Source organism: Pelobates fuscus, chromosome 1 (assembly GCF_036172605.1).
Source record: "Pelobates fuscus isolate aPelFus1 chromosome 1, aPelFus1.pri, whole genome shotgun sequence".
Lineage (NCBI taxonomy): Eukaryota > Metazoa > Chordata > Amphibia > Anura > Pelobatidae > Pelobates > Pelobates fuscus.
Window position 1 is genome coordinate 378,833,179 of NC_086317.1, and position 288,358 is coordinate 379,121,536.

General features: G+C 41.1%; 3 protein-coding genes and 1 pseudogene across 6 annotated transcripts; 3 read left to right on the plus strand and 1 right to left on the minus strand.

Annotated features, from left to right (window-relative positions):
- The first annotated feature begins 3,944 nt into the window (after positions 1 to 3,944).
- On the plus strand, positions 3,945 to 207,071 carry LRCH1 (leucine rich repeats and calponin homology domain containing 1). Of its 2 annotated transcripts, XM_063426004.1 has the most exons (20): positions 3,945 to 4,294; positions 132,358 to 132,502; positions 136,508 to 136,634; positions 137,799 to 137,904; positions 139,414 to 139,550; positions 145,960 to 146,090; positions 147,140 to 147,224; positions 157,620 to 157,728; positions 159,472 to 159,581; positions 160,941 to 161,008; positions 166,225 to 166,311; positions 167,836 to 167,919; positions 168,018 to 168,054; positions 169,729 to 169,779; positions 172,372 to 172,441; positions 177,105 to 177,209; positions 187,987 to 188,096; positions 190,123 to 190,260; positions 191,997 to 192,074; positions 205,374 to 207,071. In XM_063426004.1, exons 1-20 carry the CDS (start codon positions 4,024 to 4,026, stop codon positions 205,485 to 205,487), a joined length of 2,163 nt encoding a protein of 720 aa, XP_063282074.1. In that variant the 5' UTR covers positions 3,945 to 4,023; the 3' UTR covers positions 205,488 to 207,071. The 2 variants fall into 2 exon arrangements, with proteins under 2 accessions (XP_063282074.1, XP_063282075.1); XM_063426005.1 differs by lacking the exon at positions 177,105 to 177,209.
- On the plus strand, positions 148,030 to 148,373 carry LOC134567241 (small ribosomal subunit protein eS28-like). The gene has a single exon (XM_063426012.1). It carries the CDS (start codon positions 148,048 to 148,050, stop codon positions 148,255 to 148,257), a length of 210 nt encoding a protein of 69 aa, XP_063282082.1. The 5' UTR covers positions 148,030 to 148,047; the 3' UTR covers positions 148,258 to 148,373.
- On the plus strand, positions 189,018 to 190,116 carry LOC134600859 (elongation factor 1-delta-like; annotated as a pseudogene).
- A 16,903-nt stretch (positions 207,072 to 223,974) lies between the features above and the next one.
- Positions 223,975 to 274,016, minus strand: ESD (esterase D). 3 transcript variants are annotated; one of them, XM_063426009.1, is made up of 9 exons: positions 273,958 to 274,016; positions 268,865 to 268,940; positions 258,635 to 258,723; positions 257,141 to 257,239; positions 255,794 to 255,918; positions 242,326 to 242,445; positions 237,394 to 237,492; positions 225,656 to 225,823; positions 223,975 to 224,186 (listed from the first exon to the last, which is right to left on the minus strand). In XM_063426009.1, the coding sequence occupies exons 2-9, from the start codon at positions 268,930 to 268,932 to the stop codon at positions 224,106 to 224,108; spliced, it is 849 nt and encodes a 282-aa protein (XP_063282079.1). In that variant the 5' UTR covers positions 268,933 to 268,940; positions 273,958 to 274,016; the 3' UTR covers positions 223,975 to 224,105. The 3 variants fall into 3 exon arrangements, with proteins under 3 accessions (XP_063282079.1, XP_063282077.1, XP_063282078.1); XM_063426007.1 differs by lacking the exon at positions 273,958 to 274,016 and adding an exon at positions 273,774 to 273,948; XM_063426008.1 differs by lacking the exon at positions 273,958 to 274,016 and adding an exon at positions 270,588 to 270,617.
- Positions 274,017 to 288,358: the final 14,342 nt, after the last annotated feature.

The window sequence follows — 288,358 nt, forward strand, 5'->3', positions numbered from 1 at the left end:
ATGTCATGTGTCCTTAAGGGGTTAAAAAAACAGGGTTTAAAATTACTTTTTCTCAAGAATTTTATTTGGTGTTATTAGGCCCTATTGACCAGTGCTAACCTTGTCCATTTGTCTTATTTAATTAAACAAACATTAAATAAATTAAAACTTTACCTTGAATCCATTGCTAGGCCAGGTCCCCCTTTCTTCGTTTTCTTGCCCTGTGTGCTGTCACTCCTCATCATCCGTGGTCCAGTCAAATGCTTCTCATAGAGAAGCATGTGATTAGACCATTTCACTGGCTCAGAGCACATGTGTGTGCATTCTGGGCCAGTGATGGGAGGATGAGGAAGGGAGAACAGAAGGATTAAGTGCTTTAGTTATATAAAGAATGAAATACGTCACTGTTTAAAATGGAGGAAGGTGGAAAGCATACAGAGGTAAGGGATACTGAATCTTCCCCTTGCAGGCACGCTGCCGGTAAGGGAGAAGCTCATTACATCTATCACCAGTGCACAGTATATGCTAATGACAGATGTAATGTTTGTACAAAATTGATGTTAGGTAGTTCTGGTCTGCCTAAGTCACCTGTGCTAGGGGTCAAACTAGCTTCCGGCACAAAAGTGCAGATTACTATGTATGTACAGCGTTTCAAGCAAAAACACTGTGCATATATACTCCTACCCCCATAACCACTTCAAAACACAGATGTGGCCATGGTGGTTGGAGTAACCCTTCAAATTATAAAATTGAAGATTTGTATTGAAATTGACACTTTTATTAAATTGCGAAAAAAATTACTAGCTAAACTGTTTTATGTGTTTGGAGTGATCTGTTGTTCCACCTATGCTGCCAAAGAGAGAGGATGCTGCAATAGAACACACTAAGCAACCCTCTGTTACTATTTAAAAAAATACTATGACCACTAGGCACCCAGACCACTTCAGCTTAATGAAGTGGCCTGGGTACCAGGTCCATCTAGGGTTAACCCTGCCTGCTGTAAACATAGCAGTTTCAGAGAACTGCTATATTTACATATGGGTTAATCCAGCCTCTAGTGGCTGTCTCATTGACAGCCGCTAGAGGCGCTTCCGCGCTTCTCACTATGATTTTCACAGGGAGAAGACGCCAGCATCTATAGGAAAGCATTGAGAAATGCTTTCCTATGGACTGACTGACTGCGCGCATTCAGCCGATGACGTCGGAAGGAGGAGGAGAGTCCCCAGCGCCGAGGGAGCCAGGCGCTGGAGAAAGGTAAGATTTTAACCCCTTCTTCCCACTTCAGCCCGGCCGGAGTGGCACCCTGAGGGTGGGGGGGGGGGGGGGGGGGGAGGAGAAGCCTATTAACACTATAGTGCCAGGAAAACAAGTTTGTTTTCCTGGCACTATAGTGGTCCTTTAAGGGGAGGGCTATAGCGGCATGGTGAGAGAAGCCAAGACGCCGTTGGTCACCTGTCGTTTTGGGCTGGCTATCAACGCTGCTGAAGATAGAGTTACTTTAAAAAGCAGCAAAATGCATTTTCTCTCCATCAGCTCCATGTGCAGCGTTTTCGGAGTGAAACACTGCCCATAAAGACTCCAAGCACCATGACCACTTCAAATAATTAGTTATGGTTCTTGGAATTACCCATTAAACTGCCTCTGTCATCAAATATAGACTTTATATAATCTGATTCTACATGGCTCGGTGTATGTAATTCTGTTTTATTTTATGTTTTTCTGAGTGCTCGAGTATTAGTACTAATATAAATAAAGTAATATTTATCTGATTTGACAATAATAATCCACTTATGGACGGATAGTATCAGACACCAGACAGGTTAAGTAAGTTTAAACCCAACATTAGTGATCTTTGTTGGAGATGCGAGAGGGAAACTGGAACTATATGCCATATATGGTGGGAATGTACCTGCCTATTCCCTTTGAAGGTCAAGTTAGAAAATGAACTTACAAGTTTAACAAAGTCCAATATACACTTGACCCCCCAACTCTTTTTGTTCCATTTGGGTTTCCCCAAATTGAAAGAAGAAATAAAAATGCTAATTGTGCATATATTAATGGCCACTAGAGTCTGTTTGGTGGGAAAAATGGAGATCTGAGGCGATCCCTAAGTGGACTGAAATTGCCTCACCGATTAACTATCAGAGATTCATGGAGAATGCTGTATATGTTAGTGTCACGAGTGTGGGCTATTGGCCCAGTCGAGACAGTGTGGAGAGTATGGAAGTGCAAGGGTGGATGACACCAGACGCCTGGTTACCTGCTGCTAGTCCCAGCAACCACTAAATTAACCTGTGCAATCCCTTCTACGCAAACACCCTAGTACACACTTTACTGCCACCACCTGACTTTATATCCGGGCATCTTAGGTTACCCCACAAACAGTAGAATTATAGGATCACAACCTTACTTTACTGATCAGACATATATAATTAACCCTTTTGGTAACGTCTTTACCTGAGCTTTCCTCAGAACAGTGAGCTCATAGAGAACAAAGACACAAGCTGATTAAATAAACATTTAATCTGACAAAAAGAATCCACAGTGCACAAGAAAATCCTTACATATAATTACCCCTTATATATCATTCTTGTAGGAAATGCAGATGTTACAGGTCTCCTGGTACTTGCTGAAAAAAATAAATCTCTCTCTGGATAGTCAAACATCCCCAATATATACCTTAAAACTAGTTGTTTCTCAGTGGGCAGACCCCTGGGTGGATTAGAGGGGTTTGGCCTGGCAGTTTATTGCCCACTCCATATTTTATTAAATTACGTTGTCCTTTGAAGACCCCAAAGTCACAGCATATGCACCAATACCTTTTACAATGCCCTATGCCCAGTTCTGGTGATGGTTATCTTAGTAGTTTTATGGCTTAGGCCTGGTGTAAGATCAAAGCCTACAATGCATGTTATATCAAAGCTTACAACAACAACTTATAACATATATCAAATGCCAACTCATGGTTTGGCATGACAGTTAGTCTTGGGAACTTGGGGTTATATAATGACATATGGAAACTCTGGCCTCTGGTTACAGACTTGCCAGAGAGTCCTTCCAACTAACATCTTCCCTCTGACGCCGGGACAGGAATGGAATTTGATTGTCTACATCAGCATATTTGTAATGGATACTTTTAATAGAATTACACTTTAACACTTTATTAGATTTAATATAAGTTTTGGATAATGGGAAGGGAAAGGAAGCTGAGGGGAAGAGGGAAAAAGGGAGGGGGAAATTGGGAAGGAGGGAGTAAAAAAGAACAAATATCACAGCAAATAAAACGGTCCCTTTAATTTTCCTACGCTTTTGATCAATCCCCATCAGCATAATAAATATTTAAATCACCTATTTTATCACTGAGGATCTGACACAAGAACAAAAACTGACCAGCTCTTAATTTCTAAATCTGAGTGCAAAAAAAACAAAAAAAAAAAACAGAAAAAAAAACAAGACCCAATAATAATCCACTTATAATGTCCATATCCTATGGGGGTTTATATATATATATATATATATATATATATATATATATAAAATTATTTTTAAGCTTACATTACCTGTTTCACCCTTACTACTGCCCTATAAATATTAATAAACAATGCATACCCATAACCCCATTCCAGAGGAAGCCATATATCCCATTCCACCTTAACCCACACAGGAAAAGTGGGCAGGAAATTTCTATGTAGTGGCTAATCAGACAATAGACGTTCAAGACCGGTTAAAGCAGAGGATTGGTTGCATGTCAACTTCTGAGGACTTGCATACAGCATGGGAACTTTTTATTTTTTTGTAGCAGGAAACTGGCTTGTAAGGAAGAATTCCTGGTACCATGGTACAGGCTGCATGTAGGATGGCCAGCAGGGGGAGCACGCGCGCCCCTTGCTTCCACACTCCAGAAGGCAAAGAGACCTCCAGGAAAGCGCTGAGTACTGCAGCTGTTGCCTCTGGCTGACTCCCCTTGTCTGCTCCGCGCTGTACTCTCTCTCCCGTACAGTGTAACTGGCCCAGACACAACACTCAGGAGGAGCAGGAGGGAAGATGGCGACGCTGGGAAACGAGTCTCAGCCATTCTCAGCCCTCCCAGCCGCCAGCCCCTCACTCCATGGCCAGTATCAGCTCCCCCACCAGCAGCAGCACATCGCCGGCAATGGGGTGACCAACTTCAGCCTCAACCTGCCTGTCAACCGGGGGCTGGAGAGAGCCCTGGAGGAGGCTGCAAACTCTGGCATCCTTAATCTCAGCTCCAGAAAGCTGAAGGAATTTCCCAGGACCTCAGTGAGCCATGATCTATCAGACACTGTGCAAGCAGGTAATTTGGGGGATTAACCCCTGCACTCAGCCTGGTACACAGATAGTGTTCCAGTGCATCATGGTAAATGTAGTCCCCAATCAGCTGGAGCACCAGTGCTTAGCCATCACTAGACTAGAACCTACTGCAAGACAGAACACTGGCATTCAGCCTGGTCCTCCTGATTCTATTTAACCATGTGATTGCCAGAAGGATGCAGTAAGTCAGAGCTAGTTAGAGCCCAAAGGGTTAAATCCATTTTAAATTGTGGATATGCATGATGGTTAGCAGATATAAAAAAAAAAAAGAGCTGTGAGCGTGTTTCTGGTTTTCTAGGTGGTTTCCTTGTTAAACTGTATCCATATTGTGAATGGTGCATTTAATTTGAAGTTGCCATGGTCTCAGGTTCCACACACTGGGCACATTGTTGTTTTATAGAGCATCATGCAAATGAATAGACTGAGATTGAAAAGGGAAGTTTTTTTTTGTTTCCATTTTTGGAGTGAGCCATTAGCTGGTTGTTTATCATTCAATGTGATCTGTGAGATCCTAGCACTGAATTAGTGAGTGGGTGAAGGCAGCCAAGCACAGTGCTGCATAGTAATGTGGCTCTAGCTGTTACTGACTACCACTCTAGTGATGCTCAGCCAGATGCGGGGCTGCTTATAGGGCCATTTGTTCCCATATACCTTTAACCATTTGTTGGACCAGTCCAATTAGCTTAGTGTTACAATGTATCAGGCGTGTCAGCTATAACCTTTCTGGACCTGAAGTTACATCTCTGCAGTGGGATGATTCTATTTAGAAGACACAGTGTTGTGATCTGATCTGATCTGAATATATGTGTCTGTCTGGAAAGGTGTAATGGTTTCTGTGTTTAACCACTACACTCCCAGAGAAATCTGCATTGCAGACTATACTGACTATATGTGCAGAGGGCACTGCCACCACGATGCAGCTATTGCTCAACTATGCATGTTTGTGGGTTACCAGTGGATGAAGTACAGGGGAAGGGATGTGGTTTTATCACCACATCTTAACTTCTGTAATTTATTTGAATGTGAAACATGAATCTTAATATTCGTTTCATTATTAATCGACCAAGGCGTTAACAGGTTAACCACATATTTATAAATGTCCAATTTTTTTTTCCAATGCTGTATGCACAGTGTGCCCCTATGCCATTGGTCTGTACCAGTTGTGATAACTGTGTATTCGGCACCTGTATTGAATGGGACATTCTCTAGTTTGGGCAGAGCTAGCACATTATGCATGTTCGATTCCTCAGGTATAACTGAATCAATACAGCTGATTAATATATTATGTATTGTGGTTGTGCTATTTGTTTCCTAAAACTGCTGATGTTTCTCACACATTAACAAATCACCACAATCAGTGATATTATTCTTGGAAAACTGCTAATTGAGTGTCTGTGCAGAAATTAAAATCTGAACTGAGAGGTATAATGAGGTTCTCCTGTAAACTACATCATTTAATGCGTAACCCTTACATCTCTAAGTGCTTCCATTCATTGCTGTTGTATAGCTAGGCTGAAACAAATTGCAAAGTACTAAAATGATCATGTTCATCAACTATTGGAGAGAAACAAAGTATAAAGAACATCCTAAGGATCCTAAAAGTGACATCACGCTGTAGTGGTTATAGTACCTGGGGTGTCCTAGTACTTTTAGTACAATTTTTGACAGCATACATGGATCCCACTGGTTTCCTCTGATCGCCTACCCTGCATCTGATCTTTTTCTGCAGGAGTAGCTGGATTCTAATTTCCTCATTTCTAAAACACCATAGGCACAACTGGGTAACCCCTAAATCCTGGACTGGTAGGTGGTGTGAAGACTGGTTTGGGAACCACTAATCTACATAGTGATGGAGGTCCATTCAGGACCTCACTCATTATGAGGGGAGTGTAAGCTGAGCACTTTGAGCCTGGTCCAGCATTTCTTTTATTTTCTTTGGAGACATCCAGATTCTACTGCAGTAGAACATGGATTTGATGTAGGTGCCCAGATCACCCAGCTAAGTTGTCAAACCGTACCAAACCAGTTTGTCTACTACTTACTGTTGTTTCAGCCCCAAGGGGCTTTGTGGTCCAGCAAAGCTATGTTTGGGTTCCAACATTCTAGATTGATGATGTAACTAGAGTTCAATCCCCATAATCCTTTGCCAGATTACTGTTCTCAAAGTATTGTGGGGAATATAGAGAATCAATAATTATAGTTACACTAAAGCTAGTATAATCTACAAAATTCTAGAACCATGTGTTTGAGGCATGAGGTTTTTTTTTTTTTTTATTATTAAAGCTTCATATTGGATATCATTTTACACAATGACTTTCTCTTAATGTGTGTACTTTGTATACAAATTCTACCCAAATCCCATGGTTCCTTTTGATAAATTTTATGATTTATATTTTTACCAAAAGAGATACATTGACAAACCTATTGCAATTCAGTAAACTGGGAATTGTGGAGAATTGACAAAGACTTTGCAAATTGCAGGTAAACTCACCTATAGGGTAAAAATAGCCAATTTGGCATTTTTCAAATTGTGTTGTAGTTCTCATGACGAACACATTTTCCAGTTTTGTGAATAAATAACTGTACGACTACATCATGCAGGTTGTGTGACCTTGGATATAATGAACTTACAAACTAAGCTATTGTGGGAATGTTTGTGAACGTAGAATAGCCCCATTGTGTCATTTGTCCTTTTTCTTTATTAAACAGTTTTGCTAATGTCAAATATGCACTTCCTCCTAAGACCCAGTCCTGGGTGTGTGACTGTACAGCTTCTGTCATACCTCACTTAATCTTGTACTATAAAAATGAAAGCTACTGAGGAATGGAAAGGGGTTTCCACATAATGGAAGATTTTTTTATTTTTTTTTTCAATTTGTTTTATTGAAAGTTTTACAGTTTGACAATTATATCTGTCATGTTCTTTTTAGAGGTACATATACATCAAACAGTGTGGGAACATAAAACTAATATAGTGGTATATAGCGGTATATATGGGCACTTGGGAAGGAGACACACAACATATTGGTTGTCAGCCTAAACAGCAATGACCATTCTCCTGTTCCTCAATCCGGCTGTCTATTTTGCCTGCGTTCTGACTCTCCTCTGAATGCAGGTGTCAGTCTCTTTATTGTGGTACCAGGTGTCTTATCTTGTTTGCGCTTGTTATATTTGCTGCTCTCCGGTTCTACCGGTAGGTCTTTGGATGGTGGGGGCTCTTGCTGCTGCAATGATGGCAGGCCGGCGAGTTGCAGGAAACCGCCGAGATCATCTTTTGAGGTGATCGTGTGCCTTTCACCTTTGATGTCTGTGGTGAGGGATCCGTCCATGCCCCAGCGGTATCTTGTGTTAGCATCTCTCAACATTCTGGCTATAGGTGCTAGTTTTCTTTTCTCTGTTAGGGCTGAGAACGGTGTGTCTGTGTACACTGCCACTCTGTGTCCGTCGTGAGACACCGTTCCCATTTCCCTGGATCGGGTTAATATGGCGGCCCTCACAGAGATGTCCCTGGTAACGATAATAACGTCCCTGGGTGCTTCTTTAGGTGCCGCTGCTGATTTCCGCACCCTGAAAGCTGTGGTAATTTGTGTCTTGTCTGTGGCGTTTTTAATGCCCATGGCAGCTATGAGTGTGTGGACATAGTGTAGGAGCTGCGTATTTTCTATGTTTTCAGGGATACCCCTGAGTCGCAGGTTTTTTTGCCTGTGTCTTGCCTCTATGGTGGTCACCGTACGCCTCAGGTCTTGTACCTGCGATGAGAGCAGCTGCATGTTCTTGTCTGTATCGCAGAGTTTTCTGTCCCTGGAGGTCTCCCGCGCCTCCAAATCTTGGACCACGTGGCGGACGCCCTCCACGTCTGTCTGGACCTTTTAGAGGTCCTCCCTCCATAAGTCTTTTTATATCCCCTTTTGTGGCTGGGTTTTCGTCTGCTTCAGATTCTGGTGCATAATGGAAGATTTTTAACTATTCATCTCCTGTAGCATGACCAATGTATTCCTGTGCAAAATGCAAATGATGTCTCCTTCCTACAGAGCTCAAAGGCCTTGTTATGTAAACTTTTTATATAAACACTAAGATTTTTTTTTTCCACTTTTGTTATCATTTCAAAACGTTGCATCGAAACATTCTCCAAATTGCTGGCATAGTTGCAACTCTTTTTATCTTTCTAATTCGTGTTTATTTTTTCTGGATTTCAGGTCTTATATACAGTAAACATAATTTGCACCTAACAAGGACATTTGTTACTTATGAGAAAAGTCTTCGTACTTCTCAAAACCCATCTTCCTGAAGGGTATAAAACTGACTCTTCTGCATGGCGAAAAATTTTTTTAAAACTATGTGACCAGGACCAGATTTACATCACAAGCACCTGTAGGCACAGAATTCTATAGCTCCCCCTCCCTTTCCCCAAACGAATAAATGACTGTACTTGGACTTTTAAATATGATAACAGTTGTTGTATATACACATAAAGAGTGTGTGTGGGTAGTAGCAGGATGTATTAAGTAAAGGAGCTGCCATATTTTTCCCATAACGCACAAAAACATTGAAAGGATATTACAACGTCTGAGGGGGTGGGACCATGCACAGATTGCTGTGTTCTGTCAGTGGGGGTGGGAACATGTACAGATTGCTGTCAGAGGGTGTGGGGCCATGCACTGATCACTGTGTTTTGTGTGAGGGGGTGGGACCATGCATAAATCAGCCTCTTTATACTGGGTACAGTGATCCCAGGGTCTTGCAGACACAGGACAGGAGGTAGGTATTTTTTATTTTTTTTTAACAGGTAGAGCAGGCACAGGACAGGTGTCTACTCTGAGTAATAAGAAATCTGTCTGTGTGTGTGATCATATAGATACTTAAAGGGACACTATAGTCACCAGAAACAAGCTTAATGTAGTTGTACTGGGTTCTATAGAGCATCCCTTAAGGCTTTTTAATGTAAACCCTGAATGTGCAGAGAAAATACATTGTTTCCATTTCTGGCTATTAACACCTCTAGTGGCAGTTACTGAGACGGCCATTAGAGGTGCTTTCTGTGTCAGTGCTGTACCGTGTTCCCCACTTATTTTTTTTTTCTTTCCCCAATGGGAAAGCATCGGATTGGCTGAGATCATAAAGCTTCATTTCTGCCAAGGAAGTGGAGTGAGGCAGGGCCTGCTGCTGTGAAAAGTGAGTAAAGTCACCTTTTAAAAGGGAGGCTTGTGGGACGGAAACCTAAACTGTGATTTTACCACCATAGGGTTAGGAATACATGTTTGTGTTCCTTTAACGCTTTGTTCACCAAAGTGTGAATTTCAAATTTTAGGACAGTGAATTAAATATTGCCATTTCTGTGAAACTAATATTTACGTTTGTCAGAGAACACACCTCCAGTTACTATCAGAACGACTGCTATTAGAGGTGCTTCCTCATTAAGGACCTTTAAAATTCAAAGGACTTCACATTTGGCATCATGACACACAGCCATGAGTGCTTCTGATTAAAATAGTGATTGCCATGCATGCACCCTATATATCCCCATTGCTTATTGGACAAAAATCATAGGAACTGATGCCTTCATTGGAGGCAAAGCAGTTGCCCTGAAGGGACTGCCTCGGTGCTTGTCAGGGTACCTGAAGTCTCTACCTCGGAGGAGGTTGGACTTTCTGGCGGCCGTCCTCTCAGGGGGACTGATTCACCCAATCCTCACAGCTCTCATAACCGTTTACACGCCGGCCGCGATAGCCCCGCTTCCTTTTATGACGCGGCGCTCAGGAGCCGACGTCATGACGGCAATCACGTCCCGACCTGTCAATCTAGTTCCGAACAACGAATCAGGGCTCGGCAGGGGCAGAGTCATCAATCAAAGAGCTAGGTATAAAATAGGGATGTGTGTAATGGTTCATTGCCCTGTCGTGGTTCTAGCTTGTCTGGTCACTCAGTGCTCTTATTACTATTGTCTCTTTGGTTCTGACTCGGCTTGTACTTTCGTTCCTGCTTATCTCTCGTGTCCTTTGACCTCGGCTCGTCTCTCGCTTACCTGTTCTCTCGTTCCCTCGACCTCGGCTTGTCTCTGACCATTCTTTGCTTTCTCCTTACGTTAGTCCGGCCATTCTAAGGTCCGGTATACGTACCTAGCTCCTGTTTGTATTCTGCGTGTTGGATCCCTGTCCCGATCCTGACAGTGCTGACTTGTATGGTATTTTTTTATTGTTAATTTTCATCATCATTGTTTTTACGCTAAACACATTAAGGAATATAAATTATTTACGTGTGGTCTATTGATGCTTGTCAAGCTTAGTTTTAGTAGTTCATCACTACTTCAACTCACCACAGCTTTAAATATAGATTATGTAAACTTAGATCTCCTTCAGGATAAATAATATGCGAGCACTGTCCTGATCACAAGGGGGATTTGCCTAACCTCCATCCGAAAGCGAATTTACTCGAAATGCACATTTGTACTGGGGATGTTTACTTATCCCCTGTATTTAACCGATATTCATTTGTAAATTGTGAGAACACAACTTTAGAAATAACAGGGAATCATGACGGAATATTTCCGTCATGTGTCCTTAAGGGGTCAATATTGGCTCACTGTCTGTAATGTTGTATATAAGCTCGACTTTTGTGCCTAGACTTCATAAAAGAGAGAACTCATACAGAAAAGAGGAAAATTAAACAATATTTCTATTTTTCCTCCTTATTTGCAAAGTGTACAGTACTTTGGCTATTTCAGGACTGAACTGGACTGCGATGTTATTTGCTCAATCTTTTTTATAATTGGTAATTGAAAAAAGGTAAATATAAGTTTTTGGTGATTTTCTTTGTTTTATTATTTTGTGGAATTTTCAAAGAAGTCAGTACGCTGCATCCGCAAAATGAGTATTTCATGAAGACAGAATCTTTATTAAACACTCATTTTGGCGTGTTTGAATTTTCTGAAATTTCAACCCAGTCAAGAGATATACTGAGACAAAGTTACACTTCCCAACCTACCCAAGCAAAAACCATTGTAGATTATCAAGCAATATGTTAGAATATGAAATAAATGAACAATGTGTAAGATGCAGAAGGTTTTAATACTAGACGTGATACATGTAAGAACATGTTTAGTGTCTTGCTTAATGCCAGTTTAATTCACCTTTTTAATGTCTGTTTTCCTTTAAAGAGCTTGCACATTGTTTATAGTGTCAGTTTCTTTTGAAACAGCTAGATTTACAAGTCTGCAAACACTAATAGCAATTTGGAGAGCTGTCAGTAAAACCCTTTGAGTGGTATTTATAAAAGTGTGAATTGTTATGAATTCAGAGTGAACTTTACATTTTTACATAGCTGACCTTGAATTTCCAGCAATTCATACATAAGTAATGTTATGGTTCTAAAACAGATTTCTAATCTTTAAGGGAAACTCTCCCTCTTTGTATTCCTAACAAGATAGTCTGACAGCTGATTGGGCCCCCGGCAAAATTAGTTTCTGGGCCCTTTGAAGTCCAAAATATATGTATTAAGTAAATCCAACATTATGACTGCATGTTTTCATTTTAGCTTGTAAAATCAATGCGAATGGACTTTTTTTTGCATATAATTCCAGTATGAATTCATGTATATATTTATAGAATGCCAATGTGTGCATATTCAATGACATATCTGAGTGTCGTGAAACTGTGTGTGAATGAAGGGATGCATTCTGTCTACTGCAAGAATGTTAATGCAGTCCTGTATTTATATGTAATTTCAGATTATCATTGCATGTGTCAAAGTCAGGGTGTTTGTGTATTGTGTAGAGCAGCTGTGTGTGAATGCAGGGGTTTATTTGTCTGGAATTTTGGTGTGTAAATGCAGAAGCACATAAAAAAAAAATAAAAAAAAATCTCTCACACACTCATTTATAGGTGTTGCTGCCCTTCTCTTCCTAGAGCACTCTGCTGCCGGGATATGACGTAATTTATCCCAGTGGTCTTTAGCTCATAATGTGGCCGTGGCTGCTCTCAACCCCTCAGGCTGTGTTCACTCAGCCAGCACCTGAGTACAACGGCCGGGTAATTTGGCCAATCGGCATGGCTACAGAGAGTGACCAGCGGGAGAGGGGTAGTGTGGAGAGTCTCTGTATGAATGCATGGATGTGTGAATTTGATCAGTGTCTGTGTGTGTGTGTGTGTAACAGTAGTACTCACTCCATTTGTGACCCTAACTCCAATGTCTCACCATCTCACTCCTCTAACTCCAGATGTTTCTTCCTCAGTGCACATTACTCCAATTCCACCATCACATACTTCTCTGCCCCATTTCACCTTAATGTGTGTCACCCTCGGTGCCCAATCACCCCAATTGTGACTTCACCCATTCACCTGTACTTCCTTTGCACCCGAAATGTATATCTGACGAATCTCAGTTTGTAACTAAATCACTCCACAACCCTGTTTCTACCAATAGGACCAAATGTCTGTGCCAACCATCTCACCCCCATTTGTGGCTACAACCCACCTTTTGCCTCCAACTTCTGCTGCTTAAAGTAAAACCTCTGCCTGTTTCTCTTGGAGAAGAGGCACACACACACACACACACACACACGCATGCTATATGGACTCTGCATATGTGTAATAAAAAAAAGGGATGTGATGTCACATCCTATGCTCTCACCTCACACCGAGCGCTTTGCTGGACCGTGCCAGTTGACTAAAGAGACCTGGCAGGGAGATGCCGCATGCTGCCTGATTTCACACGGCCAGGAAAGCGGTGGGAGACGGTGATCATGCGATCAGTTGCAGTCCCACGGACCCACGCTGTTAGGAGCCCGTGACTTTCGCCAAGATGAAGTATGTTTAGTTATGCCAGGTCAGATGCGGACAACCTCTGATTTCCCCACTAGACAATAGGTGTGTGCCGTGTCCTTACTGCCTCTGGCCCTCGGTCCACGACCGATGTGCCAAATGGACGGTCCGTGGCCCCGCCACTGAATACAAAACTGTATTCACAACACCATAGTGTCCTCTGGCCCCTCTCTTGCCTCGCTCTCCCCGTCACAAATAAAGGGTTAAACGTTTTTTAGTGCAGGGTCATCTCATCTGCCCAAGTCAGCATATGGGGGCACATTTCCTCATATGAAATTATTGCCTCAATGCTTTCCTATGGGGATTTTCTAGTTGCTAGACGTCTTCATGCACAGCATGAGGATGTCCAGGGCTGTTTCAAGGACTTAAACTCTGGGATAGGCCACGTGGTAATATATCAGCAAACTATTAGGTCTGTATGCAGAGCTCACTTTGACTTCTGCAAAGAGCTCATCTGCCAGTCCATTGCCACTAAATATGGCCTCAACATACCGAGGGGGTCATCAGGTGTGATACCTGGCTCTCCTTGGTGTGAGCAGGGATTTAACTTTGCTCACTTTATTATTATTGGTATTTATACAACGCCAGCCTATTCCGCAGCGCTTTACTATAAAAACACATCAGACCTTTAGGATGTGCCATGCTTACCCCCAGTCTGTGGAGGATGGTATGGAACATCCGAACATTCATTAAGTGGTTAATCAACTCCTCTCACTGGTTGCAGTTTCTGGCATAAAACATATTTTCTGTGTTCATCATTAAGTGCATTGTCTCGATGCTTGAACAAATAGTCCTGTATACTGACTGAACATGTTTTTGTGTGGTATGTTCATAAATCACTCCATCGCTGCTGGAAAAAAAAGTGTTTGTTGGGCTGTGAAATTCTAGCAAAGCCTTGATCTTTTTCCAAGACAAGAGGAGAACATCCTTTTTATAAGATTGTTGTAGGCGTATTCAGATTAATTCCTACATGCTGTACAAAAGAGTAGAAGACACCAAGGAGCATAGTGTAATTAATAAGACTCTTTTAAACTTAAGCTACAAAACTCCATCAAGTATAAAGAAGTAAAATCATTATTGCTTTGTAATGATTTGTCAACAAAGTCTAAGATTTAGATGTGTATTACAATGTTCACAGCTGAAATATGTGCTTAAAGGTACAATAACATGTTCTGCTTAAATGTGAAAAAATAGTTCTCATTTAAAGAGACATCACAGGAACAAAATGCAATTTCCACCTGATAGATGATTCATTAAGTAACATGCGTGATTTCAAATGCATGGTTTTAAATGGAAAACCAAACAAACTCTTGAACCTTACTTAGATCCTGTAACGAAAATATACCCCAACTCGCAGGATTCAACTCGACAAAAGACAACACAGAGGAGAGATACGTCTACTGGACCTTAGAATGGCCGGACTCGACGTATATGAGAGGAGACAGAGTCAGAAACGATCCGAGGTCAAGGGCACAGAGAAAAAGCGTAAACTAGGACTAACCGGGGTCTGGTACACAGTAAACAGCAAGCCGGCAAACAGAACAGATAAGGATAAAGAGATAACGTAGTCAGAAACAAAGCCAAGGTCAATACGAAGGAACACAACTGAACACAACAAACGCTAAAGGGAACTGAAACAGAAACCATGATAGGGCAGGGAGTAAAGGGAGAGGTAAGTTTAAATAGCTTCTAAACTAATGTGATTGGCTCCTGTCATATCCACACGCCCAAAAGGTAAGTGTATGGGGAGTGTGGCATGACAGCGGCCAATGGGAGCCTTTTGGCAATTTAGGCTCCCACTGTCTCTTTAAGAGCGCGCCCGAAACCCCCGGCGCGCTCTTAGATTCAGGCGGGACACGTGACCGCTTCTCGCGGTCACTGCCCGCCTTCCTATTGAAGCCGTTGGATGAGCCGCGCGCGGCTCGTGCAGCAGCAGGACCGCGCGCGGCTCGAAGAGAGGACCGCGGCCGGCCCCTGGATAAGGTAAGTAACGCTACAGATCCATCTCCTGATTTCACCATTCCAATTAGTTAATGGTCAAATATATGAAGGAAAGCATAACGAGGGACAAGTATCTGCAGGCTGGTGTTTTTCAATCATAAAGTAACACAATCGGCTTATGTCAGGGAATGGACACAGTGCAGCACTTTTATAGAAACCTATTGACATCCAATAATCAGCTGTCACATCTATGGCTGTCCCTGGTGAAAGAGAATGTCACAGGAGAAGTATCCGACCCTGGGAGTTTGTAGCCTCACACTCATACTCTCACACACACTATCTAATTTCTATTTTGCAGTGTATATATTTCTCCAATATGCCCAAAAGTCCAAAATTAAAAAGTCTCTATGGTGGATAAATCCAGAGTGAGGAACCTGTCCATGGAGAATTGTATAATCTTGGTAGTAGGTGTGTTCCTCAGTGTGAAATCAATTCTTGGCGTTTTATATGAAATAGATAATTGCCATTATCACCATCCTTTTTACCTGGTACCAGAAGTTTTTTATCTTTCCAGTGAGGATATTACTCCAAAGAATCCTAGGTGGGGATTATACCACTTAAGCTGTTTTCAGTGAGCAGTTAGCCTGCTCAATCAAATGTGAGTAACCACTTGTTATTTTATTATCTCACCTGTGGTTTTTATACTTTAAGCACTATTGCTGTCTCTTTATTTTATATGGTTCCTATATCAAGCAAGACTACATAGACCTCACGTATCCCATAAGTGGGGATTGTACCACTGTACGCTATCAACACTAGAGCTAAGTAGATAGCTCTATAAAACATGAGTAGGACCATAGAGATTCTTTTATACTTTATTCTACACCTAATTGGGACATATTGCACCATTAGTCGTCAACCTTATCTATTTCATATGAATGCCAAGAATTGATTTTACACTGAGGAATTCACCTACTATCAAGATTGTACCATCCTCCACGGACAGGTTCCTCATTCTGGATTTATCCACCATAGAGACTTTTGGGCATATTTTCCATTTCTCCAGTTTGTCATATGTGATAGCAGTATACTATTGTTTTATTTTAGTGTATCTGTTTTTACCTTTTATGTCATAGGGCCTGTGAGGGAGCCCTATTTTTAGGTGTGCTGCCACCCTTTATTTATCTATTTTTATTGTATGTTGTTTAGATAGAGAGGGCAGCTCCACTTCTTTTGTATAACATACAGAAAGTGCTGCCCTGCAGTATGTCGAGTAAAATTGTGAAGGTGGTAAATCAGGACTCTTGCAGCATATACATTATCCATGATACAGGGCAGGTAACCGGAAACTATAATGTTAGAAGTACATGTTCGCAAAGCTTACAATATCATGACCAGGGCCGTCTTTAACAAGGGGCAAAAAGGGCAGCTGCCCCGGGCCCAAATACTCCTGGGGGGCCCAAAGCAGCTTACAGGGGGGCCTCCTGCCTGCAACCAGGACCTGACAGCCCACTGGGATCCTGCGAAATTTTCCAGTGGGCTGCAACAGGTGATGTAATCAGGGGCCCCTGGCCCTTTAAGTGTGCTCCATACCTGGCCCTGTCTTCCTGCTTGCTGGGAGGAAGTGATGTCAGACCACTTCCTCAAAAGTAACAGAGTGCCGCTGAGGTGGAGGAGGCACAAATGTAGGAAGAAAAGGAGAGGGACTGAGATAGCAGGTTCCTCAGACTACCATCAACCTCAGCCATCCAGCTCCAACTGGACCCCAGGGAAGTTACCCTTCTGTAAAGGTAAGGAGAAAGGAGGGTGGCTAATCTATGTAAACTGATAGTACCTGGGTCTGGCTCAGTGTGTGTATCTGGCTGTATTTTTGTCAGTGTGTGTGTGTCTGTATCTGGCTGTGTATGTATCTGACTATGAGTGTGTACCTGGCTATGTTTTTGTCAGTGTGTGTATCTGGCTGTGTGTCTATCTGGCTGTGTGTGTCAGTGTATGTATCTGACTGTATGTGTGTATCTGGCTGTGTTTGTGTCAGTGTGTGTATCTGACTGTGTGTGTGTTTCTGGCTGTGTTTGTGTCAGTGCATGTGTACCTGTGTGTCAGTGTGTATGTGTATCTGTGTGTATGTAAACCTGTGTATGTATATGTGTACTTGTGTGTGTGTGTATATGTGTGTCAGTGTGTGTATCTATGCATACGGCAATGCATACATCCCATCATTCCAGTGCCAATACTGCACACAAAAACACTACTACATCCCAACGCTAACATTGCACTTAAATACACCACTGCATGTGTATCTGTGTTCCTGTGTCTGCATGTATCTCAGTGTTTGTGTAAGTGTGTGTGGCAATGCATACATACCAGCATTCCTACGCCAACACTGCACACAAATACACCCCTGCATGTGTACCTCTGTGTATGTGTACCTGTCTGTTTGTATCTGAATGTGTGTATCTCTGTATGTGGCTGTGCCAGTGTTTTTATATCTGTGTGTATCAAAGTGTGTGTATCTGAGTGTGTGTGTATGTATGTGACCGTATCTGTGTGTATCCTAGTGTATGCGCTAGTGTGTGTGTAAACGCCAGTGTGTTTGTGTCAGTATGCGCATGTGTTTAGGTGTGTTCAGGTATCAGTGTGTTTGTGTGTATCTGCGTGCTAATGTGTATGTATGCATGTGCTTACATCCCAGCGATCAAACACAACATGCAAACACAAACATTACATGCAAAGCCACCCCTGAATTAAAACTCAAAAGTATATAAAAATACACCTCTTCAATCAAACACCAATACTACACCCTACATGCACACATATACTCTATACAAAAACATGCTCACATTCAAATGCACAAACACTGCTCTCAAAGACAGCCCTGCTAGAATGGCCAAATTGTAGATCCCCAGCTGGCATTGCATTGTGGGAATTATTTTCTCCACTCTTGCCCTAGATCGGAGGCCCAAAAACTTTCTTGCACCAGAGTCCTCTCTACATTCGTTCTACCACTGTTGGGGTGGAGGGCATGATTAACGTATTTATTCGAGTATAACGCGCAAAATTTTGTACCGATTTTTTTTATTTAAAATTAGGGGTGCGCGTTATACTCGAATAAATAGTCGAGTGGGTGCTCCGATTATACCTCCCAGGACCGCCGGGCTCATTACAAGCCCGGCGGTCCTGGGGGGGGCGGGCAGCAAGCGTTTACTCACCTCCGTGCAGCTCCTCCAGCTTCCCAGTGTAAATCTTGCGAGACCCGCGGCCAGCTCTGACGTCAGAGCTGGCCGCGGGTCTCGCGAGATTTACACTGGGAAGCTGGAGGAGCTGCACGGAGGTGAGTAAACGCTTGCTGCCCGCCCCCCCAGGACCGCCGGGCTTGTAATGAGCCCGGCGGTCGGTATTATCGGAGCATATTTATTCGAGTATAACAAGCACCCTAATTTTATATTAAAAATAAAATTTTATACCGATTTTTAATCGAAAATTAGGGGTGCGCGTTATACATGTGTGCGCGTTATACTCGAATAAATACAGTACATGCCCTGATGGTGCAAGTCTGGGGGGAGGCAGGATCCAGGGGGCCCAAGCAAATGCTTGCCCAGGGTCCATTTAATGTTAAAGATGGCCCTGATCATGACTGCCATGTCATCTACTACAACATTTTTAAAAGAGACAGGGATGAGTATACAAACACTTGCTTATTAACCAGAATACAAAATAATCCTGCATAATTATTAATAGACTATCTGCAAACTGTGTGCTAGTAAATATAGCGCTTGCTGTTTTAATTCACATAAGATTTATTGTCATTTTTCAGCTGTTCTTGGTAGGAGCTCATAAAGCCTAAATGTATATATGTAATGTATTTATAATCATAATAAAATTACTGAATGCTCTGTCTATCTGCATATCTGTTTTCTGTTGTATTTGCCTGACTTTAAATACATGATTTATGTATTTATGTTAATGGTTAAATGCAGAGGTAACCGTTTGTTTTGTCATGTTTACATATGGATGTTTGTCTTGTATGTGCATGAGCTTTATATGCTATTAATGGATACGAGACAAAAATAGTAATTTATTAACTATTGTTGGCAGGTCATATGGCAAAGGAAAATCTAGGTAGGCTGCAAATTTATTCTAGACATTGTTTAGTACCATGCATGAAGTTGGAAATGAGGATGGAAGATGTTTGGTAGAAAATTAGGTAATACCACAGTAAAACATATATATAATTAAATTTTATGCCAGATAGCTTGAAGGACCACTATAGGCACCCAGACCACTTCAGCTCAATGAAGTGGTCTGGGTGCCAGGTCCACCTTGGGTTAACCCTGCCTGCTGTAAACATAGCAGTTTCAGAGAAACTGCTATGTTTACATATGGGTTAATCCTGCCTCTAGTGGCTGTCTCATTGACAGCCGCTAGAGGCGCTTCCGCGCTTCTCACTGTGATTTTCACAGTGAGAAGACGCCAGCGTCCAAAGGAAAGCAATGACAATGCTTTCCTATGGACTGACTGCGCGCGCGGCTTTGTTTGACCCCCTTCCTCCCCCTTCAGCCCGGCGGGAGGGGGGCCATGAGGTTGGGAGAGTGGGGGGGGGGTGCTATTAATACTACAGTGCCAGGAAAACAAGTTTATTATCCTGGCACTATAATGGTCCTTTGATAATGGTAAAAGAAAATGACATGGTAAAGGAGGCGATATGATAAAGAAGAGGGTGAGATAACGTGAAGGAGATTGTAGAGAGGGTGATGTGTTTTTAGGTGGTTCAAGAAGATGTGATGCAATGAAAGAGGCTACAAAGGTGACAAGTTTAATGTGAATGGACCTTATTAGCAGTTATGGAGAGTTTGAGTAAGAGGCAACATGATGAATATGGACAGAAATTAATGTGAAATGGATTTAAGGGAAAAAGGAGGGTATTCTATAGTGGAACGTTTAATGGGATATAAAGAAATAAAAGCCAGTTTGTTCTTCTGTTAAGAGATGCAATAAGGGGACAAGTTTAAAAAAATAAATAAAGGGGGGGGGGGGGGGTGCGCAAGCGGGTGAAATGTAATTTGCTTTGTTGTGTTCAAGCACTGTCATTTGATGTCATCAAGAAAACACTCCTAGTACACATCAGCATAGAGGAGCAGTACCAGACCCTTTCTCATACACCAAAATGAGAACTGATTCTCTCCTACAAGGAGGGAGTGAGAGTGATATCTAGGCTGAACACGAGAGAAGAGTGTTGCATGTGTTGGATATATAGGGTTGGCAGTGTTATCTACAATCAATGACAGAGCTAGATTATTTATTTTACCTGTGTTTACACTCCTCCTTCCTTTCTTATGGACATATGATCCCATGCTGGAGATATTTCTAATGAAAATAGAAATTGATGTTATTTTATTCATCAAATCCTGTATCCTTCAAATTAGTTAGAGCATCTTCTGAGGACACTAGTGGATATTTGATTGTAAGCTTATGAGCACAACTCTTCTATATTGGTTCTTGAGTGATTGTCAGGTATACTCTATCTCAGGTTATTTGATCTTCTTTTTGATCTTGTCCCAAAGTTTAGAATGGAGGTGTGGATTCATTGTGCCTAGAATTATCATACAGTATTTCTGTGTTCTGTTGTGCAGAAGGGACCTGCCGATATATGGACTTCCCTTGTGTGGGATCAGTCTGATATGTCAATGATATGTTTCCCCTGTAAGGCATTAGTGTGCTAAACCTCATGTGAAACATAGGCAGAGACTATATGAAGGGCAAGCTGTTAATTATTATTATTATTATTATTATTCTCATTCCTTTGTAGTATTCTCATACACTCTCTAGTTTTGATTACTTTATTTTATGTGTTTTGCAACGTTATTTTGTGGTTGTGTATAAAACCACAAAAAAAAAACACCCACAGGCTAGCTAGCCTTTGATATATTGCTTGATGTGTAAAATAACTATCTAAATCAAATTAATTCTGAATGAGGCAACAAAAAAAATTGAAGATGCAAGCAACTTCAAAAGATGCTTTGGAGCCTTAGAACCACTTGTTTGTTTTGGCACTGCATACTCAGTAGTTATGGACTTGTTATTCACTAAGCAGATATTAGGGGTGGTTTATGGTCACAGAGTGGGCTTGTATAACTTGGCCAAATACAGCATTGTCCAGAATACAATACAGAGGAATTTTAAAAATACTTAAATTAATATTCATGTGTTAAGAAAGGCAAATAGTCAGCAGATCTGTTACTAGCGTCGTGTTTAATTGGTGACATTCAGTCCAAGCAGGAAAACTCAACATGTGTCTAAATCTCCAACATCCTCCTCCGTAGGTAGTTAATGATTGCTCATAATAGAGCTGTTCATGGCGACCCTAAAGTCAGAACACATTAGCGTTTGACAATAGGGAGTCTTGTGATATGCAGGGGGGCCAAGAACATATGTTCGTGCTGCTATATAATGCATGATGCCGATATTAATATGTTTACTACTGTAAAGAAAAAGTCTATTTAATGGACAGTTCAACTTGATTTACTTTTGGGAACCTTAGGGTTTATTAAAATGCTAACTTCTAATGTACAGAACATGAGAATGGAGAAAATTATACATTTATTAATCCAAAACTAGAATATCTATGGAGCTTAATTTGCCCCCACATGATTTCCGAAAAAACAAACAAAAAAAACATAGAGCTGTTGGAGCTTTGCCTTACGTAAACCTTGCAGTTGAGAAGTAACGAGATGTAATAGTGCAATTAGTTAGTGATGAACTCCATACAGCTGCTTATTTAATGTTTGGCTTATAGGACTCCCTTGGGCAGGCTGAATTGAATGGGAGAATTGTAAGATGCAGAACGCAGAGCTGTATGGTTAATAATTAGGTAAACATTGCTGAGTGCACATTTCTACCTTTTAAAACCAGCTTGCATATTAAGCTACAAGTTTTCAGCTTTTATTCCTTGTTATCCCACGGCATAATTAAGACTGCCAGTAGCTATGCATGGTTAGATCAGACTGCAACATATTTAATATTTTAAAGGAAAACAATATGACCAAAAATATAAGCAAGAAAAAAGAAAAGATAACGACAGATCAGTCTCTCTCCAGACAAAGTATCTAATCCTGTTTATGGTCTGTTCTTGTCCCATTGATTCCCATCTCTTTAAGGGTAGGAGAGATGGATCAGTCCAAATTCTGAGTGCATAGCTAATCCTAATCAGGAAGACCAGTCGCTGTCTGTCTGAGTGAAGATAATGAGTTTGATAGGTTAGAGGGCGTGGACAGGGTCCTTCCATGCACTGGAACTACTTCAAAAAGCTAACATTAAAGGGACACAAGTTATCTAGGTGCAGTGTTTACATTGCAGGCTTAACTTCATCTCTAGTGTCTGTCTTCCTCCGTAGCAGAGTTTTACTCCACAAAATGACGTGGGATGTCCTCCATGAGGATGAATGGCAACTTCAAATTCCCATTCAGAAATCATTGATTCAATGCTTTCCTATGGGGGAGCTTTAATGTGCATGTGGCAAGTACCACAGAGATCAGATATCGTGGGAGGAGGAGGCCTAGCCAAAGACATACCTGAAGAGAAGTGAAAAAAAAGGATTTTAAACCCCTTTCATCACTGGATGGTTTGGGGGTATCTAAGTTAGAGACAGGGACACTAGTGTCAGGAACACAGGTTTGAATCTCTAATGCTACAGTGTTACATTATTCTGTTTGCCGTATTGTTTTAAATGGATTTATGATTCTTCTGGACTAACATTGCTGCTTCAGTCTACAAAACTTTTTCATGGAAATACATTTTAGGTGACAATGCCACTTTAAGAGCAGATTTTGTATTTTGTGGAAGAGGTTTTTAGTGAAAACCCAAGGATTATTGGTGATTAAATGAGCATCATGCAGTAACCATTCATTATGCTTACGCGGCTGTTTGTGTAATTGAATCACTGAACAATGACTGCACAGGTGCATGTTCTTATTTTCTTGTTTATTGTCACTTTAATTACATTTTGTGTTGTTGACATGCTGTGAATGATTCACCAAAGATGTTTGTGTAGAAGCAGCAGGAAGGTTTATTCTAGGGGAATTATTTGTTTGCAGAAAGAGGAGATTAGAGGAAGCAGTGAAGTGGCTCTAATTTGTCTTCTCGTTTTGCCATTGCTGGTTGGTACCCTTAAAGGCTTAGAAGACCTGATGAAAGGGAAGCGATCATAACAAGAAGTATATTTGTAGTGTTTCTAGTTTAGTTTTGCTTTATCTTTAAGTATTCAATTGTACAAAGTAGTTTAGTGTACCTACAAAACCAAACACTATTCGGGTAATTCATAGAACCTGATGGACAAACTCATGTGAAAATGTCTAAATTCCAGAGTGGCAATTCTATTTACTAAAGCCAAATCTGGTCGGAATTCAATTAGACCGAACTAACTAATCTGTAGCAATTGACTAGGTGCATTAGAGTTCTGGTTTTAAATGAGTGTTTTTAGATGTGAAGCTTATATACAAATTATGGGATTTAGAATACTCTTTAAAGCACCGATTTTGAAGAAAGAAAAAAGTGCACCTGAATGCATCAAGCTTAATTCATGTTAGCAAATCCTACTATGCTTACTAGATATGCCAGGTTATAATAGAGGTCTTAACCTCCCTTATCGTAATAAAGGGGTCATATCAACTCATAGGGTTTTTGTTTTTTAATTCTCTTAATGTGGCTGCTGGCTAGGATGTGCTGGCCAGTTGCCAGGTGGCTAACCCTTTTTTAGTGCCGGGTAGGGATAGACCAATTATTGATTCAGCTGATTTTATAAGAGCCAATATTCAGCACTTTACTGATAATTGGTATTAGCCTTGTAATTTATCTATATCACTGATAACTCACTCCCCTTTCCCAGTCACCACACACTGTCTTCTGCATCCGGAAACTCTGGCCGCCAGTTTTTGAAGTGCCACATCGTGACCTCATGTCACCCCTTTCTGTGACTCCCCACATGCGGAGCTCCGCTAAAGGCAAGGAGGTGAGACAGTGAATAATCTACCGTAATGTACTGGTCTGGCTGCCTGATAGTGATGGGATTATGATTGCAGTCAGCAAATTTATTTTAATTTTCCAGCATTCTTCCTAGTTGTATTCCCATTACACATTTGCGTGCCAGTATTTTTATAAATCATGGGAGCTGAAAAGTGGGTGGGCCAGTGAAGCGAACCACGTCACTGGCTCCACCCAAAGTGGGCGGACCTTATAGAAATGGCATGTCCACAAGTAAATTTGACAGGTCAGTCTGCTGTGCATGCACTCCAGGTTACCTGCCAATCAAGTAGAAGCCCACCAATGGCGGACCATGCAGTGAGCATTGTTTCAGTGCTCTGTAGGGTCCTAATGCCCTGAGTATAGCACAAGCATGTCTAATGATATGCTTGTTGCATTCTTTTTGTTGGGTACAATTCCCTGGTGTTACTAAAAGCAGGACCAGGGACCAAAATTGGGACAGGACACAGTATTCAGGAGATTTGGTAGGCCTACATTAGGTTTACGGTTGAAGTTAGTGGAGGTTTCAGTTGGTATAAGTGGGATTGGCCTTGGACGAAAACCCCTGATCTGTCTATGGAAGATTATGATTTAAGAGCTTTGTAACTTTTCACATTTTATACAGATAAAGCATTAAAATATAGGGTCTGATTGTATCCAAACAGCCTCTTTATTTATTTCTATTTTTCCTTTTTTCCATGTGATATTTTTTAAAAGATAATCTATATGAAGCATAAAAAAATATGGGGTTAGTCGTTTTACCTAGACCAGCCCTTTGAGCTTAAAATGTCAGGCAACCGCAAGATGTTTTTTTACATCCTGGAAAAAGATCAGTTATGGTTAGATAATGAATGATGTGACAGTGATGCAGTAGAGACATACATATAATTTAACAGTGGCTGTGATAATAAGTGATGTTATTTTGTATTGTTGTGACTTAAATGCATTGTTTCACATGTATTAAAATAACAGACCTGTAGATCTTACTTTATGACTGCAGGCAGTTAATTGTAAACTTATAGGGTGAAACGTTTTGTCCGTAGAAAAATGAGGCAAAATTACAGAAGTGGAGCAATAGATATCAGTGGGGCGATCCTGTCTGCTTTTTCCTAAAGGCACACGTCACTGCCCAAATGAAATTAATAAAAATCACTGTTAAGCAGATATACCCCCCAAAGATAACACTGATGCATTTAACTAGACATTTTCATTGAGAGTATATCTAACAGCCTGAAAAAGCTGCAGATCTCATCTGGAGCCTCTGCAAGACACCCGAGCCCCCCCCAAAGGTGTGCTGAGAAAAGGCCTGCTATATTATAAGTCCCAAACCCGCTATTTAAAAGGTTTGAGTGGATTAAGTACGTCAATCTTTTTTCTAGAAATGTAACCATTACATAAATTCCACAAATGACTAACGGGAAAAAGGTTAAAGGATATGGGTTTTTTGGTTAGGGACTAGGAATGCTTCCAGGCATTTGATGTGCTCCTTGAATCTAATTATCCAAATACACCGATCCAAGAGCAATTCCACCCCTAATTTTAAGGAATTTACTTGTAAATCCATACAATAGATTGACGCTAGCTCTCTACAATTTAGACCTCGTGCTAACCTTACCCCTAAGGAATGAAAAGCATTGCTAGAACTTCCAAAAAAAATCGGAATGTCATTATTAAGCCCGCTGATAAGGGGAGCAATATTTTGGTGATGAACAGAACACACTACATTATAGATGGCTAAAAATATCCTTCGAGACAATCTCACATATCCTTTATTAAGGAATTGAAATCTCTACTGAATAGGGCTTTTGATAAGAAAGTGATTTTGTCAGGAATCTTACCTGATGTGGAGTTCGGTATGCAGAGATATACGCTCACCCTTGCAAATAAACACAGACCAGGGTGACCAGGCAAGAAGCCACCTGGCCTGTAAGTCTGTGCACGGGGGATATACTCAGTCGCTGTACAGGTAAGGACAAGCAGAAGGGTAGTCAGGGGAAGCCTGAGGTCAGAGAAAATGATGAGAAGAGCCAGTAACAAACTGCAGAACACATGATCTGGATACTCAGAAACCGGAACCAAAAACGTGAATCAGAGTCAATGAATTGACACTGCATTGACACTGCCCAGAGGGAGAGGCAGTGCCTTATGCCTGGCTAATTAGTAATAAGCTACAGGTGGACCAAGATTGACAGGAGCAGACACAGGTAAAGTCCAGCCCCCAGTGCTGGAGACATGGCAAGGATAAGCCTCAGGCTCAAACAAGAACTGAAGTAGCTCAGAGGCAGGAACACAAGCTTAGAACCACAAAGTTCCCAGGTTCAAATCCCCTGTTGGGCACTTCTGGGACGACCTCGTCTGGCCGTCTGGATGTCATGTTGAGAATCGTGACAGATTTATAGTGATTCATATGCTTTCATCTTGGATAAGGCCCACCGGACCTTCACATTTTACTGCCTCCCTAAAGTTCATAAACAATATGCCAACCTAAAAGGAAGGCCGATTGTATCAGGGACTAAAAACCTTACACAGAGATGCAGTATATGTGGATAGGGTTTTAAGAATTTGGTCAGCAAGCTTATTTATTTTTTAAAGGATACTAAAGAAATGCTGTGTCTACTTGTTACTATCAAAGTTCCCACGGGCACTATTCTATGCAGCCTTGATATTGAGGCACTGTACTCAATACCCCTTAATTTAGGGTTGGTCACATGCGACAATTACTTGAGAGTAGGGGGGCACCGTATCATCAAGAACATACTGAGTTTGTTAAAAAATAGGAAAGTATAAGTGCTATTTGAGTAGTGTGTATTTTTAGTATATATATAGAATCTGAGTAGCTGCTATATCACCGTGAATATCTTTTTAAACAAGAGTGGAAAAAATAGAAAGGAGTACCGGTGAAGCGCTTATGTATAAAATGAAATAAATATGGGAGAATGTAAACCTTTTACCCAACAATTTTCCTTTTTTACGTTGTCAATAGTTTCTTGTTAACCTTTAACTAAAACAAAAAGAGATACACAACATAGTGGAAACGGTATATTAAAAATAAATAAATTTATAAATAAATGCCAATGGGCAACTCACACTTTTCTGAGTTATTGAATCTAGCTCAGATTTTAGCGCCTTAGGGTCCGTGTAGGCGACCCTCTCCTTTTTTCTTATTTCTGTAATCCAATCCAGCATATAACGCTATCTCATTGTTGATCCCGCACGAGCACCCAAAGCTGTAAGAATAAAATGAAGACCTCTCTAATTATCGACCACTTCTGTGCCATGGACTTCTATGTAATGTAGCAATCTCTTGTTTGTCCTTTTTCTCAGAGTCTCAGGCTTAAATGCCTCCTCTCTCCCCGCTGTTATTTTTTTTTTATATTTCATAACCTCTTTTATCATCAGTTGCGAAGCATTGGGAGGTGATATTTTGTACCAAACCTATACCAACCTGTACCTTGGTTGGCGGGAAAAATTTGAGTTCTTCACAGACTAATATTCCCATTTCACACAGTTCATATTTTTGTGGAAAAGCTAAATTGATGATGTATTGATAATTGAATGAATTGAATGGCACCAAAGAGCTATTTAATGTTTTGTGGTTTGTCATAATGATAATAACCTTAATCTAAAGTTCTCCGTGGAAATTGGGAACCCATCCCTGAATTTTCTTGACTGTACATTAGCCATTGATGAATCTGGGAAACGACAGACTTCCTCATTTAGGAAACCCACTGCGACAAACAGTTTATTAAGATGGTACAGTTACCATCCAACAACTGAATACTAGCTTAATTACTGGGGTTATAGTACTGAGGGGTATTATGGCCCCATATTTAGCAATATTCTCTGAGGTTCAGCCTTAACTGTAGTTGTTTATAGTTTGCTATCGAGGAGGATGTGTAATTGTTAAGAACAAATATTTAGATGCACTTGGATGTCCCATAATGAACAGTACATTTAGTAAGCCATAGCTGTATAGGTACAGACTCTGGCAGGGCAAGCAAGGCTTTTAAGGTTGGAAAAATCTAAGAACTAGATATATGAACTGACCTTGCTTCAGTGTTCTTAGAGCTATGTATTTCCCTTACTCTGTTGTCAATGTGTGTCAAATTGTCTGAATCCTTTGGGTAGGTCTCTAGCTTGCACCTATTCGTGAAGGGTCTGAGAAAGCCATTTAGATAATGTTATAGCAATAATGTTATTACAGTTAACTTTGGAAGCCAGTGTGCATAACTCAGTGATGTATTCCAACTCTGACCTAGATCCTTGCTTGATCCTCCACAGTCTTTAGCGTCATTTTAACCTTACCAGGACTTTCAAGGGCTCTTTTGAAATCAGCAATACATTCCTGGTAGTTGTTCGCTATTGGCTTATAACTTTCCTAAGAAATTATTTTTCCACAACCAGGGCAGGCGGTAATGAGGCATTTCTTGATAAACCCCACCTTCACTCTGTCAGAGAGCTATGGTTTCAGGAGGGAAAATGTGAGGTTTTGTGACATTTCCTCAGATTAAATTCTTTCTCCAAAATCCCACTTTGTTTCTGCAAACACTGATGACTCCAATCCTCTCCATGCACTGTATCTTATCCTATAATTAATGACTTTCTTGGGCTAAAATGGAATATTGGTATTACGTACTCTAGTCTACTTGCCAATGAGCGTAGTCAGGTCCGGATTTAGATGGAAAGAGGCCCTAGACTATTCCACTTATGAGGCCCTCTCACCTACCATTTTTAAGTTTGTAAATTACATGAGAGACAATAAAATACATCATTACTGTGATATATCAATATGTTAAATGAAACATGTTGTGATTGGTACTAACCTTTATAAAAAATGTGGCACGGATAATAAATTTAAAAAAGTCGAGATGAGGAGAGTGGGGGTGATTGTGAGAGGGAGTGGGGGTGATTGTGAGAGGGAGGGGGGGTGATTGTGAGAGGGAGGGGGCGTGATTGTGAGAGGGGGGGTGACTAAAAAAATTACCTTATATCCCTGGTGGTCCAGTGGGGGCTGCCTGGTGGTCCGGTGGGGTCCCTGGTGGTCAGCTCCGCAGAGCTGCAGACCATGGATCTCGTGAGACCCAATCAGAGCGTTGCCGTGGTAACCCGCGGCAACGCTCTGATTGGGCAGTGCACGCGAGATCCATGGTCTGCAGCTCTGCACATTGCGGAGCTGCAGACCGCCGGTCTCAGCCATCGCGCCAAGAGGGGCATTGCAGTCTGCCCCGGGCACCCCCCTAGTAAGTGGCACCCGGGGCGGACCGCCCCCCCTTAGTACGCCACTGGTCATATCACATGCGTAGAATTTCTCCTCATTTTCGGTTCAGTGTTTTAGTGTTCACTGTTTTTAGAATAGTGTAATTTTAATTTTGCTAACAGTTTGAATGTAGGCACCTCTTGATCTTGAGGCCCTAGGCTGAAGCCTAGTTAGCCCATAGGAAAATCCGGCCCTGAGCGTAGTCTACATTGGTGGCTGGACCGGCCCAGGAGACAAAAGGTTCCATACAGGGTTCTAAAAATCTGGCAAAGAGGCAATCATCTATGTATTTTTCTCCTATATCTGGCCCTTAACTTTGCATTAATTATTATTATTATTATTTTTATGATGTTATTATTTATATAGCGCCAACAAATTCCGCAGCGCTTTACAGTGGGTGGACGAACAAACATGTAGTTGTAACCAGACAAGTTGGACACACAGGAACAGAGGGTTTGAGAGCCCTGCTCAATGAGCTTACATGCTAGAGGGAGTGGGGTAAAGTGACACAAAAGGTAAGGATAGTATTAGACTAGTGACAGTTGCAAGAGAGGAATCAGTCGGGAGCTATTAGCAGTTTAATTGATACGCTTTTATGAAGAAGTGGGTTTTTAATGATTTTTTTTTTTAAGAAGAAGTGGAGACTGGGTGAGCATCTAATGGAGGAGGGAAGTGAGTTCCATAGGAACGGTGCAGCCCTCGAGCAGTCTTGAAGGCGAGTATCAGAGGTGGGAGTAGGGACAGAAGATAGACATAAGTCTGCAGCAGAGCGTAAGGGCCTAGATGGGACATACTTGTTGTAACGGATCACCTGGCACCCCGAATGAGTACCTCCGTTAAAGGATGCTCCTAGTGCTTCCTGAGGACTCCAAGCACTCTGGCAGACACCATAATCACCGAATCCAAGAAACCTTTAAATTCTCCCAAGCGTATGAATGCTGTAGACCATTGAATAGGAACCATACGAATAGGCTTGTACCCCTAGCAGTCAACTGGAACAGCATACAATAAATCCTTCCCCCAATAATGAGACGACACATCACTTTGAGGTTAAAACAGGAACTCTGGACTGGCTCATCCAGCCTGGCTTTTATTACAATAATCCACATACAGGCCACACCCAGGGGGAGGATGAAATTAACCAATCACAGGGATGTACCTCCCACACATTCCCTCCCCTCAGATTAACAGTTAAACCAATTATTACATACAATAAAAATACAGTTTTTACACACACACTGTAACTTTAAAACCATACATTCAATTTCAATAAAAGTTGCATATTCAGACTCAGCTTACATCAAACATACACCCTTCCAAAAATCAGCCAAATCCCTCCAGTGGATCAAAAGTTAGCTGGAGGTCCCTTTATGACCGACCGCAAGCACAATTTCCTGCCCAAAACAGTTCCATAGATTTGGGCTGTGCGGTCGGTCAATTTCATGCGAAAAAACGACTAAGTCCCATTTCGAACGGGACTTAGTCTCTGGAGCTGCAAGTTCCGTATGGGAGAAGGTAAGGGTCAGCGGTGTTCGGCAGAATGTGTAGCCGATTTTAGTTCCACAGAATATTTAGCATACACCGCTGACCGCGTTCGACTGAACAAAGATGGCCGCCGCCACGTGCAATTGACCGGCAGTAACCTCACAGCCTGGGAGGTAAATTGCCTGCACACTTTAACTTCTGGGTGGTCCGCCTGTGTGGTACTTGGTTCAGTAAGCCCTATTTACTGAACCAAGTGGGGGAAAGCCAGGAACAAGTTATTTTACCGGTCTGGGGACATAGTCTTAAAGGGGCATTGTTCAGCAAAGTCACAATATGTCCCCAGACGGTTCTTAAAGGGCCATACACACCAATAAAAGTCCATACGTTTTCAGGGGCCATAGTCTTAAAGGGTATTGTTACCCAAAGTCTCAATAGGTCCCCAGACAGTTCTTAAAGGGCCAGCAGTCGCACGATAAAATACAATATGCCCCAAATATGTCCAGGGGCCATAGTCGCAGGGCAGGAGGCTAGCAACCAGGCTTCTCCAGTTCACAGTGGCGAAGTTGGTTTCGCCACACTTGTGTATTAGGGAGGATAGATAGGTGGGAGCAGCATTGTGTTGAGATTTGAAAGCAAGAACCAGAATTTTAAATTGAGCTCTATATTTTATAGGAAGCCAATGTAGGGAATGACAGAAGGGTGAGGCATGGGAGGTGCAGGCGGACAGGATGAGCCTTGCTGCCGCATTCATTATGGACTGTAACAACGCAAGTTGGGAGCACGTAAGACCACTGAGAAGCGGATTACAGTAGTCAAGGCAAGAAAGGACAGTGGAATGGACCAGCACCTTAGTCGCATCTGGTGTTAAGTAGGGGCGGATGAGCGCAATGTTTTTGAGATGGAAGCAGCAGGATTTGGCGATTGACTAAATCTTTGAGTATCTTCTCTAATAAATTTTGCTTTTACATTTGAAGTAGTGTTAGACTTGGTCATGATATGTTATTTTTACATAATCTTTATAATCTATTTTTAGAATACTCTACAAACCGTATTAAGCTCCGAACAAATCTATCAAAAAATCTTTACATTAAATGTTAACGGGAGGATCTTTAGGTTGTGTCCGTTGGGTTTACACAGATGGCATTTGGGGATTTCTTGTACTCTGATCACATGCAGAATGAGACATGTGGCACAGGGACAAGTTCATCTAATTATAGCTTTGTCAAAAACAAACACAGCATTTATATTGAGGTTTAGCTTCTATAAAAAAAAAAAGACATAAACGAAGTATAGGGAAAATATGATTAGAAAGATAAGATTTAAAAAAAAATAAAAGAAAAAAAATCTGCTTCAAATGCACTTTAAAGGACTTTTGATCGATGGTGCACATATTTTATCGCTTGTTTGATCCAGACTGTGTTCTCTTTTTTCCAGCTGGAATCTCAATAATTTACACTGTTAACTTCTGCTCTCATCCATAGTTAGCGGACTCCCATTGACATTCTTTCCCTAAGAAACATGCCCACACTTCATTCCAGAATGCTGGACATGGCTACTGGTCTCTTTCTCTGTCTGCTCATTGTACAGTCTCTGCTGGTCATATTTTGAATGTCCTCTATCTCTTATTTAATATTAGATTGCTTGCACAGTTTGTTATATTTCTATATGAACTAACCAAATTGTGTTTAAGAATACATTTGTCTACTTCTGACTTTTGTAATTATCCAAATTCCCATTATAAGTAATCCATCTTTTTTCATGTACAATGTAACTGATACCTTATCGATGTGTACATATTGGACAATACAAATACAGTCCATTATCTCTGTGCAGATGGGACTACTTTATTTTATGGTTAATGTTAATTTATTAGCCATCTGGTGACTGCATTAATCCATTAGTTATGTTTGTTTCTTCTTTTTCTTCTTATAATACTTTCTCCTGTATAGAGTGTTTTTTGTTTTGTTTTTTTTATCACTACCGCTGGAACTTACAAATCTAGATCAGATCAGGCATATAGTTTTACTTTGTGTTTTAACATATGGTCTTTGAATTTTAACTCTCAATTAACTGACCACAACCCAAAGAAAAAAGGCTTACAAAAATTGGGATTATCCAGGTTATTCACTAAAGTGTGAAGTGGCAGTAATCCAAAGTACCCGTATATACTCGAGTATAAGTCAAGTTTTTCGGCACATTTTTTGTGCTGAAAACCCCCCCCACTCGACTTATACTCGAGTCAATGTCTGTATTATGGCAGCTTACATTGCCATAATACAGACAAGGACCGCCGGGCTCATTACAAGCCCGGCGGTCCTGTTGGGGGCTGCAGTGAGCTGTAACTTACCTTTCCTGCAGCTCCTGTCAGCTCCACAGCACTCAGACCGCGAGGCTTACAGTGGAGGAGAAGGGAGCTGACAGGAGCTGCAAGAAAGGTAAGTTACAGCTTCCTGCCAGCCCCCCTCCTATACAGCCCATGCCACTGGACCACCAGGGAATGAGAGCCCCCTTTCCTTAAATGATATAAAAATATTAATAATATATAAAAATAATAATAATTAAAAAAATAATAAAAATGCCCACCCCCCACCAAGGCTCTGCATCACACACACACACTGCACTCATACACACACACACACACTGCACTCATACACATACACATACACACACACACACTGCATTCATACACATACACACACACACACACACACACACACACACACACTGCACTCACTGCATTCATACAAACACACTACATTTTATACACACGCACTGCATTCATTATATACATACACTGTAAATAAATATTCAATTCATATAATTTTTTTGGGATCTAATTTTATTTAGAAATTTACCAGTAGTACCACCCTAGTCTTATACTCGAGTCAATAGGTTTTCCCAGTTTTTGGGGGTAAATTTAGGGGTCTCGACTTATATTCGGGTCGACTTGTACTCGAGTATATACGGTACATTTAAAATTCTAAGTCCTAATAGCTTAAATGGAAAAAAAAACAGTTTACAATCTATTTTATTTGCCTTCATTTTGGTGATTAACTCATCTTGAAAACAAGATGGTAAATTAGTCTTTTTTTTTTTTTACTGTGGACCAAAAATAAAATGAATCTGAAATCAAATAAAATTACTTCCACTACTAGTGATAAAAACCCTGAAATTTTCCTTAAGGCCAACAATTTTCTCCATTAGAAAATGTGAGGGTTAAATGTGTCACACCCTTATCAGATGGGCAGGTTTCCATTTTCTTTTTTAAATAGCTTTACAATCTCTCTATAACCGATGCATAATAGTTATCTCTACTTCAAATTTCACAATGTTGAGTGAACATAAAATCATTTATTGAAGGTATTTCCCTTAGAGGTATAATGTTTCTTGATCTATATTGAAATTACAAATCTTTGAATGACACCTTAACCTTTCATACGCTCTCACTTGCCCAAATATGTCCACCATGGAGCTCGGCAGAGATCAAATAAGAATTTAATGGAACTTCCAACGGAAGGGTCAAACTAAAAAGAAAAAGCGAAAACATGAAAGGCCACCTTGAGGGCTGAGCTCCTTAGTGCCAAAGTCTGCCACCATGTTGTCTATACACAGTAGGGCCAGTTAGCTTCTTTCAAATTAGAGGTCAACTTTCATATTGGCTTAGGAGGCAGAAACATTGTTGTACCCATGATATTGTGGGCCCATGTTCTCACCATGTCTGCAGTGAAGGACTCTGCTTTCAAAAAAGTATTGTCTGGCAAGTATAATTTGCAGTGCACGGGGCCTGTTGTGTCTAGGAGCCTATCCTGGGTGCAGTTTGAGGTCTCTCTCTTCAAGGGTCACGGCCCATGTGTGCCATAGGTCAGCATTAAGAGTGTCTCAGGCATTTATCTGGAAGCACTGGTCTTGGGTACTCAGAGCATAATTAGTTTCACACCTCCCTCTCTTCCTGAGCCATAAGTGCACAAATCTCTCCAGGTGGTCATGTGGTGTCCATTCAGCTAAACAGTGGTGTCAAATATTTCTTAGGTCAAACATACGGTAGCTCTCACTATCCAGATTGTCTTCTTTGGCATCCAGTTGAGTCGTTGTAACTCTTGTACCTGGGGCTAACCCCCACAAAGGGAGACTCTCATTTATCATCCTCCAGCCATGCCATCACCCTTCCAATGTCTTTTCACTGGATGGGGCGTCTCTTTTGGGGAGTAGTCTGAGTCACCATAGTCTGCTGAGTAATGAGCAGCTAGTTTAGAAGTGGTCAGTGGTTTAACCGGTTCTGGTAGCTGGAAAAACACTTTTGAGAGTGATTTTTCCACAGTGGCCATAACTGCGGCATTTATTATGGATTTCATTTTAGTAGAATTGGACTGAACCTCTTGCATGTTGAAAGTTTAAAAGGGTCCCAATGTGTAATAATTCTGTACTTGGTAAGGCAGACTGAAAACTAGGCCAGAGACGGGAAACCAGACTCAATTGAGGCCTCAGTATAATAGTGAAAAAATATCCACTCTTAACAGGAGATAATGCTGCAATATGTAGAAAGGCAGACATTGGAATTCACACAGCAAGGTCTTACCTTACCTTATTGACAGATGTATATGGATATAAACACCCAATCTCACTGTGCAGCAGACAAGTATCTGCAGTTATAGATAAACCTAGTAGTATATGCAAGTTAGGTATAATAACACACAGAAGGACATATGTTTGTGTGGGACATAGAACCAGTAGTTGTACCAGACCAAACTATTGTCCAGAACAAGGACAGACCGAGAAAAAGAGCAGCGGCAGTCTGGAATATGGGTACATAAACAGTAACTACAGTAAAATAGATTATATAAGGTATAGTGTAGTACAAATAACTCATAAGTCTCCCCCATATTAGTGTAGAGCAACACGTTGACCTGTGTCCTATTGGAGCAGCAAAGAAAGAGAAGATTGTTTTTTCTGATTGGTTGATTGTTACTGTAGTTTTTTTGTTTGCTGCTTTTTTTGAGTCAATAAAGGAAGATAAACAAAATATGATGCATACATGTATGTACTTACAGATTAGCCAAAAAAAAATAATCACTTCATATATCGGACTGCCTAGCTATAGAGCATAATGTGATTTCTCCTAAAACATTGGTGTCTTTCTTTACTCCAAAGTTTTGTGGAGGAGCTACAACTCAAACAACCTAATTTGAATTTGTGTGCCTCTAGGATAATGGTTATCAACCAGTCGTAGAAGCTCTTATACTTGTGCACAATTAAAAAGTTTGGTTGAGCATTCAGGCAAAAATTCAGATAAAGTCAGGGCCGGCGCTACCATAAGGCAGCCCAGGCAATGTCAGACTGGCCGGCAGGAGGGAAGCGCACTGAGCTCCCCTCCAGCCAGCTACTTCTTAAAGCGTGGCCGAGTGCAGCCCAGGGCTTTCCGCACGCGGAGCCCAGCCTCCTACTGCCCCCCATCCCAGCCTCTTACCCTGGTGTCTGCCTCAGGCTGTGTGGAGGGGTCGGGGATATAAATTAAATCATATCCCTGCTCCCTGTGTACCACACAGCGTGGCCGGTGCCCAGTGATGGGTCTGGGCTGCAAGACAGGACTCCACAGAGCTGGACAGCATGCACCTCAGGGACCAGATTAAAACAGATGTAAGTATGTAATTGTGACTGTGTGTGTGTGTGTGTGTATGTATGTCTCTGCATGCATGTATGTATTTCTCTGTATGTATGTGTCTTTATGACGGTATGCATGCAGTGGTGTATTTACCGTGAGGCTGACAAGGCATTTGCCTTGGGAGGCACTATCTGGGGGGCGGCAAAAAAAGCCACCCCCCAATTGCCCTGGCAAATGCCTTACCAGCCTCTTGTTCTGGGGGGCCCAGGAGCTGGCCACCTCAGGGCCCCCCGAGACTGGCAGTGGAAGCACTTTCCGGGCAGGCGGCAAGGGAGCACTGATCCTCCTGTTCAGCTCCTTCGCGCGCACCGCATTGATGTCGGAGCCGGAATATGATGTCACTTCGGCCCCGGCATCACTACGCGGCGCGCCCAGTAGCTGAACAGGAGGATCAGTGCTCCCTCGCCGACTTCAGTGAACGGCCAGCCGCCCCCAGGGAAAGAGAGAATCCACTCCAGCACTCCCAAAGGCTGGGGGGATTAAATACTGTGTGTGTGTGTGTGTGTGTGTGTGTCTTATAGTGAATGTGTTAGTATGTGTGTGTCTGTTAGGGAATGTGTTAGTATGTGTGTATCTGTTAGTGAGTGTGTTTGCGTGTCTGTTAGTGAGTGTGTTAGTATGCATGTCTGTTGTGAGTGTGTGTGTCTGTTGTGAGAGTGTGTCTGTTGTGAGTGTGTGTGTGTCTCTTTTAATGTGTTACTATGTGTGTGTCTGTTAGTGAGTGTGTTAGTGTGTGTGTGTGTCTATTAGTGAGTGTTGGTATATGTGTGTATGCATGTATGTTAGTAGGTGTTAGTATATGTGTATGTATGCATGCCTGTTAGTGTGTATGTGTGTCTGTCAGTGAGTGTGTATGTGTATTTAGAGGGCGGGCAGGGGTGCCTGAGTTTTGTCATGCCTAGGGCAGCACAGAACCAGTATACACCACTGTATGCATGTATGTCTCTGTATGTCTATATATGCCTGCATGTCTCTGTATGCATGTATGTCTCTGTATGCATGTATGTACCTGTATGCATGTATGTCTCTGTATGTACGTATGTATGTATGCCTGTATGTCTCTGTATGTATGTTTCTATATGCCTGTATGTATGTGTCTGCATGCCTGTACGTATGTATGTATGTGGTATCAAGCTTGATAAATACCTGGGTACAGGTCGAAACATTGCGGATCCATTAAAACTGCTTTGAACGTATCACAGTGAGTGCCTGAGATTTTTTTTCTTATATGTATGTATGTGTCTATATGATATGTCTCTGCTTGTATGTGTCTGTATGTCTCTGCCTGTGTGTATGCATGTCTATGTCTCTGTGTCTGCCTGTCTCTGTATAATTATTTATGTGTTTGTATGACCGTGTACTTGTATGACTTTGACTGTGTGCCTGAAAAGCGACAACTGTGTGCCTGTGGCTTGGGAGGAAAGACACACAAAGGGATCTGGAGGAGAGGAACACACAAAACTGACTGAGGGGGAAAAAGAGCCACACAGTGGGACTGGGCTGGAGAAGGAGACAAAATAAGGGTCTGGGTTAAGAAAGAGACACAGAAAGGGGTTTATGGTAAGAAAGAGACACAGAAAGGGGCTGGGGAAGTAAGATACATACAAAGGGTATTGTAAAACACACTACTGTATAGGGGGAATAATATACACTAGAGCACAAAAGGGGTAAGAAATTCAAGGTTACAAGAAGACACACAGGTGAAGATGCATTTTTTTTGTTTGTTTTGAAGGAATGTGGGGGGCAGCAAAGTGCATCTTCACTTTAGTAGCTAAAAACCCTTGCACTGGCCCTGGATAAAGTGCAATTTGTTTAAATCTGAACACACAAGTCTAGAAGCCACTCGTCTAAGAGTTACACTTCATTTCCCTTTACATTCCCTAACAAAGACCAACATGGTAAATTTAAATTGTAAAAAATAGTCTAGAGAATTCAAGAAAACGTAATAGAGCTTCCAACCACTTGATCAGTTTACTTTCAAGGCAAATGGGTTACAATCATTGGTTTAAAATAATTAATTCTTGCTTCCTTGATAATTGTGTCTTGTTTCAATGAATTGAGATGCATAGTAACTCCTGTATGTATGTGTTGTGAGTTACTGTATTTTTATTTTATCATAATTATTCCTTTTTTTTTTTTTTTTTTTTTAAATGTCTGCAAGACGAGTTTAATGGGAATATTTCCTCTTGATTAACGTATGTACGATAAAAACACTGGCTGGAGGTGAAAAATGCCAGTTTTTCTCATTTTGAACACAGACATTCTACTTGTCTTTGGAGAAGTGCAGAGTTTATTTTAGGCTATGGTCTGATGCATTCTAAATCCAGCTTCTGTGGAATGTGAGCACATCTTCTGATGCTGCATTTCTACCGGAGAGTAAAATAATAGCACCATCAATTGGCATTTATGTCACTTCAACAGGCATTCCAGTTATGCAGTCAAGTAGCTTTTTGTGGTTGCTGTGTTCACAATTCATGTTTGTGGCCATGTGTTCTTTAACATACATTATTATGATTATACAGGGTGGGGCCAATATTCAGAGTAGGGTTTGACGTGTCAATAACTTTTTTATTAATGATCCAATTTCAATGATATTACGTACAATTAATTTATTTATTGATAACATATTTTACCATGAAGGGAATATTGAAATTTCTCTCTTTTCCAAGTATTTCCTGGGTCCACAAAAAAATTGCGTTGTTACAATAGGATACAATATTACAAAAAATATAATATGCAAACAATATATATATATATACATACACACATACACATATATATTTGAAAGAACTGAATGCGGTCAATGTGCTATTTGAATTTGTTCTGATACACCGTTATTTATTTTGTAATTTATGTAATTTAGGTACAGTTCTAAAGATCATTGTACCAGTTTTGTCAGTGTTTAGGAAGAATTTGTTATCCGCTATCCACTTTTCTACCTCTGTGAATTGGTTTTGGAGCACAGTCTCAAGCTGGGGTAGCTTGGGTTCACTAGCGTAGATGACAGTGTCGTCTGCATACATGTGAACAGTAGAGGATTTGCAGACATTAGGCAGATCATTTATAAATAATGTGAATAGCAGGGGGCCGAGTATGGAGCCTTGGAGAGCACCACACGTGACTGGAAGAGGGAGGGAGGCACTATCAGAAATGCTCACATATTGCAATCGGTCTGATACCTATGATCGAAACCAGGTTAGTGAACGATCACTAATGCCTGAGTTTTTACGTTTTTGCAAAAGAATGCCATGGTCTACTGTGTCAAAGGCCTTGACAAAATCAAGGAAAATAGCTCCAATTAAGTCTTCTTGTTCCATGCCAATTTGGATGTCATTGCAAACTTTTTAAGAGGGCAGTCGAAGTTGTGATTTGGACGAAAGCCTGATTGATCAGGGGTTAGATAGTTTGTTGATAATATTCACATAGTTGTGTGAGGAAGCATTTTTCCAAGATTTTACTGGGAGCAGTAATATCAGGTGATGGTTAGATACCAAAGTATTGTCACCACTTTTATGGATAGATACTACTTATGCAGTCTTCCAAAGTTTGGGTATGTATCCTGACACCAGGGATTCATTGATTAGGGTAGTGTCAGGTTTAGCAATTGCCGGCGCACTGATCTTCAGCAACATTGCTGGGATCTGATCTGGTCCACACTGGTTTTCCATTTTTAAATTGCTAAGATGTCCCACACTAACAGGGACAATGAATACTAAACTTATGGCAATTTATTTGACTAGATACTGTTGACATCTTTGAAATGAGCTCCTTTTCCTAGCTCGCAAAGTCAGGCTCTTTCGATTACATTGTTCTTAACATTAGTTAATGTTTGAGGTTCTAGCGCTCTAATTTCTGCACTGATTTTCTCTTGAGCTGCTCAACTGTGTGCGGTTTTATCACGTACAGCCGCTCCTTCAGATATCCCCACAGGAAGTAACTGGGACCTGAAAGGTCAAACGAAAGTGGCGGCCAATTAATCTGGGGATTTCTTAAAATTATCCAATGGCTGAACAGTGGTCTCTGTTTAAAAAAAATAAAAAATAAAAATAATTCCACTATTTTGACTTATTGTTACTTCGTGAAATTACCCATGATGCATCTCCCAAGACTCTGTTATATATACCTGCAACAAAAAAGACATTTAACTATTAACAGATAACTTATTTACCTGTCAAATCCTACTCTGAATTTTGGCCCACCCTGTATATAATGCAGAGGAGGTGCTAGTTGTAAAATAAACAAACTGTGAATCTATGAAAACACAGATGAGAGTTGTGAGAAAGTTGACTGTGATTGAGGCACTGGTAGTGTGAATGCTTATGTGTGTGGTATAACTAAGACTAGAGGGATTAATCATTAGAAGATGGGAAAACATGAGATGGTTGTGAATGTAAAATTGCTAAGTGTCGAATATAATAATGTAACATTGTGTGTGTGTGTGTTAAGAAATGTACATGCCATCTTAAAATAAGGGTGGTGATAAAGTGTAATGATGATAAAAACACGTTGACAAATATATCTTAAGAAAATGAAGTTGTGTGAGGGGCTATTAAAATGGAAGTAAAATACAGCTGGCAAGAAGTTGTGAAGACAAGCATACAAGATAGTTTTGAGAAGTAATAAAGTGAAGAGAGAGAATAAATATATAATATAAGTTCTATAAAAATAGACCGCAACAAATGACAGGGACGCAATGCAATGCAGAAGTCTGGCAGAGAGAATATTTAATATCCGACAGTAGGATCGCTCCTCTAGGGGTTATAGAGTTGAATGTTTGCATCCAATACATTTCTGGATTTTATGTTTATTCATAGAACATATTTCCTTGATATAGTTTACATTTTCTCTCTCTATGGTTACCTAAATATAAACAGTGTAAATATATGAATAATAGTGCAAAGACCAAGACTGACTCTTGGCAGATTATGTAGACAGATGGGTTGTTTTAAAAAAAAATGTATAATCTGTCCATGGGTATACAAAAACCTTCAGTTTAAATGAGGCTGCAAAATCACAGTTCATTTTCAGCAGCATTGACCGATATAATGTAGGTTATGTAAAAAGAGCTGTTCTGCGTCAATACTAAATGGTTTATTCACTAAACTCAGAATTGTACAGAAGTAAAACTGAATTGCAAAATTATCCAATCTAGCAAGAATGATTCACAGGAAGCCAACATGGACATGCCCAGTTGCAGGATTAGGAAGTGTGGATTTCAACTTTTAATTTAATTTTTTTTCACACTTCACAAAAAACATATTTGGGAAATATAGGGATAATTAACCATAATATAAACACTGGGAAGGGATAGCTCACCGTCACTGATTTTATACAGCTTATGTTAGTGCATTTCAAATTTTGCCTTATAACTATTCAATTAAGAACTCCTATCATGTGTGTTTGTTTAACTAGTATGTGTATTCATTTTTCTCTTTGCTACGTTACGGCCAGACTTCATTTTTATTGTTTTGAAAACATTGGGTTGTGTTGTATAATTATCGATATTTTCTGTTTTGTAGAAGTATTATATGTTTTTCTTTTACCTGCCAAGTGTCTAGGAATCGGAGTATAAATGTCCCCGTCCTTGTATCCATAGCCAAGCTATTACTTTGTGCTTCTACACTGGACTTTCCTGTGGTTGCACCATTCCTAGCCGGCACAAAAGGTTCCACCCCCTCTTTCCTCTACACCCAGCACTTCTTCCTGTGTTGCTGCCCTAATGTTTTATTCATCCTGATAAAGGCAGCCTTGACAAGCAGTCACATAAATCATTTAAAGATTGTTCTCCTTTAAAGGGACTACCATAAAGATATGTATAAACCAATGGACACCGTCTCCATACTGGGGCTCGTGCATTCCTGCATGACTTTGTCTGCGGCAGGAAATGCCTAGTGTTCTATTAATAAAAAAAATCTCAATTCATAAAATCATTTAGTAAATGGAAAGGATTTCTGGACAATCAGATTGTCTTTAGGCATGTTTCAATCTCTGCAATACTGTTCGTTGTATGTTCGAAACTTGTCTTCATGTTAATTGTTAACAAACCGACCAGGAGGTCACATCACTGTAAATCGGCAAATAATCATTACAGATGCAGAAAAGTTGGACTTCTTCGAAACGTAATTATGCATTGAACTTTTCCCAAATTAAATGTAAACTTTATTTTATTCTTTGCTAAACTGAAATAATAGCGAAAAACTATGTGACATGAGCCTAGTCTTCTACTTCCCCTTTTTGTCTGCACAATATTCTCCAGGGAATACACAAAACCAAATGAAATTACTCTCCTAATTATATGAGTCCGTGCTATGAAGCATCTGTTCATTCTGCAGACACGGATTACTCTATTGCTGACACCCATAAAAACTCAATCTCTCCTCTAATATCCGTAGTAATACATTCTTCCAAACCATCATATTTCTAATTCTGTCATCAAACAAAAAAACATATTAAATTATTATACTGATTTCAAATACTGCAGTTACTTTAGAACAAGGGATGTGATCTCAAGTTGGAGGGTAGCCGCAGGTTCTGATGCAATGTGTGTGTGAGTACGTCTTCACAGAAAGAGTGGTTAATCCGTGGAATAGACTTCCAATGGAGGTGGTAAAGATCAAGACTGTCAGGGAATTAATGAATGTTAGAATCTGCCTAAGGCTATCCTACAAACTAACTCATTTTGCTATTGATATATTATTTGTATAGACTTGATCATTTGCAACTGTGTTGTGGTAAGGAAATTGCTGAGTGATGAGTTCCCACTCTGTGATCTTGGCTCATAATAAAAACACCAGTCCATGGTGCCTTAGTAAAAATGACACACTCTAAAACCATACTGCATCATAAGTTGTCTAACCGCTCACACCAGTGAAACACCTATTGCCATTATGGTTATAGGCATCGCTGAATAGTCTAGGGTTGTATATAGGGGCAATGTCCAGTAAGACAGCACAAATTATGACTGAGTGATTCTGATGAGAGAGACTACATTACTAATTCCCAACCTGTTGTTTAAACGTAAATTTAGGAAACTCTGTTCTAGTTCATCAGTTTACTGAATAAGTGAACTTCTCCACCATAGTCAGATTACACCAAAAACATAGACCTTTTATTAAATTATTGTATCTTAAATAGCTAAGAAACTATAAATCCAAGCATTAATCCTGTTAAGCAACATTGGTAGCATCAGCACAATGATAAAGGGTTTGAATCAATAGTTTTAAGCATAGCAGCTGTGATTGCTACATGTGGGTCGTTCAAGAGTCCACCTGTTCTCTGCAGTTTAACATCTGGCAAGTTAACATCACCTAAGAGACTGCACATTCTGTCTAGGGAAGGGACTTTCCCTGAAAGCTACTTTGCCTCCTTCTGTGGACTTTGCTTATTTTGCAATGACCCTCGATGGTGACATCGCTGCTTGGTGTGTGGTGGCCTGTAGGCTCAGGAGAAGGTTGGTCTTACTTACATAAAGCTGTCTCTCTCAGCTTCCGCCTTGTCAATCCAGGGGATTCTGTTCAGCTCCTGACAGTTAATATGCCAGAAGCCCAAGTCAGTTCCACACTCTTGTGCATGTTTAAGAGTACAACACTGATATCTATGAAGGAACCTGCAAAATCATTGGAGCCTCCATAAACATGCCTTTTTCTTCACAGCCACCAGTGATGGCTGAGAGGATTGATAAAGCTTGATAACAGTTCGAATTCTTGTCAAGTTTTGTCAAGTAGTGGGAAAATACATAAGACAAAATAGTCCTTATTTTTGTCTGCATTGGAATTTTTTTTTTTTTGGGGGGGGGAGGGGGGAAGGGAAGCAGGGGGGGATGGGGTGGAGGGGGAGGGGAAGGGAAGCAGGGTGTGATTGGGGGGGGGGGGGGGCAGCCCCTGAGATAGTGTCTGCAGGTACACCCAAAATATGAAAATGCATATTTTTCACCCAATGCATCTCTATAGAGGCATGGCCAAGCAACATTAAAACTACAGACCTGAAAGCGATCACCCTGTTTAAGAAAGCTTCAATGGGGCATTGGCTGCTGTGAGCGCTGATCTCAGTGGGATGACACTTCAAATGACAGCTTATAAAAAGCATTTATTAAAAAAAAAACACATAGCCAAATGCATTGAATCCGGGTCAGATATCATGCAAGGGACATGCCCTTGGATCTGACCCTGATGCAATGCATTTTACTATGTGTTGTTGTTTGTTTGTTTTGTATTTAATTTTTATAAGCTGTCATTTTACGTTTTCCTATACCTGCTATGCTACTTTAGAATACAAACAGTAGTGTTAAAATGTTACTATGAAGAAACAAAATAATTTAACAGGTAACATTTATCACAGCCTCTCAGTAATTCTTATCTCATCACTTTCAGTTTCAATACATGAACTATGAATTGTTCATTACACACTGTGATCTAAAGTTTTCATATGGAAAAATTAGAGTAATAATAGTCCGTCCCTGTCCCTCTGGATTTGTAAGCCTCGGTTCAATATACCCCAAAGAATACCAGAGTACAGAGGGAGGCTTTAGTGTAATAAAGTTTTGTTATCGATAAAGATTAAGAGTATCAATTATTATTACACATTATCTATAAGAAAAAAGAACATTTAATATTTGACTTAATTTATTAATATTAGAGCGTATTCAAACAGTGCTGAGATAAGAATTACTCAAAGACTGCATTGAATTGTGGGTTAAGTTGCTACATTGATGTCTGTTATTTTTTTTGTCACCATTTTATTGCTACTGCTTTTATTGTTAAATAGCATAAGATAAATGGGAAAATATATGTAGCGCTGGTTGGTTATTAGTGATGGGATTACTATTTTATTACTTCAGCAGCTGAGTTTAAAAAAAAAAGTGTATATTGTATAATTCCATAATTCTTCATTATTGTGCTTCTGTATTAGTGTCACTTCAGTCGTTTGAACTTCGCCAATCTTGGACAATGAAATGAGTGCTTGCAAGAAAGATATATTTTCTTTTGTAGCCAACATAGCAACAGCTTGTTTTTAAGTATTGTGGATTTTTTGCATGATTGATGCTCTGGGCAATTGTTTCCTCTAGAGTTTTGTTCCACTGAGCTAACCAAACCAGGAAATAACATGACCCGTTTTCTGATTGACAGCCAGATGGGTGTTACAAGGTTCATTTATAAAAGTGCCAATTTCTTTTGAAATCTGCACTATTTGGTAAAAAATAAAAATAAAAAAAATATATATATTCTTATTTTTTTTTTTTTTTTTTTACATAAGACATTCTAAACACATAAAGCTTTTAAAGGCATACTACAGTGTAAGGAGTACAGACTTTTAATCCTAACACTGTAACACCCTCTGTTTCTTCCCTTCTTCATGCTCTCGACCAATAAATGGTTAAAAACCCTTTATTTACTTACCCATCTCAGTGCTGATGTCCCTCGGCACAGGGTCGGCGCTCCGCCTTCTAAGACATCCAATGGTGCTTTGTAAGTCTGAAGTGTCCCTTTGAGTTAAACGAATACTTGCATAATGTTCTCTTTTATTTATTCAATTAAATGTAACATTTAACCTGTTAAGTACAAAGTAAACAAATGTGACATTTTTCACTAAATTCCAAATGGCAGTAAAATTAAAACAGAATGGGGAAAATGTAGGCTAAAACAGCTGAGCTGTGAATAAAGTAAAGCTTCAGAATGTTTCTAGATCAGCTATTTTGGCCTACACCTTCCCATTTCTGATTTTCACTTTGCTAAGTTTGGTGAATAAACCCCCTAAGCACGGACATTGCTCTATCGAAAATTGTAAATATATACGTAGAGTACATTTAATAATTTTTATTCCTTAATGTTATGAGGTAATGGTTAAGAGCTGTGTAATTGGCAAATGTGAAAAGAGAAGATTTATCTTCATTCATCTCGTGAGAGGTCTTTCCAGTACTGCCATAAACCGATTACAAGCATCGTTCCCCCCCCCCCCAAATATCTCATAGAAAATCCGAGAGGGTCACATCTTAGAGTATGCTGTAAATTAGTTTTTATAAGACTCCAGGGCTTTCAATTGCCAAATATGGATAAAGACTCTTAGCAGCAGCACTCTGCAATCACTGAGCATATATGACTGAGCCCCTGCGGGTTATCTAATCATGTTGGGAACCTGCACATCTGAGATCAGGCCATATCAGATTACTGCATTCTCCCCTTTGAGTGGATGCCCAATTTTTGTCATATCATTTTTATTGAGTAGCAATGGTAAAATACATTAGTTGATGGTAGTAATAAAAATGTTAGCGTAGTGTGGCCCAACAATGAACGTGCATCAAATCAACAACTCAGGCAGGAGTATTTTAAATGAGAGAGAAAATAAATGAAATAAGACTAAAACAGGAGTGGGGGAGAGTATTCAGTATGGAAAGATGATACTTTAAACAGCCAGTCCTGTGAAGACCGAAAGCCCATATTGGCCAATATATATACTTAAAAAAAAAAAAAAGTCTTGTCCTCCAGCCGTCTAAGTAATTACATTGGGACCTGCACATTCTGCAGCAAAGGCCATATGGAGAGGGAGAACCTTATGCTGTTAATGTTGTGGTTATAAGTAAGTTTGTGCCTTCTAGTTTCCTTTGGCATTCTTGTGCATTAAAGGGACTCTCCAGTGCCAGGAAAACATATCCGTTTTCCTGTCACTGCAGTTTCCTGCAGGGCCCCTCTCCCTCCCACCCCCCATCCCATGTTGCTGAAGGGGTTAAAACTCCTTCAGTAACTTACCTGAATCCAGCGCCGATGTCCCTTGGCGGTGGATCAGGCTTCGCCCACGCTCCTTCCCCCTAATGCGCATGCACGGCAATGGCCGCCCGCGCGCGTTAGACCTCCTCATAGGAAAGCATTATTCAATGCTTTCCTGTGGGGATTCCAGCGACGCTGGAGGTTCTCGTGCATAGTGTGAGGACGTCCAGTGTCGTTTAAAACAGACAGCCACTAGAGGGACTTCCAGTTTCTTAAATACCGAAAAGTGTTTTAAATGACGCTGGCTGATAGACCGCCACTATAGGAGGAAAAATGCAATAATTAAACTTGAATGGTTAAAGGTGATGGGATTTGACACCCACACCACTCCAATTAGGCAGAAGTGGTCTGGGTGCCTGGAGTGTCCCTTTAAAGAAACATCTTAAGCAGCATAACCGCTACAGCTTCTAGCAGTAGTTGCAGTCTCTCCGAGCATAAGAGAAGAGACTGGAAGGACTGCCCAGTAGATCCCAGTTAGAAGTCAAACCATTCAAAATCTGTTTAATAACTTTCATTGAGCGGGTTCCAGGGCTTTGTGCTTGGAGTGTTACTTTAAGTTGTGAAACTTGTGAGCATTATCTGATAATGACGAAAATAAGTTGTAAAGAATCAAAATAAGTTGTGTTGTTTTTTTTGTGTGTGTTATGTGTGCTGCTGTTTTTTATTTATTTATTTAATTTTATTTTTTTAAATATTCTGGAAGTATAGACATGGTATAAACAGTACATGATTTACATGCATACAGTGTATCAATCAGTATGGTAAGCAGTACACAAACAAATTGCATACTAAATATGTAGGCATGTAATCATATGTCTTTATTACAAGGTACACATAAAATAGGCTATTCAGGCAATGGAACCATATAATGAAGAAAAATAGATGAAATTGGAAGGTGACAGACATAATTGGAGATCACTAAAATTTGTAGAAACAAAAAACATTTATTCACTGTACGTTTATCACAGATGCATGTGAGAGAATGGATTCAAAGTAAATGCAATGCAGTGGAAAGAAGCAATTGAAGTGGACATGATGAAAGTATGAAAATTAATTATATCAGATTAAATCCAAGATACATTGTAAAACTGTGACTCCATATTAACCTATTGATGCTGACAAACTTGTAAGTTGTACAAAAAAGATCTTATGTGAGTGTCAGAATACTGAGAATTCACCGATATCCATAAGTAAACTTTCTTTTACAATTTTACTGATCTTGACTACTAATGCCTCGTTTCCACTGAGCGGATAGGTTCGGGTCGGTTCGGTACGGTACGGAATTTTGAGTGTTTCCATTATGAAAGTGGCCCATACAACCTAACTGTACCGCACCATTCATGGTCCTCCTTCAGATGTAGGGCCATAGGAAATGGTACGGTTAGGGCGGAGCTACTAGCGTCACACTATACAATCCATTGATTGGCAGACAGGAAACCGTCAATGGTCACGACCCATGACACGCTAGGCATTTTTTCTAAACCCCGCATGGCCCCTGAAGGTCTGACTTGCAGTGGAAACGCTCACCTGAATAGGCTGTACCATTCTAGACCTTCCAAACTGTACCACTGTACGACCCAAACCGTTCCACTCAGTGGAAACGAGGCATAAGAGTCTATTAGATGGGATTCACTTAGGCACAAAAAAAAAATCTTAATACACAACTACATATGGCATGATCTAAACATGATATATTGAAGATATTTATGAAGAATAGTGAGGGAGCTAATCATACAAAATTCATAAGCATATGAATATTTGGGTTACAGAGATAAAATAAGAAAATAATTGAATTATGAAAGCATTTGTATCTATGAAGTAGCTGCAAAATATTTAAAACTAGACTAGCTGCTGTTAAAATTCTTTAGTCTCACAAGTCATTGATTTAGCAAATATGACCAAGTAGTTGATAATATCCTATTTTATAACAAGTTTAGAAACAAAAGTTATTATAACTATTTCACCATACTTAATAGAGGAACATTAAACTTAATTAATGAGTTATTGTGATGCTTGGCCTGTATTTTTGCATGTTAAGTGGAAAAAGTTTTTTGTTTTTATTGTTGCTATTTTTGTATTGACATTGGAAGTTAATAGCAGTGTTATTTCCTTTACTTGCTCTATTTAATGACTTACCAGGGGCATGTATTTTTAAATAGCCAGACCTACTGCTGGTAAAACAGCAGAGTATAAGTGTTCAAACAGCGTTAATTTCTTTATATTCCGTAACTTGATCTCGGTGTACACTATAGACTTGGAAAACTTTGGCAAGGTCTGTTGTCCGATACAATGTAAACTCTTTGCTCTCAAACCATAAAAAATAAAGCTAAAATAAAAGCCACCATATCCTGCTTCAAATGCAATGGCATACAAAAAAGTCAATATCAAATGCTGGTTATGCTATGAATACAATTATACAAGATGGAGGCTGTGGGTTTTTTGCGACCATAATTTACAATTTTATTTTATTGCAGTTGCAACAGCAAATGATGAGTTTCCTTTTGACCTTTTTTGTGTAGCTGGAAAAAGTTGATGGAAGATAACCCAGTAAGACTGACAAGTAATAAGAAATATTTGATTTTACAGGTTTTTTATCTGGATATACCATTGCCTTAATATTTATGAAAGGGAAGGAATAGTTAGAGTACCGTATATATTATAGGTGGGGTGTAGTTAGATACTTGGGGGCCCCTGTCCAACATGGGAGAAGGAATTATCTACTATTTAAGATGCCCCTGTCTAGGCATCCTGTTGTCTTATTTAGTGGAGGGGATGGGTAGACACCCTTTGGCCCCTGTTTTGATCATGACAAGGGGACTGGGTTGGGTTATAGACTCCACCTATAATATATACCCTACCTACCCTTTCCGTTGATAAATATTATTTTTTAATGGTACATTGGGATAGAAAACCTGAAAAAACATTTCTTCGTAAATACAATAAACAATAGCGATTTATACTGCACCCACAAGTTATATTAAATTGACACTATAGTCACTAAAACAACTTTAGCTTAATGAAGCTGTTTTGGTGTATAGAGTATGCCCCTGCAGTCTCACTGCTCAATTATCTGCCATTTAGGAGTTAAATGACTTTGTTTTTGCAGCCATAGTCACACCTCCATGTATGTGACTTGCACAGCCTTCCTAAACACTTCCTGTAAAGGGTCATCTAATGTTTACATTTACTTTATTGCAAATTTTGTTTAATTTAGAATTTCTTATCTCATGCTCTGTTAATAAATTAAAGTTCATTTTACTAAGCAGGAGATAAACACTTTCAAAGTAAGTTACATTCGATTGAAAATTATGCAATTTTATTTTCATGCAGGCTGTGTCACAGCCGGGGAGATGTGGCTAGGGCTGCATAAACATAAACAAAAGTGATTTTACTTCTAAATGGCAAATTATTGAGCAGTGAAACTTCGGAGGCATGATCTATATATACCAAAACTGCTTCATTAAAGGACCACTATAGGCACCAGACCAGCTTAATGAAGTGGTCTGGGTGCCTGGTCCATCTAAGATTAACCCTTTCTGCAAGATGCCAGCGTCCATAAGAAAGCATTGAGAATGCTTTCCTATGAGACTGGCTGAATGCGCGCGCGGCTCTTGCCGCGCTTGCGCATTCAGCCGATGATGGCAAAGGAGGAGGAGAGTCCCCACCACCAAGGGAGCTCGGCGGTGGAGAAAAGGTAAGAGATTAACCCCTTTCTCCCCCTAGAGCCCTAAGGGTGGGGGTGGGGGGATCTAAAGACCCTATAGTGCCAGGAAAACAAGTATGTTTTCCTGGCACTATAGTGGTCCTTTAAGCTAAAGTTGTTTTGGTGACTATCGTGTCCTTTTAAACTTCAGTTTCTTAATCGTGATCTTCTCCCACTTTGACTGATTACAGCATTTTTGTGGATCTATTCACTGGAAACCATAATATCCTGCAATGGAAACAAACTATTGACGATGCAGTTGTTGTGTGAGAGCAGCAGGCAATTCACAAATGTCTGCCATTAACTGATCACATTGGGAATAGGAATAACTAAAACACTGTTGAAAATCTAAATCGTTAAGAGGAGAGAGAAAATGTTGTAATTAATAGATTTCACAAGAATATCTCGAGCAGATGTTTTCCATCAGCAAAGAGTAACCTTTTCTAGAAGCCTCATTAGCTGAAAGGGCTGCATATTTTTGTTTGTTTTCTTTTGGTCTACGGGAGTATATTTCATTACTTGTAACTATCAAGGAATAAAAATAATGTGCAGTGAGCAGTTAGAACAACCGTATAAGCTTTATGCCTACTCCTTGCCTACAAATGTGCTACTATGAAGTGGCTATTAAGCATGTGCCTACATGGTATAGATCAGGGCTGTCCAACCTTAGGTAATCTCGGCACAGCATTAAATACAGAGTTTTATCCAAGGGCTGCATGCAAAGTTATTGCACTCCTGATACACACTGCAGTCTTCAAACACTGCATCTCTCATACACACTGTATCCACTTTAGACTCTAAAGTGGGGTGCAGTGCGTATGAGGGGTGGTGTGTGTGTGTGTGTGTGTGAGAGAGGTTTCATGCATTATGTGAAAGGTGTACAGTGTGTGTTATTATTTGTGTGAAAGGGGTGCAATGTGTGTTAGTATGTGTGTGGGAGGGGGTGCAATGAGTGTGCGTGGGGGGGGGGGGAGGGAAAGGGGGTTGTATGAGACTGTTAGATGGTATAGATAGAGCTTGAATATTGTGTGGGGGGCTTCAGAGCCAATATGCATTTTTTTTATTACTTTAACAAAAACATCAGAACTTTATGTCCCCCTCATGCCCTCCCTTCTTCTTACTTTTTTTTCAGGGAGGGAGGACACGGCAGGCCCTGGTGGTTAAGCCATGAGTGCAATATGACTCCATGCCAGGTTTGCTTCCTGTAGAGTTCCTAGTGGATGTTTATCTTGTTAGAACACCCTCACACATGTGTGCACAATCTGACCAGATCTCTAATTAATAGCTCTGCGAGTTTCAAAGCATGACATGAAACATGATTCAGCTTCCAGTCTGTATTTATTGCAAAACCTCTGTGTCAGCGTTTCATCTGGTTACCTGCTTCAGCTAACAGGTCTGATCCTATTAGTTTTGCATTGTCTGGAGTCCACACACAAACAGGGTTATTAACTAAAGTGAGAATTCAAAGAAATCCACTATAGACTCAAAATTGTGTTCTAGTCTTTGAATATTTACTTGAAATCATGTTGGTGACATAAGGCTGAATGGCAGTTTTTTTCACAAAGCATCCAACAAGATGGTGTATGTCCAAGAAAAAATAGGTATAAACCAAAAAGTGGATAGTGAGACAAACTGATTATCAATTTAGTGCAGGCAGGCCACTATAATTAGGGATGCACTCCCTGTATCCCTTAACCACAAGTGCAAGAAAAACGAAACTGTATATACAATACAGAAAATAGGGCGCCACTTATCACCATATACGAAAACTGGATATAATTACCCTCCAGCAAATGGGTAGGAATATTCATATGGAGAATGTACACATGGAAAATATAAAAAAGAGAACATCATAGTGCAAACTATTTAATATATAAGTGGTAAAAGACACATAAATTAAAACACTCACAAACGATGTGGCACAATTGAAAAAATCAATATGTGCAAAGATGCTGTTGCCTTAAATAGGCTAAAACTCCCGGTCTGGCAGTCTGTGGAGGTCTGTGCAAAACTCTGCAACCAATATCGACCAGTTGATTCACCATCCGCTGCTTCAGATCTTCGGGTTGGTAGCTGCTCGACGCGTTTCGTCTATTTCTATTCTGACTTCTTCAAGAGCAAGAAAAAATAGAAGCTTCAGAAATTATCTTACTTGACCGGTGTCCTGGTGTTTCAGAGACAGTCCATAGATATTTTTTTTCTTGCCAGTCTTCACCAGGTTTTTCTGTTTTAATAATGTTTATATGCCGTATTTCAGCTGTGTCACAGACTATTATTTTGATGATGATGATGATGTTGATTAATACATTAGCTTAAGGAATGCTCAGTCCCTTTGAGCGAATGTGGAAGGGAAATTCTTCAAAACCTGTGTGACTTTGGACAGCAATTGTAGGCTAAAAGCACTGGGGCAAGTTACATCAGTCTTCATCTTCATACAAATTTAGAAGGCTTATTCAGTGTGCCCCTTTAGTCGGAAATGATGACCTCACATGTGACAATAACTATAGGAATATTTTTTATATTTCCTAATATATATATATATATATATATATATATATATATATATATATATATATATATATATATATATATATATATATATAGTTTTTTTTGTTTGGTTTTTTACATCCTGCTACAATGTATTAATAGTGTTTTTTTTCTTCTTCTCCATAATGTCCTTTGTTTAGTGTTACTATGACAACCTGCTACAATTTTGTTCTGGAAGTGTCCCTGAGGCATAAGCCTGGTATGTTGGAATAAATACATTTCAATGTAATCATAATACTGGCATTTCCGGGTGTACTGAGCATTGTTGTACTGAGCATTGTTATGTTGTGAATGTGGTACCTGTTGAACACAGTAGATCATTCAAGTATAGTAAATATCTTGGTTGGACACGACTATCCAGTAATGTTTCAGGGCTTGACTGGAACCACAAATAGGACTGGACATAGAAATGAAAGGCAATATATTGAATTGAATGTGAATAAGTTAATGTTAACACGTGGGACACTAAAAACATTGAGGATATATATCTGCCCCACTATTCTAAAATTCTGCTACATGTCTGTCATTAAAAATGCAACATTTTTACTAGTCTGTTTCAAGTGTTGCTGTTTACATGTAGAAGTTTAATAATTGGACATTTTGTAGAGAATAAGTTAAGTTCCAGGCTTGGAGCGATGGTGCAGCCCAAGCACTAAGGGTATTTGCTGTGTTGTCCAATACACACTGGCTTGATAAAGACCTCACTGCAGGTCAAAGCGTTGCTATTTAGGTTTAGATTCTCCAAATAAACCTGCTACCTTTTGTATCTTGAGTGCCTGGATCACATTGCTCTTTCCAATACACACTGGCAGTCACATAACGAAATTGAGCACAACGCCTACAGAAAGAGCAGAGAACAGACACAATAACAGTTGAAATACTGTTTAAAGACTGCTATATAATTTATTCTATGAACACCATGTTGTCGTCCTTGTAATTTCAATTAGAAAAAATAAATGACTCAAATCGTACCAACATATTTATGTGAATTTAGCAAGAATCAATGTATGAAGGCATTTTTATTTACTATGTTTTTTTTTTTTGCTTTTTTATTATTTGTAAACCCATATGTTATAAATTCCCTGTCTTATTTTTTTCATTTATTTTTTGTATATTTTCCATTCATTACGGTATAGTTTCCTATTGTTTGATATAGTCCTAGATATGTTGTGCAATTTACAATGGAGGGAACTTTTTAATTAGCCCAAACATCAATCAATACGGATCGGATTGTACATTTACAGTGTTCTTCCTGTTTTGAATGTATTCTAAACAGTGAACCGTAAAGAGTGTAGGAATAAAATAATGAAACAAGGGGGCGGGGCCTGGCCGCCGAGCTGGATGGACGTGGGGCACCTCGGCTCCTCTGTGAAACCCTAATATCCAGCTCAAAATTATTCTTTCCCCCCTAAAGAACACCACACAGCAGCTACTAGCAGCTACTAGAAGGCAAAGGGGACCCGAGCACAACTGTCGGCGGACATACTGAACCCCGTCCTACCGGCGAGGCTGACTGCTGGGCAGCTGGGACTGCGGCCTGCCGTGAGGCTCTGGCGGGAGATGCGGCCGGTCTCCCGCGCTTAGTCCGGCGGGACCCCCCACGCACCTACCGAGGGCCCCGTTCTCCCCCCCTGTGGGCCGGGGGGGTTATCCCGGACCCCACCGGGGATGCAGCGAACACTCAAGCCACTTGAGCGTCGGAAACACAAACCCGAGACCGCATGGCAAAAATCAAGATGGCCGCCTCGCCTACAACAAGCCTAAGAACACAGGCGGTCACAGCAGAGCAACGGCGGGCTGTCTAGCCCGGAGGGAACTAAGTTTTAAGCGCACTGCTCGCAACCTTGCTAAGCCATCGGACCCACTACAGCAAGCAACCGTAGCAGATCCTCAGCCTCCTCCGAGGTCCGAAGCATGTCAGGTACTTACCTCCTGCCGCTCCACCAATCACATCAGCAACCCAGCGCCCCACTCTCCTTATGGGCTGGGGGCCGCAGGGAGGGACATCCAGACACCTGTCCATATACCCCTGGGAGAAACAGAGACCCTGAGGGCACAAGATTCAGCCTCATGGAGAAAGCAGGACTATGGACACAAGGCACAAGCCCTCACCAGAGCTCGAGTAGTGGAGTAACCCAGTTTTTCCTAAACAAAGTTCCTCATGATTTAAGATTATATGCCTCACGATCTCTCTCACACTGTTGTCTACCCGGTGGTACAAATATACTAATACACAATCACATTGTCAGCTAGAGTACCCTGTTGATTGCTCTATTCTAATCTTTCTTCCCTGACAAGTCTTTGCTTTATAATTTTGTTTTGTGCTACTATAAAAAAAAGTGCAGTACATCTCACTGTATGCCTGTCTGTTATACCCTGCACTTCTAAAATCTTGCAACTAAACTACTACAAATGCAGACTAACCATAAAAAGTGCAAGTACTAACATACCCCTAATTATCGAAAATGTTATGTAAAAGCATGTGGACTACCTTTGGGGTACCCCATGCGTGTTGTTAACTCTTTTGCACTGCAAAAATAAAGAATATAAAAAAAATAAAAAAATAAAAAAATAATGAAACAAGAGGATATTATACTGAATAAGGAAACACACTGGGGTTGTTTATATCAATGTAAAACATAACAATGAAAGGGGTACATACATCAGAATAAAATAAGCTCCCGTCAGAATTTTGTAAATAGCTACATTGTGCTTTAAAAGTGCCATTGTATCATGTAAGCTGTATTTGGCAATATACTTTTTTTTTTTTTTTTTATATATAATTATTACTATTTTGCAATTAAAACCACTTTAATGAAAAGTTGACCTTTGGTTAGGTATAGGTTTAATTTGTACATTGCGAAGTTGTAGCAAATCTGAAGCTTGAATAATATATAATAACATAAGAGGAAATGCCACTTTAATTTAAAAAAAGGTAGAGCATCCATGCACGCGTCTGGGGGGATATCATGAAACAGTGAACTTGACAACACAGAAGTGTGCGTTAGGTAAATGATGTTGTTTTGCTTGCTTCCACTGTGTTGTTCACTCTAGTAAACATTGAAATAGTGTTTCTTTGGGTGACTGAACAAGGAGGCATCACTTCTGTGATAGTGGCAGGTCAATTCTAATGAAACCCCAGTGAAAAAATACATACATTTAATTATGCATTTGTTTTCATCGGGCTATATTTAAAACAGCTTGCAAAAGCTGCAGATCTTACAGCCTTTGCAAGCCCTCCTCTTCTAACCTCACCCGGACTTTTTGTGATTGTCCGATTACAGACTTCGCAAGGCAGCTCAATCAGAAGTTCTTACAATGCAGGTGCTCTGGGGAATTGCTGACTCTTGAGTTTAGTTCCCTTGAGCTAAACAGACATTAAGTAATGTCTGGTGGGGGTTTAACAAGGTTACTTTATAAAAGTGACAACTATGGAAATCTGCAATTCTTGTAAAATGTGAAAAAAGGACACCCTCTTCACACATAAAGTACTTCCACAACCTAAAGTGCTTTAGGTGTTTGGAGTGTCTATTCAGCTGAAGACAGGTTTTTTTTTTATATATAGAATGGCAACTGTGATACTTCCTCAATCCCTAGAGGCAGTTGTCTTAGTGGTCAATGTAAATACCTGTGACCAGTATGTGAGCATGATACTTTCTTATCAATACTTTTACACAGTGAATAAGAACGGGAGAAAATAGAGGTCACACATCATTTCTACTTTGGTTTAATCTAGAGTTCCTTTAGAGTTATCACTGCTCCAGTTCTATATAGTGTTTTCAGCACTGGTCACTGTCACAAATGCACCCTACTCCAAGAGTGTGCGTGACTTAGTGTTGGTGGTGAAAGGGTTAAAGTTCACTATTTGTCTGCACTAGACTGGAAATAATGATACAAATCCCCCTTGGCACCACCCACACTTAACTATAATAATATCAATACTACTATTTTAACGCTGCCACTCCAAGACAATTTATAAATAGGGTGCCTTGGTCCCCCAGGTAAATCAGAATAAAAACCGACCAAATGCAACTTAGCAGATATCCTATGCAATTGCAAAACACTCATTAATTAGTCTATTTAGGTTATGTGATTCTTTACAAGACAAAGGCAGAACTTAATAAAGGAATATTTATTATGAGCAAAAATAATCACCATGCATATAAAAATAGATGACAAACCAATTATTTACACCAACAACAGATAAAAACAAAAAGGTTGGGGGGTGGAGCTTATCAACTGACCTGAATAGTCTCCATATTTCACAGCTCTCCCAAACTTGCTCAAAATCCACCAAATAGCCCCAAACTCAAGGTCCATCCAACTACAACAAGTCTCTAACGGAGCTTTACTGTCTCAACTGCACCAATAGATGTCTTTCTTTCTGGCCTCGAAACCAACCAACATAAGTGGAGGCTCGGGGCCTGTATCACCAGAAACCACCAAGCCTGGAAGCACGGCAACAAGAAAGGGAGCGGAGTCCTTATCGATTACCCCCCATTATGCACTCCTACATGCCGGCCATGGGGCATCGATTACAGAAACCCAACATGGTGGCAGAGGGCAGAGACATGGGGTTCATGTTACAAAGGCCTGTCCAGCCCAAATCACCCCCATGGGAGCACCGCCGGTTACGGCCCAGACTCCCACGCCCAAGCAACAAGGGCTGGAGACCTCCATGGAGCTACTACCAGAACGGTACTTATCGTCAGAGACCACTGACTGCTCGGCTCAGACCACCAAGAATGACCTGAAAGTCCTCGTATCCGAGGTCGATAAACTGCTAGCGGTGGACACAGCCCTCATCAGAGCCGATGTACAGGCAATAACAGAGCGCGGAAGAACCTAGGAGGAAAAACTTGTAAATGTGCAAACTCTTCTCTCCAAGTTGTAGGCCCAACAAAAGGCAATGTCGAACCAGATGAATGCAATGGAGGATGCCCAACGCCGTACTCACATAAAAATCCAGGGAGCCCCGCAACGATTCCTACAAAGGAACTGCCACATTTTGTCAGGTGCCTCCTCGCCTCTATACTACCTCCTGGTGTGGCTAAGAAACTAACCATTGACGGCATATACCGTATACCCGGTTCCTGCACCGCACCACCTAACTTACGTTAAGGGACGTTCACCTCCAATGCCGACTCTCCAAGACAAGAGTCAAATAATGGCAGAAGTCAAAGGCAAAATGCCTTTGACTTTTGAAAACACACACTTAACTTTCTTTCAAGACCTCACAAGGGCCACCCTCTTCCTGTGAAAATCTTTCGGCCAGATCACTAACCAACTTAGAACCGCCAGCACAGCCTACAGATGGGGGGCGTCTGGGTCCCTAGTGGCCACACATTGCGGGAAGATACACACTCTAACATCTACAGCGAAGACCAACGTCTTTCTGGCAACCTTGGGACTGACACCCATGCACACAGGCGCGAATGAAAAGCACAACATGGAGTCATGGGACCTTGATGATATTGCGCCCTTCATCCCGAGGGCTGGGATCTCCCAGGCCCGGAAACCATGACTGGTGGAGGAGTCAGACCTGTCCAACTCATAAGCACATGCCGGATGTCCATATGCAACTCCGGCACTTCTCCTGACAGATGCACTGTATTATTGTTATATGTTCTGTTATATTTAACTTTCTCTCCGTTAAGCCGGAGTTGCTTTATACTGTAATATGACGTTTTGGGATCAAAAAGAGTTTAGATCCATCACTATCCCAGCTGGGTCTTGCAGCCTAAGAGCACCACAGCAATAATGGGAGACCTCAGTTACATAAGAAGATTGACACACAGCGACACCTCTCCCGCTACCCCCTTGGTTAGGGGTAACTACACACTCCTGATGAGTTGCCGGCATTTAATGCACACAGCTGAGTGCAATAACCTTACTTGCACACTCAAGATAGCCTGCCCTCTTGACCCAGTAAAAAAGTAAAAGTTCAAAGTAAAACTTGTGCCTAGGGGGTACAAGGCAAGGAAAGATGGTGATTCATTTAAAATTAGATTTTGACCCCATGCAAGTAAAATAGGCATTTACACATCATTGGATATATACTCTCTGGATTCATCTCAAGTTTCCAAACCTGTATGGAGATAATGCTTACCTACAGAAACAACAAGTGACTACCCCGTTGTGTTCCAGACCAACCTCAATCCAAATAGAAACTTATGGTTATATCTCCTCCGTTGTACTTGCCACAGAAATTATAATTGCATCTATGAATTTACCATTTTTACACTCAGTAGATAGGTCATACTTCTTGCTTGTGACCTAATATAGCGGACATCACAATTCCTTCAAACAGCATAAGTTGCATAGATCATGTTTAAGCTTGATTAGAAGATTATGCTTGTACCATTCTAAATATAATAAAAATGAGGCTTTATTATTCATCTGTGGGTAAGTATTAATGTTTCTTTTGGATATGATACTGGAACACAAGGATTAATGACCATTAACATATCAAAGGACCTATCTAAGAGGGAATCTAGACATATGGCAAATTAGAGAGTTAGTTCATGTTGAAGGAGACTCAGAGGCAACTCATGTGCATTTCACACCTTGCAGATGGTAGATCAAAAGGGCAATTCATGTTGTAAAACATCTGACCTCTATCACATTCCTATTTCATTTACATTAACCTCTTCTGACATCTGTCCTCTATAATCAAATTGGCCCTTCCACCTCTAGCAAGTGGCCAATTCATATATGCACTACACAAATTACATTAAATGGCAATATTCTATACACTGCGTGCAGAATTATTAGGCAAATGAGTATTTTGACCACATCATCCTCTTTATGCATGTTGTCTTACTCCAAGCTGTATAGGCTCGAAAGCCTACTACCAATTAAGCATATTAGGTGATGTGCATCTCTGTAATGAGAAGGGGTGTGGTCTAATGACATCAACACCCTATATCAGGTGTGCATAATTATTAGGCAACCTCCTTTCCTTTGGCAAAATGGGTCAAAAGAAGGACTTGACAGGCTCAGAAAAGTTTAAAATAGTGAGATATCTTGCAGAGGGATGCAGCACTCTTAAAATTGCAAAGCTTCTGAAGCGTGATCATCGAACAATCAAGCGTTTCATTCAAAATAGTCAACAGGGTCGCAAGAAGCGTGTGGAGAAACCAAGGCGCAAAATAACTGCCCATGAACTGAGAAAAGTCAAGCGTGCAGCTGCCAAGATGCCACTTGCCACCAGTTTGGCCATATTTCAGAGCTGCAACATCACTGGAGTGCCCAAAAGCACAAGGTGTGCAATACTCAGAGACATGTCCAAGGTAAGAGGCTGAAAGACGACCACCACTGAACAAGACACACAAGCTGAAACGTCAAGACTGGGCCAAGAAATATCTCAAGACTGATTTTTCTAAGGTTTTATGGACTGATGAAATGAGAGTGAGTCTTGATGGGCCAGATGGATGGAATGGTAAAGGGCAGAGAGCTCCAGTCCGACTCAGACACCAGCAAGGTGGAGGTGGAGTACTGGTTTGGGCTGGTATCATCAAAGATGAGCTTGTGGGGCCTTTTCGGGTTGAGGATGGAGTCAAGCTCAACTCCCAGTTTCTGGAAGACACCTTCTTCAAGCAGTGGTACAGGAAGAAGTCTGCATCCTTCAAGAAAAACATGATTTTCATGCAGGACAATGCTCCATCACACGCGTCCAAGTACTCCACAGCGTGGCTGGCAAGAAAGGGTATAAAAGAAGAAAATCCAATGACATGGCCTCCTTGTTCACCTGATCTGAACCCCATTGAGAACCTGTGGTCCATCATCAAATGTGAGATTTACAAGGAGGGAAAACAGTACACCTCTCTGAACAGTGTCTGGGAGGCTGTGGTTGCTGCTGCACGCAATGTTGATGGTGAACAGATCAAAACACTGACAGAATCCATGGATGGCAGGCTTTTGAGTGTCCTTGCAAAGAAAGGTGGCTATATTGGTCACTGATTTGTTTTTGTTATGTTTTTGAATGTCAGAAATGTATATTTGTGAATGTTGAGATGTTATATTGGTTTCACTGGTAAAAATAAATAATTGAAATGGGTATATATTTGTTTTTTGTTAAGTTGCCTAATAATTATGCACAGTAATAGTCACCTGCACACACAGATATCCCCCTAAAATAGCTGTAACTGAAAACAAACTAAAAACTACTTCCAAAAATATTCAGCTTTGATATTAATGAGTTTTTTGGGTTCATTGAGAACATGGTTGTTGTTCAATAATAAAATTAATCCTCAAAAATACAACTTGCCTAATATTTCTGCACTCCCTGTAGTGCAACAATGAATTATGCACCCTTGGCGCGACAGTCACTGCTTCTAAAATTGCAGAGTTTAGACTAAAGTAACCAAAGTAATAAACAATAAATAAAAAAAACTATATCAATTCCCCCCAGATTGGCTTAATAAATAAAACCATGTCAACTGTCCCAAACTCCCAATACGGTAAATAAATCCCACTATGTTGGGATTGCAGTGAAAGAGGTTAATTTACATTTAACACAACTCCCTTTATATTTATCCCAAAATAAAGACTGGTTTGTTTAAATGTATGAGTCAGCAAAGCTTCCAGTTACATTATCTAGCAGAATACATATATACAAACATGCTGGTTTCTTTCCTGAAAACCATTAAGAGCACGGTTACCCATTCAGGACCTCTGCTATCATGGCAACCTGTTTTAACCTGGTTTAATTCCTTTGCTGATGGTAGGTTTGTTATGTAGGAGAATATCTAGTAGACTGTAGATGACAGAAATTTCTTTGCTAGGTCAAACAAATATAGATTATCTCAGCAGATGAAAACCTGTTGGTCGCAATATCTCAGATTTAAACTAATTATGTTTTTAGGATAGTTTTCATATTGTCATCTAGTTTCTATTATAAAAGATAAGCATGTCTATGATTATTGGATAACACTTTTCCTATAGATGTCAACAGGAAAAAGTTACAAGAGATAAAGGGATAACACACCATAACCACTTCATCTTATAAAAATGGTTGTGATGCCATGATACCATTCCTGATGTCTATATATTATCTTTGAAAATGGCAAAATAGGGCTTAAAGTGTAGTGTGTAGCTCCACTCATCACTTCTAACAGGTCTATGCATTATGGACATTTGGCCTATGGCAGAGTGCTTCAACACTGCTCTGTGCATGTTTAGTCCTGAGTGAGTCTGGCCAGTGCAGTGGCTAGTCTTCTTGACCTGCATCCAATCAAGATTGACATGACACTTATAAGGATGAGGCATGCAAGTCACTCTTGCTTCTGGGAAGCACTGCCTGCATGTCCCTCAATGTCTCAGCAGGCTATGTGATAGCTGGGAAGTGTAATAATTTGATAGGGCTGGTTTACAGGTCTATGAGTTTCTCTTTAAAGCCCTGATTTGTCAATTTGGCAAATAATTAAAGTAAGACTTCAGGCTCTGGCAACATAACCACTTTATTAAGATGGAGTGGTTAGGGTGCTGTAAGTATTCCTTTTAAGTTTATCTTGTATTTATATTCAGCTCTGTATTTGTTTTATAAATATAATAAATGACAAATATAAAGGAATACATTCATTGGAAGTAGGGACGTTTGAATATGCTATATACTTCCACATATTTGCACATTTTTATAAAAAATATAATCTTTATTATTTGAATAATAAAGATGTTATATATGATAATATGCTAAATGTATTCGTCCAAAGGTACTAGATTTGATCAGCTAGCTCCAATTCATTAATATGTACGGGACACGTCATGTTCTCAACATGCCTATTACGGTCAGGGCTTGGGCGTGCAGATCTTAGGATGCAGAGGGGCTACTCTACGTACGGGCAGCCCAATCAGAAAACTGCATAGGATTAGGGACACCAAACAATAGTGCAGGAAATAACTAAGAAGTTAATCCAATAGTGGCAAATCAAGTCTAATTCCAAGGGACATACCAGACAACAAAAGGTTACAGTTTTAACATAACATAAGCACTATTATTCTCACTTTGTGAGAATTTTTCTTGTTGTTGTTTTTGTTTCCTTCCGATTTTGTTTGAGATCTCCCATATTTTCCCTGTAAATTTCCCTTTTTAACCGTTATTGATTCTGTTGATTATAAGCCTTGTGGGGTGTCGAAGTGAGCATAGTTTAAAGCTAGTTTAAAAATAGAACTAGTACTGAACATGTATTGATAGAACAGCATGCTGGGCTGGCAACGCAATTGCTAGATTGCTCTGTAAGTGCAGTTCCATTCTTAGTTCAGCCGTGGGAAACAGATTTTGTTGGAGGTATGCAACTTTATTTTTATCACGCTTTCAGAATGGCCGTTCTCATAGTATATATTGATCTTATTATAACAGAATGGTACAGTTCGTTCTAGAGAAAGGTGGGGTAATCCACATCACATTTCTGGACATAGTTACATAGTTGAAAAGAGACTTGCGTCCATCAAGTTCAGCTTTCCTCACATATGCTTTTGCTGTTGATCCAAAAGAAGGCAAAAACCCCAGTCTGAAGCGCTTCCAATTTTGCAACAAACTAGGAAAAAATTCCTTCTTGACCCCAAAATAGCAGTCAGATGTCTCCTTGGATCAAGCAGCTATTACCCCACTAATTAGAAATGATATCCCTGTATGTTATGTTTTTGCAAGTATTTATCCAATTGCAGTTTAAACATCTGTATGGGCTATGATAAAACCACCTCTTCAGGCAATGAATTCCATATCCTTATTGCTCTTACTGTAAAAAAAAAACCTTTACTTTGCCTTAGATGAAATCTCCTTTTTTCAAGCCTAAATGTGTGACCTCGTGTCCTATGTATAGCCCTGTTTATCAATAGATTTCCAGATAATGGTTTGTACTGGCGCCGAATATATTTGTATAAAGTTATCATATCCCCTCTCAGGCGCCGTTTTTCCAAACTGAAGAGATTTACATTTTTTAACCTTTCTTCATAATTAAAATGCTCCATTCCTTTTATCAATTTTGTAGCTCGTCTCTGCACTTTTTCTAGTGCCATGATATCTTTCTTTAGAACAGGTGCCCAAAATTGCACAGCATATTCAAGGTGTGGCCTTACCAGCGATTTATAAAGAGGCAAAATTATATTTTCATCTCGAGAATTTATGCCCCTATTTATACATGACAAAACCTTACTGGCCTTATCAACGGCAGATTGACATTGCATATTGCTACCTAATTTGTTGTCTATAACAACTCCCAAATCCTTCTCGTGTGTGTTTATCCCTAGTTCACTACCATTTAGGGTGTAAATTGCTTGTGCATTCTTAACCCCGAAGTGCATAACTTTGCATTTTTCTACGTTAAATTTCATCTGCCATTTTAGTGCCCAGTCCCCCAATCTAGCCAAATCCCTCTTCAGCAAGGCAATATCCTGCTCACATTTTATTACTTTACAAAGTTTTGTGTCATCTGCAAACACTGATACATGTCTTTCAATGCCCATTTCAAGATCATTTATAAATATGTTAAATAGAAGCAGTCCCAAAACAGAACCCTGAGGGACACCACTTACCACTTTTGTCCAGCTTGAAAATTTACCATTTATGACAACTCGCTGTACTCTATCCTTAAGCCAATGTTCTACCCAAGAACAAGAGTATTCATCTAGACCAATTTATTTTAGTTTGAAGACTAACCTATTGTGAGGAACCGTATCAAATGCCTTGGCAAAATCCAAGTAGATCACATCCACTGCAACACCCTGATCTATATTTCTACTTACTTCTTCGTAGAATGCAATTAGGTTAGTTTGACATGACCTATGTTTCATAAAACCATGCTGATTATTGCTAATAACACAGTTCTTCCCAATGAATTCCTGAATATTATCCCTTAATAGCCGTTCAAATAATTTCCCGCTCACAGGTCTATAATTTCCAGGCAAGGATTTTGAACCCTTTTTAAATATAGGAACAACATCTGCCTTCCTCCAATCCTTCGATACAATACCTTAAACAAAAGAATCTTGAAAAATTAAATACAGAGGTTCACTTATTTCCCCACTTAGCTCCTTAAGTACTCGTGGGTGGATACCGTCAGGCCCCGGAGCTTTATTTACATTAATTTTCTTTAATAGCTGTAGCACCTTGTCTCGAGTTATCCAATCACAAGTTATCTGCAAGTTTGTTGCAGCAATCATATGCATATCTCTTGCCATAGGATCCTCATTAATATATACTGAAGAAAAATAGTTGTTTAAAATTTCTGGCTTTTCCTGGTCTTCATTGACTAACAGACCCATCTCTGTTTTCAGTGTACCTACACTTTAATTATTTGTTTTTTTTAGAATTAATGTACTTGAAAAAATTTTTGGGGTTTGTTTTGCATTCTTTGGCTATCAATTTCTCATTTTCTAGTTTAGCCACTTTAATTGCCTTTTTGCAAGTATTATTGGCTTCCTTATATCTTATATAGGATGCCTCTGATTTGTCCGATTTAAATGCTTTAAAAGCCCTTTTCTTATTTTTAATCTCTTGTTTTACTTCTCTACTAATCCACATTGGTTTTAATTTGTTTCTTTTATATTTATTACCCAATGGTGCATACTGTGAAATGTACCTTTCTAATATTTGTTTGAATAGTTTCCATTTTTCCTCAGTGTTTTTATCACTATGGAGTTTATGCCAGTCGATATGTTGTAGAGCTGCCCTAAACGTATTAAAATTGGCTTTTTAAAAATTATACGTTTTAATATACCTCACATGCTTTTGCTTTTTTGAGTTTATTTCAAAAGTTACCATATTGTGATCACTATTTCCCAATGCTCCCCTACTTGAATGTTGGTTAAAAGATTAACATTGTTTGTTATAACGAGATCCAGACAAGCATCCTTTCTAGTTGGTGCTTGTACCAGTTGTGACATAAAGGTGTCATTTAACACATTCAAAAACCGGATTCCCGTAGCTGAAGTACTAGTCCCTCTATCCCAATTTATGTCCGGTAATTAAAATCTCCAATAATTAATGTGTTACCCCGATTTGCAGCTTTACCGATTTGCTCTAACAGCAGTTCTTCCTCATTAATATTTACATTTGGTGGTTTATAACATATCCCAACCAATAACGTATTTCCCTTTGTTTGCCCCAAGCAGATATCTACCCATAAAGCTTCCACATTTTCCTCGTCTCACTCCACATGCCTAAGATTTGACTTGAACTCATGGCTGACATACAAACATACCCCCCCACCCTTCTTGTTTATCCTATCCCTCCTAAATAACGTGTACCCATTTAAGTTAACTGCCCAGTCATGTGTCTCATCCCACCATGTTTCTGTTATGCCTATTATATCGTATTGTTCAGTGTATGCTATTGCCTCTAGTTCCCCCATTTTGTTATATAGGCTCCTTGCATTAGTAAGCATACATTTAATATTACCATGAGACATAGTTTATCACTGTGTTCATATATTGGGGCTACAACTTTGACCAAAGCAAATGGTCTGGAAGTAATGCCGGATCGCCATGCCTTAATGCAAGGGGGGCTATGAATAAAAAAAATATATAATATACCATGGAAGGTATTCCACAGGGGTAGCTGTGCATAATTCGTTTTTTTTTTTTATTTGGCAGAATATGATGGTAACAGGCAGGGCCGGACTGGCCCACCGCGATACCGGGAAATTTCCCGGTGGGCCGCATTAAGCTGGGGCTGGGCTGACAGCCCTGATGATAATTATAATAAATCCTCCCCTCGGATTGTGCCAGCCTGTCAGTCCGAGGGGAGGGTGGAGCTGGGGGCTGGTGTGGCTGCCAGCGGCCGCAGGGAGACCTGTCAGTCTCCCTGCACAGTCTGAAACCCTTTCGGCTGCATGCCCCGCCCCCAAATGGAAGCCCCGCCTCATGCCCACAAGCTCCGCCCCCACACATGGTGCTGGAAAGCTGCCCACCGGACCAACAGGAAACTAAAGGTATTTACTTTTTTACCTTCCCCCTTCCCATACCACAGCCCCCTACCCACTATACTGCCCCCTACCCATACCACAGCCCCCCTACCCACATCACAGCCCCCCTACCCACTATACAGCCCCACTACCCACCTCACAGCCCCCCTACCCACTATACAGCCCCCTACCCACTATACAGCCCCCTACTCACTATACAGCCCCTACTCACTATACAGCACCCCTACCCACCTCACAGCCCCCCTACCCACCTCACAGCCCCCCTACCCACCTCACAGCCCCCCTACCCACCTCACAGCCCCCCTACCCACCTCACAGCCCCCTACCCTCTATACAGCACCCCTACCCTCTATACAGCACCCCTACCCTCTATACAGCACCCCTACCCTCTATACAGTACCCCTACCCACCATACAGCCCCTCTACCCACTCACAGTTCCCCTACCCACCTCACAGTCCCCCACCCAGCTTACAGGGCACCTACCCACCTCACAGTCCCCCTACCCACCATACAGCCCCTCTACCCACCTCACAGTTCCCCTACCCACCTCACAGTCCCCCCACCCAGCTTATAGGACACCTACCCACCTCACAGTCCCCCTACCCACCATACAGCCCCTCTACCCACTCATAGTTCCCCTACCCATTTCACAGTCCCCCCCACCCAGCTTACAGGACAACTACCCACCTCACAGTCCCCCCCATCCACTTCACAGTCCCCTATCCCCACCATAATATATATATATATATATATATATATATATATATATATATATATATATATATATATATATATATATATATACACACACACACACACACACCCCAATAATATGTAAGGCGTATATGTATGCATGTCTTGCCACCCCGTATGATTGAGTAATATACACACAGAAAAAAATAAGATATATGTCCAGCTATTTTTAATCATCAAAAGAATGGTGATGTGACACTTTGCACCACAACCCATATATATGATTGAGTAATATATATAAACACTATATATATATATATATATATATATATATATATATATATATATATATATATATTACTCAATCATCTCGGGTGGCAACACATAGCCATATGTATTACATGTGACAATACATGGCGTAGTTACTTATGGGGCTGGCATTGATTCTTTTCCAGGGCTGCTTTGTATCCCCAGTCCGGCCCTGGTAACAGGACACAATCCCACTGCATGGACATTCATATGTCTATCATTAGAAAGAAAGTGAGTTGTCCACCCGCTGTTCTGTTAAGATAATGTAATGCTGCCTTATTCCTATGACTAGTTAGGCCTGCATGGGTGTGCAGTGGATGTTCTCCAGTAAATTGCAGATCCTGTACATATTTTGTTACCGCCGGCACACCTGCCAACTTTCCCTCCCAACTTCCTGGGACAGAGGTGGTTAGGAAGCGGGCTGCACAGATCATCAAGGAGATTGCCCACCCCCCTAAAGATGGTGGCTTGACTTGACTGACAGACTGCCTTCACAAACAGAGCATACATAGTGCTATTGGGCTGCAAGGCGGCAAATTTTTTTTACAGAAGTTTGGGAATGTAATGAATCACAAGTAGAATTCATTTTAAAGGGAATTGAAATCATTTTAACCAATAATTTTTTCTGGTACGAGAATCAATATTATTTACAGATCCAGGGAACAGCGATGGGGTTTACCAGGTTTGCTCCTAGTTATGCAAATGTATTTATGTCACATTGGGAAGAATCTTTTATCTGACCTGACATGGAACCGGGAGCAAACCTGGTCCTCTATAAATGCTATATAGATGACATTTTCATCATATGGAAGGGCGATTCTAATTCTCTGGTTAACTTTTTGGAAAATTTAAACTCCAATGACTGGAATATAAAACGTACCTACAATATTAGTGATTTGAATATCACGTTTCTGGATTTGGATGTTTTTATAGAATCAGACCAAATTAAAAGTAAAACTCATTTTAAAAAAGTTGATGTTAATGGTTTTATCGAATAACACAGTTGTCCTTTTAAACCCTGGCTCATAAACGTGCCTAAAGGACAGTTTCTCAGATTAAGGAGAAACTGTACCAATCTAGAAGATTATCAGAGCCAATCAACAGAATTGTCACAACAATTTATAGACAAGGGATATGACCCAACCTCAATTAAAAATACTATAGATGAAATAGGTAGGAAGGATAGAAATCAACTTTTGCAATATAAGAATAAAAACCAAGAAGAGAAAAATGAGCCAATTCCCCTTATTTTGAATTTTAGTACTAATAATAAGGCAGTCTGCAAGATTTTTAAAAAACATTGGCATGTTTTAAAAGAAGATTTAGAAATTTTACCTTTTATAAAAGAGCAGCCCAAATTTGTTTTTAGGGGAGCTAAGAATTTTAGACAAATTTTAACTACAAGTTTTTTAGATACAAATAAAAGTGAAACCAATTTTTTAGAGGGTCAAAAGGGTTTTTATTATTGCAACGATTGCACAGGATGTAGGCTAAGGAAAGACCCAAGTAGAAGTATAAAAAAGTTTACGTCCAGAGAGAATCTGGAGGAAGAACATAGAATCCATACATTAATAACGTGCAATACTACTAATGTTATATACCTCGTAACCTGCCCATGTGGGTATCAGTATGTCGGGAAAACCACTAGAAAATTAAAGACTAGAATAGGAGAACACATTAATAATGTAAAGAAGAAGTTTTTGAACCACAGTGTTTCCAAAAACTTTTCGGAACACCATGGGGGCAGTCCTGAAGGTCTTTCATTTTTAGGTATTGAAAAGATTAAAGTACATTGGAGAGGAGGATGTAAGGATAATATTTTAAGTAGGGCAGAAATGAGGTGGATGTTTAACCTCAACACTTTAACTCCAGAAGGTTTAAACGTTGACTTTGAAATCACCTCTTTCTTGTAATGTTCTATATCTCTCTTAAATATACTGAAAATAACCTGTTGATGATAATATATTTTTTATCTTATTAAGAAGACTTTTTTAGTGTATTTTATTATTATTTTTTAAATACATTTTTATCTATTTTTATGTTTCTTATTATCTATTTAATAACACCCCCTTTTTTCTCTTTTCCCCCTTTCTCTATAATACTTATTGAGCTATTTAATTAGATTCTAGGTATTTATATGGAGTACATTTTTAATTTTGTGTATTTAAATGATTGCATAAATAGTTTGTTGTCCATTATCAGTTTTATGGACTATAATTCGGACTTTTCGCAAGCGCACATGCGCATTCAGAACTTTTCTGCACGTAAGAAAAAGCCTTCCGCTAAACCGGAAGTCCGTCATCCGAAAGAGACAGAAAAATGGCCGCTGACCCGGAAGTACTCGGAGGAGAAATGGCATTACCGGAAACCGGAAGAAGTGAAATCAAGTTGGAAAAGGCGGCACCCTTTTTTGATATTTAAACTCTGTAAATTGTTATGTAGTTTAGCACTTTGAAAAAGACTTCGGTCGAAACGCGTTGTGCAATATCTTTTACTGGAGATCCAGATTTTAAGCTGTATTGTGTGAATAAAAGTTTGTGTTCTTGCATCTACATTCCTGCTTGGTGTCTTATGAAAAATACGTCCAGGAGGAAAGTTAAAGTGTGCAGTGAACCTTCCACCATTATTCCAGCAACTTGGTCTCCTGTTAAGACGCCTTTAGTCTGAGCCACTTATAAAGGCTCAGAAATACGTGACTGGGATATTTTCTTCTTCATTTATTTTTACCTTTGTATACAGGCTATACTATGTCTTGTATCTTATTATTTTAGGTCATCCAGATATATGGTAATATCGCATGTTTTTATTATACATATCTGGTGTATGTACCACTGTTTTTGCTCTCACCTAATTTGTTTATTATATTTTGTCTATTTTAATCGTGTGGATTGGAGTGAGACACACTTGGTGATTTCGAGCATCTTTTCAATTATTTCTTCTCCCCTTTATTTCTATTTTCTATTGTTCTGTGCATCGTCTTGGTTCCAAGTCCCCTTCTGCATTTTGAAATGTGCCGGCAGATTTCAAAATGCAGAATATTTTGCTGAAACCATGCCCCAAAAATCAGTGTGTTGGTTTGACTGCTGAAATCGCAATGTATGATGCATCATATAGTCCTACAATTTAGTATGAGTTCCTCAGCATTGGATGTCCTTTTATTTTGGTTTGGGGGAAAACCTGATTTTGAACTACTGCATGTGTTTTAATGCTACAAAAATAATCTTTTAGTACAAACTTCAGCAACACTTTTATTCTTAAAAAGTTAAAGAAAGGAGCATTTGTCTGTGATCCTATATCCCATAATTCAGTTGCCCCCATTGATGACCTTTGTGTGTGAGTACTTTCTTGAACCCCTTCACATGAAACCTTGATGCCACTTGCAAATATCTCCACACCTTATGTACTCATCATAGTCTAGTAGCCTTATTAAAATATAGCAATGGGCCAGTGCCAGTCTGGAGAGCAAATCAGATACACAAACCCACACTTTTCAGGACTGCAAAAACCCTGCGTAATTCCTACCTGCCACCTCATTTTTGCAGTACTGTTCCATGAGATATATGTCCAGCTATTTTTAATCATCAAAAGAATGGTGATGTGACACTTTGCACCACTACCGATGTATGCATATGGCCAGAGGGAAAATTAGTAATGCAGCCGACATAGGTATTGTGGCATCCCTTAGTAGTCCCCTACTGCAGTTTACATGGGACTATTATGTGTATTTTCTCATGTGAATGGGAGAATTGTCTACAGTACAACGCATCAAGGTACAGAGGATTTCCCATTCTTGACTTAACTAACACAAAACTGTAAATAAACTCTAGTTACTGCAAATAATTGAATGCCAATTTGACACACATCACCATTTCGTATTAGCAGTAGAAAGAGGGAAGTGCTCATGCCATTGTACAGAACACTGGTGAGACCTCACTTGGAGTATTGTACGCAGTACTGGAGACCGTATCTTCAGAAGAAGTTCAGAGAAGTGCTACTAAACTGGTTCACGGATTGCAGGATAAAACTTACCAGGAAAGGTTAAAGGAATTTAACATGTATAGCTTGGAGGAACGACGAGACAGGGGGCATATGATAGAAACATTTAAATACATAAAGGGAATCAACACAGTAAAGGAGGAGACTATTTTTAAAAGAAGAAAAACTACCACAACAAGAGGACATAGTCTTAAATTAGAGGGACAAAGGTTTAAAAATAATATCAGGAAGTATTACTTTACTGAGAGGGTAGTGAATGCATGGAATAGCCTTTCAGCTGAAGTGGTAGAGGTTAACACAGTGAGGGAATTTAAGCATGCGTGGGATAGGCATAAGGCTATCCTAACTATAAGATAAGGCCAGGGACTAATGAAAGTATTTAAAAATTGGGCAGACTAGATGGGCCGAATGGTTCTTATCTGCCGTCAACATTTTATGTGTCTATGTTTCTATTCTTAAAATATGTGTTTCTGACATTTTAATCACCAGAGGGGAAAACATGTTGATGGATTTTGAGTAGGATAATTAAGCTGATTCGCTACTATTTGCAAAATACTTATATTGGTCACACAGCTATGAAAATGGATTCAAAATATATAAACATTTTCTTTTTATTAATCTTGGGAAATATTTCTGGCCTTATAACCAGATAAAGGCTCCTAATCGAAAAGGGCGCCTATAACAGCAACTTCAACATAATGGGACCTATTTAACCCCTTAAGGACCAAACTTCTGGAATAAAATGGAATCATGACGTGTCAGACATGTCATGTGTCCTTAAGGGGTTAATGAAAAGGGAGCTCTTGTGAATTAAACGTGCTTGTACTTCTTAACTTGGAGGGAACTTGATGCTTAGAGCCAGTGTTCTTTATAAAAAGTGACATGCAGCATATGGTCCAATGTTGATATACTCATTGAACCCCAGACAACCTACCCTTCATGCACAGAGTGCTATTCACTTGTGTGCAGACCGCAGGGCCGGTGCAAGGATTTTTGCCGCCCTAGGCAAAAGTAAAGTTTGCCGCCCCCCATCCCCCCCCCGATATGACATCACAATGCCCCATGTTAACTAACGCAAGTGCTGCAGTGCCACCGTGTTTACATTAAAAGGCCTGCAGGGACAGGCTATAGACACCAGAACCACTACATTAAGCTGCAGTGGTTCTGGGGACTAAAGTGTCCCTTTAATGTGAGGTAAATTAGAGATTAGTGCCACGAATAATATACTAGATTGCCTACTTACAATCAGATGAGGATGGTGATGGGCTCTACCTGCAGTCTGGCTCCACTGGTCTGGTGTAGAACAGGCTCTCTGGAGGCTGTTTGTGTTCTGGGAGAACAGGAAGAAGGCTCCATTTTTTTTAAGGCCCTTTGCACAGCTCAAGGTCTGGGCCCCAGGGTCCACCTTCATGTTCCACCAATTAGTTTGTTCACAGGAGTAGGGGATGTCCTGATATGTGTGTAAGGAATGCATTGTGTGAATCTGTGTTTGTATGTGTAAGGGCTGCAATGAGTGTTTCTGTGTATGTACGGGATGCAGTGTGTGCGTCTGTAAGGGGTGCATTGAGTGTGTGTAAGGAATGCATTGTGTGTTTCTGTGTGTGTAAGGGATGCATTGTGTGTAAGGGTTGAATTGCTTGTGTGTGTGTGTGTCTGTGTGTAATGCATTGTGTGTTTTTCTGTGTGCAAGGGGTGCATTGTGTGTGTGTGATGGATGTCAATCTCTCCCCCCTCCCTTGTCACTCTCTTCTCCCCCTCTCCCTCCCTCGTCACTCTCTTCTCAACCCCCCTTGTCCCTCTCTTCTCCCCCCCATGTCCCTCTCTTCTCCCCCCTCTTGTCCCTCTCTTCTCCCCCCTCCTCCCTTGTCACTCTCTTCTCCCCTGCGTGTCACTCTCTTCTCCCCCTCCCTTGTCACTCTCGTCTCCCCCGTTGTCACTCTCTTCTCCCCTCCCCACTCTCATTCCCCCTCCTAATCCCGTCAATTCCCCTCCCTTTCAATTTATCCCCCCCCTTTCAATTTATTCCCCCCACCCTGCCTGTCCATTTCCCCCCCCTCCCTGTCCATTTATCCCCCCCTCCTTGTCCATTTATCCCCCCCCTCCTTGTCCATTTATTCCCTCCCCCTCCTGTCCATTTATTCCCTCCCCCTCCCTGTCCATTTATTTACCCCCTCCCTGTCCATTTATTTCCCTCCCTGTCCATTTATTTCCCCCCTGTCCATTTATCCCCCCCCTCCCTGTCCATTTATTCCCCCTTCCCTGTCTGTCCATTTATTCCCCCCTCCCTGTCTGTCCATTTATTCCCCCCACCCTGCCTGTCCATTTATTCCCCCCTCCCTGTCCTCCCCCCCCTGTCCATTTATTTCCCCCCCTCCCTGTCCATTTATTTCCCCCCCTCCCTGTCCATTTATTTCTCCCCCCTCCCTGTCCATTTATTTCTCCCCCCTCCCTGTCCATTTATTTCTCCCCCCTCCCTGTCCATTTATTTCTCCCCCCCCTCCCTCTTCATTGATTTCTCCTCCTCCCCTCCCTGTCCATTTATTTCTCCCCCTCCCTGTCCATTTATTTCTCCCCCTTCCCTGTCCATTTATTTCTCCCCCTCCCTGTCCATTTATTTCTCCCCCTTCCCTGTCCATTTATTTCTCCCCCCCCCCTCTTCATTGATTTCTCCTCCTCCCTGTCCATTTATTTCTCCCCCTCCCTGTCCATTTATTTCTCCCCCTCCCTGTCCATTTATTTCTCCCCCTTCCCTGTCCATTTATTTCTCCCCCCCCTCTTCATTGATTTCTCCTCCTCCCCTCCCTCTCCATTTATTTCTCCTCCCCTCTCCATTTATTTCTCCTCCCCTCCCTCTTCATTGATTTCTCCTCCTCCCCTCCCTCTCCATTTATTTATCTCCCCCCCCCTCTCTAGTAGCGTGGCCGAGCTCTGTATCATGGTCCGCGGGTACAGGGAGCTTTTGTTTCCTGTACCCGGCGGACTGACAGGAAGTGAACACCAGTGTTCACTTCCTGTTAGTCCGTCCGAGTACAGGAGACAGATGCTCCCTGTACCGGCGGACTATACTGCGCTCGGTCACGCTACAGAGAGGGAGTGACAGGAGGGAGCGCTGAGCGCTTCCCTCCTGTCAGCCCCCTCCCTCTCCTCATGCTGTGCCCGGGCGGTGCGCCCTCATGGACGCACCAGCCCGGGCAAAGCTGCAGCCGCCTGAGGCTCTCTACAGAGCGCTCGGGCGGCTGCAGCATTAGGGGGGCCGGCGCTCCTGGCGGCGCCCCTTCCCAAGGGGCGCCCTAGGCGGCTGCCTAGTCCGCCTTACAGGTAGCGCCGGCCCTGGCAGACCGTCAGAACAATTGCATGTGCGCAGTAATATTATAAATTCTTTATTTTATTTGTGCATAGAAAATTCACATCTGGCTTACAATGCCCCAACAGCTAAGGTAAGCATTTTTCAACATAGCATGACAGTAGTTAGGCATTAGTGGGTATAGCACAATTTTGTATATAATAATGTCGCTTCTCTAGGTGATGTTCTATGTTGCTGAACAGGAAAGATGAGTTACACAATTAGACAGAGCAGGATAAGATATGGTTAATGCTATAATGTAAGGTGTTGCTTAGGAGGTAGATTGGCAGTCGCCTAAAAATATCTGCATGTTGGTTGTGGAGCTATCGCTAGTGATTATGCTAAACATTTAGAGGCTTAACTGTAAATATGCCTAGTGTGTGTAGTAAAGGGTTATGCTGGTGTGGGGTCACTAGGCTTGAGGTGTAAGCGTGCTGGGCTTGAAGAGTAAGCTGCTTGTAATGAATCACCCTGGTTGGTCTAACATACATGGTCTGATACAGGCTCTGGGAGTCATCCACATGGCGGGCGTGAGACCTCGCCGGTATGGACCGACTATCGGTTAGCCGATACCCAAGCGGTCAGGGAATACCAATTGCAGAGTATGATTGACTTCCATAGTTAGTAGTGTACACACCAAAACATGAGATTAACATGCTATAAGACATCAATAATAGGCAGTTAACATGCTAGTACATGGGGCTAACAGACTATGTGACATCAATAGATTATGGTAAGTAGTATACATGCCATAACAAGCAACATGTTAGTAACAAGCTATTAGACATGCAAGGGGGTAGACGTAAGAAAACACATTGTGGAATTAAGCTCCGCTGGGGTACCGCCGGTAATTCCTCACGCTCCATGGGTCCTGCCCGCCGGGTCGCCGGAGGCAATAGACTGCAAGGCATGCTGAGTCGCTGGGCCTGTGATTTCCTCACCTCCGACCAAGGTGGAGAGTTAACGCCACGATAGCTGTATCAAGCACTTCATAGTGATGTTTCGCTGTGAAGGAGGATCCGGCATATACCACGCCGCCGGCCCCGGGCTCCACATGAGCCAACCATTTGTGCCCACGGTTCCGGTTCCATGGATGGCCGGTAACGGGATGCCTGGTTATAGTGTGGTGAGTCCAGGTGTTGGGCTTTGGTTTGAGGAGTGCCCTCAGGGGCTCAAGGCCCAGGAAGGCTGTCGTGGAGGCCAGATCCAAGCCTGGGGTGCAGAGGCTCGACAGTCCAGTTTTACTGCAGAGGTGTGGTGAGTGTGCCCTCCAGTGGTCGGGGATGAATGCTTCTATTCGCAGTGCTGCCTGGGGATGGTGAATGTAGTTGGGCTTTGAGGCCTCCATCTTGCAGGCAGGGCACGCTTGTTCCGGCGCCTCGTGTGTTTTGCTATAGAGCCCTTGGAGGGCTGTGGGGACCGGGATAACCCCCCCGGTCCAAGGGGGGGGAGCGGGGCCTGTGAGGCACGTCATAGGGTCCTGGCTCGGCGGTCAGCTTTGCCGGCTGGGCAGCGGCCGTCCGCCCCGCGGTTCACCCGCGCAGGCCGCAGGCTCCGAAGTTTCGTGCCGCGTGGTCCCCGAAACTCCCGATCTCGGAGTCCGCTGCGGCACCCGCCAGTTCCTGTGCACATTAGTGGTTTTCTTCTCCCCATTGTCTGTGGTGAGGCCATTATTTCCTCCGTTTTAGGTTAGAGGCAGCAGGAGCCTCTGTGGCATGCGACCGGACAGCATGGCGGTCAGGCCCCGCCCCCCTGCGCAGTAATATTAAAGTGGTAGAAATGACAATTTTTTACATCAAAAGTTCCCTGTGCACTGCATCAGTTCTGCATAGGTGGTTTCTGAGATCGCTATGAACTTGTAGTTTAGTTTTCAGCTTTCTAGTTTTGTTTTGGTGACTGGAATTTTCTAAATAGCTTTATCTTGTATGCAATCTTTTAGATCTTTTAATTGATCTTCTACTGCATCCTAGAAACGTGGGTACCCAAAAAAATAACCCAATACGGAGGATTGTGGAATGTTGGTATAGGGACAAAAAAAAGTAACCGATTATAATAGAAATGTAACTCTGGTTTGATATATTTTTCCTATTTTTATTCTTTAGGCTAATTTTACAATTGTGTTTTCGTCATATCTCATCTCATCGTTTAATAAGTAAACAAACCAATTTGACATTTTACCATTTTTATCTCGCTCAAAGTTTTATATTGTGTTACTTTGTATAATTGCATACGTTTATTTTTTTGTAATTTGTTTTTTTATTGTTTCAAAAACACATTTGAAGAGGTTATGTATATGGATCAATGGCAGAAAAGAATGTCAAAGGTGGGCATACAGAGGTGTTGGTAGGTTCATGAAAGATCAGGGGCTTACACATGAAACTCCTTCATCTTCCTATACATGTTCCCCACTTACATTACATATATAAACAATATGCTATCTTTAACATGTCCATACAAAGAGGGAGTACAAAATAATACAAAGGATAGGGTTGGCTCAACATGTATGTGAGGGATCCCCTCAACCCCTACAACAAAATCAAACACACCAAAAAATATGTAAGTGGAGCTCTGATATACCTGAATAATAGAGGAGATGGGTACAGATGATGCAACAATATACACAAAGAAGCAAAACAAAACAATAGTGCAGATTTTATAGGCAATATAAGGAAAGTGTAGATGAGAAATTTCCACCTTACAAGGAGAGAGCCAGTAGGTCACCTGACTCTAGTGTGTAGCACCTTTGGATTCTTAAGGGAGATCTGCAACCCTCTTCCGTGTCTTTGAAACCTCAATAGTTGTCAGCAGGGAAAGGCAGAATACTTGAGGTTGTAAGTAAATAAGTACCTTTAACATGTGTCTCCGTGGTTAAACTGTGAAACTTGTCAATGAGATACACGGTATCACAGACAAAAAGTAATAGATGAGGAGAAAGGGAGGCAACAGTTAAAGGAACACTATAGTCACCTAAATTACTTTAGCTAAATAAAGCAGTTTCATTCCCCTGCAATTTCACTTCTCAATTCACTGTCATTTAGGAGTTAAATCACTTTGTTTCTGTTTATGCAGCCCTAGCCACACCTCCCCTGGCTATGATTGACAGAGCCTGCATGAAAAAAAAAAAAAAAAAACTGGTTTCACTTTCAAACAGATGTAATTTACCTTAAATAATTGTATCTCAATCTCTAAATTGAACTTTAATCACATACAGGAGGCTCTTGCAGGGTCTAGCAAGCTATTAACATAGCAGGGGATAAGAAAATCTTAATTAAACAGAACTTGCAATAAAGAGAGCCTAAATAGGGCTCTCTTTACAGGAAGTGTTTATGGAAGGCTGTGCAAGTCACATGCAGGGAGGTGTGACTAGGGTTCATAAACAAAGGGATTTAACTCCTAAATGGCATAGGATTGAGCAGTGAGGCTGCAGGGGCATGTTCTATACACCAAAACGGCTTCATTAAGCTAAAGTTGTTCAGGTGACTATAGTGTCCCTTTAAGAGACAGAATGAACACAAGATTATAGGGCTAGACAGAAAGATAGAATCCAGATATTTTGTAGCTCACACCAGTGACAAGAAAAACTATGACAAAGAGGGAGAAATTGCATACTACTCGGTTATCTAATTCAAGATATCATAATAAAGACACATGTGGAGATGACATATGCAGATTTAATCCTCCACGCAATGTACTTATGGTTTTGGCACAGTTGCTTGTAGATTCTTAGGTAGAATAATGTCTGTGCAGCCAATTAGAAAGGAAATAATTTTTTTCTCAGATTAATCACTGTGAAATCAGTATTCAAAACTCTGCTGCAGGTGTTGATTTGATATTTTTTGTTTTAAATGGTTTTTATTTTTGTGAACAGTGCGTATAGTCAAGTACTTTACATTTATGACTGTGTATGCCTACGTAGAGGCTTAGCTCAGATGGAAAAGCGTTGTATGACGGTGAGCCGTCCAGTGCAACAGGTCTAATCAACAGTTACAATATAACAGTAACAAAGCGGTAACAAAGTGAACTCTGTACAGTTAACAATCATATGTTGGCTGATGACAATGCTGTGGAAGTTAGTAGTAAAAGCTCTTTGAGCATAGGTTGCGCGAGAGCATGTGTTCTCTCAGCCCCCTCTAGTGAGCAACACAGGTAGAGTCAGGTACTTGTATTCTGAAACTTGCCATTGTATAAGAGCCTTATAGGTGATCATTATATAAACAAAATGAGAAACGTTTGTCTTGTGTGTGTCTGTGTGTGTGCCTTAATCATACGTAGCATAGTTGTCGTAGAGTTCGGTTCCGATTCCAGTATCTGGGCGGCTATGTGAGTCCAAGTTATGTCGTGTTTGTGGGTGTGAGGGTCTGGGATTTGGGAAAGGGGATGGGTCGAGAAACATAGTGAAGTAGGGAGGCAAGGCATGTGGGGGGGGGGGGGGCTGGAAGAGATAGTGGCATCAGGGCGTGCGGGCGTCCCTGCCGCCTCGCCTATCTGTATCCCCATTCTCCGCCCCCGACCGCCCCGCCCCGTCCGCATCACCGGTGGCCGGCTCTCCTTGGTTCCTTGTCTGCTCCTCCCTAAAGTCTGATGTAGTCAAAAGGGCTACGAAGTCGTCTGAGGTGACATATTTCATCCAGTAGAACCACCTCTTCGTGTACCTTTCCTTTGTCGCTGCTGTGGTTGTCTTCAAGTCTTCATATTTCCGGGTGTCCTCCACCTCTTCCACCCATCGTCGGAGTGGGGGGGTGCGTGGTTGTTTCCAAAAGATAGGGACTGTTGTTTTCGCTGCATTGAGGAGCCTGGGTATCACTGATCGTTTATATACCTGCATGGGCATCGTCGTGTGGTGCAGCAAGAAGGGGGCCGGCGTCATTGGGAGGCATTCCTCCGTAGTTTCGGTGATCACTCGTCCCACCGTTTCCCAGAATGGTCTAATGAGAGTGCAGTCCCACCAGAGGTGTAAGAACGTCCCGGCCTCTCTTCCACATCTCCAGCATGTGTCTGATTTTGAGCTGTCTCTGGTGTGAATGTCTGCTGGAGTGACGTACCACCTCGTGAATATTTTATATGAGGTTTCCTGGAGCCTCGCTGAGCCGGGGGTCTTCTGGATGAGTGCAATTATTTTATCCCAGTCTGTGTCTGTGAGTGGCTCCTCAAGGTCCTCTTCCCATCTCCTAATGCATGGCGGTGCCAGGAGGTACCGTCCGGTTGCCAGCGAGGTGTATATTTGAGAGATCGCCCTGGGGGGCGGTGTGTCCGTTCTGCATAGGGTTTCGAACTCCGTACATTCCCGTATAAGGCTCGGTTGTTGGGGGATTGAGCGTGTGTAGCGCCGTAGTTGTTCACGCGCCATAGTGTGCAATAGGGTATGTCTTTGGTCCGGAAATAGGGTGGTTATTGGGTGTATTGCGCCCGTGGATGTTAGCACATCTCCTATCCGAGGCAGCGCATTATTGAGCCCTGATTGCAGGGTTGGGCCCATGTCCCCTGCTGGGAAATCCGTGTTACCTCTGAGGGGAAGTAGGGGACTCGGGTCCGTCGTAAGATAGAATTTGGGCCCTGTCTGGTGCCAGATCCTGAGTGTGGTCTTCACAAACGGGTTCACGTGTTGTACGTGTCGGCTAGCTTCCTTAGTGAGCCAGGGTAGGGCTCGCAGGTCGCAGTTAGTGCTGTCCTCTTCCAGTTGGATCCATGGTTTTCCTTGCGGCTTGGTTGACCAGTTAATGATCCTTGTGAGGTGGGTTGCGATGTAATACTTCTTGAAATCAGGGAGGGCTAGGCCCCCTTTGAGTTTCGGGAGAGTCAATTGGGAGTGGGCTATTCGGGGGGTTTTGCCTTTCCAGATGAAGTGCCTGACTGCCGCTTGGATGGATGTGAAGAAGCTGTTTGGTGCCGCGACTGGTACGGTTTGGAAAACAAATAAGAATTTTGGGAGAAGAGTCATCTTCACCGCGTTGATGCGGCCAGTCCAGGATATGTAGTATGTGTTCCAGGCCTGTAATTCTGCCTGCGCAGTCTGAAGGAGCGGCAGGAAATTGTGTGAGTACAGGTCTGCCGGGTTCTGGGTGAGCCACACCCCTAGGTATCGCATCTTGGTGGTGCACCAGCGGAAGGGAAAGCGGCGCCTGAGAGTCTGCGCTTGGGTGTGTCCAACGTTGAGGTTTAACATTTCTGATTTGGTATAATTGATACGTAGGTTGGAGACGTTGCCGTATGTTTCGAATTCCGTCATGATCTTTCGCAGTGTCGTAGCCGGGTGTTGTACGATGAAGAGGAGGTCGTCCGCATAGGCCAGGACTTTGTGGTGTGAGCGACCAATGCTGAGTCCGCGTATCTCCTCGTTGCTTCTGATGTTGTTAAGGAATGGCTCCAGGGTTAGCGCGAAGAGCAGGGGAGATAGGGGGCAGCCTTGACGTGTTCCATTGCGTATTCGGAATGGGTCCGTGAGGGCCCCATTGATGCGGAGTCTCGCCGTCGGGTCACTGTATAGCGTCTGAACCCATTGTATGTATTTGGGGCCGATGCCTAGGCCGCGTAGGGTTTCGAAGAGGAATTCCCAGTTGACCCTATCGAAAGCCTTTTCGGCGTCCGTGGAGAGGATTAGGGTCTGCTGTTTGGATCGCGTGGCTATGGAGATCAGGTTCAGTGCCCGTATGGTGTTATCTCTAACCTCTCTCCCTGGGATGAACCCTGTTTGATCTGGGTGGACCAGGTCCGGAAGCAAAGGCGCCAGGCGGCCAGCCAGCACGCTTGCCAGGAGCTTGACGTCCACATCCAGGACTGAGATCGGGCGGTAGCTAGCACATGATGTCGGGTCCTTACCCTCTTTTGGGAGGAGGGTGATGTTCGCCGCCGTGAATTGGGTTGAGGGGGTTGCCCCATCCAAGATCGAGTTTAGAGCCGAGTGTAATTTCGGTAGGAGATCCGGCATGAATGTTTTATAGTACAGCAGAGGCAGTCCGTCTGGCCCCGGTGCCTTCCCCGTCTTGGCCTTTCTGAGTGCATAGGTCAGCTCCTCCACGGTGATAGGGGCCTCCAGCTCGTCCCGTTCTGGGGCTGCTATTTGTTTCAATCCTGCTGTGTCAAGGTATGCGCGGATGGCCTCCCCCTTGTGAGGCGTCGCATAGGCCTGTGTGTCTGGTTTCAGATTATAGAGGTCCTCGTAGTATTGGGTGAACGCTGCTGAGATCTGGTTGGGTAGGTGGCATATCTGTCCCGTGGCATTCCGAATCTTGGGTATATACAGGTGGTTCCTGCGTTTCTTTAGTAGCGTTGCCAGGAGTCTCCCACATCTGTTTCCATGTTCATATATCCGGTGTTTGAAGTGTTGGTAGGAGCGTTGGATTGTTCGGTTCAAGTGTTCGGTGAGGTGGGTGCGCTTGAGAAGGAGGTCTCGATAGGTCGATGGGTTCAGTGTACGCTTATGATGACATTCCAGTTCTGCAATGTCCTTATTGAGGTCTGTTATCGTCTGGTTGTATGCCTTTTTCATCTCCGAGCATCGCGCAATGAAGTGTCCCCGGAGTACCGCTTTATGTGCCTCCCAGCATAGCAGGGGCGACACGTCTTCTGTTTCATTTAAAAGAAAGTAGTCTTGGATAGTTTGTTTAGTCTCGGTAACCAGGTTAGGGTCTTTGAGGATTGATTCATTGAGCCGCCAAGACACCTGACGGGGTCGGAACAGGGGTGACTTGATTCGTATGCGGATGGGGTTATGGTCCGACCACGTCATGGGCAGGATTTCCGATTCCACTAGAAGAGGCAGGTTGTGATACTGTAGGAGGAAGTAATCGAGCCTGGTGTAGGTGGCGTGCGTCGTGGAGTAGAACGTATAGTCCCTCGCGGTGGGGTGCAGCGCTCTCCAGCAGTCTGTAAGTTGGTGATGGTGCAGCAGTTGTACCGTCCGTGAATGTCTATTGGGTGTCCGCTGTGCTGGGTTTGCTGTGGAGTCCTGATGATGGAGCGGAAGATTAAGATCTCCTCCTATGATCAGGGTGCCGTCCGCGAATCCCATCAGGGTCTTCAGTGCCGAGCGGAGGAATCCGAATTGGTTGGTATTGGGCGCGTATAGAGTCGCGAAGGTGTATGCCCGATCCTGGATGGTCCCCTTCGTAAAGATGTATCTGCCGTGGGGGCATCTAAGCGTGTCCTTTTCGACGAACGGGATCCTTCTGGAAAACAGGATGCCCACGCCCAGTGTGCGGCGGTGTGGATTGTTGCTGAAGAGTCCTAGTGGGTAGTTATGGTCTCGCAGGGATGGTGTTCGGTTCTCTTGAAAGTGTGTCTCTTGTAAGAAGGCCACCGATGCGCGGTATCTTTTCAGGTCCCGCAAGAGTCGTGATCGCTTCTCTCGAATATTGAGGCCCCGAACATTGTATGATAGGATGTTCAGGTCCTCCTCAACGTAGGGAGCGTCACCTATAGCCGGCGCGGCCCTCCGGGGCATCTTTGGCGGGCGGTATATGGGGGGGAGACCGGGGGGGAGGGTAAGAGGGGGGGTGAGGAGAGGGGGGGTGAGGAGAGGGGGGGTGAGGAGAGGGGGGGTGAGGAGAGGGGGGGTGAGGAGAGGGGGGGTGAGGAGAGGGGGGGTGAGGAGAGGGAGAGAGAGGGTGAGGAGAGGGAGAGAGAGGGTGAGGAGAGGGAGAGAGAGGGTGAGGAGAGGGAGAGAGAGGGTGAGGAGAGGGAGAGAGAGGGTGAGGAGAGAGAGAGAGAGGGTGAGGAGAGAGAGAGAGAGGGTGAGGAGAGGGAGAGAGAGGGTGAGGAGAGAGAGAGAGAGGGTGAGGAGAGAGAGAGAGAGGGTGAGGAGAGAGAGAGAGAGGGTGAGGAGAGAGAGAGGGTGAGGAGAGAGAGAGAGAGAGAGAGGGTGAGGAGAGAGAGAGAGAAGAACACAACCCAAGGGGAGGGGGGGGGGCGGAATGAGGTGTGTGTGAGCGTGTGTCTGTGTTGTGGTCTCCAAGGGACCTTAGGTATTGTTGGGTCGGTGGACTGAAGTCCCGGTGGTAAGGTCCGTGGACCCAGAAAGTCTGGTGTCCGGGGCTACTCCTGGACGGGGGTACTCTACTCAGTTGAGGGTACCTTTTAGTCCTAACCCTTCGGGGTATGCGGGTATCCCCCGTTTGCCACCGGCTGACGGGAGGGATTGTCCAAGCCGTGCCTCAGTGGCGCCGGGGGGTAGCCGTCTGTCCGGCCGTCAATGACAGGGATCGGTGTCTGTCAGGTAATGTGAGAGTGCGGCCCGTGTAGGCCCTACTTCTATCTGGGTAAGCTACCCCTGTGAGTGCATGTAGTGGGGCAGGTCTCGGTTTGCCTGTGTGTGGGTAGCCTAGTGTTTCATGTCGCCCCTTGATCTGAGCACAGGTTGTGGGTTCTGCGTATCGTGCGGTGCCAGTGCGTGTGTGAGTAGTCTGCGAGGTATGTCGGGGTAGGGTGCTTGTTGTCTTGCGGGTATCGAGGTTGCCCTCCCAAGCATGGGTGGGTCTGTGACCTGGGTGGTCCTATTTTCGTGCAGGTGTGTGCGTTATGCAGTAGCAGTATGTGGGTGTGACCTGGGCGTCACTGATTGCTCCTGAGCAGATGTGTCTGTATTGAACTCTTACAGTCGTTCCCATGCCCTGTGGGCAGTACTTCCCCCCCCCCCCCCACCTCCCCCCTATATGTCCGACCTGGGTGCCTTTATGGATATGTCTGCATACAGGTGCCCGTGATGTCCCACCTCCAGCAATTCCCTCCTCTAGCGGGTGTCCTTTCTCCCCCCCCTCCGCTTTCTATCCTTCATTGTTTCTTACCTCCCCCCACCCCCCCCTACTCTCTTCCATCCCCCCACCCTCCATTCTGTGGGTCTTGCTCCTTATCCCCCTCCCCGCCCGTCTCATCCGCCTTCTCGTCTGCCATTGCCCCCCTCCCTCCTCCCCCCCCCCTAATCTCCCAGGCGTATGTTTGTCGCATCCTTGCCCGTTTCCTGTTGCCCTCCCTCCGTGTGTCCCAGTGTCCGTAAAGTGATGTGCAGATGATGGGCCATGTGGCCTATTACCTCGCGGTGGGGAACCAGAATGACTATGCGACTGTGTGACACCCTCCCTCCCCCCATTGTCCTGCATTGTCCTGCATTGTCCATACAGATAGGCCATATTTGGGCGGCCAACTACGCCAATGACTTCGATGGTATCAGAGCACCCTACGGTGGTCGCTGCTGGTCTGAATTGTAGTCGTCCTGTTCGCGGTAGCACAAGTTGCTCTGTGTGAATGTCCCAGGTCTCAGGACCCCATGTGTAGCAATGTCCCGGTCTCCCATACGACCCCCTCCCCAAGTGGAGGATACACCCCTCCTGTTATGTGCGTGTGGTCAGTGGCCCCTGGTGTTTAATAAAGTACTCACGGGTGTGCTGGATAGATGTGTTAGCGGTTCGTCCCCTCCCAGCATGTCCATGTGTCGCTGTTGCATCCTCTATTCCTCTGATCTCGTCGGATCTTGGTGCCACGGACGGTTGCGTTGGGGCCTATCTCCGCCCTGGCCTCTGCCCATAGGTGGTGGTGGCGGGCCCGTCGCTTGTTGTAGAAAATGGGGGTCCAGCCAGTTCGGTACCTGGGTCTGTGGGAGCCCCAGGGAGCGCTGGAACACCGGTACGTCCACCGGGGCCCTGATGACATGGATGTTTGGGCCTCTGCGGGCGGATAAGGAGAAGGGGTATCCCCATCTGTATGGGATACCCGCCGCTTGGAGTGCCACGGTGACCGGTCTGAGAGCCTTCCTAGCTTGCAGGGTGTAACGCGATAGGTCTTGGTAGATGGATATTTGCTGATTGTCAACGCGGATTGTACCCATGCGGCGCGCATTGCGCAGTATATCTTCCTTGAAGGCGAAGTTGTCTAAACAGCAAACAATATCTCGTGGCTGTTCGCCAGTAGCAGGTGGCGCGCGCAGGGCACGGTGGGCTCTGACCAGGCCTAATCTGTTGATTTGTTGGCCTCCCAGGGTATTGCTGAAGATTGTGCGCAGAATTTCAGGTATATTCTCCCCTGGGCCCTCTTCTCTCACTCCCCTCACACGGAGGTTTAGCCTGCGCCCCTGTTATCTAGGTCATCCACCCAGGTGGTTAGATGGGCCAGGCTGGCTTCACAGCCCTGTATGGTGTTGCGTGTTGTTGCTATGTCTGACCTTATTGCTCTGGTGTCAGCTTCATTCACTGTGAGGCGTGCATCCATGCCAGCTACATCTGCCTTCACCTGTGTCAGCTCCTCACGGATCGCTTTGCAGAGGCGGTCGGAGAGTGCCTCCAGGTCTGCCTTGGTGAGTAGATTGGGCAGTAGGGCGCGCAGATCCCCATCCAGCGTCCCCCGTGATGCAGGTGAAGCCGATGGGGCCGGGGAGAATTCCGCGGGAGTCTCGGGCGGGGAGCCCGTCGTCTCACTTAGGGCCTCCATTTCCGGCTGGGAGGTGAGGTCCCTCGGGGTGGTGAGGTAGGACCGGATGGTCTGCTCGGTCCTGGACCCCGATTGTTTAGGGGTACCCTGGGGTTCAGTGGGCTTCTTTGTGCGCCCCATCGCGGGATGTAATGTGCGGGGTATGCCTATTGTAGCCGTGTATTGCTTCGGGCCTCGAGGAGCTTCTCTCTCACGCGGCCATACTTGTCGGCAGCCGGACACGCCCCCTCGATTTGATATTTTTTGAATCATCATGCCATATGAGCTATATTTAGCTTAGACATTCCCCTCCATTACATAAGTGTTTACAGCCCACTGCTGAACTACAGAATACTTACATATTTTCCCTCTTACAGGCCTCCCAACCATCCTGATTTCGGCAGGACAGTCATGACTTTGGGTCTTGATCCAACCTTGTGACTTAGTTCCCCAGTGTCCTGCTTTTGGGGATACCAGGGAACTGTCCACAACAAGTATAGATGAACTTGTGCTATGTTTAGTGTTCCCTGCAGGGTCTGCCCTGCGTGTGCTGGCCTTAGATGATTAACAGGCAGCCTGGCGTTCATTCAGTGTCCCTTTAAACTCAGAGCCCCTGCCTTGCAAAGATGTCTTATTGCAAGTCCTCCCCTTCTTCCCCAGCTCAGGCTTTCTGTGACTATACAATTACAGACTTCCTAATGCAGACTAAGGCAGCTGCAGACAAGAGATCTGCAGCTATTGCAAGCATTTCTTAGTTATACAATCAATTAAAAAATGCATATGTTTATGTTTTGTATTTGTGCAATGGAAACTGGGACGTGTGTAGTGTGTGATATTCAATAGCATTATCTTACTCGAAGAATTTTATCTAAAATACAGCACATATATACAGGTTTATTTTTTTTTTTTTTTTTCTTGTTAAATAAATCATGACACTGTGTAATATTTAATGTGTTCATCTGAGGTTGTATGTAACTAACCTTAAGACTTTGCTAAGGAACAGATGATTATTATTATGTTCTGATATATGAAACCATAAAATTCAAAGAGGGTGACTGTACGTGTATCTGATGTTTCCAATAATATATCTGTAAATCATTGAGGTATCTCAATGCATTTTGGTTATAAAATCCTTTAGTGAAGGTTTGTGGTTATTAGTAGGTTATGAGGCCACATAGTGATTTTCAGAAAATAAAATAGGTTTATTTTTCAGCCAGCATGAAAATAAATGAACTTGATTTCTTTTGGCGTCCACTACAGTGCTTTTATGCTTGTGTGTCTGTAAGTTTATGCTTTGCAGAGAAATGTAATCCCCTAAAAAATGGCAATCCTTGATTTTGAAATAGTTTCTGTTTGTTTGGCACAGGCTGAACTGTCCTGAGAAAAACAGTGAATAAATCAGGAGACTGGTGCTGCAAAGTATGGCAGTACTAGGCTAATGACTGTGCCAGCTCGTTTTATGAGAAATACTGCAGAGCGCACTATGCAAGGTTATAGAATTGACAGCAGAGGCATCATTTAATAGAAGTTTTTAGTCATAAGGTTTAATATGATGTGTCTGGCCTTGGCATTGCAATGTAGTGTATTTATGTTGTTTTCGCTGTTATTTTGTATCTGTAATCTGTATTTCTAGTTGTATGTCTAGAGTAGAAGAAAATAGGTGACCAACAGATGAATATGTAAAAATGTCATATGGAAGACATTCCTTTTTTTTTTCTTTTCTTTAAAGGGCCATTCTAAGCAGTAGTTGCTATGGTACTCTAAGCACCAATACTACTACATGTTGGTGTACACCTCTAGTGGTTGTCAGACAGAAAGCCAGTAGAAGCATTTCCTTGTAAAAGGATCCCTCTACAGATTGCTGGAGTGCTTTATATGTCTGGAGTCTGTTACATGATTGGTGTTTTATGAAAGTCACAGAGGGTTTTTTCCAGCTACTGTTGGCATTACAGCACGGGAGTAGGTCTGCCCTTCTTCTTCCTCAACGATCTGTACTACAGCTAATTGAGAAGCATAGGAAAAAAGCAGTGATTGCATGCTCTTGAGGTTCCAGTTCAAATGCTTCTCAAAAAGAAGGCTCTGGTTCAAATATTTAAATAGACAAACTAATAAAAACCCAACTCCACCAGGTGTTAGATATCCACTAGAGTTAGGCATTCATTTGAGATTACAATAGTAATACCATAAAAATTATTTGAAGTCTTTATTAATTGAAAAAAAGACACTAACAATTGCACATAATTTACATGAAAACAAAACCAGTGAGAAAAAACAAGTGATCAGTGAGTGTAAATTAAAATCGAAGGATCCACAAAAACATTAGAGCGTTTCTAAATTTGAATTTACAAACCCATATACCTTATTCACATTATATTTCTATTGATACATACTTAAAGCGATACATTGTATATGGAGAAAAGAATAAGCTTATATTAACTGAGACACAATAACTCCTGAATGAGTCAAATGGATACTGCTATGTGATTTCTGAGGGGGATCTTAGAAATGACTAGAAAATGCAGCATGTTCCAAACCCCTTTAACCCCTTAAGGACACATGACATGTGTGACATGTCATGATTCCCTTTTATTCCAGAAGTTTGGTCCTTAAGGGGTTAAGAAAACACAAAAGTCCTCACTGGTTGGAAAAACTAACAATTAGATTGTAAATCGGTTTAACCACAATATAAAAATAAGGTATATGGGTTTGTAAATTCAAATTTAGAAACTCCCTAATGATTTTTGTGGATCCTTTCATATTAATTTACACCTGATCCCTTTTAGTTTTTTCTCACTGGTTTTGTTTTCACGAAAATTGTGTAATTGTTGGCGTCTCTTTTTAATTAATAAAGACTTCAAATTAATTTTAATGGTATCGCTATTGTAATCTCAAATGAGTGACTAACTTTAGTGGTAATCTTTGGATATCTAACTCCTGTTGGAGTTAGATTCCTATTAGTTTGTCTATTTAAATATTTAAGGGTTAGGCCATTTATTACCTACTCTAGTCCAATTTTGGCAACAGGGTGATTCGAGTATTTCAATCTGTCAGTCAATGAGAGAGGGTTTGCAAAGGCTGCAGAATGCAGGTGTGGAGCTTTTGCATTCTGCTTTTATTTTTACATACACCCAAAGAAAACAGGCAGAAAAAACACGTGCAACTAAACTGTTAAAAAAAATAAAATAATAATAATTCAATGTCTTGTTCCTTTAAGACCTTCAAAAATGGAAAGTCTTCAAATTCGGCATGATGATGCACAACATGATGATTCAAGCATGTTGGACACCTCTCATTGAAAAGCAATGGATTCACTGCTTCTCTATGAGAAGTACCAGATTACCCTAGCACAAAGATCGCTATGCAGTGCTTATGTATGACAAGTATTGAAGTATTGATTCAATGCATCTCTATGAGGAGATGCTGATTGGCCAGGGCTGTGTTTGGCATGTGCTGGCTCTGACCCTGATCTGCCCCCTTAAAAAGCAGAGCCAATCCAATGCTTTCCTATGAGAAAGCATTGCGATTGGCTTTGATCAACAGTTCTGATGATGTTAGCCAAACAGGCAGATCAGGGGCTGAGCCAGCAGCAGCTGACTGGAATAAATGTAAGATTTACCATATCTAGAGGGGCAAGGTGGGTCAGGGGGGCTAGATGGTGTTTTTAATACTATAGGGTCTGGAATGCATGTCTGTGTTCATGACCCTATAGTGTTCCTTTAAAAAAATATTTTAGTTTGCTAGGAATGTCCAGGTATGAGGGATATATCTTCTACACAAATTTATTGGTAATAAATATGTAACTATAAATAAGTGGTAATAGCAGTAAAATTTGATTCAACTTTTGTATAAGCTTTTGAAACTATTTAATTATTTTTTATTATATATATATAATATATACTGTGTTTGTGGATGTGTGTATATATGTGTATATATATATATATATATATATATATATATATATATATATATATATCAAAAATAATCAGCACTCCCAGGATTCATAAATAAGAAAAAAATACTTTAGACCATAGGTCAACATTTCAGCTCCTCTTGGGAGCTTTCATCAGGACAGCATACAAAACGTAAATGAAACTTACATAGCTTAAATAGGAACATCAATCAAATTAAGACTTACATTTCAGGTGTGTAAGTGGCTGACCTCCCCTCCTCTCGAGCGTCTAATCAGGCATCACCGGAGATCGGCACCTTCCCACTTGCGCTAGCGCGAGCACGTGATGTAAGTGACGTCATCACGTAATGTCGTTGCTACGGAGATTGAGACGCTATCTGCGTCTAACAATCCTCCTCTCGGGTACTTCCTGAATGACGGCGTTCCCAGTTGTCATGGGAACGCCGGCGCATGTGCTACTGGCTTATCTCTCCTGATCTCCGAATCTGACCCAGAGGATTTGTCAGCAGCCCTTACTTATATGAATATCTATCATGGGATGGATTATAAATAGATATGGGTACATATATACATCTCCTCCTCCTTTCCATATTAACTATATCACTATTACATGTACTGTCAATATTGAATAAGGAAAAAATAAAGTAATTCATCAAAGGGTTACTAACACAGAACAGACCAAAAATACCCATTAGTGACCCATTAGTGCAATTTATATCTCATATAGAATCCATATGTAAATGCCTATTTCATACGATAGGACCAATAGTGTTAAGTGACCTACTCATTAGATTCTATGAAATAAAGTGTATATAAAATCAAAACATCCAGAAAAATTTAATTGTAGTCATGTGGCGAGCAGGTGAGAGGAAATCCTACTGGTGATATAAATCGATATCAAAATAGCGTGAAAATTATTAATAAAGTGCCAATGCATATATGATTCTATAGTGATGCACTACAGAAGCTATCACAAGATGCAACCATAACCATACGACCGGCAGATAAGGGAGAGGGAATCGTGATACAGAACTATAAAGATTATGCGTTGGAAATATACAGACAGCTGGAAGATGAGAATACCTACCAAATTATGAAGGGGGATCCTACTATGGATATAGCACAGAAAATACATGAAACCCTCACATTTGGATTAAAGGGACACTCCAGGCACCCAGACCACTTCTGCCCATTGGAGTGGTCTGGGTGCCAACTCCCACTACTCCTAACCCTGCAAGTGTAATTATTGCAGTTTTTTTATAACTGGTTTTCACCCCTTCAGTACCTGGGGGTTGGGGGGTGGGAGCGAGAGGGACCCTCCAGTGCCAGGAAAACGGATCGTTTTCCTGGCACTGGAGATTCCCTTTAACAGCAGGATATACCTCACGAAGGGGGAATAGAAGCGATGAGAGAATTGCTTTCAGAAATGGAGCATTATCACGAACCCCCTATCGAATAGACGCTTGAATTAGTGTCTTTAGCCCTCAGGAACAATTACTTCAGATTTGAAACTAAGTGGTATTTACAAAAAGCAGGAACATCCATGGGGGCGGCAATGGCCCCCATGTATGCTAATTCGTACATGTATCCGTTTGAGAAGGAACATATCTTCAAAAGACATTCGGGGTATATCCTGAAGTACTTTCGGTATATAGTCGATATACTGATCCTATGGAGGGGCACCACAGATGAAGCACTAAAGTTAGTGGAAGATATTAATGAGTCAAATACTCCTATTCATGTAACATCGCATATTCATGACCACAAGATACAGTTTCTGGATCTGGAAATATTATTGGAACAAGGGAGAATTGAATATCAAATGTATACTAAACCAACGGATCGGAATACCTTGCTCCATTATGAAAGTGCCCACCCCAAACATGTTAAGGACTCTTTACCGTTCTCTCAGTTCTTAAGAGTTATAAGAAATAATTCGGGCACCATTCGGTGCGAAGAACAAATACAGAAAATGTACAACAAATTTGCACAGAGAGGTTATACATGAATAATACTTGATAGAGCACTTAGAAAAGCTAGGGATTACATGGCTGGGGGTGTGACACAGTCTCAGAATAACAAGGCTAGAATTCCCTTTCCAATGACATATAACGTGTCTACTGCTAAAATTTGCCAGGAAATTAATACAAATTGGCATATCATGGAGAATGACAAAAGTCTACCAGAGAGCTTTCGCAATAAAAACAACAAAAGCTTGCGTGACCTTTTAGTCCAGACTGATCCAGTCCAAAGCTATTTGCCGGTGAACAAAAAGTCAAGTAACAACGGATGCATAAGATGCCTAGGTTGTGTGACCTGTGGTCACCTCATTCCGTGCAAGAGGTTTAATCATCCACATACAGGACAAATTTTCAAAATCCAACATAGGATCAATTGTCTTAATGACTTTGTAATTTACAAATTGTCTTGTCCGTGTGGGCTTAATTATGTCGGGAAGACAGAAACTGCCCTCTGCGAGAGGATAAGAGGACACAGGTCCAGCATTAGATTAGCCTACAGGGACAATAAGACTGACAAACCAGTTGCACGACACTTTCTGGAAAAAGGCCATCCCCTCACATCACTGAAATGCATGGCGATAGACCATGTTCCAGTCTCAAGAAGAGGTGGCAACAGACAAGAACGATTATTACAAAGAGAAATGTGGTGGATTAAAAAATTGGGAACATTAGCCCCAAATGGACTTAATGAAAAATTGTCATATGTTGCTTTCTTATGATAAAGATAAGGGGGTGAGATATGCGGTACCAGGATTGACAGTGGAACATATGATGTGGCCTTCTGCCTTACAATGCCAGCCCCTATTCAATTATTTCAATTCTTCTTCATTTTTAATTATCATTACATTTTTGTATGAATTTAAGTATTTAGAACATTTTATGCTTTATGTTTTTCTTAATAGGACTTCGAATTCAGGTCTTTGTAATATCATATATGGTGAGATACTTTCCCGTTTAAGGGCAAGTATTAATGTGATTATTAGGATGTCTATCTCTCCTCATCATTTGGTCTGGACTTTCCTTACATAGAGCTATGAGGTGTATTGGACCATATAGTTTCACTGATTATCATGGTGTTAGTTTTTCTTTGCACTTTAAATTTGATCACTTTAAATTTGATAGAAGATTTTTTAGCACTGTTTCACACTTCAGTTGGTATGCATTTGCACTTTATTGCAAATATTGGTGCCTATTTTGATATTGATTCATATTACAGGCAGGTTTTTTGCTACTTGCCCGTTACACGATTATAGACACATCCTTATGGATGTCTTAAAATGAAGTGCATCACTATAGAATCATATATGCATTGGCACTTTATTACTAATTTTGACGCTATTTTGATATCGATTTAGATCACCAGTAGGATTTCCTCTCACCTGCTCGCCACATGACTACAATTACATTTTTCTGGATGTTTTGTTTTTATATACACTTTATTTCATAGAATCTAATGAGCAGCGCATGCGCCGGCGTTCCCATGACAACAGGGAACGCCGTCATTCAGGAAGTACCCGAGAGGAGGATTGTTAGACGCAGATAGCGTCTCGATCTCCGTAGCAATGACATTACGTGATGACGTCACTTACATCACGTGCTCGCACTAGCGCAAGTGGGAGGTGCCGATCTCCGGTGATGCCTGATTAGACGCTCGAGAGGAGGGGAGGTCAGCCACTTACACACCTGAAATGTAAGTCTTAATTTGATTGATGTTCCTATTTAAGCTATGTAAGTTTCATTTATGTTTTGTATGCTGTCCTGATGAAAGCTCCCAAGAGGAGCTGAAATGTTGACCTATGGAGTAAAGTATTTTTTTCTTATTTATGAATCCTGGGAGTGCTGATTATTTTTGCTATATACCGTATTTATCGGCGTATAACACGCACAGGCGTATAACACGCACCTCATTTTTAGAAAGAAATTCCAGGAAATTTCCCCCCTCATCCCATAGTATTCCCCCCCCTCATCCTATAGTATTCCCCCCTCATCCCATAGTGTCCCCCCTTTCCATAGTATTCTCCCCCCTTTCCATAGTATTCTCCCCCCTCCCATAGTATTCCCCCCTCCTCCCATAGTATTCCCCCCCTCCTCCCATAGTATTCTCCCCCCTCCCCTCCCATAGTATTCTCCCCCCCTCCCCTCCCATAGTATTCTCCCCCCCTCCCCTCCCATAGTATTCTCCCCCCCTCCCCTCCCATAGTATATAGTATTCTCCCCCCTCCCCTCCCATAGTATTCTCCCCCCCCTCCCCTCCCATAGTATTCTCCCCCCCTCCCCTCCCATAGTATTCTCCCCTCTCCCCTCCCATAGTATTCTCCCCTCTCCCCTCCCATAGTATTCTCCCCCCTCCCCTCCCATAGTGTACTTTCCTCCCCCTCCCCTCCCATAGTGTACTTTCCTCCTCCTCCCCTCCCATAGTGTACTTCCCCTCCTCCCCTCCCATAGTGTACTTCCCCTCCTCCCCTCCCATAGTGTACTTTCCTCCCCCTCCCCTCCCATAGTGTACTTTCCTCCCCCTCCCCTCCCATAGTGTACTTTCCTCCCCCTCCCCTCCCCTCCCATAGTGTACTTTCCTCCCCTCCCATAATTACTTACCTGTCCTGAAGCGTGGGCCGGCTTCACACCGTGCACCGCGGAACAGGAACTTTAATTTAAGGTTCCGGTTTCCGGCGGGACTGAAAGGAAGTGTGCACACTATTGTGCACACTTCCTTTCAGTCCCGCCGGAAACCGGAACCTTAAATTAAAGTTCCTGTACCGCGGTGCGCGCTGTGAAGCCGGCCCACGCTTCAGGACAGGTAAGTAATTATGGGATATCGGCGTATAACACGCACCCACGATTTTTCCCCTATTTTCAGGGGAAAAAAGTGCGTGTTATACGCCGATAAATACGGTATCTATAGTGCAATCGAGCACCGGGTCTTAACATATTTTTCTATTGGTAGGAGTGCAAGGCTTTCTGTTCATTGTGTGTATATATATATATATTTTTTTTTTGAAGTTTTTTAATTTTTTAGGGAAAATTATTTAATTTAAAAAAAAAAATATATAAAATCATTTGAAATGCTTATACAAAAATATTCAATTGAGGCCATTGTCTTTTAAGCAATAGTCACCAGGTATAACTGCGACACCATAAATCAGATTTCACATTAATGGCAGCCAAATAAAAACCAGGTTACTTTTATATTTCAAAAGGCACCACCCCATTTGGTATAAGACTACGGAGTTTAAAACCTATTGTTTCACTCTGACATCAATTATACTAACTCATGATATAGATTATAGTGTTTTATGCTTTATAAGTCTGTCCCAAACACTGTATGGGTGTATGTATCGTGTAAAACATGTAAAAACAAAAGCCCTAAATTACAGTGCTTGTTAAAAGCATGTCTGGTTTATGTAATTCAACTACAGAGGCATAGGTGCGTTAAAGGCTTTAAACTAAGAAATTCTTATACAGTGAAGTAGTCATTACCCTTTTACATTTTAAATCCCAAATAAAAAATCCACCCCCTCCTTTATATAACCCACTGTAATGCCATGCATAATGTTAGGGAAATAAGATTTATGATTCTGTTACCAAATGCAGACAAGATGCAATATATTACGAACATGGCGCTTAGTGACTTATACAGCAGAATCTCTCATATAGAAGGGACAGGGCCTAGTCGTCAAACTGGTTAGACATAAAGCACTGAAGAGAAATCTTTCATACAAACATTAAGCTTTCTGCATTACCAAATACACTATAATAGGCCAAGGCTGATTTGGTCTTACTCTTAGATTGCCACAGACCTATGTGGTACTGGGTGTGCTGAAGTGTATTATTATTTTAGATATGTGCATAATAAGAATTTTCAGTTCATATGAAATTCAATAAAAATTTAAGTTTGGTTAAATTGCTGGAGAATGGAAAACACATCTGTAGTGGTTTTAAACTACAAAAAAACAAACAAAAAAAACTGAACTACTGGACCAATCATCACGTAGTCCTAGGGAGTGTTTGGTCATCCTATCATTTGTCAATTTCAATTGCAAAATGAGACCAATCTAAGACACCCTGTCACCTTTTCATAATTTACAGATGTTGGAAAACCGAATGTGAAACCGTAAACTAGCATTGTTGTGTTGGTTGTTTTAATTCAGGTTTTGTTTAAAGAGAGTTAGTAGCTGGTGATCGAATGACAGAGAGAGATGACTTGGAAGAGATTAGTGAGAATTTATCTTATCGGTAGCTCCGTTTTTAATTTTTTAGTAGTTTAAAACCACTACAGATGTGTTTTCCATTCTCCAGCAATTCAACCAAACTTAAATTTTTATTGAACTTCATATGAACTGAAAATTCTTATTATACACATATCTAAAATAATAATACACTTCAGCACACCTATTACCAAGCTGCTGTTTGCCTCCCAGAATGGTTTTATTAGTCTGCAATACCACCACATCACATGTGAGTGAACATCCTCACCATTTCTTCGCATTGCCAGCAAAGATCTAGCATCGAGGGCTCCCTACAGTTTAGAATTGCAGGGGTGAGGTACCATCAAGTAAAAACTTTGTACAATGTTGGTGTTCTGTTTATGGTTTTTGTTTATGTGGACAAGCATCTTGTACTACTCTGCTGTGGTCTTCCTCCCATCTCCTATAAGGAGGTACCAGTAGGTAATCTGTGGTTGTTTATTGGGCTAGTTATTCGTCTATCCTTCTGGCAAGCACCAGTGTTTCAGACTGTTGCTGTGGGTTACCATGGCAATGCTCTGTTGCTATCAGAGCTCACAAGAAGACAGATGGAGGCGGCCTGGCTTCCTTCTTCTGGCATCAGAGTTCCCATAAGGGGACCTAGTCTCACACTGGCCCATGAATGGTTAGAGCTCTGTCTTTGAGCCCAGCTGCCCTGCATAATCCAGTAGAGGAGTTCCTTTTATCTACCCTGTCAGTCTCTGACCATGGCCATTGCGGCTAATGGGGCATTTGCCAAATGGCCAATCCAGGCCTGATTGTAGACCACCACTTATTGTCTTTTACTAATTGTCATGATATGGTCCCCCTAGTGAGGGGTACCTTCTCTCTCTTTCAAGCTTCAAAATTAGAACCAAATCCAAATATGTTTAACCAAGGTTATAATTCAATCCATAAAGTAGCATAGTTAGGATACCAAATCAGAGGATATGCACAGTAAGATATAGGAAAAAATATTTGACTATAACATCAGGGGTAGTATGCAAAGGCTTCTTGCGCACTTGGAATTCTATAAAGCAGGGGTAAGCAACCTTCAGCACTCCAGATGTTGTGGACTAAATCTCCCTTAATGCTCTTACTGCCATGCAAAGCATCGGGGGAGTTGTAACCCACAACATCCTGAGTATAGAAGGTTGCCTAACCCCGCTATAATGATGTTGAGATATACTATGACCCAACACACAGTGTGTAAGTAAAATTATAAATACTGTAAATTCTTCAGAAATATATGTATAGCTATAAACACACTCCGCTGTGAGGTGACCAGCATCTGTTAGAATGCCACACTGACAAGGAACCCCATGGGAGGCGGAATGGATTAGCATCCGTTGTAAGGTAGGAGGTTCACTAAGGTTGTGGCCATGCAGATCGGCTGTGATCACATGATAGAGCGTTTTTTATTTTTTTATTTTAATATTCTTTATTTTATTCGTGCTTGGATTGACAGTGAGCATGCAGAGCCACGATAGCCGCTGCAAGCAGTTTCATAGCATTACATATCATGGCAGATTAAACAGCACAGTTTTTTGTTTTTTTGTTCATCATGAAACTTACAAGTTATAAGACATTTGTGTTTTGTGATAGACATGCTAGGCTAAGTGTGGACATAGCAAGAGTGTTCTCGCTTAACGTTGTAAAACATTAGAGTGATACTGAGTAGTTCAGGATATTAGTGTAAGCAGGTTACTTTAGTAAAATTTGTGGTGTGCTCAATATTAATTTACCTGACTGACACAGGTTAGTAGTCTGCTGAGTTGTTACATCCTCCTGACATACTAAGAGATTACTTGGGGTCTGGAGCAGAGTAGTCAGTAGAATTATGTGAAAAATAGACATGTGTACAGGCGTTTATATATAGCAAATAGCTTAGCTAGGACTATTATTCAAATATGGTAAAATAAGGTACGATAAAATAAGGGACCACCAGGCAGAGCGCAGCACTAGGGTCATCATCTGCGGTAGTCAGGGTGTTGAGGACCGCTATGTGGTACATGTTTGGCTGAGACATTACTACCAGTTATGTTCGTGTAGCGGTGTGTGCCGCCAGAGTGTCCTTTGGAGAGGCTGTCTGCAGTGAGTTCTGCGGTTGCGTCTGCTATGTCTTCCTTCATGCTGTTAGTTGGCATCCGTTTCACAGGCATGGGGGTATACTCAGCTGGCAGCCAAAGTCCATGAGGTTCCAACGTCCTGCCACCGGGTATAGTGTCAGAGGGTTGCTGTGATTATGCTACCTGGACGTGGGGCGAGTACAGGTGTTGCGCCGTGCAGATCACAGGATCCAGGTGCGGGTAGCTGTGTAGCTGTTGCAGGGGGACAGCGCGTCCGGGTCTTCCCCCAGAGGTGGCCCACAATCATGGCAGTAGGAGGTTGAGGTGAGGCGCTCTCGCTTGGGGCTTGCCCTGTGCTTGTAGTGAGAGTATGCCGTAGCGCTGTAGGTTGCCCTCTCCCTCTCTCCTCCACGTTCTCAGCCCAGGGTTGTTCCCGGAATCAGCCACGTGGTGTGTGGGTTCTGTACCGGCGCTGCCTGCACGATCTGTCTTCCACGGCCTGTGGGGTAGTTGCAGCACGTTCGGCCATTTTGTTGGGGCCGCGTGGTAGTTACTGTCGGTCGGCGCCGAGTCACCCAGGCTCGTCATAAGGGTGTTTGCCTGCCCGGTGGGGACCAGGATAACCCCCACCGGTCCAAAGGGGGGGTGCACGGGGCCGGGCGGGTTCCAGTCGTGTTGTGGTTTGCTGTAACCGGGATGGAAAGCGAGGCAGCGGCCGTCTGCTCCACTCCCCCCCCCAGGTAGGCCTCTGTCTCCAATCCCCAGAGCATCTCACCGGGACCCAGATCCACCCGATTTCAGGTGCTCTAGCTGCACCGGGACATTCCAGGAGCTTGTGCCACAAATTTCCAGGGTATTTCAGGCTGAGTTTAGTGGGTTTTTGCCCAATGTTAGCTATTTTCCTCAGGAGCTGTGGTGACTTGCAGCCTGCTAGCATGGCCGCCCAGCCCCGCCCCGATAGAGCGGTTTTAAAAGGTATAATTAAATTTTAGGTGGGTTGGCCTTGATTAAGGGATTGGTTGGCCTGGCTTGATTTCTGCAGAATTATTGTACACTCTAGATTAACTAGAATCTAGGTGAGCAAAATTTGTGGTGGTTGGACGTAAAAATGCACCTTTAATACTACTGCACATTTAATAGTTATCTTACAATGAGCCTTTGGACACCATTCATACATTTTTTTGTCAAACTGTTTTCAGGTAGTTTGACAAAAAACAAGCTCTCCTGATATGTAAACCTTTTCTTCTGTGACTTAGTGTGGATAGTTCACGGGCTCATATTCTGCCCAAAGATAACCAGCCTGAGACCGCATTGATCAGCTGTGAGAGCCTTAGGGTTATGGGTCTTTAAGTGTCCTTCTTCAAAACCAAATGAATAAACTATAGACAGGGACTTTTGATATGGACATTAAGGTCCATAAAAGAAAGTCTTCATTTTATATCTGGGTATCTGGGTTCACACTATGATTCTACTTTATCAATTCTTTACCGTAACTAGGATTAGTATTTCACTATTTTACTTTGCCACTTAATAGCCCACTGTACATCCATTGAAAGCACCATGTTTTGTCTTGGCAATCCCAAAGGAAATCAAGCTTCAACCATGCATGTTCTCACGTGTAAATAATTTTTTACAATGATCTGCCCTTAAGTGACCGGCCTTACCGCCTGGTTTTGGTGTCGCACCAGCATGTTTGCCAGTGTGATGGACTCAGAATTTAACCCGGATGGGGACCACATTGAACAGCATATTGAAATGTGTTTAAAGAGCACATGATGCAGATCTTCAGGCTACGTTTCCTTCTAATAAGGGAAACAAATAAAATAAACATCTAAATAAATATTAAACAAAATATATTACACTGCCGTAGAGTGAAAAATCTACATGCTCTTAAGTATTCATGCAAGCTAACAGCATTTATTGTGCCAAAATAAACATTGGTTTTCCTTTTTAGATCCTGTCTATAGAAATAATAAAACACAAGGCTTTTGCTTGTCTATTATAAGATTTCCTTACCAACAGCCCATCCTTTGCTTAGCATATTTGGTTTGTTCAAAGCATTTCTATTTATCCGGCATGTGACACCTTTTTATTCTAACTCCTCACTAGTCTCTCACGCAAGTCTAATTCATTATGTTCAGTTAGTGTTGAGCTGGGCAGAGAATTGCTTCCTACCAGATTGCATCTTTTAAGAGACACTGTAGTCACGAGAACAACTTCATCTTAATGCAGTGGTTCTAGTGTCTATAGCCTGTCCCTGCAGGTCTTTTAATGTAAACACTGCCTTTTTACTACTGCCTAGAAAAACCTCTAGCGGCAGTCACTCAGACACCAATAGAGGTGCTTTCTGGGTTCAGGATCTCCATACTCTGCATGTAAACGCAGAATGCTACCCATTTTTTAACTGCATCTCTATGAGGAGATGCTGATTGGTGCAGAGCTGCGTTTTGCCGCACATGCACAATAGCTTCCTAATGCTTTCCTGTGGGAGATCACCAAGTTTAGCGGAGTGTGGACAGGGTCAGCCACAACGAGACCCATGCAGAGCAGGAAAAAAGGTAAATATGTTTGTATTCCTGACGCTGTAGTGTTCCATTAAAGGAATTCTCTATGCATCATACAGACTCTTCAAGTCACATGGTTTGATCATATGACCAAAAAGTTTCTAACATTCTGCCTAATTACCCAGTAGATCAGCTATAGCTCCAGTTGTTGGGGGGACTGGGGTAAACAGGCCACCCAACCACTCCAATTTCAGTGAGACAGTCCCAGTCCCAGTGAGTCATCTAGGGACACCAGGAAACTGTTCCCAGGTGGCACAGTGAAAGCACCTCATTACAGGTGCTTGTACTGTGAATGGGCAAGAATACCCTGCAGAGAATGCTACAGCTGCACTCTCTGCTTGGTCCTGTGGGTTGATGGCCTGCCAGACAGGTCCTTTCCTTCGGCATGCCCACCTATTATGGGTTTCACCAGTGATTTTAAGCGGTGTGCACCTTTAGGCCCATAAACTGTCCCGGTCTCTTACCTCCCAATATTGGAAGGTATGGATATAGTGCACTGTGAGTGCATGTTTATATGTTGTTGGGTTGCAATTTTAGTGTAGTTCAGGGCATTTTAACCACTGTATGGCCTGTCAGTGATGCTCAGATATGATAAGATCACCCTCTATGCCTCTGATCATCTATTATTAGAATGCAGATAAGTGGACAATGATGAATGTTCCTGATTTATACTTGTTGGTTCCTAATCCATTAAGAAACCTACATGTTTTGTGTTCTAACATTCTAATGAGAAAGTGGCACATAAACTGAAGAGCTCATTTCTCTTTTAAATTGGTGTGTATATTATTAATTACCACATATATAATGCGATTAGCTCAGGATCCGCAGAATGGGGCAATTTAGCATACACGGACCAGTGGGAGGCAGACCTGGGAGAGGTACAGGAGAATGGGGTATGGCAGATCATATGGGAAGCGGCCACCAGAGTATCAATCAGTGTACGACTCCAAGAACAATCGATTAAGACAATGATGCGCTGGTACACCACAACCACCAAGCTACACCGTATGGGCAAAGGGGCTATTGGTCTTTGCTGGCGAGGCTGTGGTGAGAGAGGCACCTTTACACACATGTGATGGGCGTGCACGAAGATACAACCACTATGGCGGGATGTGGGGGACCTGTTGACTGACCTACTGGATAGACTTAGATCCATGGGCCTTTCTTCTGGCCAGCCCTGTGGACGGCATGTCGAACAGACACAACAAACTAATGAGCAAAGTAGCCCTAACGACCAGAAGGGCCATAGCGGCAAAATGGTTGGAACCTGCCGCCCCCGACATGACAGAAGTGACACAACTCATCTTTACAAAAAGCCAACCTCTACAAACTTTCCAGAGACAGCTGATACATATTTCCTTTTTTCTTTTCTATTAGTTTGTTCAGTTCGATACATTAAGTTATTATTTAAAAAAAAAAGTTATGGCGGCATGTACTGGGCTGCATAAACAGGGACATGATATTGCATTTGTACAATATTACTGCTCAGTGGAACAGTGTTAGGGCATAATAAACCTGCTCTGTCTTTGGTACACCTTGAAAGTGACTATTATAAATGTAACAAACCACACAGAACTTCTGCGTAAGCATCCAATCAAATGCTTAATCCTGTAATGCTTGCCAATGAAAAAATAAAGAGTTAAAAAAAAAATGTGTGTATAAAGGTATCATCATCATTTTTTTGGTAGTCTCTAAAATTGTAGATTTCTGGAAATATTTTTTCAAGCAAAGCTTTCTAATAAACCTGATGAATATCAATATATGTATTAAAATGTTTATTAGTACTAGTGGGAGCAAATTTTAAGCCTTTGTTTAAAACTTCCATTTCTTTATCTGTTAAAATTTTGTTTGACAAATTAAAAATTCCTATAGATGGAGCTTCCCTCTTTTTATTTATTTATTTATTTTTCACGGTCCAGCATTCGTCCTGCTCTAGTTCCCCTTCTTTCCTACCCAATCCCTTTTTGGTAATTGGGGTTGGGAGGGTGGATCCTCCTCTAAAAAAACGAGGAAGAGATTTAGTTCTTTAAAAATATATTTTTTAAATCATCTCCTGTTGCATTATCTGATGTCAGTCTGCATCTACTACCATGTTTAGGAGTATTTTGGTTATTATATTTAGAATTCTGTGATTTCTTCTGAACGGGAAATCTAGATTCCACTGGAGTGTGTTTTGGTGATAGTGTTTTTGTACCATTCACTTATATATTTGTGTATTGCAACCACTTTTTAAATCTTGCAGTGGTGGTCCTAAACTGTGACTAGGATACTATCGTATTACGGATGCAAATACAGTTTTGCTCAAAAGTTTGCATACCCTGGAAGAAATAGTGAAATTTTGGCAATGATTTTGAAAATATGATTGATCATGCAAAAAAAAATATTTTATTGAAGGATAGTGATCATGTGAAGCCATTTATTATCACATAGTTGTTTGGCTCTTTTTAAAATCATAATGATAACGGAAATCACCCAAATGGTCCTGCTCTAATGTTTACCCTTGATTGTTTGGCCTTGTTACAGACACACAAGGTGACACACACCAGTTAAAATAACAAAGCTAATTTCCCACACCTGTGGCTTTTTAAATTGCAATTAATGTCGGTGTATAAATAATCAATGAGTTTGTTAGCTCTCACGTGGATGCACTGAGCAGGGTAGATCCTGAGCCATGGGGAGTAGAAAGAACTGTCAAAAGACTTGCGTAACAACGTAATGGAACTTTATAAATATGGAAAGGATATAAAAAGATATCCAAAGCTTTGAAAATGCCTGTTAATACTGTTCAATCGCTTATTAAGAAGTGGAAAATTTGGGAATCTCTTGATACCAAGCCAAGGTCAGGTGGACCAAGAAAGATTTCAGCCACAACTGCTAGAAGAATTGTTCGGGATACAAAGAAAAACCCACAGGTAACCTCAGGAGAAATACAGGCTGCTTTGAAAAAGAGGATGTGGTTGTTTGAAGGAGCACAATACGATGATACTTTAACAAAAATGAGCTGTATGTTCAGATTACCAGAAAGAAGCCTCTACTGTGCCAATGCCACAAAAAAGCCTGGTTACGATATGCTCAACAACATCTTGACAGGCCTCACTGCTTCCGGCACACTGTAATTTGGAGTGACAAGACCAAATACATAGTATTAAGAACTAAGGGTATGCAGACATTTGAACAGGGGTCATTTCATTTTTTATTTGTTGCCATGTTTTGTTTCATGATTGTGCTATTCTGTTATAACCTACAGTTAAGAGATGTTGCTTTCTGCTAGTCTAGTTCAGGGGCTGCTATTCGGATTTTTAACTAATTACACTATTTTTCAATATTTCATCCCAGCAAACACTGCAGAAATCTTACTATGGTAACTAAAAAACAAATTGATAGAATTAGTAACACTTTTACAATTATATCTTTATATAACACTGACATATGACAGTGTTTCTTTAAGGGAGATAAAAAAAAAAAATCAATTGCAGATTGCTGATAACAGCTGTTCTATCCGCTTGTATTAATATTGCCTGTTAAGTTTTCTCCATGGTTTTCATGATGAGAACTTAATTTAGTGAAGTGCTAGTTGTCACATTGGTTCTGTAGCTCCTTTCAGTAATGAATCACAGCTGTTATGCCACCAGTTCCCATAATAACTCTTATGATTAAATCTTGGGTCAAGTAGAAGTTTGATCGAAAGTATTAAACTGGACAATATAAAATATGGTCTTAAATTTATATCATGACGCATAAAGGGTTTAGCGCCAATGTACTTAAGGATTGTAAATGAAGAACCACTAGACTGAAAGCATTTTAATGAAAGGACAATATGTATGAATCCAGGTCTCAAGACTAAAGGTGATCCAAAGTTCGGTGTCATCTGGATGAAAACTTGTATTTAAATACTTTTTGTCCTATGTGGACATGGGTAAATTGATAATAGTTCCTGCTTCTCAATGCCCACTGTTTCGCTTTTAAAGGGAAACTATAGTGCTAAACAAAACAAACTTGATTTCCGGCAATGGCCGCGCTAGCATTAGGATTTCCCCATAGGAAAACACTATGGGGTTTTGGGTGATGCTGGACGTCCCCATGCATAGTATGAGGATGTCAAGCATCAGTTGGGCGAAATAAACATAGTGTTCTGCATACAATAGTGTTGGAACCAGGGCCGTTTTTAACTTGGGGCAAATGGGGCCCCAGGCACTCCTTGGGGGCTACAGAGCAGCTGCCCTGTGGGCCCCGCTGCCCTCCACTTTTAATTTATATCCCCATGGCCAGCCACTGCAACTGGGCACCCACACATTAAGGAGGCCCACCGGGTGGCCCATGCACTGAGGGACACGCGATGGGCATTTGTAAGCAGGGGCCCGGATGCACACGGTGGCCCTTCAACAGTGCGAAGGAATGCCTTGACGGCCACTAGTCACTTCCTCTCACAAAGGAGTAGAGGAGCCAAGCAAGAGAAATGGAGGAGGCAAATGTGTGTCAGGTTGTGTACCTGTTTGTATACGTATTAGTGTGTGTATCTGCGTCAATCTGTGTGTCTGTATCTGCATGTGTCTCAGTGTGTGTGTGTACGGGTATCACAGTGTGTGTGTGTCAGGGTCTGTGTGTATGTGCATACAGCTCAACATTCAAATGCCAACACTACACAAAAATTATCTAGTGCATTGAAACGTCAACACTACATACAACACACACTTTTGTATTTTACACCATAATTAGATATCAATACACCCCTGCATTCGGAAACCAACACTACACATAAATGCATACTTACATTCAAAATGCCAGCACCACATACAAACACACCCCTACATTCACACAAACATACTCCATACAAAAACATGCTTACATTCAAACACTGCTCAGTGCTAAACCCAACCCTGCAAGCATGGGAAAATGGTAGACCCCCAGCTGTCAAAGTATTATTAGAGTACCACAGATAGGGATCTACCTTTTGGCCACTCTTGCGGTAGGGGGGCCCAAAACAATTCTCGCATTAGGGCCCTTTCTACTTTAGTTCTTCCACTGCATTGGGGTGGATAGTGTGATTGCATGCCAGGGAGTGGGAGGGGGGCAGGTTCCAGGGGGCCCAAGAAAATAGTTGCCCAGGGTCCAGTCAATATTAAAAGATGGCCCTCGGCCCTGGTTGGAACATACTGGATTAAAATAGACACAGCACGTTTTAAAATAAATGGTTAGCAGTAATAAGCAATCGCACACTCTAGCACAATGCATTGTGGACTATGTTTCCCATGATGCTCAGCTGAGCTCTACAGACTGGACAAGTGTTATTTGAAAACAATTGGCTTGATTTTCATAATTTTTTTTCCAATGATTTAATTTTTTTGTGAAATGGCTTAATGTTTTGAAAAATATTTAGATATTTTTAAATATATTGACATATTTATAGATAGGCTCTGTTTTTTGATATTTTTCTTCCCAAATGTAATTTCTATTGAATTTCTAAAATATTACAAACATTTTTTTTTAAAGTATAGCCAAATATTAAAAATATATCAAAAATATTAAGCCGAGGTAATTGTCAGCAAATGAAATGCAAACTTTATTCACTAGACTAGACCATGTAAAACTTATTTCTTTGAGTCTCTCTACAAATAACAATTCTCCCATGTTTGTACGAAACTGATGGGATGTCTTTTTTTAATTCTTTATTTTGTCGTGCGGAAGTAGTACATGAGCACAGAGTCTGCCACAACAGCTAAGATAGGTCATAAACAGGTATACATTTGTATAGCAGAGTAATAAAGATGATTATACAGCACTTTTTTTTTGTTCTGTGAACAGAATGTGATCGGCATGTTGGAGGATAAGTGAGTAATTTTTGAGTTAATCAAGACATGTCAATGCTCATAAGAAAAGCCAAGCTTAGAATTGTGGTTCTGGGTCTAGTTGCTGAGCTAAGATGTTATGGCTATGGGTAAGTATTGTTGGGAACTCAGGACCAGGTTCCTAGTAAAACAATTATTCTCAGAACTTTTGTCAGGGGCCGTTGCTGAAGGGAAATGTCTGCATTTAGATGGCATAATAACCATGTGTGTGAGTGCTATCCCTGCGCCTTCGGTCCCGTCACAGTGTGTAATACAGTGATAGATATTGTTTTCTGTTTAGTACCCCTAACTAAGGGGGACAATGGTGGGGAGGGGTTTTTTATCTTGCCAGTTAGTTGTATGGTTAGTTAGTGATAGGAGGTATATTTGGTAAATCCGCTTGCCCTTAGGGGGGATCCCGGTTTGCCAGGTGAGAGCATTTAGGAGGCCCTTTCAATCGGGCTTTAACTTAAGCAGAACTAAAATGTAAATCAAAAACAACGCATAAACAAACAGTCTTATCATTGGCATCTGAAGAGACCAGTTAACCGTAATCACAGTGCAGAACACGTAGAATCGCTTTTTCCCTCTGCAGTCAGGTTGACATGTGGTTAGTTGATTCGGACCTCGGGATGAAGGGAGTGATGTTGTAGGGGTCCCAGGTTCTGTCAGAGGCTTGTGTGTCCGCAGTTGTCAATCCCAGAGTTGCAAGGAAGGGTGTGGGAAGTCCCATGGTGGGTAGCTAGTAGCGACCCCGGTGCTTCCCATCTATAGCTCATGCGGGCAGCACGTAGTTGTTGAGTCTTGGGACGACATGCAGTGTAGTAGGACATCACAAGCTGCTTGTGAGGGGGTTCTTGAGGGGCCTGAGACCCGGTATATTCCGTCATTGACCATTTTTCTAGCCACTGCTGGGGGTAATATAGTTGCCAGTAGCCTTCTCGTGTAATGTGGCAGCTCTGCTGTCAGGACACTTGTTGGGATGCCGCGGATTTTAATGTTGTTGCGTCGGTGACTGTTCTCAAGGGCATTCAGGTGCAGGGTGAGATTGTGGTGTGATTTTTGGAGCTGTTGTACAGAGTCCTGTATATTGGATAGGTTGGTGGTGACCTCTGTCATGTCAGCTTCTGTAGAACGTACCTGGTCATTAGTGCTTTGTAAATCAGCTCTGACCCTGCGAGTTCCTTCACCAGCATTTTGTGGAAATCATGCAGTAATATTTGCAAGTCAAGTTTGGTCGCGGGGGGCGATCCCTCCGGGGGTGCTGGTGGTATGTGGCATAGGTCGTGTCTCTCCAGCTGGTCAGCGTGGGTCAGCAGGGCCGTAGCTGTCTGGCTTTCCGTTGGGCCCGGTTTGGGCCGCACAGGCCGTTAACGCATGGCCCCGATTTTGCTTCCTTCTGCCTGGGTGCTGGCTTTCTGGGAATGTCGCCCCATGGCAGACATTTGATCTGCCAAGCTGGGTGGAGATCCAGTGGCTGTGACAGGTGCAAGGCCTTAGTATACCCCGACGAGGAGCGCCTCAAAGTCGGGCAGTGCTTGCGTGGAGTAGCGTGGGATTGTGTTTCCGTTTAGGCAGCGTTTTCAAAAAGAAGGGCATCTTTCGATGCAGTGTGAGTCCCTTAGTCCGGGTAGGGGTCTGGGGTGTTGGGATCTGGAGCTGGATCTGCCTGAAATGGCTTCTGAGCGGCTCGGTAGTTGGCCCCCCATGCCACCCTTTTTAATAGCCCACAATATAAATTATTAATCCTTGCACTCATGCTAAATTTACACATATGCACCTACAAATATTACACACCCAGAAACACGTGTTGGCACGAGTTTAAAATATTAAATTCAGAAGCACGGGAGCAGGGCCTGATCATCATGGCTGACAGCTGTGTTTAGTGTGAGCTCCTCACACAATTTGAGTAATCCTTAACTTTAAAGCAAAGTAACATCTCAAGGACCTACCCAAGCGGCAGCTAACCTGACTCTGACAGTTGGGGAGCTTTCTGGCACCGGGTTAAATCACGTACATTGCTGCCACAACCCCTTACACCTCCTAAAAATCAGGTGCCCGCAGCAGCTGACCCCACAGCTTATCTCACCTCCAAACCAGAGACCAGTATGGCGCAAAGCCCCCACTCGGCAGCACCTTCTGCTACACAGATGAGCCCCACTGCTGCCCTGGCCGCTTGCTTTTCTTCTGAGCTGGGTGCCCATCTGGAGCTTACCCTCCACTGCCGTCCATGCACCCAGGGAGACAACTGGACTCTGGAGAACCCATGGGCCCACGACCCTGATAGATCAATGGACATACGGCAAGGGCTCCCATTAAGGCCTCAGGCCGAAAATCTGCAGTACTTTGGCATCGTGGACCTCCATGCTGTCAGCTGCTGAATATACAAAGTCTGTACAGAAGCACTGGAATGAGACTGGGCTTTCTAATAAGACCTGGCACGGCGACTGCCTCTGTATGTTGGCCTGCGTGTGGTGTTAAATGATCCCTGAGTAATGCCGGTGTTCTGTCAATGTCACATCTCTAGGGCCTGGCTTTAATTTGTTTCATCTTCATTGTTTTACCTTCATTTTAGTCTTAGTTTTTGTTGTGCTACATACAACCTGACCGTTAAGTCTCCAACCAGCCATGCTGTATAGTGCCATGAAGGTAACGCTCAATTACTTATTTTTTACAGCCAAGGTATCAACGACAGAGCAACCTTGATTCCTACCTGGTAGTCCTCTCCAAGATTTTTTCCCTTCCTTAGACCTAGCATGATGTCATACTACATTAATTTGCCTAAACAAAATGTCCATTACGTAGCTTGATTTCATTGCTGCTTATACTTGCATGTCTACTTACATATTTTGTATGTCCATGTTTTACAAAACTTTGTGCAGTTTTAATTCATGGCATGAAGTGTGCTTTCCATTGTCTGCATTAGCTATTGTGACATTACAGGCGTAATTAAATAAATAATAATAAAAAAAAATTCAGACGCACACTGAAAATCTAAAGGTATTATACTAATTGTGTCTTTTTTTTTTTTATTACTATTTATTATTTTTTTTTTTTATATCCCCTCCAAAATTAAGTTATCTAGTTCATTTTGTCTAGCCGTTTCTTCATATAAATCCTCCATTCCCCTTGTTAAAGGTAGCACTGGGACATTGAAGGTTTCAATATCATCAAATCTCTGCAGCCCTTTTGTAGTGGCCAAATTGCTATTAAACATTTTAGCCATACTGTATTGATTTGGGCCCTCTGCCAATGGCTATGAAATATTAAATGTACAGTCAGGTGCTTTTAATAAGTGTTACAAGGATAAACCACTAATACTTTTTACTTTACGTCGCACAGATCAGTCTGTATTTTACTTGCTACAAAGGTCCTTCCTTTTAGGCGAGCATATCAATGTCCTTGAATCCTGAAATACACATAACAAGACATCTAAGGAAACTTTAGTGCTAGTGACCACAGCAGTAAACTCCCTCAGGAAACTGTTCAAAAAAGCTCCGCATTGTAAGCATTTCTATTAATTTGGAAACAACTCCCTTGGATTCCTGCTGTGATAAAAGTTTTTAACCCTTCCTGCTGTGTCAGGAATCCTAGGGGACAACTCATTTTTATTTGTTTATTTTGAGTCCTCTCCTGTACATGAGATTATGGGAGAGAAGGACGCCTCCCAAGCACTTGTTTGCTTGTTTAACCCTTTACCTGCTGACTATGTTTGTATATATATTTCTAAATTCCAAAGAAGCAAGTAAACTGTTCATTTGGCCACAGATTAGTAACTATTGGTTAGAGACCGTTTGATTGTCATTCAGTGTTAAAGAAACAATATTCAGCTGTGACTGTTTTTTTTTTCTGTTTTTTTCTTCATTAAATTCATTGAAAAGAATTAAAAAAAAAAAGTAAAGGTATTTTTTTGCCCCTTAAAAGGGACACTGTAGTCACCTAAACAACTTCTAGCTCAATTAAGCAGTTTTAGTGTATAGATCGTGCCTCTCAGGTTTCACTGCTCAATTCACTGCCATTTAGGAGTTTAAATCACTTAAATCACTGCCATTTAAATCACTTTGTTTCTGTTTATGCAGCCCTTGTTCTATCAAAAAACCCTACCCCGTGAAAATTCCCTACCCTCGTCACTTCCGGTGACGCAGCCGCACCGGAAGTGACCCTCATCCAATGGAGGAGGAGGGTGTGCGCCGCCGCGCAAGCGCACACCAACTAGGTAGGGATTTTTCACGGGGTAGGGGAAATGAATGCAACAGTGCGCACACGCGGCAAAGTACTCCCGTCGGAGGTACAGCGCGCGTGCGCACGAGTTGCAAGGGAGCGCTTCACAAACCGCGCATGCGCAATATAGGGGTAGGGAAATTTGATGGCTATTAGCCCTGTGAAATCTCCCTACCCCTATACTGCGCATGCGCGGACTCATCATCAGATTAAAGCCTCTCCCTGCTCCCAACACTCTCAGCCATCCAAGATTGAGGGTGAATTATGGTGGGACGGTGGGTGTTTATGTGCATTATATTGGGGGGTCTGTGCAGACCCCCAATTCTGCACAGACCCCCCAATTTTGCGCAGACCCCCCCAATATAATGCACATAAACACCCACCGTCTCACCATAATTCACCCTCAATCTTGGATGGCTGAGAGTGTTGGGAGCAGGGAGAGGCTTTAATCCGACGATCAGAGTTCGCGCATGCGCAGTATAGGGGTAGGGAGATCTCACAGGGCTAATAGCCATCAAAATTCCCTACCCCTATACTGCGCACGCGCGAACTCTGATCGTCGGATTAAAGCCTCTCTCCCTTGCCACTAGTGCGCACGCGCGCTGTACCTCCGACGGGAGTACTTTGCCGCGCGTGCGCACTGTGGCGTTAATTGATTGAAAGTGAAACCAGTTTGTTTCCATGCAAGCTTTGTCAATCAGAGCCAGGGGAGGTGTGGCAAGGGTGTTCTATCAAAAAAACCCTACCCCGTGAAAAATCCCTACCTAGCCTAGTTGTTGTGCGCCTGCGCGGCGGCGCACACCCTCCTCCTCCATTGGATGAGGGTCACTTCCGGTGCGGCCGCGTCACCGGAAGTGACGAGGGTAGTGAATTTTCACGGGGTAGGGTTTTTTGATAGAACACCCTTGCCACACCTCCCCTGGCTCTGATTGACAAAGCTTGCATGGAAACAAACTGGTTTCACTTTCAATCAGATGTCATTTACCTTAAACAATCTTATCTCTTGCTCTGTAAATTGAACTTTAATAACATACAGGAGGCTCTTGCAGGGTCTAGCAAGCTATTAACATAGCAAGGGATAAGAAAATATAAATTAAACAGAACTTGCAATAAAGGAACGATAAACATTAGATGACTTTTTACAGGAAGTGTTTATGAAGGCTGTGCAAGTCACATGCAGGGAGGTGTGACTAGGGTTCACAAACAGTGATTTAACTCCTAAAAAAGCAGAGAATTGAGCAGTAAGACTGCAGGGACATGATCTACACACCAAAACTGCTTAATCAAGCTAAAGTTATTTTGGTGACTATAGTGTCCCTCTAAAGCTGGAGCACTGTGCAGACAGGCCCCTCCCAGGAAGTGTCTTCCCAGATTAGAGGACTCTCTTTGGGGTCTGTGTAGTTTTTCCAATCACAAAAAGCCCAACCCCACCATGAATATGAAAGATGAAATGCAAGGATGTTCTGTCAAGATAGAATTGTTCTTCAAGGGACACTATAGGCATCCAGACCACTTCATCTGGATGCAGTGTCCCTGTTCCCTTAACCCTGCAATGTAGAAGCTGCAATGTTTACTTTGCTAGGTTAACACTACCTCTAGTGGCAATCTATTATGCATGGACATTAGTTTCCCCGATCAGCTGACACTGGTGGAGGAGGAGTCTGACATCAGTGCTGGAATCAGGTATGTGTTTAAGGGGTTATTTAACCTGCTATATTGCTCAGGGAGTAGAAAGGAAGAGGTGTTACGGAACGTGGGAACAGAGGGTTCCTATTTTGCTAGGAGTACATCTTTGTACATCTTTGTGCGCCTGACACTATAGACCTCCTTTAATCGCTGTTGTCATTTCAGATTTTTTGTATTGGCTGTTGCCTACATAAAGGTTAGGTATGTGGTATATTTATTTATTTATTTTCTTATTATTATTGGCATTTACGTAGCACCAACTTATTCTGCAGCGCTTTACAATATTATAAAGGGGGAACTTAACTAAGACGATTCTAAAATGTTACAGGAACAGTAGGTTGGTAAGGACCTTGCTCAAATGAGCTTACATCTAAATGGCAGAGAATTGTACTGTGAAATTTTAAGGATGTTATCTATACATTAAAACTACTTTAAAAAGCTACAGTGTTAATGCCTATAGCAGGGGTAGGCAACCTACGGCACTAGTGCCATGCACGGCACTCGAGGTGTCTTTGCACGGCACTCAAGGCTGCTAGAGCCAAACAGGCTCTGGCTTATCAGGAGTCCCAGTAAAACTTCAGATATCTGCTAATCCAAAAAGGTGGTGAAGTACAATCCTCAATTTATGCATTGCAGCACGTAGAAGAAGTGATCTCAGATCACTTCCTCCCAGCACTAGTGAATGGGAAACCACACAGTAGTAGAGCAGCACGCAGTTGCAGCTCCTGTCTTTGACATGTACCTGGCCGGCCTGGTCCCCACTGGAACCCAAGGAAGTCACCCACACTGCTAGATATACACAGAAATGCAGAATAACCCTTCCCACCATACAAATAATACAGATAGCCCACACACAAACATACACACAATCCAAACAAACGCAACACCACCAACAATCCACATACATGCACACAACCCCACGACTCCACCAAAGTGGATGTGACATATCCATCCACACATACAATTCCACAAGCAGCCCCCATACACAGCTTACATTCATATGTATCATACACAATGCCATAAACTACTCATGAACATATACAATATAATAGCTCATATACGAAGGGCCGTCTTTAACACGGGGCAAACGGGGCAGCTGCACCGTGAGCCCCGCTGGCCTCAACTATTTCTCACCCCCCGGCCGGTAATCCGCACACTAAGGAGGCCCACCGGCTGGCCCATGCACAAAGGGCCACCCGGTGGGCTTCTGTCAGCAGAGGTCTGGTCGCGCGCTGAGGCGCTTTAACAGCGCGAGTGGGCCCCTTGCTTTTCGGCAGCAGGCTGGGAGGAAGGGACGGCGTGCATCACTTCTTCCCACAAAGAGAGGAGCGCGCGGGAAAGAAGAGTAGGCAGAGTGGAGGGGGGCTTGCCGAGAGAGCCAGACCCCAACTCCCAACACCTTCGGCCACCAGCAGGAAAGGTAGGAAACTGGAGGGTGGGTTTAAAAGTGTAAATTTTGTGTGTGTTAGTATGCTTGTGTGTGTGTGTGTCATTATATCTGTGTGTGAGTGTCAGCATACCTGTGTGTGTGTTAGTATGTCTGTGTGTGTCAGCGTGTCTGTGTGTGTCAGCGTTGGGGTGGAGGACGTGATTGCACACCTGGGGAGGTGGGACAGGGTCCAGGGGGCCCTAAGCAAATGCTTTTCCCAGGGTCCAGTCAATATTAAAGACGGCCCTGCATATACGCACATATACAACGATACAAAGCAATTACAGTAAAAATAACACAAGCAGAATACGGCAGCATACACACCTCAATTTAAAAAAAAAAAATAGGACAGCGTGCTACGGGACATCACAATCCTATATCGGCACAGTGCTGCTAAAAGGTTGCCTACCCCTGGCCTATAGTATCTCTTTAAGTATGTAAACCAAATGAGAGATTAGGATCAGGTCCATATCAAGATATTTATAGGAATTGAATGTGGCCAATTAGTTAGACTTTACAATAGTCCTTATTTGAAGATTAGTTAGTTTAATCAATTTAGGCTTTCTTACATCCCAAGTGTCCCTATTAAGGAATGACAGTCCTTACTTCGATCCCAAATCCTTTTCTCCATATTTTTTATCCTCGTGTCCCTATTTTCTTAGGAGCTCCATATTGTTGGTGTTTTTGAGTGTAATAAAACTAGAAGTGTGTTTAGAAATCAGTCTGTGTAAATAAGATTATTATTATTATTATTATTATTATTATTATTATTGCAATTTATATAGCGCCAACAGATTCCGTAGCGCTTTACAATATTATGAGAAGGGATTTAACTATAGATAGGACAATTACAAATAAACTTACAGGAACAATAGGTTGAAGAGGACCCTGCTCGATGGAGCTTACATTCTATAGATACATTGTTCTTGTTATAAGTTATATTTTAGTCGCATAAATTGTTATTCATAAGTCACCTAAAACATCTCCGAACAGCCCAGCGGGCCCTGACCACACACACCTCACTCTCACCCCTAAAATTAAAGTTCCTCTTTGTACATTTGAAATGTTGGGAGGTATGGCTTGATTCCAAATACAACTGAATCAGTTGTGCCAGTATTTAAAGAAATCTTATTTTTAGGGATCAGTCATTCAATCTCTGAGAAATCATCCTGTAACACTACCCCAAATTGTGATACGTTTTATTTACTTATAGATTAAGGTGTCATCTGCATACATGTGCTCAGTTGATGTTTTGCATATGGTACGAAGGTCAATAATAAATATGGAGAATAGAAGGGGCAAGAATTAAACCTTGGTGGACACCACATTTATTTTTGACTGAGTGGGAGATACTGCTTTCGCTGTACTCAAATTAAGCCCTGTCACATAAGCAAGAGTAAAACCAGTTTGTCAGCACATTTCAAAAATATTTTTTTTTTTTTTAAACTCTTTATTTTTTATATACAGAGAGTGCAGAATTATTAGGCAAGTTGTATTTTTGAGGATTAATTTTATTATTGAACAACCATGTTCTCAATGAACCCAAAAAACTCATTAATATCAAAGCTGAATATTTTTGGAAGTAGTTTTTAGTTTGTTTTTAGTTATAGCTATTTTAGGGGGATATCTGTGTGTGCAGGTGACTATTACTGTGCATAATTATTAGGCAACTTCAAAAAACAAATATATACCCATTTCAATTATTTATTTTTACCAGTGAAACCAATATAACATCTCAACATTCACAAATATACATTTCTGACATTCAAAAACATAACAAAAACAAATCAGTGACCAATATAGCCACCTTTCTTTGCAAGGACACTCAAAAGCCTGCCATCCATGGATTATGTCAGTGTTTTGATCTGTTCACCATCAACATTGCGTGCAGCAGCAACCACAGCCTCCCAGACACTGTTCAGAGAGGTGTACTGTTTTCCCTCCTTGTAAATCTCACATTTGATGATGGACCACAGGTTCTCAATGGGGTTCAGATCAGGTGAACAAGGAGGCCATGTCATTAGATTTTCTTCTTTTATACCCTTTCTTGCCAGCCACGCTGTGGAGTACTTGGACGCGTGTGATGGAGCATTGTCCTGCATGAAAATCATGTTTTTCTTGAAGGATGCAGACTTCTTCCTGTACCACTGCTTGAAGAAGGTGTCTTCCAGAAACTGGCAGTAGGACTGGGAGTTGAGCTTGACTCAATCCTCAACCCGAAAAGGCCCCACAAGCTCATCTTTGATGATACCAGCCCAAACCAGTACTCCACCTCCACCTTGCTGGCGTCTGAGTCGGACTGGAGCTCTCTGCCCTTTACCAATCCAGCCACGGGCCCATCCATCTGGCCCATCAAGACTCACTCTCATTTCATCAGTCCATAAAACCTTAGAAAAATCAGTCTTGAGATATTTCTTGGCCCAGTCTTGACGTTTCAGCTTGTGTGTCTTGTTCAGTGGTGGTAGTCTTTCAGCCTTTCTTACCTTGGCCATGTCTCTGAGTATTGCACACCTTGTGCTTTTGGGCACTCCAGTGATGTTGCAGCTCTGAAATATGGCCAAACTGGTGGCAAGTGGCATCTTGGCAGCTGCACGCTTGACTTTTCTCAGTTCATGGGCAGTTATTTTGCGCCTTGGTTTTTCCACACGCTTCTTGCGACCCTGTTGACTATTTTGAATGAAACGCTTGATTGTTCGATGATCACGCTTCAGAAGCTTTGCAATTTTAAGAGTGCTGCATCCCTCTGCAAGATATCTCACTATTTTTTACTTTTCTGAGCCTGTCAAGTCCTTCTTTTGACCCAGTTTGCCAAAGGAAAGGAAGTTGCCTAATAATTATGCACACCTGATATAGGGTGTTGATGTCATTAGACCACACCCCTTCTCATTACAGAGATGCACATCACCTAATATGCTTAATTGGTAGTAGGCTTTCGAGCCTATACAGCTTGGAGTAAGACAACATGCATAAAGAGGATGATGTGGTTAAAATACTCATTTGCCCAATAATTCTGCACTCCCTGTAGGGTCTTTAGGTCCCCACCACCCTTAGGGTCCCACTCCCGCTGGGCTGAAAGGGTTAAACACTTACCTTTCTCCAGCGCCGGGCTCCCTTGGTGCTGGGGAACTCTCCTCCCTCTGCCGACCTCAGCGCTGAATGCGCATGCACGGCAAGAGCCGCGCGCGCGCGCGCATTCAAACAGCCCATATGAAAGCATTTCTCAATGCTTTCCTATGGACGTCCAGCGTCTTCTCACTGTGATTTTCACAGTGAGAAGCGCGGAAGCGCCTCTAGTGGCTGTCAGTGAGAAAGCCACTAGAGGCTGGTTTAACCCCAGTGTAAAAATAGCCCTTTCTCTGAAACGGCTATGTTTACAGCTGCTGGGTTAACGCTAGATGGACCTGGCACCGAGACCACTTCATTGAGCTAAAGTGGTCTGGGTGCCTATAGTGGTCCTTTAACAAAGCAGCTCAGGTGTACGTGGTTTGTTAATGTACACCCACTCCTTCGGGTTTCCCCACAGGAAGTAATCAGAAGCTGAAAGGTCAGGAGAACATGGTGGCCAACTATTCTGGGATTATGATGCCACATGTGCCAACACTGTAAGGAAACATGCGCACAGTGTCCACCTGGAAGGAATGCTCGAACATGCGTTTGGTTGTAGGTCACTTTAAAAGGCGTTTTATGGCTGTTTGCCTGCAGTAAGTGTGTTCTATACACTTCTCTCTTGGCACCAGTTTGCTTTTATTAAAGAACAATTTTAAACTAACAAATCAAGTCACTAACATTATTGCATTGATCACACTGTCTTTAAAGGACCACTCTAGTGCCAGGAAAACATACTCGTTTTCCTGGCACTAGAGTGCCCTGAGGGTGCCCCCACCCTCAGGGACCCACTCCCGCCGGGCTCTGGGGGGAGGAAGGGGTTAAACTTACCTCTTTCCCCACGCTGGGCGGGGAGCTTTCCTCCTCCTCCTCTTCTTCCTCGTGATGTCATCGGCTGAATGCGCATGCGCGGCAGGAGCCGCGCTCGCATTCAGCCGGTCGCATAGGAAAGCATTCATAATGCTTTCCTATGGACGCTTGCGTGCTCTCACTGTGATTTTCACAGTGAGAAGCACGCAAGCGCCTCTAGCGGCTGTCAGTGAGACAGCCACTAGAGGCTCTGGAGGCTGGCTTAACCCTCAGTATAAACATAGCAGTTTCTCTGAAAAAAAGGGTAAAAGCTAGCTGGATCTGGCACCCAGACCACTTCATTAAGCTGAAGTGGTCTGGGTGCCTAGAGTGGTCCTTTAATGATTAGATGCACATTAATGATGTCAGTGAGATTACAATCATACCTTCTTCCAAACAACAATTTTCGCATTATGCTCAAAAAAGATGGCCCTACACCTCAAGAAGATTTAGTGACACATTTTTTTCTCCTTATCAAATTCAACAGCCAAAAACACTTGAGAAAGCTCTTAAACATACCGTATTTTCTGAAATTAGCAAAGTCACAAAAAGGATCAAACTTAACAATGATCATTCACAAACAGTAACCACATTTTTGTAATTAGATTTTTGTCATTTAGAATTGTTATAGTTCCCTCATTTGTCCCAGGATGCACATGTTATTGGCTTGCCTGTCAATAACCTTTAGCGTGTGATATAAATGCAAAGTCTGCAAATTGCCATTTTGTTTAATAGATTTGTCATGTCAGCATATTGATCTCATGTTTGTGTGATTACCATGAGAAGAGTTAATCCCTGTCTAAAATGTGTAACTACAATGCTGGCCAAAATTCAGTGTAGGGTTTTGTGGCAGAACCAGCCTCGCCACTGGGCATTGGACAAGACTGATTGCCAGCCACCTGCCCTGTGACTATGGCTCCATGTTGAAATACTTGATTTTCCGGATAGCGGGATCAAAAATAACACCCTTTAGTTTGGGCAACGGAACGAGGCAGGGATGCCCATTATCCCCTCTGTTGTTCGCTCTATCATTGGAGCCCCTATTGCAAAAAGTGCGGGATACGCAGGAAGTTCGGGGAATCCAGATCGGAGCTCAGCGATATGTAGTCTCCGGCTTCGCCGACGACGTTTTGCTGACCCTAACAGACCCAGGGGCATCGATGGAAGCATTGATGACCATATTAGACTCCTATAGCGGGCTGGCCGGTTATAAGGTTAACCTCTCCAAATCGAGCGCACTCCCTCTCAATATGATAGACTCGGACATAGCCCACATAAGGGAAACCTATAAGATTCATGTGGCCAGAGACTATATCAAATACCTAGGGGTCCGGCTGACAGCATGCCCAAACCACCTTCACCAACAAAATTATGTACCCCTGATCCGCACTTTGATTACGGATATGGAGAGATGGCAGGATAAACCAATCTCGTGGATCGGCAGGATCCACACGGTGAAAATGAACGTGCTCCCTCGGATCCTATTTCTGTTTCAGGCTCTGCCGGTAAGGCTGACTAAATCTGACTTGGGTGCGCTTCAGCAGGCCATAGGGAAGTTTATTTGGCAAAACAAGAAACATAGGATATCTCGAAATATCCTGTACAGAGCAAAATCAAAAGGTGGTCTGGGCTTACCGAATTTGTACTTTTATTACTTGGCAGCCCAGCTCACGCAAATAGCGCTGTGGCACTCTCCCCCGGATGAGAGGAGGTGGGTGGATTTGGAGTCTTCCCTCATGGGGCCTGATATCCCCCAATTCTTCATGTGGGTTCCTAAAGCTAACAGACCGCTCCCGCACGTTAAGTGCCCAGCCATAGCGAACTCTATGAAACTCTGGGATGCCGTGTCACTTAAGTACGGTTTGACCACCCAACTCTCTCCATTGGCCCCATATCTAAGGAATACAGCCTTTAGCCCGGGATTGGAAGCCAGAGATTTCAGGGGTATAGAGAACGCTGGAATTCAACGTCTTTGTCATTTGTACGAAGACGGTTCGATTCTTCAATTTGAGGAACTGAAGGCTAGGGCCACATTGCGCCCGTCTGACTTCTTCAGGTACCTACAACTCCGAGATTATGCCCAGACACCGGCAGTTCGGACCGCTGCGTTGACAAAGCCCACGTTCTTCGAAAACATGTGCCTTCGGGAGCAGTTCCCGAAAGGCCTTATCACTACCATGTACGCACACCTTAGTACGTCCACCTTGGAGTGGGGGGCACTCACCTATACTTCCCAATGGGAAGCTGACCTAGGAGAGGAACTTGAGGGAGTAGACTGGCAAGACATCTGGGAAGCCGCTGCGACCTCGTCTATATGTGTCTCCATGCAGGAACAAGCTTATAAGACCATGTTCAGGTGGTACACCACCCCAGTCAAACTCTGCAGAATGCATAAAATGTCCACGGACTTATGCTGGAGAGGTTGCGGCCATAAGGGAAGTTATATACATATGTGGTGGGAATGCCCGACAGTTCAGCAATTCTGGAAACAAATAGCGGGGTTACTGAAAGATGTCTTTGGTAGAGAGATCAAACTAGACCCATGGGTTTTCCTTCTGGCCAGACCTCTGGAAGGCTGGTCCAGAACGGAACAGTTATTGATCCATAAAGTAAATCTGGCTGCTAGAAGAGCCCTGGCGCAAATGTGGCTACAAAGTGTTACTCCCTCAATTAATATTGTCCTGCAAAAGGTTAAGGATACGTTTCTTATGGACAAATTGACGGCTAAGGTAAGAGGCACGCTCTCAAAGTTTGAAAGGGTCTGGGCTCCATGGATAGATAGTGGAGTGGGCGATTAGGGGTGGGGGGGAGGGCTCATTCCCCCATTCCCCCACCTCTCCTAGAATGTCCGCACCTGTTACCCCACTCCATGTTTATCTCCAGCGGCGGGACTTTCAGGTTCCCGCCGGGAGTTATGCAAGCTGTACATGGTTCCATGGAAGTCACGCACCTTCTTATCGTCAAAATAGGATGCATCACAAAGATCTTGGGTACTGATATTTAACTGACTTGAAGGGTCCTAACGTCCCCTCTCCCCCCCCCCATTTCCTCCTAATACCACTTCCCCCCCCCCCCCCCCCACCTAGACTCATCCTTAGATTGTTCCCCTATTTTATTGTCTCTCAGGTTACTTCCTATCTCTATCATTCTTTTTCCCTCTTGGACTTTGACTGGTTCCTCTATCCCTCAATATCTGTCGCTACATTATTCACCCTGTTTTCAGGGAGCTCCCAATGCTTGGGAATTAACATGGTTGGACGAAATCTCCACCGAGACTACCTTCGGCTAAGGGGCAGAATAGGGAGTTATACCTGCGTAAAACGTGGCTCAACATGAGCCGTGACCATGTTGTTCCGGCTAACACGAATCATACGATGGGACCAGTCGAATCTATCTCCTTCTTTCTTTTTTCTCTATTTTATATTTATCAAAAATATAGGGGGAGCACCTTGAACCAGTGTGGTCATTCGTGGCGGTTGTGCAAGCGTCAACTCCTATGTACCCTGCCGTGTATATCTTGTTGCTGTATTTTTACGCAAATTGTATATATATATACATGCCTGGATGTACTCACATGGGTATATGTTAAATATTGTTATTGTTGCTTGTGATATTAACACCTTGTAATAAATAAAGAATTTAAAAAAAAAAAAGAAATACTTGATTTTCCACTGCAAAGACCCGAAAGCCGGGTCATTCGGTACTTTCCCTATGTGAGCAGTGTTACCCCAGATAGCTATCCCATAGAGCCCATTCGTATAACAAAAGACTATGTGAAAGACTTTGGCTCCAAGGCAATTGAACTGTATGTATGTGATCTGAGCGCCATTCAGTCATAATGTGCGCTCAAATCTAAGCTATCTGGGGATATGTTGAATGTACCTGTTTTATGCAATAGCTGCACAGTTATATATTTTTTATGTATTTTATTGTATTTTGCTACCATGTGCTTAATGGAGTTTTGCCTCTGTCCTTGGAGATAATTTAATTACTTCCCAATTATCTCCAGGATAGAAGAAGACTCTGTGGAACTGGTTTTGGGCAGAAAAGCCATGCTTTGTTTGGTCACAAAGGACTTCGATCTATCTTTTGACCCACTGGACCAATTTGTATGATTTTGACGTATGTTTGTATTTGGAGTATGCTGATTCTGAAAATGTTATGTGAATGTGATGCAAACTTTTAAAGTTATGAATAATATGGAAAAACTGTATTTCTCTGCCTGTGATTACATTACCCATTGTGTAAGGTAATTGTATCACAGGCAGAGGGGATGATTTTGTGTGGGAGTGTCTGAGTGTATTGTACGTGTTTATTGGTTGTTTTACAAAACCCTGTGGGTGGTACTAATGTCTAAGAATGTGTATATAAGAAAAATAAACCCACAGCTTTGTCTGTTCACTGCTTGACCCTCAACACGGAGCTTTGTCTCGTTCTTGGGGAGTTTGGGGTTCTGCGGTAGCTGTGCCTGTATCTCTGGAAGGGGAAGATCTTCTAAACGGCGATTTAACCCCTTTTATGCCTGGGGGTGCCGTTACAGGTTTGATGAGCCAATAATCTTTTTTTTTATTATTAATGAACCGATTTCAATACAAGGAATGCTTAATATATAGAGATTTGTTTGACTAGGTACTGAAGTTGACATCTTTTAAATGATCTCCAATGGTCGCTTCGCAAATTCAGGCTCTTTCTATTGCATTGTTCATAAGAATATTTACTGTGTGAGGTTCTAGTGCTGAAATTTCTTCATGGATATTCTTCTTGAGCTGCTAACGTGTACATAGTTTGTTAACTCTAAAAAAACCAGAGTGAGGAAGACAGAGTGCTCTATAAGATTAGGCAGAAAGAGGCTAAGCAAGTAATAAGAGCTTCCAAATCACACACAGAAGAGAAAATAGCACAGTCAGTAAAAAAGGGGGCCAAAACTTTTTTTAGATACATAAATGAGAAAAGAAAAGTAAAACAAGGATTACCGTATATACTCGAGTATAAGCCGACCCGAATATAAGCCGAGGCCCCTAATTTTACCCCAAAAAACTGGGAAAACTTATTGACTCGAGTATAAGACTAGGGTGGGAAATGCAGCAGCTACTGGTAAATTTCTAAATAAAATTAGATCCTAAAAAAATTATATTAATTGAATATTTATTTACAGTGTGTGTATATAATGAATGCAGTGTGTGCGTATGAGTGCAGTGCGTGTATGAGTGCAGTGTGTGTGCGTATATATTAATTGAATATTTATTTCCAGTGTGTGTATATAATGAGTGCAGTGTGTGTGAGTGCAGTGTGTGTGAGTGCAGTGTGTGTGAGTGCAGTGTGTGTGAGTGCAGTGTGTGTGAGTGCAGTGTGTGTGAGTGCAGTGTGTGTGAGTGCAGTGTGTGTGTGTGAGTGCAGTGTGTGTGTGTGAGTGCAGTGTGTGTGTGTGAGTGCAGTGTGTGTGTGTGAGTGCAGTGTGTGTGTGAGTGCAGTGTGTGTGAGTGCAGTGTGTGTGAGTGCAGTGTGTGTGTGTGAGTGCAGTGTGTGTGTGTGAGTGCAGTGTGTGTGTGTGAGTGTAGTGTGTGTGTGTGAGTGCAGTGTGTGTGTGTGAGTGCAGTGTGTGTGTGTGAGTGCAGTGTGTGTGTGTGAGTGCAGTGTGTGTGTGTGAGTGCAGTGTGTGTGTGTGAGTGCAGTGTGAGTGCAGTGTGTGTGTGTGTGAGTGCAGTGTGTGTGTGTGAGTGCAGTGTGTGTTTGTGTGAGTGCAGTGTGTGTTTGTGTATGTGTTGGTGGGGGTGGGCATTTAATATATTATTAATTATTATTATTTTTTATTTTTGTTATATTATTATTATTTTTTTGTATTATTATTTAATTATTATTTTTATTTATTTTTTTTATTATATTTTTTTTCGTCCCCCCTCCCTGCTTGATATATGGCAGGGAGGGGGGCTCCTTCCCTGGTGGTCCAGTGTCATTGGCAGTTCAGTGGGGGGGAGAGGGGTGCTGGCAGAGCTGTACTTACCTTTCCTGCAGCTCCTGTCAGCTCTCTCCTCCTCCGCGCGGTCTGTGCAGCTCCCTCTGTCAGCTCCCAGTGTAAGTCTCGCGAGAGCCGCAGCTCTCGCGAGACTTACACTGGGAGCTGACCGAGGTGCTGAACGGACGGCGCGGAGGAGGAGAGAGCTGACAGGAGCTGCAGAACAGGTAAGTACAGCTCTGCCAGCACCCCTCTCCCCCCAGTCTGTATTATGGCAATGCAAATTGCCATAATACAGACACTGACTCGAGTATAAGCCGAGTTGGGGTTTTTCAGCACAAAAAATGTGCTGAAAAACTCGGCTTATACTCGAGTATATACGGTAGTTAGATTAAAAACAAAAGAAGTTCAAAATACACAAAGGTGTGGAATAGGTGGCGCTTATATATTTGTGTATATTTATATCAAAATAGCCGCTAAAACACTCTGTGGGCACTCCTATGAACCCACCACACATAAAAGATCACCAAAAACAACAATGAGTGTGAAAGTTTTCTATGAGTGTAGCGCTAGGTATAGTTAGAAATATATAAAAGTGAAAAGTGCTTTAATTGCACTTACCCTCTTTTTCACACTTGTATATATGAAAAGAAAAAAGAGAGAAAATATACAAATAATTGTGCAGTATATTAAAGTGGGTTAAATTAAATAGTGAATTTTCCGGATATAGAATCGAATCCACTCACATTTTTTAGAGCCTTTTGCAGATATAAGGCTCTAAACTTCCTAGTGTCTGTGTCTTTTTGGGTAGACCACACGACCCTTCTCTCACGATATACGTATGTGTATTTTCCTCCGTGTTGGGTAGAAAAAAAGACACAGGTAATCCAATCTGAGCGTAGTATTTCAGATACTATAAATGTCAATGTGAATAAAATATAGTATTGCTCACCTTCTTTAGAGCCTTTGATAACCGGCTCTAAGTATATTGGCCTAGTGTCAATTTGTGGGGTGACACTACCCCTTTCTGGAATCACTTCAACAGGATGCAGCAAAGTTGGTTTGAGTATAAAATGTATATTTATTATAAAAGAGAATTTCTAAAATTTGTGTACAGTATACTAGAAAATTACAAATTAAAATACCATATGGATAATACAAATATAAATATAAGTTATTGCCAAAACGCGTTTCACCGTTACACGGCTTCCTCAGTCGGCTAAAAACAAAAGAAGGAAAGTATGTAGAAGAAGATAAAGGTCTAGCTGACTGCCTCAATGAATATTTTTGTTCGGTATTTACAAATGAAAATGAAGGAGAGGGACCTCAGTTAAGAAAAAGGATAAATGAGTTATTTATTACACGTGAGTTTACAGAGGAAGAGGTTCTATTTCAACTGTCAAAAGTAAAGACAAATAAGTCAATGGGACCTGATGGAATACACCCAAAGCTATTAAAAGAGCTTAGTGGTGTACTAGCAAAACCATTAACAGATTTATTTAACCAATCATTGATAACAGGAGTAGTCCCAGAAGATTGGAAGTTGGCGAATGTTGTGCCCATTCACAAGAAAGGTAAGGGGAGGAGTCGGACAAATATAGGCCAGTAAGCCTTACTTCAGTAGTGGGGAAGGTAATGGAAACCATGTTAATGGATAGGATTGTTGAACATCTAAAAAAAAACATGGATTTCAAGATCAGAGACAACATGGGTTTACTTCCAGGAGATCATGCCAAACTAATCTTATTGAGTTTTTTGATTGGGTAACTAAAATTATAGATCAGGGTGGTGCAGTAGACATTGCTTACCTAGATTTCAGTAAGGCTTTTGACACTGTTGCACATAGAGGGCTTATCAATAAACTGCAATCTTTAAGTTTGGATTCCAATATTGTTGAATGGGTGAGGCAGTGGCTGAGTGACAGGCAACAGAGGGTTGTAGTCAATGGAGTATATTCAAGCTTGGACTTGTCACCAGTGGGGTACCTCAGGAATCTGTACTTGGACCCATTCTCTTTAATATTTTTATTAGTGATATTGCAGAAGGTCTTGATGGTAAGGTATGTCTTTTTGCTGATGATACTAAGATATGTAACAGGGTTGATGTTCCAGGAGGGAATTTGATAGAGTCCTAACCTCAACATTTGAGGAGAGTGATTTAGGGGTGATTATTTCTGATGACTTAAAGGTAGGCAGACAATGTAATAGAGCAGCAGGAAATGCTAGCAGAATGCTTGGTTGTATAGGGAGAGGTATTAGCAGTAGAAAGAGGGAAGTGCTCATGCCATTGTACAGAACACTGGTGAGACCTCACTTGGATTATTGTACGCAGTACTGGAGACCGTATCTTCAGAAGGATATTGATACCTTAGAGAGAGTTCAGAGAAGGGCTACTAAACTGATTCATGGATTGCAGGATAAAACTTACCAGGAAAGGTTAAAGGATCTTAACATGTATAGCTTGGAGAAAAGACGAGACAGGGGGGATATGATAGAAACATTTAAATACATAAAGGGAATCAACACAGTAAGGGAGGAGACTATATTCAAAAGAAGAAAAACTACCACAACAAGAGGACATAGTCTTAAATTAGAGGGACAAAGGTTTAAAAATAATATCAGGAAGTATTACTTTACTGAGAGGGTAGTGGATGCATGGAATAGCCTTCCAGCTGAAGTGGTAGAGGTTAACACAGTAAAGGAGTTTAAGCATGCGTGGGATAGGCATAAGGCTATCCTAACTATAAGATAGGGCCAGAGACTAATGAAAGTATTTAGAAAATTGGGCAGACTTGATGGGTCGAATGGTTCTTATCTGCCGTCACATTCTATGTTTCTATGTTTAATGTACACCCACTCCACAGGAAGTCATCAGAAGCTAAAACGTCAGGTGAACATGGTGGCCAATTATTCTGGGATTTTCATGAAATTATCTACTCGCTGAACAGTTGTTTCAGGAGGTCAATTGTAGCTCTGGCTCTATGGGCAGTAGGCCTATCCTGTTGAAACCACATTTCAGGACAATTTTCTCTTTGCATTAAAATGGATCTGCCATTTTGAAAATAAAATTCCACAATTTTTGCTTGTTTTTCCTTTGTGAAATTACCCATAATGAATATCCCAAGGCTCGGTTATAATATGTACCTGTAACAAAAAAATGTAACTACTAACAAATAAGTTATTTACCTGTCAAGTCCCACTCTTAATTTTGTCAGACCTTGTATTTCCAGCCTTTGCAAAATTACTGATAGAAGACGGTTAAACATTTTTCAGTTGTAAATGTGGATACTAAACACACAATACTGGCGGAAGTTCACAAAGAATTGTGAAATTGTAAAAAGCGCGGGTTTGTGATGGAGGTCTATGGGTTATATACTCTTGTCTTTCAAAGCTAGTTACGTTTTCTTTACATTTTAAAACAGATGTCTTCAAGTCTGGGTATTTTCCTCGCTCAATGTGTCATAGCTCTCTCTTTAAAATTGCACTTTTTATGCTTTGAGACGTAATCACACATAGCTGAACAACTCTACAATTTGTATTGTGTGACAGTAAGTGCAGAATGCCTCACATTTAGAACACAGAGCTAACAGAAATTTCTTTAATGGACCTGGATACTGCTGTTTGAAAACCTTATCACGTCTTGAACATGCATCCAAGCTTGCTATGGAACACTTTATTGAATTTCATGTGAAAAAAGAAACTTTAATATCCTTGAAGACTCAGAATTTAAAGATATACTTTGCTAAATCTATATAGGTGCACCTAATGCTGTAAAGGACATTCTCTTATGATGATTTTAGATACCCCATTGTGATGTTGCAATTTAAAGGAGTTGATTTTGGGAACTGGGAATTTGGGAACTTCTTGATGCCAACAGGAAAATGACCAATCAGAGGCTTCTCGTAGAGAAAATTATGATTTTGAGCAACGGTAAGCTTTCTAATTCCTACCCGTGCAAGCTCCATTGCATGTCTTTGCACGATCAGAGATCTGTGTGTGACTTTGGATGGCTCTCTGCTGGTTGTTGCACAGTAGCCTACTTTGGAGGAAAAGGCAAGTATAGTCTAGCAAAGTGTGCATGCCACCTCTGTTAGCTCTGTTGAGCAAACAAACAAAAGGTAACCTTCCCGACTGTATGATAGCCGTGGAGGCATTTCTGCAGTGTTGATTTCAAATAGAAATTGGCACGTTTATAAACTGCAATTAAAATGAGATGATTCTGACATGTGTGGAGTGTTCCTTTAAACTTTGGCCCGTGGGCCACTAGGGAGGCAGGCCTCCCCACAGGGAAACGTTAGGCAGGTAACCAGCCAGAGTGGATCTCTGCAGTACTACATGAATAACTCCTTTAAAATATTTATTGGTGGAAAGTGTACAAACCTATTCTGCTGTGGGTTTGTTTTGGGGATTTTTTTCTCAATCTTTATTTACATTTTTATTTTCCATTTTTCTCATAGTTTCATTTTCTTAATATTTGAACAGAAAGGAAATAATCGTCATGGAATATAAGGTTGCAGAGTGAACAAAGAATGTGAAGAAAGCATATAAAGTCTGGGTTAAATACATCAACGTTTTGGGAGCTCTAACCTTTTGTACAATATAAACATTTCTAAATGGTCAGTCGTGTATAGTGGGATTAAATATTGAGGTGGGGATACTGTGGGAAGCATGTTGGTTATATGAACGTTCTGTGTGTTGTGATGCTTGCAGAAGTGTAGTAACCGCGATGAGACAATATGTCATGTACGGGATTATCCTCCATGCTTAGTAGTAGTGTCTATGGCGAATATGATAGCGGGTGAGTGACTATATGAGGAAATGTGTAGGAGAAAACAAAGCAAAAACATTATTTGGATATACGTTCTACCAGTCCCCAGTGGCAATAGTCTAGGTATGGTCTTGTCTAAACAATGTTAGGAGGTGAGGGCTCTCAGGGGCCCCTGTGATGTAGATTAGCCAGGGTGTCCACGTTTGGGCACATTTCGGCACATTTCACTGAGCATCCCCATAGAGATGCAGTCAATGATTTCATAGAGTACATCTGCTCAACTTTTGCAATCCATTGCCGGAGGGTGTGTACACCAGCCTGTTTCTAAAGTGTCAGGATTAGGGACTTTGCGTTGATTAGCAGATGGAGTGTCAGTGATTTTTTTTTTTATATATTTGTTGTGGTAGTGAGCTGTGATGTAGGAGCATAGGCAAAGGTTGAAATGGTAGTGTGGTGTCTGATTTCTTGGATTTTGGAGTATATCATCTTCCAAAAAGGAGCGATCTCGGGGCACGACCCCCAGATGTGGAGTCCGGTACCCTCTTCGGCCTGCTGTGGATTTTATATGACCAGCATGACTGTGTGTCTGTCAGGTATATTTTGCACCTTGGCCAGAATGTAAATAGACCCCTGAATTCATATACACACTGACACTCCACTCAAATACACCTCTGAATTCACATACACACTGACACTCCACTCAAACATACTTCTGCCTTCATATGAACTCACTATTCACACAAATACAACTCTACCTTCATACATGCTGATTGTGCACGCAGCACACAAATCTACCCAAGTCTTTAAACATGTTGATTGTGCATACAAGTACACTTTTATAAATGCTGTACACTTGTATTTTTTGTGGCATCTAAAATTTACACATGTTTAGAAGCTTAGGACTGATCTTCTATACTTCTTGAATCATCATGGGGATTGATATCAGCATTTTTAATAAAGTCAATAGTTTACTGTTTTATAAATGGATTACAGAGACCTTCTGAATTTTGGCACATAATTCACACTTTTTGCCTCATACAAACTGACAAGGTTGGCAAAGGCCTAGAACTCTATTAATGTAATTACAATACAGAGGTTTGGAACTGTCTTGTAAATAATTGAGGCCAACCCACTCTATTAGATGAAATTCAAAGATTAATTATCTTTATTCACTTTGGTGTTAGAAGTAATTTATCTTAAGAATTGTGGTGAAATATGTGCTGGGACATGTTAATACAATATTCAAGCAATTATTTCATTATTTGACTATACTTTCTTAGGACACGCATATTAATATTATGTATTCTCACAGGCTTACTACAAAGTGTCACTGTGGCATCACAACAACAAATGTGCTGTGTATTTTAGGAATAAGCTATGTCAATGTTGTGATGTTCCTCTTGTATTTAATTTCTACTCCATCCATACATTCTGCTGAAAGTATTTTTAGTCGGATTACTATGAAAGAGTGAAAATATATACTTTAGCTTCAGTTGTAGTGATGCCTACATAATTTTTCATGGAACTGAATTACTTTGCAATTGTCGAAGACAGAGCTTGACTTAATTGGGATAACCTAGGTTACTGCTTAGGGCTCTGCAAAAGTTATCAACAACTCTCTGAGACATCCCTACTGTTCACTTGCCCATTCTCAATGTGGATTTTGTGTGAAGAGAGGAGGTCCCTATTTTTGAACTTGGGGCATTTGCTATCATACTCCTGCTCTGTTTGACACTTTTTGACCCCCCTACAATTTTCATAACCAATCAAATAATGGTTAATTCCATACAGTGACATGGCTGCGTACTCTCCCGAACATATCTTCCTTTTGTCTGATTGTTAAGAACTAACAGTGTGGGTGATTCTTATGTAGGGATAACCGTTACATGTAATATAATGGGATGGATTATAAAGAGTTGAAAGAGTGTCGGTTCCTGAGAATTTGATTATAATTGTCAGAATGAAGGAAGTTGTTTATTTGTATAAATCCCACCTTCATCAATTCTTTAATGTATTTTTTAAAAAAAACAACCCTGTGTGAACTTATCGTGTTCTATAACATGTGCATAATTAAGTGTTACTTGTGTTACAGATGACATTTTGCTTAGTACATACCAAAACATTGCTCCATCATCATAATGTGCTTTTTATTTTTGTATTTTTTTTTTTTTTTACAAGTTTAAAGTTTGTAACCTTAATAAATTAAACATAATACAACCTTTGATCTCCCTTGTGCTTTAGTCCTTTAGATCATGTAAAAAAAAATTTTTTTTTGCCCACTACAGGTTGGATATCATTGGTAGGCTTTCGTTTGTTTATGGGGAATATGAATTTGCATTTTTATGCTTACATAAAGCAATACTACTAAATGTATGTGAATACAAACAGAATACTGTATTCTTATTGTTAAGAATTTACCCGAAAGCACGAATAGTTTTAAATCGACGATTAATTCACCTCTACATATTGTTGGATGAAGAGTCCATTTGGATGCTCTCAATATTAAACTGCAGTTATGTGACTGATATTTACTTGTTTTTCTGTTTTCTTTCTTTTTTTTTTTTCTTTTTCTAAAAACAGATTTCTCAAGGAATAGACTGACTGAAGTTCCAGTGGAAGTTTGTCAATTTGTCTCATTAGAAGTACTGAATTTGTATCAAAATTGTATCAAATTTCTTCCGGATGCTTTGATAAATTTACAAATGCTTACATACTTAAACATAAGGTATGTTTCTTGCCTTTTCATCCATTGTCAAACTTACATTTTAATTTTGTAACAATGCAACAAATTTTATAAACAGGTATTGTTTTATGTCTAGATATTGGTAATTTGCACAGAACAATGGTTATAAGCTCCACTATTTCCTCAGTATTACTACACTGAAATTATTTTATTGGAGTGAGCTATGCACAGGGCTTGGCAGGGAGAGGACTGAGAAGAATGAAATTTAAGTGAGCAACTTAATGGAATAAGGCATTAAAGGAACACTGTAGGGTCAGGAACACAAACATGTATTCCTGACCCTATAGTGTTAAAACCACCATTTAGGTGGCATGCCCTCCTTAGCCCCCTTAAAAGGTAATAAAACTTACCTTATTTCCAGCACCACCCCTGGTGACATAACCAGAATTTATTATTTCAGCCAATCTAATGTTTTTCCATAAGGAAAGCATTATATTGGCTGAAATCGGCAAGGATGCAGGATGGGTGCGAGGCCAAACGTCGGCTTGGCCAATCAACAGCTCCTCATAGAGATGCATTAAATCAATGCATATCCATGAGAAAAGTTCAGAGTCTCCATGCAGCACTACCCCAGGAAGCACCTTTAGTAGCCATCTGAGGAGTGGTGACTGTAGCTGTCCCCAGGGGGCATTGTAAATACTGCCTTTTCTCTGAAAATGGAGTGCTTACATGAAAATGCCTGCAGAGTATACTCACCAGAACTACTACATTAAACTATAGTTGTTCTGGTGACTATAATGTCCCTTTATATCACTTTAATTTACTTTTATACTACTATTACTGCTACTGATACTACTGCTACTTTACCTTTATAACTGTAAAGGATGTATTGGAATTCATAACTTAACCATTGTGCTGTTTTGATCATGTGGGAGATTCGCTTCTCCATTATCTATTTAAACCTGTCCGACCTTAGATGGATAGTTATATGAAGACCCCACACTTGGCCCGATATAAGCAGCTCGCCACTTATTACTTTAAATGGCAGTGATGGTCTGCAGGTGTTCAAAGAGGGTTAGCCCAGTGCTAGTAGCCTGTCATTTCTGTCTAAAGATAGATAGCTTTGAATGGATTAGGATACTGAGTTTCTTTCTTTAAAACTTTTCAAAAGGGAGTTGATAGAAAACATGATGATTGAAGATTTATAGCCAAAACCACTACAAAGTGCAATAGTGTTTATGGTACTCTATTTTATTTCCTTTTATATTAAAACTTGCTGCTAACAGTATAAAAGTAATATAGATATTAAATTGGTGCATGTGGCTTCAGAGTAACTTCAAAACAAATTGGCAGTGTCAAGAGCCATTTCTTGTCCCATAACAAAATATAAAATGTACATGGAAGATTTCAGAATTCAGATCCAAACAATCAGTATGTTGCACGTGTTCCCCTGATTGCTATTGGAGTTGTTGTAAGTTAAGCGTAACCATCCCTGTGACAGGAGGATGTGTAGGCTTGAATGTCGCTCTCCCCACCCTTCATTTTACCTTTGCTGAAGGAGGGAGGATGACACAGCCAGCCCTGGTGGTCCGGTGGTGAGTTGTGCTCCAAATCCTGTAGATCCTCTGGCTGCAAGCTGTCTCCTGTCCTCCCTCCTGTCCAACACTCCACACAGCCTGCTCGTGGGAGGAGCGATTTGCCTCCCAGGTCAGCCTCTCCTGCAGGCCTGGGTCCTAACTCCCTCTCTCTCCCCGAACGAAGGGCCTTTGGACCGGTGAGGGAGATCTCCGATCTCCTCACCGGCCCGAGAGGGCCCACGGCGAGAAAACGGGGTCAGGTCTCCAAAGGATCTCCACTGTTGGCCTGGGCACATGGGTATCATGGTGGGGCCCCATGCCTGTGGGGGCTCCTGGGCAACTGGCAACTGCCCAGTGTGCCCATGCTGAAATTAGGCCCTCCTATGCGTATGCGCATTTGCCCCCTGTCGGAAGAGGCGAAGTGCCATATCCAGTGCCGAGCATAGATCCCCATATGTTGTAAAACTACAACTCCTGTGATGCTTTGGATGCCTTAGAATGACAAAGCATCATGAAAGCTGAGATAGATGGATGGATAGATAGAATTGTTTTAAAATGTATTTATTTATTTTTTGCTGGAACTATAAATGAGATGATGCTTGCCAACATACATGCAGTGCATTAAAGTATTTGTCCAAAGTCCTCCAATGGTGACTTAGCTTCTTGGTATCAGTCAGCTGTAGGGTGTAGGGGAATGTAAACTCTTGCCAAGTTGTGTAAAGTGGAAGAAAATATATAAGGTGAAGTAGTTGCTACTTTTAATTCTGAAGTTGGTCTCCCGAGGCCTGACAGGGCTGCCTTCCTCTCTGTCATTCTAGTCAGAGGAAGGTTTTGCTGTATGACCTATAGCAATCACCAAAAAACAGCCATAAAACAAATCAATCACTGTTAAAGGTTTTACTGTATACACCTGGCTTGTGGCAGTGAGAGAGGATGAGAAAGCAAAACATTGGGGGTGTTTTAGTAAAGTGTCTGTGAGTAATCTGTGCCCTTTCTGATGTGTTTTTTGATGTGATTTATTAATTCTGATGATTATTTCCATTATTTTTAATGACTTTTTGTGAAACACATTGCATTTATTAATACTTACTCTTTTATTTTATTCTACTAGAAAAATATTTTATGTTTTAGCATTCTTCTGCGCTACTTTTACTGTGGCATTGAAAGCAATGCAGAATACACGTACAGTATTTTCACAGTATCCTTGGTTGGTGGTCATAATTGTGGAAAAGCCAAAATCTGTTAGAATGTGCAGAGAGGATAGAGGACACTTTTTAGTGATAAACATTTCCAAGAAAATAGATCAGCACAAAAAAGTTAAAGGTTTACTCCAAACATCATGACCTCTTCAGAGATTTAAGTGGTCATGGTGTTTGATTTTTGTATGTGCAGCATTTCAGTAAAAAATGCTGCACATACAGAGTTAGAGCACTGTGGCCAAGCTATTGTTAAACCTGTGTACAGAGACGTAACTAGAAACCTCCTGGCTCCTGTGCAAAAACTACCCTGAGGCCCCAAACACCCTTGTGTCTCATTCCCCATTTGGCTCTTCCATGTGTCTCATATCTGCCTGCGACTATGTGCATGTGGTGGATTTGACAGTGTATATGTATAACTGTGTGCATCTGACTATGGGACTGTGTGCACATAATGCTGCAAAAATATACACCTGCATTCCCACATCACACACAGCCAATAAACCCAGCACAAATATCACATACAACCAATACACTCATATCACACACTGTTAATACACCCATTACAAATATCACACACAGCCAACACATAGCATACATATCACACACAGTCATCACACCTATCACATACACAGACAACACAAACATTACATCATACGTGGATGACGGAGGGGAGGGGGGGCGCTGTGAAGATTTTTCGCACAGGGCGCCTAAAGGCCTTAGGCTGGCCCTGCCCACTGTAGCAGGGATCGCAGCTGTGGCTGGCCCACTGGAGTAATGGGCCTGCTCCCATCTGTGACCCCTGCGCCCGTGATAGTTACGCCACTGCCTGTGCATATTGGGCATCTGTTGTTAGCATGCATAGCATGCTGGCATCTGATAACCAATGGGGCAAACCCCACCCAAATGCCTCCCTCAGCGAATGGGGAATTAAGTCAGCGTTGGCAGTATGAGCTGCAGTGAGAAATTGGTCTTGGCATGGGATTGCAGGTAAATCTACCCTTTATTTTTGTATTTATTTATATTATTCCATTCTATTCTTTTGCATTTACATAGGCCTTTACTTCCTCCCACACATTCAGTTTTGTATACAGAGATCTGGCTGTGAAATGGGCTTTCTATCCATTCCTATGATTCTCTTGGATATAATTCAACCACACTTCTGACAACACAAAAACACAAGGGAGTTAGCAACTCCTTTTTAAAGCCTCTGTGAATCACTTAAGAAAATTATAGCTCGGCTCTGAACACTATTGTTTTCTTCTCTCTTGCAGTCGGAATCAACTTTCTTCTCTCCCTGTCTGCCTATGTGGTCTTCCGCTAAAGGTTTTAATTGCAAGCAATAATAAGCTTGGTTCCCTGCCGGAGGAAATAGGTCAACTACAGCAGCTAATGGAACTGGTATGTCAATGGTTTCAATATATCTATCCCCCGCATTTATATTTGGGGGTGTTTGGGCCTCAGGCTGATGTGTGGGTTTTAAGGTGTGCCAAATGTATAAATAATCTGGGAGAAATGAGAACTTTATCTAATGAATTGAAAACTGGTACTTTCTCGTGAAATAAAGCAGAGCTCTGACAGTGACTCATTTAAAAGACCTTTAGGAAAATAATTTAAGTATTACAGATTTGTGGGAAACAAATGAGTCTATAATTTGTTAAACTTTACTAGAATATTAAAGGGTCTACTTAGTAAATGGTGTACTGTAGTGAATTAAAAAACACATTTAAAATAAAGTAGGCATTATACAAAACATTTGGTACCCACACAACATTCTTCCTATACTTACAGTGTATCCTCAAATTCAGTTTTCCCATTAAGTTGTTACAAATTAGGCATGGGGCTGGGGGCAAACTTTGACTGAGGTGCTCAGCCTACTTGTTGTGACCGGCAGGAGGGGAGCGATGTGTTGCGACGGTACCGTCCATGAAGTGATGGCAGCCCACATTTTTAAATCTATCGCATCCTGTGCTCTGGCACATGGCAGGTCAGAGACTTGGGGTTAGCAATTTTTATTAGCTAAAATGAGACCCGAGGCTTTTCAAGAGTCCACTCAGGGCTCAAGTCAAGGTCAACACGAACACCAATACCCCTACAATGCAAATAAATTATTAAGACTGGGTGCCCCTAATCAATTTGCAAACCAGTTTAGTTATGATTATAGTCTAGAAGTTGGGTTGCTTTGCAAATAAATCGTGTTATGTTGCTTAGAAAGGACCTTTAATTTTAGCTATAATTCCCGTTTAAATACATAGCACAACACATTTTATTTGGTATGCTGGAGAGGTGAGTTTTGCAAAGTCCTGTTTTATCTCTGTGATCATGCAGCTGGAAACTTTTGGCTGCAAACTCCATTAACATTCCTACGAGTTGATGCTCTCTCCAAAGTCCTAATGATATGACTGCAGAGAATTTATACATGCTAGTAATTAAGATACTCCGTGATAATTAACCTTGTTATACTGTAAATGCATTACTAAGTCTAAGTAGATTAAAGACTATGCATAAAACCCATTTCTTTAAACCATGCTTTATGTATGATTCTCCTTATTTTGTTTCCTGCAGGACATCAGTTGCAATGAGATCACGTCTTTGCCTCAGCAAATAGGTCTTTTGAAATCTCTCCGAGATTTAAATGTAAGAAGAAATTATTTGAAGGTTCTACCTCAAGGTGAGCGTTTAATAAAAATAAAATAAATAAACTCTTTCAATATGGTTAACGTATTTTAAACAAAGACAGAGCTATTTACCAATGTGAGAATTGTCATGAATTCAAAGTGAATTTATATTCAAGGCCACGTTTGTCAACAGTTGACTTCAAACATTTTTCCATATAGCTATTTTGAACTTAAATGTTAAATTCACTTTAAATTCTCGACACTCTTGGTTAGACTTCTTATACTGTGAATACTGTGACAGATATATGTAGTAAACTGTGCATTTGATTCATTAGATTTTTTTGTTGTTTGTTAATTTGTGTAAAAGATGAATGATTGTGTAGTAGGATATTAAAAAACATTACAAAAGAAATTGCTTTATGGACCGAATTCTCTTTTGCAATACCTTTATTAATTTTTTTTGTTATTTAATTACAAGAAGGGAGCTCTGAACTTCCTCTGTATGTTTATTGCTAAATACCGCTAATTAGTTTTAATGTTAATTTTTACTGTTAATGTGTATGAGCTCTTGATTTAAGAAGTCATACTGTTGCGATCGTTATTGAGATGTGATCACAGACCAATGATAAGTAATTACATTAGCTGTGATTGTAGTATTTCCAGATTTAGCTTACATGCAGATTTATTTTTTAGTTTTTTTTATTTAACTAACTGAACTATATTGCAGTTCAAGGTTATTCATTAACGTTTAAATCATCAGGAACTCAATATGAATTCCAATAATGTTAGCTGACTTTTCCCAGTCTTGCGATTTTATCCCTAATTTTGTTCACTTTAACTTCCTGACAATTCTAATTTTTGTCACATGTTTATTACAAATTGATGAAGCAGTGAGCATACATTGCTTATCTTAGGGGAATCTCATGTAAGGAATGTGCAATTATGTCCCAAACCACAAGTCTCCCTAGTTTAGGTTGATTCCACCCAGTTATAGCCAATCCTACTCACATTTGACGTGGTTTCACCAATGTTCCAGGTACCTTAGAAAGACAATAGGGTAGATGGTCCCAAAGTACGTAATGTTCTTGTTGCTTTGTGAAAACTCCAAGCCTTGACTGTTTGACTGTTTTGTGTTACCTGCTGGGCAATATAAAAGACATAAAGAAACACTATGGTCACCCAGACCTCTTCTTCTCCATGAAGTGGTCTGGGTGCAGTCACCCTGTCCATTAAACCCTGCAATGTATCTCCTCTATGAGGAGCACTGAATTGGACATCAGCAGAGAAGGCCATGCTTTCTCCGTAATGTTGTGGGAGGCGGAGAGGTAAGCAGCCCTGAGGGAGTCTCGGCACTCCAAAAAGGTGACTAAAACTGTACAGATTTCTATTTCTAATGCTATTATGTATCTTTAACACTCATCTAGAGGACATGCAATTGTTGCAATTAAGCTGTTGGCTTTCTTTCTGAAAACAGAGTAACGTTATATAATCTTCACTATGATAGAAGAGTTAGCATGTTAGTCACTCAGCACTAACTCTTTACTTTTCTTTATTTACTTTAGAAATCGTAGAACTTCCCTTGGTGAGATTTGACTTTTCATGCAATAAAGTATTGGTTCTGCCGCTTTGTTTTAGAAAAATGGTGCAATTACAAGCATTGATACTCGAGAACAACCCCCTTCAATCACCTCCAGCACAGGTAAGTCTTACATTTTCTTTTAAATAGTCTTTTGTGCACTGTCCACAAAATTTATGATGTGACCATTGATCATCTGCCTGGACTGCATACTTCCAATGTTTCAGGTGCTGTGTTGATTGAGTTACGCATTATTGTCCAGTCAAATCTTAGATCACTAAGACAGTCTTACTATAAGACATGTCCCCACTAGACACTTCCTCATCTGTCAAGTCTATACTGTTCTGACATTTCCGAGTACAGAGATAGCTGCTAGCACTTAGTACTGTCTTCTTCAGAATGGTGAAGAATTCAAAGACACAGCTGGATCAAATCGGAAATTTACCTTCCCATTAAACCGAACTGTTGTTTTGTCCATTTGTTCTAGCTATACTTCACATTCTAAGTTTTAAATGAACAGTATTCAGTAGTGAATAGGATAAAAGCAACAAATTGCCAAGTGGATGAGTGGTTTGGTTGACCAGAGGTCTACTTTAGCTGAGGTTGTTCTTTTAATATATATTTTAAGGAGGTCTAATTATCCCAGTAATAGTGCAATTCTTTTCATTTTAATCTTTTTTAGTTTCTTTATTGTATTTATCTGTTTTTTATTTTTTTTTTAAATCGATATGAAGCTTAATCAAACATTAGTGACGTGTTTTAGAAACACAATAGAATTTTAGTCTTTGTGAAGGTATTTCATGGTTTCAAAGATCCATTTTCTGATTAGAGGCCTTTTCTAGTTTTCATTGTGAGAAAAGTAAAACTTGCTGCACATACATGTTGATTTGTATAATTAGCATTGAGATCTCCTGTAGTGTAAATGTCAGGCATGACTAGTGTTTAATGTCCCATTGCAGATCAGTGATTTGAAGTCAGGAAAAATCTATGTGTATTGTTGTACAAGTACCTTTAATAATAGACCTGCTCTATTCACAGTCGGAGCTCCGTAGAATACTAGATTTTTCCTATTTGCAGTAGAACAAAATGTGTTTAAAAATGTTTTTTTAAAATGTTCTGCTCCTATTTTTATGACACGTACTGTACTATTCAAAAGCACTTCTGGTCTTCATCAACAGTTTCGCTATATTAAGGTGTCCAAAATGCATCGCAGGACATATATGGAAAAGACAGGAAGAGAAGGGGAAGATTATATTAGGACATATTTATCATGGCAAAAACAACTGTTGTTTTGGGGCAAAATGCTGAATAAGATGTAATCACCATGGAAAGCAGTATAATGTCTAATCTAGAATAACAGCTCCTTTGCCTTGATAAATAGAACTTTGTTCATTGTGATGGATGGCACTGCCTTACTTAATGGGACAGTGGGGAATTACCTTGAGGATATCACAGTAAAAGTTTTAATACCTAATCTGCCTTGTAATTTATAAAGGGTAGTATTATAAAGGGTAGTATTCTGGTTAGGTACGTTTTCTGGTACATGATACAAACTCCTGTATTATTGAAGGGACATCAGGAAGGCTATGTCAAATGACAAAGGATTTCTGAAAACTAGAAGATGGTGCCTAGATTTCAATACAATTAAATGCAAAACAATCAATTTAGGAGATGAAAATAATTAATTGCAGGCTACACTGAACATTGCAAAAGAACAACTTATCTCCTCTTGTTTTTAATGTGAACAGACCCTGTTGCAAGACATATGACATACAATGATTTTTTCATACAACTAGTCAATACCAGCAGAAAAAAGATATTCGTAGCAGAGTTTATCGATTACCGGAGGTCTCATTGTGAATATGGTTTCTCCGTAGTGTCCCTGTCCAGAGACCATAATAATATAGACAGAAAATGGTGCTTTGAAGCACCATTCTAGCTCCACAACTTACATCCCTTCTGGAAAGATAATGTCAAAGATAATATTTGCAATTCCTTTCATTTATGTACTTAGTCCTTGATTATATTATGTAATCATAATGTTGGAAAAATGTCCAAGTGATTTATCTACAGAAGTCTCCATTGTGGGTATTTTGTAGATAAAACATTTGGAATGTATTAAATGATTTAGAGCTTAGAATCCTCACCGTTGAGTTGTTCCATTTTGAGTGTCTACTCACTTGGCATTCTTCTGTATATAGCTGGAGTGTTTAATTGTCATTCTTCTTGGTGGGCTCCTGACACACTGAATCTCATCATTAGTGTATGGAGATATGGGACATGTATTGCTCTTAATACATACACACCTATATTTCACTACAATGTGTTCCTCCTTTCTAAATGATTTGGTTTCGATTTTTTGCCACGTTGCTATCCATTCTTTTATTACATGTTTATAGTATGTACATCACGTTTCTCAAATTTTAGCCTTCAGCACAATTGATACGTGATATTGAAAAGAGTAAATCAGTTAAACTTCTTATTATTTAATTTCTGAAGTACCAATACATTTCTTTTTCATAGCTCTCAATAAAGGTGTATTAACATTATTTGGTAATATGTTTAAAACAATAAATAAAGTAAATAAAAATAGTTTGGAACCCACAAAAACAGGGGAGTGCTATAATGTGTATGTGATAAAACTCCTATTTCACATCTAATTTCTCTCTTTTTAGAGCATTGTAAGATTGTAAGACTGGTAGCATGCTTTATGTAGGTCGCTGTAGAGTCTTTTAAAATAAATAAATAAATAATTCCTGATTAAAATATAGACTAAGCACTGCAGTTTTAAAAGTGTCAACCATTTAAACAGCAGTGTTATAACCCTGCTCCTTTGGGATTCATGTACTTACTGGTGTTTAAGTTTAAAGTTTACGTCTCAGTGATGCGTAATGTTAATTTTTGATAATATGCTAATTACAAAATCCTAAAAATCTGTTCTGTAGATATAGAGTAAATGTGTAATGAAAATTTGTTTTGACCAAAAATAATAATTTCTTCGTTACATCATTAATTATTTGCAATGAAAGGTCAGAACTAGAACAAACGTTCATATCTAATGAGATGCCAAAATAATAAATGACAGATGGGGTATATACAAATATCCAATTAAACTGAGTTCTGGGTAAATTACAACCTGTATTTTATTATTAGGGTCTGTAATCTGTGTGCATTCATATTTCAGAATTAAAAATGAGACTATCCCTTCTCTTGCAGTAACAGTTCCTTGGCCTCTGCAATGTTTACCGAGGTAAACGGTAATGTGGATGTTAAGTTAAAAAGTAAAATTTCTTAGTCTGTATTTCTGTATGATACCGGTTCTACCAAAATCAGTAGTTATACAAAAACATTTTTATCTGGCACAAACCCTTAGATTGAGGGGAAAAATAAATAAAATTAAGGAGATGGCATGAGAAAACTGCAAGCAATCAATTAATAGATTGTCCATTAGTACCTGCTCAGGTCTCAGAGTGAGTTTTTGCTAATGCACCTTTACAGAGAGAACCAGGGCAAGATGCATATGAGATCATACCCAGAAAGGTGACCTGGATCCAAAATGCCAGCACGTTGCCCTAAATGCCTTATTATGGGCCACACCGTTACTAGTTCTGTTTGGACTCCTTATTAAGGAACATCAAACAATGAAAATAGCAAGCTACATTATATTACATTACATTCCTTCTTGGTACTCTCATCTCCTATTGAACTGTCTACATGGCTATAGTCGATCTTATGCCACATGTGCCAATGCAGTAGCGGGCCTAATGTAGAGAGGGCCCATGTGCAAACAATTATTTTGAGTCATCTCTAATGCAAGAGTGGCCAAAAGGTAGATCAAAAACTGTTGTACAACTCGATAATGCTTTGTCAACTGGTGATCTACCATTTGCCTATCCTTACAGGATTATATTTATGATCAGTGTCTGTGTTTGAATGTCTGTATTTAAATGCAGGGGTGTATTTTTGTATAATGTTGGCACTTAAATGCAAGGGTGCATTTGTGTGTAGTGTTGGGCATTGAATTCAGGGGGTATGTTTGTGTTTACTGCTGGCATTTGACTGAAGGGGTATGTTTGTGTGTAGTGCTGGCATGTGCATGCAAGAGTGTGTTTTTGTTTCGTTTTGGTGTTTGAATGCAGGGATGTATGCATACACTGCCTCGTACACACACATGCTGATACATACATACATGTACACAAACACTCACACACATATACAGATACACACACATATGCACACAGCAATAGTGTTGGCCTTCAACACAGTGCGTCTGCGGAAGCAAGAACCTCTATCAAGGTCTGGCACTGCCTAGAGGGCCAACTAAATTGGTAGCACCGTCCGAGTGGTGGAAGTGCTAGATATGTCTGCTCACTGTACAGTGCAATGACAAGGCCACCAAACCCTGTAGAGCCATGCTCCGGTCACACCAGCTGCTCCACCGGTAGATCTGTCTCTGATCATATGCACACACAGGGCCGGCACAAGGTTTGTTAGCTACACAGGGGAAGATGCATTTTGCCGCCCCCCCACCCTCCCTTCAAAAAAATAAATAAAATAATGCATCTTCACCTGTGTGTCTTGTTGTAACCCCCTCTTTGACTTTCTTACCCCTCTTTTGCTCTAGTGTATTTTATTCTCCCTATAGTGTGTCTTACAACCCCCTTTATATGTATCTTACTTCTCCCCAGCCCCTTTGTGTGTCTCTTACTCCCAGCCCCTTTGTGTTTCATTCTTACCCTCAGCCCCTTTGTGTCTCATTCTTACCCTCAGCCCCTTTGTGTCTAGTTCTTACCCCCAGCCCCTTTGTGTCTTATTCTTCCCCTGCCCCTTTGTGTCTCATTCTTACCCCCAGCCCTGTTGTGTCTGTCTTACCCACAGCCCCTTTCTGTGTCTCATTCTTACCCCCAGCCCTGTTGTGTCTGTCTTACCCACAGCCCCTTTCTGTGTCTCTTTCTTACCCCAGCCCCTTTCTGTGTCTCTTTCTTACCCCAGCCCCTTTCTGTGTCTCTTTCTTACCCCAGCCCCTTTCTGTGTCTCTTTCTTACTCCAGCCCCTTTCTGTGTCTCTTTCTTACCCCAGCCCCTTTCTGTGTCTCTTTCTTACCCCAGCCCCTTTCTGTGTCTCTTTCCTACCCCAGCCCCTTTCTTTGTCTCCTTCTCCACCACAGTCCCTCTGTGTGGCTCTTTTTTCCCTCGGTCCGTTTTGTGTGTCGCTCCCCTCCAGATCATCGTTTTTCAGGCACACAGTCAAAGTCATACAGGTACACTGTCATACAAACACAGAAATAATCATAGAGAGACACACAGACATACAAGCAGAGACGTACACACATACAGAGACATACATGCATACAGAGGTATACCGTCATACAGACACATACACACATACATATAGGCATACAGAGACATACATACAAACAGAGACATACAGACACATACATACATACAGGCATACAGAGAGATACAGACTCCTACATGCATGCATACAGAGACATACAGGCATACAAAAACATGCATACAGAGACATACAGACATACAGAGACATGCAGGCATATATAGACATACAGAGACATACATACAGAAACATACATACAGGCACATAAAGGCATATATTGACATACAGGCATACAGACATACAGAAATATACATACAAGCATACATAAACATAAATGCAGGCGTACATACAGACATAGAGGCATACAGTTACATACATGCATACAGAGACATTCATACATTTAGTTACATGCATACAGAGACATACAGACATACACAGACAGTCACAATTACATACTTATATCTGTTCAATCTGTTCATACTTATATCTGTCCCTGGGGTGCATGCTGTCCAGCTCTGTGGAGTCCTGTCTAGCAGCCCAGACCCATCACCGGGCGCCAGCCGCGCTGTGTGGTACATAGGGAGCAGAGATATGATGTAATTCATATCCCCGCACCCTCCACACAGCCTGCGGCAGACACCAGGGTAAGGCGCTGGGCAGGCAGTAGGAAGCTGGGCTCCGTGGGCGGAAAGCTCTGGGCTGCGCTCGACCACGCTTCAAGAAGTAACTGGTTGGAGGGGAGCTCAGTGCGCTTCCCTCCTGCCGGTCAACCTGACATTGCGCCCCCAGGGCAGGTGCGCCTTATGGTTGCGCCGGCCCTGTGCACACAAATTCCGACTGGTGTAATTAATATTCAGAATAATTTTTTAAGCATCCAACTTGTGTGTGTGTGTGTGTATATAAAAATACATATATAAAAAAAATACATTATGCATAAAAAAAATACATTTATGCATATTTATGTGTTCAGTCTTACATACACACAGCCAAATAAATATATGAAAGTTTAAAGAAAACATTATTATAGTTATTACCGAAAAGATGTACATCCAGGGGAGTTCCCATTTATACAGATTAATCACCTTTTTTATTTTTTTATTACTGATATAAATATTTGTATAAACGAAAATAATGTCATATGCACAGCGTACATTACCTACATAATAAACTACATTCAACTTATTTTATCTCTCCTTAGATTTGCATCAAAGGGAAAATACATATATTCAAATATTTAAGTATACAGGCGTGTCAGATGGAAAAGACGGGCGATCCTTTTTATCTTCACTCCCTTGAAAGACCAATTCTGCAACAACATGTTGAAGAAAGGTAAGCTGGTTTACTGTTGGGGTGCAACTTAAAAGTCATGATATGTTTTGGAAAGATGTGTTTTAAAATGACTTATTAATTATTGAAAACTACACCAGGCATGCATAATTCATCATTGCATATCATTTCCTTCCATCCAGTCTACGTTGCCTCCTCCATACAAATCAAGCTATTGATTTAAAAACACCTAATCTAGGCAAAAATAATGGTGATTTAGTTACATTATATGATCATACATTGCATAAGCCTGCCACAACGTCAATGTACCCCATCTTTGGCAGGTCCTACTCTAACAGCCTAATGTCTGCTCTTATGAGATTAACCCACTAACTTGGGGGAAAAATCCATCTTGGGCTCTCTGCAGTACAAGGCTAAATAGGGCCCTGGAATGAGGCACCTGTGACAAGGAGGGGTGTAAAACCAAGGAGTTGGCTAGACTCATTTATTTATTTTTATATATATATATATATATATATATATATAAATGAATAAATAAAAACAGGGGGCTGCACGCACCTGAACATGCATAAAGGGGGTGCTGCTGGGGGACAAATTATACAATACACAAGATCCAGCGCACTAACTCAGCCACTAAACAGTAACTTCAATGCCGACAGATTTTATTAGTTTTGTCAGCATTGAAGTTGCTGTACTGTTGCTTCCCACCATAAATTTGCCTTCCCACTATCCACCTTGTTCACTATTTCCCTCTGTCAACTACAGGTAAGGTTTTATTATTAGTGATTAAAAAAATGTGCAAAGAGTGCATGTGAAAATGTAATGTAAAGCTTTAAAAGTTCAATTCCTTTTTAAATTAAAATTAAACTGATATATATGAAAAAGTGAAACCAACCAAACAAAAAGAAAAGTCAAGAAAACTAACGCAATCTTGCAATATACAATTACTATTTTAAAGTCAACATTCTGGTAGAGTTAAGTTTGTGTAATTATTTACATATGCCTTGCCCTTGTTTTTGTCATATTTTATGGTGCTTACAAATATTCGGTGACTAAAAAAAACACACTTTTTTTTTTACATAAATAAAAAGCATTGAAGATATCTTTCCAATAAAAAAGGATTCTGACTCGGGTGTTGGCAGCGACAGTGGGGAGAAGCGTTTATCAACAATAGAGGTAATTGTTTTGTTTTTTTAATTGAAAATTTATTTTTTCTCAAGTTCTCTTTGTTTATGTGTTTTAATTTGTTACCTAGAGACACAATAAAGAAAATAAAAATTACATCTATTACAATTTGTGTGTGTATCTACCTATCTGTCTGTCTGTCTGTCTGTCATTTTTGTCCTGATGAAAGTTTTGTAAAGAAGCTGAAATGTTACCATTTTATGGATGCAATGGAATAAAAGTTGTTTTATTTTTAAACAATTCCATGAAGTGCTATCCTTTTCCAGTATTATATATGTATAGACTGTAAACTCGTTTGAGCAGTGCCCTCATTAACCTATTGTTCCTATAACATTTTGTATATGTCTCATTTATTGTTAAATGTCTCCCTTTTATAATATTGTAAAGCGCTGTGGAATATGCTGGAGCTATATAAATGCAAAAAATAATATTAATATTAATATGCCTTCCCACCATCCACCTTGTTCAATATTTCCCTCTTTCAACTACAGGTAAGGTTTTATTATTAGTGATTAAAAAAATGTGCAAAGACTGCATGTGAAATTGTATTGCAAAGTTTTAAAAGTTCAATTACTTTTTACATTAAAATTAAACTGATATACCGGTATATGAAATATATATATATATATATATATATATATATATATATATATATATATATATATATATATATATATAGACACTTCCACCGGGCATGCATTCCAGACTTTTCCAAATCTTTGCCAGTATTAGAAAAAAGGGTCCAGGCACCCCAATATCTTCAGGCACCTTTATTAAAAAAGTGGAACAGGCTCTTCTGACTCCAGCAGCCATAATGGAAGCTAGCCGCGTGCAGCCCATCAAGCTCGCCCGGGTTACCAAAGTCCTGGGAAGAACAGGATCTCAAAGACAGTGTACCCAGGTTCGTGTAGAATTCATGGATGACAGAAACCGCTCAATCATTAGAAATGTGAAGGGGCCTGTCCGAGAGGGAGATGTACTCACACTTTTGGAATCTGAGCGTGAAGCTCGGAGATTACGCTAATGTGACTGATTTTGCTGTGCTTAAAAAGGATGGGTTTTGGACAGACTGGAGATTCCCAAGGGACAATATCTTGATTCTCTGACTGTAAAATAAAAACTTTAAACTGTTTAAAAAAAAAAAAAGTGGACTAGTGCAACATTTTGATTTTGTCAGGCTTGTTAAAATATAAACTTTTATTCAGGTGTCAAAACATGGACCTGTATGATCTATGCTTTTCATAGTACTAGAAAAAAGGAAATGATGGTCAGAGCTAAGAATGGAGAGCATAATGCTGATCGATCTCCCATTCATTATTTAGCCTGTCATTTAATTTTTGTATTGGTCCTGTGAATAGCATAAAAACTATATAGGACAAAAGTAAACCGGCAAGCAGATGTTATACTCACCATGTGTGTTCCACGCAGTCCTGTTCTTGTCCTGCAGGTTCTTTTTTCCCAGCAGCTTAGCTCAATGTTTCTGAGCCATACATGTATTGAGGGGAAAATGTGGTTATGGTTAAGGGGATCAGTTATAGGTTTCTTATAATCACTTTTTTTTTTTTTACGATGATGGCTTGATTGCAGAGGCATAGCTAGAAACCACGGGACCCAGTGCGAAAATTGCCCTAGGGGCCCCCCCCATACATCTAACTCCCCCCCGACCACCCTATCCCCATACATCTACCATCCCCCTCCCATACGTTCCCCCCACACATGCAAACAGATACACATAAACACATACATACAAACACACACACACATAAACACATACATACAAACACACACACACACACACACACACATACATACATACAAACACACACATACATACAGACACATACATACAGACACATACATACAGACACACACATACATACAGACACATACTTACACAGACAGACAGACACAGAGACACAGACATACACACACACGGACAGACAGACATACACACACACACACAGACAGACATACACACACACACAGACAGACTTACACACACACACAGACAGACTTACATACAGACAGACACACATACCTTTCCCTGGTGTCCAGTGGTGGCTCAGCCTGATGGGAGGCAGAGATCCCACTCTGACTCCCTCCTCTCCTTCCTTCCGCGCGGCTCCTGGTATAAGCTGGAAGGAGTCACCAGGGCAGACACTTCCTTAAAGCCTCTGACCTCATCAGAGGGGGCACGGTCGTGTTGTTAAAGCGCTGACCAGGCCCCCTGGAAATACATAGCATCGAGTGGCCCTAACAGCATGGACCACCCGATGGGCGCCTTCAATGCTGCCCCGGCTGTTACGCCGCGCGTGCCAGGGCCACATTACTTAGCCGGCGGAAGTCCTGGAGTGACGTCCCAGTTGCAGCTGCGACCCCTGCGACTGCGGTAGATCCGCCACTGCTTGATTGTCCAACCACCTTCACCTGGATAGTGAAACAATTGTAAAACTATTTGCGGCAATCTGTTTAGAAGCGCTAGATGGAGAAGTAATTAAAAGCACAAAGAGGCAGAGTACTGGTGCAATCAAAGAGTTCTCGGTTCTCATTTTATTAAGCAAAACGTCAGGGGTCTTATAGACATTTTGATTAATGTATTCCAATGAGTGGTACAAAACTAAACCATTTAATTGGCTAGTATATTCTCTGTCTTTTCCAGCTCCACGACGTGGAGAAAGTTATTGCTGAACTTGCTGTGTATCACTTAACCTTTATATGCTGCCTTATATAAAGATCATTAGTTTAAAAACTCTTCGATTTGTTATTCACTTCAAACTTATACACTTCACTGCACACCTTATTGTATACTTATATATGTGTCTGTTATTTATCACTTAATACATATTTGAATGGTTATTTACTTATATACGTGTTTGTGTCTAAAAACATGATTTATTATTAGGTGCCTTTTGACAACATAGAACTGACAAATATTTATCTATGGAACAGGTTATCATGAGCATGGTGAGCCAGGTGGACTCGAATGTCATGCTGAGACACGTGCTTTGCTTTATCTTCCGCCCAATACAGAGCTATCTTTCCCCAGCCCCCTATAAAAACACTGATTTAACAAATATTAAATTTTTCTGGAGCCCATTTACGCGTCTCTTTAACATTTCTGTTGGCTAATCCCTGATCTGTGCTTCAGCCCAGTTCCATATTTACTATTTGTCTTCTTTACCTTATCATTACCCTTTTGAACTTCTTTTTCTATTTGTAAGTTTCCCTTATTATCTTCTTGTCCAAACCCCCTCACTCTGTGAAGTTTGGCAAAGGTAACCAGTCTCCGGAAAAGTAACAATAATTGGAGTTTTTTAACACGTTTGCAGAACAGATGTCCATCTGAAATAGAGCAAATCATTAAAGGGGTATTACAGGTGATACTCGAAAAATTCAAACATCGTGCGAAAGTTAATTTTTTTCCAGTAATGCAACGTAAAAGGGGAAACTAATATATGAGATAGACGCATTACATGCAAAGCAAGATAGTTCCAGCCGTGATTTGTCATAAGTGCGATGATTATGGCTTACAGCTCATGAAAACCCCAAATCCACAATCTCAGTAAATTAGAATATTACATGCAACCAATAAAACAAGGAGTGTTTCAGCTCTTCTGCATTGTTCGGTCTCATGTCTCTCATCTTTCTCTTGGCAATGCCCCATAGATTCTCTATGGGGTTCAGGTCAGGCGAGTTTGCCTGGAAAATGAAGTCAGCATCCCCATAAAGCTCATCTGCGGAAGGAAGCATGAAGTGCTCCAAAATCTCCTGGTAGACGGCTGCGTTGACCATGGACTTAATGAAGCACAGTGGACCAACACCAGCAGATGACATGGCTCCCCAAATCAACACAGACTGTGGTAACTTCACACTGGACTCTAAGCATCTTGCTGTGTGTGCCTCTCCAGACTCTGGGTCCTTGGTTTCCAAATGAGATGCAAAAGTTGCTGTCAACAGAAAAGAGGTCTTTGAACACTGAGCAACAGTCCAGGTCTGTTTTTCTTTAGCCCAGGTAAGACGCTTCTGACGTTGTTTGTTGTTCAGGAGCGGCTTGACAAGAGGAATACGACATCTGAAGCCCATGTCCAGGATCCATCTGTGTGTGATGGCTCTTGATGCACTGACTCCAGCCTCCGTCCACTCCTTGTGAAAGTCCCCAACACTTTTGAATGGCCTTTTCCTGACAATCCTCTCCAGGCTGCGGTCATCCCTGCTGCTTGTTCACCTTTTTCTTCTACACTTTTCCCTTCCACATAACTTTCTATTAATGTGCTTTTATACAGCACTTTGGGAACATCCAACTTCCTTCGCAATTACCATTTGAGGCTTTCCCTCCTTATGGAGGGTGTCAATGATGGTTTTCTGCACAACTGTCAGGTCAGCAGTCTTCCCCCATAATTGTGATTCCTACTGAACCATACTGAGAGACCATTTAAAGGCTCAGGAACCCATTGTAGGTGTTATGGCTTACTAAGACCTACAGAAAAGTATATATACGTTTAAATATCACCACTTAATGAATAATGCGTATAAGTGAAAAAATATATACTTATCTTAGCATTCCAGTAAGACAGCCTCCCAGGTCATCACCCAGATTGGCCTTTACACAGCAAAATACAAAACAACCAGAAATATTTTGGATGCGGCTGAGAAGTCTAAAATTAAAAGACAAAAGTAAACATAGTGTAAATCTATATTAGATATTGGGTAAGTGTTCATGAAATGCACTCACGAGATGTAGATGAAAGATAGCACAGCGCTCTAGGGTGCCTCCCCCGATAATAATGGGGGCTGATGTCTTCCTCCACTTTCTCCAAAGGGATAGATGAAAAGACAGGACTTCCAGGATGGTGAAAAAAATAAAACGATTTTATTAAGGATGAAACATCACCCAGCAATAAAAGTTGGAATACAGGCTTAAAATGAGGTCCTACGCGTTTCGTTCACAGTCTGGAACTTCCTCAGGGACCAGAAAATTAAAATTACATATGTCCTACGCGTTTCGTTCACAGTCTGGAACTTCCTCAGGGACCAGAAAATTAAAATTACATATGTAATTTTAATTTTCTGGTCCCTGAGGAAGTTCCAGACTGTGAACGAAACGCGTAGGACCTCATTTTAAGCCTGTATTCCAACTTTTATTGCTGGGTGATGTTTCATCCTTAATAAAATCGTTTTATTTTTTTCACCATCCTGGAAGTCCTGTCTTTTCATCTATCCCTTTGGAGCAAGTGGAGGAAGACATCAGCCCCCCATTATTATCGGGGGAGGCACCCTAGAGCGCTATCTTTCATCTACATCTCGTGAGTGCATTTCATGAACACTTACCTAATATCTAATATAGATTTACACTATGTATACTTTTGTCTTTTAATTTTAGACTTCTCAGCCGCATCCCAAATATTTCTGGTTGTTTTGTGTTATGGCTTACTAAGCTGCTTTGAGTGGGACATTGTGAGCTTAGAATATTGCACCTTTTCACAATATTCTAATTTACTGAGATTGTGAATTTGGTTTTTTCATGAACTGTAAGCCATAATCATGGCTTGAACTATCTTGCTTTGCATGTAATGCGTCTATCTCATATATTAGTTTCCCCTTTTACGTTGCATTACTGAAATAAATGAACTTTTGCACGATATTCAAATTTTTCGAGTATCACCTGTATAGTGCCAGGAATACAAAGCTGTATTCCTGGCACTATCTCTCTTCCCCTGCCTTCCCCCTCCCTTGCGCCCCCCTCCCTAGTAAATAAAGGGTTAAATACCCTTTATTTACTTACCTTATCGTTCCGCACCCTCTGACGTCCTGCGATGAGTGGGCTCTAATGCGCATGCATTAGACTAATGAAAGTATTTAGAAAACTGGGACTAATGAAAGTATTTAGAAAACTGGGCAGACTAGATGGGCCGAATGGTTCTTATCTGCCGTCACATTCTATGTTTCTATGTTTCCTATGAATCAATGCTTTCCGATGGGGAAAAATCTGATGCTGGAGGTCCTCATGCAGAGCGTCTGATACCGGACCAAAGGTCATTTTCACTTCAGGAAACCCTCTAGAGGCTGTCTGGTAGACAGGCACTGTGGGCAGACTTAGAGCTGCAATGTCAACATTGCAGTTTCGCTGGAACTGCAATGTTTAAAATTGCAGCACTAAGTGCAATAGGGACACTGCACCCAGAAGACTTCATTAACCCCTTAAGGACCAAATTCTGGAATAAAAGGGAATAATGACATGTCACACACTGAAGTGGTCTGGGTGCCTACAGTGTCCTATAAATATGCAAACCATGTTGGACAACTGTGAGAACATTTTATGGGTTAAACAGTAATAAACAGGTCAGATAGAGTTTAGTTTAAAAAAGGAAAATTCCTTAAAAAAAAAAAAAAGTAAATTACTATCTGGTTCCCCTTGGACATTGCACTCAAGATTCAGAGTGCTTGCTGAGACCATACTGGCTATGCTGGGGAGATAGCTCTGTGGTTATTTCCAACCGCAGCATCTCAGAGAATTAGATTAGAGTTCTGCCAAAGTTAACTCAGCATTTCATCCTCTCAATGTTCATTAAATCATAAAGTTGGTTAGAATAACATCTACATAATCATCTCCAAGACATACTTGAAAACAAGCAAAAGTCAAATTATTATTATTAGGGCTATCATTATGATGGTCAATATGCAAAGTAATGTTCGACACTAGACAATAGTTTTTATGCATATGGCCTCATTAGATGTTGGATATGCTAAAATTAGTTTTTGGTGTTTTTTTTTTTTTTTGAGGGGGGGGCATATTCTTCTAATAAATAAGCCAAAGTAGACTTTGGCTGAAGCAAACCCACCCTATAGAAAACCATAGAAACTGAAACGCCATTTGCTAGTTATTGTGTTGCATCTCGATTTCGTACGCACAAATATTGTGGGACCGTCATCTGGTTCCCTGGTTTATTTACTTAATGGTATCTTTTTTTCTAGTAGATCAACTCCGTAGTTTGCACTTACTTTTTTTTTTTTATCCTTGCTTATAGCAAGGAATTTATTAATACAGATGCGTTCACGCAGACTATTGTAATTGGATTTACATAAACCATTTAAGCTCCTTAAATAAATGCATGAAAAAAAATATCAGCCAACACAGAACAGCTCATAGCCCATTGATATGATTGTTCGAAATTGAGTCTGATAAAATGAAACATTTACTCTGCTTTGAAAATCAAAATGAAGTCTCCCTTTGAACCCTGCTAGTGAAATCTCGCCTCTTGTTCCCGGTTAAAATTAGATCTCCAGCTGCAGGATATGAGGCAGAGGGCTTCACCTGTGGAAGACGCTTTTTAGTCTCTGATGTCATGACAGGCTCACTTTATTACTCTCCTAGGAAACATCTGGATGAACGCGATGCAATGCCAGGCCACAAATCCTCAAATGCTACTGTAAGGGGTTTTATTATTGAAAGTCTTCCTGTGTTTATTTTTTTAATTTTTTTTTTGTCCGTTGTAGTTTTTTTTTTTTGCAAAGAGACATTTTATGCATTTATCATTTATTATTTTATTCCACTCCTCCTATTATTGAGAGTGAACTTATGTCAATGCACAGAGTAAATTCTCTATGTAAGACAAGTGAAAATATTTAAGATTTCTTAGTGCCCTTCCTGGTGGAGATGACTTGCTAGTATTAAGCATTATTAACATCATTATTATTAGAATTTATGTAGCCACGGCACATTCTGCAGCACTTTACCATATTAATTGGGGATATGTCGACAAATCAGAAACAAACATTTACAAATGTAAAAAATTGGTTATTGAGGACTCTACTTGAATGTGTCACAATTACTTAAATCGCTCCCGGGCGCCAACGTGGTGATCTCCTGAAGGCTCCTTTCCTGAAGCATTTGGCAATTCCGATGCTGGATGCTTCGGCTCCGCCTACATGATGCAGATTTGCATCACTTGCACTGCCCCCTTATGTTTTGGGGGCGTGGATTTAAAGCAAAAACTCTCACCTATAAATAGAGATTTATTCTCAGTGCCCTATTGTGGTTCCTGCTTTAGTCTCTATAGTGCTGTTTGTGATTTCTAGTATATTTGCTTACAGACTCGGCTCTGCTATTTGACTTCTCTTTTCTTGGCTATCTCTGGACTCCGACTACATGTCTAATCGTTCTCCTGTCCGCTGGCTCCCTTTACTTTTGGCTATTTCCTGACTATTCTTAATTTTGCTAGGTTAAGTCCAGCCATTCTTAGGCCTGGTAATATGTTATTTATATTTAGATAAAACTCTGCATGTTGGGTTTTGTTACCGTGACAGAATGAGCATATAATGCAGAGAGACCCCCAACCTGTTTTAGACCTGTATGTCATTCATCATTCTGTTCCCAGCTGAGCATCAGCCACTGACTGGCAAGCTGTGTGTGCGCAACTTGTTGATTGATGAGTTTGCAAGTATGTAAGAGTTTACTCTAAATGGGTTTGTGTATAGCTTGGAGGAAAGACGAGACAGGGGTGATATGATATAAATATTTAAATACGTAAAGGGAATCACACAGTAGAGGAGACTATATTTGAAAGAAGAAAAACTACCACAACAAGAGGACATAGTCTTAAATTAGAGGGACAAAGGTTTAAAAATAATATCAGGAAGTATTACTTTACTGAGAGGGTAGTGGATGCATGGAATAGCCTTCCAGCTGAAGTGGTAGAGGTTAACACAGTAAAGGAGTTTAAGCACGCGTGGGATAGGCATAAGGCTATCCTAACTATAAGATATGGCATGGGACAGGATGAAAGTATTTAGAAAATTGGGCAGACTAGATGGGCCGAATGGTTCTTATCTGCTGTCACATTCTATGTTTTTATGTGTGTGTTCAATTTTTACTTTCTCCTGGAGTTCTGCTTCTCTGGTCCACTGGCCTTGGCTCATGGACATGTTCCTATGCTGCTTATAGTGAGACTGTGTGTTATTGGAAGTATCCTGTCCAAATATTACTTTACCTCATAATACCTAGAACAAAGAAAATTAGTTATGTTATCTATCTAACTAGTTTGCCCAGAAGAGTGAATCTATCTTTCTCTAATATTCTTGTATATTCTCGTACCTACATATTGCAGAACTTAAAGGAAAACCGTAGCGCTAGGAATGCAAACATGCATTCCCAACACTAGTCTTCTACTAGTTATTGGACTGCCCCCTCACCCCGTGCAATAATAAAGAGATTAATAAAGAAGATTTACAACCCTCCTAATTATTGGCCACTGGTTTCTGTGCAGCCACCCCATCTTTGTTGCTGAGATAATCAGTTTTGATGGTTTCAGATAATCCAATACTTCTCCACAGTAAGTATGGGGAGGCTATTATGCATGAGTCTAATTGGAGCATAATGGCAATTTGACAATCTCCTCATAGAGATACATTGAGTCAATACATCTGTATAAGAGCATTCAGTGTCTCCATACAGTGTGACAATGAAAGTTGGTTCTACAATCTTTGCAAAACTTTCTTTGTTTAGCCCAGTTAATAAAAAAATTAAAAAAATTGTTAATAGCTATTTTTAGGAGACCTTAATGCCTTTGCAACGAAAAGGTTAATAACTCATACAAGCTAGCACTTAATAACAAAACAGGTAAAACTCCCCCCTCACTTGGAAAAGCATTCTTGATAATACAGAGATGATTTTGTCAGTGAGTCATGTTGTGTATTTGATTGTCCTCCAGTTATAATATCCATAAACCGTGGTTGCTTTGTAGCCCACAATAACTAGAGGTTAGCTCTGACAATTGAATTTGAATTTCTAAATTCTAAAAAGAAGTTGTCTTTTCAGTTAACGGTGGCAAATGTCTCTGTGTTTATAGAGTTCAGAGTATGTCACCATATCCGCTTGTAGTGAATAGATCTGACCTGTTTCTGTAAGAAATTTGAAGTTTGCCCTAAACACAGTGCGGGGTCTTAAAGGAACCTTCCTTATTTAGAGTAAAGCAGGTTTCTTTGGAGAAAGAAGAAACTTAAAAATGGTTGTTGAAAATGTACATGAGTCAAAAGGATAGGGTTACGGATCCCTTAAATGAGCAGAACTGAAATATATGTATAAATAATAAAATGAAAAAAAATGTGATTGGTGGCAGGAAAACAAATATAGGTATTGGAGGTACAGGTAAGTATATATTGAGTAGGTCCCTCCAACAAAATGCACATTTAATTAATCAGTTAGTCTGAACACTAGTGATTACATGTAAAATATAAATTTTTCTTTCTGTTTATGAAAAATAAATTGAATCACACATTGAGGTAAGTTTATATATATCTCAACAGTTTTGGGTTTCTAAATGAAGGAAGGATGATGTTGAAGAATGTTGTTGATTCTGTTCTCAAATCTGCTTTATTTTTCTGTTTAAGCCTTGTGATGAAGACTCAGCCAGCCCGAGTGTGCCAATGTCTAATATCTTGGAAGAAGAAAATCTTGCCAAAGACGAGTTAGACCAGCAATTAAACAGCCCAATCAATGGTAAGCATTGCAAAGGAGGATTTTACTTGTTCCATTTGTTACATCTTGTACCAGTGTGTTTCTTCTACTTGTTCTATAATTGTGTAATATTATTAAATATATCAAGTTACATGCATATAGTAGCTATGCATACTGTAAATAAATACCGTAATTTCTTTGTCAAAGATAATGAGTATGCCTTTCAATGCTACATTTTAACAGTGCATTGTACTTAGATAAGCCTGAACCCATTCTTATATCTGAGAGTGCCTTATTGCAGCAATTATTAAAATATATATATATATATATATATCTAAGACCACCATGACTGCCAGTCAGCCAGCTGAAACACTTGTGGGTGGCTTTTTTTCAGTCTTCTGGTTGGAGAGAGCTGACCTCGTAGGGGTGCATGGTTTATGGCTCTCCCATGGCAAAACCCAGTGTGGTTTACTAAATAGACTGGGAATACACTTTTAGCAGCAAATTAATTTATTTTTCTAGCTCAGCTCTTTTGACTTACAATTTTCAGTTTTCTTGACAATTTTTCTCAATTTCTGATCAATAGAAAAATTGCAATTTCATATCTGATATTTCTTGACATCTGGCTGCTGAGCTATTAAAGATGTTGAAATGGTCACAACCCTACCTGTCCAATACTTTCCGTTATCAGATTTGTGAAAAGAGAGCGATTTATTGCATTAAGCCCCCCATGCCCCACAACAGTATCACTTTTGGTGTCCTGTCCAAAAGTGAAAAGGGGACAACAGAGAACTGCAATGCATTTTTTCATCATAAAATGTGTTGATGCTGTGCAGAGGTCGCTAGAACCATGCGGAGAGTGCTTCAGTGGTCCTGTTGAGAGAGGGGGGCGTTTGCGGGCCTGGGCGTTGGTCGTTGCTGGTGACACAAGTTACAAGCCCGCATGTTTCAGCAATCACAATCTCGCTGATGAAGAGTTACTGACACTTTAACAAGACCACTGAAAGCTTTGGGATTGCAACAAACCAAAGGACTCAAAAAAACAATTCTCAAACAAATAACTAAGCGTTTGCACACAAACTAAATATAATGTAGCAAAATAGACAACATAAACAAAAATGTACACTATAACGGAAAGATTTGTTTGCATACCTTAAAGAAATACACACACTCTACAAAGCCTCCTGGAAAATATTTTAATTACACACCTGTCACCTGTTGACATCACCAATATGTTTGGCTTTGCATAACCTTCAACCTGCGATCTAATTAAAAATCCCTTGAAGACAGCACTTTTTGTTCTTAGTAACCTTGTGATATTGACCTATTGATCTTGACATTGTGATATTAACAATGAAATCACTGTTTAAACCTGGTTTTAAAATAACATTTTCTGACTTCAGTGATGATACCAAAAATGTTTCTGAAGTTTTAATTGGGCTCACTTTGATAACTGTCGTACAATGCTGGCTGAAATTTGGAAAATATAACGAACACCATAATGTAATAAAGATCTTTGTTAACAAATCCCATGATTTCCCAGGAGGCAGCATTCTAGTCAATTGTATGTCGATTTTGATGAAGTAGGGAGGACAGAAAAAAATTCCAGGAGACCTAGGCAAAATCATAGACCAAACAACATCAGTATAAATATACGTTGGTGGTCTTTTTAATGTTAGAATGTTGCTATCATATAACCATATTTTATGATATTATAATGTTATTGAAACAAATGTAGTGCATTTGTGCTTGAAGAATATTTATAAGATTATATTCTTGTATTAGTTGGCTGTCAACAGTATTCTCACAGGACTGTCATTGGCGAGCCAGAGAATTTACTATGCCGATACGACGAAACAAATGCCATCCACGCGGACTTCATAAGTTACAATGAGGTAACGCATACTTAATTTTGAGGATGATCCAGTAGTGTGAGGTTGGAGTTGATGTTAAATATGCACAAGCTATTTTCAAGGAAATGATCTGAAGATAATTTGTTGTCCTATAACAAGAAGTAAATACCATTTGAACATTTTGTGGCTTGTCCTTGGGATTCATATTCTGTTTTCATTTCATGACCCATCTACTCGATGTCTCATGCCAGCCAGGGGAGTATTTATTAACAATACATTTAAGGATTGCGTTACAGTCCTGTAGTCATTGTGTTCGCTGTACACTTTGATGTGGCTTGAGGCACGCTGATTGTAAACCACTGGTGTGTTGTGCGTGCCAGTGATGTGTGCTTGTGAGTAAAAACAATGGTGTTCGGGGTTTGTGCTTCTGATAAATCTCAAATTTGCTAGTGATGTGTGCTTGCTGAATGTCTTGTGTTCTAGTGATGTAAGAAGTGTGCAGTCTGCTGTTTCCTTTTGCAGAAAATATAATAAACAAATAATTTGTGTTTGTCATTAGTTTGTTAATTACAGAACATCTGATACATGTGTTGTGTGGCAATCATATGGGTTAGTAAGATATGGCTAATGATATGCATGGGGCATTTGGGTGCTGCATGTTGGCACTATATAGAGAGTGTTTGTTTCTGGATGAGCGTTTGTAGGCAAATGTAAGAATTCATGTATGAGGTTTGGTGTGTATATATGTTTAATGGAGTGTGTGAAAGGCTATAAAAGGAGGCAAGTGTACAGATGTACATGTAAGTTAGAGGGAAAATGTGAGCCACACAGGCATTAGGGCAGTTTTTATCCGGGCCACTTGAATGCAGGAGTTATGGGGTACAGCCTTACCCCAGTCTTGTACAGATATTCTTTTTTTAATGCTCCCAAGGCAAAGAGCCATTAGCCCTCCCCTGATGAGCCCCTTGTCATATGCATGCATTTTTTTTTTTTGCTTTGCGAAAACATTTTAATTTCTTTTTTTTCCTTCTTCTTTTTTCCCTTTTTTGTGTGGGTGGGTTTGGTTTAAAATAAAAATTAAGAAATTCTAAGTGCATGGGGCCATCATAATACAGTTTACAACTGAGTAAATGTTATTGGATGGGGTAACAGTGTACACCTCACTTTCACCTGGTTTCCTTTGATTGTGGAGATATTGTGGTGCTGGAGATCCTATGTGCTGTAAATAATAGAACTATAAGCTATCTACTGCCTGTCTAAGAATGATGGTCCATAAAATGTTCAGTGCTGGTACCCCAAACAATAAGTGACCTTGTAATCCCTCCTAACCTTTTCAAAGTGGTAATGACACTGTATTACTGTTTGATAATGAAAAGGTATACCAATGTTTTTTGAACACAGGGTCAAACATCTGAATTTGATGAACCTTTGCAAATACAAGAGGACACCACTTGGTTAATAGAAAACACGTGAGTGAATTCATCCTTCTTATTAATTCTTTTTACTTGACAAATTGGAGCAAATGAGCTTAAAGCTGATGATATGAAACTGGAATAGCTGAACCATTTGAGGGCCAAAATACTTCTCCCTTTTGTGCACATGGAAGGCCAGACAAATATTGGCATTTTTTTTGTAACTGTGATTTTCAGGATTCTCATTATGGGCTGGATTCTCTTACAACAGGTAAACTTAAGTCTAACGTTACGTGTAACTTAAATATTATATATATAAAACACACAACACCCAGCACACTCACCCATTCCCTAAGCAGCAACTTCAAAGCTCACCAAAGGTAATAGTTTTTTAAAAACACCTGACTGCCAAAAATAAGGGGTATTTGGTTACAGTAAATGATCATACATTGCATAAGCCTGCCACAACATCAATGTACCTCATTCTTGGCAGGTCCTTTTCTAGCAACCTAATGCCTGCTCTTATGATATTAATCTCTTTACTTGGGAAATGCTTCCTCCTGGGGCTCTCTGCAATGCAAGATTAAACAGGGCCCTGGAATGAGGCACCTTGGACTCCCAAATATATTTACATATGAACCAAGAGGGCTGCACTCACCTCAACATGCATACATTAAAAGTGTGCTGCTGGGGCTATTTCATACAACATACAAGATCCTGTGCACTCTTTCAATAAACAGCAACTTCAAAGCTCACAGAATTAGGTCTTTAAAAAAACAATGGACTTAGGCAGATGTTTTTATATTAATGTGTATGTGTCCTTGTTTTGGAAAAGACTTGTATATTGAAGACGATTGTTATAGGTAATTATTACAAGGAGCACAATACTGTTTAAAGGGGTCTGTAGGTTTAATAGTGATCACTAAATCCAAATTTTTGAAAATATTCACAAATGGGTCTAACTTCTTGAATGTGATGTCATGGGGCCTTCTTGCTTTTAAGAGAGCGCTATTGAACACTTGACAAAAATGATAAAAAAGTTTAAAGGATGTATGTGACCAAACTAAGCAATCTGACACAATCTCAGGTGCCATCTGAGTTATTTGGGATGCAGCATATACTTAAGTGATTAATTAAAATGGTAGGGCTGATGGAAGTGCATAGAGTATGAAGAAATTGTTGAGGAAATTAAATGTTTGTATTCTAACAAATCAAAAGTAAAATTGGGCACTACCTTTACACAAATCTAACGTATTAAGCTTTGCATACTGACGTAGATACATACAGATGCAAGAAAAAGTATGTGAACCCTTTGGAATGATATGGATTTCTGCACATATTGGTCATAAAATGTGATCTGATCATCGTCTAAGTCACAAAATAGACAATCACAGTCTGCTTTACCTAATAACACACAAAGAATGAAATGTTGCCATGTTTTTATTGAACACACCATGTAAACATTCACAGTGCAGGTGGAAAAAGTATGTGAACCCTTAGACTAATGACATCTCCAAGAGCTAATTGGAGTGAGATGTCAGCCAACTGGAGTCCAATCAATGAGATGAGATTGGAGGTGTTGGTAACAGCTGCCCTATAAAAAACACACACCAGTTCTGGGTTTGCTTTTCACAAGAAGCATTGCCTGATGTGAATGATGCCTCGCACAAAAGAGCTCTCAGAAGACCTACGATAAAGAATTGTTGACTTGCATAAAGCTGGAAAGGGTTATAAAAGTATCTCCAAAAGCCTTGCTGTTCATCAGTCCACGGTAAGACAAATTGTCTATAAATGGAGAAAGTTCAGCACTGCTGCTACTCTCCCTAGAAGTGGCCGTCCTGTAAAGATGACTGCAAGAGCACAGCGCAGACTGCTCAATGAGGTGAAGAAGAATCCTAGAGTGTCAGCTAAAGACTTACAAAAGTCACTGGCAAATGCTAACATCCCTGTTAGTGAATCTACAATACGTAAAACACTATCCAAGAATGGATTGCATGGGAGGATACCACAGAGGAAGCCACTGCTGTCCAAACAAAACATTGCTGCACGTTTACAGTTTGCACAAGAGCACCTGGATGTTCCACAGCAGTACTGGCAAAATATTCTGTGGACAGATGAAAGTTGAGTTGTTTGGAAGAAACACACAACACTATGTGTGGCGAAAAAGAGGCACAGCACACCAACATCAAAACCTCATCCCAACTGTGAAGTATGGTGGTGGGGGCATCATGGTTTGGGGCTGCTTTGCTGCGTCAGGGCCTGGACGGATTGCTATCATTGAAGCAAAAATGAATTCCCAAGTTTATCAAGACATTTTGCAGGAGAACTTAAGGCCATCTGTCTACCAGCTAAAGCTCAACAGAAGATGGGTGTTGCAACAGGATAATGACCCAAAGCATAGAAGTAAATCAACAGAATGACTTAAACAGAAGAAAATACACCTTCTGAAGTGGCCCAGTCAGAGTCCTGACCTCAATCCGATTGAGATGCTGTGGCATGACCTCAAGAAAGCGATTCACATCCGACATCCCAAGAATATTGCTGAACTGAAACAGTTCTGTAAAGAGGAATGGTCAAGAATTACTCCTGACCGTTGTGCACGTCTGATCTGCAACTACAGGAAACGTTTGGTTCATAGGCGTGCGCACGGGGTGTGCCTGGGCACACCCTAATCCCCGCGGCACGCCTATGTATTGAGACCGGCAGGGGAGATCTCAGGATCCCCCCTGTCGGCTCATGCAGAGCCGGCGCTATCCAAACGCCGGCTCTGCTCTCAGCCTCCCTCCCCACCGACCCACAGGCAGTGAGGGAGGCAGGAGAGGACCGGCGGAGCTCTTGCCAGCAGCTCCGCCGGGTTCCTCTCGCGAGATCTGAGCGTTGCCGCGGCAACTCTCAGATCTCGCGAGACTGAACTCTAGCCACGCAGGCTAGAGTTCACTCACCACTGGACCACCAGGGAAGGATGGCAGAACAAGGATCCCCCCTCCCAGGCATAAGGTAACAAGGGAGGGGGGGTATTAACTGATCTGCCCCTACCTCCACTGGACCACCAGGGAATGTAGCAAGGAACAAGAATCCCCCCTCCCCACATAAAGTAAGAAGGGAGGGGGGATATTGAGTAATGTACCCCCACAATCACCCACACACATTCAGCACCCACACACATACAGCACCCACACACATACAGCACCCACACACATACAGCACCCACACACATACAGCACCCACACACATACAGCACCCACACACATACAGCACCCACACACATACACAGCACCCACACACATACACAGCACCCACACACATACACAGCACCCACACACATACACAGCACCCACACACATACACAGCACCCACACACATACACAGCACCCACACACATACACAGCACCCACACACATACACAGCACCCACACACATACACAGCACCCACACACATACACAGCACCCACACACATACACAGCACCCACACACATACACAGCACCCACACACATACACAGCACCCACACACATACACAGCACCCACACACATACACAGCACCCACACACATACACAGCACCCACACACATACACAGCACCCACACACATACACAGCACCCACACACATACACAGCACCCACACACATACACAGCACCCACACACATACACAGCACCCACACACATACACAGCACCCACACACATACACAGCACCCACACACATACACAGCACCCACACACATACACAGCACCCACACACATACACAGCACCCACACACATACACAGCACCCACACACATACACAGCACCCACACACATACACAGCACCCACACACATACACAGCACCCACACACATACACAGCACCCACAGACACGCAGCACCCACAGACACGCAGCACCCACAGACACGCAGCACCCACAGACACGCAGCACCCACAGACACGCAGCACCCACAGACACGCAGCACCCACAGACACGCAGCACCCACAGACACGCAGCACCCACAGACACGCAGCACCCACAGACACGCAGCACCCACAGACACGCAGCACCCACAGACACGCAGCACCCACAGACACGCAGCACCCACAGACACGCAGCACCCACAGACACGCAGCACCCACAGACACGCAGCACCCACAGACACGCAGCACCCACAGACACGCAGCACCCACAGACACGCAGCACCCACAGACACGCAGCACCCACAGACACGCAGCACCCACAGACACGCAGCACCCACAGACATGCAGCACCCACAGACATGCAGCACCCACAGACATGCAGCACCCACAGACATGCAGCACCCACAGACATGCAGCACCCACAGACATGCAGCACCCACAGACATGCAGCACCCACAGACATGCAGCACCCACAGACATGCAGCACCCACACACATGCAGCACCCACACACACGCAGCACACACACACACGCAGCACACACACACGCAGCACACACACACACACGCAGCACACACACACACACACAGCACACACAGACATACACAGCACCCACACATACAGCACCCTCACAAAAACACACAGCACCCTTACACACAGCACACTACCAGTACCCTCACAAGTGCACACACACACACAAACAGCACCCTCACACACAGTACATTAACAGCACCCTCACAAGCGCGCACACACAAACACCCTCACCCACATAGTACACTACCAGCACCCTCATACACACATCACACTAACAGCACACACACACACACACACACACACACACACACACACAGCAGTGTATGTGTGTGTGTATATATGTGTATATGTATATATACACATATAATATATATATATACATACATACATATATATACGCGGCATGTGCTTGTGCTTTAGGGTGCACACCCTAATGCAATAGGCTGCGCACGCCTATGGTTTGGTTGAAGTTATTGCTGCCAAAGGAGGTTCAACCAGTTATTAAATCCAAGGGTTCACATACTTTTTCCACCTGCACTGTGAATGTTTACATGGTGTGTTCAATAAAAACATGGCAACATTTCATTTTTTGTGTGTTATTAGTTTAAGCAGACTGTGATCGTCTATTGTTGTGACTTAGATGATGATCAGATCACATTTTATGACCAATTTGTGCAGAAATCCATATCATTCCAAAGGGTTCACATACTTTTTCTTGCAACTGTATATCTAAAGTCTCCTTATTATTAAATAAAATGTGTTTGGGTTTTATCTAGTATATATGTCTGCTAGCCCACCCTAGTTTTAAATTAGATATTTACATCATTCTTAAAGTTCTGTTATTTTCTTTTCAGAAAAAATACTTCTGACAGTGAAGACCTCAACACACCAATGATAGAACAATTAAGAGAGGCAGTTGATATGTTGCAAGATCCCACAAGGTAAGGTATACGCATGTAAAAATGTTCATGACTTTGTTTGCCTGTGTGAATTGGCATGGTTCCAGCCTCCTGATGTATCATTAGCAGCACTCCAGATGCTGCTGAGATAGTGATGGATCAGTCCTTCGTCTCAACATTACACTAGGGTCATGGACCCTGCAATTTTAAGTCCTCAGTTGGCAAAGCTACTGGTCTTGGGAGACTTGAATCATAGGATGGACCTGTTTGCTCAAACTGTTTGGATCCTGCTCAGTCACACTACTCTACAACACAAACTGCTCACTGTAGCTTTCAGTCTTCTTATTTTGGCAATTACAGAAGCAGGCTGGGTTCTTGTGTAATTTGTGCATATGGATTATTGATCTGTTTTCCCAAACCAAGTAAGGATGCACTTGAACTTTCCCCACTTTTCCCACATTCCTATCTATTTGCGTAAGGGGTGGATATATTGTTACATTCTTGACTGAGAAAGCCTTAGCCTGGGCTATACCCTCTGGTAAACAAAAAAATTAAAATACATAACTGCTCTGCTTTTGTTTCAGCATTAAAAAAAAAAAAGGATTTGATCCTCTTGATTATTCAGCATTGTCACGGCACCGGCCCGGCACCAGTATCGGAGGTGTGTCCCTATGCACTTGGTGTACTTACTGCAAGTACCACCTCCATCCTTCTCCGAATGAGAGCACTCCTCCTTCTGGCGTCTTGTCCGATGCCGGCCACTGCATATCTGAGCCTTTTTATTGCTCCACCTTCTCAGACCAGGTTGATGATGCGGATGTGCATGCATCATCACGCCAATAACCCACATGCACGTCATGATGTCATAGTGGCCAAATCAACCAACCTCTGGTCACTTAAAGCTATATATACCCTCAGTAACTGTTATAATGTGCCCTGTTGTGGTTTCATTTTAGTGGTTATGTGAGAGTTTGTTTTTCATTGTTCTACTCCAAGGTTTTTCTGATGCCACATGTTGTTATTTTATCCACCTTCGACTGAGCATTATTTAAGTTACATAACATTCACTAGCCAATGCTCAGATAGTTCATTGCTCTGCCATGATTATTGTTTCCCTTAGAGTGTATTATATAGTTCTGTTAATTTTTTTTTTTTTCTTATATAGTGATTTGGCTTGTATTTGATTATCTGTTTTCTCCATGGCTTGTTTTACAATTTTGTTGACCTTTTGTATTAGTGAGTTAGCCAACTTACAGCAAAGAGTCTGGCCTTCAATGTTTGCAATGATGAGTCTGCAGGAAGAGGCTATAGACACCAGAACCACTATTTTTGGCTTAAGTGGTTCTGGTGACTATAGTGACTCTTTAATAACATGACTTTATCTAACAACAACAAGAATAACCTATATGTCTCAAAATAAAACTGTAGTTAATATAAATCTGGTAATTCTCATGTCACTCAAGTTTTTCTATCTGATTTTGTAATTTAGAAACATTCTAATTTGTATTTTTTCTATAAGCATTGCTCCTTACATTTCTAAATGTATTTTCTTTTATCATTTTCCAGGTTAAATATGGAAATTGAAGATGCTATAAACCTGTATAATGTACAGACCACCGAAATATCTGATCTTAACAAGTCTACAGTAAAGTGTGTTTTTCTACTATTTTAAACATAAGTTTAATTAGTTCAGCACCATTTCTCAGTTTACGGTATACTGTCTTTTTTTTTTTTTTTCTTTTTTTCAGTGGACAGGTGGAATTACAGATGTCTCCAGTTTTTCAGGTAATTTATTTCCATAAAACAAGTTCATGTCTTGAAGCTAATTAAACATGTTTTTAATACTGAAGACATCAAGTGTTGTAGTAGTTGCAGATATGGCTGTAAAACGTATTGCAGACTAATAAACGAATGCTAATATACAAATTAAATGTATGTTTTTGTTAGAAATTGTCCTTTCCATTACTAGTACCCTAGTTTGTTGTTCACAGGGCCGGTGCAAGGATTTTTGACTACACAGGCGAAGATGAATTTTGCCACCCCCCTCCCCGTCGAAAAAAAATGTATCTTCACCTGTGTGTCTTTTACCCCCCTTTTGACTAACTTACCCCCTTTAGTGTTTTATATCCCATTGTGTATGTCTTGCCCCCCCTTTTATCCTGTGTGTCCCCTTTGCTGTATTTTATCTCTCCTGTGTCTCTTACAACCCTCCTTGTGTATTTTTTACTTCCCCCAGCCCCTTTGCCTTTCTCTTTCTCCCCCCAGCCCTTTTGTGTGTCTTTCGTCCCCCTGCCCTTTTGTGTGGCTCTTTCTCCCCAACATATTTGTGTGTATTTTTATCCCAGTACCTTTGTGCATCTCTTTCTCCCCCTAGCCCCTTTGTGCTTCGTTCTCCCCCACAGCCCCTCTGTGCTTCGTTCTCCCCCACAGTCCCTCTGTGCATCTTTCCCCCAGCCCCTCACCCTTCTGCGTGACTCTTTCTCCCCCCAGCCCCTTTGTGTTTGTCCCCCCTCAACCCCACTGGATGTTTCTTTGTGCCACCCAGCCCTCCTGTGTCTTTTTATATTCTCCCGTACCTTTTATTGCCCCCCCTCCCCTCCTGTACCTTTCGTTGTCCCCCCTCCTGTATCTTTCATAATCCCCCTAATGTTCCTTTTACTGCCTCAACTCATGAACCTTTCATAGTCCCCCCTCCCTACCTGTGCCTTTTCTTGTCCCCCCATCCTGTACCTTTTATTGTCTTCCCTCTTGAGCCTGTCATAGTCCCCCCCTCCTGTACCTTTTATTGTACCCCTACCCTCCTATACCCTTTCCCCCCTCCTGTCCTGTATCTTTTATTGTCCCCCTCCCCTCTTGTACCTTTTATTGTTGTCCCCTGTATCTTTTATTGTCCCCCACTCCCCTATTCTACCTTTTATTATTGTTCCCCCTCCTGTACCTTTTATTGTCTTCCCTCTTGAACCTTTCATAGTCCCCCCCCCCTCCTGTACCTTTTATTGTACCCTTACACTCCTGTTCCTTTTATTGTCCCCCCTCCTATCATGCCTCTTTTATTGCCCCCCCCCCCCTTCCTGTACCTTTTATTGTCTCCTTCCTCTCCCCTCTGCACCTCCATCCATGTGACTGAGCTGGAGGTCCGCGGCGAAGGATCCGGTTTCCTGTTCTGGTCTGACAGGAAGCAGTTCGTTGCATTTCCTGTCAGACCGGGTAAGTAGCGTTCCGCCCGCTCAGCCACGCACCGCAGTGACAGACAGGAGGGGAGCGATGCAAATGGCGCTCTCCTCCTTCTGTTCACCGGAGATCGCGCCCCCTGGACCCGCGCGCCCTAAGGCGGCCACCTGGGCCGCCTTAGGGTAGCGCCGGCCCTGGTTGTTCACCTATAATTATTGTTACTAGATGGCTTACTGTTTTCTCTAATTCTAAATTCTAATTCACTAACATACTTGTTTTGATGCACAGAATGATCATATCATTGAGACTTCACCTTCTCAAAATTCCCAAAAAGAAGAGGTGGGTCTTGTATTATCCTGCATAAAGTTTTTTTTGCAAACATATTTAAATACAATATCAGCTTAATATTAGATAGGGGTAAGCCAGTGTTAAAGGTCTATTTTTTCAAACTTTAATTTCTCTCCAATACAGCAACTAGTTGACAGAGTTTTTACCAGAGTTAAAATCAGATACACACTCGCTAGTACCTTGTGATTGCCCAGACCAGAAGAGTACATGGTACATCAAACATAAAATTAGTCAGGCAAATACTTAAGGCAAAGTCATCTGCATAACAATGACTTGTAGATTCTCTCAACGGGATGCTATTGTACAGTGTAAATGTGTGTGTGTGTGTGTGTGTGTGTGTGTGTATATATATATATATATATAATATCCATATATTAGAATTTTCACTTGGATGTCGTGACCCCAGAGCCCTACTTGTTTCTGTGTATATTGAATGCATGTGTCTCTGTGTTGTGTATATGCAACAGTTCCTGAATATCATCTATATTTTCCTTTGTTCAGCAAATAAGCTTGCATTGCCTGTACCTTTAACACTATGAGTACAGTGTCTATTCAAAAGTACTTTGCTTGATATAATGCACCCGGAATGAATTGTTCTCCTAAATTAACTTATGAAAACCAAGCATACTGTATAAATAGCTATGTATGCTTTTATTCACTCAACAATGAGTTTCCTTGCTGTGAAATAGCAGTTGGACAAAACCTACAATTTAGCCAAAAACTCACATTTAAACAACTCCCACATTTATTCTCATGTCACCACAAGTAGCACTTCATTGGCAAATCTCAAAATATTTTGTGTTAGGAAATATTAACACACTACAGATGTGGAATTATAGGGGCCATAAAATAACATTTTGTAATGTGACTAAAGTTGTGATATTTATAGATTGATCACATTTTAACATACAGGAGGACACATGGGCTATTTGAAAGGGAAGTTTGCAGAAACGTTTGTAGACAGTGTCCGTATAATTCATATAAATAATGGTGGCCACTTTCATAGATTGCTTCTTTTTTTTTTGACGTGTGACAGTGTGTTTATTTACCTTTGTCCACCATTGCCCTTTCCGCAGACTCCTCTGTTTGAGCCATATAGCTTCTCGTGACTTGTATATTTTATCTGGGACTCTGGTACATTGTCTATCAGAATCTCTCATTACGTACAGCTTGAGGCCCATATTTTCTAAATAGCACATTGTCACGGGGACGGACACACACTCTCTCTCTCTCTCTCTCTCTCTCTCTCTCCAGAGGCGCTCACTAGCAGACTCACACTCACATACAATTTTAGTTTGCTGGACATTGAAGCCTACTAGCAATGGGGACTCTGAAAGCACCGGAAGTTGCCTTATGCATCAAATTGCCATTTTCTGACTTTTTTCTGTTGGCACTTGCGATGTCAACTGGTAAGGCTTGGAGGCGGTGCTCGATGTGAAAAGGTTGGCTGCTGTAAGCACTTGGTCTTGTAATATTTGGAAATATTAGATGGGGGTTCCAGATCTTAACCTAGCAATATTTTTACGCCAACAGCGAGAGGGACTGAGGGAGCAAAATAAGTGGACGACTGCTTCAGAGGCATCTGCCCAGGGTTTTTATCCAGTAAAAAAACAAAAACAAAAAAAAACAGGCTGGCCAAAATAAAAAATGAATTGCATGTTGAGGTAGCCAGCATGAGTACCTGTGGCCACATAGCAGATATGTGACCAGATGCTCCCCCTCCCCCCCTCCTTCTGCACCTGGTTTATGGCTAAGAAATATTTAACCACATCTGCTGCTTCCATGGAGATCTGTATGCCTTCTCCTGGAACATTAAAAGTCAGTCTTCAATTACCTTTAATCATGAAATAATGAGTGAGGCTGTTTGTGTAATATAATAGGAGCCGAGCCGTTTTTTTCTGAAAGGTGTGCAATGCCATAGCAAATCCTGTCACAAAATCCTTTGTTGATGAAAACGATGAATTATGATTTAATAAAAGCGGTAATAGGGGCCTCTGGCTTTATTCATGGCTGTTCATGAATAAAGTTCTTGTGTTCACATGTGGCTCTTGTAATAACTCTCTAAAAGAAAAATGTGAGCACCTCAAAGGATAAGACTACAGCTGCAGATAAGGAGAGACAAGTAGGGGATATTCATTTATAATTTTCAACAAAAATGTAATTCTAAAAAAATAATAAAACTAAGTGCACATTAATCTCCAAACAGGCCTTGACTTAGTGCCTGGAATATCCTTTCTTAACAGTGATAATTTGGGCATAGCCATTGCCAGGATTAATGCAGCCCAACAGAGGGCCCAATAGTACCAATAAAACTATTACCGTATTCCATTACATAAAAGGTAGGAAAGGAAAGCATGCAGCGCTTAAATATAAAACCAATTAAGGAGTCGTTCACTAAACGCTGAATTGAAAAACAAATTGCAAAATCCAGGCTAACATAGCCAAACCATGATTATAGCGGAAATTCATTTTTAATTATGACAACTGAATATTAAGTTAATACACTTCTTATTTTAAATGAATAGCATACAGTTTAAGTTTCCTAATTTAAGGGATTTCACCATTATATTTCTCTGCACACAGAATGATGACGGGACTCCTACCATGTCTCCAGTACACAGCTCAGCAGCCTTTGGTCTTAAACCAAGATCTGGTAAGTTTTTACAAATACTGCTGGTTAATCTTCAAATATCTCATGGTGACAAATATGTGGTTTGCTTGTTCACTCTATTTTCTTTCAAAGCGCTAATTGAACTTTTGTTTATATATATATATGACATGCAATCAAAGTTTTCTTGATTTTGTCTTTACTGGTTTGATGATGAGATTCATTTTAGTTGACCTTGATGTGCAATGCATGTTTATCTAAACCAAGGAAAACAGTGTTTTTTGCCAAATTAAAAGTTGTAAATGAATTTAATATTAACCGTAAAAAAAAAAAAAAAGGCACTAAATTTGATTTTGTGTAACTAACGTTAAGAAATTAACAAATGCTATACTATGAAAGCTATTCAATAAAATTTCACCGGTCAGTGTCTTTTCCCCCCCCCTTTTCACAATAATGAAACTAATCACTTTCAAAAAAACGGTCTTTCCAAAAGCATACTGGTTTTAAAGATGTTGGCAAAAAAAAACAACACATTCTTTTATTTCTTATTTACTTTTAGCTTTAATCCTGAGCTCTATTGGTTTTGTTTATTTATTTTAATCTTGGTACTTTTTGCCACTCATCTGAATAAGCCTAATTTTTTATTTTTTTTTACCGTAATGTTAATATTCCAGAAATGTAAGTGCTGCATTTTGTAAATGCAATTCGTATTGCTGCATTCGTATCCAAATATCTTTTAAAAAGTTGTAGAATAAGATGTTAAGTGATCCTTGGAAATCTAAATGAAAGAAAACTCAATTCCATAATGTAAAACACGCTTACAGTAGATAATAGTCCATTTACATTCCAGTTATAAGAAATACTTGCACTCAATTACTTGCGCTGTTTTGTTGATTACATTTATAATGTTCAAACTGACTCCTTTATAACATTTTGGTAACTATAGATGGAAGAAAGCCAACAAGTGGTATTACATAATTAATTGGGGTACTTCATTATCGCTATACAATGGACCTGTAGATGGGAAATACAACAATGCACATGCCATTACTGGGGATGAACCTGCCCAAGCAAGGGAACACATATTACAGGGAAATAGATATATTTTCATTGTATCACATGACTACATTTCCATTGTTTGTTGAATGGAGTCTTGTTTAGTGTTGAATCAGTCCACATCACAGTCCACATCCCTGAATAATGGCTTCACATTCCATAGAACCATGAAGTCCAAGTAACATTACGTTGAGTTGCTTCATATGCTTTTCCCCATATGTTTGCACCAAAGAATTGCTAAATCCAGTTTACTTTATCAGTACTGTTTGTTTATAGCTGTAAGTACAGTATATATTCTTGACAAGGACAATGTGTTTGTTGCTGAAAGAAGATATTTAAAGCAGTCTCGTTGATAACTTTTAAAGAATTTTTATCCCCATCAATGGGGGGAGGCATGTGTATGCTATGGGTAATAGATGTGTAGTACTACATTGCCAAGTCTAATCAGATTTTATGGGAAGTTACTGTCAAGAGATTTGAGAACCACCATATGACTTTCACATTTAGTAAAATAACCGTGTAAAGAAGAAAAACATTGATAGAAGGACATTACTAGTGGGTAGTGAAGCATCTTTGAAGCATCTTCTTGCTCAGAGCACTAAAAATTCAGTATGCGCAGGCTTTGAAGAGCACCAATGAAAGAAGATTGCTTTTTAGAAATCTCTTTATGTGAATATCGAATAGTATGCACCACCAACTGTTACGTTTACATTTATTCATATGTTACTCCTCATAACGCCATTTTTAATTTACTATTTGATCATTTATTTCACTTTTTGTAATTGTGTTCTTATTTTTTTCTCCATTTTTGCTATTAATCAAACCTTAGATTAGATGTTTCCACACAGAATGATGGCATGGCACAGACCAAATCTGGTCCTGAATATTGTGTTAGAGGGACACTATAGTCACCACAACAACTACAGCTTAATGTAGTTGTTCTGGTGAGTATAATCATAGCCTTCAGGCATTTTAATACAAACACTGCCTTTTTAGAGCAATGGAGGGTGGGGAGGGCAAGCCACCTAAATGGTGAGTTTCACACTATAGGATCAGGAATACATGTTTGTGTTCCTGACCCTATAGTGTTCCTTTAAGCTGTTGAGGTGGTGTGCAAGATGGCATCACCATGTCATTATGGTAGCCCTTATCATTTACACTGGGTTTTCTGTGAGTATTGTAACTTATTCAAAAATAATCTGCTATAAACAGCAGTGATTGAAAGCCCAAAAGCAAATGTATCTCTTTAATTTAGAAAGATCAGTTATTTTCTCTTTATTTTTTAAGATTTTAACTTAATAACTTTAAACTATTTTGACTGAGAATAAGTCTTTACATTATACAATTGCCTCAAGGAACACTGATATTTAGTTCGTTTCAAATTCTTATGGCCTCACATGGTTAGAGCAGTAAATAAACGTAATTTGCAATACATTGCATTTCTGTTTGGCTTCAAACTGTGAATTTACGGAGTTTTCCATTAATTCTCCATTTGTACATTAAAACTACGAATAAAAATTAAATTAAATAAAATCAGCAACATTGACTTCGTACGTAATATTTAAAACCGTGCATTGTTAAGGAATATATGAACTATTGCACGTTGTTGTATTCTGATTGTCAGCGTTAATTTTTTAATCATTGTTTGTCTACATTCCTGGGAATAAGTGTTAAGAGCCCTTTGCTTCATTCTCCATAGGAAAACCAACAAAGCAAAGATGACTGCTTCTTTCAAACTCTAATCTGTCCTCAGTCTATAAATAAACAAATATATACAATCTACATTTAATTTCATCTTTTGACACCTCAAGATCTTGATCGAGGCAAGCAACACAAAATGAGCTTTTACTGGCAATCTCTAAGTTTAGGGTATTTTATATGACCCGTCTCATTATAGGCAATTTACTATATTAGGATTGGATGGTTTTAGTGGTTTACCAAAACTGCAAACATTGTTAATTTCCTTATTTCCTGATAAAGCATAGCTCGGTAGTAAAAACCTTTCCTGTCTGATATGGTTTCCTGCAAGTGTTGACCATTGTAAAAATAATGCTTCATAATGTTCAGTTAAATTCTGTAGTTGAGGTTTCCCACATATGTTCTGTTTGTTTGTCTTAGGGGGGATTAGTGTGTTTTTTGTTTTTGATATCTGTTTATTTCATGTTTCAGTCATGCGTGTATTTGTCAGTGTAAAAGAGAAATTCTTATACATTTAACTATTTTGATAAGAAAGTGTTTTGTGTTTTTGTTTAAAATAGTTTAACTAAAGAAGAAATACAAGGAAGTCTTGCATGAAAAAAACAAAAACTCTTTTACACAATTTTTTTTTGTTTTTGTTTTTTTATGCTTGCTGTAAGACAGCAATACATGTAAAGAAACAAATAGGATGAAGGGAATAAGGATTTGAGGAACAGACCTAAATATATAGGACCAGGTGAGGAGAGGTAGTTCAATGGTAAAAAGGTCCGAATTGACCTGAACATTTGATTGGAGTCATGTATGGATGGTATGTGTAGAGGCCAAGGTGTGATAGAAGGTCCAGGATCACTAGACAAAAATGATAATGACATGGAGAGAAGTAGAAGTAGTAGGATATTTTGTATTTCATGCTTCAATCTCTACTTATTCTAAATATTTAAAATAAATATGCAAAAATATACACATATTTAAAGGAATACTATAGGGTCAGGAATACAAGCTGGCACTGCCTCCATGGCTGAAATCATGAATCTTTATGATCTCAGCCAATCCATAGGAAAGCATTGGGAGGCAATTGTGCAAGTGAGGCAATACGCTGCATTACGCCAATCAGCATCTCTACGGAGAACGTTCAGGGAACGTTTATACTGAAAAGCCTGCAGGGACCGGCTCTAGAAACCAGAACCACTACATTAAGCTGTAGTAGTTCTGGTGACTAGAGTGACCCTTTAATTGCAGCTAAAGCACACCTTTTGTACTGGATTTGACTTAATTATTAACATTTAAAATCATCCACTTATTTTGATTACATTGCTTTCTTCAAACAAGATTTTAAATGGCATCAATTTCAATAACTGGTCTTTGCAAAATCCTTTATAAGACAACGTTTAACATGCATCATGTTTTGGAAAGTAATTAAAATATATAACACTGAACAGTGATATAGAAGGGGAAAAAAACTACATAATATGTCATTATTTGCTGATTTGAGATTTCCAAGGCAATGGCATAGGATGCAACACATAACTTATTACTAGAAAATAACTCTATATTACAAGCTATGAGTAACATCTTGGAGAGAATTAAATTGCAGAATGTCTAAACTTTCAAATTATTTGATAATCACAGGATGGAAAGCTATCAACATGCATTATTATTTTTTTGACATAATGTCAAGTGTGTCAAGCAATCTGTGTTTCTGCAGTGCTCAAGCATCTGTGTTAGATCAAATATTCCGTACTGTTTAAGCTTGCCTGGTTTAACCTGCAAATCGTGCAGAAACGAATGTATTTTTCTTGCATTCCTAAATTAGATCCATGTTTCTTAATTAGCATACCTAGAGCATGAATTGAGTTTGAGTTGACTGTTTTTCTAACCTTCTGTTGCTTCAAATTTGATTTATTCTGGTCCTCTTTTGCTTTATATGGACCTCCTCTGACACCCCCTCCTACAGACCCGTCCCTCACTCTTCCTCCTATCTCCTTCAACAAACTTACACAGGCACAAAATTGGGACAGCTATAGCATGGATACCTCGTCAGAAGGAGAAATTGACAATGGTAGGTATTGTACATTATGTGAAGTGTGGCCTGCATGCGTAAAGTGTTGGATTAAACATTTTATTATTTATTTTTAAATATCATTTGACTCGCCATCACTTGTGTAGAGAAGACATTAATTTCATCATTCTAATTGCGTGCCTTTTTATAATAAAGCATTATGTTGCTATGGAACAGTGCTGCGCAATTATTGTAGGCTGCAATATGTTTGGATGCCGGAGTGGAGTAACCTATAAAAATGGATAATTGTGCAATTTTGCAAACTCTAGTCTCAATCCACTATTACTAAACACATCTCACCCAAGACCTTTTAAATCAACTCATCTAATCTTTCCTTTCTAATCCCAACTAATCCTATTCCTTCTGTTTTTCATATCTTACTTTTTAAATCTTCCTTCAACATCCCTCCTCCCTTTGCTCTTCATCTTCCCTTTCATTCTTCCACTTCCATGGACTTGTTTGCCTCATAAATCCATATCCTATGACTTCATCTTTCTATTTCCCACATCTTATATTTAACGCTCATCGCCTTTCTACTATCCTGAAAGCCATTCGTATCCTCCCTGTCCAATTTCTACTCCCAAATAATCACCTGGTTATGGTTCTTGTGCTACGGGAGGAGTCCTCTGTCAAAGCTCACCTCTGCTTCCTGTGCCAGAAAGGCTATTATGTCACATCCCTTCACTGCTACCAGTATACCTAACTTGCACACACAGGAAGGAGGAGTGACACATGGCAATGATATAGATGCAGATACCGTAAACTAACACCAACCTTTTGAGATAAAAGGCAGGGATGACATGCCATAGATAATAAATATGCTGCAAATTAAGTTTAGATAAGACCAACGATCCTGTCTGGAGTACACAATCCTTGTATGTTTGGTCTGTAGAAATGGACACCAGTGTTCTTCCCACATAGGCATGTCAAGCAGAGAATGTAAAGCCAGTAATATGCCAGGCACCCTCAATTTTACTTTTGTCCCTTTTCTCCTCAATAAATAGGATAAAGGGGAGTAAAATGTGGGGAACATACTGAGTTGGGTAGGTAGAGGTGAAACGAGGAAGTATAAAGTCTGAATGGACTGAGAATTTTTACTGGAGTATTTGGTTGGAGTCATAGATGGATATTGTGTAGAATTTCAGATATAATGGATTCTCCAGAACCACTGGGAGGAGGATATGATGATGTGGAGGGTAAGATCAAGTTGTGAAGTAGGTAGTTTGGCTGCACCATATAGTATAATCTGTATCTGTCCAAAGACTGGAAATGTATTTCTTCTATTATTAAATGCATTCCACTCTATTAATCTAGTCTTTTATCATTGATGTAAAGCAGTAAACCTCAAAATAGTAGAGGTGTAGCTGCAATAGACGTCAGCATAGTGTGCATAAAACTGGTTAGCAAAACATTTTTCACTCGTTGGTAGAGCTTTCACAAAGCTCAATTAAAGAGTGAAACATGTTTAGCTCGACGGTTTTATTAGAAGATGGACGGAAACTTCAGAGCAGCAAAGTCCTGAAAATGATTTATTTTGAACGGATGTTGAGGGGAAAAGCACATTCTTCAACAGCTTAACCATGTGGTGATATGATTGTTTGTATTTGGACAAATATTAGGTAACCTCTTTTTAGTTTCAAAAAGTATATTTTGTCAAAATGTTATCAACCACTTTCTGTTATTTTATTTGGGAGCAACATTGATCTGTCATAAAAGTGCTAGCACGGCACAGAAAATGTTATGTAGAAAGGGAAACTGCAGCGGGAGTACGTTGTGAAAAATCAGGAAGGGAATAATAGTGCAGGGTAAATAGGAGTAAAAAGGCTGTATTGAAAGACAGAGGGAATTATGTCCATGTTCGAGAGATGCAACATTGTTTAAAAATTTAGAAGGTATGTAATAGACAAGGTAGTGGGGTTATTGGGGGAATGATGATGTAATGGTGTAGTGGGGAGAGTGTGCAAAAAAACAACAACATAGATACAGAGGAATATAGGAGGTAGGAAAAATGTGAAAATGGATGGGATGGCATGAAAAGCAAAAATGCATTGGGTAAGGCATAAAAATGAATTGTTCCACCACCGTAATAGGAAGAATAGGAGCGATTTATTAAAGAATTGCAGACATTTGTCTTTCTAATTTTTGGTGCAGTTTATTAAATTTGTTTTGTTTTTTGTTTTAAAATATGTAGCTTTTTTGCATTATTGAATAATTGAATATGCACCGTTTTTTCAACAGTTCAGCTGTTTTATGATTATTTTTTTTCTGCCACTCTCCTAACAGTTTGATGGTCTTCAGAATTGGATACATTTGTGAAAACTTGTGGAATTTACCATAAACACAGCCATTACTTTTTAGATCACTTTAATAAATACGAACAGGATTTAACCATCACTTTTCAGAACCCTTTCTCCAGTGTTTTTATAAGTGGTTAAAGGGTGCATCATTTATGTGCGTTTTAGTTACAGTTTATTGGAGAAAGGAGTTTGAAAACATGACTGAAAAGTTACATTATTATGGAGAAATGATGTGAATTAAAATATGGAAAGAACCTAACACTTTTATGGATACCACACCAGGAATTGTGAGGGTAATTTCAGGGTTTTTTAATCTACAAATAACTGTTATGTTTATGGATCACTTATCTGATCCATTAGAGAGACTATGCCTTCAAAGTGGATAAATAAAGGAGAAGTCATTGTTCTCCAAATGTCCTCTCTTGTTCTAATATACTTATGCTTTTCTATATTTGTGTTATATAGTCTTGTTGGCATAGTTGCCAACATCTGAAAAATATTTTTTTTCTCAGGGACACTTGTGGCAAGTATGTACACAGACACTCACATGAATCAAAGAGATACACGCACAATGACACACACACACACACACACACACAGATAAAGTGACACACAAACTCACAAATACACACACACCAAAATAAAGAAAATTTATGTTTTTAACCACTAACCTTCCTGTTGGCCCTGGGGTGACTACTCTGGCTGGGATGACTACTAGTTCCACCCCTGGAATGTGGGACATGTTCTGGGACTTATTTTTCCTGGGACAAGTGCCCAAAACATGGGATTGACAGAGCTAATTTGTTGACCATTGGCAACTATATGATAATAGAGATACTGCACAGGTGATGAAAAACATGAGTCAGGTTGCTTTACTTATTGTAAAGCAGATGCAATTGACAACTGTCTCTTATATTCAGTGTAAGAGTCAAAGGTTGACTTTATCGATATCTGACAGCATGACTAACCTTGCGTAAACTCTGAGTAGCAAATATTGCAGTTATTTTCTGATACTTGAAGGGTAACAGTTCACATCAACAATAATTGATCTGCCACGTTTGCATGAGATATTTTTTATTGTTTTTATGAACTAATAGGGAAAGAATGGTATAAAGTCATTAAATAGTTACTTAGAAAATCTTCAGACATATATACTAGATAAAATACACGGATTGTTTTACTCTTGAAACTTGGCCAGAAAAACCCAAGCCGGGACATTATCCTGCTAATGTGCCTCAGACATTGTTTGAGATAGTTAACATTGTTTATATATATATTTATTTATTTTTACGCTGGATAATTGCAAACAATTTTGGTAGATTTGTAAAATAAGTAAAATAAAAACAAAATCTCAATGTATTCTTCTGCCAAAACACTTTATAAATAAATGAACTGACCAACTATGCAGTTGTTTTGGCTGTAGTAGTTGTGTTTTGTTGTTTTTGTTTTGTGGTTTTGTTCTTTTGAGAACAGTAGTGTTTTCAAATCTGACCACACATTGCAATCAGGATACTTTCTAAAAGAAATGCAGATGCATAATGAAATGTATAAATTCACATTGGAGCAGTCTTTTGCATGCAAAAATAGTCTCATTTCATTTTAAAGTAGGAGAATATAGACATTTATCAAAAACCAAACTGGACTGGAATTTTAGTTTGTGTGGGTGGATTCAAAGATTTCAGGTTGTCTGCACGTTAGCTGCAAACTTATAGATCTCAATAAATCATTCAGATGTCATAATTACCTGGCATCAGCCACATCCAGATAATGCCACGCTCACATTAGAACTTCCTTCATAGGAAAGCATTATACAGTGCTTTTCTATGGGGTTTCTTTCCTTTCCTTTTCTTTCTTTTTTTTTTTTAAATAAATAAATAACAAAAACCCAAAAACTCAATTTGTTTAGGAAGAAAAACACTGCACAGATCTGAGATCAAAAACCAGATGCTCCGAAGTTTAGTTGGTTAAAGGGGCACTCTGTGCACCATAACCTCTATAGATCATTGTAGTAGTTGTGGTGTAAAGACTCAATGGGCACCTAACCTAGCCTCTTTGCTGCAGTTCTGGCAATGTTCCATGCTATCTCTCCAAACCGATTTCCTTTTGAATGGCATTGAATGGTAAGCGCTGGGACAGGTTAGCTCATTACTTGCAGCTTCTTATTGTTGTACAAAGTTGGACAGCTTTAAGTGCATAATGTGAGCATGCGTTATCTGGGCTGTAGGATCTTGGGAGAGCCTTTGTTTTTGTCAAAATGCTCGAACATAATTTCATACAAGCTGCAGGGACAATTCTAAAATATACTTCTGTTCACATATACACTCCACTGCCCAAACCTAATAAATAAATAACTTTCTAGTAGATATCCCCCAATAAAAACATGCATGTATTTAATGATGCATATTTATATAGGGGTATAGCTAAAAGCAGCTTGCAAAAGCTGCAAGGTTCTAGTCTGCAGTCTTTGCAAGCCCTCCCCTTTTTCTGCAGCCCAGACTTTCTGTGGCTGTCCAATCACAGACTCCCAATGGAGCTCAGGGAGAAGTCTTTGCAAGGCAGGTGCTCTTAGCAATTTCCTGCCTCTTGAGTCTTTAACTTCACTGAGCTATACAAATCAGGAAGTGACAGGATCTGTTGTTTGATTCACAGCCAGGGAGGTGTAACCAGATTACTTTATAAACATGCCAATTTGATATCTGCACTTTTTGTAAACTGAACAAAAGAGGACACACTCTTCACGCATTAAGCACTTAAGCAAGCTGACGTAATTTAAGGTCTGCAGTGTATCTTTAAGTTACCGTATATACTCGAGTATAAGCTGACCCGAATATAAGCCGAGGCCCCTAATTTTACCCCAAAAAACTGGGAAAACGTATTGACTCGAGTATAAGACTAGGGTGGGAAATGCAGCAGCTACTGGTAAATTTCTAAATAAAATTAGATCCTAAAAAAATTATATTAATTGAATATTTATTTACAGTGTGTGTATATAATGAATGCAGTGCGTGTATGAGTGCAGTGTGTGTGCGTATATATTAATTGAATATTTATTTCCAGTGTGTATATAATGAATGCAGTGTGTGTGTATGAGTCCAGTGTGTATGAGTCCAGTGTGTATGAGTCCAGTGTGTGTGAGTGCAGTGTGTGTATATGAATGAAGTGTGAGTGTGTGTGATGCAGTGTGTGTGATGCAGTGTGTGTGATGCAGTGTGTGTGAGTGCAGTGTGTGAGTGCAGTGTGTGTATGAATGCAGTGTGTGTATGAATGCAGTGTGTGTAAATGCAGTGTGTGTGAGTGCAGTGTGTGTGAGTGCAGTGTGTGTGAGTGCAGTGTGTGTATGAATGCAGTGTGTGTGAGTGCAGTGTGTGTGAGTGCAGTGTGTGTGAGTGCAGTGTGAGTGCAGTGTGTGTGAGTGCAGTGTGTGTGAGTGCAGTGTGTGTATGAATGCAGTGTGTATGAATGCAGTGTGTGAGTGCAGTGTGTGTGAGTGCAGTGTGTGTATATGAATGAAGTGTGAGTGCAGTGTGTGAGTGCAGTGTGTGTATGAATACAGTGTGTGTAAATGCAGTGTGTGTATGAATGCAGTGTGTGTGAGTGCAGTGTGTGTGAGTGCAGTGTGTGTATGAATGCATTGTGTGTATGAATGCATTGTGTGTATGAATGCAGTGTGTGTGAGTGCGGTGTGTGTGAGTGCAGTGTGTGTGAGTGCAGTGTGTGTGAGTGCAGTGTGTGTGAGTGCAGTGTGTGTATATGAATGAAGTGTGAGTGTGTGTGATGCAGTGTGTGTGGGCATTTAATATATTATTAATTATTATTATTTTTATTTTTTTTATATATATTTTTTTGTATTATTATTTAATTATTATAATTTTTATTTTTTTTATTATATTTTTTTTCCGTCCCCCCTCCCTGCTTGATACATAGCAGGGAGGGGGGCTCCTTCCCTGGTGGTCCAGTGTCATTGGTAGTTCAGTGGGGGGGAGAGGGGGGCTGGCAGAGCTGTACTTACCTTTCCTGCAGCTCCTGTCAGCTCCCTCCTCCTCCGCGCGGTCTGTGCAGCTCCCTCTGTCAGCTCCCAGTGTAAGTCTCGCGAGAGCCGCGGCTCTCGCGAGACTTACACTGGGAGCTGACCGAGGTGCTGAACGGACGGCGTGGAGGAGGAGAGAGCTGACAGGAGCTGCAGGAAAGGTAAGTACAGCTCTGCCAGCCCCCCTCTCCCCCCTGTCTGTATTATGGCAATGCAAATTGCCATAATACAGACTCTGACTCGAGTATAAGCCGAGTTGGGGTTTTTCAGCACAAAAAATGTGCTGAAAAACTCGGCTTATACTCGAGTATATACGGTAAATGAGCTGCGGTCAGTTGTGGAATGACCGCGGTGCCCGCCACCATGTGTTTCGGCCCGTGCGGTATTTCCGCCGGGGCCACATTGAAGGGGCCCATCGGGTGGCCCTTGCTGTTAAGGCCACCCGATGGAAATTCATTTTCAGTGGGCCGGTCAGCGCTGTTGTGCTTTAACAGCATGACCGGGCCCCCTTAGATGACATCAAAGGCTAGGAGGAAGTGACTGCCCCGGTCACTCCTCCCAACTTACACCGGGAGCCGCGCGGAAGTAAGTGGAGGAGGTCAGAGTGGAAACTCTGACTCCCATCAGGCTGAGCCACCACTGGACCCCAGGGAAAGTCACCCTCCTGCACCTAAAATGTAGGATACAGGAGGGTGACTGAAACATTTTGTATATGTGTGTGTTTGTTTGTATGTGTGTCTGCATGTTTCTGTGTGTGTGTTGTGTTTGTATGTGTGTTGTCTGTGTGTGTCTGCATGTGTATCTTTTTGTCAGCATCTGTGGGGGGGGGCAACATATGGGGGGACGTTGGCAGGGGGGTAGACATATGTGGGGGGGGGGGAGCAGGGCAGTTTTCACACCGGGGCCCCATGGTTCTTAGTTATGCCTCTAGCTGCAGTGGTTATAATATTTAGCATAGTCATTTTAATATGAGAACTAACAGGACACCCTATGCATATTATTTCGATGGGCCAAACTCCATTACCATGGGGCGTAAATAAGGAAAGAAATACCATATTTCCCCCTTTTTAATACTCCTAAATGTACATGGGAATAGGGATTGTTTTCCTCTTACATTTCCCTGTCCGTGTAAGTAGGATTTATATTATACAGGGTGGCCCAAAAGTCCCTACTAATCCATATATCTCATGTATCTAGTGTATATGTGTGCTGGATGGGTAGGGACCACTGGTGGAACTACCGCGGACGCAGGGGTCGCAGTTGCGAACTGGCCCCTCACTCCAGGGGGCCCGACCGCCCTGTGGACCCATGCGACTGGGTGCCCGCTGCCATGTGTTGCGGCCCTGGCCCGTGCAGTGTAACCACCGGAGCCACGTTGAAGGTGTCCATCGGGTGGCCCATGCTGTTAGGGCCACCGATGACCATGAATATCCAGGGAGCACCGGCCAGCGCTGCAGCGCTTTAACAGCGCGACTGGGCCCCCTGTGATGACGTCAGTCGCTGGGAGGAAGTGACAGCCCCAGTCACTTTCTCCCAGCTATCAGAGAGAGCCACGCGGGAGGAAGGAGAGGGAGTCAGAGTGGGAACTCTTACTCTCATCAGCCTAAACTGCCACCACTGGACCCCAGGGAAAGTCACCCTCCTGCATCTAAAAGTTAGGAAACAGGAAAGTGACTTAAACATCTTGCATGTGTGTGTTTTAGTGTGGACATATGGGGGGGGGGGGAGTAGATGTATGAGGTGGGGGTAGACCTGTGGGGAGGGGGGGCCAGGGCAATATTCACACCGGGGGCCCCGAGGTTTGTAGTTAGACCTCTGGTCATGACATTCTCTGTATATTTGTGTTCCTTTATATGACCATTTTGCCTGATAGAGCTTAAAATATTGCAAATGAAGTGATTAAAATGTATTTGGATAAATGCATGACATGTAATCATTACTATGAAGTCATTGTATATAAAGCTAGTGGCCTTCATAAAATCACAAGCTGATTTGTTGCCATTGAAAGGGTTATACTTCCCCCATGTGGATAATGTTTAAATCTGCATGATTAAGTCTAACTTTAAACAGAATTTTTGCTGCATTTAAAAGATGATGTAGTGATAATTTTGATACATTGTTTATTGCTGTCTGTACTTAAATAAAATGTTTTAAACACAAAAGATAATGCATTAAAAAAAATAACTAACTTTAAAAATAATAAAAATACTCACATTTTACATTCTTGCATTTATTGCAGCTGTCATAAAACTGGAACACCAGTTATAGATATCAATTAAAGGAACTCAATAACTTTAAAAAAAAAATAAAAAAATTTATCCATATATTGAATCCAATACTTGAGATAAGAAGCATGATATTGCGTAATATTGCCAAATGTAAAGTCTTTTGAAAATCAAAGTTCTTAAAGGACCACTTCAGCTCAATGACGTGGTCTGGGTGAAGTAGCCCTTTAGTTTTAGCCCTGTAATATAAAACATTGCTGATGGAGTAAAGGTAAGTAATCAGATTACTTTGGATTTAGGGGTCCACAGGAATATAACTAGGCAGTGGTGGAACTACCGCAGTCGCAGGGGTCCCAGCTGCAACTGGACCCGTCACTCCAGGGAGCCCGGCCGCCCTGTGGACCACTGCGACCGTGGGTCCTGCCAGCTAAGGAATGCGGAAAGAAATTTCCCCAAACATAGATTAGTGGGGTTCCCTGCTCTGGTGCGTTCGTCTATGTTTGGGGAAGTTTCCCCGAACATAGATGAACGCACCAGAGCAGGGAATCCCTTAACTCCTCACTTACCGACCAATTCGTAGGAACGGAACCCGGTCAGTAAGTGAGTGTCTGTATTCTCTGTTTTTCCGGTATCTGTTGGGAAGGTATTCACCACACCTTGAATCTTTATCATGGCTACAAAAAAAACATATTTAATATTATCCTGTATGATTTAAATATGAATATTTATGGAAATAGGGTGTACACATTCAGCATTGGTCTTGCCTGTGCTATATTGAATATCTCCACAACCTATTGTTATTCTTCTGTGTTGTTTGAAAATCTAACATATCGTTAGCTTGGGTACAAGGACTAGATATGTCTCCTCGTGGATTTGGGGTAGGGCTGTGTTCCTAGCAATAATGAGATCAGGGGAATTTGTTACCTATCAAGCAAGTACATCAAATATAACCGTGCCTTGAAGGTCTATTGTGTATCAGTGCATCATGCACTAATTATACCAGGAGTAGAGTAGAAATGAATATGGACCCCCCCCTCCCCCTTACTCCCTTACTCCCCCTTTTTTCTTTTTGTTTTACATTTTATCCTTATCTTATGACTAGTTATGTATACATATGCAGTAAAGTCTGCAGTGTCCTTATCTATGATATGTGTATAAATAATTAGGGAAATTACTAGTTAACAAATATGAATAAAATATTTATCTAGTCTTTTAATGCATTGCACCATTGAAATGTCTGCATCTAGAGAACTTAATAACGATTTTTCAGTCACCAGAATGTGTTAAAATTCCATCTATAGTGAATTTCTGCTTTTCTCCAACTTTGCTTAACCCCTTAAGGACCAAACTTCTGGAATAAAAGGGAATCATGACATGTCACACATGTCACGTGTCCTTAAGGGGTTAAAGGTCTTAAACAGAATTTCTCGGGCACAGTTGAGTTTAAAAGACACAAGCACAGGATTATCTGTCTATTTATTGTTACTCACATTACAATTAGTGACCTAATATAATCACATAAGTGTCTGTTTGCCAGTGATAGGCACATTTGAACTGAAGTGGCTGATGATTGTTCTATTTGCTCTGAGCTGGGTGTTATTGAACGTATAGTCCAAGGTGAATGTTTGCATGTATATTCTTTCACATTAATTTATTGAGAATAAACACAGATCTTGTCTGTGGGACTATTCTATTCTCGAACCAAGGGAGACTTACCCTTTCATTGTCCATTAATACAGCTGAGCAATTCAAACATACATTTTTATCTTGCATAATTCATTTAAATTGAAATGAGTTTTTCATCTGAATAATAAATATTATAGAAAGGAACACCTTTTGTATGTTGCAAAAGTGTACCTGCCTGAAAACATCATGACGCAATGGTTTCCAATATCACATCACAATTTGTTTGACCCCTGGCACTCATTTTTCAGAACAATTTATCTTTGAAGACATGGCTGTTAACTTTTTTGGTGACACAGACATCACAATTTTAGAAATAATTGAATGATTCCATAACTAGTTAAGGGCTTGTAATCACACATCAACACCGATGTATGTTCTACTCAAATCTGCACGGTTTGCTTTCATCACTACACGTTCATGAATGGGTTTTTTTTTGGCAAACCAGCATTTAATCCTGTTTTTGCTTTTTTTTTTTCTCTCAGTTGTTATTGTGCCACACATATAACTGTATATATAAAAGTGTTTCTTGCATTCTTCTTTAGTGTTCATGAGGCCGCAGAGGAATTTGGAAGCAGTTGATCCTCAGTTCACAATTAGAAGGAAAATGGAACAAATGAGAGAAGAAAAGGAACTCACAGACAGTCTTCGAGAGGTAATGTCCGCCTTATACCATTTCTGATAAATTATAATAGCAGGGGAACCCTTAATGGTTTCATTAAACTGCACACCAAGCGACACAGGATTCGTCTTGGCTAAACTCTGTCATTATTTTCATTGTATTTATTAAAGGGATACTATATTGCCAGGAATGCAAACCTGTACTACGCATCTCAATATCTGTCTTAAAAAGTGGCAGAAATATTAATTAATCTGTTGCGTCATTGAAAAAAATGGTATATATTTAAAAAAAAAGTAACAAAAAGATGGTTATAGCACAAAAAAGCAACCGATGAAAAAAAAAATTGACAAATTTAATAAATTGCAGCCAAACTCTCACAAAATCCAGATGTAAAAAGGGACGATGACATTTTGATAAATCTCCCCCAACGATTCTACTAATCGTTTAGACTGATTTTAAAATGGAAAAAAGTTTTAAAAATGAAAATTATTTTGTATCTGAAACTGTACTCCTTGCAATCAAGTTGGCAGCAAATTTCTCTGGAGTCTGGATGCTCCATTTTCCTCACAAGTTATTCTCTACTATACTTTAAAAGGTCAATGATTGAGTACTATTTACTCCTCTAGATCTTAAAATGTGTCATTTTATTAAGTGCCAAAATCCCTGGTTCTCTTGTGTGATGGTTAAAGGAGCCGAGTATTTAAAAACGATCCCCTCATGTTTTAATACATTAAAAACACAAAAAAAGATATAACATTTAAAGAGCCTTATTACACTTCTGCAGCAGCCCTCAGTAGAAGACAGACCCCATTCCTCAACATGAAGAGGCTTCATCGGTCACGATCCTCTTATACCAGTCTATGGGGCCTGATCTTGTCCCATAATTCTGTGTCCAGGAGGTTTATAGGGGATTAATGGCTTAGCCCTTAGCGGCAGTTCCACACATCAAATAGTATGAGTGGAACTGTTGTATTAGCAGATAGCAGCCATACTGCAGCTGCTATTAATTTAAAAAAAGCTGGTATCACAATTGCAGTGAGTAGCAGAGCCACCAACCAAGAATGCACGCAGCCATGGCTCCTCTATCAATTACGCTTTGAGAAAGATCAGTGCAAGTTGTGAATGTAGCGTACAATTGCCACATACAACAATGACTAAATTAAATCAGGCAGTCCCTAATAACCACTTTTAGAGACAAGAATGAGTGAAGGGTACATTATTATTATGATTATAAAGCCCCAACACATTCCGCAGCACTGTACAATGGGTGGACTAACAGACACGTGTTTGTAACCAGACAAGTTGGAGCTTACATGCTAGAGGGAGTGGGGTATAGTGACACAAAAGGTAAGGGTAAGGTAGAAAAGTAGGTTTCTAGGATATTATTCACTGAGGGCTTAGAGTTTTGTTTTGATGACAGTTGCAGGAGAGGACATATATAAGATGCCGAGAACAGTATTATGAAAATCTAAGCAAGAAACTGGCAGAAAACACTCTAAACCAGCAACAGGAGGTGGGAGTGAGCAAATCCTCCATGACATTGCCAGTGCCAGGGAGAATATCTAAAAATTGCTGCACGGCTGCAGCGCTCGCAAGCGGTGGAGACAACCATGAACTCCTGTCTCGGGTTTTTACCTTGAAACATGAGAATCAGAACCTCCAGAAAGTGGTGAAAGATCTGCTGTTTGCTATCTCTAAGTTGGAGAGCCAGGTCAATACACTGGAGAAGTCTGCTATCTCAGATCAGCCCAGACCTGAAACTGTTGTCTGCAAGCTCCCTGCCCAAGTAGAGGTCAAAGTTGACACTGTTGCTGAAGCCCCAAAAAAGAAAGAAGAAGATGATGATATCGACCTCTTTGAAAGTAATGAAGAGGAAGATGCAAAAGCTGTCGAGGTCAGAAAGGAAAGGTTACGTCCGTATGCGGAGAAGAAATCGATGACATATACAATAAAAAAGTACAATTTACTGAAGTTGGTTTTACTAACTAATATATCTGTTGAAGTGAAAAAGTTATCAATAAAAAGTAATAGAATCATTCTTTCTCTTATTTAATTTCAGAATATTGAAATACGGTTAAAGGTTTGCCTCCCTGAAGACTTAGGATCTGCATTAATGGATGGAGTTGTTCTTTGCCATTTAGTCAATCAAATCCGACCTCGGTCAGTAGGGAGCATCCACGTGCCTTCTCCTGCTGTTGTAAGTTAAATGTAGCTCATGATTGTTGTCACATCTGGACACCATAAAATATGTATGAATAATAGGGATGTGGAATTGGCACACACACAGGATTAACCACATATGAACATTAGGCTTGTATAGTCTATCTAAGAAACAAATCAATATCATATCCATCCCCAGTGTAGGAAGATCAAATTATGTCTGTGAAAAAAAATGTGCACTTCATGAAATATTAGGCTTATATTGGGAGGTGGGTCTTCCTTTTCCTTTACTCTTTTTTTCTTACGCTTTCCTTATAATTACTTTTTTTTTCCTGCTCATTTTTTTTCTCCTGTTATTTTTATATTAAGTTTGAGAGATGGGTGGGATTGATGGTGCCATTGATGGTGCCATTGATGGTGCCATATAGTTAGAGAACATTACTGTAACGATATGGATTTTCAAGAGATCTTTACATTTCACTCCAGTGTTCTGCTGAGTTTAATGAGTTTCTAAGTCTGATACTAAAAAGTGATATTAAGTATAACTCCGTGGCCAAGGAACATGGAAAGGTGGTATGGTTGCTAATGTGGGAGGTGTGTATTGAAGTATAATGAAAATGTACAGAATGCCAACACAGAGCAAAAGACAGAAAAATTAAATATTCATCTTATTTTCGAGGGATTTAGGAGGCATAAAGCAATTACCCAGGCTATAAGTATATTACTAAAAACAGTGAGAAGTACAATGCGTTAATACTGCTTAATTCTTATAATTGGCAAAAAGTGATACTAAAAGTATATGCAATGTGTTAATACACGACGATATAGCAGTACAATTATAGTTGTAATGTCAAACTATAAATATAAAAGTATAAAGCAGAAGAATACATCTACAGAGGCGTAGTGTTACTGTAGTGTAAAGAATCATGTTTAGTTATAGTGTAGTGTTTAGTTTATTGTGTTTGGGTGGTGAGGGGGTTAAGAGGTCCTAGTGCTGCCTAAGATTAGTGGGAGTTTCCAGGGTTGTTGCTGGGAGGCCGATAGGCTGGAGTCCTGCGTGGTGTCATGAAATGCACAGAGTCCCCTGTTATAATGAGAAATGAATACACTTTGTGACAGTGCCACTTGCATTTACTCTGAAGTTAATTCTATGGCGCAGTGTGGGGGTATAGCTGTTGGTGTAGGACTTACATTCATTGGCTGCGGGTTTATTACTTGGTTTGGGGTTAATGATGCTGATGCAGGGTTAATACAGCAAGTGTTTAGTTTATAAATATCTAGCCCACGTGTCACCAAAGAAAATGTAAATCTTTTCAGGTCCCATAATCTTGGTAAATAATGCTGGAAAACTGTTGAAACGTTGAGCCACATAGTCCTGATGGTCCTGTGCACATGGTAGGCTACAATAACACCCACCATGCTTCTTCCCCTGTTCATAAGAGTCCATGATATTATTAGATTACTATGGGTATTGGAAAATGCAGCAAAAAGAAAAAAAATAGAATTCTTACGGTCACAATAAAAATAGCATAAAACCAACTACCAAACTTTTCTCAGATATTCATATCAAAATATAGATTGGCTTGTTTGTTTCTAAAGTTAAACTGTTTCCCTAAGTTAAACAATCACTCACCCGTATTGGGATACATTATCATTTCGCTGGAAAATAAATACATGCTGGTGGTATATTATAGTGAGTTTCTGCTGAAATAACTGCATTACCGTAAATGAGATACTCATCTGAATTGATTTTGTATTGTCTTTGTCTTGCAGCCAAAACTTAGCATGGCTAAATGCAGAAGGAATGTTGAAAACTTCCTGGAAGCATGTAGAAAAATGGGAGTACCTGAGGTAAGGATTTGCGTTTTATACTCTCAGTGAAATATAGAGAGACACGGTCATTCACATTTCAAAGTTAGTGCATAAAGAAATACTGAACTTTCTGCTGGCAGTATCACAAATACATATGTAGCTCAGGGAGGGTTTAACAAGCCTTTGCCTGACGATGAAGCACTATATGCTAAATAAATGCTACAGTAGAGCAGAACTGAGATGCTTAAATTACTGTAGGGCAATGTTACAAATATAGAAACTCCTTCCCAAGAAAATGTAAATAAAAATTGGCTATTGCTTTTTTTTTTTTGTCTCATTAAAACACACGGTCATAATCATGGCTTCTGCTTCTGATTTTTGCATTTATTTCCATGCTCAGAAATTCAGGTCAATAAGTTGCCTGCGCACAGACTCTTACCATAACAATAGTATCTATATAAAAGGGCACTCACGGGTCTTAAAATAGGCCTATTCCACTGTTTTTAATAAAGCAAGACAGAATTGCGTTGATAATGCAAGGGTCAATCTTTCAGTCCAGAGAACACAGGGCTTTTATCAAACAGTGAACATTCAGAACAGAGATGAAATCCTGAATATATTGAAGAAAGGTAGGGAGAGGAAAAAAATGCAAAATAATTGGTGTGTGAGTTAATGCTGAGCAACATAGGATTTGTGATTTATTTTATTTTTTATTTTCTTGAAAAATAATGGGCTGATAATGTTAGAATTGATTATCACATACATATGGACACAAATCGTGGTGTAATATGAACATTTCATATTGGTTGGTTAGAGCAGTGGTAACATTGTCATTGAATTTGGATTCCCAGGTTCGAATCCCAGTCAGACACATAATGATTTACATTCACCTACCTCACAATCCTCATACATTGTAAACTTCACCTCTAAGTAACCCCCTTTTTTTATAATTGTACAATGCTATTCTAATAATAATGTTTGTATACGTGCTATGACAAGTGAGGACCTTCTCTGTATATCTTGTAATACAATATTGTTCTTGACTAGATTTTAACTACATCTGTTCCTGCTGTAGCTTACATAAATGAAATATTACACTACTCGTGGAATTTTAGACCTGTTATGTACTTGTTACCTCTTACTGGTGTCAAAGGGTTACTCTAAGCACCATGACCACTTGCTGATGTGAATATGTATGTGCAGTGTTCCAGTTTAAACAGTGAACATACAGAGTCATCTGTAATTATGTGCTGGGGGCGTGTTACACCCCGAGCATACGTGACTTAGGCAGCCAGGAACTGGGATACTCAATGTCAATTCTGTGCATAATATTGTCTGTCGTCAGTGTGCATAGCTGGCAATGGACAGAGCCTGCAAGGGAAACTATACCTCTCGCCTCCCTCCCAAGAAAAATACTTGTTGTTTTAAAATAAATTTAAAAAATCAAATGGCTTTGTAGAGGTAAATCAGGAGACTGTGCCAAAAATTTATTGATGTGGTGGGGGATAGGAAGACAAATCTATTCAAGGGGGATAATCGTTTTTTTTCCCATATAGCGCCAATTCCCCGTGACACAGCCGCTTTAATCACTTTCCTCCACTCTTTTTATTTTAATTTCATCTCTCTCCTGACATCTAACTAGCTTCTTTCACTATCTTGACACAGACTTATTAATCTCATCTTAAAAACCATCTATCAATGTATCTTCTTTGTCTCGATGTCACCTTGCTGTCTCCTGCTTCCCGTAGGAGCTTGTATATATTCAGTTGACTAACCTTCTTTATTCCAACTGCAAAGTCAGTTCACTTCACTCTTGTTAGTGCAACCCACAAGGGTGTCAAGAGTGGGGAAAAAAACAAAGTGACCAATGATTTAATATCTACTAAATTCAAAGGTCATTACTCTCTACAAATTCTACTTGACCTTACTGCCGCTTCTGATGCTGTGGATCACCCAGTTCTACAAACCATTTGCAGATTGACCATATGTTTCTCATTGCTACCTTGTAATCCTTTATTCAAAACTCTTGTACCATCTCTATGCTGATAACGCTCTCATGTATCTTTGGTTCCATGGTCTGTCTCTTACGTTATATCACTGTTCCTGTCCACTGTCTGTATATGGTTGACTTTGCATTTCTTGAAATGTAGTCATTTCAAATCCGAGCTCTTTCATCTTCTAAGCTACTTTTGTCATTCTCCCTTCAGGTCAGTAATTCCCTTCCCCCAGAAAAACATTACGGTGGCATTATATTTAAATCATTTTTTTAAAGGCTTGTTCATACACTTACCTTGATTAGTGCAGAATATTCCTCATCAATCTCCTTCATGCCCACATTACCAAAGCACAGTCATAGTGAATTTGGCTACTAGTCACTCTTGCTTGCTCAACACTTCTCAAACATATTTTGGAGTTTTAGGTTGCTGAGCTAGTGGAGAGCTAAATCTTACTGAGCTGAGGATTTCTCCTATAATTAGATTAGGTAGCAGGCAGTAATATTAAAGATAGATTTGACTTTAACACACAATTGAAGTCCAACAGCCTTTGGGAACATATTAGAATTATCTTAAAATAAGAATTCTGCCTTTCTCCAGGATTAGGGTGATGACGGGGAAAACTGTCCAATATTTTAACATGTTTATTTATTCCCAATATTTAGCAAGAGTATATTTATGACATAAGAAAAATAAATAAAATGTACAATAGACATCTACAACTGTTTATCCTGCAAGTGGTGACTGTATCCACCTCCACATCAGTCATTGCCACAAGCTCTGTCCTTACCACGTCAGTAGAGACTGCACACAAACGAGAATGGAACTTAAACAATGTTTCTTCTCCTCCTACCTTTATGTAATGGGTGTCTGACTTTGCCTGGACTGAACGGATTGTGATGTAAATTGCCAAATCTTTTTTTTATATATATTTAACCCCTTAAGGACCAAACTTCTGGAATAAAAGGGAATCATGACATGTCATGTGTCCTTAAGGGGTTAAAAGGAAATGGAACATCTCATGGAAACGGTTTTCTTATAGTAATAATTTTCCAATGTGATTTTTAGTGTTTTATTAAAAAAAAAAACAAAAAAAAAAAACACAATTTCTAAGGAATGACTGGTTCCCCTGCAATACGTTGTCCCCACACACACAGAAGAAGACTTACTCTCATACAATAGCTGTATGGTATAAAATGCACAATGTGAACATTAAACCTAACTTGTCTTCCTTTTCCTGACTCCTACATAAGCTTACAATTAGGTCCTACAGGGAGTGATAAAAATTCACTTTAAGATTAAAGCACTTTGACTGCTTAAATTACAATTTTAATTTATAAGATTTTTTTACATGATTAATGAATAATAAAACTTTTATTATTCACCATGGTGTGTTTTGCTGTGCTATTGAGATTTTTCCTGTTAGGGATACATTTAAATACTATACACTGTTACACACATAGTTTAAATAGTTAAATTATTAGTTAAACATTGTAAGGGGTGCATTATCATTGCAATCCTTGATCATAGTGTTTAGGTTGGTTGGAATTTAGGAAGTGTATACTTGACTACTTCCACTAGAGGGCAGGATGACCTAAGACATAGTAGGTCAGTATATTGGAAACGGAAAAAAAAATAATTAAATATGTATTTCCAAGATCCAGCGCACTCATTCATATACTAAACACCAACTTCAATGCTCACAAACTGGAATGGGCTTTGAAAAACACCCGACTTAAGCAAAAATATTGGGGTGTTAATTACAGTATATGATAATACATTGCATAAGCCTGCCACAATGCCAGTGTACCCCTCTAGCAGCCTAATGCCAACTCTTATGAGATAAATCCACTCTCGGCAGGGCATGGTTAAATAGGTCCCTGGAATGAGGGGTGATTCCAGTTCTCCTTTAATAGTGATCCTTAATAAAAACTATGTATGTTAGCTGCATTAAAATAACTTTTAGGACAAACATCTTGTGTATTATTTATAGAGATGTTCAAATACATTATCTGTCAGGAGTTACGTTTTGGAATGCAGATACCTGCAGTGATAGACCTCTGTATGAGACAGAAGAACCAGTTGTAGCAAGTATGAATAAATGAATTTTTGTCCTGGTGGATGAGATTTGTGGGGCTGATAAGTGTCCTTTATTTTCTTACTATTTGCTTTGCAGAGTAAAATGAAAGCAGCCTAGTGAATAGACAGAGTTTGGAGCAGGTCGCAAACATCACCCACCTGTATTACAGGGCTTGGGATTAAAATGCGTTCATGTGATTTCACTAGAAATTAAGTCATTCATTCTCAGGTCTCTTATCATACAAGATGCGGTTTACACATGGTGCCCAATTTAAAAATGCCCTTTACATGTTGGATTTGACCTTTTTAAAAATTAGTTTTGTCCATTTATTTTTTAGTTGAACTAAAGCAGAATTGTGTTGACCCCCGAATTCGAAGTTGGTTGATTGACAAATCCCTTTATTATTAGAGCAACATTCTCACTAATCGCTTTGTAGGCCAGTGCCTCAACACTACTTAAAGGAACCCTCCAGGCACTGAAGCAAAAACCATGCATCTGACAGAGCAACTAATTCACTTCAAATAAAAAAATAGAATGAATGGAAACTAGCCGAGCAAGTGAATGGAAGCCAGAGGCAGCTTACATTCACTTCTACAATTCACTTTATTTTTATTTATTTTGATAATGAAACCTGAATAAGATTTTATGTCGGATGCAAGCTTATACTTTTCCAATCATTGATATTAGGAAATCCTACGCTCATACTCTGTAATTCCACCAGACCAGGATTTGGTTCAAGAGATCTCTGCTGTATCACACAGTGCTCAGTATAGCTAAATAAGTTGGAATGTCTCAATCCAATGGCAACATCCAATGGAAACATCCAATGGAATTTCACATTTCCTATTTTTGACCTAGAGCATTACTGTTTACATAAATTCCGATTTGTTATGTGAGCCATTTATCCAACAGGAAAAAACTATCTATATTTGTGCACCATAATATCTAATTCTGCACCTCTCCTTTGCTATTTGCTCTACACCCATACACACACTACCCCCACTGCACCCCCATACACACAATGGACCCACTGTACCCCCATACACACTTCTCCTCCATACACACACTGCTCAAACTGCACCCCCATACACACAGTGCCCCCACTGTACTCCCATACACACACTGCGCCCCTCATACACACACTGCCCCCACTGTACTCCCATACACACACTGCGCCCCTCATACACACACTCCCCCACTAAACTCCCCCACACACACATACTGCACTTCTATACACATACTGCCCCCACTACACCCTCATACACACACTGGCCCCATACACACACTACATCACTCACACAAACACACACTGCCCTTCCTACACACACTGTCTCACACACACACACACACACCTACCTAGAGGCCCTATCCCCATACTACAGCCCCTATCCTGGCAGACCCCAGGTAAATTGTCAAACTGTTCTTAAACGGTTTGACTATTTACTCTGGGAGGGCACCACAACACTCCTGGCACCATAACCACTACAGAGAGCTGTAATGGTTATTGTGCCTGGATTGTTTCTTTAAATAATCTATGAGTGCCCCTCCCGAGATAAGGCTCTGGATCCGCCAGTGGAGGAGAGAGTCGATGCATCTCCTTACAAATGACAGGGTATATATTCTCAAAGGGTATTTTGACAGAGTGAGTGAGAACTGTAACGTGATAAATAAAATTATTAGTGAATAGAACCAAAAGTTTTATTTTTTTATTACATGTATAAACTTGCTGCATACTTTTGAAGTTTTTTAATTTTTTTATTTTATTAATGACTAATGAATTCATGATACATAACATGCACATGTATCTGTCACCATTTGAGCAATTGCTAACGCTTAATCTGAGCCAAGACAAACTTTCTATGTATTGGCATTCGATGCCATATTAGTTGCAGATATTCACACTAGTTTCACAGCTACGCATAAAGTTTTCCAATTCCATCTGTGTGTGTATATATATATATATATATATATATATATATATATATATATATATATATATATATATATATATATATAAAATATAGCTTTGTGTTCTTTTGCCGTCATTCCATTACAGAAATACATGCATCTATTGCTTTCTTTTGCCTGAAGCATATACATTAAGGTGAGAAATTGCAGATATTAGTTAACATTTTAGGTGTATTATCTGCTATCATTGGGTCCAGCCTCACATTTCATTGTGATATTTATGTTTCCCCTCTTTCCGTTATATTCCATTCTTTGCCTCAATACTTGTTGTAAAAAGATAACTTGTCACCTGAATTCATAGATTCCCAAAAACACATTCATCTTTTATTTTTACTTCAACAGTTGGTGTAGACATAGAAATGGTCTATAGCGTTGCCTTTGGGCACCAATGTAATCATTTGTGCTCTAGTAATTTAGTGGCTTTAAGCTTTCTGCTGTTGTGGAAAACACATGTAGGAAACCTTCCATAATCTTAGCCCCATAGGCTATTGATTTACTTTATTCAATTCTCTATCTGTGTTGTCTTTTTAATGCTGTGCACTGTTTCTTTCTGTTCTGATGGCTGCCCTTCGGATAGGCTGACCTCTGCTCTCCAAATGACATCCTTCAATTGAATATTCGCCACATTCAACAGACTGTTGATGCTCTTCTGGCTCTGGGAGAGAAAATCCCACAACCCGCCACTTTCTTACACTCCTGGGATCTGATAGGCGTTTGCCTTTTACATATACTACTTTTCGTATTAATGTATTTAAGTTTTCATTGGAATGCACTATCGGCTTAACCTATTTGCATGCACGCAATTGCATCTTTATTCCTGGAGTTATGAAGGTACTTAATTTAATCATCCCTTTTGGCTGCTATCTGACATTCAGAAATCAATTCCCATTGCTCCTTTCACCACTGGATTCTGTTGCTGTAAGGCTCCTAATATAAGCCAATTTTTTTTTTACTTTTTACTACATTGGTGGCATAGCATAGTATTTAAGTAACTGGATGCTAATTGCTATTGCTTTCTTATTCAACCATGTAGAAAACCTAAAACCTACTTGATGCAGGTGTTTCCCAACATGTAATAAAAGTTATTACACAAGTTATTTTCACTTGGTACACATGTGTTCCAAGAGATCTGATACGGGCTGGCTAGGGGTCAGAAGTTCCAGCATTCATCTATGGAACTTCATTTTAGGCTTCTAAATAGGTTTAAATATTATAGCATAAGATATTTTTTTTTCCACGGAATTATATCTTGAAAAAAATGTTTTCTACATATTTCAGAGGTGAAGGGGGCTGAATAAAAAAAAAAAAAACAAAAAAAAAAACTGGGCTGTAATGGATGCAAAACATAAGCTTTCATTTCTGCTTAAAAATAATAATTGAATTTAAGTATAGCATGTATTGCCTTCCTGTTATGACAATTGTATGAATAGCAACCTTGGAAGCATGCTGCCTGTGTATGTGTTCTCATTTACATAAACATTCCGATTCCGAGTACTGAATATTGATCATTTGTGTTGGGAGATCATATATATCCCCATGTAGTAGAGCTTTAAAGAGACTCTGTCATGCCTAATTTATGTCTTGTAATCTTCTAATAATTGTATCTGTGTAATGCTACCCTAATTGGTAGCATATGTATAACGTAGCAGATAATTTACACATTGAAGTTGTTACCCCATGTCTGATTCCATACTGGAAGTTCTAGGCGCACTGGACCTCGCCAGGAATTATGTGTATTTTGTCCCAGAATGCTTTGCTCTCTACTCTGATTGCAAAGGATGCTAGAGGATATGTATGTAGCTAACACAATACATAAACACTGTATAATTATTGCCAGATCAGTCCCTCTTTTTGGTCTCCTGTGTTGGCAAGAACATGTCTTGAGACCTGTGCCAGCTTATTAGGTTTCAGAGGAGATAAGACATTTATCAAGACAATCAAAATATTCTTAAAAAATTAGAATTCGCCTACAAAAGTCCTTTACACTGAAGGTGAGAAGAGAGAAAATGGGATTAACATTGCACTATCCCTTATTCACTGATATAATAATAAATTATAGTTAATATATCTGATGGTTTAGTGAGTATAGTAGAGAAGGGAGACCATTTTGCATTTGATGCTGTGAATGGAAATACCATGTAATTGTAATTTCATTGTTTAATTTGTTACATATGAACTACATAGTCAACACATTATTTGTGATATACATTCTGGTCCTGCCTTTCTCTAGTAAATATAGTTGGTAAAATTGTTGAGTTAAATAAAATGCAACATTTTGTACAACTTGTAAAAAAAAAAAAAAGTACTAGTCCCAATGAATATAGAAATATCCTTCTATATACTATCTACTTGACATGCCAAACCTCATTTCTTGCATAGACCACGAGTTGTGAATAGGAGACATACTCTTTTTGTGAGAAGCTGCACTTTAACTAGCCACATCCCTTCTCATGGCCAGAACTCCAACAACAATAATGAGGTTCCCACTTCCAAAACCAGCAATAAGTTTATTGTTAACACATGGATCTGCCTGAAGAAAAAAGTTCAGATCAGACCTTATCTAGTTTCCAAGGGTTCTAGCAACTCTAATTCATGATGCAGCACACTGAATGTTTTGTGCTTTATTTTTTTCACTCCTGTGAGTTTTTTTATTGTTGAAAATGTCAGCGACCATTAGGTGTTTTTAATGAGCCTCATACTACAGGGCCATTGAATGCTTCAATCTGCTTGGTTGACGAACGTTCTAATGTGTGCATTATTTTCAGGGAGACGCACGGCTAAAGTAATTCCAGACAGGTCTTGACCGCATTGCAGTTGCGTAATAAGAAATTAGTTCTATACACAAGAGCGTTTTAATGGCAAAAACTTGACATTCATCATCTGAACAATGTTTTGAGGTGTGGTAACTGTAGCATAAGTGGAATAATTGACTACAGGCTGTTGAATTGTTAGAAAAAAAGAATGCACACCTGAGGTGTAACGGCCACTCCGCTTCGCGTCGTGACCCCATTACCACCTCGGGTGTGCATTATTTTTCTAATAATTCAACGGCCTGTCGTCAATTATTCCTTACATAATTTGCCATGGTGAGCAGTGTTGATTAAGAGATCGGTCCGCATTTTGTGTTTGCCTGATGATAGCATTTATTTCTTACACATATCTACTGGTGTGTGCATGTCAAAACCCAAACCTTCATGGAAGAGTTATCAGCTTTGTAACTGTAAAAGCTACATGAAGTGCAACATATCCCAGAAAACTAGCTTTACACGAGTTGGTTTTATTGCACTGCACCATTAACTTAGGCTGTTTCCCAAATAATCTTGATCAGAGAGTGTTTGCTAAAGGATGGTAGTTGAGGGTCTGATCCGCATGGCTCTATCCAGTGCCCCTAGCAGCAGTGAATGTGGTGTAGTAGATGGGATAATGTGTTGGAGAACAACGTAACTTCTTGCTTGATATAATTGTGCTTCACAGTGTTGTTAATGTGACTGTTAAAGCATATGCCAGGCCGAACTGGCACAGCCAGATGTGGGGTTTTTACTTAAGTCTGCTGCATTCCTGGTCTTGCACTTCAATAGCATTTACTGGAATCAGGGAATGAGACACTGTTCCTCTTTAAAGAAAGAAATGGCACAGAATGAACTGTGATTCAGGACCAGTGCCCATTCTGGAATGTCACAATCACCACGTCTTTGCCTAATGTTGGCTGTAAAGTGGTCCAAAACAGAAAACAATTAATTGCCCCATGAAACACTAAAACCCCTTTATAGAACATGAATTGCTAATCCAATAATTTGAAATTTGCTTCGCATTGTTCAAAAACATATATGTGCAGATAGATTAATCCTTCATTTCCAGCACCTTAATATTTCTTCGCCTTTTAAAAAGAGTAAAAAAGTGGAACACACATTTCTTAAAAATGCTAAATAATCCTCCTTCTCATGACATCATTTTAGGTCAGTTATCCACACAGTTGAGGTTGTAGGTAAGGGCAGCTCTGGACAAATGCCGAAAGTGAAGCAATCAACAGGGACATTATGTTGGTTTTTATGGTGATTGCTCTAATTTAGGAACTTTGCTTCAGAGCTACTCTTTATACATTAACATGATTGTCTACTACAGTGGTCACCAAAGGAAGGTTCTCAGCACTACTACGATGAAGCAGTAGACCTTAAATCTAGTACTAACTTTTGAATGTGAATTTTCCTGTCTCTTTTCCAAAAAAACGATTGTCAGTTTGTATTGGGGAGTGTCCTGAGCCATTATTTGCCTGGAATTACAGAAGGAGAGCCCATGCATTTATACTGATATAAGATAATGGTGGTGAAGCTTAGCAACTGAATTAAATATTACAAAAAAATGTCTTTCCTTGTGAGACTTCTGTTCACCAGATGTCTGCACTTGGAAAGCAAATGTATTCCTTCCATAAATGCCTCAAACCACAAAGGAGGTATTCATAACAAAGCAGACTGACAGCAAGACGTTAATTGGAGAGTTTCCATGGCTATTTAAACAGAATATTCATCAATAAAAAAAACAGTTAAAATGTTCTTAGCTTAGTTATCAATGCAACAGTATATTCAAAGTATATTTAATGGCTGTTAGAATTGTTTATGTAATTAAAACTTGAGTTTTTAAATTTGCAATTGATGCAGTGATTTATATACAAATATTACAATCTTCTTTGTAGGCATTAATATATTGTACAAATCTGAATTTCTTTTAATCCTAGGCCTGAAAGCTTAAAAAGTAGGATCCCCCAATCTTCTGCAATATTCTCATGATCATTAGCCAGCATTACAACAGGTGGGGGTCTACTCTTCCCTCCTAGTTTGCTGAACCTGGCTGTAATGTTTGCTGTTCATGGTGTTGCCTTTAACTCCATGTGGAATAATTCAAATGGAATCAGGTTTTCCCCATTATTTAACAGGTTATGTAGTCCAGTTGACTTGCTATTTGACCTGCTAAGATTGTAGGTTCCTAAAAGAACCCACCAAAGTCCTCTAGCAAGTTGGACTAGAGTTTAAACAGGTGACCACTCAAGGATATTATCAACTACATTATCTGCAAAACATTATCTGCAAAAACAGAATATTCAAGGATATAATCTTTCAATGTAGGGTAATAGCTGCTTGATCCGGGGATGAATCTGACTGCCATTCTGGGGTCGGGAGGGAATTTTTTTTCCTAGCTTGTTGCAAAATTGGAAGTGCTTCAAACTGGGGTTTTTTTTTTTTTTTTTTGCCTTCTTTTGGATCAACAGCAAAAAACATATGTGAGGAAGGCTGAACTTGATGGACGCAAGTCTCTTTTCAGCTATGTAACTATGTAACTAAGACATATCTCCTCCAGGCCAACCATGACCAAATATTAAGACCCAAGAATGACCAACATCCCTGTTATGGGATGTTATATTTTGTCTCTTAGGTTGGTAGTTTAGTATACTAGTGCAATATACATGGATATATTCAAACTGGGATTCTCTAACAATATTTTCAGCCCAATTTCTGCTTTATTTGAGGATGTAACAAAATTTGGTTTTAATAGGAAGCATATGCAGTTTTATTCATGATGGCTACAACAAACTTGTTGATTGTCACACTACGTCTTAAAGTTGTATTTCATTGATGTAAGATATTAGATACAATTATTAACTTTTAACCCCTTAATGACCAAACTTCTGGAATAAAAGGGAATCTTGACATGTCACACATGTCATGTGTCCTTAAGGGGTTAAAGGAAAAAACTGTACTTAGCATAAGCATAAGCATATACTTATTAACCTCCTCTCCAAACACATAATCGGTTGGATGAAGCAGAGTCCATATATGCATTACTGACTTCCCAATGCATCTCAATTAGAAGTGTTTGCGAGGCAGGTTTCCTGAGCAACTGATGCCCCTTAAGTTTAGCTCTACTTAAAGCAGGAAGTAACAGGACCAGTGTCTGATTGACAGCAAAGGGATGTAACATGGTTACTTTAGAAAAGTGCCATTTTGTATCGAAATCTGCACTTTTTGTAAAATGGAAAAGAGGACACACTCTTCACACATAAAAACCTTAGGGGTCTGGTGTGTCCCTTTAAATATATCCCAATATTGAGCATTTTTAAAATGTAATTTCTCTTCAAAATAGTAATATTGTTAAACTAGTTGCCATAAAATTCATTATCCAAGATGCTGTAACTGCAAATAGTACAGCTCAGTCCTACCTTAATCTAAAATATAGAAATACCAATTGTGGAATACACAATAGGAAATATTTAGGCAAGAGCATGTTAAAAATAAAAAATAAAAAAATGAAACGTATATGTTCAAAAATTTGAAAGCATGAATAAGTTGTGTGGACAGTGTTCCTAAAATGTTGTGCTAAACTCTGTGTAAACCTGGGTAGATAATTATGTTGGCTTGGATATCTGTCCCTTGGTGAAGAGGTAGTTTTCTGTTTTAATGTGGGTAGAGGATGAGGTGTAACAAGTGGTAGTTCCCACCATAGAGTGGATGGAGTCAGTCAGTGAAGGAAGATCCTTAAAGGGAAACTCCAGTGCCAGGAAAACGATCAGTTTTCCTGGCACTGGAGGGTCCCTCTCCCTCCCACCCCCCAATCCCCGGTTACTGAAGGGGTGAAAACCCCTTCAGTGACTTACCTGAGGCAGCGGCGATGTCCCTCGCCGCTGTCTCCTCCTCCACGCCGCTCCTCCCTGTTCTTCCGGTGGGCGAGACTGATCCCGCCCACCGGCCGAGGAGACCTAATGCGCATGCGCGGCAATGCCGCGCATGCGCATTACGTCTCCCCATAGGAAAGCATTGAAAATGAATTTCAATGCTTTCCTATGGGGAAGTGAGCAACGCTGGAAGTCCTCACACAGCGTGAGGACGTCCAGCGACGCTCTAGCACAGATAACCTGTGCTATGAGTCAGTAAGTGACCTCTAGTGGCTGTCTAATAGACAGCCACTAGAGGTGGAGTTAACCCTGCAATGTAATTATTGCAGTTTATAAAAAACTGCAATAATTACACTTGCAGGGTTAGGAGTAGTGGGATTTTGCACCCAGACCACTCCAATGGGCAGAAGTGGTCTGGGTGCCTGGAGTGTCCCTTTAAACACAATCCCAAAGAAAGACTGTTCTGCAGAGATTACTTTGTGTGGGATGAAACACATCCTTTTATATTTGCAATAGAATCTTCTAAATGAAACACTGATTTAATATAAATATAATGGAAAGCTTGTAGTGTCTTGGCAATAATATGTTTTTATGTAATTATTCATTATTATTTATTTATTTATTTTTTATAGGAGAAACTGTGTTTACCCCATCACATCCTAGAAGAAAAGGGCTTGGTAAAAGTGAGCATCACCGTGCAAGCACTAGTAGACGTTACCACTACCAAGCAGGCCTTATTTATATGAAACTACTGCATCCTGTTTAATTTGACTGTAGCACCATGCTTCACAGGCCGTCTCAATGGAATAAGGAGGGAAATGATTGAAGGAGGAGATGCTTGTAAGAACCGTGATCTAAAGCAGAATATGATATTCCACAGGGAAAGATCGAAACACGTTTTTGCACAAAATAGTAAATGTTTATATACAATGTCAGCTATTACTTCAAAAGATTATAATCTAAAAGAAATTCTGAATCAATGAAGCCTTAACAAATAGTTTATTTGTACATCTCCCCTGTTAGTTTTTCTCCACAGAGGGAATGTTAAAGGGACTGAAGAAAGTCAAAACACGGTTCTTGGAACCTCACTACACACAATGTTCACATCTGCCGTGGTTATTTCTCTCTAAACAAGAAAACAACCGTCATTTTAAAACCCTCTCCTTGTACTCTGCCAGTATGCTTAGGTAATCAATCCTGGACACTATCTTGGCGTTTCACTCATGGCATACTTCAAGAATGGAGAGATGTTTTCACTTAATCAGAGCAATTGTGATGGGAATGACGAGCTTTTAAATGTAATATTTTTTGCTTACTACTCCAGAACTCATAATCCTTAGTCTCAACATGTGAAAGGTAACTGGAAACTAAACTAAACACGAACTGGCTCTCCTGCCTGGGTTAAACATATTTAGTAAGCATACCCTGGACCTGTATTTGGTAGTGCATGGTGCCTTGTGCATGAAGAGGGGCAAGGAAGCATTTGTTTCTAAATACTAAATAGTATATCATTACACTTAAAGGGACACTATAGTCACCATAACTGCTACATCTTAATGTAGCTGTTCTGGTGTCTATAGCCTTCCCGGCAGGCTTTTAAATGTAAAAAAGGGCAGTTTTGCATTGCTGCCAGTAACATCTCTAGGCGTAGTCACTCAAACGGCCATTAGAGGTGCTTCCTGGATCAGTGCTGTGCAGTTTGCAGCACCTACGTTCAGCGTCTTCACGCTCTGCATGGAGACGCTGAACATGCCCCATAGAGAGACATACTCAACTACCTCCCAATGCTTTCATATGGGAAAGCATTAGATTGGCTGAGATCATCAAGATTGATGACCTCAGCCATGGAGTCAGGGCCAGCTGCTGCAAGACTGGTGCGGTGTGGGAGAAAACCAATAGATATTAAAACCTTTTAAAAGCGATCTGAGGGGGCTGGGGAGCTAAATAGTTTAACACTATAGAGATAGGAATATGTTTGTATTCCTGACACGATCGTGTTCTTTTAAGGTCACTGTGACTATTTGTCATACCCTCAGTTAATTGACGCCTAGGGGCATCAATTAAGTTTCTTTTTTGGGGGAAGAAAGGGAAGATATTTTACAAGGCCCTTTACTGAGTATTAAAGGATAACTGGAGTTCCCCACTATGTTTTTTGTGGGAACCAATATTGCATATTTTGTGTCAATCTGGGATTCTTCTTTGTAACTGTCACTCTGTTGCAGCAGCTAGCGGCACTAGGAAATGCAATGGGAACTGGCACAATGTAAATAAAAGAGGATCCTGCCAATTCAACATTTAATAACAGGGCACTTTGAAGCAGTGATGAGAAATGAGAAAATAAACAAGTTCAACGTTTATGATTATTATGTCATACCTATTGACATTTAACTATTTGTAAGTATCTTGATCTCGAGTGAAGCGCAAGGGGGGAGGGGAGGAGAGACCAGAAACAAACCTCTTAGTTTAGGACTTTTCTGTTTATTATGTTGGATACAAAATAATCTGAAATGTTTTTATTATAAAGTCCATCTACAACAGGGGTGTCCAGAATTGTCCAATTACTGGTAGGGATTTTTGGGATATATAGTCCTGCAACAACCGAAGTGAAAAGAATTTCCACCCCTTATCCAAAGCAAATTACAAAGTGCCTTCATACTCTAGTTGAAAAGATTTAATACTCTAAATAAAATACCTTTTGCGATGGTTTGCAAGCAGTAAATGTACTGGAGAGAACATTTAAGCTACACATAACCTTTTAAATAGCTAATCTTTGTTTGATAGCCTTAAATGGCTCATAGCAATGGTCCAGTTTTCTGTCTCGTTCCGCTCCAACATTTCCATACCTTCTTACTGTTTACTTGTTGAGCTTTTGCTTCTAAGCAATTCCCAAATTAATTTTCAGTATATTATCTACTTATCACACATCTGGAATATATGGTTCACTTTGTGTTTTAGTGCTGCTAGGCTGCTTGTGTTTGGTTGGACTGTACATTAAGGTTCAAATTGAGTCCCTCTAGCAATTATTGTACTCAATATTTGGCCATTTCCACCCAGATTGAAGTAAGCCATTGCCGCTTAAGGCAATATTGTGTGAACATACAATTTCCCTCAAGATATAAATACTAATACTGTAACTAAACTGTACAGATGTATAGATTAATAGAAAACTGCTTTACATTCTGCAGCCTAATTAAATTGGGGGGGGAGTGTGACATTGTGGAATGGAGAGTCAATTTATTTTATTTTTTGCTTGTGTAAAAACAGTCTCTACACAGTTTGCTTCCACTGATTCTTTCTGACCTGGGCTTTTCTTAAAAAAAAGAAATCTATTTAGACATTCAGTATTTATACTGTATGAGTAATATTTATTAGAATTGTATTCATCCTTTTGGGTGCAAACTGTAAAATAGGAACTGTCCTTTATTACTGCTTTTTTGTGGTCACTTAAGTTCTTTTCACAGATTTTGTCTTTAAGTCGTACCTGTTTTAATGTTTTATGCTAGCATTGTTTTGTTACTGTATACCTATTGGGTAAAATGCTATTGAAAAACAGTCATCTTCGACTGACATTTTATTTTTTATATTTAGCTGAATTTTGTGACTCTTGACGACAAATTGCTGGTTTTGCAATGTATGGCTCCTTTTTATGCACTAAATGAAACGATATAACGATTCCTTTCCTCTGGGCTCCCAAAGTATCATGGGAAATGTAGTCCACAAATGTCTGCAGTGCAAAGTTAGCCTGAACTACTCAAGAAACTAACAAATGTCTAAATTGTGTTTGTTTTTGTTTTTTTGTTTTTTTAAGAATTCATATCTTCACTGGTGAAGTAAAAGTTACTTAACAGACTTTAGTTACTTAAGAGGCAGACTTTAGTTTTTAGTTTCCAATGTTTACTAACACAGGAAGATGTTAACATAGAGATCTAGTAGTATAAGAGCATACAATGTGTAGGGCTTAATTTATTAAACTGGGAATGTAATAGAAGCAAAATATAAATTTTACGCAAAAACAGCAGTGTGGGCGGAAAAAAAGATTTCCCAATTCAGCCTTATCAACGTAGCGTAAAAGACTAGCGTGCATAGCATCCAAATTTTCACCCACCAAGAATCTCTTCAATAATTTTAAATACATGTCTGCATTTATAAGATACTGTAACTTTGTTTTTAAGATAGTCCATGAAAATGATTAACTACAGGACTTTAAAGCAAAAACTGCTCCACAATCCCTGATCTATATGTATTTAGGCAAAAATACAGAGATTTTGGGGAACTATTAATAATCACTTGCCTGTACCAATCTGCCTATCAATTTGTACTTAAATATTTATAATTAATTTTGGAAATCATTTTACAAAACCTAATCAATTATTAACCCCCAACTTAAAAATGACAATCAGAATTTTTTTTTTTTTTTTTTTCCCCATTTATTTCTACTTTACTTGATAGACATTTTCTATTTCTTTTTGGAGTCACCAGGCATATATGTACAACTTATTAAACCTTACTATTTCCCCCCAAAATAGATTGTACAAGGAGTCTTTAACTCTACATGCAATGATTGACTTAGAATGAAAACAGACAAGACCCTTGTGCAAGTGCCAAGTGCCTTTTTATTTCACTTGTTTTTCAGTCAACTAGATATTTAAATAGTTTCAGACTATGAATATAGCTTAGATGTGGAGTGGTTTGGCTGTAGAGGTAATATATTAAAGGCACACTGTAAACACCATAACCTTTATAGTTTGTTTTGTAGTACTTATGGTGAACACAGATTATAGGTGCAATCCCTCTACTTTTTGTCATATAGTTTGAACAGTTTACCAGGACATTCATGGCATCCAAAGCCCACACCCACTCTGCCACCTCCAAAATAATGTAGAGACAGCAGCGGCAGTGTTAGGCAGTGAGCTCTGCAGGCAGGTTAGCGCAGTGTCCTGTCACTGTCATTCAAATGTTGCTGTAGTACAGCTGTGCATGAGGCTCGTACACTGAATACTGCTGCACATGTTCAAAGTCATCATGATATGAGGATTTGTAATGACAAAGGTAGATTTGTTATACAATCATTTAAAACAAACAAAGTTCTTCTTAATAATGTCCATGACCTCTCAAGGCAGAGGCATTAAACACATGGTTATTATTTTGGAGCCTGAAGTGTCCCTTTACCCCTTAAGGACCAAACTTCTGGAATAAAAGGGAATCATGACATGTCACACATGTCATGTGTCCTTAAGGGGTTAAAGGGACTCTAGAGTCATCAAAACAACTTTAGTTTAATGAAGCAGTTTTGGTGTATAGATGATACACCTCCAGCCTTGCTGCTCACTTCTCTGCCATTTAAGAGTTAAATTACTATTGCTTCTGTTTATGCAGCCCTAGCCACACCTCCCCTGGCTGTGGCTCACACAGCCAGTATGAAAACAAAATGATTTCATTTTCAATCACATGCAAACTTATTTTATAGGTTTTTATCTTCTGCTCTGTAAAATTAACTTTAAACACATACAAGAAGCTCCTGCATGATCTATCAAGCTATTGGCAGAGCAAGAGATAAAACATTCTAAATTAAACAGAAATTGCAATAAAGGAAATGTAAACATTACATGACTCTTTACAGGAAGTGTTTAGGAAGACTGTGTAAGTCACATGCAGGGAGGTGTGATTAGGACTGCATAAATATAGTGATTTAACTCCTAAATGGCAGTGAATTGAGCAGTGAGACTGCAAGGACATGATATATACACCAAAACAACTTAATTAAGCTAAATATGTTTTGGTGACTATAGTGTCCCTTTAGTAAATATAAACAAAAACAAAAAGTTACTTTGTTCCATGTACGTCCTGGAACTATAATATTAAACAAAACAAAAATCAACTGTAAACTTTAGCACAATAGTACTTTCTCATTGTGAACCAGTTTAAATGGAATATTTTAAAATGATATTGTAATATAATTTAAACAATACTATGAGATAAATATTATTATAATATCATATGAGGGACTACTACATAGTGACATGAGAACTCTCAGGTACCATTGATAATCCATTGGTAAATGCCTTTCTTGAAGTTGGAAATAATCCACTCCAGTCAAAATTAAACTTTATCTATATTTTAAAGATTTAGTAGTTAGATTGTTAACTAAATACACCACAAACCATTTATGCTAATCCCATCAAGCCAGGTTTGCACCTTCCCTGATAGAAATCACTGATTACATTATAATAAAATAGTACGACTTAGTGCAAATTATTGAGACATTCATTTTCTGTATCTGTTTATTTTAAGCCCATGTTGGCCTACATGTCCCGCTGTATACTCACTGTATACTCACTGCTCTCTGTTTGATAAAAGTTATCACTGAGACTGGGAGAAGTCTAATCCTCACTTTTTTTTTTCTCTCCTAATTGTAATAATTCACGTGCATGCAGCAACCCAATCTTTAATTTTACTAGCATTTAAAACAGACAACGTGTCTTACATTCCCCGCAGAATTAGAGCTAAATTGGAGACCTGGTTATAGAAATATTTTGTAACAGCATTGCTAAATCAGATGTCATATATTAAATAGAAACAATCAATATAGATGTCACACATTTCCAGATCAATATTATTAATGAACCTGGAAATGTGTGACATCTACACCAGAGGCATAATTAGAAATCAATTGGCCCCAGTGCACAAATTGCCCTGGCCACCCACCACCCTCCATGCGTCTTACAACCGCCCAACCCCTCCATGCATCTCATCCACCCAGCTTCCCCATGTGTCTCATCCCCCCCAGCCCCTCCATGCGTCTAATACCCCCGAGCTCCTCCATACATGTCATCCCCTCCAGCCTCTCCTTGCATCTCATCCCCCGCAGCCCCTCCATGCATCTCATCCCCCCAGCCCCTCCAAGTGCCTCCGTCCCAGCCCCCCCATGTGTGTCATTCCCTTCGTCCATATATGTCATTCTCTCCCCATTACCGTAAAGTAAGTAGTGTTTGTTTCTGTGTGTGTAATGGATATATTGTGTGTGTCCGTGTGTGTATGTAGGGATGCATATTGTGTGTGTGCGCGCTGTGTGTGAGAGTGTTTGCTGAGTAGGATAGGGTCTGTGAGGGCTGAAAAGGGAGCATCTTTTTCTTAATATTTATTTTGTTAATGTTTAAAAAAATAAATAAAAAAAAATATTATTTAATATATTGCCCCCTCCCTGTGTCCTACCAGTATCCAGGGCGGAGGCAGCATATTCCCTGGTGGTCTGGTGGTGCTGCAGAGGATCTCTGCCTTCATCTCTGCCGGGTGAAGGCTCTTCCCGCGAGTCCCGGCACCACGTGGAATCGAGCGTGGCAGTGGTTACCACGGCAATGCTCGGAAAGCCTGGACTCAGCCTGGAGTTGAAGGCAGAGAGCCTCCTCCCCTTCCTGCTGCGCAAAATCTGCAAAGACCCGGGGAGGGAGATAAAAAGATTACTTTGACTGGGTCCAGTGGCGTACATACCAGGGTCGCAGGGGTATGTATGTACGCACTGTGGCCAGCCTCTTCTCCTGGGGGGCCCAGGAGCCGGCCACCTCAGGGCCCTCCAAGGCTTGCCCTGCTGTCACCCCACGGCCGGTCCTGCGGGCGCGCGAGGGAGCACTCTCCCCTGAGTGCTTCTTCTTCAGCTCCCTCGCGCGCACCGCACGGATACCGGAGCCGGAAGATGACATCATCTTCCGGCGCCGGCATCCCTACGCGGCGCGCGAGGGAGCTGAAGAGGAAGCATTCAGGGGAGAGTGCTCCCTAACGCGCCCGCCAGCCTGCCTGCCTGCCCGCCCAGTGACCGGCCGCCCAGCAGCACCACAGGACCCCAGGGAATCCCCTCAGCACTCCAAATGGTAAGGTTGGGGGGATTGAATTAAAAAAAACAAACCATGTGTTAGTGTGAGTTACTGTGTGTGTTGGTGTGTGTGTTAGTGTTACTGTGAGTGTTTGTTAGTGTGAGTGTTAGTGTGAGTGTGAGTGTGTTAGTGTTACTGTGAGTGTTAGTGTGTATCTGCTAGTGAGTGTCATTGAGTGTGTTACTGAGTGTGTTTGTGTGTCTGCTAGTGAGTCTGTTTGATGTCTGTTAGTGAGTGTGTGTTTGTCAGTGAGAGTGTATGTTTTGTAGGTGAGTGTGTATATATGTCTGTCGCTGAGTGTGTCTCTGTCAGTAAATGTGTGTGTGTCTGTTAGCTAGTGTGTATGTGTCTGTTCGTGAGAGTGTGTGTGTGTCTTCAGCACTTACCTTTCTCCAGCGCCGGACTCCCTTGGTGCTGCGGATCCCTCCGCCTCTCCGCTCCGAATGCGCATTCAAACCGCCCATAGGAAAGCATTACTCAATGCTTTCCTATGGACGTTCAGTGTCTTAGAATCGCGGAAGCTCCTCTAGCGGCTGTCAGTGAGACAGCCACTAGAGGCTGGATTAACCCTCAATGAAACATAGCAGTTTCACTGAAACTGCTATGCTTTCAGCTGCAGGGTTAAAACTAGAGGGACCTGACACCCAGACCACTTCATTGAGCTAATGTGATCTGGGTGTCTGTAGTGGTCCTTTAAGTGTGTGTGCATCAGCCCTGCGACCAGGTGCCTGCCGCCATGTGTTGCGGCCCCGGCACGCGCAGAGTAAGCGCGGAGGGGGAGAGGGGGGCCCACGGATCAATTTTCGCACCGGGGCCCCATGGGTCATGTGTACGCCACTGACCGGGTCTGTGTGCTTATAAGGGGCCCAGGCTCGAGGGGCCCTCAGGTGGCTGGGGCCACTTATAAGTGAAGTGGCTGTACCTCCCGACTGGCCCACCTGGAGTAACGGGCCTGGTCGCAGCTGTGACCCCTGCGACCATGGTAGGTACGCCACGGATCTACACTGATTGTTTCTACTTTATATCTGACATCTGATTTAACAATGCTGTAACATAAAATATATATCCTAAAAGAATGTATATCTTGCAAATTTCACTTTACTTTTATGTCATTTGAAGCAATCCTATTAAATACCCTTTATAGGATTTGCATAACTGCTTCTTCCTAGTCCTCTCTTTACCCCTTGGAGTCAGAGGATTTACTCAGGCAGCTAAATTAGAAGCAGCCTTAAATGAAAAGTCCATTTTTAAAAACCTTTTTAAATCTAACGGTCATCTGGACAAGAATCTTAAAGGGACACTCCACTGCCCAAATAAAAACACACTAGTTAGTAGATATTTCCCCAATGAAAACATGCATGCACTTAATTGTGGATTTTAAAAAATGTGGTGTTATATTTAACCCCTTAAGGACACATGACATGTGTGACATGTCATGATTCCCTTTTATTCCAGAAGTTTGGTCCTTAAGGGGTTAAAAACCGCTTACAAAACCTACAGATCTCTTCTCTGAAGCCTTTACAAGCCCTCCCCTTCTAAACCTGTCCAGACTTTCTGTGACTGTCCAATCACAGACTTCCAATGCAGCTCAATGAGAAGTCTTTGCAAGGCAGGTGCTCTGAGCAATTGCTGCCTCTGGAGTTTAGCTCCACTGAGCTAACCAAGCCAGGAAGTGGCTGGACCAGTTGTCGGACAGCCAGGGGTTGCAACTAGATTAATTTATAAATGTGACAATTTCTATTGAAATCTGCACTTTTTGTAACATGGTGATACAAAAAAAAGGGGGAAAAAATACACAAGCACTTCAGCAAACTTTAAGAATATTGTGGTATTACTCTGCCAAACTCGTTACCTCTAGTATGCAGTAAAATAATCTAGCTTCCAACGCATTTAATGCATTGATAAAAAAAACAAAAACAAAAAAAAACTTTTCTTTCTAATCATATGAGCTGCAGTATCTAGGTTAATAGATTAAGACTGAGCTACATATAGATTTGTTATCTAAATATACATCTACCATTTGACAGTAGACTGGTTCACTGAAAGATAAAGCATCATTATTTAAACAACCTGCCAAACTTATCCCCTGGAATATTTGTATAACAATGCTTGATGTCATACCAGATAATGTTGCATGATCGGTGGGTACCATGGGAATAACATAGGATATTAACTTGCATGCCAATGACATCACAGGGTACCTTGCATACTTCCTTTATTTGCTTTTGCAGACAAAGGAATTTTTAACCTTTTAAAATAAAGATTAAACTGTATGACAAAATGAAAAATCCATGAAATGTGATTGTCATAGATTCACATTTTTATTTAAATATGCTTTCAAGTTCCAAATTTAGCTGATTGATACCCTTATATTAAAAAACAAAAACAACGTTTGTATGATTTTAACTAGAAGTTTTAAAAAAGCACAATGTGTTATGTAGTTAGAGGCAACCACAGTTTCCATGTGAATAATGTGACGTATAGAAGCACAGGAATAATGAATGTTGGAGAAATGTAAAGGAAAATGTTGAAATGATGCATTGAAGCAAGTAGAAGAGAGGCTTCAGATTGATAGCACTCCTCAAACAATGGGAATGTTAAATGTAGGACCCAATTTAGAGGGTGAACATTTTCTTGATGACAATTCTCCTTTCTTAACATTAAAATATTAGTGTTTTAGACGTATAAAAAGGAAAAGTATTCATGCTAATTCACCAAGCTGGAAGCTGTACAGGAGATGCCAAAATAGATTTGAGGGATGATCCATGTTAAAATCATACCTTTGTCTAAAAGCTGATGATTGTGTGAATATAGGAATTGTAATCATGAGAGAGACATGCAAATTTATGAACCCAGACTCATTAAACAGACTTTATCTATAAAACTTGGAGGAGCCAACTAACTTTGTGTAGGTACACAAACTTAATCTATACATCAAACTATAAAAACAAACTACACAATAGGTATAGATTAAAATGTACACTCCGATTAAGATCACTTCTGTCTCCTCTAAAATGACTGCTGCAGTGGTAGAGGTGCATTTGATATTTGATGGGGGCCGCAAGTGCATTTGCCTGCAGTGGCTTTGCTTGCAGCTCAGCTTTAGGTAGGGATCTGGTGCAGGTGCGGAGGTCTTTGGTGCTCAAAGACAAAGAATACCAGTATGTATAGCATAAGATGTACATTTTGTGTGGACTGTAATTTCAAGGCAATCAGATTTGGATTATAAGATATACTTAGGGGTGGGGGGGAGGGGGTAATTTATGAAGAGCAGTTGTAGGCCAAGTTTGGTTTCCACAGCAATGGATCCATTTATAGAATTTTACCTCAGAACTGTTTTTTTTTCATATTGAGATAATTTGTTCTGGAAAATATCACCCAGATAATTGCATTTCCATTGCATGCACCATTTTAGTGTCTTGCACAACTACTAAATGGCCATGGTTAAAGGGAAACTATAGTGCCAGGAAAACAAACACGTTTTCCTGGAACTATAGCTTCCCCCTCTGTCAAGGCCCAGCCCCGTGGTGCAGAAGGGGTTAATAACCCTTCTGTCCCTTACCTTGGTCCAGTGACTATGTCCCTCGGCACTAGCTCAGCTCTGCCCACGCTCCTCCCCCTCCGTCAGCCGGCGAGGGAGACCTAATACGCATGCACAGCAACGGCGGCACTCGCATTAGGATTTCCCCATTGAGAAAAGCCTTATTCAATGCTTCCCTATGGGGATTCTGGTGATGCTGGAAGTCCTCATGCATAGTGTGAGGATGTCCAGCGTCTTTAGGCAACCAAAAGTCGCCTTCAAGCCAAGAAGTAGACCGCAACTAGAGGAGGAGTTAACCCTAGCAGGCAATTATTGCAATTTATACAAACTGCAATATTTACCACTCTAGGGTTAAGGGTGATGGGAGTTTGCACCCAGACCACTTCACCGAGCTCAAGTGTTCTGGGTGCATACATTGTCCCTTTAATAAATGTTAACAAATCTGGCAGAGAACCTGTGGCAGCCAATCAGCTATAGGTGGACTACAATTCCTATTAAACCTTATTAAGTTCACCTTGTAGTCTCAGAGGAGGTAAGTCGAATTGTAAAAAAAACAAACAAAAAAGAATCACCAAATGTTAGAGGGACACTAAAGGCACGCAGACCATTTAATCTCATTGTGGTGGTCTGGGTGCTGTGTCCCTGTCCCTTTAGCTCTGCAATAAAAAACATTACAGTTTCAGAGAAACTACAATGTTTATATTGCAGGGTTAAGGCAACCTCTGGTGGCTGATGCCAGAGACCGTTTTGTATTCCTAACACTATAGTGTTTCTTTAAGGTAAGCGTTTGTTCATAGTGCCATTCTAAACGGGCTGCTCTATGTAAGCAGCAATGGTTCTAAACTTTTATGTATGAGTGTAATCAAAAGATACATATGCAGGTCAGACATCTACAGAAAAAAAAAAGTAGAATTTGACTGTAGAATTTTCTGTGGGTTACACTGTGTGCGCTGATTATTGTATGATTGTGCATATCACAGGAACAGCGCAATCAATAAAAAGAAAAAGCAATGTTCGGAAAACTTCAAAATGAGGAAACATTGTGATAAATTACAGAGATTGAATATAAGAGTAGACAAAATGATGGCTGGAACAAAAGGAAAAGTGCAGTTATCAAAGTTATTTTTTTACATGTATATAGGACAATGGCTTTGTAATGATCGTTCCAGAGAACACAAATATTGCTCATGTCTTAAAATGTTTATCCTGCAATACTTTACGCTGTAAAATAAAAATTGCTTTAAAATGCTGATGTGTGGATTCTTGGACGATGCATTATATATCAGGGCTCATGATTTGAAGAACTACACCACTAGGCAGGCCTAAACGTTACTTGCCTCTAGAAGACTGGAGGGTCCATGGCACACTCGCCAATGGCTGCTGGGTGAATGAAGCAAATCCTAGAAGATCCCATGTAACAATTCAAACTGTTCTAAAACAATGGAGGAGTGCCAGGGCATTCTTTGTACCATAACCTCTACAGTGTGCTGTTATGGTTCTTGGAATGCGCATTTTAAAAGCCTCAATATTAATAAAAAATAATAATAAATGGGTTTTAAGTTGGTCTATAGGAACAGCCCTGCACCTGTAATTCTATTTGTGTGTGTGTGTGTGTGTGTATATATATATATATATATATATATATATATATATAAATATAATATATGAAATCTGGAAGTGAACTAGTGATTCCAGGAAGTGGTGAGGGAGAAGTATGGACCAAGGCTGGGGTGGTTGTATTTTGTATTTCCAGTTAGGAAGGGCTTAATACCCAACTATAAGAGACTAGGTTAAGGACAGTCACAATATTAAAGGGAAACTAACAAGCATCAAAACTGCTACTGATTTATTGTAGTTGTTACGGTACAGGTAGGTTTTGGTTGCCTAACGGTTTTAATTTTTTTATTAAATAAAGCACCTATTTAGTTTTACATTTGCATTATCCATTCGTCCATGGGCAGCAAAAACAGACTGTTAGTACTATGTTTAGCCACTTAGAGTACTCTCTGTTTAACAGTACTCTCCAAGGTTGGTTGAATAATGTGAAAGTGAAGCTCAATGGCTTGACAAAAAAAATATAAAATATTGGAGTACAGAACTGACACCCCCCACTATAACTAAAACAACAAGCTGTATCGGTTGTATGTCAGTCATTCCTGGTGACCTAGGTAAAAATGCATGCCTGTCTACTTAGTCCAAACATGGGTAAGGTGGGGAGGTAGAGAGAGTGAATAAATAAGTTTGGCTGTTTGCTTGTTTGGATGTATACAGTTGTGGCAGTGACTAATTATGGGTATGCAGGATTAAAGATGGCTGCAAATAAATATGTGTGTAACGGATCCTGCTATCCCTGTAGGAAAGTTCCTTGTAGCTTCTCCCGGAATCTCAGCTGAAGTAGAGTAAAGTAGTGATTATAGCTCCTAATGCCCCAAGCATGAGTCGAGACTTCGCGAAGGGGTAAAACTATCTGGTTTATTGATGGCCACAGCTCGGCCTTTTATGATGGTCTTCCAACAAGGGTTACTCCCAAAGGGACCTTGTGGACGACTGTGACAAAAAAATACAGTAACCAATCATTTCACATTACAATAATAAACACACCCACACATACAGTGGAATCCCTCCTCTCTATCCTGATGATAATTGGCTTAAGTGGTTGGAGTAAACTTATCTACAGGTAGAGAGAAATATTTTCTTTTTACAATAAAATCAATAACTTGTATTTCGCCAAACAGAATCCCCCTGTTCAACATACCCCCAGATAGCTCCGATCTGAGCGCTCAATATAGCCAAACAGCGCTCAGATCCCACGAACACAGTTCAAACACCATGGAACTAAAGAGTTGGTTCACCTGCTGTTCGGGGAAATGTGTCCGAAATTAGCTCCATGGATTCAGCTACCTGGGGTCGGTCTCCTTCGTATAATAAATTTCCCGAACAGAACATAGCAACTGGAGATGAATGGGATGGATGTTGGTGAGCCCCAGCGGTGTTCGTCTGAAATTCAGGCTGAAAATAGTTCCACACTGTCAACGACAATACACCGCTGGGCATTCGACAATTTAAAATGGCCGCCACCACATGTTCGACAAACAAACGATGACCACCCAGCCGTTCGTTAAATAATTGTGGTTAACCGCAGTGGCTGGGTGGTTAATGAGCTGCACAGACCATTGTAGGTGGTCTGACTGTTCGGTGATTTGTTCGGTTCTTTTAGTAAAATCACAAAAGGGCCAAATATACGAATAACAGACTAAATGAAAGCCTCAAGAGATCCAGCAAAACAGGGGTTTTGTCACAATGTGTGTAAAGCAAACTGAACTAGCTGACCAAGAATGGGGTGGTGGAATTGCACTGACATGCCTAATGTTAGGACAGTCTAAAAATTAAATGCATCCACGTCACTAGTTATGGTGCATAGAGTAGTCCTTTAAGAAGTAAATGTTCTAATAAAAAAAAAAATGTAAAAAAAAGTTACGCATATATACATAAAGAGATATCAAGTTCTGTTTGCCTTATATATATATACAAACCAAGAGTACATGGAGAGACAAAATGTATCCAATAGCTAGGTGCAAACCTATACAAACACTCCCTTAAATGTTTCAAAAATCCAAATATCTATGCAATATAGAATGCACACTATAACCACTATGAATGGTCAAAAGAATAACTTTATTACCGTATATACTCGAGTATAAGCCGAGTTTTTCAGCCCATTTTTTGGGCTGAAAAACCCCAACTTGGCTTATACTCGAGTCAGAGTCTGTATTATGGCAATTTACATTGCCATAATACAGACTGGGGGGAGAGGGGGGCTGGCAGAGCTGTAACTTACCTCTCCTGCAGCTCCTGTCAGCTCTCTCCTCCTCTGCGCCGTCCGGTCAGCACCTCGGTCAGCTCCCAGTGTAAGTCTCGCGAGAGCCGCGGCTCTCGCGAGACTTACAATGTGAGCTGACAGAAGAGCAGAACGGACGGCGCAGAGGGGGAGAGAGCTGACAGGAGCTGCAGAACAGGTAAGTTACAGCTCTGCCAGCCCCCCTCTCCCCCCCACTGAACTGCCACTGGACCACCAGGGAAGGAGAGCCCCCCTCCCTGCCATGTATCAAGCAGGGAGGGGGGACGAAAAAAAAAAAATATAAATAAAATAAGAAGAAATAAATAATAATAAAAAAAATAGTAATAAAAAAAAAAAAGGGGTATAAGGACCATAATGGGAGGGGGGGGGGTATAAGGACCACTATGGGAGGGGGGGGATATAAGGACCATTATGGGAGGGGGGGGGGGTATAAGGACCACTATGGGAGGGTGGGGGTGGGTTAAGGACCACTATGGGAGGGAGAGGGGTATAAGGACCACTATGGGAGGGAGGGGGGTATAAGGACCACTATGGGAGGGAGGGGGGGGGGATAAGGACCACTATGGGAGGGAGGGGGGGATAAGGACCACTATGGGAGGGAGGGATAAGGACCACTATGGGAGGGAGGGGGATAAGGACCACTATGGGAGGGAGGGGGGGGATAAGGACCACTATGGGAGGGAGGGGGGGGATAAGGACCACTATGGGAGGGAGGGGGGGGATAAGGACCACTATGGGAGGGAGGGGGGGGATAAGGACCACTATGGGAGGGAGGGGGAGGGGATAAGGACCACTATGGGAGGGAGGGGGGGGGATAAGGACCACTATGGGAGGGAGGGGGGGGGGGATAAGGACCACTATGGGTGGGAGGGGGTGGGATAAGGACCACTATGGGAGGGAGGGGGGGTATATGGACCACTATGGGAGGCATGGGGGGGATAAGGAACACTATGGGAGGGAGAAGGGGGATAAGGACCACTATGGGAGGGAGGGGGTGGGATAAGGACCACTATGGGAGGGGAGGGGGAAGTAAGGACCACTAGGGGAGGGGAGGGTAAGGACCACTAGGGGAGGGGTGAGTCAGGACCACTGGGGGGGGGTGAAGGAACACGGGGGTGGGGAGGTAAGGACCACTGAGGGAGGAGGAGGGGAAGTCAGGACATATGGGGGGGAGGGGGCGGCAAAAAATGTTTTGCCTACGGCGGCAAATATCCTTGCACCGGCCCTGCACACACTGCATTCACACACTGCATTCATACACACACACACTGCATTCATGCACACACACACGCACACACTGCATTCATTATACACACACTGTAAATAAATATTCAATTAATATATTTTTTTTAGGATCTAATTTTATTTAGAAATTTACCAGTAGCTGCTGCATTTCCCACCCGTGTCTTATACTCGAGTCAATAAGTTTTCCCAGTTTTTTGGGATAAAATTAGGGGCCTCGGCTTATACTCGAGTATATACGGTATGTACAAAAAAGTACTAGAATGAAAAAAAATAAGTAAACACGACAGAACCAAGGGCAAATTTTGGTGACTCGTGTTTCTGTCCTGAGGCTGGTTAGAATTTTTTGGATATTGTATTATTGCATTATTGTATTTGCCCTTGCTTCTGTCATTGTGTTTACTAATTTTTTTCATTCTAGTACTTTTTTGTACATAATAAAATTATACTTTTCGACCATATATAGTGGTTATAGTGTGCATTCTATATTGCATAGAAATTTGCCTTATATAAAATTTGCCTTATATATACAAACCTCTCAGCCGAGAACAGTCAAAATACACTGATCAGCCACAACCCTAAAATCACTGACAGGTGAAGTAAATATTTATTGTATCGTTACAATGGCACCTTGTCAATGGGTGGGATATATTATACATCAAGTGAACAGTCAGTTCTTGCATTCTATATGTGGGAAGCAGGAAAAATGGTTAAGTGAAGAGATCTGAGTGACTTTGATAAGGGACACATAGTGATGGTTAGATGACTGAGTGAGAGCATCTCCGGCAAGTCTTGTGCGGTGTTCCTGGTATGCAGTGCTTAATACCTACCAAAAGTAGTGCAGGGAAGAACAGGCGTTCGAATCAGGGGTGCACAAGGCTCATTGAAGCATGTTGGGAGCGATGGCTAGATTGGTCAGATTACACGGCTAATGTGAAATTGTTGAAAAACTTAATGCTGGCCATGATACAAAGGTGTCAGAACACACAGTGCATCCGTTTGCTGCATAGCTGCAGACCAGTCAAAGTGCCCATGATAACAAATGTCAACCACTAAAAGTGCCTTCAATGGGGACATGAGTTTTAGAAGTGAACCATGTAGCAATGAAAAAGAGTTCCCTGGTCAATGAATCAGATTTTCTTTTAGATCAGGTGGATGGCCAGTGCATGTGGTTTGTGCAAGCAGGATGCAGGATGCACTATGGAAAGAAGTGCCAGCGGAGGCAGTGTTCTGCTGGGAACCCTTGGGTCCTGGCAATCATATGGAAGTTACATTTACATTGTACCACCTACCTAGAGCTTGTTGCAGATCACATACCCCCCTTAATAGCAATCGTGGCTCCTTAAGCAGGATAACGCATACTGCCACACTGCAAACATTTTCAGGAATGGTTTGAGGAACATGACAGAGTTCAGGGTATTGTCTTGGCCTCCAAATTCCCCATATCTCAGATTAAGCATTTATGGGATGTGCTGGAATAACAAATCCAATCCATGATGGCCCCACTTTGCAATTTGCAGGATCTGCTGCTAATGTCTTGGTGCCAGATACCCCAGGGCACGTTCAGTGGTCTTGTGGAGTCCACGACTCAACACAGAGCTATTTTGGCAGCACAAGGGAAACCCACATATTAGGCAGGTGTTTTAATGATGTGACTGATCAGTGTAATATCCCATTTACATTTTTTTTTATTTATTTTTTTAAATACACATTTTAACCATTAAATATAGAACACTAAAAGTTTATAAACCTTTGAGGCAAAATACTACAAAAATGTTTTAAATGCTAAAAAATTAGTCACAATTCCAGAACAGGTAGCATATGCAAAACATACCAGATGTATCATGGTAGTAGGATTACTATAAGCGGAGATGTACTTCTATATCCAGTTGTGGATGAAATGTGATGTTTTGAATATGGAACACAAACTCCAAATGTGAAATATTAGACTAAAATGTATGTGATATACCAAATACTTATACTGAAAATGCAATCTTTTATCTGCATATGCCATTTTCTTTTTAATGTTATCTTCCTTTCTTCTATATTATCTTCTGGTCCTGTTTATTTTTCAAATGTATTTTTTTTTTTTTTTTACAATTGTTATATCTCCAATTCGCGTAACAGGGTGCACTAGAAGCATTCTGTGCCTTAGGGGAGAATATGCATATTAAGGGACCCAGAGCCAAATTTCTGCGTAGCGGGCATTCCTGTGAAAGTGTTTCTAATCTTGCCTGTCTCACTCTGTTTGTACTCTACTAGCTTTTGATCACAGCATGGGATCTGTATGTCACTAGCAGAAATGCAACTTGTAGACCAAAAGAGACAACTACAAAAAATACTCTCAATTCAATATTTTCAAGTTTGGATATTGTGGTCTAAAATTTCCACTTCTTTTGTCATTTCTCTTCAATTCCCAGTTTATTGAATCAACCATTTTAGCAGCTTAATGCCCTGGTTTCTATTATCAATTACCTTTTATTCGTATTTATGTAACAGACCAAAGCATGACACACTTCCATTTTAATTAATGGTCTTTTGGGAGATAAACTACTTTTTTTTTGTGAATTCTGCATTTTTGTAAATCATACTGAAATGACAGAATTTTAAGTAAGCTTACAGTCTTCAAGTTCCAGACTTGTGGAAATTTTGCCAGGAGCAACTTCTTTAAACATCACTTCTCCATAGTCTAATAATAATAATAATTCAAACCACAACACAACTTTATCCCAATGGCAAATTTAATTGATTGACAGATTTAGCAGATTATAAATGCAAATCAATGTACTACTTAAGACCGTTGTTGCTAATCTCCATTTTAGGTAAAATAGTGCAACGCTTTCTGCTGAAAATGTCACGCGTGAAGGTACTTTGCATGGTGCTTGATGTGATCGTTTATAAAAGAAGTAATGAAAAAATAGCTGTGATCATATCCCTGAAACAAGACAGAAAATGCATTTTACCAGTGATCTCAAAGACAACATTTCAAACACAAACATTTAAATGCACATTGTTTACTCTAAAAACAAAAGACAGTTTATTTGGAATTATATGATGGAAATAACAGGCAGACTAGGGCATATTTTCTGGCACCTTGTTATGGCTGAAGGGGTTTTGTTTTCATGGCACTATAAGATCCCTTTAAGCTAAAGTTGTTTGGTGCCTCTAATATATAGCTAACCGATTAGGATTCAAAGGTTTTTTTTTTATACAAATAGATTTTTGTACTGTATTTTAAGCATACTGTGCGCATTTTATATGCATTTCTAAATAAGTAAATCATTTTATTGGAAGCTCTAAAAACAAAACCTTGCTTTTTAGATCTCATTTGCTTTATTTTTCACATCAAATATCAAACACAAAATTCCACTGTTTTTAATTACTATTTCAACAAATATGCATCTACAACTATCTACATCTCTGTTCATTCTGGTTCTACATGTACAAAACATCATATTATCAATAGCCTATATTCTAGGAGTTGCAATAACAAATCATTAGCTATTCTAGCCACAAGTATTCCTTTAAGTATTAAATCAATAAACATTGACTCAAAGGGTTATACAAAGTAAATCCCCTAATGGAGAGATACATATAAACTGTGCAAGAAACGAACAAACTCTCCAGCACATTTAGCACAAACACTGCATTCTTACTGCCAACAAATCAAGGACATGGGTTAAAATATTTTCCACAAAAGCGCTTGATGTGAAAATAAATGATCGAATAGTTTCATGCAGTCTACATATCAAATTGTGTTCTTTAGGACATGGTGTTTTTCCTCCATATCAACAAACTATTCAGCTCATTTCCTTGCAGTATGATTTCTAAGCAAACAATGGAAAAGTCGAAAAATACAAAAAACCGTGGAAGACTTGGAGATCATTTTCAACTACTGTGGTGACCCTGAAGCTCGCTCATAGGCTTGTAAATGAAAGCCCGCAGGAAAACAGCCGCTTACACTAGTGGGCAATGGTTGATGCAATTTTATTATGTTTATTATATCTAGTCAAAAGCACAAGAAAATAGGTGACGTATCTATTAACCAATCACAAAGTAATATAGTATACCAAAACATTTTTACTGGGATATGTCAAATGTTTCACTCTGCTTGGAATTGATATATGTACACATTTGGTTTATATATGGTAGATTTGCAGCATTCAGGAAATTAATTCTATGTAACTTGCACTAGTAGATAGGGCTGCAAAAGTCCACCATCCCTCTTGCCGTGTGAAAAAGAAAAGTCTAGCAGCCAAGCACAAAGTGGTTTCCCCCAATATATACAGAAAATTGAGTGGGCTAAAACCATTTCCAGTTAATGTTAGGGCATTTTTTTTTAACGAATAAAATGCGGTACACTCTGAGGTTACAGTTTTGCTGATTACAGTTCATACAACTTACCTCTTGCAATCTAAACACAACTGGTATTTTACGTTCAGTGCAGGCAGCAATAAAGTTGTCTGGCAGAAGCTGCCCTGCTGCAAGAAATTGATCATCTTTACCTTGATCAATTAGTATATCTAGTTGGGAGCCTGAGTAAGTCTTCACTAGTTGTGTTGCATCGTACACCTTCAGGAAGAAGAAGAAAAAAAAAAAGTAAAATGCAAATACACAGCTGTAATAGCCACACTGGAGAAAAACACACAAAGGGAAGCCAGGGCTTTCAAAATTACATCACTACATACATTTTTTTTTATTTGCAATATGTATATATATAAATTAAAGGGAATTAAACACCAAAGACCTTGTTTTTCATTGTATATATCAGCGGTTCCCCGCGGAATTTATAGCATCGGGGAAACATTACTGCTCAACAGGGATCCGGTCGAGTGCCGCGGTCCTTTAAGACCGCAACAGGGCCCCTGCAATGTCAGCTGGCTGGGAGGAAGTGACAGCCTGTCACTTCCTCCCGGCATCCTGCAGGGAGACAGCACAGGAGGGAGAAGAGGCAGCCGCAGTGTGAGGGTAGAGGTGCATGAAGAGCTCCAGACCCCTCACTCCCACAACAGCAGGACTCCAAGCCACCCTCCTGGCACATAAGGTAAGCTAACAGGAGGGTGGCTGAAAATATATATAATTGAAGAAAAAAAAAATCACTTGTGTGTGAGTACGAGTATGTGTGAGTATAAGAGTGTGTGTGTGTGTACCTATATATAACATAACAGCGAGCTTCTGTATATGTGCATCTGTGTGTCATGGTGTGTGTTTTTATGTCAGTGTGTATCTGTTTCATGGTGTGGGCATGTATTAATGTTTGAGTGTGTCAGGGTGCATAGCTATGTGTGTGTATGTGTCGGTGCCTACATGAATTGTTGTGTATGTATCAGTGTATTTATATGCATCTATGTGTTAATGTGCATGAATATCTGTGGATGTATGTATGTGCATACATCCAAGGAGTCAAACACCAGCACAACATACATGCACACTTCTGCAATCTAACACAAATATTACATACAAACACACCCCTGCATTTACATTTAAAAAAAAAATATATATATATACAAACACACCCAAACACAAAAAAGTCATAAAAATGTACATCCACATTTGAATGTGAACATTATATTCAGACACACCCTTGCAATAAAACGTAAACATCACATACAAACACACCCCTGTATTAAAACACAATAAATGTATACAATACCCCTTCAAACACCAACACTGTACATTATACAATAGCGCCAGTAAATGCGGCAGCGCTGTACAGATATACAAAATATAGAAATTTTGACTTGGGGTGCCTTGGAAAAATATTGAAATATTAAGGGTGCCTTGAACCTAAAAAGTTTGGAAACCACTGGTATATATGATATATAGGCATACTGTATATGGTCAGGGCCGTCTTTAATACTGACTGGACCCAGGGCAAAGCAGCCCCCTGTACCCTGACACCCCTCCCCAGGCATGCAATCACGTACCCCACCCCAACGCAGTGGCGGACCTAAAGTAGAGAGGTTCAAGAATTTTTTTGGGCCTCCCTATCGCACGGGTGATTAAAAGGTAGATCCCTATCTGTCGTGCAACTCCAGAAATGCATTGACAGCTGGGGCTCCACCATTTACTCATGTTTGCAGGTCTGTATCTAGCACTAAGCAGTTTTTGTGTGTTTGAATGTAAACAGGTTTTTGCATGGAATATGTATGTGGTGTTGGCGTGACTGCAAGCATGTATTTATGTGTAGTGTTGGTTTTTGAATGCAGGGGTGTATAACACAGAAGTGTGTCTGTACGTAGTGTTGAAGTTTGAATGCAGGGGTGTATTTGTGTGTAGTGTTAGTGTGTGAATGATGAGATGTATGCACATATACACACACACAGATATATATACACACTGAAACACATGCAGACACACAGATATACACAGACACACACATGTAGGTATACAGACACAGATACATAACCTGACACACATGCAAATACACAGACACACACATAGATACACCGAAACACACAAAGACAACATACAGATACACACACACACACACACACATATATATATACTGGCACATATAGAGACAGACAAACACACACTGACATACTGACACATACAGACATACTGACACACACACAATTTAAAGTTTTAAACCCACCCTCCAGTTTGGAGGCTGGCTTCCCTGCTGGTGGCTGAAGGTGTGTGGCCAGCCCCCCTCCACTCTGCTTACTGTTCTTTCTTGCGCGCTCCTGTCTTTGAGCCGTCACTACCTCCCATCTGGCTGCTGAAAAGTGAAAAGCAAAGGGCACGGTTGTGCTGTTAAAGCACCTCAGCGTGCGACCGGGCCACTGCTGACAGAAGTCCACCGGGTGGCCCTTTGTGCATGGGCCACCCGGTGGGCCTCCTTAGTGTGTGGATTACCGGCCGGGGAAGGGGGTGAGAGATGGTTTAGGCCAGCGGGGCCTCGTGTTAAAGACGGCCCTGTATATAGTTAAAAACAACAACAATATGGGGGGCGGAGCCTGACCGAGGAGCTGGTCAGACACGATGTCTGTGGGCTCCCGATTCTAGATCCAAACACCAGCATAAATCGAGGGGAACCCGCTTCATATTGAACCCCAACCTACCTTACCTTGTGCTACAGAGGTTCGGGAACAAGGGGATACCTCACATGACCTGATTGCCCGCTGGGACCCTGGGCTGGAGGATCGAGGCCTACACCTCACAGAGCAAAGGAGAGGCGGCCGATCTCCTGGCTCACTTAAGCATGCAGCACCCGCAGTATCGGACTGCCCCCCCCCCTTGGGACCGGCGGGGGTTATCCCGGTCCCAACCAACAAATCTTGTACACTCACAGGGCTGGCGAACGACGATGACAGCCCAAACTACGTACCAAACCAGCAGGCCGCAAGCAGCACTAAAATGGCGGAGGCTCAGCCCAACGACGGCCATGCGCTACCAGAGTGCCGATCTAGCCCAGACGAATCCTTGGACACACATCTGAAAAAGCTATTTGAGGACTTCTGGGTGAAGGTGGAAGCCCGACATGCTACAGCACAGTCGCAAGCACAAGTGAGCAGGAGGGCAAAGGAGGCACGAGAGAGCGACAGCCGGATGGGGACCGGGAGACCTTTGGGCATGAACCCGACACAGCAGACAACCATTGCCCACACAAGCCCAGCCGGGCTGAAGGCCCCGAAGGGCAATGCCCCAACGCATCTCACACACAGGCGGAGGCCCACACGCCGCCGGCGGCGAACCACCATCACGGCCCCCAGACCTGCCCGAACAGGGAAGGGCCCGAGCTTTACAAGACCCCAGGCCCGTGGGAAAAAGATGCTGGCCTCACAACGAACCCAGAGCATGGAGGTGACACCGACCCATCTCTGGCTGCCCGCCATCCTCAACGAGACTGACAGGCACATAACCGCAGCCTCCAGATCGGGCATCGGCTGACCTCCCAGGGACTGATTCGCTATATCTCCCATAGCCGATACCTGGGTACAAAAGCTCTCCTACACTAAGCGTGTGTATCTTTGCTTTTAATATATTTTGACTCTCAGTTGATCTTGTCTGTTTGCCCCATGTTTAGAGAAGACACCCATTTTGCAGTATGATAGTAGCCTCAAGCATTGACCTGGCATGCTGCATGCTCAAACTGCCTTTATGTGTCTCGCTATTCAATATAATTGTTACTGTGCACACAGAGGTAAAGTCCACCAGGCTAGAGCACTCAACATACTACAACTAAGCGCAAAAGCATGAATCCAGACAGCCTAAGTAAAGTTACCATTAAGCGTGTTTAATCAGTTTAGCCTAAATGTTTTCCCCCACTTTGCTTCCCTCTCCTAACAAACGTACACCGCTTGCTTAACAGTTACATGATCCTCACTCGCAGTGATATTTATGTTCAGGTAAATGTATATAGCATGCCTTACTCACTTGTGAACCGTAATACCTGACATATGTACTGCTTTTCGCTACCTGCTACTACTTATTACCTATATACTTTAAACATTTTGCATTTCTCAACTGCTATAATTGTACTGCATTGTATTACTGAGCTTATCACTGCTATTGTGGCAAAATAAGCTGATATGTTCACTCATGCATCCAAAAATAAAGAATGGGCGTGTCCGGCTGCCGACAAGTATGGCCGCGTGAGAGAGAAGCTCCTCGAGGCCCGAAGCAATACACGGCTACAATAGGCATACCCCGCACATTACATCCCGCGATGGGGCGCACAAAGAAGCCCACTGAACCCCAGGGTACCCCTAAACAATCGGGGTCCAGGACCGAGCAGACCATCCGGTCCTACCTCACCACCCCGAGGGACCTCACCTCCCAGCCGGAAATGGAGGCCCTAAGTGAGACGACGGGCTCCCCGCCCGAGACTCCTGCGGAATTCTCCCCGGCCCCATCGGCTTCACCTGCATCACGGGGGACGCTGGATGGGGATCTGCGCGCCCTACTGCCCAATCTACTCACCAAGGCAGACCTGGAGGCACTCTCCGACCGCCTCTGCAAAGCGATCCGTGAGGAGCTGACACAGGTGAAGGCAGATGTAGCTGGCATGGATGCACGCCTCACAGTGAATGAAGCTGACACCAGAGCAATAAGGTCAGACATAGCAACAACACGCAACACCATACAGGGCTGTGAAGCCAGCCTGGCCCATCTAACCACCTGGGTGGATGACCTAGATAACAGGGGGCGCAGGCTAAACCTCCGTGTGAGGGGAGTGAGAGAAGAGGGCCCAGGGGAGAATATACCTGAAATTCTGCGCACAATCTTCAGCAATACCCTGGGAGGCCAACAAATCAACAGATTAGGCCTGGTCAGAGCCCACCGTGCCCTGCGCGCGCCACCTGCTACTGGCGAACAGCCACGAGATATTGTTTGCTGTTTAGACAACTTCGCCTTCAAGGAAGATATACTGCGCAATGCGCGCCGCATGGGTACAATCCGCGTTGACAATCAGCAAATATCCATCTACCAAGACCTATCGCGTTACACCCTGCAAGCTAGGAAGGCTCTCAGACCGGTCACCGTGGCACTCCAAGCGGCGGGTATCCCATACAGATGGGGATACCCCTTCTCCTTATCCGCCCGCAGAGGCCCAAACATCCATGTCATCAGGGCCCCGGTGGACGTACCGGTGTTCCAGCGCTCCCTGGGGCTCCCACAGACCCAGGTACCGAACTGGCTGGACCCCCATTTTCTACAACAAGCGACAGGCCCGCCACCACCACCTATGGGCAGAGGCCAGGGCGGAGATAGGCCCCAACGCAACCGTCCGTGGCACCAAGATCCGACGAGATCAGAGGAATAGAGGATGCAACAGCGACACATGGACATGCTGGGAGGGGACGAACCGCTAACACATCTATCCAGCACACCCGTGAGTACTTTATTAAACACCAGGGGCCACTGACCACACGCACATAACAGGAGGGGTGTATCCTCCACTTGGGGAGGGGGTCGTATGGGAGACCGGGACATTGCTACACATGGGGTCCTGAGACCTGGGACATTCACACAGAGCAACTTGTGCTACCGCGAACAGGACGACTACAATTCAGACCAGCAGCGACCACCGTAGGGTGCTCTGATACCATTGAAGTCATTGGCGTAGTTGGCCGCCCAAATATGGCCTATCTGTATGGACAATGCAGGACAATGGGGGGAGGGAGGGTGTCACACAGTCGCATGGTCATTCTGGTTCCCCACCGCGAGGTAATAGGCCACATGGCCCATCATCTGCACATCACTTTACGGACACTGGGACACACGGAGGGAGGGCAACAGGAAACGGGCAAGGATGTGACAAACATACGCCTGGGAGATTAGGGGGGGGGGAGGAGGGAGGGGGGCAATGGCAGACGAGAAGGCGGATGAGACGGGCGGGGAGGGGGATAAGGAGCAAGACCCACAGAATGGAGGGTGGGGGGATGGAAGAGAGTAGGGGGGGGAGGTAAGAAACAATGAAGGATACAAAGCGGAGGGGGGGGAGAAAGGACACCCGCTAGAGGAGGGAATTGCTGGAGGTGGGACATCACGGGCACCTGTATGCAGACATATCCATAAAGGCACCCAGGTCGGACATATAGGGGGGAGGTGGGGGGGGGGAAGTACTGCCCACAGGGCATGGGAACGACTGTAAGAGTTCAATACAGACACATCTGCTCAGGAGCAATCAGTGACGCCCAGGTCACACCCACATACTGCTACTGCATAACGCACACACCTGCACGAAAATAGGACCACCCAGGTCACAGACCCACCCATGCTTGGGAGGGCAACCTCGATACCCGCAAGACAACAAGCACCCTACCCCGACATACCTCGCAGACTACTCACACACGCACTGGCACCGCACGATACGCAGAACCCACAACCTGTGCTCAGATCAAGGGGCGACATGAAACACTAGGCTACCCACACACAGGCAAACCGAGACCTGCCCCACTACATACACTCACAGGGGTAGCTTACCCAGATAGAAGTAGGGCCTACACGGGCCGCACTCTCACACTACCTGACAGACACCGATCCCTGTCATTGACGGCCGGACAGACGGCTACCCCCTGGCGCCACTGAGGCACGGCTTGGACAATCCCTCACGTCAGCCGGTGGCAAACGGGGGATACCCGCATACCCCGAAGGGTTGGGACTAAAAGGTACCCTCAACTGAGTAGAGTACCCCCGTCCAGGAGTAGCCCCGGACACCAGACTTTCTGGGTCCACGGACCTTACCACCGGGACTTCAGTCCACCGACCCAACAATACCTAAGGTCCCTTGGAGACCACAACACAGACACACGCTCACACACACCTCATTCCGCCCCCCCCCCCTCCCCTTGGGTTGTGTTCTTCTCTCTCTCTCTCTCTCTCCTCACCCTCTCTCTCCTCACCCCCCCTCTCTCTCTCTCCTCACCCCCCCTCTTTCCCTCTTACCCTCCCCCCCCCCATATACCGCCCGCCAAAGATGCCCCGGAGGGCCGCGCCGGCTATAGGTGACGCTCCCTACGTTGAGGAGGACCTGAACATCCTATCATACAATGTTCGGGGCCTCAATATTCGAGAGAAGCGATCACGACTCTTGCGGGACCTGAAAAGATACCGCGCATCGGTGGCCTTCTTACAAGAGACACACTTTCAAGAGAACCGAACACCATCCCTGGGAGACCATAACTACCCACTAGGATTCTTCAGCAACAATCCACACCGCCGCACACTGGGCGTGGGCATCCTGTTTTCCAGAAGGATCCCGTTCGTCGAAAAGGACACGCTTAGATGCCCCCACGGCAGATACATCTTTACGAAGGGAACCATCCAGGATCAGGCATACACCTTCGCGACTCTATACGCGCCCAATACCAACCAATTCGGATTCCTCCGCTCGGCACTGAAGACCCTGATGGGATTCGCGGACGGCACCCTGATCATAGGAGGAGATCTTAATCTTCCGCTCCATCATCAGGACTCCACTGCAAACCCAGCACAGCGGACACCCAATAGACATTCACGGACGGTACAACTGCTGCACCATCACCAACTTACAGACTGCTGGAGAGCGCTGCACCCCACCGCGAGGGACTATACGTTCTACTCCACGACGCACGCCACCTACACCAGGCTCGATTACTTCCTCCTACAGTATCACAACCTGCCTCTTCTAGTGGAATCGGAAATCCTGCCCACGACGTGGTCGGACCATAACCCCATCCGCATACGAATCAAGTCACCCCTGTTCCGACCCCGTCAGGTGTCTTGGCGGCTCAATGAATCAATCCTCAAAGACCCTAACCTGGTTACCGAGACTAAACAAACTATCCAAGACTACTTTCTTTTAAATGAAACAGAAGACTTGTCGCCCCTGCTATGCTGGGAGGCACATAAAGCGGTACTCCGGGGACACTTCATTGCGCGATGCTCGGAGATGAAAAAGGCATACAACCAGACGATAACAGACCTCAAAAAGGACATTGCAGAACTGGAATGTCATCATAAGCGTACACTGAACCCATCGACCTATCGAGACCTCCTTCTCAAGCGCACCCACCTCACCGAACACTTGAACCGAACAATCCAACGCTCCTACCAACACTTCAAACACCGGGTATATGAACATGGAAACAGATGTGGGAGACTCCTGGCAACGCTACTAAAGAAACGCAGGAACCACCTGTATATACCCAAGATTCGGAATGCCACGGGACAGATATGCCACCTACCCAACCAGATCTCAGCAGCGTTCACCCAATACTACGAGGACCTCTATAATCTGAAACCAGACACACAGGCCAATGCGACGCCTCACAAGGGGGAGGCCATCCGCGCATACCTTGACACAGCAGGATTGAAACAAATAGCAGCCCCAGAACGGGACGAGCTGGAGGCCCCTATCACCGTGGAGGAGCTGACCTATGCACTCAGAAAGGCTAAGACGGGGAAGGCACCGGGGCCAGACGGACTGCCTCTGCTGTACTATAAAACATTCATGCCGGAGCTCCTACCGAAATTACACTCAGCTCTAAACTCGATCTTGGATGGGGCAACCCCCTCAACCCAATTCACGGCGGCGAACATCACCCTCCTCCCAAAAGAGGGTAAGGACCCGACATCATGTGCTAGCTACCGCCCGATCTCAGTCCTGGATGTGGACGTCAAGCTCCTGGCAAGCGTGCTGGCTGGCCGCCTGGCACCTTTGCTTCCGGACCTGGTCCACCCAGATCAAACAGGGTTCATCCCAGGGAGAGAGGTTAGAGATAACACCATACGGGCACTGAACCTGATCTCCATAGCCACGCGATCCAAACAGCAGACCCTAATCCTCTCCACGGACGCCGAAAAGGCTTTCGATAGGGTCAACTGGGAATTCCTCTTCGAAACCCTACGCGGCCTAGGCATCGGCCCCAAATACATACAATGGGTTCAGACGCTATACAGTGACCCGACGGCGAGACTCCGCATCAATGGGGCCCTCACGGACCCATTCCGAATACGCAATGGAACACGTCAAGGCTGCCCCCTATCTCCCTGCTCTTCGCGCTGACCCTGGAGCCATTCCTTAACAACATCAGAAGCAACGAGGAGATACGCGGACTCAGCATTGGTCGCTCACACCACAAAGTCCTGGCCTATGCGGACGACCTCCTCTTCATCGTACAACACCCGGCTACGACACTGCGAAAGATCATGACGGAATTCGAAACATACGGCAACGTCTCCAACCTACGTATCAATTATACCAAATCAGAAATGTTAAACCTCAACGTTGGACACACCCAAGCGCAGACTCTCAGGCGCCGCTTTCCCTTCCGTTGGTGCACCACCAAGATGCGATACCTAGGGGTGTGGCTCACGCAGAACCCGGCAGACCTGTACTCACACAATTTCCTGCCGCTCCTTCAGACTGCGCAGGCAGAATTACAGGCCTGGAACGCATACTACATATCCTGGACTGGCCGCATCAACGCGGTGAAGATGACTCTTCTCCCAAAATTCTTATTTGTTTTCCAAACCGTACCGGTCGCGGCACCAAACAGCTTCTTCACATCCATCCAAGCGGCAGTCAGGCACTTCATCTGGAAAGGCAAAACCCCCCGAATAGCCCACTCCCAATTGACTCTCCCGAAACTCAAAGGGGGCCTAGCCCTCCCTGATTTCAAGAAGTATTACATCGCAATCCACCTCACAAGGATCATTAACTGGTCAACCAAGCCGCGAGGAAAACCATGGATCCAACTGGAAGAGGACAGCACTAACTGCGACCTGCGAGCCCTACCCTGGCTCACTAAGGAAGCTAGCCGACACGTACAACACGTGAACCCGTTTGTGAAGACCACACTCAGGATCTGGCACCAGACAGGGCCCAAATTCTATCTTACGATGGACCCGAGTCCCCTACTTCCCCTCAGAGGTAACCCGGATTTCCCAGCAGGGGACATGGGCCCAACCCTGCAATCAGGGCTCAATAACGCGCTGCCTCGGATAGGAGATGTGCTAACATCCACGGGCGCAATACACCCAATAACCACCCTATTTCCGGACCAAAGACATACCCTATTGCACACTATGGCGCGTGAACAACTACGGCGCTACACACGCTCAATCCCCCAACAACCGAGCCTTATACGGGAATGTACGGAGTTCGAAACCCTATGCAGAACGGACACACCGCCCCCCAGGGCGATCTCTCAAATATACACCTCGCTGGCAACCGGACGGTACCTCCTGGCACCGCCATGCATTAGGAGATGGGAAGAGGACCTTGAGGAGCCACTCACAGACAAAGACTGGGATAAAATAATTGCACTCATCCAGAAGACCCCCGGCTCAGCGAGGCTCCAGGAAACCTCATATAAAATATTCACGAGGTGGTACGTCACTCCAGCAGACATTCACACCAGACAGCTCAAAATCAGACACATGCTGGAGATGTGGAAGAGAGGCCGGGACGTTCTTACACCTCTGGTGGGACTGCACTCTCATTAGACCATTCTGGGAAACGGTGAGACGAGTGATCACCGAAACTACGGAGGAATGCCTCCCAATGACGCCGGCCCCCTTCTTGCTGCACCACACGACGATGCCCATGCAGGTATATAAACGATCAGTGATACCCAGGCTCCTCAATGCAGCGAAAACAACAGTCCCTATCTTTTGGAAACAACCACGCACCCCCCCACTCCGACGATGGGTGGAAGAGGTGGAGGACACCCGGAAATATGAAGACTTGAAGGCAACCACAGCAGCGACAAAGGAAAGGTACACGAAGAGGTGGTTCTACTGGATGAAATATGTCACCTCAGACGACTTCGTAGCCCTTTTGACTACATCAGACTTTAGGGAGGAGCAGACAAGGAACCAAGGAGAGCCGGCCACCGGTGATGCGGACGGGGCGGGGCGGTCTGGGGCGGAGAATGGGGATACAGATAGGCGAGGCGGCAGGGATGCCCGCACACCCTGATGCCACTATCTCTTCCAGCCCCCCCCCCCACATGCCTTGCCTCCCTACTTCACTATGTTTCTCGACCCACCCCTTTCCCAAATCCCAGACCCTCACACCCACAAACACGACATAACTTGGACACACATAGCCACCCAGATACTGGAATCGGAACCGAACTCTACGACAACTATGCTACGTATGATTAAGGCACACACACAGACACACACAAGACAAACGTTTCTCATTTTGTTTATATAATGATCACCTATAAGGCTCTTATACAATGGCAAGTTTCAGAATACAAGTACCTGACTCTACCTGTGTTGCTCACTAGAGGGGGCTGAGAGAACACATGCTCTCGCGCAACCTATGCTCAAAGAGCTTTTACTACTAACTTCCACAGCATTGCCATCAGCCAACATATGATTGTTAACTGTACAGAGTTCACTTTGTTACCGCTTTGTTACTGTTATATTGTAACTGTTGATTAGACCTGTTGCACTGGACGGCTCACCGTCATACAACACTTTTCCATCTGAGCTAAGCCTCTACGTAGGCATACACAGTCATAAATGTAAAGTACTTGACTATACGCACTGTTCACACAAATAAAAACCATTTAAAACAAAAATAAAGAATGTAAAAAAAAAAAACAAAAAAAGAAAAACAACAACAACAACAACAATAATAATTCCAACATTCCAACTAGTGTGCAATAAAGGTGTTTGGTGTGTTACATACTCACCTCCCATTTCTTAATGTCAGAGCCCAAGTATCCAGTAAATGCTTTCTGGCCCCATGGACATTGTAGGGGATTACAGATGGGAGCAAACGCGGAAACAGTCTAATAAGAAACACAAAATACAGATATAAAATATCTCAACCAGCTGTAGTGGCTCTTGGTGACATTGTTTGTAATTTTGTACTGCTGAAAATTCTCAATAAATACGATTACAATTATTCTAACACATTGCAAAACCAAGGTGTATTTTGAGTTTTATTTTTGAGTATTTCCTTCTAATCTATTCAAGCCACAATCTGTGACGTCTACTAATAACACACAGGTCATACAGGTGGCAGCCCCGTCTGTCAGTATAAAATGCACCTCAAACAATAACATTTATGAGGTGCCCTTTATATCTTCATTCCTCAAAGGCTGGAAAGGGATCGAAAAAGTACAAATATCCAGAGGGGTAGCTAAAAATGTAATACAATCTCTTCAAGACTGACTCACCCCACAATGAGCTATATCCAGTTAATTGAAAATTACAGGGATACCTACTTTTCCTAGCAGTAGTGAGTCATCTTTTCCAAATGGATACCTTCTTCCACCCCTACTTTCACTCAATCCTGTACCACATTTATTACCATTTTCAATTTTAACTAGTCAGAAAAATCTTAGCACAAAGATAATCTTACTAGAAAATTCTTTAACAAATAGAGACCCTTAATATCATATTTACCTAGACAAGGGAAGGATAAATTACATTCTTCCTTTCAATGCAAGGGATTGTATTTAAATGAAATTATGAGAGGGAAAGACACCATCCCAGGAAGGGATAGAAGCCAAAAACCTGTTCTTAAAACCCTGTCACAGCCAAAACCATTTTTTTTTTTAGCTGCCCCCGCTATACAACTCCTAATAGTCCCTGTATAATAATTATAAAAAAGTCTGCTCAGGGTATGCAACGGGATCTAATTCCCTCATGTGCTTGATGCAGGTCAGTTGATGTAGAACGGATACGAGGAAGAACTGAATGGAAATGTGAGTATTTTGGAAAGGCTTTCTTGACCAAGGAAGTGGAACTGGATTCAAGCTCCACCCTTTGTCTTGATTGTCAAGCATAGAAAAAACAAAAGAGCTATGTATGAGAAAGGAATAAAAGAAGAACAAATTCTGAACGAAAAAGAGAAAAGGAAATGATGAGGAAAAGAGAAGTTTGGGGTGAAGGAGCCTCTTTATTTCCAAAACGTAGCGCCTTGCCCTGAAACAATTGTCATCGTACCTGGTCTATCCTCTTGGTTTAATATGGTACATTTTAAGATTAGGTTTATGTACTGCATAAATAAGGAATACATATGATAACCAAACTGAGATATAACAGTAACAATTAATAATAGCAAACAGGGTGTCTCAAAGAAGAAAACACAGCTTTTTGTGACTCCTGCATTTGGAAGTAAGAAATTAAAAATAAATTAAAGAGACACAATAGTCACCAAAACAACTTCAGCTTTATGAAGCTGTTTTGTGTGTAGATCATGTCCCTGCAGTCTCTGCTCAATTCTGCCCTTTAGGAGTTAAATCAATTTTGTTTCTATTTATGCAGTCCTAGCTACACCTCTCCCGGCTGTGAACGACACAGCCTGCATGAAATAAAATGGTTTCATTTTCAATAAGAAGTATTTTACTTTAACCGTTATATCCTGCTCTGCAAATTAAACTTTAAAGGGACACTATAGTCCCCAGAACAACTACAGCTCATTGCATTTGTTCTGGTGAGTAGAATCATTCCATTCAGGCTTTTTGCTGTAAACACTGTCTTTTCAGAGGAAATGCAGTGTTTACATTACAGCCTAGTGATAACTTCACTGGCCACTTGTTAGATGGCTGCTAGAGATCCTTCCTGGGTCATGGCTGCCTAAAATGCATCCACACATTCAGTATCTCCTCCCTCTGCATGCAGACACTGAACTTTCCTCATAGAGATTCATTGATTCAGTTCATCTCTATGAGGAGATGCTGATTGGCCAGGGCTGTGTTGGAATTGTGCTGGCTCTGCCCCTGATCTGCCTCTTTGTCAGTCTCAGCCAATCCTATGGGGAAGCACTGTGATTGGATCAGGCTACCACTTCTGATGATGTCAGCAGACAACTTTTTTTTAGGTAAACAGCATGCAGCTCTACAGCTTCTGGCTTGAATACAGTAAGATATTTATGGAGGCATGAGGTTCCAATCTGACAGCCGCCATACTTCTAAAGGATTGACTTGGGTGCCAGTGATAGGTTAAGAGCGTAATGTTAAATGTATAGCTTGTCCCTACATTGCAATATTTGTGCGTGAATTACATTCTTTAAAACAAGAGAAATCGCAATGGATTCTTCCTGGCATATTCATTTCTAAATAAATAAGTTACATTTTTGAAGAAAATAAATAAATAAATTAAAAAGGTCATTACTTCTTTCAACAATAGAATGCATTCATTTCCAAAGGGCGCACCAAGAAATCAAGTCTTTTTTGCTGGATGTGTTTCTGCGGAAAAGTGCCATTTAAAAAAACTGAAGAAAAAAAATGTAATACTAGATGTTCTAGTAATCATTTAGAACAACAAGCAACATTATAAAAATTAAAACTCCAGAGATAATCCATTTGGAAATCCAGAATAAAAATGTGCGAATTTATAAAAACAAAAACAAAAAAACACTTTCTTTATTCTTCAAGACTTCTGCCACTGTTTTCATCACAACAAATGTATTCCAGATATGGTCTAATGGCATGCCAATGCCACATTTAGGACACCCAGTAGGTTTAATTGCAGTCTGTGACTAGGCCTTACAATTCATTTGGATCCTAATCCGTGTTTTGCTCCAAACGCTATGTTACATACAACAGAACCCTGCTAAGGATAGCTAAAGCGTGAAAATAGTAGATGTGGTCACTTGGTTATATTCTACAAGGCATTCTGTGAGTGTTATGGAAACGTGATCTTTCAAAGTCACTGCTAGCAGAATTATTTTTTTTCCCAAAACATCTAGCTTATGATATGTAGAAGGTGAACAGAAGTATGTTTGAGTAGACAAACAAGAGTTCTATTGAGAAAAAAAAAAAGGGGGGGGGCAACATAATATAGAGATATAAGCAAAAAAAAAAATTGAATCAAACGTCTCAAAATCTATACTGCATCATCTCTCCTCGCAATAAAAATAAATAATCGGTGTGTGGCGGACTTAAGCTCCATTATTCATATCTTGTTTTCTCTATCCTTGTCCTTTCTTAATTAGTGAAACACAAAACATAGATCAGAGGATTCAACATGAGCAGTGGGAGTTTTAAATGAAAAGACTGAGTCATCTTGAAAAGAAAAGATACTCCAGTCCAGATGACCTAATTACAGGAATATACTAATCTTAAAATATATGGGCACAAATAGCCAAGATATTCTTCAAAAACAAGATACATGATATAGACCTGGCCATTGCAATTTAACCAATTAATCTCTAAGATCCTGCAAGAAATGTCAAGCTACACTGCAAAGAGACACCCAATCCTTATGCAGAGATAAAATTAAGATGGAATATTAGATATATAGGATGAGGTAGAGGCAAAAAATGCCTACAATATTCAAAATATAAACAAAGAACAAGTTAGACCTGTGCTGCAGATACTCCACACTGAAGTCCCAACAGTGTATATATATCAAAAAACAAACAAGAGTCCTGCGCATCCCGTATAGGTTTGCACACCCAGGTGCTACCACAATTTATTTGAGGACAAAGTTAAAACAGCAAACGTTTTGAAATGTTTGCTGTTTTAACTTTGTCCTCAAATAAATTGTGGTAGCACCTGGGTGTGCACACCTATACTGGATGCGCAGGACTCTTGTTTGTTTTTTGGTTGAAATACTAGATAATCGCAATTAACACTTTCATGAGCACAAGTTTTATTTCTTAATTTACTATGGGATAATATAGATAAGAAACTTTAATTCAAAGGGGGGAGAGGAAGAGAAATTGGGAGGCAGAAAGGAGAAAACCCAGGATTTCATTTTTTGGATTTTTTTTTTTTTACACATTTAGAGTATGGACCCCTCAAATCATCGGTTAATTTCTAAATTTTATATTAAATTAATAAAAAAAATAAATAAAGGTGAAATTGTGTTTGATTATTTAGTGCGACAGAAGTAGCAGGTAAGGAGGTTGTGCCTGTGAGGCAGATAATTCATAATTTTGTTCTCTCAATCATTTTATCAATCTCATTTTATCTATTCCATTTTACAGCCCTGACACTTTTTATTATTTGTCTCTTTTAAACTCAAAATTTTAGCTCCTGAATACAACACTTACAGTCTTTTTAACTTTTGCTCTTTAAACCAGGACTGGCGAATCCTGATCCAGTTGAGAATTATTTTGTATTTTATTCCTCCACTGCCCCCATCCATCAGAGAAGCACAACCTCTATCGAGTTGTCCTCCCCTGTACGTTATACACAGACAATTTGTTATGCTATTTCCTAATACAGACACCCAATCCCAAAGACCTTTTAAGCATCTGGAAACTACATCTGGAGGCAGGAGATGCCGTTACATAATAATATTAAAACAAATTTTAAAAAATTAAGCCACTCACTTCAATTTCAGAGTCATAGGAAAGGTCCATTTAATCTAGTGGGAAATAAATCACTGGTGTAGAGTGTTGCTAGCCATTTGATTGTGTTTACTTATACAACTTCATGAGGAGTTATGCCCCTGACTAATGTAATGCCTAATAAATCAATACAGAAATTATAAAAAACAAAAAACAACCCCAACAACTGCTGCCAAACGCTATAGAGTAATACGTTTAGTGTTTGGATTTTTATCACAGAGGGGTTAATGTGCTTGTGCTCAACAGCATAGATTCTTTCATGATCGTCTGGTTCAGTAGTTATTTACACACATTTCCCCTTGGATGACAGCATTACCTTGTATTTCCCAGGATTCTTCAGGGCACAGATTAAAGCACCATGCCCGCCCATGGAGTGCCCCATAATGGAAATTCTATCTGGGTCCGCAGGGAAATTTCCATTGATGAGGTGAGGCAGCTGAAATACATTAAATAAAAATCACTCTTCACACACTGCATTAGATTTTCAGTCCCATTTGTTATTTCCCCTTCAGTGAATAAAATAATCATATGTTAATATATTACACATATGACCAAAGGCAGTAGGACACAAATTCATGCATAATATCCTAATATCAATCAGCCTGTAGGCTTTTTCTAGGGCATGAGTTAACCATACAAATTACCATTGTTAAATCGAGAAAGCTGTCTACGGTTGGTATAAAGCTCTGACATATACAGAAGACGACTAACCAGTGTTTTTTTTTTGATCAGCCAGATAAACAGTCAAACAGCAAGACCACATTGGTACCACAAAAGAGAAGCAATGTAAACCATTGCAGAACAGATAGTAACAAATCACAATTTCTCTACTGTACTAACACAGGGTTTCATTGTAGTTTATTTGCAGTCAAACAAAGAAATAAAGTCTGAGCAACTGATCATTAAAACCAACACTAGGTTAACCCTGTAAGAGCCTCTTATAATCATCAAAAAAATCAATGATGCCATATTATACACACAAGTAGCAACACAAACCCCAAAACTGAGTGGGCCAGTACATCGAGCCATTAGCGTCATGCTTTGGCCTATTTTGGCTCACAAAATAACCAGAGATATTCAAGTATGATAAGGAATCATCAAAGCAAGTTCTATAATATATATATATATATTTGTCCTGATGAAAAGTTAAGTCTTATTTCAAGTCCCTGGAGTGCTATCCTTTTTTATATTTTTGTATTTGGCTGGACAGCACCAGGCAATAAAGTGGTTTTGGTGTAGTGCAGGAGATTATATATATATTATATATGGTGGACCACCTGGTGGCCACCGCCAATCGCTGCTTTGGGGCAGAGGAGACTACAGTAAAAACATACACATGATTACATTGGCTCTCAGGTCCAGGACACTCCCACACAAAACAAGATAATCCCTCCCCTGTGCCTGAGAGATAATTGAGTCAGGAACTGAACTAAACTCAATTATCTCCAGGCACTGAAAACACATTTTAACAACCTCCAGAAAGTACCCCCGCTAAAGTCACATCCCCTGATAGCCAAAAATCACCCAGATAGGTTCGGAATTTCCATGAAAGTCATAGTTTTGGCCGACTGTGCACATGCCCAAAACAGTTCCAGGGAATTAGTGCTAACGGTCAGTCTCTCTCTTTCTGGAGTACAATAGTACATAAATCACATACGTTTTTAAAGGGCCTATAGCCTTTTGGCAAGAAGCTGGCCAGCAAGCCCCTCCAAGAGCCCATGGCAAGGGTACTTTTGCCACTACATACATACATACATATAATGTATTCTCTCACTAAGGCCTTGATTTGATTGCTGTTTAAGCTTTTAAATTATTTAATGTTTTATCATTACGAAGATTAGTACAGACTAGTAAGAAACAAGCCCAATACCAATCCTATTACCCTTATTAAAGTACTAGTCCAACATTGGAATGAGAAAACCTTAAAAATGTATAATTCACAACTTTATCCCAGTAAGGATGATACAAAAACACACACAAAAAAAAACAGTGCCATAAAAATATGATAAAGTAAAAAAAATAGAAAATAAGTAAAATTGGACATGCAGATGGATCCTATATAAATAGTCAGAATGATCTCTCAGCTTGGGAATAGACTAGAAAGCAGGTGAACGTAACCTGATACTATGTTGCAAAAATGCATACAAATTGAAAGCACCCAGCTAAGTCTTCTGAGCTGCTGGGGGCTAGGAAAGTCTGATATAGTATCTAATATATAACAATAAATGTAGATAAACATTTGGCTCCCTGTATCCTATAGGAGTCAATTCAAAGTGCTAACCCATACATTCAAAGCACTGAACAATTCCAGCCCCTCTTATATCTCTTCACTGATCCAGAAGTATGCCCCTCCTCGTACCCTCCGCTCTGCCCGCGACCACCTCCTGACCGCTGCTCGCACCCGTACGGCCAACTCGCGCTTGCAGGACTTCTCACGGGCGGCTCCTCTCCTATGGAATAACTTGCCTACTGCCATCAGACTCTCCCCTAGTCTTCAATCATTTAAGAAGGGCCTTAAAACCCATCTATTCAGGAAAGCATATGGCCTCCCAGAGTAATCTCTCCCTTACATACCTGTCTCTTGCTCTCTCCTATGGGACAGTGCTTTGCTCTCTCTTCCAGCTCTGCTTCACTCCTACTTGATATTTCCTATCCTAATGTTTCTAATACCCCACCTCCTATAGACTGTAAGCTCATTTGAGCAGGGTCCTCTTCAGCCTATTGTTCTTGTAAGTTTTCTTGTAATTGTCCTATTTATTGTTACATCCCCCTCTCAAAATATTGTAAAGCGCTACGGAATCTGTTGGCGCTATATAAATGGCAATAATAATAATAATAATAATAATAATAATAATAAAGAATAGCAGACTGATCCTAAGGCAGTGTGATGGATCATAGGCAGAAATCGTAGTGTAAAGAAGGCTCTTGGCTCTGTGGTGTTAACCAGTGACTATTATTAATCAGCTTAACTAATCGTTAAGAAACCATAGAAAGGAAAGGGAATTGGAATATATGGGGTAATCCAAAGCAGTAAACCCCAGCCTGAGAAACTAGGACAGCCGGGAAAACAACAATTGAATATGAAATTGCCCTTAGTATAATATCCCGTATGATCAAGTGCTGAGAGCCAAAGTAATAATATATAGATGATAGACAAGTATGCAGACCTAAATTGGTCTGCTCATAAGTGAAGGAAAAAGTAGTCCCATATAGGTTACACCCTGAAGATACAGAGATTAGCCAATAGTATAGAAAAGATAGCTAAAAAACTGTAAATAACCCCTCATAAACTAGATATAGCCAGTGTGACATAAGCTAAACACTGCTGCTTTAAGGCAGCCCATCTACCTAAAATAGCCAATACTAACTTGTAACGGATCACCTGGCACCCCGACTGGGTACCTCCATTGATGGATGCTCCTAGTGCTTCCCGAGGGCTCCAAGCACTCCACTTGACACCATAAGCACTGCAGACCCCACGAACCACCGCAACTTGGTTGGGGTCTCGCCGTCTCCTACCCACCCTGGACCTACGACAAGGCTCCAGGCTCCAGTGGGTTAAACTCTCTTCCTTCAGAGAGCGAAGCAGGAAAAAACTCTTAAAAAAGCTTAGTGATTATAGCCAGGGTACAGAGTATACCAATCCCCCAGTGTAGATGCAGCCTTTTCCCCCACACATTAGACCAGGCTCTATGTTGAGGGTAAAACAGGAACTCAGCAGTCTGAGGGTTTATTGGCACTTATATACAAGTTTTCCCACAAGGTTACCACCCACGTGGACCCACGTGGGATACAGGACATGCAGTTACAATAGCCAATCAAAACATTACAGTACAGTCAGACACTCCCAGCCAAGGCACACAAACCCTCCCTTCTGCCTGTGATATAATTACTGAACACAATGGGTTAACTTAATTATCACAGGCAGAAAATATACAGTTTTACTCAATATTCATAACTTCAAAACCATACATGCAATTCACATATTCTGAACCAGCATATGCAGTATACAAACATATGTCAAAATCATACAAATTGGTCCAGTGGTTCAAAAGTTAGGTAGAAGTCCTATTTGACAGACTGCAATCATGGCTTTCATTCCCAAAACAGTTCCACAGATTTAGGCTGTGCAGCCGGTCTACCTTCTCCTCTATCCTGGAGATAATTGGTTTAAGTGGGTGTGGTAACTTAATTATCTCCAGGTACAGGGAATATCTCCATTTACAACAACAGTAAAAATACATAAAAATACATAATTCATATTATACTGAACAGAACCCCCACATTCAACCTATCCCCAGATAGCTTGGATCTGAGCGCGCAATATATCCGAACAGCGCTCAGATCCCACAAACAGAATAAAATCGCCATGGGGTTAAAGTTTAGCAAGGGCTGATGAGAGATTGAGGACAGACAAAGCAGCCAGTTTAAACTGGTCTGGCAGTGTCCCTGGGACAATGCCCTGCTGGAGAAACAATAGACAGGAAAAAGGGGAGGGGTAAATGCACATTTTCTCTTCGAATTAAAGGGCAGAAAAAGTGTACAATCCAATGTGCCCAAATAATGTTTTTAAAGGGCCATACACCCCAGGGTCATAGCCATAAGGCAGGAGGCTGGCAATCAGGCTCCTCCAAAAGCCAGGGGCAAACTGGAGACTGGGTGAGCATCTAACGGAGGAAGGAAGCGAGTTTCACAGGAATGGTGCAGCCCTCGAGAAATCTTGAAGACAAGCATCAGAGGTGGGAGTATGGACAGAAGATAGACATAAGTCTTCAGCAGATTGTAAGGGCCTAGACGGGACATACTTGTGTATAAGGGAGGATAGATAGGTGGGAGCAGCATTATGTAGAGATTTGAAAGCAAGAACCAGAATTTTAAATTGAGCTCTATATCTTATAGGAAGCCAATGTAGGGACTGACAGAAGGGTGAGGAACATAACTGATCTACTACTGCCTAAAAATAGAAACTGCCTATTTGCCGAGGAAGATCGTTAAGATTTATAGTAATAGCAAGTTGCTAAGGTATGCAAAAGCTGTCCAAGTATTAAAAATGACCAGTGGCGCATCTGCTCGATGTGCGTTTCGGCACTTATATGCACCTTTCCTTTGGAGCCATTTTTTTTTGTGATGTCAGTGATAGCTGCATATCCAATTAGGCAGAGAAAGAGGAGGAGGGTCATTAGAACCAACAAATTGACCCCTCCAATGCCAGAGGGTCATGAAAGCAAAAAAAATAACTCCTCAAATGCCAGAAAGCATGTAAAGAATTCAGTCAATCTTAAAGTATATATCCCTAATAAGGAGAGGAAAGATATTAAGAAAGTCTTTCAAAATTGGATGTCCGGTGTAAGCAGCAGATGAAATATATAAGTGTTAGACGTAAAAATAAGATATTAATGTACAAATCTATGTATCCGGTCTGAGCTGCATATACAAATGTGACAAGTGACTGGAACAAAATATAGTCAATGTTGGATAGAAGAGAATCCAACCCCATGCTCCCATCTAGCTATAGGCCAATCTCCTTGATAAACCATGACATGAAGATACTAGCCAAAGTCCTAGTGTCCCGCCTAAACCCCCTCCTAACGTCTCTGATAGACCCAGACCAGGTCGGTTTTGTCCCCGAACAGCAACTTTTCGAAAATACTAGGCGCAATATAGATCTAATATGGAGACAGGCCACCCTGAACAGTCCATCACTAATTGTATCACTAGACGCCGAAAAGGCCTTTGACAGGGTGACCTGGACTTACCTGTTCACAGTGCTAGAGCACCTTGGGCTACCAGGGGAGTTCATCGCACCCATCAGAGCGATGTATAGTAATGTCCGGGCCCAGGTCCAGATCTCGGGGGCTCCCCTCCACCCCTTCAGTCTACACAATGGCACCAGGCAGGGGTGCCCGCTATCCCCACTCCTGTTTGTTCTAGCCCTTGAACCCCTGCTGCAGGCCCTTAGGCAGCACCCCGGAATCACAGTGGGGGGCAGTGAATTCTTGGTCTCGGCCTATGCCGATGACGTATTACTAACCCTCACTAACCCATCCCAATCCATGGCGGCACTGCACAAAGTCCTCCGGAGCTACGGGGAAATTTTGGGCTACGTAGTAAATATGGCCAAGTCCAGCGCGCTTCCTGTAGGTATGTCGGCGGCTGACGCTACAAAGATCGGGTACGAACACACGATACGCACTGAACACACATCCATTAAATATTTAGGAGTCCACTTAACCGCAGACCCCAGTAAACTATTCCAATACAACTACACACCCATTTTCAAAACCCTATCTAAAGATCTCGACAAGTGGCTAGACAAACCGATATCGTGGGTGGGACGGATTCATACTGGTAAAATGAATGTCCTCCCACGTATCCTGTTTCTATTCCAGGCATTACCATTGCAATTGTCAAAAGCCCAACTACAACCACTGCAACGAACCATAGGCACTTTTATCTGGCAAAACAAACGCCCCCGTATTTCAAGACAGATCCTTTACAGACACAAATCGAGGGGGGCACTGGGGTTGCCGTGCTTGTATTATTATTACCTAGCAGCCCAACTTGCTCAGGTGGCGATGTGGCACACCCCTCCAGGCAAAAGGAAATGGGTAGATATTGAATCCCTCATGATAGGGGCAGACCTACCACAATTTGCCATGTGGGTACAGAGAGAACACAGACCTATACTTCGAGTTACATGCCCGGCGATTCTAAACTCACTTAGACTATGGGACCACACACACACAAAATACAGCCTGGCATCCTCACCCTCCCCCCTAATGCCCTACCTGCGCAACAGAACCTTCACCCCAGGTATGACTGCCAGAGACTTTCGGAACTTGGAACACACCGGGATGCAGAGGATTTGCCACCTCTATAACGGCCCCGACATAGTGGGGTTCACTGACCTCTCGCAGGGGAGACACCTCACACCTAGCGATTTCTTTAGATACGTCCAATTAAAAGACTTCGCCAAACAACCACATATCAAATGCGCAGCGCTGAAACCGCTTACATTCTTTGAACGCTGGTGTCTATCAGAAAACTTGCCCCGGGGAACGATCACAATGCTGTACGCCCATCTCTGTGCGGAGACGAGGGAGTGGGGCCGACTAACTTACACTGAACAATGGGAACAGGAGCTCGGAGAGGTCCTGGAAGGGACGGAGTGGCAAGAGATTTGGGAGGCCAATGCTACCACTTCTATATGCGTGACCCTCCAGGAGCAATCATTTAAGACAATGTTTAGGTGGTACACCACCCCAGTCAAACTACTGCGGATGCGCAAAACTATAAATGACGAATGCTGGAGGGGATGCGGGCTAAAGGGCTCGTATCTCCACATGTGGTGGGAATGCCCCAGTATGGTCAGGTTCTGGAAAGGCGTCCAGACCCTCCTGAGTCGGGTTTTCTCCAGAACCATAGAGCTGGACCCATGGGTCTATCTGCTCAACAGACATATAGAGGGCTGGACCAGGGCTGAACAGAAACTCATACATAAAATTACCTTAGCGGCCAGGAAGGCGGCAGCGGCCTCATGGTTAAAACCCTCAACCCCTGACGAGTCAGAAATAGTGGCCAGAATTAGAGAGATAAGGCTAATGGACGACCTAACAGCTAGACTCAGAGGGTCCACTAAAACCTTCCACAAGATATGGGACCTCTGGGATGACAGCGAACTTGGCTGAACCGCTCCCCCCCCCCCCACTCTTTGGTGGCACTCAAGACACGGAATGACTGGCAGGGCCTCAGAACCACGTACATCCCCCTCCCCTCCTTCCCTAGATCCTCCGTTCTCCTCCACGTTAGACTGCCTTTATAAATTGTCTCCCCTCTCTTCCCCACATGAGCCCCAGGGACGACCCTAAACCAAGGGCTTCCAGGTACCAAACAATCCACATCCTTATATGCGGACCTAGGATGTAACCTATCCCGCTCACTGAGAGAACTATGCTCTACAAATACGCACTCACCATTAAATAGAGCTGTTGACGTCACTGCTACTTCTTAGGCAACAACTCTCCTTGGCGAGAACATAGACACAAGTCACCCATGATGCGAAGCCACTTCCCATAAGCCCACCGACTGAACCCATTAATGGCTGGTAACCTCATGACACGGGTCTCATCCACACAGGGAAGGGAACTAGACAACCGAGGACTGGTCAAAGCATAGCGGTGGAGGACTGCAGCATCAACAGTCCCTATCTCCCCTATCCCCCTCCCCCCCCCTTTATCTCTGTACCCCGCTCTCTTTCACCTCTATCCCCACTTTCCACTTTTTCGCCCTTGCTGTACGAGGGAACCTCTCAAAAACCCTCAGTGGAATACAAGGGTATGAATCTACATATATGCATATCCTATTGTGTCATTCTTTTTGTTATTCTTCATACTACATCGTACCGTATCAACTGGCACTGCTGTATATGACGCGGACTTCTGCGTAAGCCTGAAAAGTTGTTATCTGCACTCCCTTTCCTACCGAGTGAAAAATAAAGAATTAAAAAAAAAAAAAAAAAAAAAAAAGAGAATCTAATAATAAAACATATTTATAAATGTATTGCCAATTAAATAAATTGTGCAAAAGAGAAGCCCTCATTTAACCCTTTAGGTTGAAGAGTCTTCAGGCGATAAATCCAGAAGCTCTCACATTGTCTCAGAACCTGTCATGATCACCCTTTCTTTGGTTGCATTTAACCAGTCCTTGGGAATCTCCTGAGTGGAATTATTTAAGGTGATGGGCGATGGGGGTCTCTATGCTTAACTTGGCATACCTTACATGTTCCTTAATCCTTTCTTTGAGAGGACATAGAAATATAGAATGTGACGGCAGATAAGAACCATTCTGCCCATCTAGTCTGCCCAATTTTCTAAATACTTCCATTAGTCCCTGGCCTTTTCTTAAAGGGAATCTCCAGTGCCAGGAAAACAATCCGTTTTCCTGGCACTGCACGATTCCTCTCCCTCCCACCCCCCAATCCCCAGTTGCTGAAGGGGTGAAAACCCCTTCAGTCACTTACCTGAGGCAGCGACATGTCCCACGTCGCTGCCTGCTCCTCCCCCGCTGCTCCACTTTCTGCCTACATCGGCCGGTGGGCGAGACTGATCCCGCCCACCGGCCGATGAGACCTAATGCGCATGCGCGGCAATGCCGCGCATGCGCATTAGCGGCAATGCCGCGCATGCGCATTAGCGCACCCCATAGGAAAGCATTGAAAACTATTTTCAATGTTTTCCTATGGGGAATTGAGCGACGCTGGAGGTCCTCACACAGCGTGAGGACGTCCAGCGACGCACTAGCACAGAAAACCTGTGCTATAGAGCAGGAAGTTCCCTCTAGTGGCCGTCTTATAGACAGCCACTAGGGGAGGACTTAACCCTGCAAGGTAATTATTGCAGTTTATAAAAAACTGCAATAATTACACTTGCAGGGTTAAGGGTAGTGGGAGTTGGCACCCAGACCACTCCAATGGGCAGAAGTGGTCTGGGTGCCTACAGTGTCCCTTTAAAGTTAGGATAGCCTTATGCCTATCCCACGCATACTTACATTTCTTTACCTCTACCACTTCAGCTGGAAGGCTATTCCATGCATCCACTACCCTCTCAGTAAAGTAATACTTCCGGATATTATTTTTAAGCCTCTGCCCCTCTAATTTAAGGCTATGTCCTCTTGTTGTGGTAGTTTTTCTTTTAAATATAGTCTCCTCCTTTACGGTGTTGATTCCCTTTATGTATTTAAATGTTTCTATCATATCCCCCCTGTTTAGTCTTTCCTCCAAGCTATACATGTTAAGTTCCTTTATCCTTTCCTTGTACGTTTTATCCTGCAATCCATGAACCAGTTTAGGAGTTCAATATCCTTCTGGAGATACAGTCTCCAGTACGGCGTACAAAATTCCAAGTGAGGTCTCACCAGTGTTCTGTACAATGGCATGAGCACTTCCCTCTTTCTACTGCTAAGACCTCTCCCTATACAAACAAGCACTAGCATTCCTGCTGCTCTATTACATTGTCTGCCTACCTTTAAGTCATCAGAAGTAATCACCCCTAAATCCCTTTCCTCAGATGTTGAGGTTAGGACTCTTTCAAATATTCTGTACTCTGCCCTTGGGTTTTTACGTCCAAGATGCATTAGCTTGCAATTATCCACATTAAATGTCAGTTGCCACAACATTTTTCTAGTTTACCTAAATCATTTGCCATTTGGCTTATCCCTCCTGGAACATCAACCCTGTTACATATCTTAGTATCATCAGCAAAAAAGGCATACCTTACCATCAAGACCTTCTGCAATATCACGAATAAAAATATTAACAAGAATGGGTCCAAGTACAGATCCCTGAGATACCCCCCTAGTGACAAGCCCATGCTTCGAATATACTTCATTGACTACAACCCTCTGTTGCCTGTCACTCAGCCACTGCCTTACCCATTCAACAATATTGGAATCCAAACGTAAAGATTGCAGTTTATTGCTAAGCCTTCTATGTGCAACAGTGTCAAAAGCCTTACCGAAATCTAGGTAAGCAATGTCTACTGCACCACCCTACCCAATCAAAAACATTAATAAGATTAGTTTGGCATGATCTCCCTGAAGTAAACCCATGTTGTCTCTGATCTTGAAATCCATGTGATTTTAGATGTCCAACAATCCTATCCTTTAACATGGTTTCCATCACTTTCCCCACAACTGAAGTAAAGCTTACTGGCCTATAGTTGCCGACTCCTCCCTATTACCTTTCTTGTGAATGGGCACAACATTCGCTAACTTCCAATCTTCTGGGACTATTCCTGTTAACAATGATTGGTTAAATAACTCTGTTAATGGTTTTGCTAGTACACCAGGAAGCTCTTTTAATAACTTTGGGTGTATTCCATCAGGTCCCATTGACTTATGTGTCTTTACTTTTGACAGTTGAAATAGAACCTCTTCCTCTGTAAACTCACATGTAACAAATGACTAATTTGTCCTTTTTCCTAACTGAGGCCCCTTTCCTTCATTTTCATCTGTAAATACTGAACAAATATATTCATTGAGGCAGTCAGCTAGACCTTTATCCTCTTCTACATACCTTCCTTCTATTGTTTTTAATCTAACTATTCCTTGTTTTACTTTTCTTTTCTCACTTATGTATGCAAAAAAAGGTTTGTCCCCTTTTTTTTTTTTTACTGGCCGTGCTATTTTCTCTTCTGTGTGATTTGGAAGCTCTTATAACCCGCTTAGCCTCTTTCTGCCTAATCTTATAAATCATTTTGTCTTCCTCACTCTGGTTTTTTTTTTTTTTTTATAATTACTAAATGCTAACTTTTTGTTTTTAACTATTTTGGCCACATCTGCGGAGTACCACAGCGGTTTCTTGAATTTTTTGCTTTTACTGACAAGCCTTGCTTTTACTGACAATTTTATGTTGCCTTCAGCAGTGCAACTTTTAAATGATCTCATTTCTCTTGGACTCCATTTAAATTACTCCAGTCTGATAATGACTCCTTTACATAAATTCCAATTTTAGAAAAGTCTGTTTTTCTAAAGTCTAAAACTTTTGTTTATATGTGGTGTGCCTTTTGTGTGTCACTGTTCTTATATTAAACCACACTGACTGATGATCACTGGATCCTAAACTTTCACCTACAGTAATATCTGATACCAAATCTCCATTTGTTCACACTAAATGTAGTATGGCCTCTTTACGAGTTGGCTCCTCTAGGACTTGTTTTAGAGACAATCCCTGTAGGGAGTTTAGAATATGTGTGCTCATGGTACAAGCAGCTATTTTGGTTTTTCAATTCACATCAGGAAGATTAAAGTCACCCATGATGATAACTTCCCCCTTCATTGTCATTTTAGCTATTTCTTCAACTAGTAGATTATCTAACTCTTCTATTTGCCCTGGGGGCCTATAAATCACACCTACACGAGTTACTGTGGGATTACCAAATTCTAACGTAACCTCACTAACTTTTATTAGGCTACATTTTATGCTATCCTTCACATACAGGGCCACCCCTCCCCTTTCTTGCCTTCCCTGTCTTTTCTATATAAAGAGTACCATGGTATTGCTATGTCCCAGTCATTTTTCTCATTATACCAGGTCTCAGTAACAGCGACTAAATCTACATTATCAGTTGCCATTATTGCCACAAGTTCTTGGATCTTATTCCCTAAACTACGAGCATTTGTAGACAGGACAAAAGGTCTTACCAACATATTTAAGATTGCATACGCAGGTTAAAAAGTAAACTAGACCAGCTGTGTTGCAATTAAAGAATGTATTAATTTTGAAGGACTGTATACCTTCACTGTCAGTTATGTGCTTAGAGTCACGCTTGATAAACTTGCATGCCACACATCGCCCACACCTGAGGGAACCCATGAGGGGACTAGTAAGCCAAGTTTGTTTGATGGAACGTTGGGGTTGAAAATGACTAGGAGATAGAAGAACTTTCAGGTTTCTACCTCTACGTGCCGTGATGTTAATGTGGAGGCCCAGAATTAGTTTGAGGTGTATATCTTCAGTTAGAGGAGGCCACATTTTAGAATACCTTGTTTAACCCGATCCCAGCCTGCATCATATGTTGTAATCATACGTGGTGCTTTCAATTTGTATGCATTTTTGCAACATAGTATCAGGTTACGTTCACCTGCTTTCTAATCTATTTCCAAGCTGGGAGATCATTCTGACTATCTATATAGGATCCATCAGTTCTTCTACAATTGTATTTATTTTCTATTTTTTCACTTTATCACATTTTTCTGGCACAGTTTTTTTGTGTATGTTTTTGTAATCATCCTTATAGGGATTTAATAAAGTTGTGAATTATATATTTTTAAGGTTTTCTCATTCCAATGTTGGACTAGTACTTTAATAAGGGTAATATGATTGGTATTGGGCTTGTTTCTTACTAGTCTGTACTAATCTTCTTATTGATTTCTATGTTGGGTTATGCCCCAATTACTCCACAACCATTAAACACTCTGTGTTAGATTCTCTTTCATCGTGTTTGTATATTTATTTAATATTTTAGAAATATTAAAATCAGTTGAGAAAATATATATAAAAAGTTCTATAAATACAAAACTATCAAAATATGTTTCATAATAGAAAATATTGTTTTAAATTTTTACATCAGTTTGAAAGATTATCCAACAATATTAGAATTGAGGCCAAAATCAGCCAGCCAATGTGAAAGAAATACATTTTTCTCTAAAGTTTATTTTATAATTAGATATGTGCAATAGTGGCATTTGACAATAAAAATTGCAGAGCTAGGACTTGAGTAAAGAAGAACCACCTGTAGGGTGTGGTGGTGGTGGCAGCAATGCTCATGATACTTGAATGGTCATTCCCAACCTCTGCCTCCACCACCAGTCCCCCAAGGTATCTATTCATTGCTGGAACATCAAAGTACTGCCCACTTACAGCTGCTCAATCACAGAGCCTTACTGCACCCAGGTACCCCAAATCAGCAAGAGTAAAACAGTGGAATCAGTAGAGCTGAGTTCCAAAGATAATGGTTTGATAAGAGAAAAACTGAAGCCTTGTCTTACCCTTGCATATTGGCTGTATAACTTCCTAGAGGAAAACCAAAGCAGTGAAGCAGATGTAGCAAGTACGCTTTTCAGAGGCAAACGAATAGTATGAAAGATATTTACTCTACTTACTGAGGTCAAATTGTCCCTGTATTTAAATAGTCCTCATTTGTAAGATCTCAAAGGAATCGATTTCTAAATGCCTATGAATGTAGCAATGTCTATCTCTGTAAGAATAACCACGTTACTGAAGTTACCTCTTCGACTACATAAGAGTACATTCTATAGTTAGATTTCCAAGGATCTTCCGTGGCATTGACATAGAAGCCAGCCCCTGTGCCAAAATCCCAGCTTTCGTCTTCTCCCTCAATGTTGCAACCACCTATAAATGACAGCATGGAAAGTATTCACTTCATCTATATATTGGGCAACTGAATTGTCTAATGTGAGAAATGCATGTCAGACAGTACGGAAAGTAATACAATGCTATAGAAAATAAAAATAGTTTGTCTCAGAAGAAGAAAATTAAACCTATAGTTGAAAGTCACGTATTATTATTATTATTATTATTATTGCCATTTATATAACGCCAACAGATTCCGTAGCGCTTTACAATATCATAGACGTAGACTTGTGTATAATGCATAGACAACATGGTGACAGCTGAGGGAAGAGGAACATGTAAAAATACTTCAGTGTTAATACGTTGTTCATGCATAGGAGGATAAATATTGAGGATCTTTTGCCTTGCCCATATGCATTGAACTTCCACATATACCCATTGCACATACAGATACCTGTTCCCATTGGCCATTGCATATGATGACAGATGGAAAATGGCAGGATGTGTCCATGAAGCCTATGTCTAGCTATGAACTCTTTCACATTTAAGTAGTCCACACCTTATGATATCTTTAATTGTAGAGTTTAATAAATTACACTTTTTTTTATTTTCTCTGTTAAAAGAAAGAAATTAAATAAGCCAATGAGCTGTATTGTGTTGCTCTTGGCTCTGGCTCTGAAAGGATTAAAGTCTCTGGTGTAGCTCGCATAGTGGGACCTTATGCCTAGTCTCACTAGGTGTAGCATTTGTGCCAGATCCAGACTAAGATCCTATTGCAGGGGTAGGCAACCTTCGGCACTCCAGATGATGTGGACTACATCCCCCTTAATGCTCTTACAACTATAATGCTGGCAAAACATCATGGCAGGTGTAGTCCAAAACACCTGGAGTGCCGAAAGTTGCCTATGCCTGTCCTATCGAGTCTGGTGCTGACAACTATGATGGGACTAATTACAGAATCTTATTGACAGAAAAAAATTAAACCAGTCACATACCTCCAAAGTATCCTGTATCTGGTGCCGTATAAAAACTAATTGAATGAACCTATAAGAATGCACATATCCTATGCTAATTGGGGTATACAAGAATTATGATGGAATAAAAAAAAATACTGATTTAAAGCAAATTATAGCACAGGATTTATGATTACATTTTTTTTAAAGAAAGATTCTTTCTGAAAAACTTGAAAATTACAGTTCTGCTTTAAATTCATGAAAACAACGTGTACAAATGCATTTAATCTGTCAATCTGAAAACTTACGTGGGCTAGTATCTGGGGCTACTACAATGAGTCCATTCTCAGCTGCAGCTTGGTGAAATGCTGCTTTTGTAATGAAATTTTGTTCAGTGCATGTTAAACCTGTACAAGGGAGAGAAATAAAAACATTGCCTGGATCAGATCAGTTATCTACTATAAGGACTAGAAATACTGATTTCAATAGTATCACTGTAACAAAAAGAATACGGACTCTGTAACATTCTGTTGGACATGACATTAAAGAGCTGCAAAACATGTACTGTAGTAGTAAATGACTCAGAACGGCTTTCAAATTACTGTGCAGATCCAGTAGTTTCACACAAAAATAAAAGTGTAAATCGAAAATCTGATGCTACATTTACAATCCCCAAAGACCCCACCACATCTTGCTTATCCCAGCATGTTAATTTTCTGTGAAAAATGTATTTATAATCTGTACTCCTGGAAGGGTGTTTGATTACTGATTAGAAGAGGAATGGTGTTGATTAGGTAATCCCTCATTAGTGGTGGCTTTCTCTGTGTGCTGCAATAGCAGAGACAGCTTCTGGTGTCTACTTTGGTACCCGGTCTCACAGCACTGGGAGGATGCAGCATAGTAAGTCAAGATTGTGTATAGGAGAACAACTGTCCCTAGTTTCCAGTGCTGAGCTCAAGGGCGCAAGTGTGAGTAAGAAAAGGGATACCAGAAGCTGCCTCTGCTGTTGCTTCATGCAAAGAGAGCACACTCCCACACTAGCACAAATGACATCACAGAATTCTGCATCTCACCACGTTCACTGTCAATAGAGCAACATAGGTATGAGTAGGAGAGCTAAATCAATTTCAGATGTGTGCATGCATGTGATGGACTTTCCCACTGAACATCCATTTACATTATATATGGCAGCATTACACACTGTTTTGCACACCTCTGGTACTCAAAGCTTATACACAATTAAAAAAAGTACAGGCTAAAATAGCAGTCATTTTAAATAGTCTCCAACGTATCTACAGTCAGAACTTTCCTATTAAGCCTTAATTTTAGAATTTGGTTTTCAAAACACTTCAATTTGGTGTTTAGTTATTATCGTAAAAGGTTGATAAAACTTTTGTCTCACTCTCTGAGATATATTTAGTTCCCACCTATTAAGGATTCTTTAGAACAGTTATTCCTTCAATGAGCTACCCAAGCACACCGAGATTCAGGTTTTGTCAAGAGACCATATGAAGCAATGCTGGAAAAAAAGACAATCCAAGCACCATAACATCTTAAGAGTCTAAAAAAATGGGAGGTTTCTCCCTCCTACAATAAATTATGGTGCTTGGACTGTTTCCTTAATTCCTGAACAATTGGGGTGTACTAGAATTATGAAGGTATAGAAAAAAAAAAGAAAAAAAAAATACACAGTAGGTGTGCCTTAAAAACATTTCTCTTAATGAAGCGTGCCATGATCCAAAAAAGATTCAGAACTACGGAGTTGCAAACAATTTTGGCATTTGCAAAGATGAAGAACTAACCTGAAAGCCAGTACACAACTGGACACTTTGCATTTTCAGCTTTAGGTGGCAAATATATTGCAAATTTCATTTTGCATTTTAGTTCCAGGCTGTTGGGGGAAGGTAAACAAAACACACACAAAAAATCCATTAGCTGAAAGGAAGTGTCAAAATAATGTAACATGCAATAAAGCAATAGATTTATGTGTAGTAAACCAACCTAGCTCATTTATTGTCAAAATGGCACAGAGAAAGCTAGTTATAAGTATACTTAATGACGTATGACACACATATGAACAAAATTACAATGCTGCCGGTGTTGATTTGCATATTTTGCAGGACTTTTCCCAGAGCCCTGGAAACAATCTTGTATAGCTCAGGTGCTGTGGCAAGTGTACCCCCAATTAGGTCTACTTATTTAACAAATAAACAAGTACACAGAGCAGTTTATTATGTATAGTTACTGACATGCCCGGACTGAATAAGGAGGAAGTACAGATATAGCAGAAATCGAGTACAAATCCATTACCATATCAGAAAAAGATATGGGGGGGGGGGGGGGGGGGATGCAAAAATGTACTCTCTGCATTGTGTTAGGAAATGCACAGGTACACTATATTGCCAAAAGTATGTGAACATGACTATCACACCTATATCAGCTTTTTGGACAAGCAGCTAAACACCCGCCATACTTCTGGAAAAGCATTCTACAAAATATTTAAATCTTAATGTAACACCTTTTGCCCATTCAGCCAAAACAGGATTTGTGAGGTAAGACTCACAATAGGAGTTCCTTTTCTACACAAAGGTGTTCAATGAGGTTAATGTCATGGCTCTCCCGAGTCCCCAAGAACAATCTCATCAAACAGTAGACCTCAAATTTTGCCCAGAGGCACATTCACACTGGAACAGGAAAGTTGGGCCTTCCCCAATTTGAAAAGTTGGAAGCACCAAATTGTCTAAAAATGTCTATGTATCCTGTAGCTTTAAGATGACCATGTCCTCGCACAGAAAACTGCATCAAACTTGTATCCCTCCTCCAAACTTTACAGTAGGAATATGAAATCCAGTAGGTAGTGTTCTCCTGGCATCTGCCACATCCAAATTCTTCCATTAAGCTTTTTTCTAAATTTAACAAATGTTCCACCTGTGAGGAAGGTCCAAACGAATATGGACCAATTCACTGGTGGAGGAGCACCTATTGGGACACTCCAGGGGTGTCCTGGGGCTTAACCCCTATAGCTTAGAATAGTCAAAAAAACCTCAACTGCTGGAGTGAACCAGACTAGTTAGGTATACAACTGGATATGATGAACGAAATAATATTGGTAATATGACAAATACCGTACAGTGAAACACCAATAAATAGTAGTGAGAATCTAGCCAAAATGGCTTACCTCTATGTACAAAAAATAATAATAATAAATAGAAGAATGATGCCTATGGACCTACAAGGCTCCCAAATAGCTAACTGGCTGGAGACTTTAATCAGTACAAAAAAATGGTCAAACCCAGAGCTAGGGGCCCATACAGTAGGTATGAGTCAAATGACAAGCATAGGTATCAGGGGTGCTGTCACGTTCAGCTAAACACGGTGCTTGGATCGTGCAGCTGTAAGAGGGGCTATGAACTTGGTAACCAGTGTAATATAAAATCTGATCGACGGTATGCCAAGCAATAGTCCCACTGGAAAAGGGGGGTGTCAAAGATGAGTTAATGTATACTTCTCATAGATGACATAGGGAAGAGGTATATAGATAGAACCTCCCCCTCTATAACTCGATAGCTGTAACACTAAACAAATAATGGTTACAGTATATAACCGAGAAGCCCCAATTAGTACTACTGAGGTATACTTCAGCAGATACAAAACGTGACCCAAACCCTAGTACAAATAGGAGGTAAAAAACACACAAAAGGGTGACTACATGTGTATAACCATACTTAGTATGTTGGTTGCCTACACATGGTGATAGAGATCCCTAAGTGAAAAAACGTGAGTAGAACAGAGAGCCCTTAGAGCCCGACGCGCGTTTCGGTGCTCGCTCTGGATGCACCTTCGTCATTCTTCTATTTATTATTATTATTATTTTTTGTACATAGAGGTAAGCCATTTTGGCTAGATTCTCACTACTATTTATTGGTGTTTCACTGTACGGTATTTGTCATATTACCAATATTATTTCGTTCATCATATCCAGTTGTATACCTAACTAGTCTGGTTCACTCCAGCAGTTGAAGCTTTTTTCTAAGTTTCTTTCTCTGGCTCTGCTTCTTCTCCCCAACTCCTCTCTGTTGGTGTCCCCCAAGGTTCAGTCCTTGGTCCCCTACTGTTCTCCATCTATACTGCCTCCCTTGGTAAACTCATTAGCTCATTTGGCTTCCAATATCATTTCTATGCAGATGACACGCAAATCTACTTGTCCTCTCCTGATCTCTCCCCGTCCCTCTTGACTAGTGTCTCTGACTGCCTCTCTGCTATTTCTAACTGGATGGCTGCCCACTTCCTTAAACTAAACTTGACCAAACTGAAATTCTGGTCTTTCCTCCCTCAAGTGTTGTTACTCCTGTGTCTGTCTCCCTCCAAGTCACCGGTGCTACCATCAGCTCCACCACACAGGCTCGCTGCCTAGGTGTTCTCTTTGACTCCGACCTCTCCTTCAAGCCTCATGTTCAATCTATCGCCAAATCCTGTCATTTCCATCTCAAAAACATTGCATCCGCCCCTACTTAACGCCAGACGTGACTTAGATGTTGGTCCATTCCACTGTCCTTTCTCGCCTTGACTACTGTAATCCGCTTCTCAGTGGTCTTACGTGCTCCCAACTTGCGCCGTTACAGTCCATAATGAATGTGGCAGCGAGGCTCATCTTCCATGCCTCACCCTTCTGTCAGTCCCTACATTGGCTTCCTATAAAATATAGAGCTCAATTGAAAATTCTGGTTCTTGCTTTCAAATCTCTACATAATGCTGCTCCCACCTATCTATCCTCCCTTATACACAAGTATGTCCCGTCTAGGCCCTTACGATCTGCTGAAGATTTATGTCTATCTTCTGTCCTTACTCCCACCTCTGATGCTTGCCTTCAAGATTTCTTGAGGGCTGCACAGTTCCTGTGGAACTCGCTTCCCTCCTCAGTTAGATGCTCACCCAGTCTCCACTCCTTCAAAAAATCGTTAAAAACCCACTTCTTCATAAAAGCGTATCAATTAAACTGTTAATAGCTCCTGAATGAGTCCTCTTCTGCAACTGTCACTAGTCTAATACTATCCTTACCTTTTTGTGTCATTTTACCCCACTCCCTCTAGCATGTAAGCTCATTGAGCAGGGCCCTCAACCCCTCTGTTCCTGTGTGTCCAACTTTTCTGGTCACAACTACATGTCTTTTCGTCCACCCATTGTAAAGCGCTGCGGAATTTGATGGCGCTATATAAATATCATAATAATAATAATAAATAATAATAATTAAGCTGCCAGATAGTAAAGCATGATCCACCACTTCAGAGGACACTTCCACTTCTTCAGAGTTTATTTAGAAACAGCCTTATACGACTCAAACCTATATGTGCAATTGCAATGTTGATGTGAGTCTTACGTACAGCTGCTCCGCAATGGAAACCCATTTCTTGAAGCTCCCAACACACTGTTCCTGTGTAGATGTTGCTTCCAGAGACAGGGCAGTTCTGAACTCTGCAGTGATGCAGTGATGCAAAAGGTGACAGGCGATTTTTACACACAACACACATCAGCACTCAGATTCCACACTCTGTGGGTACGCAGGGCACATTGAGTACGGTAGAAAGTTCACAAATTGACTTGTGGCAAAAGTGGCACCATAAGAAAGTTCCATGTTTAAAGTCACTGAACCCATTGCACTGCCAGTGTTTGTCTATGTACATTCTATAGCTATCTGCTGGATTTCAGGCACCTGTTAGCAATGGATGAGGCCGAAACACCTAACTGCACTTAGACGTAGATTGTCCACATACTTTTGGCCATATACTGTAACAATTTAGATTTTGAATAATATGCCAGCTCACAATACTTTTGCATAAGCAGAGTGAGATCAAGCTAAGCATATTATATAGGCAGAATGATTTTAGTACAAAATGCATTAAATTAAATTAAATAACAGAATCAACCAGACATAAGGAAGGAATTATTTAAAAGTCACATTTTTGAGAGTATTGTTAAATAATCTACAGGGAAACTGTATATAATGACCTTGAACAGATTTTTAGTTTATACATATATTCTCAAAGTCAACATAAAAATCCTAATATGTGGGTTGGTAGAAAGTACAAGGCTGCAAAGCAAGTTTGCACAACTATCAAAGTATTATAATAAACCAAATGTCTAGATGTAACTGGATTGCATTTGTGTTGGAAAAATACAAGCAGGACAAATAATAGCACAACATATTTTCTCAGTCATAACAAAAACAACATTTTACTAATCCAAGTTCCATCATCTGAGGAGGAGACAGATGAATAAATCTTAGTGAATGTTCTTCTTTATTACATTTGATAGCAAAGTAATGGTGCAATGAATGACTGCTGTATGAAAAGAAAACAAATTACAGAGCAACAAGGTACACAGAGAAACAGACACAACAAAATATATTGACGGCATTAGAGAAACAGTGATCCATTGTCTGCTTTAAAAGAAAATCTGAAATTATACAGTATTGGTGCCAATAAATCTTGAAATGTACTTGGAATATACTAGATTGTATTCTGGTAAATACAATATATTTTAAAATTAGTGTTAATAGGAAGGTCATATTCAATCTCCACTGCCCAATTTTAACCTATAATTTAATGATGTACATACAGGTCAAATCCACTGATATTGTGGAACCTTGATAGGCAGCGGCAAACCTAACATTTTGCAAGCTTAATTGGAGGAGAATTATACAGCTGAGGCCTTAGAAAAAACTATGTAAAAGGGTCGCTTAAAGAGAAATATAGAAGAAAATGGCTAGAGGGTTAGACAGAGTCCAGCCCTAAAGTCAAAATAGGACTAAATGGGCAACAAAATGGGCATAACCCAGAGTAATGAATCAAAAAGGAATCCCCAGATGTCAAAGGTAGCTGGAAAGGAGAACGGATTCAACTTCCAACACACATTAACCAGAGGTGTGCCCATGTAGAGAGGTATATAGCTCAATTGTCATGATTTATACCGTGTTGGGAAGAAAAATAAAAAAAACTTTAATATAGAAATACATAAAGACAACAAAAGACAGAGGCAGACAGTGCTACCCTCTAAGGGTCTAGGTCGTAGATGGAGTCTAGATAGTGCAAATATATATGGGAGAAACTTAAGGTCAATGCCTGGTGTCAGGTGGGTTTATCAAGATAGAAATTATCTAGATAATGGAGGAGGAGGTCACTCCTCTAGGTATGGAGATAATAGGGACAGTAAGGGATGTCTACCTATGGAATTAGTGCATCAGGTATAAACAGGTGCTGCTTATAGTAGGAGCAGCCCTGAAATCATATATGAGTAATGATGCACATTCCTCTTAGTATAGAGGTAGTCTTGAACCTATAATCTAAGCTGTTGCTTATAAGCATTAGTCCGTATAATAGAGTCAGGTCAAGGGAGGACAACCCCAGATTGATAGATGTGTTAATACACAGATTAACTGTCAACCTGAAGTGCCAAATATCTTACACCTGAGGCCACTGTGGCGCTAGGTCTAAAGGTAGTGAGAAACAAATGTTTTAGTTTGTAGCCATTAGACAGTATAAAAGAATCAGGTAAAGGAGGCAACTCCCAATGGATAAAATATTGATAGTTGAAAATTAACTCTCAGTTAGAAGTGCCAAGTATCTTATACCTGAGAAAAAAATATAGTTGTATATAGTAGCCACAGTGATAACCGGTTATTGAGTATCTACATAGACAAAATCTTAAGACCTTTTGTCGAAAAACTTCCATCTTACCTCCAAGATACGAAACAGACTCTTGCCCTTCTAGCCAATCTTGAGGTACCACCTCTGGCTAAACTTTGTAGCTTGGACATTGAAGCCTTGTACTCTTCAATTCCTCATTCAAATGGGATCAGTTACATTAACCACTTTCTAGGACAAAGAAGCGTTTCTGCGAGCCCACACACCACATTTTGTCTCGAACTACTCGAATTTATACTCACACACAATTATTTCACTTTCAAGAACAAATTCTACCACCAAATTAGGGGGACTGCGATGGGGACAGCTTGTGCCCCATCGTATGCCAACCTCCACTTAGGGTGGTGGGAAGAACACCTATCCCAACATACAGGGATTTCCAAATACCTCTCCTTGATTTATCTTTGGCGGCGCTATATAGATGACGTCTTAATTGTGTGGTTGGGTAACCTTGAGGACTTTAATGACTTCGTTAGAATTCTTAATATCACTAGTGAAAATCTACGGTTTACGAATGAGTTTGGGGGCTCAAGCCTAAATTTCTTGGATCTAACGATCTCCATTACGTCAGAAAACAAGATACACACTACTCTTTATCGCAAGCCATCCGCATCCAATAATCTCCTGAGATGGGACAGCTTCCACCCGACACCCCTGAAAAAGGGTATTCCCACCGGCCAGTACCTCAGGATCCGACGTAACTGTAGCACGATCGAGGAGTTCAAGATTAAGGCCGGAACCCTAAGGGAACATTTCAGGGCAAAAGGGTATCCCAATAGATGTCTAAAACGAGCATATAAGAGAGCCCTCGACTCAGACCGCAAGAACCTGATCTGTGAAAACACCCAGAAACCACCAGATGAACCCAAGGGGACTATACGTCTGATTGCCACCTATGACGCAGGCTGGGAGAACATTAAAAATTCCCTAAGTCGCTTCTGGCCTCTGCTAACAAGTGATTTACACCTACAGGAGGTGCTAGCTCCAAATGTCACCATTACAGCTCGGAGGGGAAAGAACCTACGAGATCTTTTAGCCCCCAGCCACTTGCCACTTGCCAGATCTTTTAGCCCCCAGTCACAAAACTACAGTATCTCCCAAAACTTGGCTCCAGACCCCCCTAGTGGGAACCTTTGGCTGTGGAAGATGCATCTCTTGCAAATTTATAAAAAAGGACTCTAAAAAAGTGAAAGATAGCCTAGAGAAGGTGGAATTTAATTTAACTTCCTTCTTTAACTGCAATACAGCGGTTATTGTGTATCTTCTGACCTGTGAATGCAATAAAAAATATGTGGGCAAGACATTCCGTCCCTTTAAGAAACGGATACAGGAGCATATCAGATCATGTAAGAACTTGACCGACAGCCCTATTTCAAGACATATTCGTGAATACCACGACAGCAACCCAAAAGGGTTGCGCTTCTGTGGCTTGGAACTAGTCAAAAGAAACCCCAGACGAGGAGATTATGACAAATTCCTTAGACAGAGGGAATGTTTTTGGATCTACCAACTAAAGACCGTGAGCCCTCAAGGCCTGAATGAAGGGTTTTCCTTTTCTCCTTTTCTTTAAACACCCTCTTCACACACTTTCTTACTTGGAAATTTCCTTGAATATAACACTCACTAATCATCTCTAATAATATCTCTGTAAATATCTGGAATTAGCCAAGAACAGATGACTGAGCACATAAACTATATGACTGTTATTATTTATCAGACAGGATCTGATAAATATCATCTGGAAATATGGTACCCTTTGTAAATACTACCTACTGAATACCCCTGTAAATAGCTACTATTATGACTGCCATTATCCAGAAAATAGGACCTACTAAAAATATCTCATTCTGTGTTAATATGATCCTATCTTATATGACTGTAAATATTTGATAAATAGGATCTAATAAATATCCCATCTTCGCAAATATGATCCTACCTTACTAAACATCTAGTAAGTAGGATTAACAATCTTTCACCATCATGAATACGTTTTTCCATTGATGCATACATATTCCTATTGGTAGGCTACTCAGCTCATTAATCCTCTCATGTTTTTTAATATGTACAGCTTTATCTTCTTAGAAAACGTAACATCAGCCCCTTTTTTAGGGCGATACAAATACCCCATTGCCCTCTCCTTCCATACCTATTGAGGTTAGGAGACTGTGTTTGTGTCTTATGTCACCCCTATCTGGCCACTAAGTATACACTTGCTTGAATACAGTATAGATACATTTTTGTATCTTCCGTTTCTTTAATATGTACCTGGTGCTGCCCATCACTAAGGACTTTAGGGGTTAACATAAGCATTTATTTGGTAACTATAGTACATACTCGTATAAGTATAGATACATGTTCTGTATCTGCTATATGTACTGCCTACTTCTCACAACCAGGGACCTCAGGGGTTAATTTAAGCCATTGCTTGATACAGCGATCTGGCTCGCTGCTACAAGCCCCTTTCGGACACATCAACCTATCCGATTTCATCGGACGGTAGCCCCTCCTCTCCTCACTCCGTGGCGGCGTCTGATTGGCCGTATGACGTACACGGAGAGGCGGGGCTCCTTCTTAAAAGTCCAGCAGGGTCCAGGCACTCTTCTGCTTCTGACAAAAGCGCCACATAGCGCCGAAACGCGCGTCAGCAAGGACGCCAGATTTAGGCTTCTAGGCGACGAATATGCCAGACTTAAGCTCGTAGTTAGCTTTTTTATTTTTCACCACTGGGTTTTGTTCACGGTTGTGGGTCATGCTGGACAGTCTAGTTAGCTCTTATCTCGGGAGGACTGGTGTTCAGTAAGGTTTAGTACTCTCTCATCTTTAGATAGGTGTTTTAGGGTGGTCTATTGCCCTAGCAGTACCTAACAATGTTATGAGACAGGAGATTTAGGGACTCCTCACGAGTCTACTCCTTACAAGTCTACTCCACCTATGACTACTTTAATTAGGTCTTTCTAAGCTGTAATTCAGGTCTTTTTGACACTGCCGAGCCACTTCTGATAAGGGTGGCTTTCTGGGTGTCAATAACCGGTTATCACTGTGGCTACTATATACAACTATATTTTTTTCTCAGGTATAAGATACTTGGCACTTCTAACTGAGAGTTAATTTTCAACTATAAATATTTTATCCATTGGGAGTTGCCTCCTTTACCTGATTCTTTTATACGGTCTAATGGCTACAAACTAAAACACTTGTTTCTCACTACCTTTAGACCTAGCGCCACAGTGGCCTCAGGTGTAAGATATTTGGCACTTCAGGTTGAGAGTTAATCTGTGTATTAACACATCTATCAATCTGGGGTTGTCCCCCCTTGACCTGACTCTACTATACGGACTAATGCTTATAAGCAACAGCTTAGATTATAGGTTCAAGACTACCTCTATACTAAGAGGAATGTGCATCATTACTCATATATGATTTCAGGGCTGCTCCTACTATTAGCAGCACCTGTTTATACCTGATGCACTAATTCCATAGGTAGACATCCCTTACTGTCCCTATTATCTCCATACCTAGAGGAGTGACCTCCTCCTCCATTATCTAGATAATTTCTATCTTGATAAACCCACCTGACACCAGGCATTGACCTTAAGTTTCTCCCATATATATTTGCACTATCTAGACTCCATCTACGACCTAGACCCTTAGAGGGTAGCACTGTCTGCCTCTGTCTTTTGTTGTCTTTATGTATTTCTATATTAAAGTTTTTTTTATTTTTCTTCCCAACACGGTATAAATCATGACAATTGAGCTATATACCTCTCTACATGGGCACACCTCTGGTTAATGTGTGTTGGAAGTTGAATCCGTTCTCCTTTCCAGCTACCTTTGACATCTGGGGATTCCTTTTTGATCGCTTAAAGAGAACACTCCAGGCACCCAGACCACTTCTGCCCATTGGAGTGGTCTAGGTGCCAACTCCCATTACCCTCAACCCTGCAAGTGTAATTATTGCAGTTTTTATAAACTGCAATAATTACCTTGCAGGGTTAGGTCCCCACGTTACACCAAGAGAACAATTTAGGAACCAAAGGAATAGTCTAGGGAAAAAAGTATAAATGTGTATCATATCAACACATGCAAAATAAGACCTAGACCTGTGGTTTTCAACCTTGAGTCTGAAGGCCATCGTTTCACCTCAAACAATATTTTCAGGAAGCCCATGTTAAATATGACCATTTCGTCCCTTGGCCTATTAACCATCGCAGTTTCTAATCCTCTCAATTTTAATCCATCTCCCACTGCTATATCCCATCTTTTCACTCGATGGTATATTTTGAGCAGGTGGGATCAATATTTTTCAAAAGACCTTCTGCGATACTTGCTTACCTGTCATGTTCAAACACTTTCTGGAACCCATCAAAGCACTTATTGCTGGAAATCTGCTTCAAAGCCATGGTTAAATCTATTTTTAAAGGAACAAAAATAGAATATAAACAAATATATAAATATATATAGTGAGGGGAGGAGATTTCATTAGAAAGATCGGACAGGAGGAAATTAAATGGATTTTTATTTGGAGACTCTGATCCCATCCGGTCTTAATATAGATTTTGAATTGTCTAATTTTTTATGAATCCCTCTGTTTTTTTATTTTTATTTATTTATAAATATATAGATATTTTTTATTACCAATTTTTGTGGTTCTCGCTTTTTTAGTAGTGTCTTTTTAAGCAACTTATATTTTTTTTTTTAGTACTATTTTTAACTTCTTATACATACACCATTTAGGCAATCCACCCCCATTCCGAATATATGTGGTTTTTGCAGGTATACACTATTTTTAGTATATGTATTTTGGTTGTCAAATATTATACTCTCTTTGGGAAGGTACCTAAGAGATCACTTACAGCTTAAAAGGCCTTAAGGGGACACTATAGTCAGCATAACAATTTTAGCTTAATGAATCAGTTATGGTGCATAGATCATGCCCCTGCGGTCTCACTGCTCAAATCTCTGCCATTTAGGAGTTAAATCACTTTGTTTATGCACCCTAGTCACACCTTGCTTGTGAATTACATAATCTTCCTAAACACCTGTAAAAGGTCATCTAATGTTTACACTTTCTTTATTTCAAATTCTGTGTATTTTAGACTTTCTTATCTCCTGCTATGTTAACTGCTTTCTAGACCCTACAGGAGCCTCCTGTATGTAATTAAAGTTCAATTTGCAGAGCGGGAGATACACACTTTTAAAGTAAATAACATATAATTGAAAGTGCTGCATAAACAGAAACAAAAGTAATTTAAGTATTAAATGACAGTGAAATGTCAGGGGTATGATCTATACGCGAAACCTGCTTTAATAAGCAAAAGCTATTTTGGTGATTATAGTGTCCCTTTAAGCAGATATACCCCCTTTCCTTTTTTAGATAAATATATAAAGTTTTTGGACAAGTATACAATTTTGAGCAATGTCACTTTTGGGAAACATTTAGGCTTTATATTCTATTTTATCTATATTTGGATTGTCTACTCTCTCTCTCTCTCTCTCTCTCTCTCTCTCTCTCTCTCTCTATATATCTATATCTATATCTATATGTATATATATATATATATATATATATATATATATATATATATAGACAAATAGAGAATGTAGGATGCACACTCAGGACTTTGTGAAAAAAATCTGTAGTTTTATTTAATCCAGGTACAAACCAAAACCGACGTTTCGACCTCTGCAGGTCTTATTCAAGGTCAACCTTGAAAAAGACCTGCAGAGGTCGAAACGTCGGTTTTGGTTTGTACCTGGATTAAATAAAACTACAGATTTTTTTGTCTATATTTGGAACGCAACGTGGATTGCACCCAGGCAGGTATCCTATTTGATATTAAGGAGAGTGCCAAGCTATTCTTATATATATATATATATATATATATTTATATATATATATATATATTTAAAGAAAATTAACCATACAATCTCTTATAAATAAAAAACAGTGATCACTATGTGCCCAATCAGAGTGTGTTATAATGTGTTAGAAGTGTCTAAAACACTAAATTGAACCAGTGATCTTGTGGTAAAATCTAAATACACAAGCTAATACTTGCAAACATGGGGAGGTCCACAGGAAGTAGAATCTAAAAAAAAATGAATCAGAACAACACCTAGTGCAATATTGTATGGACATAATAGACATATTATATTTTTGGATAGCCCCATGGAGAGGGGGCTGAGGACTATATATGTCCAGGAAAACAAGTTTGTTTTCCTGGTACTATAGTGGTCCTTTAATTAGCAGTACCTATAATATCCTTTCAATCAGTAGTCCATTTTCAAGCACAGATCATCCTCACTTACCGACCGCGTTCCGTTCTTACAACTTGGTCATAGAACAAATTGGTCGGTAAGTTAGGATGCGCTAGAGAGTAGGTCTATGTTCGGTGTAATTCCCCCGAACATAGACAAGCTCAGTACAGCAGGGAAGCCCTCGACTTTATGTTCAGGGAATTTCCCCTGAACATAGACCTACTCTCTAGCGCAGGGGTAGGCAACCTACGGCACTAGTGCCATGCACGGCACTCGAGGTGTCTTTGCACGGCACTCGAGGCTGCTAGAACCAAACACGCTCTGGCCTATCAGGAGTCCCAGTAAAACTTCAGATATCTGCTAATACGAAGAGGTGGTGAAGGACAATCCTCAATTTATGCATGGCAGCACATAGAGATCACTTCACAGCACACCTGAGATCACTTCCTCCCAGCACTTGTGAATGGGAATCCACACTGTAGTAGAGCAGCCCGCAGCTGGTGTTGCAGCTCCTGTCCTTGACCTGTACCTGGCCAGCCTGGTCCCCACTGGAACCCAGGGAAGTCACCCACACTGCTAGATTTACACAGAAATGCAGAATAACAGCCCACACACAAACATACACACAATCCCCACAAACGCAACACCACAAACAATCCACACACATGCACACAACCCCACATGCAGCCTCTCACATGCAATACCCCAAACAGCCCCCAGACACTACTAAACACACAATGTGACATATCCATCCACACACAATTCCACAAGCAGCCCTCATACACAGCCCACATTCATATGTATCATACACGATACCATAAACTGCTAATGAACATATACAATATAATAGCTCACATATGCACAAATACCACGATACAAAGCAATTAGAGTAAAAATAACAAGCAGAATACGGCAGCATACACACCTCAATTTAGAAAAATAGGATCGGCACGCTACGGGACATCACAATACTATATCGGTTCAGTGCTGCTAAAAGGTTGCCTACCCCTGCTCTAGCGCATCCTAACTTTCCGACCAATTTTTTCTATGAGCAAGTTGTAAGAACGGAACACGGCTCAAAGTGAGAACTACCTGTACCTTTGCTTATACCTACAATACTCACAAATATAATTATGTCTAAACTAAGCTAGACAAGCACCCTACTGGGAACACTCTAAACATAAAAATATAAATGCATCAATGTAATCATGCACTTTGCAAATATTTTAGAAATAAGGTACATGGATGAATGACAAAGGGATTTGGTTCCTAAAGACTGAGGAGTTGCACTATATGGACAAACGTATTGGGACACATCTCTTAATGGAACACTCTACTTTCCATATAAGGGAAAAACAATGAAATCACTGTTTAGTTGATACATGTATTCATTAGGGGTATATCTTAAAATAGGGAAATAGCCAATAAGAGGCTTCTAATTAAGAAAACTCTGAAGGGCTTCCTTTGCACCTATGTACAAGCAACATACTGTGGGGTGGAAGTGGGATAATGGTATGGGTCCATCTTTCAGGGGTTGGGCTAGGCTTCATACTACCAGCGAAGGATAATATGAAAATGGATTCTATGTTGGAAATACAAATCTGTATTCCCTTGGTATATAAATGAAAGGGGGGGGAACATTTAGTCCCTTTCTCTATTCCAGGACCAATGTCCCTCGACGCTGGGTCGGCACCCTGCCTCCTCCAAAAGGGGAGCCCAATGCACATACACTACAAGTGCATTAGGCTTTCTCCATAGGATGTGGTAAGTGCCTCTAGTAGCTGTCTGACAGTCACTGGAGGTAGTCTTAGTCCTGAAAGGTAATCATTGCAGTTTCTCTAAAATCAGATCAATTAGATCAATCAGATGAAGTGGTCTGGGTGACTATAATGTCTCTTTAGTGCTTCAGCGTAAGCATACCAATACATTTTGGACAATGTTATGGTTCCAACTTTGTGGGAACAGTTTGGGAATGGCCCTTTTGTATTCAGCATGACTGTGCCCAGTGCTCAAAGCAAGGTCCATAAAGACATGGTTGGATGAGTTTGGTGTGGAAGAATTTGACTGGCCCGCACAGAGCCCTGACCTCATCTCCACTAAACGCCCTTTAGGATGAACTGGAACAGAGATTGCAAGCCAGGACTTTTTGTCCAACATCAGCACCTGACCTCACAAATGCTGTACTGAATGAATGGGCAACATTTTCACAAACACTCAAAGATCATGTGGAAAGCCTTCCACTAGAGTGGAAACTGTGATAGCTGCAAAGGGAAGTCCAACTACATATTAATGTCTATGTATTTAGAATGCCATGTCAAAAGTCCCTGTTGGTGAATTGTTCAGGTGTCCCAATTCTTTTGATCATATAGTGTATGTTAAGCACATATAGGGGTTTATTCACTGATCAGTAAATTGAAAATCTTATTTTAAAATTTTATTTAATAAAATAGCCAAGCTATGGGTACAGCAGGGTTGAAGAATTTCCCCACGTGTGCTATTTTTGACACACAGGGTTACTCACAAAAGTATGAATTGCTTAGAATTCAAATTTTGGGTCAAATAGCCAAAGTGGGAAAAACATAGGTATGTTTCCAGTTTGTATAATTTTGGCCTAAAGTTTGAAATTCACCTTGATTTCCAGGCATTTCACAAGTTAGTGAATAACCCTGTAACCCAGTTCACTGGTTAGTGAATGAACCCCATATCGACAGAAGTGAAGTCTCATAGTAAAAATATAACTCAGACCTGTGTAACAGTGACTAGTCTCCATATGTTTATGCAGCACAATTCAGAGTGAGAGGCTGGTGTCCTGCTATGTTTAGCCATGAGCTACATACTGGCAGTGCCACCCCCTAATAACAAACTGTATACCTCTGGCACTCATTTACCAATACACAGGGCTGCCAGCAACTAGCCAGACTAGAGGGCAGTTTGGAACATTGATATTTAATATAGAAATAGAATTATTAGAAGTATCACATACTGTTAGGAGTATTGTAGCAAGTTCTATACACTGTTAACGCTGCCCACTGGGGAATCACTGTGCTCGCTGTGAATCTCAGCCCAATTAACAACGCCATGAGTCTCCTGCCACTCTGCCAGCTACATTAACCCCTGCCCCGGGGGTGCTCCTACATTAGCTCAGGGACCCATAGACAGCACCTCACCTGCACCAACACACCAAGTACAGACAGCTACTCGGAGCACAAAGTGGGAGAGAGAGAGAGAGACTGACTTCTACACTGTACAATACCACAGCGACACCTGCAGGCAAGGAGGAGCAGCAAAGTCTCAGTCCCATCCACAAAAATACCTGCCAAGTGAATACGTTGCTGGGAAGTGTAATATCATAAAGTCATGATTGGCAAACAATGTTATTTATTCACAGAGAAACATTGTTATACGTTTTACATAGAAATTATTAAATACATTTGGGGGAAAGTACAGAGTGGATGCATGTGATTGAATACATGTTTGTATTTGAGTGTATGTGCATTTTCAGGCTGAATGTGCATCCTTCTATGCTTGCATGCTAGTGTGAATGTATGTGTATGATGTACAGTGCCAGTGTGCATGTATTTGTGTGCAGTGTTAGTATGTAAGAACACAAGGATGTATGAAGTGAAGTGCATGTGTGAAGTGCATGTGAATGTTGTGCATGTAGGATTGTATTGTTTGTGTATTGCAAATATGTGAATGCACTGGTGTATTTGTAACTTTACAGTTTATTGGTTACTGCGGAAATATCTGTCTGTATTATATGATAGTTCATGAAAGCAATATGTAGTGTCTGTGTGTGGAAATGCAAAAAAATAATAAATCTGTTATTCCAATGCATTGTTATATATACAAGTTATTTGTATGTACCATCAGTGTGGTGATTGAAGTGTTCTACTTGTGAGAAGTGCAGGTGTTTCTGAATGTAGGTGTTCATTTTTGTGCAATGTCTCTTGGGAGACGCAAGACAAACCCCAGAGACGTCCCCAGCACCTGGATAGTCAACCTCATTCTCAGCCGCATTGATCTCATACACCAGTGACTTTTGGTAGTTTAAATGTTTGCATACAATGGAAAGTTATTTTAAATATTTGCCCCTTATCAATCATTCTAATCAGTTGTGCAATAGATTGCATTCTACATTGAACAAAATAGGCAAATTTCTATAGAGCAGGGTAGGCAACCTTCGTCACGCCAGATGTTGTGGACTGCTTCTCGCCATCATAGTCTTACAGTCATAATGCATGCTAATACTGGCAAAGCATTAGGGGAGATGTAGTCCATAACATCGGGAGTGCTGAAAGCTGCCCTGGTATAGAGTATGGTTATACACATGAGTATACTAATGTAAGAACAATGTGGAAGTTTTATATAAGTGAAGAAACATAAATTACTAGTATTTAGTAGTAGTAGTAGTAGGCTAAATATTGATTAAAAAATTTTGAAATATATTTTGCCGCCGTGTCTGTATCAATTTATGGCATTTGAAATAAGAACCATGAATCATAACCCTATATCTGGGGATGGATGAAATCCTAATAAAGCATATATTCTGGTGAGAGGCACATACTATAACACTATATATCTAGGGATGCACGACACTCGGATATGGTCTATATTCTAGTGAAATATATCACTCTCTGTGCTCATATTCATTGAGTTGAAAAGTGTATATATATATATATATATATATATATATATAAATATATATACTTGCTGAATGGGAATAACCGGATTACTGTCACTTTGTCTTAATGCCCGATGTTCTGAGGTTTACGTGAGAAGTCTTTCTATATATTAGCAGAACCTTCAAAGTAGTGCATTATCCATGGAAACCTCAATATAGCGAAGGATACTGCAATTGTAGCCTTCAAAACACAAATATAGGGCAGATGTAACATGTAATTGAGTTGCCAACGTGCATCTAGAGATTTTTTTTTTTTTACTTTCCAGTTCAATTTGATCATCCATCACTCTCATTCAAAGACATAACGACAAAACCTAACTGCTTCTTCATACCTGTTTTCCTGAAACAACATCACATTCCGTTTGTGCCTTGAAAAGCCTTCTCACAAGTTTTCTTTAGCCTCCTGTGGTGTCTGGCCATTAGCTCTAAATAGAGCCTCAGAAATCCCTGAAAGGCTAAATTACTATCTATCATTTTCCAATTGTTCCAGCAGCATATTTTGTAGTCCACTCAACAACAAAACAGCCATTAGAGATGGCTTTTATGAATGATGGTAATATGTGTGGATTCTGTATAAATGGTACCCATTGCTATGGGCTGAATTATCGCTATTATACCAGTAAAAATAGAGCAGCCATAAATTTGAGGTTGATGTTTATTGCTCTGCTTCTAGTCTTGCAGATAAAAAGAGAAATTGTAATCTTTTAATGCAGGGAAAGGTTGTCATTTTCAGTGTGAGTAATAGGTGCCTGCACATTTCCTAAACAGACAATGGACACTTAGTCCATTGTCTGTATGTGGCAATAAGGAATGGAATAGTTCACCCCAAATTTCGCTTCTTTAGCTTGCCACATTGTCATGTTGGAGCTATGCATAGCATGAGCCAACCAACTTCACTTGCACTGCTACAGCAGTTCACCACGAGTGGAGAATATGCATGTAATTGCCTTTGCGGACTGCCAAAAAAGTAAAATGAAAGTTGAACTGTGCAATTTAGGTAGCCTTCCCCCCTGTCCTACATTTTACTTGTATTATAGTTTCTCGTCTTTATCTAAATAGGCCGTACATTTTATTATTGTTGTCTTATATGGGCTATTTAAAGGCGGTGCTGTGTATTTTGTTCCTGGGTGTTACCTGGCAGGTAATAACTTATGTTACGTGAGCAAGTTATACAGGTTTTTTTTTTGATAAATTATTGAAGTTGGTTATTTTTTTTTAAATTCTTTCAATAAAGACATTCATTTGTTTCAGTGCTTGTTGTTGTTGTTGTTGTTGTTCCACACTTACCTTTATTCTATTGTTACCTCTTCTCTTGATATTTCAAAATCTGTCTTCATTTCTGAACTATTTCTCTTTAAAGCATAAGATATTTTGTCTTATATATATTTTTTTCTACGCTTGACAAACCTGACAACAGGGTGGACTTAGCTCCACTTCATTTGTCAAGCTAAGAAAGAGTGAAGCTTGCCTTAAGCGCCATCGATTGCCAAGAAAAATACATAAGACAAAGTAGTCTCTATAAACTTGAGACAGTTGTGGGCGGCATAAAGCGACATCCTTTGCTGGAAAGGGGATGGGAACGAGGAATCCTCCATATCAAGTTCTACTCAGAGCAAAGTGTGCTTCTGTAGTGCTGTATGATTGGTGCTAGAGCATAGCACGTGTATACCTAATGTGTTTGAACTGTGCTGCCTGGGGATTGTACCCTGGTGACACTGGTTCTGGGACACCATGGAACCAGCCCAGGATGGTCCTGCCAGACCTGGAACTTTTGGGAGGCATGCTGTATATGTGAATGAGGGCCCCTGTGTGGTTAAGAGGGTGGTGTCCAAAAGTGTGTATTTGATTATGATAGTGAACCATTTTTATTTATTTTTACATTTGATTATTATAATTTGGCTGCTATACTTGAGCTTTCACCACAATTGTTCTCACATTGTTAATAAAGAATTGAAAGCAAAATGCAGAAACAAAATAGAAAATCAACAAAATGCAAACATTTGTATATTTTGTATTTTATTGTAGTTTATTATTAATTTATTATGAATATGTTTGCAATGTTTGAAAAATAAATGTACATTACATGGGGAAAAAAAGACATTTGTATTTACTGTGAACTCACCTCCTCTGTCTTGACTCCCTGTCAGGCATTATTATAAACTCCTTCCTTTGCACTTGACAATTTCACCAGTAGCAAATTAGCAACTGGTTTCCAACCTTGTCGCTACTTATTATTACGCAGCTAACCCTCAGTGTTTAAAGGCACCCTGTAGACACTGTAACATGTCATCTTATTGAATTGGTTATAGTGCCTGGAGTCCTCTGGCGCTGTTCTTCATATCAGTGTGAAACCATTTTCTAACAGTTTATCCCTGGCCGCACACTGTCCAGCCCTCACTGGATGTATGGCTGTAATAAATATGTGTTACAGTTTTGACAGGAGGAACCCAGGTAGCAGAAATGTACCAAATAGGTTCTAGTGAACTCATAGTCAGGGAAGCCAGTTGCACGCAGCACAGGATCATAAACAGAGCAACAAGCAAATGGATTAAGAGACAATGGTAAACACTATGATGTGTATTCACAGTATTACTGGGGACATGGTGAGATATGTGTTTTTAGGGGAGAGGTTCGCACCTCTTCCACTCTATTGGTTACCTAGTCTCTGCTCATTATTTTAACTGCCCCTTTAAGAGGCTGTGCTCTAGACATAAAAAAAAAAAAAAAAAGGAAAAAAGAAGAAGCCAACATCTTCTCACATAAGTGGGGAGAAGGCTCCCTGGATATATACCAGTATCTAAATGGTGTGATCTCGGTGGTGGAGACAAATCTAACAAAAACTTAACTTATAAGCAAAATAGCTATATACATAAATTCCTCAGCCTTGTAAGGCTATTCCTATATTGGAGGAGACCGGTCTACCACACAGTATACATGGCCGACTTAATTGTCGCTAAACAAGTAGGTCCAGTGTAAGGTAGATTCTGTGTGTATATTAGTCAGAGTTGAGCAATTGTCATCACAGTATGTGTATCAAAATAATATGCAAAGTAATCATGCCAATAGTATCGATAATACTAGCATGTTGTGATGGTAATTGCAGGATAGTACCAACATTTGTGGAAAGATATACGTCTGTCAAGTGCTGTGCTTAATACAGAGTCAAAGGGTGTGTTAACTCGCATAGACTGGTAAGAAGGGGGATCAGGGGCGTATTAGCCGCGAGGCAAACAAGGCATTTGCCTTGGGCGGCATTTTCCAGGGGGCGGCAAAAAAAGCCGCCCCCAAATGCCCAAGGCAAATGTCTTGTTAGCCTTGCAGCTAACAGACATGCCGGCGGGCTGCTGGGCGATCGGGCGGCACTGCCTGGCTGGCGGGCTGGCAGGCGGCCGGCCGGCGAGGGAGCACTTCCCCTGAGCTGTCTGCTCAGCTCCCTCGCCAGCCGCAGAGTGAGGCTGGGAGGCGGAGCCGGAATATGACGTCATATTCCGGCTCCCAGCCTCACTCTGAGGCGCGCGAGGGAGCTGAGCAGACAGCTCAGGGGAAGTGCTCCCTCGCCGGCCGCCCGCCCGCCTGCCAGCCCGCCAGCCAGGCAGTGCCGCCCGATCGCCCAGCAGCCACTGGACCACCAGGGAGGAAGAGACACCCCCCCCTCCCCAGCATTCCCAAAGGTAAGGAGGTTGGGGGGGGGGGGGGTGTTAAATAAAAAAAAAATGTGTTAAAAATAAATTTTAAAAAATGTGTTAAAAATAAATTAAAAAAAAGGGTTAAAAATAAATTACAAAAAAATGTGTTAAAAATAAATTTTAAAAAAATGTGTTAAAAATAAATTTAAAAAAAATGTGTTAATGTGGGTGGGTGAGTGTGTGTCTGTGTCTGTTAGTGTGTGTGTCTGTTAGTGTGTTTCTACATTTTGACCTCGGTTTAGAAATGCCCAATGTTAAAATGTTTTTAGCTTTTTTTTTTATTGGAAAGTTATAGGGCAATAAGTACAAGTAGCATTTTGCAAGTTACATTGTAACACTGATATCTGTCAGGAATCCCTGAATAACCCTTCACATTGAATGTATATATATTTTTAAAAGAAGACAACCTAAGGTATTAAACTCGGGGTATTTTGACTCTTTTCATGCAACCATTTTACCACCAATCCATGCCAAATTAAAATAAATAAATAATTGGTGATTTTTTTTTACACACATGGCAATTTAAGAATACATGTACTGAGAACTGTAAGGGTTACTGCCAATGAACACCCCAATATGTGTTCAGCAACATCTTCCAAGTACAGTGATACCAACCATATATAGGTGTGTTGAGTTCTCTGGGGACTAAAAGACCTTACTTGGAGGGTGCGCATTCCAGTTTTCCAACTTGGAATTTTCACATCTGGTCATCATGCAGCCATGTCCTATTTGGGACAGTTTTGATGCCAGCCAATGTAATTTACCCACATCAAACCATATATTTTTGAAAAGTAGACACTTTCCATGCACTAATTCTACTATCAGTCTTTGTCAAACGTTTGGTTAGTAATTTTTTGTGATTTTTCTCTCACATTGTACTTTAGGCATGGATTCTTAGTTCCTGTTATGTGTTACTGACAAAGAACACCCCAATATGTGTTCAGCAACATCTCCTGAGTTTTTATGTCTTTTTTCACTTTTCTTATTTCTACAAGCTGAGCACAGACCGCATCCCAAAAAAACTTTTTGTTTTGAAACGTTTTTGGGTGGATCTTTTTTTATGTTTTTTTTTACCAAACTTTGTTTGAAATTTTTAACCCCTCTGTAAATAATTTTTGATTGGTTTGGGAGAATATTAAATAACACAAGATCTTTTCTCAAGATTGGCAAGAATTTAGAAATTATTTTTCAAGATTGTTTGTTATTTTGGTCAAAGTTGCATTTAAAGGATCTTTGAGTGTGTCTTGTTTTTTTGCCCCGGTCACTTCCTCCCAGCAACCACTGGGAGCCATGCGGGAGGAAGGTGCGGGAGTCAGAGTGGGAACTCTGACTCCCTTCCGCTTGAACCACCCTGGACAGGGAAAGGTATGTGTGTCTGTGTGTGTATCTGTTTGCATGTGTGGGGGGGAAGAGGTAATGTATGGGGGGGGGGCCATAGACATATGGGAGGAGGGTGGTGGGGTGGGCCCAGGGCAATTTTTGCACCGGGACCCCGTGGTTTCTAGTTATGCCTCTGTATATATCCCTTTAATAATAAACTCTATTTGTTCCTCTTTAAACTGGATGGATTCTTTTAAGAGGTACTCCACTGCTTCACACCCTTTGTCATGTTCTATGATGGTGTATAAGCTACTGACATTACTTGTCACTAAAAAATATTCCTCAGACCAATTACAATTATGTAAGATTTGAAGGAGATTTATAGAATCCTTTAAGTAAGCTTGAGTTTTTGAAACTAGTGGTTGTAATAAAGTATAAAGTAATAAAGTATCAATATATTGTGACAGGGGGGATAACAGTGAATCCACCCCTGCCACAAAAGGTCTACCTGGGGGGCATATATGATCTTTATGTATTTTAGGCAAGATGTAATTGAACGCTATAATTGATTTGATTTATTAGTGTTCAAGAACCGGAATTCATCTTTGTTTAAGATGCCCTTCTTGAACGCATTATCTAAAAATTGGGTTAATTCCATTTTTATTTTTGGTTCGGGAATAATCTTCAATTTGTCATGTGTTTTGGTCCATTAATTGTTTAGAAATTTCATTGATCTAGAATTCCTTATCCATAATCACCACACCTCCCCCTATCAGCTGGCTTAATAATAATATTATTATTATCTTTACTTAGATCTTCCAAGGCTTTCTCTCCCCCCTCCCCCCCACCAGGTTAAATTTTGTTGGAATTTTGACAAGGGTTTAATCTTTTTTAAATCTATGGTACAAGCTTTCTCAAAAGCTTTCATACTAGGTGTCTTAAGATAATATGGGAAAAAAGTTGACTTGGCTTTAAGGTCTGTATGATTGAATTCAGTCTCCTAGCTAATTTGTTCATTATGGATCTTATTTGAAATGAGAACATAATTTCCTCATGAATCTATTAAGATCCAGGAACATGTCAAATTTATTATTAAAACCTTTACTTAAAACATTTACATGGTCTTCACAACATTTCTTTTTTTTTTTTATTTAGGTTAAAAATGTTTATGGGTTCTATATTTTGGGGGGGCATCTTAATTTACTTCTAAAATTCTCTCTCTGTCTTCTTTCTCTTTCCTCCTCTTGTTCCTCTTCTATTGAGAAACATCTTCCTTTTTTGGGGGCTGTTACATAGGTATTGCGCATATTCGGGGTCCCTAAAAAAAAAAAAAAAAAAACTCTCTCCTTTTGTAGTTAAAAGCTGGTGCATCTGGGGCACAAATACGGTGGTACAGCCTTCTATGACTACCACCGTTCCTTTTCTGCAAAAGTGGCTGCAGCACTGACTCAGTTTACCTACAGGATAAACTGGAGTAAGTTGGATACTGAGTTATTTTGCAGGCCTCAGGACTCCTGCTTGTGCAGTTTGTGCATCCACGGCACACTCTACCAACCTTTGCCCTAATACAGCAGAAGTTGAGCAGGGCCACTCAGTTCCTAACTCTGCTAGATCAACTAGAAGTTTAAAGGATAAGCTGGGTAGGGACATTGTCTTCCTAGGCAAATCCCAGATATGTAACAATTTTTGCACAGTGATCTCCTGTAATGTTACATAGGACAAAAGCATAAGTAATATTTCCACAGGAGAAAGTCCACCCTTTAGGGAGATAGACATGGTGGTGGTAACTCATAACTTGGTGAGTTTTGGTACATTATATAGTGGTGATCAGGGCTCTACAATTTGTGGTATTTTTCCACCATTTGGGGCAAAACAGGGATTTAGTATTGGGGTCTCTTAAACAATTACAGGAAAAAGACCAACATAGTTCAGCGGCTGTCGCATTAATTAATTGTCTTCAGGGCTAGCGGGGGCTTGCCTACCAGTGGGTTGAAAGCATAAGAACATAGTTGTAGAGATTTATGGGGTCTATGGGTATGTAGGTACTTCCTCAAGAGTGAGATGGGGGTAGGGACAGCTATAAGACAAGATTGTATGGCGTTTTCAGTACTGAGGAGAGGGTTGAGGCAAAAGGAGGTTAAATTAAAAGCCTTTGCTTTCTGCATCCATATATTTCCCTGCAATGCATTCTTGTCTTCTGGTCTCAAGTCAGAGTAGCATATCTGAACAGAGCATACAATGGTAAAGGATAAGAACAGCTTCATGTCGGTGGATCAGTCAGAGTGATTTGTCAATAGTGACTGGCGCGTATCCACGTGGCTTTTCCTTCTAGTTTCACTGAGGTAGCTGTAGTCAGGAGCACTTGGAATGGACCGTCAAAGCGTGGTTCAAGTCCTTTCCTCACATGCCTCTTTATCACCACCCAATCCCCAGGCTGCAGTTTGTGAGTTGCAGAACCAGAGTCTGGATCTGGAATGGAATCAAAGACTTGTTTATGCACCCTGCCTAATCTTTGGTGTACGGCCTGTACAAAGGCAGTCATACTACCATGCTGCATATAGAGGGTCTGGGGAAAATAGAGGCCTGTCTTTGGGGCACATCCGAACAGGATCTCAAAAGGGGATAGGCCATGTCTGGAATCGGGGGTTAATCTCATAGAAAAGAGTGCTAGGGGAAGGCATTCAGTCCAGAGCTTCCCTGTGTCTTGCATGGCTTTTGCAATCTTGTTATTTAAGGTGCCATTTGCCTTTTCTACTTCCACACTACTCTGGGGATGATGAGGGGTGTGGAAGGCCTGGATGATCCCTAAGGATTTCATAATTTCTTGCATTATTTTCCCAGTGAAATGGCTACCTCTGTCATTTTAAATCACTTCAGGCACCCCGTATCTACATACCAGTTCCTTCAGAAGCTGTGACCTTCGTTGTGGCTTTCGACACTGAGTAGGCCTCAGGCCAACCTGAAAAGAGATCAATGCACACAACACATATTCATACACTCCTAACTTAGGCAGTTGAATATAGTCTATCTGCAGTCTTTGAAACTAGTAAAGTGGCCTTGGTGTATGCTTACTTGTTTTTTTACAGCCTGTCCTGGGTTGTTTTCTAGCACAAATCATGCAAGCTTGGGTGTGTTTAGCTGCTACGACAGTAAATCCGGGTGCTACCCAATGGGTGTTTACTATGCTGTTCATGTGCATCTTGGATAGATGTGTAGGTCCATGGGCCATCTGGGCCATCATGGGTTACAACACTTTTACCTTTCCTCCACATTCTGTCATCATCAGGTTCTACATCTTTTTTCCTCCAGAGGTCATATTATTCCTTGTTGCCTGTCTTTGTAAGCTCAGCAGTATATTGTAGTCAACGTCGTCATCTGTAAGGACAACCTGCAGGAAGGTATTTCCTGTAGAAGGATGTACTTGGATTGCTGCTTGCTTGGCAGCTTCATCTGTTTTGTGGTTTCCTCTTGTAATTTCATCTGTGATCTTCATGTGAGCTGCCACCTTGATGATGCCTACTTGAGTGGATAGCAGGATAGCGTTTATAAGTGCACTCACGGCTTCAGAGTTCTTGATTGGAGTACCTGCTGAGGTGAGAAAATCATTATCCCGCCATATAGGGCCAAAATCATTGAAATCAAAATCACTGAAGGCACAGCGAGAGTCTGTGTAAATATTAGCTGTCTTACCAGAGGCCAGTTTGAACGCTTCAATCAGTGCCTTCAGCTCAGCCTTCTGTGCAGAGCAGTGAGGAGGGAGTGGTTCAGCTTTTATTACGTCATGTGCAGAGACTACAGTATATCCAGTGTGGAAATTGCCCTTCTCATCAGCATATCTGGAACCATCTACGAAAAACTCAAAATCTGCATTAGATAATGGAGAATCAATTACATGTGAAAAACCTGCTGTCTCTTGTGCCATTAGTGCTGAACAATCATGGGGTACTTGGGCTTCAGCTAACTTATCTGGTTAAAGTGAATTTACAAAAAGATCAGAAGTACAAGTACCATTCCCACTCCCCTCTATTAAATCCAAGGAAAGCAATGCAGATGGATTTAACACCATACACCTTTTCAGTGTAACATTAGGTGGCATAAGCAAGGCACATTGCTTTCTGAGATGCCTTGCGATATGTATGTGTTTTGGTTGAACTTGTGACAGTATGCTGTTGATGTCATGCAGTATGTATATGGTCACTGGGTTATCTAAGTCAATATCAGTGGCTTTGTCCAGGAGGGCAGTAACATCCGCCACTGCCCTAGCACATGAGGGGGCACCCCTGGCAACAGGGTCCAATCTGGTGGAGTAGTATGCTATTGGTCTTTGTTTACCACCATGGTCCTGTGTAAGGACAGATGTAGCATAACCCGATTGTTCAGTACAGAACAGTGTAAAAGGCTTTCTGTAATCTGGAATACCCAGTGCCGGAGCTGAGATGACAATCAACTTAAGGGTGTAAAAAGCATTTTCTGCTGCATGGATTAACTTAAAGGGTTTGTTTTCGTGGGCGAGGCACTCATACAGGGGCTGCATGTAGATTGCTGCATTGCGAAGCCAAGGTCGGCAATATGAAACCAGGCCCAGGAAAGTACGCAGCTAGGCTAGGCTACGGGGGTTGTAATATTTTGAACTGCAGTTTTTCTACTTTCCGTGAGATGTTTTGTGGCATTGGAAATACAGTGTCCTAAGAAAATAAGTCTCAACACATGCTTGCAGTTTCGCTTTTGTAGCTTTGCAGCCTGCTTGTGCCATAAATTTCAGCAAAGAAAGACTGTGCACATTACAAGTTTCCATATCTTTGCAACATAAAAGTAAGTAATCGATATATTGCAATAAATTTACATCATCTGCCCTTGGCCACTCTTCAAGAATTTGGGCCATCGTTTTGTGCACCCTGGGACAATACTTTCCAAGTGTACTGCTTGTGTTTATGTGTAAATGCAAATAAGTACTGAGTGTTGGAATGCAAGGGCACAGAGAAAAATGCATTTGCCAAGTCAATAACAGTAAATACCTTAGAGGAAGTTGGTATCTGTGACAACAAGGTGTGTGGGTTGGGAACATTAGGGGCAATGAGTTCAGTTATAGCATTAACTGCCCTTAAATCATGTACCATACAGTAGACCACAGGTTTCCCTTCCTCTTGCTTTTTCTTAATTGGGTACAATGGTGTGTTACAAGGGGAGGTAGTCTGGACAATTACCCCTGCCTACAGTAATTCTTGCACAGATTGTGAATCGCATTTTCCTGTGCAGGGCTTCAGGGGTATTGTTTTTGACAGGCAGGGGTGGCTCTGGGCTCTTCCCTGTAGCCCATAGAGAGTCAGGGACTGAGGACAAGTCAATGGCAGGTTCTGGCACATGGTTGGGCATAGTGAGAGTTGCCAGAACATTTGAGAGGGATATCATTTGTTTGTCCTCTAAAGGCACAGACCATGTTACTTTTCCAGTGGGGCTATACTGGATATTTGCATTAAGGGAAGACACTTAAGGGTATATCACTGCCTAGTAGATTAGCAGGGGCATGAGGGCTGACAAGTAATCTTGTTAGCAGGGCAGTAGAGTCGTGTAGCTGCAATCTCAGTTTGTGGGTAACGGGAATGTCACTTGGGATCCCATCCACCCCTACACATGATAATACATCTTCAGACATCTCATATGGGAACACATGTTTTTCCTGCAACATAGATCTGGCTGCCCCAGTGTCCAGCAGAAAAGGGACTATTCGGTCCTCGGGCAGTGTAACATTGATAATGGGTGAGGGTCCAGCTGAGTCACGGATATTTAAAGCATGGAGAAACACTGGGTTGCCAATTTCATATTGGGGAGGGGGAGGTGGTGGAGTTGGTTGGTTGTCATGGGAGTTATCATTTGAATCCTGGGGTTTTCTATTTTTAGGAGGGCACCTGCAGTTTCATTTAATGTGTACTTTCCTGCCACAATTCCTTCTGTTGCCACCAGCTCTAGGGACAGAGTGCCATTAGAGGTGTGCTCCTCTTTCTAGTATTTAGATTGACTTCCACTCCCATAGCCACCTTTACCAGATCCTCATTAAACGTCTCCACTCAGGTCTAGCATTTTGGAGACCAGTCCTTATGGGTATGTGGAGACCATCCATGAAGCAGTTAATAAGCAGTCTTGTGGAAGTGGTTTAAATATCTGTGTATCCCAAACCATCTGTAGTCTGGTGAATGTTTCAACAGATTCATCTTTCCCTTGTACTATGTCTCCTAATTTATGGGCTAGTTCCTGTCTTTACTTTAGCCCATTCTCTCATTTCAGTGATATAGTAAGCTCCAGATGCAGACTTGGTTCTAAACCATTCATCTGTTCGCATGTTGCTTCTTCTGACGTTATCTTCATGGGCATTGATATAGTTAGCAATTATTCTAGCAAAAATGGGGCCAGCTTTTAGGGCTGCAATCTGTTTTAAATCCACTGGTAAGTAGCTTGAATGGTGGATAGACTGGACTAGAGCTAAAGGGGCCTCTTCATCTGGCAGCTGCGATATTATTGCCAGTTGTTCACTGGGTGTCCAGAGCTTCTATTCTTCCCAGTATTGGATACCTGAGCTCGGTTGTCTCTTCATGGTATACGCTCTCAACTGTGGGTATCATGAGATTAGTAAATTGTGGCCCTAATGGCCCCAGTGGGGTGTCTAGGGGTGGCAACTAGGGGTTCCCTTAAGTCTGGTGGACTACCCTCTTCCTCTAACGAACCCATAGGTCCTACTGTGGCGGCTAGGGAACCATATGAAGTCCCACTGCGTAATATTACTGGAAAGAGAGGTTCTGATTTCTGAAAAAGGGCCAATATGTGAGCTGGGGGTTTAGGGAAACCACAACGTGTACACTTTTCCTAACCCCCCTGCCCCCAAGAATTTGTCCATTTGCACTGTGGACAGATCCAATATTCTTTCTCACTAGTGGTAGTAGACTCAAGATGCCTGAATTTGGGAAATCACCTGGTCTTTAGGGACCAAATGAGTCCCTGCCTTATCTGGGTAAGGGGGTGGGTTTACAAGATTTTCCCCAGGGTCTTGCCTACTCTGTGACCCTAGAGGTCCAAAACATTGATAATATGGTATACCTTTTCTGGTGGTTTCTCTACAACCACATTTAGTTAATTCAACTGCAGTATCATGCCATGTTTGGGCGACTTCTACTAAGTCATTATCTTCTAACCATCCTCTGTAATTTGCCATAAATTCCCTCCATATATGTGGGTCTAGAGTGCACTCTGAGGGCATGCCAGCTTTCTTAAGTAACTTCTTAATTTTCTTAATAGCTTAATAGCTTCCTTTGTGATCCTTGACTATAGTCAAAGCTGTAAATCCCTCCTGAGTGCTCTGAGAGCTCCCATCTTAAAACTTCTAAGGGTTAATTACTTCCTTACACAAGACAAACTGTACAAAACAGTGATTTTAGGATCACTGTAGTGGAATTTTCAGTCTTGTCTTCATTATTCTAAACACAGATCAAGAGAGCTACCCTTGGAGGATTCTAACTCAAATTATTATAAAAGAAATGAAAAGGCAAACAATAAAAAATATCTTAAAACTCAGATATACTTCACTATCTCAAGATTCCTTTAACAAGACATAACATCCACCTGAATATAATCATAATACCACAGAAAACAAGTTCTTTGGATCAGCATTTTTTTTTTTAAACTTTACCCACCAGAACAGGAGCCTCAAAGAGCACCAGAGAGTAAATCAATTAGAGGTAGAAAAATGAAAGCTTTTCCTCACCTGCTGCAGCTATCTCATTAACCGTCTCTCGGGCTCAGAGTTCCCCTTTCTGGGTCCGGATGGACTGGATTCGTCTAATCCCGGGGTCACGGCACCAATTGATATAGATCCAATTTGATCTTTTT

Coding starts and splice junctions, on each gene's coding strand:
- LRCH1 (XM_063426004.1), top strand. CDS start 4,024: ATGGCGACGCTGGGAAACGAGTCTCAGCCATTCTCAGCCCTCCCAGCC. Junction 137,905..139,413: donor TTTGAAGGTTCTACCTCAAG/GTGAGCGTTTAA, acceptor TATTTACTTTAG/AAATCGTAGAACTTCCCTTG. Junction 159,582..160,940: donor ACTTCATAAGTTACAATGAG/GTAACGCATACT, acceptor TTTTGAACACAG/GGTCAAACATCTGAATTTGA.
- LOC134567241 (XM_063426012.1), top strand. CDS start 148,048: ATGGAAGCTAGCCGCGTGCAGCCCATCAAGCTCGCCCGGGTTACCAAA.
- ESD (XM_063426007.1), bottom strand. CDS start 273,870: ATGGCGTTGTTAATTGGGCTGAGATTCACAGCGAGCACAGTGATTCCC. Junction 268,941..273,773: donor TTGCTACAATACTCCTAACA/GTATGTGATACT, acceptor CTTTAAAAATAG/ATTTAACCATGGCTTTGAAG. Junction 224,187..225,655: donor TTGTGTTTAGATTGCAAGAG/GTAAGTTGTATG, acceptor GTCTTGTTTCAG/GGATATGATCACAGCTATTT.